Source organism: Lytechinus pictus, chromosome 15 (genome assembly GCF_037042905.1).
Source record: "Lytechinus pictus isolate F3 Inbred chromosome 15, Lp3.0, whole genome shotgun sequence".
In the NCBI taxonomy this organism is placed as follows: domain Eukaryota; kingdom Metazoa; phylum Echinodermata; class Echinoidea; order Temnopleuroida; family Toxopneustidae; genus Lytechinus; species Lytechinus pictus.
This window is the reverse complement of record NC_087259.1, coordinates 5,490,016-5,778,373: the sequence shown is the minus strand read 5'-3', so window position 1 is coordinate 5,778,373 and position 288,358 is coordinate 5,490,016. Positions and strand designations below refer to the sequence as shown.

At 36.8% G+C, this 288,358-nt stretch overlaps 9 protein-coding genes and 3 non-coding genes across 26 annotated transcripts; 5 read left to right on the top strand and 7 right to left on the bottom strand.

Annotated features, from left to right (window-relative positions):
• The first annotated feature begins 13,550 nt into the window (after nucleotides 1-13,550).
• LOC129277684 (NXPE family member 3-like) lies at nucleotides 13,551-36,361 on the top strand. The gene is made up of 6 exons (XM_054913836.2): nucleotides 13,551-13,777; nucleotides 16,865-16,986; nucleotides 25,535-26,113; nucleotides 27,372-27,541; nucleotides 31,446-31,501; nucleotides 32,703-36,361. The coding sequence occupies exons 2-6, from the start codon at nucleotides 16,870-16,872 to the stop codon at nucleotides 33,518-33,520; spliced, it is 1,740 nt and encodes a 579-aa protein (XP_054769811.2). The 5' UTR covers nucleotides 13,551-13,777; nucleotides 16,865-16,869; the 3' UTR covers nucleotides 33,521-36,361.
• Nucleotides 34,647-40,765, bottom strand: LOC129278275 (monocarboxylate transporter 12-B-like). Its single transcript, XM_054914476.2, has 3 exons — nucleotides 40,626-40,765; nucleotides 38,940-39,902; nucleotides 34,647-37,471 (listed from the first exon to the last, which is right to left on the bottom strand). The coding sequence occupies exons 1-3, from the start codon at nucleotides 40,669-40,671 to the stop codon at nucleotides 37,350-37,352; spliced, it is 1,131 nt and encodes a 376-aa protein (XP_054770451.2). The 5' UTR covers nucleotides 40,672-40,765; the 3' UTR covers nucleotides 34,647-37,349.
• Nucleotides 40,766-57,132: 16,367 nt separating this feature from the next.
• On the top strand, nucleotides 57,133-63,165 carry LOC135156872 (BTB/POZ domain-containing protein KCTD6-like). Its single transcript, XM_064110640.1, has 2 exons — nucleotides 57,133-57,698; nucleotides 63,132-63,165. Exons 1-2 carry the CDS (start codon nucleotides 57,133-57,135, stop codon nucleotides 63,163-63,165), a joined length of 600 nt encoding a protein of 199 aa, XP_063966710.1.
• A 45,128-nt stretch (nucleotides 63,166-108,293) lies between these two features.
• On the bottom strand, nucleotides 108,294-109,627 carry LOC129278213 (uncharacterized). Its single transcript, XM_054914422.2, has 2 exons — nucleotides 108,890-109,627; nucleotides 108,294-108,857 (listed from the first exon to the last, which is right to left on the bottom strand). Exons 1-2 carry the CDS (start codon nucleotides 109,625-109,627, stop codon nucleotides 108,294-108,296), a joined length of 1,302 nt encoding a protein of 433 aa, XP_054770397.2.
• Nucleotides 109,628-123,012: 13,385 nt separating this feature from the next.
• Nucleotides 123,013-126,440, top strand: LOC129278212 (uncharacterized). The gene is made up of 4 exons (XM_064110639.1): nucleotides 123,013-123,022; nucleotides 123,718-123,861; nucleotides 124,789-125,880; nucleotides 126,316-126,440. The coding sequence occupies exons 1-4, from the start codon at nucleotides 123,013-123,015 to the stop codon at nucleotides 126,438-126,440; spliced, it is 1,371 nt and encodes a 456-aa protein (XP_063966709.1).
• Nucleotides 126,441-129,096: 2,656 nt separating this feature from the next.
• Nucleotides 129,097-144,854, bottom strand: LOC129278268 (serine/threonine-protein phosphatase 6 regulatory ankyrin repeat subunit B-like). The gene is made up of 9 exons (XM_064110396.1): nucleotides 141,250-144,854; nucleotides 140,298-140,455; nucleotides 139,559-139,590; nucleotides 138,441-138,893; nucleotides 137,100-137,341; nucleotides 135,439-135,549; nucleotides 134,727-134,877; nucleotides 133,916-134,039; nucleotides 129,097-133,028 (listed from the first exon to the last, which is right to left on the bottom strand). The coding sequence occupies exons 1-9, from the start codon at nucleotides 144,328-144,330 to the stop codon at nucleotides 132,728-132,730; spliced, it is 4,653 nt and encodes a 1,550-aa protein (XP_063966466.1). The 5' UTR covers nucleotides 144,331-144,854; the 3' UTR covers nucleotides 129,097-132,727.
• Nucleotides 144,855-156,610: 11,756 nt separating this feature from the next.
• Nucleotides 156,611-167,890, bottom strand: LOC129277682 (large ribosomal subunit protein eL8-like). The gene is made up of 6 exons (XM_054913835.2): nucleotides 167,700-167,890; nucleotides 162,557-162,677; nucleotides 160,906-161,055; nucleotides 159,976-160,196; nucleotides 159,070-159,270; nucleotides 156,611-157,012 (listed from the first exon to the last, which is right to left on the bottom strand). The coding sequence occupies exons 1-6, from the start codon at nucleotides 167,880-167,882 to the stop codon at nucleotides 156,911-156,913; spliced, it is 978 nt and encodes a 325-aa protein (XP_054769810.2). The 5' UTR covers nucleotides 167,883-167,890; the 3' UTR covers nucleotides 156,611-156,910.
• LOC129278445 (small nucleolar RNA SNORD36) lies at nucleotides 157,975-158,051 on the bottom strand. Its single transcript, XR_008586276.2, has one exon. It is a non-coding gene; the product is annotated as a small nucleolar RNA SNORD36 (small nucleolar RNA).
• On the bottom strand, nucleotides 159,601-159,677 carry LOC129278438 (small nucleolar RNA SNORD36). Its single transcript, XR_008586270.2, has one exon. It is a non-coding gene; the product is annotated as a small nucleolar RNA SNORD36 (small nucleolar RNA).
• LOC129278429 (small nucleolar RNA SNORD36) lies at nucleotides 161,784-161,863 on the bottom strand. Its single transcript, XR_008586261.2, has one exon. It is a non-coding gene; the product is annotated as a small nucleolar RNA SNORD36 (small nucleolar RNA).
• A 10,919-nt stretch (nucleotides 167,891-178,809) lies between the features above and the next one.
• Nucleotides 178,810-226,355, top strand: LOC129277681 (V-type proton ATPase 116 kDa subunit a 1-like). Of its 12 annotated transcripts, none has more exons than XM_064110471.1 (21): nucleotides 178,810-179,169; nucleotides 185,767-185,935; nucleotides 186,753-186,831; nucleotides 188,374-188,471; nucleotides 188,974-189,102; nucleotides 196,142-196,245; nucleotides 196,686-196,812; nucleotides 197,458-197,540; nucleotides 198,756-198,849; nucleotides 200,455-200,667; nucleotides 205,090-205,240; nucleotides 206,417-206,556; nucleotides 208,200-208,345; nucleotides 211,249-211,339; nucleotides 212,196-212,314; nucleotides 213,992-214,199; nucleotides 217,997-218,104; nucleotides 219,130-219,252; nucleotides 221,075-221,192; nucleotides 222,958-223,129; nucleotides 223,606-226,355. In XM_064110471.1, the coding sequence occupies exons 2-21, from the start codon at nucleotides 185,819-185,821 to the stop codon at nucleotides 223,694-223,696; spliced, it is 2,511 nt and encodes an 836-aa protein (XP_063966541.1). In that variant the 5' UTR covers nucleotides 178,810-179,169; nucleotides 185,767-185,818; the 3' UTR covers nucleotides 223,697-226,355. The 12 variants fall into 12 exon arrangements, with proteins under 12 accessions (XP_063966541.1, XP_063966547.1, XP_063966546.1 ...); XM_064110477.1 differs by having other exon boundaries at nucleotides 179,078-179,169; nucleotides 196,163-196,245; XM_064110476.1 differs by having other exon boundaries at nucleotides 179,091-179,169; nucleotides 196,160-196,245.
• A 2,114-nt stretch (nucleotides 226,356-228,469) lies between these two features.
• Nucleotides 228,470-268,953, top strand: LOC129278201 (trichohyalin-like). 4 transcript variants are annotated; one of them, XM_064110589.1, is made up of 10 exons: nucleotides 228,470-228,888; nucleotides 236,628-237,039; nucleotides 237,798-237,853; nucleotides 247,151-248,623; nucleotides 249,349-249,435; nucleotides 251,291-251,781; nucleotides 257,178-257,281; nucleotides 259,662-259,783; nucleotides 261,216-261,276; nucleotides 264,580-268,953. In XM_064110589.1, the coding sequence occupies exons 1-10, from the start codon at nucleotides 228,706-228,708 to the stop codon at nucleotides 267,036-267,038; spliced, it is 5,448 nt and encodes a 1,815-aa protein (XP_063966659.1). In that variant the 5' UTR covers nucleotides 228,470-228,705; the 3' UTR covers nucleotides 267,039-268,953. The 4 variants fall into 4 exon arrangements, with proteins under 4 accessions (XP_063966659.1, XP_063966657.1, XP_063966660.1 ...); XM_064110587.1 differs by having other exon boundaries at nucleotides 249,346-249,435; XM_064110590.1 differs by having other exon boundaries at nucleotides 228,475-228,888; nucleotides 247,154-248,623.
• The last annotated feature ends 19,405 nt before the right edge of the window (nucleotides 268,954-288,358 follow it).

Sequence of the window (288,358 nt, the reverse complement as noted above, 5' to 3'; positions counted from 1 at the left end):
TTATACAGACCCCCTAATAACAACATCGGCAATTTTATCGATAATTTTGATAAAGAACTTGAAAAGATATCACGTGAAAATAAACAAATCTATATAATGGGTGACTTCAATATTGATTTATCAGATATTTTATATAACAAACTATCTTATAATAACTCTAATAAAGTAAGGAATCATAATATCAATAATAATGCAAACATATTTCTCAATATACTTTCCTCATATGCTTTTCATCCTTGCATCAACATACCTACTAGAATAACGTCCACGTCAGCAACATTGATCGATAATATATTTACAAATTCTTTTAGCAAAGATAACAATAGTGGAGTTTTTACTTATGATATTACGGATCATTTGCCAATATTTTTTAATTTCTTCAGAATGTGAAGTTAGTGTAAATACAGTCAAGATTAGGAAAACATACAGGAAAGAAAATATAAATACTATTTCAGCTTTGATTGAAGATTTAACCAATGGGAATTGGGATGACGTTTTGGAAGAAAATTATGCAAAATGTTGCTTATAAATTGTTTATTGATAAATTCACTCATTACTATGATAAGAATATACCACTTGTTCAAAGCAAGAAGCGTAAAAATGAAATCAGAAATCCATGGATTACTCGAGGAATTTTACAGTCTATCAAAAAACGTAATAAACTTTATAAATCATTCATTTCTAATAGATCTGAACATAAATTTATCAAGTATAAAAAGTATCGCAATACACTCACCGGCGTAATTCGATCTTCGAAAAAAAAAAATTATTCAAAAGAAATAAAAAACGCAGAAGGAAATTTGAATGCAACTTGGAATGTCATAAAAAAATTAATAAACAAAAGTAAACCCCATGATAAAATTGAAAAACTTGAAGTTAAAATGAATTATTTACTGAACCTTTTGAAATTGCTCGAGCGTTTAATCTTCTTTTCACGGGCATTGGTCCTGACCTGGCTTCAAAAATACAAAGTGATGGTAAGAATTTTACTGAGTATCTCTCCGAGCCCAACCCAAATACAATGTGTTTTATTCCAACAGATCAACATGAAATACTTATGATAGTTGAAACCTTAGCATCTAAAAAATCTAAAGGATATGACGGAATCAGCACAAAAATTTGAAAGGATGTAATATATAGTATTGTCTTTCCACTAGAACATATCTTTAATCTATCTCTCTCTACTGGCTGTTGTCCCAATCTATTAAAAATAGCAAAAGTAGTACCGGTTTACAAAAAAGATGACCCGACTAAAGTTACAAATTATCGTCCTATATCACTTTTACCATGTTTGTCAAAAATATTGGAAAAAAATTTGTACAAACGATTGGATTCTTTTTTGTCATTAAATAAAATTCTTACTCCCGCCCAATTCGGCTTTATAAAAAATTTCTCAACCGATTTTGCAATAACTAAATTACTTGATAATGTTGTTAACTCTCTTTCAAAAAGAAGTCATATAATTGCTTTATTTACCTAAGTAAAGCCTTCGACACCATTGACCATCAAATTTTATTACATAAATTATATAATTACGGAATACGTGGAGTTGCCTGGTCATGGATTAAAAGTTATCTTTCAATTCGACAACAATTCGTCTCTATTAATAATATTAGATCTCCATTGTCCTTTTTTAATTATGGAGTGCCACAAGGTTCGATTTTGGGACCATTTCTGTTTTTAATATATATTAATGATATAGTAAATTCTTCCCAAATTCTTTCGTTTATTTTATATGCTGACGACAACAACATCTTATAATGAATTTGGAATTAAAAGATGTTTCTTCCTGGTTTAAATTTAACAAGTTATCGTTAAACATAAGTAAAACTCAATGGCCCGTATTCTGATAGCAGGTTTAATTTAACCCTAGTCTAAAGTTAAGCCTGGTTTAACTAAACCTCCTCTAAACCTCACCTCTGGTCTAAGTGTAGTTTAATTATTTTGGTATTCTGATAGCCGGGTTTAACTAAACCTGGGTTAAACCCGGGTTTAAAATTATTTTTGGAAATAATAACCCTCTTTTAACCAAGACTAGCACCTTTTTGGTAAATTACTGCTGCAGGGATGATTGCAACAAAGTTGAAAAAATGTTACTAAAGTTGTTTTTTCTTAAAAATTTTGATTTTATGGAAACTAATTACAACTATTGTAGTGAAAGAAAATCATTCATCACCCATATATGGTAAGAAATTTTCATTAAGTTTTTCTTTATTTTTGTTAATTACTAAAACATTTCAACTCCAAACCGAGTGACTTGCACAGTTTTTTGTGTATCAGTCCCATTCATTGCTTTTCATGTTTGTCAAAATCTAAATTGAATAGATTCCCCTCAACCATACTCTAGACTACTGACTAGAGTCTAGACTCTAGTCCTAGATCTAAAACAATAAGTTAAGAGGTCGACGTCTTTATTCTAACTTTAAGTAAGGGAATTGTTTTAACTTTTGAGAGTAGTCTTGGGTATAACATTAGGCCTATAGTTAGATCTAGCCTAGGCCCAATTGTTTGGAGGAGAATTGAACATTGTCATTGTTTTGACTGTTTTACTTTTACTTTCCTGAAGCAAAACGTGTATACGATACGTAGTCTAGTGAGTTAGTGGAGCAACCGAGACTGAAGATACATATAGGTCTAGGACTAGAACAACATTCAGGACTTAGGCTGGCTTAGCTTAGGGACAGGGATAGATATAGATTATTATTCTAACCTTAGATCTATCAAAGTTAGTGGAATACGAATAGATTTGATTTGTCTTAGACAAAAAGCTTTGAACAGTCTCTGGGACCGGGTCTGGGACAGGGATCATACTAGATAGGCCTATATAGATTATTCTAACCTTAGATCTAGGCCTAGTGGATAGATCTGATACTCTTACTTCGACAAAAAGCTTTGAACAGTCTCTGTATTGGTTGCTCGCTGAACTATGACAGTCTATGTTGGCCTCTCTCACCAAGGCAATGTGACACGACAGTAAAATGTCAGAATTTTTAAAATAAATCCCCAGAAACAACGGTTATTCCTGTCTACATTACACTTACAGAGTTAGATCCAACTATCGCTGCATTGCTTGCCAAGTAACTAGTAAAACTTGGCCTGGCTAAATTTAGAATTAGTCCTAGACATCTCTCTACTCCGGTTTTAGGTCCATATCTGTTTCTTTGAAATTGAAGAGTTTTTTATTTAATTTTAAACATTTTTTGGGACTCGTTTAGGTTTCCAGATCCAGGACTAGAAAACAGGCCTAAACCTAGACCAACAGCTCATTCTTGACTAGACTAGGCCTGGCCTAGATTTATGTAAGAATTTAGATCTTGGCCTAACGTTTGTCTGTGCTATCTATTCTTTCTAGATTCTATTTCTAGCCTAGCCGGTAGCCCTAACATTAGGACTGGCTGATCTAGTCTAACAGTTACTGTATGATCTAGAATGTTTAACGCTGGCCTAGATCTAGTAGACTAAATAACTTAGACTAAAAGTTAGACCCTATCTAGACCTAGAACTAGATCTATATCAATCTAGGTCTACATGTAATAGGTCTAGATCTAGAGGTTTGTAGACTCTCAACATGCTCAATGTAGATTCTTAAAAAAAAGTAAATGTAGGCTAGTCTACAGTAGATCTACTCATCTAACTTTAGGCCTTTAAAGGAAGTAGGCTATAGATCTGTTGGATTATTTCTATTACTAGTATCTAAAGGATCTAGATCTAGGCCTAGATCTAAAGCTATGGACTGTAGTTCGAGATCTAGAGGTCTAGCACCCCCTTAAAACTAGTACTAAGCCTACAGCTTCATGTACTATGTAGTTCTCTTTGTAGCCAAACAACAGTTAGCATTGTCTTAATCTTATTTTGGTGTGTGTAGTTACCATACAAACACATATTTTGATGAATGAGAAAATGTGCCTTGCAGATTATTTTACCTCAAGTCAAAACCTAGTGTTCTAAATTTCATGAGCATAGGCCTATGTCATAAAATGAAGAAGTAGTTCAATCCATTAGATGTGCTTACACATTTATTGATTTAATATGCTGTCACCATGGCAACACAGTTTCCAACACATGTATACAAATATATGTCTTGCAGAACTATACCTCAAAACCAATGTGTGAGACAACTTTTATAAGAACTGGTTGAAAACTAAGGAAGGAGTTCAGATTTTCACCTAATTCATTATGTAATATGTTGTTACCATGGCAACACGATTTCTGATACATACAAAAATATGTCTTGCACATCTTCAATTCAAGACTAATTAGTGTGCCAAATTTTATGAGCATTGGTTAAAAAAAGATGAAGGAGTTCGAACTACCAAATTTTCACCTTATTTTTGTTATTTAATATGTTGTTACCATGGCAACACGATTTCTGATACTGACAAAAATATATCTTAGACATCTTCACCTCAACATAAATGTATGTGCCAACTTTTTTTTATAGAATTGACCACTTGGAAACTGATAAAATAGGTCAAATCACTAAATTTTCATCTAACTTTGATATTTGATTTGTTACCATGGCAACATGATTTTTTTATAAAGTCATACTATATTTTGCACATCTTCACATCAAGACTAATGTTTGTGCCACATTTCATGAGAATTGGTTAAAACTGGGGAAGTAGTTGGAATTGCAAGATTTTTACATAAGTTTTGCCATAATATACCGTTACCATGGCAACACAATTTCTGACATATGCAAATGTGTCTTGCAAATTTTCACCTAAAGACTAAAGTCTGTGCCAAATATCATGAGAAATGGTTTAAAAATTCTAAAGTAATAAAAACCACAAGTTTTTCACCTAATTTTCGATATTTAATATGTTGTTACCATGGCAACGCAATTATATACTTTAGGCATAGAATACGTTTTGCACATCTTCACAATAAGACTAATGTATGTGCCAAATTTCATGAAAATTGGTTAAAAACTGAGGAAGTAGTTGGAACAGCAAGATTTATACATAGCTTTTGCCATAATATACCGTTACCATGGCAACACAATTTCCGACACATTAAAAAATGTGTCTTGCACATCTTTACCTCAAAATCAATGTGTGAGCCAACTTTCTTGAGAATTGGTAGAAAACTGATGAAAGTATTTTAAACGGCAAAATTTTGGCCATAATATACTGTTACCATGGCAACACAATCTCCAAAAAAGGGGAAAAAACTTCTTACACCTCCTTACCTTGAGAACAATGTGTGTTCCAAATTTCATGAAAATCGGTTAAAAACTGAGAAAGTAGCTTGTAATGCAATATAGGCATAAATTCTAAAAAATTGTTGGCCATGATTTTTTGGATTTAAACCAGGCTTAAACTACCCCCTGCGCGAGTTTAACTTTTTGAAGATTTATTACCACACTTAGACCAGGGTTAACTTAAACCTTGCTATCGGAATACGAAACTTAAACCTAGGTTTAAATATGGCAGTTTATTACCACACTTAGACCAGGGTTAAGTTAAACCACGCTATCAGAATACGGGCCAATTTGTTCATTTTCAAACTACTCATAAGAATGACGATTTCCCCCAAGACATTATAATTGATAATGAGCCCATAGATAAAAAGAAAAAATATATCTTAAATTTCTTGGTATTACAATAGACAAACATTTATCATGGAACCAACACGTTATTATTATTATTATTATTTGTTTGGCGTCACCTGTGCCTAAGCAATATAAGCAATATATCCTCATCAATAGCTAAAGGAACTGGAATATTATACAAATTAAAGTATTTTTTGCCAGAGCATTCCCTTTTAATGATATACAATGCATTGGTACTACCATATATTAATTATTGTAACATTATTTGGGGAAACTGTAGTAAAACTAACCTTGAACATTTACTTTTATTACAAAAGAAAAGTGTTAGGATCTGTACAAAATCAACATATCTTTCACATACTGATCCACTTTTTTATCGTCTAAAAACGTATAAGATATATGATATCTTATGAGCGCCCAGCTGAGGCGGATACCGGCGCTATACAAGAACCCATCATCATCATCATCATCATATAAATGCTATACAAATAGCTATTTTTATGTATAAATATCATTACAAACTGCTTCCTCCTGTGTTTACCGATTTCTTTTCATATAATAGCAACTTACATTCATACCCAACACGGACATGTCAGAATATTGACTTAGACAATCCTAGAACACTATTAGCACATAAAACACTTAGACATCATGGGCCTGACATATGGAATACATTGCCAGATTCACTCAAACAGTTAAGATTCATTTTTCCCTTTAAAAAAGGTATTAAAACGTTATTATTGAATAAATATTCACAGAGTTAATTTTGAAATTGCTCTTTCTCTTTATCTAATGAAACACATAATTTCCAAAACAAGAAAAAAAAAACAACCAAGAATCAATATAAAAAATACATTGTGAAGACCAAGCGCCCCCCGTCATTTCGCACCTGCACCCTTACGTTAAGATATGTTGGATGAATAATAATTATTGTTTTCTAGGGTTGCCACGCAGTCAAGCTTAACTTATAGTGACAACCCCTGCAACCTTCTAACAATCGATATATATTAATAGAAAATGCAATTATGTTCAATGTTTTGCTTGTCAGTTATACGTATATTATCATTGTATTTTCTTTGTTCATGTGTTTATGAAAAAGTGTTGCAGAAACCAATAAATGAAATGAAATGAAATGAATAGATAGAGGAAGAAGTAAAATTGATAGGCGAGAAATTGGAAGATTGAGAGTAGGTCCTAGAGTAATATTTCTTTAAAATGTGTGTAGTTCTGAAAATGACTGTAAAACAGAAAAGGTTAAAGAGTTAAAGTGGCTTGAGTAGTTCTTTGGATAAATGAGACGATGCTAGCTTGAGTCGGCGAATGGAGTGCAGAGCAGGAGTACTCATCTATCAACTACTCAAGCCTCTTCAACTCTTCAACCTTTTCTGGTTTACTGTCTTTTTCAGGACTACGCTCACTTTTTTGAAAACTCCACATGGTGTACCGTCAACCACATCCGTTATTGGAATGTAATTGTTTTCTTCTAAATAATGTTACATAATGTACATTATGAACTGCGGTAGTTTGTTAATCAGTTCATGATTATTTACAAATGAATATTTCCTAGAATTTGATATTCACCATTTCCTAGTTATGGTCACATTTTTACCAGAAAATATGTAAAGAAAAAAGAACATTTTGAAGGAGTCATCCAAAAGTGCTTCCCAGCCATACAAAACATGCAAACGGAAACACATAAATCGAGTAATGTTTTAAACTTTAATGATTTTCAGAAAAGTTTTAAATTGTTAGACAATTAAGCTTATCATATTTCTTTTTCCTCCAGTTACAAAATATGAAACGTATTGCCCATGCATGGATAATCAGAGACTATCTCCAATGCTGATGTCAGAAATGATTTGCATAGAATGGGGATTTAAGTGCTTATCGACGTCTGTCACGTCAGAACAGTATGACATTTTGAATTTCAAAAGACATTCATTAGAATTTATTTTGTTTCTGTTTCTACGCTTCTTCTGCTTAATAAACTCCTTGTTCTGACAGGAATTACTTGAAATCTTATGATGATTGTGCTCTCTCGCGTCGTCCGTGTATGTAAATGTACATAAATAAATGTTTCTGAAAGGATATTGCATGAAAAATGTAATTTCTGGTATTTTGAGTCAATATAAGCGTAATACGTAATTTAATTGATCAGACATGAAAAGCACATTCCGAAGCGATTGTTTTGCGCGTAGATTTCATAGGTTCTCATAAATTTTGAGTATAGTCTTTCGTAGTGAATTCTATGTTTAATTCTCAAGAAATTTGTTTTTGAATGCTCTTAGAAACGCAACTTTTATACTCCATTTTTACACAAAGTCCTTACCATGGGGGTCCCACACCCTCTCCCGCTCGATCGCTTCGATATCTCACGCTGTCAAAAATATTGTGTCCCCTTCGGGATTTTGCCCCCCCCCCCCCTAAAACTAGAAGTGTTCCGGTGCGCCTGCGCTCCAGTCACTTTTGGAAGTAGGATTTCGGCTAAGGAAGGTCCTTGTGACGTCGAACCATTAGGCAACGATAAGATAAATTCATTGGTTTTAAAAAGTAACCCATATATAGCAAGCCTTATGCCAAATAATTCAGATAAACTCAGTTTTCATAGCCAATAAACAATTTTTTTCGCCGATAAACTTTATAGGGTTTTCGATAAGTGAAAACAAAGTTTTGATTGAGGAAAACTCTGCATATCACTGATAAACTTCGTTTGTCGCGATGAACTAATTTTTTTCACTCGAAAACTTAGTTTTTTTTATCCGAGAACAGAGTTTTTATCGATATGTAAAGTCCCTTCCGAAGAACTTGGAGGTTTCTTTGGTGATAAACTAAATTTATCGGGGAAAAAAAATCTGCTTTTCAGCGATAAACTAAGTTTTTCAATCGATGAGCTGAGTTTTGGAAAACTAAGTTTATCACTCTAAAATCAAGATGATAAACGGGGGTTTTTCCGAAAAACTATGTTTATCAAACGATAAACATAGTTTTCTCGATAAAAAGAGTTTCCACTCTAAAAAATAAGGTTACATGGCGATAAACATATTTTTTTTAAATCGAAAAAGTAGGTTTATTTAGCAATAAACAAAGTTTTTTAGGTGCATAACTAAGTTAAAAAACTAAGTTATAAAAAAAACAATTTTAAACAAGGTTTTTGTCGATAAACATTTTTTTTCGGTGATGGAAAATGGAAAAAAAAAGTTTTTTAATTGATAAGCACAGTTTCTTAAAACTCCGTTTATCAATTTGACAAATTTCGCTAGGGGATGCAGCGTGTATTATTCACCATAGGTAACACCCCTGAAAAATTGTTGGGTCTGTTAAACAGCAAATATTAAACAACAAGTGGAATGCCTCTGGCGGTCTCACCTGCATCACGCGATTCAATATAGCAGCAGTGCTGAATTTGAAAACTACTATAACTCGCACAAGATGTTCAGTGATACTTGGTTACTCTTATGTCCACGTTTTATGAACTAGACCAATACACTTACAGAGATATAATGGTAATTCAACAAATACCCCCAAGGTGACCAAAGTTCATTGACCTTACATGACCTTTTACCTTGATCATGTGACCTGAAACTCGCACAGGATGTTCAGTGATACTTGATTACTCGTATGTCCAAGTTTCACGAGTCTGATCCATAAACTTTCAAAGTAATGATGGTAATTCAACATATACCCCCATTATGGCCAAAGTTCATTGACCTTTGACCTTGGTCATGTGACCTAAAATGCGCACAGGATGTTCAGTGATACTTGATTACTATTATGTCCAAGTTTCATGAATCAGATCCATAAACTTTCAAAGTTATGATGGTAATTCAACAGATACCCCCAATTCGGCCAAAGTTCATTGACCCTAAATGACCTTTGACCTTGGTCATGTGATGTGAAACTCATGCAGGATGTTCAGTGATACTTGATTAACCTTATGTCCAAGTTTCATGAACTAGGTCCATATATTTTCTAAGTTATGATGACATTTCAAAAACTTAACCTTAGGTTAAGATTTTGATGTTGATTCCCCCAACATGGTCTAAGTTCATTGACCCTAAATGACCTTTGACCTTGGTCATGTGACATGAAACTCAGGCAGGATGTTCAGTAATACTTGATTAACCTTATGGCCAAGTTTCATGAACTAGGTCCATATACTTTCTAAGTTATGCTGTCATTTCAAAAACTTAACCTTCGGTTAAGATTTGGTGTTGACGCCGCCGTCGCCGCCGCCGTCGCCGCCGCCGCCGCCGTCGGAAAAGCGGCGCCTATAGTCTCACTCTGCTATGCAGGTGAGACAAAAATACCTTAATTTTGTAGCGAAATCATATTTTGTACTTTTTTGTATTTTTTAAAAATGTTGATTGCTTGTCATATGTCCCTTTACCCAGAATGAACTTCATTTTCTAGTAAAAAAACACTTTTCCTTTGCTTGTAAAATTTAAACCAGCAGCCACTGCTCCCATATCGTCCCCAGGGCCCTGTGTTTAGTGGTGGAGAAGGTCTTGGAGAATTACAGAAAATTGTGGCAATGTTTTTCAATACGAAACCAGAATAACTTTTTTTGAATGAAATGAAGATTTTCATGTAGAGTTTTATGTTTTTTTTCCGAAATCCAATCGATTGTCAGATAAAAGTGTTTCTAAACGCTGTGAGGAGAGAAATTGTTCTTTATTTACGACCATCAAGTGGATCTCATTTCTTGATGTTAGGTAACACGTTCGATACCTTCAATTTTTCTGCTACAATACCATTTAAAATCGATATGCTGAATGTATGATTTAAAGGTAAAATGACTTCATCGATGATGGTTTCAAGCAGATCATTCGTAACAAGATACGAGTCACTTTTCTTGGTCTCCAAATTATCAAAGGTCAGGTCCACCCCAGAAAAAAAATTGATTTGAATTAAAGGGGAATCCAACCCAAATGAAAACTTGTTTTTATAAGAAAAAGAAAAATCAGACAAGTTGATAGGTGAAAGTTTGAACAATATTGGACAAACAACAAGAAAGTTTTGAATTTTTAAAAGTTATAAATATTGGTAATCACTATACCCATGGAGACTTCAAATTGGCCGCATATGGGATGTCATAGTGATGTAAGGCAAGGACTACTCTTCCATGTACTCCAATACATATTATGGCTAAAATGTCATTTTTCCCCAAAGTTTTATTTCAAATTATATTTTTCTTTCATGAGGACATGAAACAATATATTACCTGGATTATATTTAGATTACTGCCCCAGGGGAATGGGTTCTTAGGAGAAAACCACAAATCCCTGATAATAAAGTACATGGCCTATGGGAAAGTAACTTGCCCCTAGTCATGATTTACTTACCCAGTTGCCAATTTGAAATCTACACACTATAGTGATCTCAATTTTAAATCAGCTATAACTTTCTTATTGCTTGTCCGATTTCTTTCAAACTTTCGCCATTTTGTTTAATTTATTTTTCTCCTTCCCAACACAACATTTTATGGCCAAGGCTGGATTCCCCTTTAAGAGAGAAAAATCATGCAGCATAACGCTGAAAATTTCATCAAAATCGGATGTAAAATAAGAAAGTTATGACATCTTGAAGTTTCGCTTATTTTTCACATAACTGTTACAAGCACAAATCAGTGACATACAAATGAGTGAGTCGATGATGTTCCTCACTATTTCTTTTGTTTTTTACTGTTTGAATTATTCAATTTTTTATATTTTTGTAGATTTGACAATAAGGACCAACTGGACTGAACCATAAAATATTACAACAATGGCAATTCCACATGTTCAGGGAGGAAAATCTTAGTTTCACATGACAATAAGGAGAAAATTTGAATATTTCCTATTTTATATATTAAAATACAAATAATAGTGAGTGAGTGGTGTGATCAGTTCCCTCATTCGCATACGACCAGGATATGCATATAACTGTTTTGTGAAATTAAGCGAAACTTTAAAATATCATAACTTTCATATTTTACATCCGATTTTGATGAAATTTTCAGTGTTAGATTTTTCTCTTTTTATTCAAATCAACTTGTGTTGGGGCGGACTTGTCCTTTTTAACAATATCAGTATTTTTTTTTCGTTGGAAGGGAACTTAAACATTGTGAATGGATTTTGTCATATAAACACACAATGAATGATAGGCAGTAGCAGCATGCATGATATGCTAGATTACCAACAGAGAAGAATTCGTTAAAAGCAATACATTATCATGATTATAATTATATGATATTTCCACAATGCATGGTTTCTTTCTTACATTCCAAGAGTTCGAGGAGCAAGGATGAGTACATTTTGCACATCTTTCCATGTTCTTTGTATATTACAATGACAGTTAATATTGAGCACAATAATCATGATAATACTCTCCTTCTACATGATGTCTTGACGAAACAGACTAGGAAGCATAATATATACTCCGATTATATTATACGATTTTTGTGTTTGATCAGACTTGTATTTCTAAAATGACTCCAGGTGGCCGTTCCATAAAGCTGTTCCTAAGTAAAGAGCGACCAGTGAACCTTTCTTACACGCTAAATATGTATTCCCTTGTATTGATTTGTATGGTTATTACTTCATATTTGTGTAATTATGTTGAGTCGAAATGAAATAAAGGAAACTTGAAACTAAATACAAAAGGCGAAACTAGGGGTATAACATTGAAAGTGTCAATGTAACGTGCTTTGTTTAAAGGGGGAGTGAACTATGTGTTGTCTCTCATTGACTGTGTGTTATAAATACATAGTCTTAAAATATACGATATCTACTCATACTACAGAGAATAAATTTACCTATAATTGTATTTGTATAGAGAAACTAAAATGTTTTGAGAGGAAAAGTAATTGTTTTGCTACTTGGTAACATAATTATTGCGGTATAAATGTATTGAGTAGCTAATAAGCATGTTATCATTCAAGTGGGTTTATATTACTAGACTATACTAGCATTATTGATCAGGAAACTGGCCAGGTATGAGTAGTTGAGGACTCGAGATGGCGCTATTGGTTCGTATCTGCTTTAAATTGCTCCAAACAAAACTATTTTTTCTTGGGGCTTTGCAACCGCGGATAAACAAATTCTTATATCGATTTGTATTCGCTGTAAACGATAAAATCATAATTACAATAAACTCTCATCATAACTGTATGCATTATCCAATGTTGGATCTGATGCACGCTCGATAAAATACGACTTCGGTCGTGAAGTTCGCGGTTTTCGTTACAAACTTCACAGTTGTAGTCGCGACTTTCGTCACAAATTTGTCCGATATTTATATCCACTTACATGCATGAAAGGTGGAAATTATAGATTTCATCGAATTAAATGTATGTCATCATATTTTGCAGCATTGAGCAAAATCACCATAACCTCGATCAGGCGCGGATCCGGAGTCGGACTTTAAGAAAATAAAAAAAAGTCATCACTCAAAAATGGTGGACATTTCGTCCTATAAAAATTTGGCAGGATAAGGCGTAATCAACAAAAGAAAATGGTGAACATAATTATCGTCCTTCAAAACTTGACAAGCAAGCAAGCAAACAAAATGGGTTATCGTTTCAACTCTTACGGGATGCGCAATAAATGCTTGACCATGCTGCACCATTTACACTTTTAAATGTTACAATTGCGAACTTACATGACTGAAGTCATGAGTTATCAGCCGTACTTCAGAGCCACCATAATAATTCACTAGTGGTACAAAGAAAAGGAAGGTTGATATATAAAGTAAACAAAAAAACAATATGTCTCTTCAGAAACAACGAATGATTTAAAATTACTTCGTTTATAAAGACAGGAAACAATTTATGAGGTACCTCTCCTTGACTACGTTTACGAAGTAGCCAACAATCAATGCATTTGCACTCATGACCAATCAAAATTTCCGTTGCACGTGTATATAGTTCTCCTCACCGACAATCAACCAATCAGCGTCATTGTCTGAAACTTGCCATGGATAAAGGAAGTAGCAAATGCGTGAAGTTGATTTGACATCCGGGGGAAATATGAACTCTCAGAGAGGTTATCACTACAGTTTGGCTTAGTGCAGGCAAGAGCGAGTATTCTGCACAATTAACGACGATTTTACGATAATACTTTATAAAAAGAAGTCTTATTTTATATATGGAATAGAACCACATAATCAAGAGACATCGATGCGATCTCTAAAAGCAGAGGGGAGGAAATACCTAGGATCTCTTTTTCGCCGTTGCTCCGGTACATGGTAAGATATGAGTATATCACATTTATAAATGGTTACATTCTTATAATGAGACTCAACATGCGGGACTAAGCACTTGATTGGGGTTTTCTTTAACCGGAGGGGGACATTTTCTAGTTTTTTTAGTCTTATGTGAAGTGCATTATTGAACGGAAATACGTCATACACTGTACGTGGTACAATGAATTCCTCTGCATCCGTTCAAAATGTTATATTTTTATTTTCTGAAATTGAAAGGACACGTTACCCATGGGAAACAATCTATTTGGAAATTTTAATAGAAAACGATGAAAATTATAATTCAATCTTCTTTCGGGGCTGTTCTTAAAATTGTCGTAGCTTTTCCCAGAACATTGTTGATTGCACATTGATAATTTATAGGCAGTATATAGTTATAGGCAAATGACGGGGCTGATGATGTCACAAAGATACGGTCGTTTGTATTTATTATTCCAACAATATATACTTTGTTTGATTCCTTATTGGAAATGATCAGTCAACATGTATAATATTTCATTGTGATCCAGTAAAAAGTACCATCATTTCTATGAAAACTTGACCATTCGATATAACGCATACGGGCAATAGTCATTTGCATTCCGCCCAAATTGTGCACATACATTTTGTCTAAACATAAGCGAAACTTAGTTTAATATGCCGAATTGGATGAAATTTCAGTGCTATATTTATTTGAATTCTCTCAATTTTTATGAACTTGTCGTTGAGATAAACTTGGATGTTAAGACTAGTTCTAAGATACTGGGTCTAAGAGCACCTAAATTAGAAATGAAATTCTACGCTCTAAAATTGATTTAATATAGGGAGAAAATAACGCCTAATGTTTGAACTATACATGTATAACATGGAAATAATACATAATTTGGGAGTAAAAAACGGCATTATTTCCGAGCAATTAAGTAGTTATTATTCCTGCATTCATACAATAAATCATGTATAATCATAAGCAATAATATTCCTAGCGATATAATATTAATCAAACTCATTACTGTATAATTCAATTCAATTCAAGATGGTTTATTGAGAAAAAACTTCAATCGCAGCATAAGCCGAATTACAAAAACTTTTAATGATATAAAAGATTGACATCATAAGGAAATAACATTGTGTACAATATATAACACAACATGATACAACAAAGCAACAAATAGTACATTACATAAGATAAACAAAAAATATCACAAGACAATATATGTTATAATCAGGGGTGTGAGAGTTCAGATTTTTATCTGATTTCAGATTTTTTTTCGTTTTGATTTTCAGCTTAATTTCAGCTTATTTTTGGCTTTCCTCTGTACAAAAAGTATGGGAGCTCTTTCTATTTCAGAATTTTTCTACAAGTTTCAGTTTTTTTCAGATCTTTTTATTTGTGACCACTCACACCCCTGGTTATAATGGTTATAGCTCTAGTAGATTAGCAATAGCGATACAATACCAGCATAATTGTTCACGAAAATAATAAAACTTAATTGCTCTTAACAACGTTCTAGGGGAGCTTCTCCTTTAACAAGACGTTGTTGGAGATAACTGCCACCTGAAAAGCGAAGTCTTTTGCGTAAATCGGTTTAGACATGTTAGAGACTGATGTCTTTTCTTCACTATCATATTACAATGTTGACGTATGGAATGTCTTATGATTTTTGAATAGTTATTTGAGTTCTTTCCTGAAGATAAATAATGGCTCTAGTAGATCATCAAAAAGTGACAAAAATACCAGCACAAATCGCAAAACCGTAAAACATTGTTTGAGTGACTGATTGATTGATTGATTGATTGATCACCTTACGAGTTGCATATGTCCCTTCCATTGACCTACATAATTGTGATATGCAGTGGCGTATCGTGGGTCACGGCATGGGGGGCACCAGCAGAACTTTTGGGTCACTTAGTGGGCACGCGAAGCGCGCTCAATAGCCAGGTATAGGCCTACTGACCAAATACCGAATACATTTTTAAGGACTGTGCCATTAAACTGATAAGTATCTCACTGATCAAATAGCGCGAGCGCGAAGCGCGAGCTGAAACATTTTAATATTCAGACCTGAAAAAAATACATAATCATGAAACGTACCTAATTCACTAAACAAACAATGCAAGCGCAAAGCACGAGCTGAAATTTTTTCAGACCTATGACCCCAAACAGGGACATTTCAATGACTTTTTTCAGGAATTCATGAAGAGCATACATATCTCATTATAGTCATCTTATGCGACCGCCATGCACTTGCAGATTTTTTTTGGTAGAATTACACCGTAATGCACGTTTAAGCACATTTTGTAGTCATTGTATAGTACTGACACGTATCTCAATAATCAAATATTGCGAGCGCCAAGCGGGAGCTGATTTTTTTTGGAAATTCAGACCTGAAGAGGAGCATTCTAAGGCTTGTTTGTAAAAATTCATTAAGACCATCCGTATTTCACTATTAACCAAATGATGCGAGCGTGAAGCGCGAGCTGAAATTTTTTGATATTCAGACCAGAAAAAGGCATATGTCAAGGACTGTTTTTAGGAATTTATGAAGAGCTGACATATTTCACCAATCCACTAATGCGAACATAAGCACGGAATGGAAGTGATTTATATTCAGAACTTAAAATGGGGGCAATCTCATCAATTAGTCATGAAAAAGAAGCATATGTCACTACATAAAATAATATATTTGGTGTAGGCTTAGATTGACTTGAAAACGGGATGTTTTAGTACCATTTAATGAACAGGAACACGGGTGGGCACGCCCCCCCCCCCCCCACCGTAGATACGTCACTGGATATATGGCCCATGGAAGGATCACTTTTACGATTTACACAGCATTCCCACTGCGATTGTCGTGCAATTCCACCTACGACGAGTCTGCGGGCTTTCGTTTCTTGAAGATCTGACACTTAAAGGTTAAGTCCAGCCCAGAAAAAAAATGTTGATTTGAATAGATAGAGAAAAATCAAACTAGCATAACGCTAAACATTTAATCAAAATCAGATGTAAAATAAGAAATTTGTGAAATTTTTAAGTTTCGCTTATTTTTCACCAAATTATTATCAACTCTTAATAAATCTTGTTATTCTCCATAGGTGTGATGTCTGCCTGTCATAGGACCTTCATACTGCTAGTATTTGTCGTTGGTTTAGTTACGTTCTCTTTGTGGATGGTCTGCGGACTTGGATATTGCAATTCAATTCACGGTATCAAGAAGGCAAGTATATACTCATACAGTCGCAATCCAAACGCAGACAAACGCATTCGCACGCAACAGAACGTACGAGCCAACTATATAACATGTACAAAGTAGGCAAAGTATTGTCACGAGTTTGTATTTGTAGTATACTATTAACATTCTCAGTGTTCAATGAGAGCAAAGCCTTCTCGAGCTTGTAAATCGCATAGTCCTTGGCATAGTTTGCGGGATGTTTTCATCTCGTTCTGCCCATGGACCCTACTACGAAGTAGGGTCCATTTAAAGGTATTGTTTAACTTTGTGAGCAGCCGATTTAAAAAATTCTCAAACCAAGATGAAACATGTGCACAAGTGCATGTATTATAACTAATAAACCCTGAAAACAACCATTATTGAGAATGAAAAGCTAAAACTACAAGTAGTAGAGCGGATTAGCTCCAAAAATCACAACAATTGTGCAAATTTTGACTAAAGCATGAAACTTTCACAAGTATTAGTATATGCCGTAAGATTTATTTTAAAGATGGGAGGTAAATTTTTTAATGCCATTTTCGGCCGTTGCCATGGCAACGGATTAATTTCTCCAAAACAACATACATTCCCATGTAAATGGTAAATAAACATGATATAGATGACCAAAATGATAATTTTCAGGCTCCCGATTGAATACATATGAAATTTAGAAATATTCAAGATCATCAATATAGTTCCAATTGGTCCGTTGCCATGGCAACGGCTTGTTTTTCCCCAGAAAAATAAAAATATTTGTTTGAAAAACCTTGTAGAATATGATTTATCTTTAATTTCCCCTAATTTTACAGTGCTTAACAAAGATATTTTGGTTGCTAAATGTGTAAATTACATCTCAAGCCATTTCCATGGCAACCAAATAACATCTAGTTTACAAAAATAACATGGTTGACAAGACAATGGACAGGTGGAAAATACAATTGGAATTGACTTTAATCTGTATGCTTAAGTTTTGACCCCCTCATTTGAACAAAATATACAAAAAGTGTTCTGCAGGAGTTCTTTATAACAGATAAAAAATTATGTTCCCTTGGTTATGCTTGAATTAAATTTAAAAATGAACAATTTTACAAAGGGCCTGTTGCCATGGCAACAGCTTATTTCTCTCTAGAAAGGTAAAAATATTGATAAAAATGTAGAATACATGTACGGTATGATCATCATTCCATTTTCCCAAATTTAAAGGTACTAATCGAGATATGTTTGTGACTAAATTTATAGATATAACATCTTAAGCCATTGACATGGCAACCAAATAACATCTAATTTTTTTTTTAAAGTGGATGATGAGGTTAACAACAGGTGAAAAATACAATGAATATTAACTTAATGTACATGCGTAAGGTTTGACCTACTCGACTAATTTAGGGGAAAATAATACAGTCAGTGTTCTGCATGAACTAATTAAAATGATAAACATTGATGTTGCCTTGGTAATACTTGAATTCAACGATAAATATCAATGTTCCAAATGGCCTGTTGCCATTTGATCGAAAAACAGTTTAGAATCTGCATTTTGTCATAAATTTCCCCTAATTATAGGGTGCAAAGCATAGATATGTTTGCTGTTGATGTACAAATAACTTAGGCCATTGCCATCAATGCCATGACAAACAAATAACATCTAATTTAGTGGCTTAATTTGGTTTCTATTCAATGGTTTTCAGGGTGAAGTAGTACATTGGGATTAGTTACAAGGACAGCCAGTGGTCTGACGTGTCCAAAACCCTAAGACGACTTCCAAAAATGGAGTTTTAAATGGCTGTTGATATATAAATGGACATAGCTCATTTCATATCCGTCTGAGATATATGATTTTGGTGTCTAGACCATGGTTTCAATGGTCAAATAATACACTATGACAAGTTGAACGGACAGTCAGTTGTCCAGTATATAAAAAATCCAAGATGACTTCCTAGAATGGATTTTGTAAATGGGCGTCGCCTAAATAGTACACATAAGTGTATGGGATGAAATTAAGATGTTGTTTTCGGTCACTTTATATTTCAATTTTTGAAGCACTAAATAATTATTTTCGAACGCAATTTTTTCTGGGCTTCATTTTAGTAACATATCACAGACACAGGTGACAAGTGTGACCTTCTAGCTCAGATTCTTTAAAAGTCAAACCAATGTTAACCAATCACTTTAAGCTTCGCTTACGTAATGACAAGGCAGCCTCCCTCTCAGTCGCGTGCGGCCTCGCCCAGCGATGACAGATCTCAGTCGCGTGCGACCTCGCCTGACCTCAGGCCGAGGACAGATCTGTTTTGCATAGGTCCCGCTTGTAAACCATGGGCTTAGTCTGCCATTGTATTATGCAACATCAAGGACCGACTGGCAGTCGCGTGCAGCCCATCTATGCCGAGGACAAATGTTGTTCTTGGGAAAAGGATAGTAACTAGCTCAAGGATACTTTGCTCGATCTAGCTCTCTATAAAAAGGGTGGAAATTCGCATTTGAGAAGAGTCTCTTGGGCAGTGGCGTAACTACGGGGGGGCATGGGGGGGGCACGTGCCCCCCCCCCCCCCCCCCCCATCGGCTGGCAAAAAAAAAAAAAAAAAAACCGGGGAAAAGGAGAAGAGGAGAGAGAAAGGGAGAGAAACGAAGAAGGAAAGAAAAAAATTAGTGTTCATTATAATGTTATATAATAATTATGTTATGTTATATTACATTTCAAAAATTTCATAACTTTATGAAACACAATTTGCTCAGGGCTTATGTCTTCATTGTTCCTGGTGCTCGCATTGTCTGTTTAAGGAGATATATAATCCTATTGTACTAAAACCTCCCGTTTTCAAGTCAATACACACCAAATAGATTTCCTCGCACTTAGAATTATTGTTTTATGTAGTGACATAATATGTCATATGGCATATTATGCTTCTTTTTCATGACTACTTTAGTGATTGCCCCATATTGTGGTCTTAATATAAAACATTTCCTGCCCGTGCTTATGTTCGCATTAGTGGATTGGTGAGATATGTGTGCTCTTCATGAATTCCTAAAATCAGTCCTTAAAATGTCCCCTTTTCTGATCTGAATATAAAAAATTTTCAGCTTGCGCTTCGCACTTGCATCATTTGGTTAGTGAAATACGCATGGTCTTCATTAATTCCTACAAACAAGCCTTAAAATGTCCTCTTCAGGTCTGAATTTCCTATATTTTTCAGCTCGCGCTTCGCGCTCGCATTAATTGATTAGTAAAATGCGTATGATAATTATGATTACAATGACTGCAAAAAGTGCTTCATGTGCCATTTAGATGTAATTCTAAAAAAATCAGTATGCGCTTGGCACTCGCATTAGATGACTATGGTGAGATTTGTGTACTCTTAATGGATTCCTTTAAAAAGAGTCCTTAAAATATTCCTGTTTGTGGTCAATATATACAAGAATTTCAGCTCGCGCTTAGCGCTCGCACCATTTGGTTAAAAAAATACGCATGGTCTTTGTGAATTCCTACAAACAAGCCTTAAAATGTCCACTTCAGATCTGAATTTCCTATATTTTATTAGTGTGATGCGTGTGATAATCATGATTACAATGACTAAAAGTGTTTCATCTGTTTAGATGTATATAATTGTAACAAAATCAGCAAGCGCTTGGCACTCGCATTAGATGACTATGGTGAGATATATGCTCTTAATGGATTCCTGAAATGTAGTCCTCAAAATGTCCCTGTTTGGGGTCAATGTATACAAAAATTTCAGCTCGCGCTTCGCGCTCGCATTGTTTGTTTAGTGAGATAGATATGTATTATGATTACAAAAATTTGCTTATAATGTCCCTTTTTAGGTCTGAATATAAAAACAAATTCAGCTCGCGCTCGCATTATGCGGTCAGTGAAATACATATCCGTTTAATGGCACTGTCCTTAAAATGTCTATATTAGGTCAGTTTATCTGGCAACTGAGCGCGCTTCGCGCGCTCACTAAGTGACTAAAAAAAATTCTGGTGCCCCCCCCAATGCCGTGACCCACGGTACGCCACTGCTCTTGGGGCATGTCTTGGAGTTCATTTCAATCGAGTGGGAATGTGTCTCTTCTTCGAATGTCTATTCTTATTAATAAACGGACAAGTTTAACCATAAAATCAGCTCTGCTTATTTTAATTATGTTCCCCACCTGTGAGAGAATATAGACGCATGTACAGATAATTGATTCACATTCAAGTGAGAACTTTTATACAGAGTCAATGAAAGGAGAAAAACGAACAGTTGGTGAAATCAGTGAGATCTGTGCGAGTTTACATGGTAGCAGTTTAGTTGTTTCCAACCCCCTTATAAATTTCGTAACAGTATATTAGGCAACTACAGACATTAACCCTTCGAGGGAAGACGTAAGTTAAACGCGTCTATATTTTTCATGTGTATACCTTTCCATAAGGTGAAACGAAAAACAACAAACATCTAACATGTATGAGAAAAATGAGAGGTTGATAGAGGAACATGCAAGCCCTTTAATTCACAAAGCAAAGCCACGATGGGCTAATAATAGACATTACGATGAGATACTTCAATATAGAGAGCTTGGGGAAGCAATTACAAGAATTAAAAAAAAGAATGAGAAACATCCGATATATATAGTACGGTGCCTGGATTGGTATCAATAAGTCGAATCGGTAAATTTTGTCGAATTTATAAATTAGTTAAATTGATTGTCAATCGTCCATGATCAACTCAAGACATTTAAAACCCATTTTAAAAAATACTTGAGGATGAGTTAAACAACAATCGTTCATATGACTAATAAAAATATCATACCAAATGTCTCCGAGGTTCCATGTCATTTGCTCCGGAGATAATTGCTCCAATCGAATATCTGCACGCTAAGGAAAACATATAAATCTAACCTTGAAAACTAAATAAACCCACAATCCTTATCTGTACATCATTTTGAACCAAAAACTCTGTTACAATCCATGGCCCTGGACTGTAAAAAATGAAGTGCTAATTTAGCACTTAGAGTGCTTGTATAGTGACTGCACTTCGAGTGCTGATTTTCTAGTTTAAATTTGAACTAGAAAATCAGCACTCATAGTGAAGTCACTATACAAGCACTGAAAGTGCTAAATTAGCACTTTATTTTGTACAGTGTGGGAAGCGGGGTGCTGGGGGTGATCCCCGGCAATCCTGCGTGTATTGTTCTCCATAGACAGCACCTCCAGGAGTTCCGGTAGGTGTGGCAAATCAGGGGGAAAATAGAGGGAGAATTACACACAATTTGTAGTGAAAACTTTTTTTTTTTGCTTGTCAAATTTCTTGGCACCAAATCGGCCTTACATAAGTATAGTGAAGCCTTTTGCTTATCAAATTTCAGCACCCCAGCAAAAAAAAATCGTTCCCAGGGCCGTGTTACAATCCTCCTAATTCTAACCCTATGCCCTCTAAAATATCAAGGCCAGGGGTCCGTTGCAGAAAGAGTTGCGTTTAAACGCAAGTCAAAAAATCAATCGCAAGTCCCAAATGCGCGTTGTTGATTGGTTGAAAATCAAGTTGCGCATGATTTTTATAGAGTTGCGATTGATTGCAACTCTTTCTGCAACGGGCCCCAGATCAAATGTCGCAGGAGCATATGTCGTGTCACCAAGACGCCGTCTTGGAGCCTATATGCATTAGTCCAGGGCCCCGTCTTACAAAGAGTTACGATTGATCCCATCAGTTGTAACTCTATGGAAATCCATCAGTGACATAATTTTTTCTACAGGAAATTGCACAATGTCCTTCGTAAACAAATAAAAGCACAGTGAATTTTCAAGGAAACAATGAATGCATGAATATACATCATAGTTAGAAAATATTTTGAACAAACATTCAAAATAGATGTTGAAATTGCTGGCCGTCCATAGTTGTGATTAATCGGATCAATCGCAATTTTTTGTAAGACGGAGCCCAGAAGCGTTGCATTCAACACTGAAAGTTTACACACAAAAATTATGCACATATACAACCCCCATTCACTCTTGAACCACCAGATCAAAATAATATTTTGTAACTATTTTCCTTTACATTCAATTGAAATTGTAAAAATGAGGTGGTTTAATTTCTGAATTGAAATATTTTTTTTTTTATTAAAGGTACTTTTGCTAAGAAGGATTCAGACTAATGATACAGATTTATTAACAAAGATTAAAGTAGTAATTATATTTGTTTTTCCTTGGTTAAATTATAACGAAATCAATACTCGAGCTTTTGCGCTCACGAAAATTAGCAGTGCCTTTAACTGCATTAGCTATGGAAGAATTTTTGTAGCCATATTCAGACACTGCTGGTTTCGGAACACGTCATGTCAGTAATTAAACCTTTTTATAAAGTGGACATAGCTTGATATTGAAAAGCATAGTGATGCAGTTTGATATTTTCACTATGCATTACTTAGATCGCATGGGCGTACGACCTCTTTTTAATGAGAGGTTTTTTTGTTCCGATGTTGATGTATTGTTCAGTATAGTTGTTTCCTGGTTGCCATAGTAGAAGGAAATTTGGAAGAGCAGGTTCATACAATTTCGGATCGGGCGGAAGACCCGAAATAATACATTTTTAATACAATAATAGTAATTAATGTATAAATGTGTCGTCAGTAAGAATTTTATTTAATAAAAAAAAACCCTTATTAATGACGATATTTGGATGTTGGTTTTTTTTCGTGAATCTTTCACATGAAATGAAAAGGAAATCCATACTTTATTGTTCAAAATATAAATCAGATGAAGAAATACTCCGAAAATTACCCAACTGACCATGTTGACCATATAGGCCCTAGCAGCCACTGTGCAGCGTCAGATCGTGGAATAATTAAGCTACAAATCGGGGTGTTGACTAGTCCATTCATGAAAGAAATAAAACGATATGCAAAGCGATAACACTTAACAGAAGAGTGAGCGCCTCCTAGTCAAAAGGTGAAGGTGAGGAAAATAAATTTTAAAAAAGAGAGAAAAAAATGGAAGGAGAAAAGGGAAGAGAGAAGAAAGGTATATTTCGAGTAACTATGTCGTACCCCCTGAAATCTAATTAAGAAAAAATAAGTCGTCTTGCCCTCATGATACTACCTTAGTAGCCGACCCAAGGTTGACTTAGTTGTGGTCTCTTCTGTACCTATTTTCTAATGATATAACACTGAACCTACAGTATTTTCTAATAATATAAAACTGAAGGACTTTCGAACAAACATGAGAAGACAGTAAATAAAGTTCACAGGCTACATCATTATTTGCTATTCTAGGCTTCTGTGGGGCTCTCTTGTAAGTTGTACACCATTAAATTATATTCTGTCTCTCCCGCTCTGACAAGGCACTTTTTCAACACTGCTATGTGCGTGTAATAAGCCACACACACACATTTGAGGACGGAACATGGCGGCCGGGATGCAGCGACCTTCATCACATGCTCAGTCGCGATTAATCCGTTCCATGTTTGAAGTTCAGTGGTTTATACTTGACTGCACTAAGAGTTCTCATTGCACTTCTTTTCTTGTTTTGCTTGATGTTTTATGACATTACATTTTGCATAATTAATGTGATAATTCTTGGAGCGCGTTATACGTATCAACCACTCTTAACAAAATTGTGATAACATTAAATCATACAATATTGTGTAAGGAATTGTATTCATTCAAATATTTAATACTGGAACCCCGTGGGAGTATATACCGGAAAAACTGTTTAGTGTAGCTAGTCCATAATTATTAATGGCCTTTCCTTGTTACAACTAATTACTTCGAGTGCTAAATTTAGGGTCATCGATACTAATAAAAATTATATCAATATCAATACAAAGGATGCATTAAAATCCATTTCAAAACACTTTTTCAGTAATTTACATTTTATTGTTTAATACACACTTTTTAGAATCGATTCTCAAGTTAATTTTATTTGCCCGTCTTCTGGAGTCGGGTTTAATTTAAACTCTGTTTTAGTTTTAAAGTTGTGGTTTAACTATGGATAGCCAATAGTGGCAAAAATCTCTAACCGCTAAATTTCAATGTATCCGCTATTTTTTTTCTTTCTCCCGAGTGATAAATACGATAGCTTTCTCACCATTCACGAGTTAAGGAACATACAATGTAAAGACAACTTTGACATTTTTGGCTTTCCATAATTGTAGCATAGAGTAAGACTATGGTCTAAGTTGAATCTGACTTCTGAATACGGGCCAATTGAAAATACATGTGCAAATAATGTTTACTAATTCATGTAGGATTATTACATCATTGAGAGCCATACTATAATGATTATGTGTTCATGACATTTTTTTTTTTTTAATTGGGGATGTGTGAGGTGTAATTTTTTTACTCACACGGTTTATATATATATATATATATATATATATATATATATATATATATATACATATATTTAATACTTCAATGCTTTTTGAGCTTCTTCGCCGATATATTACTCACTGAAGCACCCACGCAATGTTTAGGTCCTTGCTCATCACAATTATATATACATATATATATATGTTTTTTTTTTCTTTCTCATAAAATAGGCCAGTTTTGGTTTAAAAAGATATATATATTGATTTTTTTTTCAGGTTATTGGATTCACTCACGATGTCTCCGAACCAACTATAAAACCAATGCTCAATGAAACAGGATTTGTTTGCTTACCACGACCACGCCCGGTATTCAATGGAACAGACGCCACTAAACCGGGTCTATTTCCCAGCTTAAAATGGGAAAATGTGAAGGACTTAACAAGTGCCATATACAGCGACTATAAAATCATTAACGAAAAAGAAGTATATTATCTATGTGACCGGCTTGAGTTGATTATCCAAGCCCGCGATGGTTATGGGCGACCGAAACAATACGGCGGGGATTATTACCGTGCTAAGATAATTACCCAGAATACAACATTTTCTGCAAGTTCAGCAACCGACGGGGAGGTGATCGATCTAGGTAATGGAACTTACATGGCCTTATTCACACTGAAGTGGACTGGGAAGATTGAAGCTCGTGTGACGTTAGTTCATCCCAGTGAAGCGGTATACGTGATTCGACGTTTCCGCGACGCAGCTCCAGCGCGGTACATTTACCGCGGTAAATTTGTGTCCGCAGACGGTACGCAGACGGAAGAGACTTTCTGCAACCTGGCACTGCATGGGAATCCGGTAACAGTAAAATTAATTAAGAATGCATGTCGAAAAATTTAAATGCTTATACATTTCGAGATGGCATCCTTTTGGAAAAAGATCAATTAGGTATTCCTTGCTATCTCAGAATGATCATTAGCGCGAATATATACATAACAATGAATGATGATCGATGAAAGTATAAGATAATACAGTGAAGTAATTATGATATTATTGATGGTGATGATAAAAATGATATTAATAATGAGTGATTTTTAATGTAAAGTCCTGAAGGCGTAATGAAAGCAAAAAAAGAGAAAAATATTTATATGCAGTAAGAACAAAGAAAAGGCTCGAGGACAATGGTCACATAATGGGTTTCCCATTGTTTCAGGGCTCTGTGGAAACCAGGTTTTTACTGAACAGAACTAATATTACGACGATGATAATGACAAAAGTATATGTTGAAATGATAATGATGAAACCCGACTAAGCACCTAGACTGAAATTCTTTTTTTAAGAAAAAAAAATTATAAAAAAAATACGTAAACAGCATAGCGAGCGACTGCTTTAGAATACCCTTATTTTCTGTCTCCCTAACATGGCGAATATGGAAGATTTAGGATTGGAAACTAAAGGAATTGCAATAAAAAAAATCGTAAATCGTATTTGCCTCATTAGATGATTAAAGGGGAGTTCCAGGCTGAACATTGTGATTTGAACAGATAATAAAAAATTTTATCAAAATCTCACAAGGAATAACGGAGCTATGATGTCATTTTAAAATTTGCATTATTCCGTTGAAATAGTTTAAGGCATGTCTTCATGAATACTCAATGCGCAAGCCGATGATGTCCTATCTGCACTTGTTCTTTTGTATTTTATTATATGAAATTAGGTTTATTCAAACTTTGTCCTCCAAAAACTAAAATAAAATGGATTAACAACTGATTTAGTTCATTAGATATTAACTTATTTCATTATAAGGTAGACATAACATTCACTGATGTATGAATAATTAAACAATTATGATTTCATGTAATAACATAAGAAAAATGAAAGTGGGGATTTGACATCGTCAACCCACCTTTGAATATTCATGACGATGTGCATACAACTGTTTTCACAAAATATTGCTAAAGTTTAAAATTCGATTACTTTGTAATTTGTTATCAGACTTTTATGAAATTTTCAGCATTTTGTTTTGTAAATCTTACTCTATTCATTAAGATATTAATATTTTCAACCCGGAGTACACCTTAAAACAAATTAAGTGCCTTATTTCTTTTTTTTGTAGACTGACCTCTGCGACTTCACCGATAAGATGACGGGGTCTCCTTGGTTTTGTTATAAACCAAAGTCAGCAAACCTAAACTGCAGTGATTGGCGGGAACATCGGTGTGACACCGGCGCTGCATACCGTTTGGATGCGTCGTCGTTGTCATCCAAAGACACGCTAACCTTGATGTAAGTTAAGTTAAAAAGTGACATTTCGTTCATTTATTCCATTAATAATTCTCATCTGCAGGTATTTAGATATCAGGGGCCGCGGAACGGTTTTCAAAGTGGGGGGCTAACCTAGCAAAAAATGACAATCATATGGTCATTTTTACGTTTTTGTACACGGTTTTGGAAAAATGTGGGGGCCTGTAGACCCCTCAGCCCCCCCCCCCCCCCCGCTTCCGCGGCCCCTGGAAATGATTTTATTTATTCATTCATTTGTTTATCTACTTCAAGTTTTTATTTATGAATACATTCATTATACTTTTATTTCACACAAAGGATAGAACGTTCGGGTAACTGCTCTATAGACATGATAAATAGAGACTATACATCCCGTGATGAACCTTTAATTATATAATTACCTTTCTAAATTGTGCAACGAAAATCTAAAATATAGCAGGTGTCCGTCGGCAGTAGTCATGTAGAGAAAAATGCTGGTCGTTGTGTATTGTATGGCATCGAAATCATTCGTAATTTTCATATCCCTTGTATGTAATCAGTTATTATTTTCTTTACACTTCTTCTTTTCGTATTATTATTATTTTACTTCTGCTCCTCCCCCTTCTACTTCTTCTTCTTTTTCCCTTCTTCTTCTTTGCATTGACGCCCACTGGCGACAATGCATTGTTCTTGTTCCGTATTCCTATTCCGTCGTCTTCTTCTTCTTCTTCTTCTTCTTCTTCTTCTTCTTCTTCTTCCACAAAATCCCATTTGTTTAACACATGGTGTTTGTTAGCTCTGCCCTGGCTCCGTCCCTCATCCAAATTCATCCAAACTTGGTAGACATGTTGTCCAGCATCCCTAGTTGTGCCCCTCGTCTTCATTTTTTCAAAATCACTCATGCATGACCATCTAGGCGCCATTTTGTAAATTTCAAGTCCATTTGCATACCATTACTAATCTCGTCCTAACTCCCGCATCCTGCCTTCTACAGACTTCTAACAAATTGCTATAGATAGTCAAAGAGTTGCCCCATCAATTGCGACGTATAACCTGACCTTCAAAATGCCATCTTCATGCCCTAAATTCAAATCCGAAATAGCCTTCCTTCAAAAACGTCATATTTATTGAAATGTAAAGTCAAAAAATCGTAAAATGGCCATAAGTTTCTTGTTTTTATTCGTTTTGAGCTCATATTTTCAGGAATTGATACTGGTACAATATCATACATAGGAATTAGTTTTCACGCATCACTGAATTTCCGTTACTGAAATAGCGCCCTCTAAAGTTTCAAAAACGCTTATCTTTGAATGCTCCTCATTGCGTCATGCATGGCCAAACCCGTACCCTTTTTTAGATTTAGGGTGTTTAAGATATGCCCTTTCATGCCATTTAGAAAAAAATATACCTTACCACTGACGAAATATCTGAAAAATGCTCCCGAAAATCAGCAAAATACGCAAAAATGCACTATAATGCCAGCACAACTTCAACTTGCTCTTATTTCCTTATTATTGAAGCTTATCCTTTCTAACTTGGCAGATATGAGTATTGATATATACTCTAACCGTTCGTCAACCTTTTGTAACAGAAACTGACAAAAATCTGACGTCAGCTTAAAATTATTGTGCAAAACCTTCATTTTTAATGTCTTTCTTTATATGGCATTTACTTCCGGTCTATTGCTTGAGCACAAATAAAAGTGGTATTAATGTCACCGCATTGGAATGCTCTTTCCAGTGATACCAAATATGACATAGGTTACAACAGAAAATTTCAAGATAAGCCAATCTGAACAAATGGTATACTACTCAGAATGCACACATTATCAATAACATAATTGTATACAATGTCTATGGCATAACGTATTATGCATGCACATCGTTCTGATACGTATACTTTACACTGAGTTACGTTAATGAACTGTCAGGGAAATTTGTAGCTTATTCATATCACTCTCTCTGTGTCTTTCTATCCCTTCTCTCTCTTTGTTGAGCGGCCATTTGGTCTAAAAATTGACGAAATCTGTTTGACTCGAGAATGTAACTTCCTATGGAGGGCACAATGTACCAAAATCCACTTTGATTAACATGTAATTTTTGTTAGTCCTCCCCTGCCTCCGCTCCTCATCCAAATTCATTCCGATTTGGTAGACATGTTGTCCATGATGCATTATTGTGTACCTCTTATTTCATTTTCTAAAATCTTTCATGCATGACAGTGCATGCGCCATTTTGAGTGAGTGGCATCATCATCTCTCTCATTTGGATGTAACTGGCTCGTTCATATAACTATTTTGTTAAAAATAAGCGAAACTATGAAATGTCATAACTTTCTTATTTTACATCCGATTTTGATGAAATTTTCAGCATTGTGCTTGTCTGATTTTTCCCTATTGATTCCAATCAAGATTTTTCTGAGGTGGACTTGACCTTTCAATCAGACGCGTCAATGCATGCACATCGTTCGGAAACGATTGCAGTTCTAGTCTTTTTCTTGTTCTTCTTCCCTTCTTCTCCTCCTCCTTCTTCTCCTCCTCTGTATTTTCTTCCTTTTCTTCTACTTCTTCTTCTTCCCTTCTTCCTTTTCTTCTTTTTCTTCTTCTTCTCCTTCTCCTTTCCCCTCCTTTTCTTTCGCCTTTTTTCTTATTTTTTGTGGGGGTGTATATATGGCCGCAAGCATCATTATGGCAGTCATTAAAAAACCGATTAGTTAAACAAATCCCAGCTTTATTTCCACCTGACCGAACGGTTTGCAATTATGATTACAGCATTAGATGCAAGGGATATTTTTTTTTATTCTGAATGAAGTTACATATTCCCCTTTAGCCCCGAAGGGGAGGGGTGTGGGATCAAGGGAAGACAACCTAGATTTGAAGTTTATGTTTTCTATCACTTGAATAACAAGAATTCAGTGGCGTACAGAAGGCGTATTGGAGGCGTTGGGCGCTCGCGCCCTCCCCCCCCCCAAAAAAAAAAGACTTAAAAAAAGAGAAAAGGAAAAAGAGAAGGGAGATAATTTATTTGGTGATTATGTCAAAATCTATCACAGAGTTGGATTTTTGTAAAACAAATTTCGAAATTAATGCTCGCTTGCTCGTAACTTTTAAGTTTTGCCTGATACACAATATCTGGTCCGCTCAAAATTTTTGACTCATACTTATATTTATCATTTATTCGACCTTATGGTTGTAAAACAAGAGATTTATGGAAATTTAAATAGTCTTGAAACACTTTTTCTTCGGTATACTTAAAGTGGCAAACGTGCTCTAAATTGGCAGGATTGTATGCAAGATTTTTCAATTTTCCACAAATCTCTTGTTTTACAACTAATTTTGATAAAACTTTGAAGTTTAGAACTACATGTATTCCTCATAGTTACTTCATTAGGTCTATATACATTGGAACAAACAAAACAGATTAAAAAACATGCAAATAAAGTCTTAATAAAACAATAAAATAACTGAAAGGTAACAAAAAGTACTGAGCACAAGGGTAACAAAAAAGTAACAAAATTGGTGAACAATTGGAAACGAATTGGTAACTTGAAAAGTAGAAAAGTGAAGAAAGAAAGAGGGAGACAATGTATTAACCGGCAAGGAGATTATCTGGGGTTCAGGACATCGGGGTGAGTGCGTAGTCGTTGTGGTATGCACTGTAATTGAAATAAAATATTATACATATTCTAAAGCTACATTTAGCATCCATGTCTCCAATTCTTCAATTGAACATGATGCGCTGCACCACACGTTTTCTGAAGGGCCCACTTCCTATATATATATATATATATATATATATATATATATATATATATATATATATTTGGTCGTTGGCATTATTGCTTCCTAGTAATGAACCATGATTATTAATGATTCATGCTTATTTTATATCACACGTTTGTATACGACCGAATCTTTTTTTATCGACAGTCCAAAAAGAGATATCCCTACAAAACTGCAAGTCGAAGTCGGAAACACGATAACAAGTAAGTATGAATCAGATTTAAAATTCCGAAGAATATATTTAACACTTTGATCAAACACCCAAATCATTCAAAAACTTGCCCAAGTTTGTAAAATGAAGTTTTGCGAAAAAGGCCTTTTTCGCAAAACATGATTTTACAAACTTGGGCAAGTTTTTGAATGATTTGGGTGTTTGATCAAACTCCCATTCATTTAACCTACCAACAGTAAAATTTGGGGGTTGTTTTTAAAGAGCAAAGTTTATTGTTTGTCAAACTTTGAATAGCGTTTTTTTTTACCCGTTTAAATAATAAAAAAAACATAGTACAATTCTTGATATCTCATTGTCACCAGTCATGCAATGTCACACGTGGAGTTTCATCATTTGCGGCGACCTATTCGGGGGCCAAGGAAGTCGTTCACTTGTTTTTTTTTTAATAAGAGTTCATCATTACAAACAACCCCACATCCACCATCTACCTCCATTTATGATTTCCAACCAGAATAAACTTCCATTTCTGTAGTAAATTTTTATTCTTCTTTTTTTTAGAATAATAGCCAATTTTTATAAAGCGCTTTTCCCAGAATGGCTCAAAGCGCGTTACAGCATATTATTACCCCGGTCATTGGATTCATTTCATTCCCGCACGAAAAGTGCACAATTTCCACTCCCTGGGGAGCATTCCTTGCATTCATCGCAGCCTCATTATGGCGCTGGCAAAATCAAAGTGATTTGAACAGTGATTCAAATTTACATTTACAAGTCTACAAATTTAAGGTTTGGTGAATTCCAATTTTAAAAAAGGCTTTGGTGGTATTTGGGTTGTAGTTTCGGTTTGCTCTGCTTTGATTCCCATGCATAGAATATTTGGTAAAAACAGTGTGAAGAAAATGGTAATCGAGCTAAGCGCTAAATGAATATGTAATATTTCATCTCATAATTTTAGATAAAAAATATAATTGCAACATTGTTTTATCGATATGAAATTAGGGAATGCATGTGGGCCCACTTTAAATTTATATGCATGCACCATCACTGCTTAATTGATGATTTGCCTTTTGGATGGAAATGTTTGGCAATTTGGTATACTGTTGTATTTTTCATCCTCAAAATCTTAAGTATCCGTTTCAATTCTGCCGTAATATTGATCAGGATCTGGCCGGCCTCAGATTGAAACAAAATCCCATTAAGTGCCATTCATGTTCTTTTAAAATTATTTCCAGATTCATCCGAAATATCAGCATTAGAAAACACGACGAGGAAATTACGAGATCTCCCAGTCTGTACAATTACAAACCACAGGCTCCATACTAACGACCTTGTCTCTGGATACTATTCTAAAAACATTTGGTACAATCCATCATGCAGATTCCATACTTACGCTCTCGAGGAAATGAGATCGTGCGTTTCAAGGAAGAAGCTTTATTTCTTAGGAGATTCAACTATCCGTCAACTTTTCGAGTTTTATTTGAATCGACTTGGACCAGGACTACAGAAGACGCCACCTGGTCCAGAACCACGATGGCATGTAGGTCCAACAAGGGCGTTAGACCAAATCTTCAATATCAGCATGATGTTTCGGTTCCACGCGTTCCCTATAGGAAGGAACGCCTGGGCAACGGTAGGGGACATCCATTACATAGCGAACGAGCTTGACAGCATTGTTGCCGATGAAAATACGGTGGTTGTTATCTCGTTGTGGGCACACTTTACGCAACAACCAGAGTGGTTTTTCGTGCAACGAATGCGAACAATCATGGCGGCAGTTGCGCGTCTTCAACAGCGCAGTACGTCCACGCTCGTTGTCTTCAAGGGAGCCAACACGCGCGAACATACGCACGTAAACCATCGTCTGTATCACTCTGATTGGCTGGCGAGGCGTATGGAATACATCATACGAAGCGAAATTAGTGGAAATGTAGCTTTCATGGACTCTTGGAGTATGTCATATTCGCAATTAATTGCTGACAATGTGCATCCTGGTGGTTCTCATGTTGAAAACCTCAGTAATCAGTTATTAACCTTCATGTGCGGAGCGTGATCACTTCATCGGGACCTACAGTTTATGTCCAGTATAAGAGCCAGTAATAGATCTCTTGTATATGACGTCACTATATCATAGCGCCCTCCCTCAGAGGATATAGGAATACGTTTAACGGTGTTGTCACAGATACGCCAGCTGCAGATCATCAAAGGATGCGAGGGAATAAGATTGTGGCGTGATTACGTTAGTGCATATAAAGGTAAAAAAAAAGACAAAAGAAACACGACGGCGTGAAAGGTCAGCAATATTATTATTATTAACAATTATCATTATGATTTGTATGCTTAAATGCACATAATGATAAATTGTTATTCAGCGTATAAAGTTCAGCAGCCCGACGATCAACCGTTAAGATTTGTGTTACGGGAACCAGGGCCCCGTAGCATAAACTTTTGCGATTGATCGTGGGGCTGATTTTTACGACTAATCATAACCAATAATCAATGCAATCAATCATAGGAATCAGCCCATGATCAATCACTAAGCTTTATGTTACAGGTCCCTGATGTAAGTTTCTCCATTAAGACAAGGTCATGTATCTTCAACCCTGGACCCCGTAACATAAAGCTTAGTGATTGATCATAAGGCTGATATCTAAGATTTGATCATACACAATAATCAATGCAATCAATCATAGGAATTAGCTCCATGATCAATCGCTAAGCTTTATGTTAGAGGCCCCTGATGTATTAGTCTCTCCATTAAGACAGGGTCATATATCTTCAACCCTGGTGGGTGTTTCATAAAGCTGTTCGTAAGTTAAGAACGACTGGTGATCCCTTCTTGCGGTAAGTGGTATATTGAATCGGCGATGGTTTAGCGCGTAAGAAATGATCACCATTCGTTCTTAAAGTCGCTCTTAACTTACGAACATCTTTATGAAACGGCCCCCTGGACCCCGTAACATAAAGCTTTGTTACTGATCATAAGGCTGATATCTATGATTTGATCATACACAATAATCAATGCAATCAATCATAGAAATCAGCCCATGATCAATCGCTAAGCTTTATGTTACGGTGCCCTGATGTAAGTTTCTCCATTAAGACAGGGTCATGAATCTTCAACCCTGGACCCCGTAACATAAAGCTTTGTTACTGATCATAAGGCTGATATATATGATTTGATCATACACAATAATCAATGCAATCAATCATAGGAATCAGCCCATGATCAATCGCTAAGCTTTATGTTACGGTGCCCTGATGTAAGTTTCTCCATTAAGACAGGGTCATGAATCTTCAACCCTGGACCCCGTAACATAAAGCATTGTAATTGATCATAAGGCCGATATCTATGACTGATCATACACAATAATAAATGCAATCAATCATAGAAATCAGCGCCAGATCAATCTCTAAGCTTTATGTTACATGCCCCTGATGTAAGTTTCTCCATTAAGACAGGGTCGTGTATCTTCAACCCTGGACCCCGTAACATAAAGCTTTGTTACTGATCATAAGGCTGATATCTATGATTTGATCATACACAATAATCAATGTAACCAATCCTAGAAATCAGGCCCCATGATCAATCGCTAAGCTTAATGTTACGGTGCCCTGATGTAAGTTCCTCCATTAAGACAGGGTCATGAATCTTCAACCCTGGACCCCGTAACATGAAGCTTTGCAATTGATCATATGGCTGATATCTATGATTGGTCATACGCAATAAATGCAATCAATCGTAGTGATCAAATTGAAATCAATTGTTAAGTTCTGTGTTACGAGCCTCAGGTTTTTTTTCAAAGATGCAAGTCTTAAGAAATGAGAAATGACGTGAAACTGAAATTGAGAATATATGACGATAATAAACATGTTTCAAAATCTGGGAACCGAAGTGCCACTCATCTAAACTGAATATATCCTGCATTTATGACTTGACAAGTGCAGTACATGATGAGAATCACTTTTTACCTTGATGCAATAAATGAATTCGTTATTGCAATAGCTCAGGTATGGTCACCTCTTGCCAAATATTTTGTGACAATATCTAAAAGAAAATGTACCAATATTTCAAAATTTCGAGGGCAATCTTTGGTGCAATATTCCTATTTGGTATTCCTGATATCTGAAACTTATGATAGACCTACCTCGTTATTTTTGTTGAGTAGTGTGGTGGTTTGGTGATAGTGTTTGTCATTAATCTCATCAGGAGCAAATCATTTTACGTTATGTTTGATCACACTATTCTTTTTCTATTGTAGGCATATTCATTTATATGAAGATTTATTATTTGTCATTATGTGTGTGGAAATCGTGGTGTGAAATTCATATTATGAACATGGTAATTACATCAAAATCTTTATTATAAGATGTATAGTTTTTACCCAAGCTTATTCGAAGTGCCTGGTTTGCATAATGCTGTATTTACTCAGCCTGAGGAAACCTTAGGGTCTGCCTCACTGAGCATGCATACTCAAATATTTGCCTGACATAGCAACACTGTATGCAGTTGCCAGAGGATCTTCTATTGGTGCTTGGTACCTGCGTACACTACAAAAACTCTGGTGTTGATTTAACACCAGCTCGGAATCTATGTATGTCCACATCAGATAAGTGTCAAACAGCACCAGTTCCGTTTTGGTCTAACACCAGAAAGGTGTTTATACAACACCAATTAGTATTAAAACAGCATCTGTTTGATTCCAAACTGGTGTCGTTTCAATACTTCTCTGGTGCGGACATGTAGGCTATAGATTCCGGGCTGGTGTTAAATCAACACCAGAGTTTTTGCAGTGTAGAATACACAATTGCCCGTATTGCTGAAGACCAGTTTAACTTCGACCATGGTCTCACTCTCTGCTAAAATTATGCTAATAAAGCTGAAATTGCTATTAAAAAAATAATAAATTGTATGTATATTGTATTTTTTTAATGTTTTCTATACTGTTTCCTCATGCTTTAATGATGATGAAAACTATATTATTCTCTGATAGTTGCAATATATATATTTTTTTGTTGTTGAAATTAACTACCTGAGAACATTCGAAAGATTGAAGGAGTGACAACCTTTTCCAAAAGTTATATTATGTGGAAGCTTGCATAAAGCTATATCAAACATTTTAAGTGTAGTGTGTCGAACCATTAAAAGTGGTAAATGCAACAGTTAGAAAAGTTTGAACTCCTCCAACCTTTCAAATGTTGATTTAACATTTAATTTCTTTTTAGATTGTATATATGATTTTATTTTAATGTCAAATATCTGTGTCACATCTGACTATACATAGTTAAAAAACCGCAACATTAGACAAGAGTTGAAATTAATCCCGAGTTCAGAATACGGGGCGATCCTCTTAGATAGGAATAGGTGTATTGATATCTTTAAATTGTAATGTCTACATAAGCCTATATGAATTATTTTGAGTAAGAAAGTACGCCTGCATCAAATCTTAAATTTGAAACGAAAAGGGTGGTTTTTAAGGACAACTTATCTGATATGAAGAACAGGCACCTATGAGAAAGCAAAGGGACACTCGTTAACACATTACACGGGTCCTTCTCAGGTGAAAGGGGCACAGAACGCGTTCGTGAGGGGCACCCCTCTTGGGTAAAAAGGGGCACTGGTTCGAAAAAAGGCACTAACAAGAAGGCAAGGGGCACTCGTTAACACATAAAACGGGTCCTCCCCAGGTGACAGAGGCACAATACACGTTTATGAGGGGGCGTTTTTCTTGCGTATAAAAGGGCACTTTTCAGTATTTCAAAAAGTGGGGGGTAATGTGCCCCCCCAGGATCGCTGCCCCTGAATGACTGATAAAACTGCTGAAGAGGAAACGTCCATAATTGAACGTCATCACGTTTTTTATTACCAATGTTGACGAGAATCAAACTCGTTCTGGTTTTTTAATCAGGATGACCGGGAACATCAACAAAAAGACCAATGTATTCACACAACCCAGAAGCTTGAATGTGGCATCATAGGAGGAATATAAGCCACCGATCATACCTGAAAAATCAAAGGAAAAACAAAAATAAAGGAAATTGGGAATTACAATAAGTTCCAGAAGTTCCAACGGGATTCAATGAAAAATGACATTATTCAAATAATAACAACAACTAGTATAACATTTTGAAGCGTCATTCACATAGAATTTAAATATGAAATAAATATTAACAATACATAACACTTTCCTACATGAATTATAAAATATTTTTAAATTAATGATAGATTAACCCTAATTCTCCCGGGGGGGCCATTATGGCCCCCCCCCCCTCGACAATTTTCGCGATATATCTGCTGCGCAAATTTTGACTCTCGCCGCTCACTGACTTTTTACTTTCATGTCTCGCGCAAATTTTGAGACCAAATTTGTGACGCCCGGGTACGCGGTTACGACATTACGCAACATTATGTAAGTGCATGTCAGACCCAAAATTGCTCATAAACGTGATTTCATGTACAAATCCAATGCAAATTGTGTATTTGGCCAAAATTCATAAATGTATCATTATTTCTACTTTTAATGATTAAACTTAATTAATATTGCCTTGTTTATGATCAGAATTAAGTCTGGAACGATTTCCATCGAAAAAACAATAAAAAACAAAAAGTAAAAAACAAGGAAATACATAAGAAATTAAAAAAACAATAAAATACATAAGAAATTGGTCTTGGTACCAGAATTTTTTTCATTCACAATTGTTAGGAATGCTATAAAGAATATTTTCACCAAAAAATAGCATTCTAGGAGCTTTATTTAGTGAATCAGAGCAAAAAGTATGATTTCATGAATAAATTAGCATAATTAATTCATATAAAATAAAAATATATGAATTCAGTTAAATTTACTAATGCAACTGCGTAGATTGTGTCATTCTCTACCATCCTGCAAATTTTCGTTGTGATCGCGCAATCCACGGCTGAGATCTTAAGGGGGGGCCATAATGCCCCCCCCCCCCGGGAATGACAAGAATCAAAATACCCCGGGAGATTGAGGGTTAAATGACTACAGAAATTATCTCCTTATCGTTGCTGAAGTTCCAAAGGGCGAGCAATGGGTCTTTCCTTCATAAGATTTGAGTTCTGCGGAGGATGGGTGTGTTAGGGTTTGTGTGCCGTGGCCGAGTGGTCTAAGGCGCCTGACTATACATGGAAAGTCCGGGGTTCGATCCCCGGCCGCGGCACCTACATGCACGTGAGCAAGGCATTTTATCGACAATGCTCTTTTATCCTGCATTCAAATAAAATGGAAATGGTCTACGCATTGGTAACTAGGTGTGCACTTGTTTAAAAAGAAAAAAGTGTATAAAGGGATTATGTTCCAGTGAATAGGTGCATAAACTGAAAACGGTTGCCTTAACACGAACTTTCCAGATTTTAGGAGACTCAAGCTTCTTTTCCCCCTTATTTTTTCACATGGCATGTGGAAAATATGGGGGGCCTGAGCATTTCAAACTTAAGAAGATGATCTTACCTGACAAGTAGCCCCCAATGAAGGTCCCAAAGCCAAAGGTCTGTTCATTTATTGCATATGCAACGTCGAAGGTTTCAGGAGACGCTCTCTTCCTTAATGCCAGAGGCCCCAGAACAGACATAGAGGCAATGCTTATAGCAGATAGACACGCTGTTATAAACATTACATAGAAATTGTGAAGGATTGCATCGCACAGAATTGAAACAGAGTTCAGCAAGGTTACAATTAGGTACAGGATGACGGGTTTCGCCAGGCGATCGGAGAGGGCGCCTGCCAAGAGTCTTCCAAGAAAGTTGCCTGCAGAGGCAAAGAATGTCATCAAGATGGTAGCATTGATAGAATAGCCTCTCTGAATGGCGTGGGGAACCAGAAATCCATGCCAACCACAGTACATGACACCAAAAATCATACTTGCACAACACATCAAATTGATTACTGGGTCCCTATAAAAATCGGACCGGCGGACACTCTCGCTTAATTTGTCAAGGAATGGCCTGGAACATCTGTTCTGTTCAAGAGGTTCCTCTCGATTCTTTTCGACTGCTTTAGACTTTGCTAATCGATGGTCACCAACTCGTTGTTTATTTCGATCGGGGTTTGTACCAGCAGTGTTTTCAGGGCATAACGGTGTGGCTTCATCGTCGGTTGAACTGTCTCTTATTCCTTCAGATTCACATTCATTCAAGTTATCAATGACATCCGATGTTTGTTCATTGCGTATTGATGGTTCTACTTGTATTGCCATTGCACAAGGAATGAGGTTGGCCATTAGGCCGCCAAGGATAAGTAGTCCTCCTCTCCAACCATACACTTGACCAATGACATCTGCTAAGAATGGCAGCAGGACCATTCCTAAGCCAAATCCGCTCATACCCAAACCATACAATACATTGAAGTTTTTCTTGCTTGCAAGTTGATCCAAGGCGACTGTTGTAGATACTGCTATCATGCAGTGTCCAATGCCTGTTGAAGAGAAAATATCCATTATTTGATCGATCAACAAAATTACTGTTCTTCAAAGCATTTTACGGAATTTACTTTTCTGCCAACGTATTCTTAAAGATAAATAATCATTTGACTGATAGAAGCGTACAATGGCATAATCTATACATCGGATTTTGATGACTGTCAAAAAAGATTAGCTTATATTTTCTGTATCTATTCATATCATTACGTCAACATGAAATTATCCTTGTAAACATTGCTTTATAGATTAAAAAAAAAATCATTGATAATTCTATGCAGATCACCGAAATCTTCATGTTCATTTTACGACATTTCGGCCTTTTTATCATTCCGTACCACAGATAACAGATAAGCCAATTTTAGTTTTTAAATGCGGCTATACGACTTTGACTTGTATTTTGTTCGAAATCTCGCCTCAATTTTTATCAAACGGATATTTTTTTTTCATAATAACTCTTTGCCTAAATCGGGGTTTGAACCCGCAACCCTACCATTGTAAGTTCAAGGATTATCCCATTGCACCACGGTTACGAGTTGCTCGAGTTGTTGTCAATTACTGTCTTAATAGCTTTATGAATCGTGTTTATAAACACATGTATGTCGTAGGAAAAAGAATTTGCCGGCCCGGTTGGGGTGCATGGATGAATGTCAAATTTCGTTAAGCAAGTTGTTGGTCTCTTGGAATCCCAATATTTGAAAAAATAAATAAATAATACTTACCACTTATTGCTAGATATACAGCGATAAGAATGTTGTTGGTTGCCATGGCTGTAAGGATGACACCCAGAGATATAAAACATGATCCCAAGATAAGAATACCACGACGAATCGATCTCAGACGATAGAGGGCAACAATCAGAGGAGCTATTCACAAAACAGTATTGAAAATAGTTTAGTCGGAGAGATAAAGAGGATACCTGTTATTCGTTTAGGCGCTTTTATAATCAGATACCATTGGCCTATACAATGCGTCCAAAACACAAAATGAATACCAAAATTATCCATAAGATGAATTGACACAATACGAAATGACACATCATTTTAAATCTTAGATCCTATTTTAACGTTTAATTGGTGCTAATCATATGCCTACAGTGGCGTACAGTGGGTCACGGCACGGGTGGGGGGCAGCGAAAAGTTTGAGTCACTTATACCGTGTTTACACTTAATCGGCTTTTGAATCGGCTCGCGGTTCTGAACCGCGAGCCGATGCAGCATCGGCTTTTTCATAGCGTGTAAACGCGAGTAACTTGCATCGGCTCGCGGTTCAGAACCGGCAATTTGCACCACCAAAGTAGTCGGTTCTGAACCGCGAGCCGATGCAGAATCGGATTTTTTACTACGTGTAAACAGAAAGCCGATTCTGCACCGGCAATTTGTGCGCATTTCATTTACTTTACAATTGTGACGTAATTGTAAAAGCACGGATCCAGCGTTGTCTTTATTATGACGTATATTGTTGGTGTGCGTATCATTTCAGGTTTTTGCATCGGCTTGCGGTTCTGAACCGCGAGCTGTAACAACGTGTAAACGCAAACCAAAAGCCGATCAAGTGTAAACACGGTATTAGTCGGCGCGCAAAGCGCGCCAGGTATAGGCCTACTCAAAGACCTTATAATATATTACTAGACCGAAAGCTGCGTGCGCGTTCAGCACAAAACAAATGAGATTAGGCTCCGCCTACCGCGATCATTTGAAGACAAAAATAAGCCCTCATTGACATTCATGAGCATGAAGATATTCATAATCCGGCCTTTTCATTGGCTAAGAGCGTCATTTTTTTTTTTTTAATCATATTTTATTTCTTCCTCATATCACATGTAAAAAATAAATATAAACATGACATCATTAACATAATTGTTTCAAGTTTACGCATGAACCTTTTAACATAGTGAGAAAAGGAATATATATGAATTTCAAATTTAAACTTATAATAACCAAAGGGATTAATACAGAACAGAATCCGGGTACAACATAGCTGAATTACGGAAATACACTTATAATCTGTATATAAAACTCAAGTTATGCAACATTCTTTTTTCTCCCTCGTTATACTCTTCAATCAAACTGATTAATGAGGAAGTTATATTTAAAAAAAAAAGAACAAACAAACAAACAAACATACACACAACTTAAAAAAAAAACCTTAGCTACGCTTAAAACCCCCCAACCCCCATAAACGACGAATAAAGAATAAGAAAAATAAAGGTACTAAAAAAAAATAAAAAATAAAAAAAACCTACTAAGTGGTTGAAGACTGTGAGGCCGATTCGTCAAAGTGCTCCCATTTTCTTAAATGAAATGCCAAAGTTCCCCTTTCGGTTGCAAGCCGTTTCTCTTCTTTTCTATTTTCAATTAATCTATCTCTAATTTCCTTTACATTTGGAGGTAACCCCTTTTCTCTACCATGGAAGATTATAATGTGGTTTAATAATTGTTCTGTTTTTACATTAGTTCCATTTATTCCAATATGAATTTGTTTCCAAGTTATTCTCTTAAGAAACGGTAAGTTTAATTTATCAGCACATTTCTCCCACAGTCTTTTAATTATATTACACTAAAAAAATACATGTTGATATGTTTCTTCTAAAATATTACAATATGAACACAACCCATTTATCCGAAGTTTGAATCTGTGTAGATGATGGTTCGTATAAACTATTCTATACAATAATTTAAACTGAAACTCTCTCAATTTGCTAACTAATGTGCACAACCTTGGCTGAACAAAAATCTTTTCCACTTCCTTAACTGTTATATTATAAACTTCCATTAAGTTATAAAAAGCAGAGCTAATTTCCACGTTATTGCTTATTTGACTTCTATACACCATTTTTGCATTTATTTCTTCAAATTTATAAACTTTCTTTGTAAATACTATTTCTAGGCTGAGGCCACAGTGGATAGACTTCCTTTCCGGCTGAACGTTTCTTTTCCATTCATGAGGAATTATTGAATATATTTTTCCAATTTTTGTAATTTCTTCTTTACTTAAACCCTTTAAAATAAAATAAGCGTCATTTTTCAATAGCCCTTTTTCATCACAAATATGGTGTAGTCGATATATATCTTTCAAAAACAAATTTTCATCAAATAATGTTCTGCCATCGAGCTGAATATATTTATTGTTATACAAAATTTCATTTCCCTTGTAATTCTCTTCTGCTTTAACATAATTTTTCATATTCGTCCATGTTTCTATTAAACTTTGATAGAAGGTAGGTAGCTTGATATTCACAAACTTATCCCAATAGTTACAATAAAAAATTAAATTACCTCCCATTGGTCTCATCAAATATTTGAAGTATTTTTTCCAATTAATACCTTGCTTTCCTGTAACAAGCCTCTTTATCCACATTATTCTCTGTGCTTTCACAAACAGTCTGAAATTCATCATTTTGAGCCCCCCTTGCGAATAGTCTAAAGTTATTATGGTATTTTTAATTTTGTTTCTACCTTTCCACAAAAAATCAAAACTTATTTCTTCAATCTCACAATGTACCCACTCTGGAACTGGCATCAATGATGATAAATATATCAATTTGGAATAACCATATACTTTCATTAATTGAATTTTTCCCATTAATGTTAAATCACGTTGCTTCCACCAATTAAATAATTTTTTAATTTTACTTAATATTTCTTTGTAGTTCATTTTTTCCTTGATATCTTCGTGTATCGAAAAATAAATTCCTAATATCTTAACAATATCGACTTGCTTCCCAAAAGGAAAGTTATGAGTGGAAAACTGTGGGCCTAAAAGTAATATAAACGTCTTGTCATTGTTTATTTTCAATCCTGATATTCTATAAAATGCTTCAAAAATGCGTTCAGTCTCCTTAAATGAAGGTAAGTCTCTAATAAAAAGCGTTATATCATCTGCGTACAAAACCTGTTTTACTTCTGTATTTCCAAAACTGATCCCTTTTATCTGATGATTATTCCTAATCATGTGAGCTAAAATTTCGATACACAAAACAAATAGATATGGAGAAAGAGGATCTCCTTGTCTTACTCCTCTTTCAATCTTAAAGTAACCTGTCGATGCGCATCCATTTATAACACAACTTTCAGTATTAGTATAAAAAATATTTACCCATTTACGAAACCTTGGTCCAAAATTAAATGATTTTAGTACCTTGTGTAAAAATAAATGTGACACAGAGTCAAACGCTTTTTCGAAGTCAATGGCTACCAAAAAAGCCCTTTCTCTATAGAAAGAAGTATGAAAGATCATATCATCTATTATTCGGATTGCTTCTCCAATGTTTCGTTCCCCAACATAGCCCAGCTGATCAAAACCTACAATTTCCGGTAAAACTTCTTGTATTCTCTTTGAAAGTACCTTAGATAAAATTTTGTAATCTACGTTTAGTAACGAAATCGGTCTGTAGTTTTTAATAAGTTCTGGATCTTTGCCGTCTTTGTGTATCAAGGTAATAACTGCTTGTCTTTGAGAGGCTGATAATTCTCCCAATCGCAGAGCCTCATTAAAAGATGTAAGTACTAAATCTCCAATTACTGACCAAAATTTCTGATAAAATTCTACACTTAAACCATCATTTCCAGGAGATTTGTTGAGTGTCATACCTTTCAATATCTCTACACATTCTCTTTCAACGATTGTTCCTTCACATAAATTTTGTTATGTATCATTTAATTTTGGTAGGTTACTAGAAAAGAAATTTAAAGTGTCGTCTTCTATAGTATCTGTTTCCTTATATAGTTGCATGTAGAATGATTTTATTCCTTCAATAATTTCCTTTTCGTTAGTAGTGATATTTCCATCTATAATTAATTTCTGTATTACATTGTTTTTCCTATTTGATTGTATTAACTGTTTGAAAAATGCTGTATTCTTTTCTCCACATTCATACCATGAGGACCTTGACCGGACTTTCAAACCTTCATTAACATAATCGTAAAGTAAACTTAGTTGTTGTTTCTTAGTTCTTATATTTTCAAAAATATCTTTCTGATGTCCACTATCAATCGACAAAAGACTCTCTAAGTTCTTTATCTCTTCCTCCAGTTTTTCAATTTTTTCTTTTCTTTCCTTCGCCCTTTCTCTCGATATTTTAATAGTAAACTTCCTTATTTCCATTTTCATAAAATCCCACAATACTCTTTTATCTTTAATTTCAACTGACAATTTCTTCTTTAAAGTCTTTATTTTTTCTCTCATTTTCTGAACGTAATCATTATCGCTTAAAAGACTATTATTGAATTTCCAATAAGATCTTTTATTGTTATTTTTTGACTGGGATCTTTTATGGAAAACTAGATTAACTGCAGCATGGTCTGGGGCTATGGAGGGAACGATATCACAGTTGGATGTTATCTGTTCTAAGTTCTCTGATATGATCCAATAATCTAAGCGACTCTGCATAAATGGATTTAGCTGTTTATACGTATATTGTTTTTTGTCTTTATTTTTGTTTCTCCATATATCAATTAATAAAAAACTGTCCATAAACTCTTGCAATTTTTTACTGAATTTTGAATCTTTTTTTGATACATGTCCAAAATAATCTAAATTGGTGTCTCTTATAACATTAAAGTCACCGCCAAGTACAACTGAACTTCCCTCTAAATTATTCCTTAATAATAATTGACCTAAATCACTTAAAAATTGTATTTGGTCATTTTCGTTATTTCCCGTGGGAAAATAAACACTTCCAAGTAGCAACTTCTGACCTTGTATCTTACATTTAATTAAAACATATCTACCATTTTCGTCTACTACCCAGGAATTACAAATATCAATGTCTATCCTACTGTCTATTAACACAAGAACTCCTCTTCCATGGTGCGTACCATGACTAAAGATACATTTCCCACCCCACTCTGATTGCCATTTTTCCTCAATATCTGGCGAACTATATGTTTCTTGTAAGCATGCTATGTCAACAGATTTCGTCTTACACCAACTAAAGATTTTCCCTCGTTTTGTTTTATCTCGTATTCCTTTTACATTAAGTGTGAGGAAATGGCATGAAAATACATTTAATACATTATCCACCATCCTAAAATAAATCAACCTCACAGACCTTCAACCGAGGGGGGAGCAAAAAAAAAAAAACCAAAAAAATAAATAAATAAATAAAATAAATAAATAAATAAATAAATAAAAAAAAAAATAATAAATAAAAAGAAAAAAAACCGAAGAAGAAAAAAAAAGAAAAAAAAACGCGAAAACTGTCTACTGCAGAAAGTGACTTCCTGAGTGACAGCTAACTGGACCTTGCAAGATAACCAAATCCCGCCCACATTTCACCATTCTTAATAGGGTTTGAAATATATCCCGATTTCTATAATTAACAAGGTTCTATGATTACACATACACGCATATACACATAGAAAAAAAATACAGTGCTCAAGCTATATCGTTCCGCATTGTTACACATATTTGGTACAAGTAACAAAATGCAGTTCATTCAGATTGAAAAAAAAAAACAGTTGTCAAAAAGATTTTTGACTACAAATAGGAACTTGTTATACTTGAGCAAAACTCTTATACCATGGTCACATCCGCTCCACGGCGGCCAAACGGCGAGTCGAAAACAGCCGCCTTAACATTTTTGTACCAGCTAAATATAGGTGGTTTGAATAAAATGAATAAAACGGCTGCTCCCGACCCGCCGCACGGCCTTCGCAGAGCAAACGTGACTAAGGTATTAACCTTCAGAAACACACCTGGAAACACAACATTCCGTCCGTCTATAGAAAAGGAAAATAAAAATCTCCTTTCACATCTAAACTGACTTACAATTATAATGACCACTTGGCATGAGTACTAAGTAAGAAATCGCTATGCTTTAGCAAATACATTGTTTAGTTTCATAAAATTCCGGATTACAAACAAAATCGTTTGAGTTTCGATATCAATATAAAGACCCTTGCAATCAATGGATCTGTTCGTCAAACTGTTCCTTTTCTCTGCTTTGTTGACAGTACATTCTTTTAAACAATATTCCTAACAATTTAAATTTCAAGACTGATTGGTAAGTAATAATCAGGAGGCAGTTTGGGACCAAACAGAATCGTATAATTGATGTGCATTCATCAGTTATCAGCCACTCCCTTCAACCATCAGGCCAACTACCATGAAAAGAGAAAACATTCACAGAACATCTTATCTGAATTCAAAACCGGTCCATTGTTTGACAATTCTAAAATCCAAATTTTATCAAAGAACTTTCTTATGTATGTTAAAGTTTGTCAGAAAGTCAGTTGACCTTTACATTCATTACATTCATTAGAGGGCAAATTAACATTTGCGTCTAAATGAATGTCAGATACCTATTGATAAAACGAATTAAACACCATGAAAAAGCTACAGTGCATTCTTTAAACAATGTTGTTATTCCTAACAATTTGAAAATAACCTTACGATTGATCGGTCAGAAATAATCAGAAGGCAGACTTGGTCCAAACAGACTCCTATAATTGAAGTGCATTCATGCAGTTATAACCACACCCTTCAACCATCAGGTCAATTGTCCAAAAAAAAAAAAAAAAAAGAGAAAATATTCCCTGAAAATTTTTATCTGAATTCCCAGGCAGATCGATCTGTTGTTTATTTTACAATCCAAAAATTTTGAATTACATCAAAGGGACTTTTTTTAAACATGATAAACATTGTTAGAAAGTCAGTTGACTTTTCTTTTTAAAGACAATTGACCCTTGAGTCTCGAAGGACAGATACATAATGAATTAATTACTATGAGAAGACTACCAAGCTCTTTGACGACACAAGCGAAATGTAATATATTCAAAATGTTCCGTACCCTACAATAATGCTAGTGAGGATTGAAAAGTAGTTGTCAAACTTTGCATGAGTACGACATAAGAAATCTCTATGCATTAGTAATTACATTGTTTCTATCTTCATAACATTCAGGATTACACACGACAAAATCGTTTGAATTCGATATCAATATACACACCCTTGTCATCAATGAATCTGTCTTTTTTTTTCTTTTATCAGTACATTCTTTTAAACAATATGCCTAACAATTTAAATTTCAAGACTGAATGGTCAGACATGATCAGGAGGCAGTTTTGGACCAAATAGACTCGTATAATTGATGTGCATTCATCTAGTGCATTTTTTTAACAATGTTGTTATTCCCAACAATTTGAAAATAATCTTAAAACTGATTGGTCAGAAATAATCAGAAGGCAGTCTTGGTTCAAAACAGACCCATATAATTAAAGTGCATTCATCAGTTAACAACCACACCATTCAACCATCAGTCCAATTGTCATAAAAAAAGAGAAAGTATTTCCTGAAAATGTTATGACTTCCCAGGCAGACCGACCTGTTGTTTATTTTTACATTCCTAAAATTTTGAATTACATCAAAGGGACTTTTTTTTTTAAACATGATGAACTATGTAAGAAAGTCAGTTGACTGACTTTTTTTTTTTTTTTTTTAAAGGCATATGACCTTTGCGTCTCGAAGAAATTCCGGATTACCAACAAAATCGTTTGAATTCGATATCAATATAAATATCCTTGCAATCAATGGATCTGTTTGCTAAACTGTCCCTTTTCTCCGTGGTTTTTTTTTTTGTCAGTCAGTCTATTCTTTTGAACAATATTCCTAACAATTTAAATTTCAAGACTGATTGGTAAGTCAATAATCAGGAGGCAGTTTTGGACCAAATAGATTCGTATAATTGATGTTCATTCATCAGTTATCAGCCACTCCCTTCAACCATCAGGCCAACTACCATGAAAAGAGAAAACATTCACAGAACATCTTATCTGAATTAAAACCGGTCCATTGTTTGACAATTCTAAAATACAGATTACATCAGAGAACTTTTTATGTCTGTTAAAGTTTGTTAGAAAGTCAGTTGACCGTTACATTCATTACATTCATTAGAAGGCAAATTAACATTTGCGTCTTTTCAAATTAACATTTGCGCTTTTTCTTTAAACAATGTAGTTATTCCTAACAATTTGAAGACAACCTTACGACTGATCGGTCAGAAATAATCAGAAGGCAGTCTTGGTTCAAACAGACTCCTGTAATTGAAGTACATTCATCAGTTAACAACCACTCCCTTCAACCATCAGGCCAATTGTCATAGAAAGAGGAAAATTCCCTGATTTTTTTTTTCTGAATTCCCAGGCAGACCAATCTGTTGTTTATTTTACAATCTTAAAATTTTGAATTGCATCAAGGTGACTCTTTAAACATGATAACCTTTGTTAGAAAGTCAGTTGACTAGTCAGTTGACTACTAATTTGACTTTAATACGCGATTTCCCCGATTCTTTGTCATCGATACTATAGTGATATCGTGTTACAGAATTAATTATTCATTTGACCTCATTACGTCATCTAATTTATTCATTCTGAAACTTTTCTTTCCACACACAAAATGGACCTACGAACACTCCGGTGAGTACGTATTAATTGATATAACCACATGAATTCAGTGGACTATTTACACATGTCACACTGTATTTTGTGATCTTAGGTTATTTGTTTAACAAATTAGAGAGTTTGCTATTAATCTTCTGTTAAAGGAAAGCAGAATTTGGTCTTTGAAATTGAAGTCAGATTGTCATCGTCGCCCAGTACAGCCTGTATGTTGCTTGCAGTGTTGTGGTTATGCCGTTATGCCGCTGTGTTAACCACATGTATTTTGTACGGGCTCCTAGCCGGCTGGGAATCGAGAGATAATCGGGCTGGTTTGGTTCACCTCCAACAAGGACCAACCCACGATTGATTAAAACAAGAAGAATGAGGCTTCTTTTTGTACACTGTAACGTTAGATCTAGAGGGAGATCTGCATCTATCTTCAGTAGATCGAGACTCAGTCAGGAATAAACTGTGAAGCGGAGTATGGATGAAGAATACGCCTGTCATTTTGTCAATCCTCAGTCCTCACTTTGTTTCAGATATCAAATTTATTTTTCATAACTTCAGGCTTCTGCATTTAGCCCCCACCCATTTTAACTCTTATTGTTATTTATAAATATAGTTAGACTCGGTCTTAGAAATAACATGCTGCTCTGCATGTTTGTCTTATTATCAATAGATCTAGGGCCTAGATCTTCTTAATCCTAGGCCCTAGGCCTACTTACTTTATACTAAATTATACTTAGATCTAGGCTACTTTACTTTTATTTATTCATCGATGCTATCAAGACAAGAGCTAGGCCTACCTAATTCAAATCTAGTCTAACTTATACTTTCCCAACCCTCGACACTTACCCCCAGGGCTTATGATCTAGGTCTGTAATTTAGGCCTAGATCTAGGTCTGGGCCTAAACGACTCCATTTACATGTACGAGTATGACTGTCAGTGGACCAAGGACTAGATCTAGATATACTCTTGGTCAATAATGGCAATGAAGTCTTAGCCAGGAATAAAAGTCAGAGTCAGACATCAAAAATTTCTAAACCGATATAGGGTCTAGATCTCGGTTTAGAACCGAAGCTTTACTTTCTAGGTCTAGATAGATCGAGAGTCCATCGTTAGTCTAGATCTAGACCTAATTTAGATACATGAATGCTGTCGCACAGCACTGAGTCTTGTTGGACTAGATCTAGACTAAATAGATCTAGACCTATAGTGCATGAGATTATGAAATTATGTTAAAATCAAATGAAATAAGATTCGGAAATAAAAAGATCCATATTTTTTTTTTTTTTTTTTTGGGGGGGGGGCAGACATGTGAAAAAATTTAGAGAAACCTAAAATTCAGAAAGCGAGGGCCAGAAGCGACCAATATTACCTAGGGCCGTTTTGTGCATTTTCTAAAGTAAAATTGAAGGATGTCATGCAATTCTCTTTTTGATGAAGGTTTCACATTTCAGCTCTTACCCAAACCCCTCCCCCCATACGTACGGCCATGAAAAAGATCACTTCTTATTATTGATTTCTTTTCTTTCACAAACGGGTTGAGTTTGAAGAACAAGAAAAACAGTAGAGGTCTACCTATATGGTTCAAGATGATGATCATAAGTGCATGCATCATTTTGCAGATTCTCATCCAGGTATAAAACTTGAACTAACCCATACAAAATTACAGATACATTACATGCATTGAATGTTAACCATGTTTACATTAAATAACAATAATCCGAGCCACAAAGAGGTAGGATCTGTAATGAATATAGACACTTCTTAAATATACAGGGTCTCGAGTCTAAAATAGAACCAATGCCAAAAGTTATGTACCTTGGGCAAATTTATAAAATACCGGTAAGGTCATGTCCTTGATCTACTAGTAATTAAATGGCCTTTTTATTTCCTATCTGTTTTAGACAAAGCAATATCTATTTTCCATAATTTACAAAAATTCATTTTATTCATTCTTTAGTGTGATATTCATATTTCATATTTGTAGATTTACGATTTTTTTTTAAATCTTGTTATTTTACATTTTGTCCAATAGGATGATGCAGTTTTACAATTTCCATGGAGGTGATTGATGATGATAAATAATTGGTGAAGTAGGCCTAATAGAACAGCGACTAGACCACAAAGAGAAATACAAACTACATCAGTTATATGAGTGAGTTAATTAGTGAATATTGTTGATAATGGAGGTTGTTCACATTTTTTGGCAACAAATAGACCTGCCTTTGAAAAACCCATTTCAATTTTGTTTTTAGATTATAGTTTGTGTCGTTTTTAATCACAGATCAAAATATTCTGTGCAACAAAACATCAACTTTAATTCTGACTATTTATATAATTTACATATGTTGATTCATATATTCATATTTATGAGAAATCTCTGACATTTTTTCATAGAGTACATGTAGTTATAATGGAGAGTGGTATGTAAACTGTATAGAACAGGTTTAAGTGATATGCTTTATGGAAGTACAAGTTTATAATTAGTAGAAGTAAGATTTCCTATTATGTGTTGAAGAATCATATATATGTATAGTCTCACTTTTCTTAAAACATTTATGTTTTATAAATCACGACAATTTTAATTTAAATTCATTGATTTTCTTTCTCTATTTTTTCAATCTGCATGACTGGTGTAACAGATGTTTTCATTCAAGAAATCCAACAATTCAAGAGTCTGACTTAGGAACCACTTGATGAAGATGGAAAAGTTTTTTTTTTTCCAAGTCCAATTTTTCAAAAAAAAAAAAAGATTATTATCACAACCCCAAATTTATGACGTATGAAATTTCTTGTTGATTTTCATTAAAACTGGTTGCAAAAGGAGAAGCTATAAACATACAAATAGGAGCGGTGGAGTGAAGTTGAAAGTGGGGGGGGCATAGGAAAAATGTTGTATTACGTGAAATTTTTAAGAAGTTGCGAGCGAGCAAAATTTTGACATTTAAAAAAAAAATCTTTTTTTTTTTTTTGGGGGGGGGGCAAGAGTCCTTCAAGCCCCCCCTCCATCTGTACGAAACTGCTTATATACCCCCACTCATGAATTATTAAACTTAATGCACAAAGGATTTCCTTCATAAGTATATTATCGAAATGAGAATATTGTTTTCTTGTTTCAAAGGGCAATCGTCATGGTGGCCATAAAACGGGTCCTTCTCAGGTGAAAGGGGCACAAAACAAGTTCTTTAGGAGCACTTTTCTTGGGTAAAAGGGGACAGTGATTCGAGAAAGGGCACTTACAAGAAGGCGATGAGGCACTCTTTAAGACATGAAACGGGCCCTCAGATGAAAGGGCACAGAACACGTTCCAGGAGGGGGGGCGGGCATTTTGGGGTTAAAAAATTGCATACAAGGAAGAGCACTTGGTAACACCTAAAACAGGTTCTCGTCAGGTGAAAGGGACACAGTACACGTTCGTGAGGGGGCATTTTTCTTGCATAAAAAGGCACTTTTCAGTGCTTAAAGAAGTAGGGGGAACTGTGCCCCCCCCCCCTCCCCAGGATCGCTGCCCCAGCATACCAAAAAAATATTCTTTTGGTTCAAAGTATTAACATACGCTTAAGAAAAAGGTAAAGCTTAATCCTCTGATAATGTGATATTTTTTTATGGCTAATTAATAAAATTCACCACTAACCAGAGAATTCCTTTATGTCTTTCATTTGTGTTCATATATTATTTGTACAGAGCTAAAATGAAAGGGATTTGGAATTTGCAAAATTCAAAATGAGATGAAGATCGAGAGAGGGAAAGAGTGATGAGAAGTGGATTGAAAAGAGATGAGAAAGAAATGGAGGGGCACATATCAGTGGCCGCGGGGGCTGACGGGGGGGGGGCTTCAGCCCCCCCCCCCCACTTTTTTCCAAAACCGTGTACAAAAACGTAAAAATTACCATATGATTGTGATTTTTAGCATGGTCAGCCCCCCCCCCCCACTTTGAAAACCGTTCCGCGGCCCCTGCATATGAAGAGATAATTTAGAGGGGGGTGGTAAGAGAGCTAGAATGTGGAATGTGGGAAGTAGGAACAAAAGGGTGGAAGAGAAATAAGACGAGATTTATGGAAACCAGGAGACAGATAACAAGTGGGAAAAGAAGAAGGAAATATATGAAGAGTTTAGTTGCAAAAGGGGTTAGGGCCACTTTGGACCATTCCGAGAAAAAACATGTTTTTATTCTCACTTATTGCAATATTCTTATGATAAACTAAATTGTCATGATGTACTACTCTATCATGTGAACATAAAATTGGGTATAAAAGAAATCTACCCGTCTTCAATTTTTTTCTATATACTTAAAACAAAATATCATTGTGTACCTAACCCCTTTTGCAAGTAAATTGAAGTGAATCCAATCTCTTTTGATTAAAAAAGTGATTTTTTTTTGCCACTTCCATTCACGTTTTCATTTGAATTTCAAATTTTCTTTGGTATCATCAGAGTGACTGAAAATTTAGAGGTTTAGTGACAGAAAACAATAAAATATATGAAAAATGGACCTAACCCCTTTTGACAAATGAGTTCTTCAGAAGAGTTTAGTTGCAAAAGGGGTTAGGTCCACTCCAAGAAAATAATTCTTTTTTAATTCTCCCATATTGCAATATTCTTATGCGAAACTGAATTTTCATGATACCCTACCATGAGAACATGAAATTGGGTATAAAAGATATCTACTTGTCTTCATATTTTTTAAGATATTATTTTCCAAAAAAAGTATGTGTGGACCTAACCCCTTTTGCAACTAAACTGAAATGGACCTAACCCCTTTTGAAAAAAGGTGATTTTTCTTTGCCATATTAGTTCACTTTTTAATAGGAATTTCAACTTTTCTATGGTATCATCTTATATAGCTACTAAAAATCTTTACATTAAGACATAAGAATCAAGTTTGATGAAAAATGGACCTAACCCCTTTTGAAAATGAGCTCTACATATGTAGGAGAAAGGCGGCACAAAAGAATTTTGAGTGGGAAAATGATTAAATGGAAAAAAACAGAGTAAGAAATGCTGGAGAATAAAGGGGACAGGAAACGTATTAAACATGATAAATTGGGGCCCGTTTCATCATGAGTTACAAGTATGGTAATTACGATGTAGGGATGGCAAAAGCACTAGAGACCTCTTTACCTAATCACGACTCGATCTACCCTTTTCATCTTCCCTTTTGGAATTAGCAAAGGCCTATCAAAAGCAATACAAACAATGATTTGTTTATAAGTGATATCGCTTGTGATATCGATACTTTATAGAGCGCAACGTATCGTCTCAGATTTGCGCTTGCTTGATTCGCTGAATCTTTCGCGTCACGAGCGCGTAACAAAATGAATACATTAATGAATTTGCCAAGTTGACCTTTGTCATTGCGCTGATGTGCGTATTGTCTAATACACGTACAAAACCACAGTTGAAGAGGGAGCATCGTACGAAATTAATATTAATGAGGGCTTATTTTAGCTTCTAATGGATTAAACAAAATGGCGGTAGCTTCGGGGGCCTGGAAATACCAGTCGTTCGTGGACGCATTGTTGTTTTTTGTGGATGTACATGAAAAAACACAATTCAAAGAATATATTCATAATCAAGACATCAAAGTTGGTGCTTATCTCATTAGATTTTAAACCACCATGTCACTTTAGTACAAATGACCTTCCTCTGATCATGCGCAGAATCTTTTGATCATGCGCAGAAAGGAACTACGAACTGGCTTATACTGTCGTATTGCAAGAAATAAAATGGTGGCTTTCTATCCCATCTGATGCCTTTTCTACGTCAGCTAAAACTCCACCTATTAGTATTATAATTCGCACAGATGCGAGTAACAAAGGGTGGGGTGCTTTCTGTGAGAATGATAATTCTTTTGCTCAAGGTGTTTGGTCGTCAAGGTCTGCCGATTTACATATCAATGCTCTTGAGTTGCTTGCTATTCAGCACGCTTTGTTTTCTTTATGCAGTACATGCATGGATACTCATATCCACTTTAAGTCAGACAATAGTACCGCTGTCTCGTACATTAAGAAATTTGGTGGGCGTGTTCCCACGTTAGATAGAATTGCCCGAAATATCTGGTCATGGTGTTTTAAGCGTAATATTTGTTACAAATGTTACGTAATAGAATTCCTAAATTATGCAAATAACATGAAGTATAATTAGAATTCTATTAGTAATAATGTAGTACAAGTCGAAGAGGGTCCCACCCTAAGGATCTTTTTAAAGATCCCCTCCCTTCCTCTTTGGTTTTTTATCGTTCAAATCACAGAATCTGCCATGTTTGCCTTGCATGGAGTGTACTATTATCATGATTATGTGTTTTGTGAATGATTGAGTATGAGTCCATTGTGATAACTGCCTTTTGATAATTGGTATTTTATTTTATCACCTTATGTGAACCAGTTGGTGTGATATGTTTGTTTGATGTCTGGATGTGATTATCTGGATGATTTTTTTTTTCTATTTTAGGTGTCTTTTTTTTGGGCAACATTTCACCCTTTTTTGCCGCGTGTTATTTATTAGAGCCTCTTTACTTTGAAAAGATGATTACTTGCGACATCGACTCCTATTATAGGGTCCCTTACCTCATTAGAATTTTAAATTACTTTGAATTTCTTTTGTGTGGTCTCACTGCCTAGCACCTGGAAATATGCTAACCCTCTTCGACTTGTACTACATTATTACTAATAGAATTCTAATTATACTTCATGTTATTTGCATAATTTAGGAATTCTGACTGTTACCGTATATAGCTACATGTATATGCCTATATGACTGTATGTAACATTCATGTATGTAGGGCTATATGATTTTTATTTCCCTCTTATAACAAACCACATGGAAAACTATACATACCACCAGTGGCGTACCTAGTATTTTCCAGAGGGGGGGGGGCAAAACCGTCCGCCCAAAAATTTGACAAGCAAAAAAAAAGGGTCTTAAATCACAAATAAAGGAATTCGTACCAGAAAAAAATTGACAAGCAGAAAAAATAAGAAATAAAAAAATTAATTAATTAATTTAAAAAAAAGGGTCTTCAAGCTCGTCAAGGGGGCAATAAAGGTTTTCAAGCTCGTCATGGGGGGGGGCAAAAAAGGTCTTTCAAGCTTGTCAGGGGGGGGCAGGGATTCGTCCTTTGCATGGGTTGTGGCTCATCAGGGGGGGGGGGCACCCCCGTAGGTACGCTATTGGATCTAGAGTATTTAGAGGTGAACCTTACAACCCCCCCCCCCCGTCTTCCCATTAAAAAAGAAAATTAGTTAAAACAATCCATGGAATGGTTTTTTAAGTTAAAATATAGACATACTAGTAGGAAATATGAATAATAGATGCATTATTTTTTTTCAGGAACATTTCAAATGTAATTATGTAAGAAATGTGACATATGAACAATGAAGCCACTCCTTAGACAGTGCTGCTCCGCCCCTCCCCTTGGAAACAGGGATATCAGAAGGGGACATCCCATTGGGAATATCCATGGAATTTCAACAATAATTTTTTTCCATAAAAAATGTTTGCTCTTATGTTTCGGTGATTTTTTTAAATATATATATTGTGACGATTATAGTGTCGAAGGCTTCGTGCATTTGACTTCATTTGCTATGCTCGATAGTGGGGACACACATTGAGGAGCGTTCTAATCCACTCTCCGTACGAATACAAGTTTTCTCTGTAGAACCTTGAACCTTGAAGAAGTACTCTTCCATAAAGCGGACAAGCTGTCCTGGAGAGGGTTGTGCTGTGTCAGGTGCTACCAGTGTTTCACGTGATGTGTTGATCTTGTGGAAATGTCCTTGATGGACTATTATATAGGCCTACATTGTGCTACAACACAGAACGCCTAGTGTTATTCTACAAACATGGCTCAAAGACAAGATAATTATGTTGGTTTAAACGTCGGAGGAAAGATCTTCAAGACATTCCGTACCACACTGTTAGCTGATCCAGATAGCTTCTTTTATGGTTTACTGGATGGCGACATTCCTTCGGCAATAGATGACCAAGGGAATCACTTCATCGACCAAGACGGTGAGGTGTTCCGTCATGTCCTCAACTTCATGAGATATCGTGAACTAGTACTACCAGAGGGTTTTAAAGAGTATGGTGTCCTTAAACGCCAGGCAGACTTTTTCCAACTCGAGTCAATGAAATCCTCCATTGAACGACCGATGCAAGATGATAGATCGGAAGCCGTTGGATTAGTGTGTCTTGATGGGAAGGTATTCCACACGACAAGAGAAATTTTGATGAGAGAAAGGAATTCATACTTTACCAGGATGCTGAGTAAGGACAGTACCGTTGAAAGAGATTTACAGGGAAACTATTATATGCACGGCATCAGCAGTAAATTGCTTAAGCACGCCCTAAGCTATCTTACTCATGGAGGTATTCTTGACCCCATCAATGATACGAATGAATTTGGGAGGTATGGTTCGTCAGGTGTGACGAATCCCTTTCAGTTAAAAGGTTTTGACAATCATTTGTTAACTTTAAAAGTAGGGTGCTGCCGATTTATGCAGTTTCAATTTTACTATAATTTCAATACCCCATGTTTTGCCTACTTCTTCAGTGCGGGCTTCTTGGATACCCATGCTTCTAATACTTTAAGCACGTTAAGAGAAAGGCTAATTCACAAGAGGGTCAGAGTCATGAAAGATGTCGACGCAGGAGTGGTGAACATGGAATACATTAACAGCAAACAGCCTGCTAGCTTACAAGATGTGATGGCCTATTTCAAAGCGGATAAGAGAGCAAAAATTAATACTTATCAAGTTAGTCCCAATTGCATCAGATTAGTGATCAGTTATCAATAGTTGCACAACATGCATTATTAATTAGTTTAGCATTAGAATTGACTTCTTTGATACACAACTCTCTTTCTCATGTACATGTCAGGAGATGTATCAATAAGCTTTTGAATTCGAATTTGTACTATGTATAGTATTTCGCTGTAAAATGTAGAAGCTAGGAGTGTGATTTTTTTTCTTTGGCCGATTTCGGTGTTTTTTTCTTATCAATAGGTCACATTATAACCATTAAAAAAAAAATAATAACGTTTTATTTACCCAGGGTAGCCACTTCAGTTAGGAAACTGCTCTACCAGCGGGTCCTGCATAACACAATATGTTATTATTACCCTTCTCCAATCTAAATGCTGAGCGCCTAGCAAGAAGGCAGAAGGTCCCATTTTTATAAGTCTTTGGTATGTCTCGGCCGAGGATCGAACCCACGACCTCCCGTTCATGAGGCGGACGCTCTTCCACTGAGGGGGGGGGGGGGGCTGTCAGGGAGACGTTTACCTCCCCTTTCAAATAATGGAAAATTGAAGAAAATAAGAAATAAAAAGGGAAGAATGGAAATGACAACTGATATATTTTTCTTCATTTTGAAAGCAAAGGCAAACAAAGTAGTAAGAAATATATACGAAATAAACATAATTTCTTGGCTTCCCATAATTTCAGCACAGAGTTTAACTGGAGTTTAGCATACGGGCCATATGGAGCGTGTTTTTTTTAACGGGGAATCCAACTCAAATAAAAATCTTGTTTTTATAAGAAAAATAAAAATCAGACAAGTTGGACAAACAACAAGATAGTTATGAATTTTTAAAAGTTGTAAATATTAGTAATCACTATACCCATGGAGACTTCAAATTGGCCGAGTATGAGATGGCATAGTGATGTAAGGCGAGGAACTCTTCCATGTAGTCCAGTAAATGTAATATCTAAAATGTCATTATTCCCAAAAGTTTTATTTCAGATTATATTTTTCTTTCACAAGGACATAAAACAATATACTACCAGGGTTATATTTAGATTACTGCCCCATGGGGAATTGGTACTTAAGGAGAAAACCACAAATCCCTGATAATTATGTTCATGGCCTATGGGAAAGTTTTCCTTGCCCCTTGTCATAATTTACTTAGCCAGTTGCCAGTTTGAAATCTACATTGTGGTATTAGTGATCTCAATTTTAAAGCAGCTATAACTTGTCCGATTTCTTTCAAACTGTCACCATTCTGTTAACAAATTTTTCGGCATTACTCCTATTTGTTTAAGATCAGTATGCTCGATCTGTAAATGAAAATCATAAGATCAGTATGCTCGATCTGTAATGAAAATCATATGATCATAAGTCAGAAAAAATTGGAACCAGTGGGATTCGAACCTGCCATCTACTGCTTTCCGGGCAGCGACTCAACCTCCAGGCTATTCTGGTTCACGGCTAAGCCACGATGAACTGGAATTCAAATACCCTCGATCCTCTTCTTTCTGACTCATTAATATTCAAATACCGTCCGCCGTGGACAATAGATAGTAAGGTGGTTGAGTCGCTGCCCGGAAAGCAGTAGATGGCAGGTTCGAATCCCACCGGTTCCAATTCCAAGGCTGGATTCCCCTTTAACAATTCGTTTCGTTAATAGGATTTGCGCATGAGTAGATACAGGCCATTGATTTGCGCTATAAGTGTTTTTTTTTTAATCATTGAGATGTGCACGAGTATTCATTTTAATTTAAAATATGTTTGCTTTCACATTTAAAGAATAACATCAACGTGTTGAGTCATGATTAGTAATTCGCATCGCTTCAAATGAGAGCATTCATTTTAAATCGGAAAATGTAATAGAATTTACTTTTATAATTTGTAAATTGACGTAACCTACAAATCCTGCCACCAGGTCTATGCAGTTGTTGCTTTATTAGAAATGAAAATCGTAGAGTGGTATACCAGGCAAGCCTACATAACATCTCCTTTTGGAAAACAACAATTAATGGCATTGGACTTCAACAGGTCAGTTGCGAAAAAAGTTGATTTAGAGCAATTTACGAAATTTACGGTACGTTATAATCTCCTTTTCGCTCGTTCTCAGAAGATCACACCGTTTACAATCCTTTACAAAAGAAAAGGGGTTAAGCAATGATTTGTTAAGAACTAATAAGGCAGTAAAAATTTTTTTTACCAGAACACATCAGTTTACTTATAGAGTCGATATGAATACTACTAAATGTTACTTTCGACAACTGGAACGTTTTCGGAACGTTTTACATAACATTATATTCCGCATGCAACTGTTTTTTTTAAATAATGTTTATTTTTAAATGATTGAAAAATATTTATAACAATATGTCCACTCTCAATGTTTTTAACAATCACAAAATTGTCGTATTTCTCCTGTATGTGTACTATTTTCGTCCTAAGAATATTTACTAATACAAAGGACGTACCGTCTTTTGGGAATGGTCTCGAGTATACACATTCAATATTGCATTATATTGTTTTGCTATGAAAGTTTGTTTTAAAATCGCATGCTTACAGTTTGTAGGTTAGCAACATGTTTGAGTGACTATCGTTGTAACCGTAATATGTATGTTTTATGTTCATTTGATTCAGCACTCTTCATCGCGTTATTTTTTTTAATTGAGAACTTATGTTTTTTTAACGAGCTATGCCTTTTAGTAGGTTCCTCATGTTTTACTTTATTGCATTTCTTTGTTTCATAGTTAATGCGAATTTTGTTATTTTTTTTATATGTTTAAGACGAATACTACGTATATTGTATAATGTAGATTATTCAAATCAAATGCAAAATATTATTTATATATTTAATTGCTAGCTGGGATGTTATGTCTGATATAATCCTATTTGCACCGTTTTTTTTTATATACAATGCAGTTGTATAAAGCAAAACAAGTTTACTTTAAATGTATATATTTTATCACAGTTTCCCTGTAATCTAAACGGTAATTAAATTGGATATGTACACTCTAAAAAATGAAGTGCTCATTTATAGTGACTGCACATTGAGTGCTGATTTAGTCATTCAAATTCGAACTAGAAAATCAGCACTCCAAGTGCAGTCACTATACAAGCCCATTAAGTGCTAAATTAGCACTTCATTTTTAGAGTGTATTGAAATCTGTTGAATAGTTGTATATTTTCACTTGAAAGTCATGTATATAAATTTGATATGGTATGAGATAACATGGAAATAAATGTGGTAAAATTAAATCAAAATATTTGTGTACGTTATCAAATTTCTTTAAGGCTTGATTAACACAATAGCCAGTATCGAAATGCTAATGTTCTCATATTATGTACAAACCTACCCCCGCACATCAAATTATCATTTCTACCTCGTGCGTATGAATAAATGAGAAATATTGAAGAGCGTCGTTAAAGAGATATGTAGTCATGTAATTCTACATTACCTCGGCAACAAGAATTTAGGGGAAATAGTATTGCACCCCCCCCCCCATCTATCAAAACACATTTGCGCCGCTACTATGCCTTTTTATGATATACTGTATATAAATTAATGATTTGTCTCCACATTCATTTTTCAATAATTATCGATTAAAGAAAAGCTTTGATGAAGTTTTAGATAAATAATAATATATTTTCTAGTGTACCTAGGGGATCTACATCACACATGTGATACTTCCGGTTATTCTAATTTTATGCTTGCATCTTTCTGATTATTCGTAATTTTTTGTAAATATGTAAATATTAAGTATGAAGTACTGTAATGCAGAATCTGAATAAACGAAGTCAAATCATGTAAAATATAACAGAAACGAATATCCCCTTACACTTTGCCGAAAAAAAAAAATATTTGTATATTCTATGTTCTGGGTACCAATGTTTTCTGTTTCAAGCTATACAAACTGTGTGTTTTAGTAGGTTTCTCATATTTCACATTATGGCACGTCTTTGTCTTATAGTAAATGCTAATTTTGTATGGATGTTTTCATATGTTCGAGACGAATAAGGTGAACATATAAGAATATACAATAATTCAAATCAAACAGAAAATCATGATATTTCTATAATTAGGTTTAACGCTAGCTGGAATGTTGTGTTTGATAAAATCCTATTTGCATCGCTTTTAATACAATATAGCTGCATACAGCAAAACAATTAATTAATATAAACCCCTTTAAAAAATGCTTGGAAAAATGAGTTTGGCCAAGATTTTCTCCCAACTCCAAATTTTACACATTGCATTTTTGATATCATTTAAAATTTCATTTAAGTCTCATCATTTGAAATGATACCATGATTATTATGATCATGCCATCACGAAAAGAGAAGGATTCAAAAGTGTTGGATGAGGTCTGAATTGAAAAACTGCAAAACGAGCAGAAATAGTCATGAAGGGTTAATAAAGAACATGATTCTTTTGTTTGTGTCAATAAAGATCAAAATCCATTCATATCATGCACCCTGCTTCTTCATTTTTGATGTTTTGTTGTGGTTTATGCAGTGATGGTTCTGTGAGAAAACATGGTTTGAAATACCCATGCATGCTTTTTTTGTTATGTGTTTGCTTGTGCAGAGGTGTGTTTGATTCCATGTTAATGCTAATGCTAAGGTGCGTGAAAACAAAAGAAACTCACTCATCACCATGGGAAAAAAGAACAATGACTTTCAATATTGTGTAATTTGGCAACTTTTGAATTTTGACCTTGCCCCACATTTCAAGGCACTGCACCTCCATGTGAGCCATAATCATGTAGGGTATCATTTTAAGAACATTAAATGATCTATTCATTAGTATCAATCACACATTTACATTCACTAAAACCGAGGAGGAATTATCGATCAAAGTCAGATTTCCAAACTTTTTGATCAATTTATAAATAAATAAAACCGATAAATAAAATAACCCAAATTCTTGGAACAATTTTGCACATTTTGCTGTTACCCCAGCATTATTATGATAGATGTCTTTGAAAACAATAAATGATATACAAATATAGCTGTTTAGTCGTTCGTTTGTTAGTCTGCATGAAATAATATGTAAGTTATCCCTCACTTGACAAAATAATATGTCTTTGTCTTTTGTTTAATGTCACAGACGTATGCATGGAGGAGGGGGTGCTGGAGAGTAATTGATGCCCCACATATCAACGACCATGAAAACAAAAAGAAATTGAGAAAGACAGATAAAAGGTGAAAAATGACATGACAATTTTTTTTTTTATAATTGCATGTCTAAATTCGATTTTAAATCTCACTGATTATTATATACGGTATATACATCAATAAACTAAAATGAGCTTTGTATCCCAGTTCTTTCACTTTCGCTTATACTTGTCTCTATTGTCTTAGCTCGTCAGAATTCAAGTATGCCTGAATATGTCTGTTAATATCTTAGAACTACTAATATATTATCCTGCCTCAAAGGCAGGTTCACAACTTTGGACCCAGTGTCGGGACTAATTTAAGCGTCGTAAGAAATTTTCTACCCTAGATCTTTTTTTTTGTCTCCGGAGTCAGAAAGCATAATAATGCCAATTAAGCCTTTTGATACAACACAGAACGTACCCCTAGTGTAGCCACCATAGCGTAGGCATTAAAACAGAGCTAAGACACACGTACTGTTCTTCAACAAACATGGCTCAAAGACAAGTTGATTATGTTGGTTTAAACGTCGGTGGAAGGATCTTCAAGACATCCCGTACCACTCTGTTAGCTGATCCAGAAAGCTTCTTTTCTGGTTTACTGGGTGGCTCCATTCCTTCGGCCAAAGATGACCAAGGGAATTATCTCATTGACCAAGACGATAAGGTATTCCGTCATGTCCTCAACTTCATGAGATACCATGAACTAGTACTACCAGAGGGTTTCAAAGAGTACGGGGTCCTCGAACGCCAGGCAGACTTTTTCCAACTTGAGTCTCTGAAATCGTCCTTTAAACGACCAATGCAAGTTGATGGATCGGAGGCCGTGGCATTAGTAGTGTGTCGTGATGAGAAGGTATTCCGCACGACAAGAGAAATCTTGATGAGAGAAAAGGATTTATACTTTACCAAGATGCTGAGTAAGGAAAATACCGTTGAAAGAGATTTTCAGGGAATCTATTTTCTGCACGATATCACAAGCAGTGAACTGCTCCAGCACGCCCTGAGCTATCTGACTCATGGTGGTATTCTTGACCCCATCAATGATATGAAAGTTGTCCGCTGGTATGGTGACCCATTACATAGAGAAACAAAGAATCCTTTTAAGTTAAAATGTTTTAACAGTCATTTTGCTTCAATACATTTGGCCAGAAACCTTGATATAAAAGAGCTTACACGTACTCGATTGTGCTTCTACTACAATTTGAATTCCCTAGGTTTTGCCTACATCCAACGTCCTGACCTCATGGATACCACTTGTACTCCTAGCACGGTAAGAATGTTGAGGGATAGACTATTTCTGAAGAGGGTCAGAATCACTGAACATGTCGATGCAGGAGTGGTGTACATGGAATACATTACCCCCAATAGCAAGGCCTGCTAGCATACAGGATGTGATTGCCTATTTCGAAGTGGATGAGAGAGCAGAAATTAAGTCTAATAAAATTAGTTCCAATTGCATCAGCTTAGAGATCGAATGGAAGTAATTATTAATGAGTTTGGTATTAGAATTGACTTCTTATGTACAAATCGCTATCTCTTGTTACAAATCTATGTTTGGTTATAACTGAGAGTGATGATTATGATTTTCTTTGGGTGATTTGGGGCTTTTATTACTAATTGGGTCAAATTGTCTAACCATAAACATTCACCTACAAGTAATAGAAAATTGAAGGAAACAGAAGAGAAAATACGAAGTAAAAAGGAAAGAATGAAAAGCGTCGTAAAATAGATATTAGTCGTGTAATTTTACATTATAAGATAAGAAGATAAGAAAATAAGAATATGGGAAATAGCATTGCACCCTCCCCCAGAATATGTAGAAATATTGTGCATTGGGGCCGCCACTGTTCCGTTCTACAGTATAAATGATAAAATGAACAAAAATTCATATTTTTAGTAGATCAAGAGGATGTGATGTTTTCAATTACTCCAATTTGACGCCCGTATTTTGTTATCATTCTTGAATATTTGTAAATATGTATATAAACATTATTGATGTAATGCGGAATCTGAATAAACCAAGTTAAATTATGTATAATATTACATTTTGCACATGGACAGAATTTTCAAAAACATGGAGATATTGGCCCGTATTCTGAACTCGGGTTTGAATTAAACTGTGGTTTATAGTTGTGGTTTAACTATGGATGGCCAATCGTGGCACAAATCTCTACTTGTACATGTTCAATTTATTAAATCATTTTGTTGATACGATTTGCGCATGAGCAGATGGAGGTCGGTCATTGGTCGTAAGTGCTTTTTAAATCACTGAGATAAGCATGATTATAATGATTCTTTGCTCATTGAAAGAGTTAAATCAACTTGCTAAGTAATGATTAGTAATTCGCATTATTTCAAATTAGAGCATGTAGGTAGTTTAAATCGGACGATTTAATAGAATTTGCTTTTCAAATTAGTAAATTAACGAAATCTTCAACTTGTGCTACTTGGTAAATGCAGTTATGGCTTTATTAGAGTTGAATATCGAATTTACTAGAGTTGAATATCGCAAATTGGAATACCAGGCAAACTTACATAATATCTTCTTCTGAAAAATAATTAATTGAACATGTAATTGAAGAAACGAAAGGTCATTTGCAAAAAGTTGATCTAGAGCTTATTATGAAGCGACATATCTCTCTCACGCTCGTTGTTCTCATAACATCACATTTTTACACCAAAAAATTCATAAGAAAATGGATTAGTTTTTAAACTATATGCAGTGAATAACTGATAAAGGCAGTAAAGAGAATATTTTCAAAACGTTGATGTTGCTTTTCACAATAAAAGTACCAAATAGTAATGGGTACATCTAAATCTTCAGTTATCTTATTTGCTTATACATTTAGGCACATTGAACTAAGACTAGGTTATGTTGAACTTTAGACTGGGTATTCCCAATCAGGAAGTTTTCATATGTGAAGAGAATCATTTTTAATAATAGTTCCGCATTCTATAAATACTTTTAAAGGTACCTACTATTTACAACAGAAAAGTATATGAAATGCTTGGGGCATATATGAATAAATGGTATGCCTACCGTATAGAACATTTACATAACATTTATACAATATTATATTCCGCATACATTAATATTTATGATGTTAAGTCGACTATCATTGTAACCATGATATTTATATTTTATGTTCCTTTGATTCATCATTCTTTATTGCGTAAGAATTATTTTCATCAATAATTATTTTACTGGATTCTTATATTTTTGTTTCACAATCTACTTAAACTGTGTTTTTTAGTAGGTTACTCATATTTCACATTATTGCACTTTTTTGTCCTATAGAAATTGCTAATATTGTTATTTTTATATATATTCAAGACGACTTCTAAGTATATTTTAGAATGTGAGTTAAACAAATCAAATGAAAAATTATAATACTTCTATATTTTTCATTCTAGCTGGCGTGGTATGTCTAATAAAATCCTATTTAGGCCTCCATTATTACAATGCAGCGTACAACTCAACAAATTGCATTCTCCGTTCAATCATATTATCTTCGTAATCTTTACGATAATTTAATTGGATATATAAATTAACTTGTGTTAGTTATAGGGGTAGGTTTTCATTTGAAAAGACATAAATGTTTATAGTTTTTATTTGGTATGTGATACATGAAAATTTATGATAAAATGAAATGAAAATAAATTTGTGTACGTTATCATTTCTCTTTAAAGCTTGAATACACAGACAGCCAGTATTCACAGGATCATGTTCTTACAATGGCGTGGGCGCACACACACATGTATACACACACACACACACAGACCGACCTCTCAACAGCAAATTCTCAATTTACCTTGTGCGTATATGTACAAATGAGAAATATTGATACGTGGCTTGGGAAGAAAATAACGGGTTAATTGGTGTACTAGGGAAGGAGGTCTATAGAAAAATCATGTAGCGAAAGAAAGGATTTATAGGTGTTGGTGTGCGTTTTTGTTTGTGCGAGGGTAAATGTGTGGGTGTGTGAAAGGGTTTGGAGTGAGGGTGTGTCTTGAACATCCTCGAACGAGAGGGGGAAAATATGGAATCTTAAAAGGATTCTCCGGGCTTAAGATATTTTGTAGCTAAAAAAAGTAAACTTCACAAAGCAATATGCTGAAAATTTCATCAAAATCGGATAACAAATAAGGAAGTTCCTGAATTTTAAACATTTTCATTATTCCTGTGAAACAGTTCTAGGCGTGTCTTTATGAATGTGATGTCACATCCCCACTTTTTATTTTCTTATGTTGTTAAATGAAATCATTATTGCTTCATTTTCCCATTAATGTGTAAATGATGTGTCTCCATTTTGATGCAGTAAGTTGCAGCAATAAATAACTAATGCACTTCATCAGTTATCAATCGAATTGTCTTAGTTCTTGGTAGAAAAATTTGAATAAACAGAATTTAATATATAATCAAATGCAAAAGAACAGGTGGGGATGTGACATCATTAGCCCACCTAATGAATATTTACGAAGACATGCCTAGAACTGTTCCACTGGAACAATGCAAATGTTTAAAATTCAATAACTTTATTTGTTATCCGATTTTGATCAAAATTTCAGCATTTTGCTTGGTAAATTATTCTCTATTTATTGAGATATAAATATCTTCCGTCTGGAGCATCCCTCAAGGTATAGCCGGATGTGTTTGCCATGTGTGTGAAGGAGAATAACTGTTCAAAATATGGATTTTTTTTTCCTGGTATTTTAATAGTCAGCTATTTAATCTTTTTTTTTCTAAATGGATTAATGTTGCTATTTCTGACAAAAGTTTGGCAACGTTTTAGCTGTCAATTACAACCATCGTTTGCAATGTATATGCATACAATTCAAATTACTTCATTAAAGTCTACACATGATACGTTTTTTTTTTCATTAAAGACCCCGTCACATCCTGCCATCTAGCTACGTCGTCTGCTTCAGTGATGTCACACTTTGCCAATTTACGTATGCCGATTGCCGAAGAACGCATGGCTAGTCGTACTCGTTGATTGATATTAATATTTCGATCCATGATACCAATAACTGCTATTCTTTAATATATATTTCAAGGGCGTAGGCTGGTTTGAGCATGGGGAGGTGGAACTTAAGTGCTATGGGAGTGCACATCTTGGAAAATCAGCTGTTGAAAGCAGAAGAACGGGTACAAATTTCGTTTTGCGGAAGTCCTCTACCAAGTCTACCTCAGCGGGAGGGTGAACGTGCACCCAATGACCCCCCCCCCCCCAGCCTACGCCCTTGTATTTTACACAAAATAATTCATCCTTATCCAAAAGTGAATTGTGGATATCAAATAGGATGAAAACCAGACGTAAAACTAATTGCTATACTACGTAACTGTAGAACATTGTTAGAGGTATACTGTTAGGCTGGCTCAATATTGTTTGACACACCACTATCAGTCCAAGGTCACTGGGGGCCTATGATGAAACAATCTCAAACATTTTTAATGTGTGTTTTGTTTTACTTGGTCGCTACGCGCCCTCGCATAATATTAAAAACATTTTGGGAACTAAGGCGGGGGGGGGGGGCGCGAGCTGCTTTGTCAGATCGGTATAGTCTTACATACATGCCGTCCACGATAGGCCATTTTCATTGTATTAAACAAACCAACGTCGAAAATTTCTCAAGCCCTCATAAATCCTTTAACAATTTTAGTTTCGAACAGCGCCTGTATACAACAATCTAATCTAATCTTAACAATATCATCATGTGCCTAACTGGTGGATCTAGGGGTGGGAGCACGGGCCGAATTTGCCACCACCCCTAGATTCGCCTTAATCAACATTTTTAATGTAATATGCCGTTTTTACTCACGTGAGCCCCCCTTTTTTTAAGTCATAACGTAAATTGGAATATGTCGCTCTTACAAAAAAAGGTTAGTGAGGACCTTTATTTTTTCGCTTGTCAAATTTTTCTCGGTAAAATAGCCCCCCCCCCCCCCGGAAAATCCTGGATCCGCCCCTTATATTGTGCTTAATATACAGTCGGCATGGTATCGAGATATTATTCTGCTAATAGAAATGACCAAATCTATCACCGCAAGACCCTGTTATAAATTGCGTCATAATTATGTTTCGTCTGTAAATGGAGTTATGCTCGTTTATGAATTCGCTTATTTTTGTGTGCATTATAGAGAAGAGACCAAAGTTATGGCAATTTTTGATTGACAGAAGTTATGACATCCATCAGCATACCGATATGTCATACCTCTTTAAAAATAAAAAAATATCGAGAAACGACAATGTTCACAATACAGCCCCATGATTTCAGTGATATTTTAAGCGCTGATAATTATGCCATTAATGGGGTTCATTGCAAAAATAATTTCATATTTAATGAAACTCGAGAAGTCAAATGCAAGGACTAAATGCTGGTTTTTGATTGGTTGGAAATCAAGTTTCTTTTGATTATTGGAGTTATGTTTGGTTGTAATTATTTCTACAATTTTCGGTGACAGTTTTTTATCGAGCGCTCTGCAGTATTTTACACGTTTTTTATACAGTATTTTATACTATTTTCGGAGACTGTTGCAGAGAAACGCTATCAAGCGCAAATCAAGGCAGCGCTAGTCCCGACTATATACTTGCGTGTTATTTCTTGGAATCAAGCTCCGTCCGATTTTTTTTTAGGGTGGGGGGCGTTGTATCGCAACTCTGTCTGAAAAAAATATAGGATGATATTATAGCTTCGTAATGATTGTCATTACATTGTGCGGATCTTGAGTATTGAAGGAGCGAATCTTAACCCCCCCCCCCCCACCTAAAAAGGTTAGAAAAAATCAATCTATGGAATCACTTTTAGTAACAAATATAAAAATACTAGTGAGAAGTGGGAATTGATAAATGGATTTTTTTAAAGGAATACTTCAAATATAATTTATGTAAGAAATGTGACCTGCGAACAACACTCCATAGTGTTATGTGATGATAAGACATATTTCACATATCCAGTAATATATCAATACATAATCAAGACTTAATCGATACTTCTACAGGAAGTATAGAAACAGGAAATCATATGTTTACCAACTTCAACTTTCTTAAGAAAGTATTACTCATTCTTCTTCCAGCTAAACTTCTGACGCACACACATTTTATGGGTTTCTTATTCACTACTTTTCATGTTCTCCCTAACAGGTCAACTCCCCCAATTCAGAGTAAAGTTATGACGTACAGATTGATTGATTGATTTTATTCGTCAAGAATATCACAAGAGATTACAATGAAATTGAAGAATACCTAGACAGGATAGCCCATGAAAGCCGAAAGGCTTATTTCCAATGGGGTCCTATAGTTAGTATAAAACATTAACATATTGTAACAAAAAGTATATACTACAACAAGTACTGGAATATGGTAGAAAAAAAAAATACATACATACATATCCATCAATCAAATAATATGCAAACATCTGAAGCAAACAACAATCCTCCTAATATATGAAACGAGATTATATTTTAACATACCCTAATGTATACATTATCCACAATACTAGAAACCAACTGTACAAAATGTTTGATTTTAATGTTAATATTGCTCTCGAGTAGCTTCCAGTTTTAGGTGCTTCTTTAACGCACTCTTAAATTGAGAAAATATCTTAACTGCTTTTACTTTATTAGGAAGAGCATTCCAAGATTGGATGCCATTGAAATAAAAAGTGTTCCCTATATGTCCTTCACGTTTTGGTAACACAAAATTAAAATTACTATTTCGAGTACCGTATCTATGGATATTTGATACACGGGTGAAATTATTTGCTATATAATGATCTAATGTATCCGAATAGAATATTTTATGCACGTGGTGTAGTACTAATTGTTGTGATCTGTGATCTACATGAAGTAATCCTGCCTTTTCAAGTTCATTACATCCAACATGTGCTCTTGGTCCTAAAACATTTATGTATCTCACAATTTTATTTTGAATTATTTTTAGCTTTTTCTTATCCGTAACACCCAGACTCCCGTACCAAGCCGCATTAGCATAGTCGAATAGACATTGTATTAAAGCAAAGCATAAAATACGTCTAGACTTCATATTCAAACAGGTTTGATATCTATACAAAAATTTCAAGCGCGAATTTGCCTTTTTGACGATTGAGTCTACCAAACCCGTCCATGATAGGTTACTTGTCAAATTAATTCCTAAATATTTCACTGAATCTTTCTGTCAATTACCTGATTATTATATGAAACCTTGAAATCGTGTGTACATCTTAACTTTCGTTTCGAACAAAATAAAATGCTTTCTGTTTTCCCAACGTGTAAACTAAGCTTGTTGTCAGACATCCATTCAATGCAATTTGCCAAATCTGCACTAAGTTTTTTATCAATTATCTTGGGATTTGTATCCGAATATAGCAAGACACTATCATCAGCATATAAAAGTAATTTAGATTCGTTAATACAAGTACACATATCATTGATGTATGACATAAAAAGAATGGGGCCTAAAATGCTTCCTTGAGGGACTCCGCATTTAATAGGCAGTGAATCAGAAATAACCGTCTGCATGGTAACTACCTGATGACGGTTAGATAAATATGACCTAAACCATGTCACACTTGCAGAGTCTAAACCCATCACTTCTAATTACTTCAAAAGTATGTTATGATTTACAGTATCAAAGGCTTCTTGTAAGTCTAGGAGAACCATTCCAACCATGCGCCCATGTGAAATTTCGTTCCTGATAAAATCTGTTAAATGTATTAAACAAGTTTCAGTGGAATATCCGTTACGAAAGCCGGACTGAAATTTATATATTAGCTTGGTTTCTTGAAAGTATTTCTCCACTTGAGCATGAACAGATTTTTCCAAGATTTTCGACACTACGCTTAATACACTTATAGGCCTATAATTACTAACGTCAGTTTTATCTTTCTTTTTATGTAGCGGGGTAACTTTTGCAAATTTCATATCATCAGGAAAGGTAGAAGACATAAGAGATAAATTAATAACATAATTCAAAGGTTTGTACAAATTTCTTGCCCCATCTTTTAGAAATCTTGCAGGTATCATATCTAGACCAGTACTTTTTGATATTTTCAACCTATTTAGTTCATCTAAAACAAATTTTTCTGTAACAGGGGAAAAATGAAAACTACTTTTTGAAATACCCTTTTCTTCATAAAACTTTTTAAATTGGTCACTTTCTGCATGAAATTTGTTTGTATTTACTGGAAATTTACAAACTAGCTTGTCGGCCACAGTCGTAAAGTAACGATTAAACTCATTTGCAATTTTAGCCTTATTATGACTGAATTCACCTTGCACGTTAATAACCGTTTTTTGATCAGATTTCCTTTTACTTTTTAGACCTAAACCTTTCAAATTCTTCCACAATTTTCTAGAGTCATGTTTGTTTTCTTCGATTTGTTCTTGGCACTTCTTACCTTTCTTTGAACTAAATTCCTTAAAACTTTATATTTTCTTTCAAGGTCTAAATTGCCAAGATTCCTTTTCATACTTTTATAAGCTACATTTCTCTCTTTAATTAAAACAATAATTTCATGGTTCATCCATTTTTCAGTTGATTGCTTAATTCTTACCTCTTTCAGAGGTGCGCTCATATCTATAATTGATAAGAACATAGATTTAAAATTTGCCCAAGCCATATTTACATCGTTACATTCAGTTACCTTGGACCAGTCTGATCGGAATAAATTTAAGTTGAAATCATCTACATTATAACCTTTTAATCTCCTGATGGATACAGTTCTGTGGTGCCCAAATACGGGCCTAACAATCTTTCTTGAACAATAAATTAATAAATGATCACTTATACCTAGGTCAATAACACCACTTTGACCAATATGCTCTACTTTACTACATAATATGTGATCTATCAGGGAGGAAGATGTCAAAGTTGTACGTGTGGGCAGCTTTACAAGTTGGCTTAAACCACTTAGATTAAGTATATTCTCATATTTCTGGGATAAAGGAGACTTCTTCGAAAGGCAAATATTCATGTCCCCTAAGACTATAATCTCCTCATCTTTTTTAAATTTTTCTATAGTGTCAGAGAGTGATGCAATGAAATTATTATCTTTAGGGGGTCTGTAAAGAGCACCAAGTGTAATGGGCTTTGTCCGAGGCAATAGAATATTGATCCACAATGATTCAATATTTCTTGAATTCAAGTCATCTCTTGTATTAAAGTGATTGGTTAACATTGGTTTGACTTTAAAAAAACTGAGCTAGAAGGTCACACTTGTCACCTGTGTCTGTGATATGTTACTAAAATGAAGCCCAGAAAAAATTGCGTTCGAAAATAATTATTTAGTGCTTCAAAAAAGTGATGGCAATAATAGCTATTTTACGTTTAGAAAAAAGAAGCCGAAATTCGGATATTTTGTTCAATATTGATCTCACGTTTAAATGAATGAAATGCAACCCTTTTGTTTCAAACTTTTCTTCAAAGGACTCATACACTGTTGTTTTATCAGAAGATGGGGTAGGCCTATTATTTACATGTTCAGTGGGAGGCAAAAACGGTTCGGTATGACCAACAATTGTTTGAATGGGGTGCAAGAATAAGGAATCACAAAAAGGCGGTAAAGAGCATGTTAAGCAAGTCCAACATTCATTAGGGCTGTAATATAATCTTGTGTACTCCTGGTAACTTATGCCTTCACATTTGGAATGGTGCCACTTATTACAAGTAGAACACAGGAGGCCAGTTTGGTTTTTCTTCACAGGCTTTTGACATTTTCTACATAGAAATTTATAATTTGGACCAGGATTTGTTTCCACATCCCCAGATAATAACAAAAGATAACGAAAATGGTTACTAGGTTGACATAATTCGGCTTGAAAGGTTGCTACAGAGTTATGATAGTACAAAATAGGCGAACGGAAATATTTCAAATGCTTTATCGCTGGAAGACTAACATACTGAGAAATTGTGTTGACATTATGAGAACATATTATAGAAATTAAAAAATAAAGTACCAATACATTCATCTCAGTGTAGTCCCACACCAACAAACAGTGTTTAACAAAAGAAACAAAATACAAAGACAATTAAACGTGGATAAAAAGAAACTCGATTAAAAACGTAAACTTAACTACGATGCTACAAACTACAATACTGCATAAAAGTATATTCTTCAGTCATGGAGTCCCTCAGTACTAGTGTCGTTTTCTTCAGCCTCGGTCTCTAGTAGGTCCATGGGCACCCCTGGCAGCCAGACCTCCCCCCTCCAGCTTTCATCTATCCTGTCTGCCCTGCTCCTCCTAGATTCTCCTCCTCCACGAGACTGGAAACGGATCAGCTCCATGATGATGATAAGACTGCAGCATATACAGAAAATTCCAATATTTAAAATGTCATGGAGGGACAATACAAAGACTGTTCTGAAGTGAGACCAGTAGTGATTGATGGACAGAGTCCTGGCTGGTTGACAGATTGTTGACAGGTGGCAGCAATAAAAGAGAGTTTGAGAAGGTAGCGCTCGAAAGAAATACAGAAGAGGAAAGTGACCTGGATGTGAAAGTGAATCACATTATACTCCTAAAAAGTACTATGGGTGGGACAACAGCAAGCACAGTGCTAGATGAATCACACAAAATGCCTCCAGACAAAATCAGGAAAATAATCAAAGTCCATTCATGATCATGTTACAAAAGATCTCCAAAAGTCTCCATGAGACCTATATTAAAAATATGTAGCACAATTACATGATGACCGAAGTATCAAACAGGTCCAAGGGAGAAAACTAGAAGAGCACACAGAGAGCACACATTGCGAGGAGACGTCGCGTCCAAGGTTGACCAACACCTGTTCAAGAGTCTTGACCAGACCGATATAAAAGAGGTTCTCATCTGAACCCAAATCAGATTGCAGAATAGAGAATAGATATAAATATTATTATAAATCTTCAGACTATAGTCACCAACAGACTAACTCATATTTTTGTCATCATCAACTTATTAAAAATCATCTTCAATAAATGTATGAATTGTACATCCTGCATTTATTGATCTTCAATTAATACCGGTTGAAAGTGAAAGTGCAATATCGATCCAGCGATATTGCGACATAAAACTAGACATTATTGACTTACTCCTCCCACCCCCCCCCCCCCCTTGGAAACAGGGCCCATAGAAGGGGAATACCCATGGAATTTCAACAGTACCCTGTACTGAAACAAAAATATGTTTGCTTTTACGCTTCAATTATGAGTTCCTTTTTTCAAGATGTAGTGAGTGTAACGATTATAGTTTCGAAAGCTCTGTGCGTTTGACCTCCGCATCGTGTGCTGCTATGCCCAGCAGGCTGGACTTTCGTGGAGGTACGTTGAAATCCGCTGTACGTACAAAATACAAGTTTTTTGTTATACCGATGTTGTTTTACCTGACTGCTAAAAAAGCACGAATGCCTGTGAACAAGCAACCGGGGGACCAACGGCTTAAGGTCCTCTCCGAGGGACCTGGTAATGAGGATAAATGCCTTACCAAAGGGCACTAGCGCACCACTTGGGAATCGAACCCGGGTCACCGGAATCCAAAACCCCCGCTCTACCGACTGAGCTATCGCGCCGCTGTAGAACGTTCTGTAATAGCTCTTTGGTTGAACCAGGGACTTTCCTGATTGAACCTTGAAGAAGTAGGCCAACTCCCCCCCCCCCCCCAAAAAAAAAAAAGCGTATGCGCTGGATGCGCGTTTCCGTTTTACACCATGGCGAAGGCAATCTTCGCAAAAATAGCTACAAAGCGACTAGTGAAGAGTCTATACACATCACCACCGCATGCAACACAGCCACTGAACTCCAGCACAAAGTTCAGCGGCTACACGGCCACAGCTCTTCATGTACAGAAAGCAGTGTCATGAATTAAATCCGAATCGTGCTTTTGCAGTGGCGTTTTTACAAGGAGGTGAAAAACCTATAATTCGGGCAATAAAAATAATTTAGTAAGCAGTAATGATAATAAGACAAGAATAATAACAATAATACAAAATGAAGGAGAATCTACAGCATCAGACTGAGTCCAGTTGTTTCCACTTATAAATGTTTCATAATGATTCTAAACGATGAATACTAGTTCTACTACTACATGCTGTACATTCTAGGAGATTCTCCTTCGTTAACGGTTATTATCATTATCATTATATTATAAGACAAGCAGTAATAATAATGATAAGACAAGAATAATAACACTAAACTAATTTTGGCTATTGCCCGAATTATAGGTTTTCACCTCCTTGTGTATGTACCCCCCAAAAAAATCGGATTTAATTCATTAGAGTGTCGTGCCAGTCGTGGCCATGTAAGCCACAGATTTGTGGTGTTGGGCGACCAGTGACGTGTGTAGACTCTTCACTAGTCGCTTTGTAGCTATTTTGCGGAGATTGCCTTCGCCAGGGTGTAAAACGGAAACGTGCATCCATCTTAGATAGGGCTGTGATGTGTCAGGTGCTACCAGTGCTTCATGTGATCCGGCATGTGATGTGGTGATCTTGTGGAGATATCCTTGATTGACTATTATATACGCCTACATTGTGCTACAACACAGAACGCCTAGTGTAACCGCCATAGAATAGGCGTTAAACTAGTGTTAAGACGAACGTTGTTACTGCAAACATGGCTCAAAGACAAGATAATTATGTTGGTTTAAACGTCGGTGGAAAGATTTTCAAGACATCCCATACCACTCTGTTAGCTTATCCAGAAAGTTTCTTTTCTGGTTTACTGGATGGCGCCATTCCTTCGGCCAAAGATGACCAAGGGAATTACCTCATTGACCAAGACGGTAAGGTATTTCGTCATGTCCTCAACTTCATGAGATACAATGAACTAGTACTACCAGAGGGTTTCAAAGAGTATGGTGTCCTCGAACGCCAGGCAGACTTTTTCCAACATTTTGGGGACTGTATCATTAATACCGTGTTTACACTTAATCGGCAATTGGTTCTGAACCAAATGCCGATGCAGAATCGGCATTTGGATTGCGTTGACACGTTGTTACAGCTCGCGGTTCAGAACCGCGAGCCGATGCAAAAACCTGAAATGATACGCATTCCTACAATATACGTCATAATAAAGACAACGCTGGATCTGTGCGCTTACAATTACGTCACAATGGTAAAGTAATTGAATGCGCACAAATTGCCGGTGCAGAATCGGTTTTCTGTTTACACGTAGTAAAAAAGCCGATTCTGCATCGGCTCGCGGTTCAGAACCTACTACTTTGGTGGTGCAAATTGCCGGTTCTGAACCGCGAGCCGATTCAAGTTGCTCGCGTTTACACGCTATGAAAAAGCCGATGCTGAATCGGCTCGCGGTTCAGAACAGCGAGCCGATTCAAATGCCGATTAAGTGTAAACACGGTATCTAGGATACGTATCTCACTGATCAAATAACGCGAGCGCAAAGCACGGGCTGAAAATTCTTAATATTCAGGCCCTCGAAAAAGGGGACATTATAAGCAAACTTGTCATCATGATACGTACCTGTCTCACTAAGAAATGCGAGCGCGAAGCGCGAGCTGAAATTTTATATATATTTACCCCAAACAGGGACTTTTTAAAGACATTTTTTAAGGAATTCATGAAGAGCATACATATCTCACCAAAAGCATCTAATTTAATAAGAGCGCCAAGCTCGTGCTATTTTTTTAATCATATCTAAACACATGAATCACTTTTTGCAGTCATTTTGATCATGAACACAATACGTATCTCATTAATCCTATAAAAATCAAATATTACGAGCGCGAAGCGCAAGCTGAATATTGTTGATATTCAGACCTGAAGAGGGGCATTCTGATACTTGTTTGTAGGGATTTGGGCACCAGGACTGATGAACACAAGGCCCTAAGCAAATTATGCCTCATAAAGTTATGACAAATATTTTTTATGTAATATAATATATGTATAGAATAAATAACATGAATTAACATGACATAATATAACATAACATAATATAATATGATATACAACAATGTCTTCCTCCAACTACGTTTCTCTTTGTTTTTCCCTCGTTTCTCCTACACCCCCCCCCCCCCCCCCCTTGGTCAGCCGATGGGGGCGGGTACGTGCCACCGTTGTTGCGCCACTGTAGGCCTACTTCACGCATGAGTTTGTAAAAACCAAAAAAGGGAAATCTACAAAAATGATCACTCGGTGATCTGATTTTAAAAAAAACAAATCATATCTAACGTGACAAAACTTGATTATATTAGATAACTTGTAAAAAAAAACTTCAAAATTGGTCGCTCGGTGGATGGTATCTAAATTTCAATATAACAATCATCTCAAACGTGACAAAATGCGATTAAAACTTGAGAAGAGTGAAGCCGTGAGTGACCCCACGGCATCTATGACGGTCAGCGTGCCGAATCGCAATGCGCCGGCAACGCAGGACCCCGAAACACCTTTCCATATGCACGACTTGCTACGACTATTTCTCTCAAGTCGACTTATAAAAAATTATATGTCAACTTGGCGAGATATTTGGACTCTTGCCGGGCCTTGGACACTTCATATATTGCCCCGTCGACATATAATATTTTATAAGTCAACTTGGCAAGATACCGTATTTCGCCATGTCGACATATAACGTTTTATAAGTCAACTTGGCAAGATACCGTATCTCGCCATGTCGACATATAACTTTTTTATAAGTCAAATTGGCAAGATAAAATATCTCGCTATGTTGACATATAACGTTTTATAAGTCAACTTGGCAAGATACCGTATCTCGCCATGTCGACATATAACTTTTTATAAGTCGAATTGGCGAGATAACGTATCTCGCCATGTCGACATATAACTTTTTATGAGTCGAATTGGCGAGATAACGTATCTCACCATGTCGACAACTTTTTATGAGTCGACTTGGCGAGATAATGTATCTCGCCATGTCGACATAATAAGGTTATATATCACTATTTATTCCCTAGAGGATATTGTTTTTTCATCAAGTTCTTTTGCAAATTTCAAATTAGTAATGGACCACAAAAAGGAAGCCCTTGTGATATTTTCCAATATGATGTAAAATGATGACCTTCACCTTATCCAACTGAATGTTTTACAAAACAATAGTTTTCTGTTAAATTGAAATTAAGTAAAAAAAAAAATCCCAGTGTGTTTGTATATATATATACGTAGACCCATGCATATATTATTTTGTATGGTTCGATTCTCCCATAAAGAGATGCATAAGAAAAACAAATTTGAGGCTTTTTTTTATCACCCTTTGACTTTGTATTCATGAACATCCATATGAGTTTCAACTGTTTAATAGAGAATTTTGATCCAGATTTGACATAAAGCCAATACAATTTTTTGGAAAATATCCGCTTTTTCTTGGAATTGCCCATGTATATATATATATATTGTAAAGAAATGGATGAAGAGAACAATGGTAGGCGTAGCTTAAATCAAGGTTCCCGGCAGAGACATTTTTTCGGCATCACCAATTTTTCCAAAGGGTAGATAGCTCTGGGGAACCTTGATTTTTAAGCTACGCCTACCATTGTTCTCTTCATCTATTTCTTTACAATATTTAAATAAAAAAAATTGCCAATGCTGTTGTACATGTATAACTTTACACACATATATATATTTATATTTACAAACACACTCACAACTTTTTGTATATATTTCATCTGGGCGAGAAAATGTGCAAGTTCTGTGTGCTTACATGAATTACTTTTAAATTTGAATGAAAGAAAGGAAAGTTCATTTGAGCAAACTTGCCCATGAGGTAACTCCGAATTCTTTTATTTTCAAATTTAATATTGAATGAATGCGTACCTGGAAAGTAACCGAATGCGTTGAAAAGTCCGAGGGCAACTCCAATATCTGTTGAGGTTGTTCCTAGACTCCATGAGATATCTTCGAGGTAGATCCCGATAGATTTAATGGTACCAACCTGAGAACATGCCATCAGAAACATCAACAGAACTACGGGAAAACTCCGTGGAAGGGCCAAACTGCAATCCGTTATCCCCATAATGTAGTTCACGTTGGAACTTCATGTGATAATCAACTCTTTAGGGAGAATTTGTATTGAGATTGTACCCTGACATTGTCACTGTACCTTTTAGGAATATGAATTAGCGAGGCTAAATGTGAAGGCTGCTACCACATGCATGATGTTACCACAAAGCCTCAACTATGACTTTTGCGTGCATTATAATCTTCAATCCCTATTGTGAATGTGCAGAGTGCATACAATAACAATAGTTAACGGAATAGACCAGTTCGTGGTTACTTCATGGGCAATTTTGGTCAAATTACCTTTCATTTCTTTCATTATGATAGGCAGATTTCAAAGCAAGATATTACGTAAGAATGCCTTACATAGCAGGATGAAGAAATTGAATAGACCTGGGGCCCCGTAAAGGGGGTTTCACAATTGCTCGAGCGATCGTTTGCGATCATTTGGTCATAATAATATGTTGCACAGAATCCCCGGGGGGGGCACTTACATTGACGAGTGGATACCATGCGCGACCAAAAAAACGCGTCAAGGATGTCTTTTTCAAGATAGGGCACGTTACGTACGTAACGTGATAAGGGTGTCAAAAACACAAAACTAATGAAAAAAGGGTATCTATTTCGCTTTGAAAGCTACGTGTTTAGGGTCATATTTGCGGGGATGATGAAACAAAATTAAAATGTTTTATAAAGGATGTCCTTTTTGCCCCGACACTACGTGTTTAGAGTCCGATTTGCGCGAGCTGTGGAAGGTGGGGCCGTGCTAAACCAAATGATGTGTAAAGGTAACACCGACGACCGACGGACCCGTGACAAAACAATAAAATATCGCTGTTCTTGTTTAGGGGTTCATTTCAGGGAATACTTGCCAAGGGTATCGTTTTGTTTCCAATACTTGTTAAGGGTAGGGTTTCACACGCCAATACTTGTTAAGGGGTGCATTTTTAGAATATGGAATATATAAATATATACGTGTTTAGGGTGCTTTTCGAGACCCCATGGTCGCACATGGTATCCACTCGTCAATGGAAGTGCCCCCCTCCCCGGGACAGAATCGCAATGGTTGTAAGCAGTCGTACCACCAATTGTGAAAGGGGATTAACACAAAACTTAGCAATGATTGTAGAACACTTTTCTACGATTGATTCCATTGACTACTATGTACAATCAATCGTGAAAATCAAGTGTACGATCAATCGCTAACCCCCGGGGGGGGGGCACTCAGTGTATAATGCATAGTGGGTATGTGCCGCGGAGGGGACCCCCATTTTTACACTCAAATTTCCGTTCCAAGGCATAGCATTTTTGTCTTATTGAGAAAAAGAACAAAGAAAGCCGCTCCAAAGCATAGCATTTTCTTCTTATCGAGAAAAAATAAGAAAGAAATCCGCTCCAAAGCTTCGCATATTTTTCGTCACGCCGTTCCGGTCGCATTGATCTGCTACAAGTACAAGGAGCTGCAATTTTGGTGAAAAGCGGCCGCAAAGCGCTGTCCGACCATTGCCTCTGCGCGAGCGCACCCGGCGGAGGCTGCGCTATAGCTGCATCATGCACGCATGCCCGTTCCATAGGGAGGCATACGCACTCATCACACGCTGGCGATCCGTTCCAAGGACCCCCGTTTTCACAAACATTTGTAGTTCCGAAGCCCGTTCCGAGGACCCTCCTTTTTACAATTAGCCCGCTCCAAGGCCCCCGTTTTTTGTCTCGCCCGCGGCACACCCCTACCACTTTTTTGGTCGAGTGCCCCCCCCCCCCCCGGGCGCTAACCTTTGTGTTACGAAACTCAGGTGACTAGAATAACACACCAATGAACACTTTATGAAGGTATTTGTTGCATTTCTACTTTGAATGCATAGCATTGCATGTAGTACAATGTATGTAATTGGCAAACTGTAAAATGCCAGTCGTTCGTGGACGCATTTTTGTTTTTTGTGGATGTAAATGAAAATCACAATTCAAAGGAATATATGAATAATCAAGACATCAAAGTTGGTGGTTATCTCATTAAATTTTAAACCACTATGCTACTTCAGTACCAGTGACCTTCCTCTAATCATGCGTAGACAGTGGCGTACCGTGGGTCACGGCATGGGGGGGGGGCACCAGCAAAAATTTTGAGTCACCTAGTGAGCGCGCAAAGCGCGCTCTGTTGCTAGGTATGCTGACCTAATAAAGACATTTAAGGACAGTGTCATTAAACCGATATGTATGTCACTGATCACATAATGCGAGCGCGAAGCGCGAGCTGAAAATTTTTGATAGTCAGACCTAAAAAGAGACATTATAAGCAAATTGTTGTAATCATGATATGTACCTGTCTCGCTAAACAAACAATGCGAGCGCGAAGCGCGAGTTTAAATTTTTGTATATATTGACCCCAAACAGACATTTTAAGGATTATATTTTAGGAATCTATTAAGAATATACATATCTCACCATAGTAATCTAATGCGAGTACCAAGCGCTTGCTAATTTTGTTAGAATTATATGCATCCAAACACATAAAGCACTTGTAGTCATTGTAATCATGATTAACATGCACATCTCACTAATCAAATATTGCGAGCGCGAAGCGCAAGCTGAAAATTTAGGAAATTCAGACCTGAAGAGGGACATTTTAAGAAATGCACGTAGACCATGCGTATTTCACTAACCAAATGATGCGAGCGGAAGCTGAAATTTTTGATTTTCAGATCAGAAAAAGGGACATTTTAAGGACCGATTTTAGGAATTCATGAAGACTAGACATATCTCACTAATCCACTAATGCGAACGTAAGCACGGACGGGAAATTATTATTATTATTATTATTATTTTATTCGGCACTTCATCAAAAACAAGACAGCATGTACAATGCATGATTGAGAAATAGTACAAAAATACAAATAGTTTTTAGACCCTTTCTCACCTAACCAGGTAGCCTGGGTAGGGAATAGGTCAACTTAATGGCCATGGCCCACAGGCCTTCCCTCCCACACCCGATTGGGTGAACAAAGATCATTACATAATAGAGTTACAAAATGGAATAACATGATAGTATAAGACAGGTAAATGATTTATATAAGCCATTCTCAATTACTTTTTTTGAAGCTCCACATTTCTTGTTGAGAATCTGTAATGCGCCACTATCTATTACGCAAACCAACAAAGTATTACGGAGGGGGTCAAGAGGCCCCTGATGGGGGTCGAGGGGGGCAGAGCCCCCAGAAGTTTTGGAATATGAGGCCTTTTAAATTGCCCAGAGGGGATCTAATTAATATCAATAGAAGAAATACAAATGCCAACAAACTACACAATATTTATTGAAATTAAAATGATTAGTGACTTTTTCACAACATACCAATGATACCACTAGTTCAGACTGTTTTGCACCAGATCTATTGCCGGAAGCAAGTGGCGTGATGAGTAAAAAAAAAATGGAGGGGGCTAGATATGGCAGCTGAAGCAAAAATTTTGAAATTTTCAATAAAAAACCTATATTTTGACATAGTATTAAGAAAATAATACATTATTCCACTCTTTCCTTTGCCTTTTCTTTCCTTTTTCTTCTTTTTTTCTTCTTGGCCGTGAAACACTTGGGGTCCCCAATCCCCACCCCCAGTGGCGGACCGTGACCCGGAGGAGACAAAGCATTGGAGGGGCATAGCATTGTTCACAAACAATACAGTGCCCCTCCAATGCTTTGTCTCCTCCGGGTCACGGTCCGCCACTGCCCACCCCCATCTGTACGCCTGTGGCTGAAGTTACATTCCCCGATTTTGCAAGGACTGAAAATCAGGCGTTGAACTGCACTTACGCCCAAACTGCCCCTCTCTCTCTCTACAACTCACGTAAGGTATCATTCATTCAGTTCGTGTAAAGCAAGAGTGCATGCAGGCAATCACGGCAGACAATACATCTGAGCATATTTCACTTTTACAACTTCGGATTTTAATCGGCTTCGGAAACAAAGTTTCTGCTTGTTATGTCCCAAATTCATAATCTTTTATGATCAGGATGTTCTTTGGTTTGATGTTAACTCTTAACCGAAACGTATACTCTGGAAATGCAAAATTACTCGCCGTAGAAATCGAAATCCTACAAACAAGGCTTTCAAATCACTTGTGTGGCACATAAACTTTGTACAGCAATAACAGCATAGAATAGAGAACACTATCGATCCTCCATAATAGGGGTTATCGAGTGCTAAGTTGGAAAAACTTTGAAGTAAATCAATTAGCAATAAAGTGTCAAGTAAAGAGTTTTTTGTTTTCTCTTTGTATCAAAATGATCACCTAATCCTTATTTCCAGCCCAGGTAACTGGTAGATACATTTTTTCTTCCCAATTTTTCCCTTTTTTTTACTTTTTTATACCGGCTCCCAAGCGCCACTCCGCAAGGCTTGGTGCGCCACAAGTGGCGCGCGCGCCATCGTGCTTTGTATGTTGTAAGTTCCCTTTCTGTTCGTTTTTGCTTCAGTACCTCTTGTCATTCATGCACGTGACTGATGTTTATCTGTTCCTGACCGGGACTTGTATTTCAGATTTCACTGTTCCTGTTATAAACATTTTAATGTCATCTAAAAAAAAAAAAAAAAAAAAAAAAAAAAAAATGCGTTTTCTGATTTTTCTTTAATATGGCAAATTCGGTAGATACACCATTCAATTCAAATAACGATGATGACTTTCTTGACCTGTTTAGACCACCATTAGTAGAAAGTGAATCAAACATAAATCCCTATGTTACTTCCTTTGAAAATCATGTTACAGTCAAATTTAACTCATCGTCACAAGAGTTGAATTATGATGTTGACACTGATAACCAATTTCAAAGTCCTTGTTCTGAATACGTCACCCATAACCAGTTTAATAATGTTGTTAAGGAATTTGATAACTCCTCTTTTTCTCTTATACACCTTAATATTAGGAGCATTAACAAACACTTTGATGAATTACGGTTACTTTTAAATAATCCCACCATGCAAACATTTTCAGTAGTAGGTTTAACCGAAACATGGCTTTCTCATGATTCAAGCCTTCCATTCGTTCTCGATGGATATGATCTTTTAGTTAACAACAGACAAAATAGGGTGGGTGGGGGCGTTGCCTTATATGTTTCACAATCTTATGATTATGTAGTTCGAGACGAGCTTAACAGCATGACTGATACAATTGAATCTCTTTTTATTGAAATTACTATCCCTAACAGCAAAAACATTATCATAGGTGTTATATACAGGCCTCCGAGTTCGAATATAAAATCATTTCTAGATCATCTCTCAGACTTGGTTAAAAATCAATTTTTTGATAGTAAAAATTGCTTTATAATGGGCGATTTTAATATTGATTTATTAAAACAAAATAATGTCACACAAGATTTTTTGGAAATATTTTTATCCGGTTCTTACTTACCTTTAATATCTAAACCCACACGCATAGTCAATGAATCCGCTTCTCATTGATAATATTTTCTGTAACGTTCTTCCCCCACCCGATTCCTTCATATTACTCTCTGATATCACTGATCACTTCCCTGTCTCGACTAATTTCTCTTTAAAAGACAGATTCAATAACATATATAGCCGTCCATTAAAACGAAGAATAACACACGAAAATATAGCTCGTCTGGATGCTAGTTTAGACGATGTTGATTGGTCTTGTGTCTTTGATAATAATGACGTTAACTTGTCCTTTGAAAATTTTATGAACATTTTTAATTTACACTTTGACACTCATATTCCAAAACTTAGAGATAAGACATCTAACTACAAAAAATCACCGAAGCTCCCATGGATTTCTAAATCGCTCTTGCGTTCGATAAATAGGAAGAATAATTTATATTATAAATACAAAATGAAACGCTCTGAGCAATCCAAACTTAAATATACTTGTTACAAAAATACATTGACAAAAATTATACGTTTAGAAAAGAAAAGATATTTGACTAATCAATTACAACTTTACAAGCGTGATATGCAAAATACATGGAAAGTTTTAAAACAAGCAATGAATATATCAAATAACAAATCTAATATTACAAAAATTAGATCTGGCGATGTTATTTTTGAAGATTCTCACCAGATTTGTAGTACCCTGAATGATCACTTTTCTTCGATTGGGGAAAATCTTGTAAGTAATATTCCTCCCGCAACAAAACACTTTTCTGAATTTTTAGGCCCACCAAATTCTAGTTCAATGTTTCTCGCTCCAACTTTTTATCAGGAGATAATTAATATTGTTTCTGATTTTAGTTCTAAAAAAAGTACAGGACATGATGACATCAATAATTTTCTTCTTAAGGGGGTAATATCGTCAATTGCGGATCCCCTAACTCATATATTCAATCTGTCACTTCTTAACGGCATTGTCCCCGAGAGCATGAAAATTGCAAAAGTCATTCCCTTGTTTAAAAAGGGTGATAAATTAGATGTTAATAATTACCGCCCAATTTCTTTGTTATCTACATTGTCGAAAATACTTGAAAAGATTATTTATAAAAGAACTGTAATTTTTTTCAAATCAAATAATATTCTTTCAAATTCCCAATTTGGATTTAGGGAAAAGCATAGCACCACACATGCTTTATTGAGTTTCATTGAAAAAGCGGCACATTCAATCGATAAATCTTCTCATTTAATTGGTTTGTTCCTGGAATTCTCCAAGGCCTTCGACACCATTAATCATGATATTTTACTCAACAAATTACATCATTATGGAGTGCGTGGGAAGACCTTGGAGTGGTTCAGGAGCTACCTCTTGAATAGGAAGCAATATGTCTTTTTAAACGGTTGCAATTCTCAAATGAAAAAAAATTAATTGTGGAGTTCCCCAGGGTAGTATTTTAGGCCCGATTTTGTTAATAGTTTATATTAATGATTTTTGTAGATCATCAGATGTTCTTTCTTTCATTCTCTTTGCGGACGACTCTAACTTATTTTTTCACATAAAAATCCTCTTCACCTTGCTAATATAATCAACTCTGAACTAGAAAATGTCACCGAATGGATAAGAGCAAATAAATTGTCACTAAATCTTCAAAAAAACAAAATATATGTTGTTTAGCAACTCTATAAATACACTTCCTGTTTATATTATTTTAGATGGAACTCCCTTGGAAAATGTATCCCATATTAAGTTTCTTGGAATAACAGTCGATAATAAGCTCTCATGGAAATTTCACATATAACATATGTAAAACTATTTCACGCAACATTGGTATAATTAACAAGCTTAAATTTTGTTTACCATTATCGTCCCTGCTTACATTATATTCATCCCTTATATTGCCTTATTAAAATTATGGAATTTTAGCGTGAGGTAATACACAACAAACACTCTTAGACAAATTACTCCTATTACAAAAGAAGTCTCTACGTATTATATGTCACACGGCATATTTGTCTCATACTGACCCATTATTTTTTTAACATAAAATATTGAAAATTAAAGACTTATATTTGTTTAATCTCGGTCAGTTTATGTATAACTATAACAACAACAACCTCCCAAATGTATTTAATTCAATGTTTCCAAAAAATCAATCCATTCACAACTATCCAACAAGGCGATTGGGTGAATTTCATTTACCACTTTTAAGAACTTTGCGGGCTCAGAACACATTTATATATGATGGACCGAAGTTATGGAACTCACTTCATAATGATATAACAAATGCAAAATCTTAGAACTCTTTTAAGACTAAATTCAAATTATCTCTATTAAAACCTTATGATATACTCCCAAACTAAGTTTAATTCATCATCTCTGTCAAGTCATCATTATTACTTTAAAGACTACAATTAAAACATAAAATAATTATCCTTTTTTATTAAAAAAAAAATCTGACACAAGTCCTTCTCAGATGTGCTCATTATTAATCCTCATACATGCAGGATTCTTGTCATAGTCCCCCCCCCCCCCCCCCCCGTAGTTACGCCACTGTGCGTAGAATCTTCTGATCATGCCCAGATTTGAACTACGAACTGTATCATTGAGACGGCTGATATTTTGATATACAACTCGACCCCAAGAATATTCTGTAATCTAATTGGTCTAAATCGGATCACATGATATTCAGCGAATTGCACTATTGCATCCAAAATGCACTATCCTGCACTCTGACGTCATACCAAATGCACTTTCCTGCACTCTGACGTCAGAGTGCAGGATAGTGCGAGTTCTGGGATTATCTATATAATCTAGAATTTAGATCAAACATAATTCCTAAATTATGCAAATAACATGAAGTATAATTAAAACACAAAAACACAAAAGAATTTCAAAGTAATTTAAAATTCAAATGAGGTAAGGGACCCTATAAATAGGAGTCGATGTCGTATGTCATCATCTTTTCAAAGTAAAGAGAGGCTCTAATAGAAAACACGCGACAAAAAGAGTGAAATGTTGCCAAAAAAAGGACACCTAAAAGAAATTCATCCAGATAATCACATCCAGACATCAAACAAACATATCACACTAACTGGTTCACAGAAGGTGATAAAAAAAAAACCAAGCATCAAATGGTTGTTATCACAATGGACTCATACTCAATCATTCACAAAACACATAATCATGATAATAGTACACTCCATGCAAGGCAAACATGACAGAGTCTGTGATTTGAACGATAAAAAACCAAAGAGGAAGGGAGGGGATCTTTAAAAGGATCTTTAGGGTGGGACCCTTTTTGACTTGTACTACATTATTACTAATAGAATTCTAATTATGCTTCATGTTATTTGCATGATTTAGGAATTATATTACGTAACATTTGTACAAGTCTTCAGAGGGTTAGTATGTTCAAAGCTAAAATCATAGAAACTGATTTGAAACGGATATAGGATAAGGCATTCATAAATGAAAAACACAATACTGTAATCTGAGTTTATAATCACGTTCACTCATGTCAAGAACCTTGGTAACAAACCTAACAAGTTCTTATTTTTTTATTATACTAATTCCTTTCGTATCATCCTGAATGTGTAACATTCTTTATTTCATTCTTCCTCCTCTTCTTTTTCTTTTTTATTCTTTTTCTTCTTTAATTTCTGATCCTTCATCTTCTTTATTTTGGTAGGATATTCATTTTCTCTACAATGAAAAAAATGTAATGTATTCAAACGCTAAGAGGAAAAAACACTCGGAGGAAGTTAACACCTTCTTACAAAAACAACATTTCACACCCATGTAGAATTTTCATGAGTGATCGGATAACGCACAGACTAAATGACTTCATCCTTCTTAAACTAACAAAATCTATTCAATTACAGCTTGAACTCTACGTCATAGTGATATGTCATGGGATAAAACCATTTATTTATGAAGTTTGTCCCAAAACAGAAGATGCAAAAGAATCTGTAGCGACCATGGGTTTGTGGTAAAATTGTTTGAAAGTTTGGGCATTTGACCAGGCAGCTTTCTTCATTATTTCTTTCAATGTGACACCATGTGTGAATGCAGAAGAAATAGCTGCACTTCTAAAACACTGAAAACACTGAGGTATCAATGCCCGAAAACACAAAGTGGTTTTCAGCAATCTTGACAAAGTAGTGGAACATACAGATTTGTGAGGGATTTTTAGAAATAAAGAGCTTTGATTCACCATGACATTCACGAAGCGGTTTAGTACGATGTAGATATTCTTTGAGGGTTGATAAAACACACAATTTCTTATTCAAAGGAAAGGAAGGAAGTTCAACTAGTTGATTTGCAATACTCCGTTTTGGAGGTGTGGTTTTCAAGATTTCCATAACTTGAAAAACTGCACGATCATCAGAAATGTGCAAGAAAGAAATATCCAGATGGTTGAGTGTCTGTATACGTTGCGCTGTTACAAGCGCCACTAACGACACAAGTTTTTGACTTAATTGAAATAAAGAAAGTTGGCTATTCTCTGCCAATGAACATAAATAATCCAACACTCGGGACACTTCCCAGGTATTTTGATACCTTGGTTTAGGAGGATTAGCATTGAATATCCCCTTTAAAGGACAAGTCCACCCCAACAAAAACTTGTTTTTAATAAAAGGAGAAAAATTCAACAAGCATAACACTGAAAATTTCATCAAAATCGGATGTAAAATAAGAAAGTTATGGCATTTTAAAGTTTCGCTTCATTTCACATAACAGTTGCACATCTCGGTCAGTATGCAAATAAGGAACTGATGACATCACTCACTCACTATTTCTTTTGTATTTTATTATATGAAATATGAAATATTTTTATTTTCTCGTCGTTGTCATGTGAAATGAAGTTTCATTCCTCCCTGAACACGTGGAATTCCATTATTTTAACATTTTGTGCTTCAGGCAGGCAAGGAGGTCCTTATCGTCAAATTCGTAAAAATTGAAATATTGTATAATTCAAACAATTAAAAAACAAAAGAAATAGTGAGTGAGTGACATCATCGACTCTCTCATTTGGATGTAACTGGCTCGTTCACATAACTATTTTGTTAAAAATAAGCGAAACTTTGAAATGTCATAACTTTCTTATTTTACATCCGATTTTGATGAAATTTTCAGCATTGTGAATGTCTGATTTTCTCTATTGATTCAAATCAACATTTTTCTGAGGTGGACTTGACCTTTAATAACTTAACTACCATGGGATGTTTGCCAGTAGCATAACCTTCAATTGGAGGAAGAACAGAAGAGAGCGCTGAGCGATATGAGTTAATAGTGGAATACGATTTTCCCTGACTTTGTTCAGAACTAAGAAAGTTGGTTTAAAGGGATCAATCGATTGTTCACCACACCAGCGAAACCACTGCTTCCATGCCGACTCGTAATGTTGGTTGGTTCGATCTCGCCAAGAGAGGGCGATGAGACTTGAAGCGTGTTCAGAAATTCCCGCTGAGCGCCAACATTCGTTGAGATGATCCAAGCGGTGAGCTGGAGGCTTTGAAATGGATTCGGATGCTCCACAAGAGGATTGGTTGGTAGAAGAAGGGGTATGTCGATTAGAAACTGAAGGATCATGGGAAACCATGGTTGGGCCCTCCAAAGAGGGGCGATTAACAACGCCTTGTCCACCTTGTCTTCTCGAAACTTTCTGTAAGACCCTAGTAAGGAGACAAAATGGCGGAAATAAATATAAGATGAGCGAATGCCAAGAGATGGAAAAAGCATCCACCGCAAATGCCCTTGGGTCACTCTTCCATGAGACATAACATGGCAATTGATTGTTGAAGCGAGAAGAAAATAAATCAATAACAGGGCAAACGTTGAAATGATGACAAATACAAAAGAATAAAATAGGACAAAGGTGAAGTTCTTTGTTAAGATCTCTACGAGAGAGTGTGTCTGCTTCAACATTTGCAATTCCAGCCAAGTGTGACGCAGAAAGCCAAGTATTACGCTTAAAACACCATGACCAGATATTTCGGGCAATTCTATCTAACGTGGGAACACGCCCACCAAATTTCTTAATGTATGAGACAGCGGTACTATTGTCTGACTTAAAGTGGATATGAGTATCCATGCATGTACTGCATAAAAAAAAACATAGCGTGCTGAATTGCAAGCAACTCAAGAGCATTGATATGTAAATCGGCAGACCTTGACGACCAAACACCTTGAGAAAAAGAATTACCATAGCACCCCACCCTTTGTTACTCGCATCTGTGAGAATTATAGTACTAATAGGTGGAGTTTTAGCTGCCGTGGAAAAGGCATCAGATGAGATAGAAAGCCATCATTTTATTTCTTGCAATACGACATTATTAACAGGCACCAAGGTGCTATAATTTCCACCTGAGGATTCAAGGTATTCGCATTTGATAGATTCCAAATTACGATAACGAATTCTTCTTCTTCCCTTTGGAAAGGCTTCAAAAGATGAGACAATTAGACCGATGAACTTTGCAAGGTCACGTATAATAACTCTTTGTGAAGATACGATAGATTTTCCTCCCGTTCTAAATTTTTCTACTTTCTCACGAGGTAAACTTATCGACATTTCATTCGAATTACACTCACAATTCACACAAGCACAAGAAACTAAGGTGTGCCATTGGTTGTGGTTTTAATCTCAACCATAATTATAATACATAACAAGTATAATCACCAACATAATTCCCATAACAGTATGGGAATAGGCTTAATAATCTTGGCGGTTACAACATGAATAAGTTGGTTGTTGTAAGACTATATTTGGAATACATATTAGTACGATTCTTAAATCTGAAAATCACCATCCTAAGTTCAATGTTATAACTTTATATAATGGGTATACCACTTAATTAGAGTGGAGGGCTTCAGCATAACTACTTGGAAGGACCCGGGTATATTTTATCCGAAAATTCAATCACAATTTACTAAAGCGTCTGCACCCAAGCGTCCGCACATACTACCCGGGGTGCATAATGACGCAAACAATAGTATTCCTCTCTGCATAGGGTGCCCACCTCTCCAGACGAGGAAACATTCAAAGGGCACAACATTAATAACACTGCCCAAACAAAATTCCTCTCCACATGATAGGGTGTCAACCTATATGGACGAGGAAACGATCAAGGGCACAACATGAAATAAATTGTGCATAATTAAGACGCAATGGCCAATACATCCGATCTCAAATAATTGAAAACAATACACCTTCCTGCTGAGGTATGATGAAGCCGGCCAAAGTTACGTAAGATAGGTACAAGTTACCTAACAAAAGATGTACAATGTATGTATAGGATAGAACAGATATACCAACGTCCTAACTCTTTTACCAACTCCTGAAATCATTCTAACAAAAGATATATATAACTAGGCCTATATATCGCGGGGATAATCCCCTTAAACACGTACCATAAGAGGCAAATCCATTCAGGGTAATGCCATCTAAGGCAAGACGTTTGATGCGGTCGATGTTTATCTGACGTTTTTCAGAATCTGCTTTTTGAAGTTCTGATAATATTCCAGCATATGGAAGTAGTCCTTTAACGATATTGGACTGAAGTTTCTGCACACGACCATCTGCCGCACGAACCCTCGGCGGAATAGAGCCCCAAAGCTCTTGGGGTATATTCTTGGTGTGCAAACTGAAGGAGCATTTTCAGGAGTGAGATATTGCTTTATCAATGGTTTCCTTTTTTGGTGGTAGCGTTACTGCTTTTGTCATTCGACTTGCTAATGTATCTGAGAGCGGTGAACCGAATTCCCTTGTGCCTTTGTATATAGGTCACAATCGGCCGGAGAGAAGACAGCGTCTTCATTGGGCCTATCCACGGTGCTTAAATCAATGTCTGGGTCGTAACTTTCAGCCCTGCTGGGCGATGTACAGATTGATGCGATGTTGTCAGCAAAGATACTCAAAATATCTTCCTCATCACCAGTATTACATACTGGGAGGTTATCCCCGTGCTTCGCACGTGGGATTGTCGCAATATTAATATTAATGTTCATGGAGACAACGTCCATGAACAGAGACATTTGGGATGATAATTTTTTAAGATCTGCCGACTGTGCGGCCAGCTTATTCTCCAGAGCTTCCCCTCTGTCCGCACTCGTCATCTCGATGATATCCCTGGATCCGGACTCTTCCGCCTGCATGACGATAGAAAATAACGTGTCTTCACTGCCACTGCACAAAGGAAAAGATGATTACATGCGACATCGACTCCTATTTATAGGGTCCCTTTCCTCATTTGAATTTTAAATTACTTTGAATTTATTTTGTGTGGTCTTACTGCCTAGTACCTGCAAATTATGCTAACCGGAATAGAATTATGTGAGGGGTGGGGGCTGTATAAAACAAACAATACACGCATTCTTGTGCATCGAGGACCTAAATAATGAACTCTGTGCTCGACTCGCTCGCCAAACGGATATACCGCACTCGGTCCTGCGGACCTCGGTGCCAGGGGCGTCGATCCATTTTTCAGATGGGGGGGGGGGGCAAAATCAACGTTCCAAAGACGCTCGATCACACAAAACAACAAACTCACCCATACCCACATACACACAGACAGACCTATATTATATATATATATAGAGAGAGGGGGAGATTTTATTTTCACACAGTAAAAAACCCAAACAGATACAGAGTCTGATTTGCATTGGGGCCATGCCATGAATAAAATGTACAAAGTAAAAGGCACCCAATCTTAGTATACATGAATAATACATAAAACATAATAATCGTAATTATAACCAGGTGATAATACAAAAAAAGTAAGTTTATACAAATAATTACGAATTATAATCATATGATAAGTTGGAAATATACAGAATATCTTTAATATGAATGCATAATACAAAAAATATAACATTATAGGGTGAATCATTACTCAGATACATAATTATAAATGGATTAATTTGAATTATTGAGAAAAAAACTCTGTCTAACAACACTGCACACTCACCCTTATATACAATCAGATACACACCATTCACCCTTCCAAACACCCGTATATATATATATATATATATATATATATATATCAGAGTCATGAGAAAGAGACACATATCTCACCAACAAATTAATGCGAGCGCAAAAAAACAGGAAAGGTGCCTGTTTCTGAACGGTTTGTAGTAACCCATGAGGAGGATACATATCTCACTACACAGATAATGTGAGTGCCGAGGGCGAGCTGAATTTTTTTTATATTCTGACCTGAAAGCTTGATATTCTAAGCATGTTTGGTACCAATGGTTAAGATGGGTATCTAAAAGAACAATAGATGCGAGTGCGAAGCGCGAGCTGAAAATTTTGATATTTCGATCTGAAAAAATTTAGTTTAATGGACGTTTTTGATAAAGAACAAGATATATATCCAACAAACCATTATTGCAAATCGTTAGCGGGAGTTTGGAACTGAAAACGGGACATTCTATTCACCTATATTTAATTAAGAAAAGTATGGGTTTTTGCTACAGAAATGATGCGAGCGCGAAGCGCGAGCTGAAAATTTTTATATTCCAATCTGAAAAGCGGATATTTTTAGCACGATTTTAAATAAAGAACGAGTTGTGTATCCTAACCTCGCTTGCTGATTTCTGTGTAACATTACAATCTCATTTTATTTTTGCACATGCGGAATTATTGGGGGGGGGGGGCAAAACGATATGTTTGCCCTCCTCCCATATTTTCATTGGTGGGACGATCGCCCCCCCCCCCTCCCCTCAGGATGGTATATATCCATTCGGCCCTGCATGCACGCGCCTACGTGCATTATTTGTATATTATTGAATAAAAACGAGACACCGTTCAGATCACAATCCAAAAACTAGTTTAGTTCAGGAAACCAGTTTAGAAGATCGCTTTGCTAGCGTTGCCATTTGATCACCCAAAAGTGGCTTTCAAAACCCACTTCACGATAAGCACGGTCTTGTTGCTAAGGCAAAGCTAGTGGAGTGACCATCGGGTGCACTCACACTAGTAGGAGGTCAGTATCCATCGGGTGATACGTTCAATTTCAGTTTCAGTGTATATAAGTTTTCTCATTTCCAACAAAAAATACAATTCATACATATATATCAATGAATTTAACAATTAAAAGTAAAACAATGCATGCAATATAAATTATACTTATATTTACACGTTGACATATTTCGCGAAATATTTGAAACCGCAACGTTAATATTTTGCACACCTTTGCTGTACACTACAGTGTGTGCGCATACGAGCGCGCTCAAATTAATGTGCAAGATCGTTTCCTGAAGAATCTTGACGATCTTGACAACGACATCGTTCATGGCTGTACACAACGGGGGGGGGGCAGGGGCAGTTGCCTTCCCAGAAATTTGGAAGATTTTTTTCACTGAAAATGTTCACAAAATTTACCAAAAGTATGCACGAAATCCTTCAAGTTCACTTTACAAATTGCAAAAGCGCGCCAACGACAAGCTCGATCGCTTCGTTCCCTTCTTTAAAATTTTTTTTCGAAAGAGTCAGAGCGGCCTGCCCTCCCCCAGCAAAAAAAAATACGCGTACGGCCATGACATCGCTAGGTGGTTTTTTTCCCCGAATCGGTTTGGAAGATCGCTTCCAAAACCGCTTCGAGTATTCTCATTAGGCCTACACGTCGAACTAGTTTCCAGTAAACCAGTGTTAGGACGATAATGAGTTCGGGTTTTAAGTAAATCATCAGTTTTTCGTTAAGATGATCGCTAAGATGTTATTGGTTAGAATGTTCATATCAAATGTCATTACTATTTCTTTAAAATTCGGATCGTACTTGAACCACATAGTGTGCAAAGGGCTTAATACTTGAACGCGTGCATGCAGTGGCGTAGCTATTTTTTCATGGGGGCATGGGGTCCTTGCATTTTAATGGGGTGGGCATTTTTTTCTGTGTGTATATGTGTCACATGGGGCGGGGATGGGGCCCGAAATTATTTTAACCCATATATTTTCCCCGATCGGCTGCTCAAATTTGATTTTTTTGTTTGTTTAAAGGAATAGTCACTTCTTAGCGTTATTCTTGTAAAACAACATACATTTTAAGTAATCCCTATATAAAAAGTGCGAGCTAATTATTATTTTGAACTTTCATGTGTTTTTATGTATTTTTTATGTATTATTCCTAAATTTAACATTCTGGGCAATGTTTGTGATCCTGAACAAGATATAATTAATGCGAACGCCAAGCGCGAGCAGAATTTTTTAATAAAACGATCGAAAAGGGACTTGTTAAGGACTGTTTGCAATTACCCATGAAGACGATACATATTTCAACAATTTGATCATGCGAACTCGAAGCGCGAGCTGAAAATTTTTCAAATTCTGACAAAAAAAAATGGTTACTGGTACTCTAAGCACTTTTTATAATCATGAAATGGATAGGTATATATAACTTAACCAATTGATGTGAGCGCGAAGCGCGAGCAGAAGAAAGTTTAGATTTTCGACCTAAAAACGGGACATTCTATTCATGATTTGTAAATCATGCACAGGATGGGTAATTGACTATCTTCCTACATTAATAATGCGAGCATGAAGCGCGAGTAGAAAATATTGATAGTCTGATCTGAAAATAAGCTGCCTATCTCAATAAACATGAGTGCGCGTGTTTTAAATTTACACCTAGAATCTGGGCAATCTGAATGAATTTTTAAGATTAATAATGCGAGCTAGAAGCGCAAGCTGAAAACATTTGATATCCCCATCTTAAAAAAAGGGTCAATTTACGCACTATATTTTAAGCATTGTGTAGGAGAATTTTGAAGTGGATGTGGATCACACTTAATAAATGATGCAGGCGCGAAGCGCGAGCTGATATATTTGTTTTTATTGTGTGTTGACCTATATAGGACCATGACATTCTAAGGACATTTTGTCGTCATATGAAAATGATGACAATCTTCCTTTTATTCCTAAGCGCAAGATGAAACTCTTGTCGATATTCCATTCTGAAAAAAGGCCAATTTAGTTATTAGGAATTCATGAAAACGTTATTTTCTTATTAATGTAATATGCTTAACGAGAGCGTGGAATATGTAGGTATTAGGGCTTAAAAACTGGACATTTTAAGCATTTTGTAATTATGGATAGTACGCATGGGCTAATATATTTTAACAATTAACGCGAGCGCAAATCGCGAGCCTTTTTTTTTTTACAAACTGTAATGAAAAGGGGATTATACATAACTCACCAATCAAAATACCAGCGCTCAGCGCTAACTGATAGGCCTTTTTTGGCAATCACATTTGATAGGGGATATTATTAGAATTTGATGGAATAAACGTAGACTATAGGAACTTGCCCTTCTTTTTTTATTTTTTCTTTCTTTCTCCCTTTTTTTTCTCCGCCATTTTTTATCAGGGGGACCGTCACAAAATTTTAGGGGGAAGGGCAAGCCCCCCCCCCCCTCCGTAGCTACGCCCCTGCGTTTATGCTTAAGATATTTTAGTATAGAATTAACCCTTTTTGAAGAGCTAGGTCGTGTTCAACACAAACCTGAATAACTAGAGCATGTTTGTCACAAAAGAACAAAAAGGCTGTTCCTTTTTGGCACAATGCCTATCCCTATACAAGGTCGCGGTCAAAGAGTGTCAATCGAATGAATGTATTCGTAAATACACTTTACATTAAGCTAACGAATAACCTAAAGGTGTACTCCGAGCTGAAAAATATTTATATCTAAAAATAAATAAAGTATAATACACCGATCAGAACGCTGAAAATTTCTTCAAAATCTGATAACAAATGACGAAGTTCGTTTCATCATGTTAATCATGTTAATTGTAAAATTAAGCTATATTTTGTGAAAACAGATATAAATATTCACGAGGTGGGCTAATGATGTCATGTGCTAACTTTCCTTTTTTTACACAAAATCATTTTCATATACGTGTGTATGATATGTATCCCCTGTTAACAAAATAAGATGCAGCTATGATTATCTAACATACAAATCAGCTGTCAGTACAATAGTTTTCATTCTTGAACGTCCTTCTTGGATCAAATTGCATATTCATGAAGACATGGATTGTGTTTCAGCGAAGTAATGTTAAAATTTCAAATGTCATAACTTCAATTCAATTCAAATCAATTATTTTCATTATCCACTTTCAATTTTCATATTTACAATTATTATGCAGTTGACATAGAATCACATTTGAAATATAAATAAAGATTAACTAAATATTACAATCTTATCCGATTTTGAGCACATTTTCAATGTCTTATTTGTCAGATTATACTCTGTTCATATCCTATTATTTTTTACCCTTCAATGATGTACACGGAGAATCATCTTTTTCGTATTCTCTATTAAACAATCATGTGCATGTACCGCTCTCATATTAATCGAGGTTGCTTGAATAGATAAATATATGTAATACTACGGTCACAAACACCTTTACGATCGCCGTACGACCGATTTTTTTTTATAAATAGCAATAAATGGTATGAAATAGTTCGTATATACGTCGTTCGTAAAGCCTTGTATTTGTGACCGTAGCATAAGGTAGATGAGAGGAGACCAAATAAAAAGAAATAAAACCGGTTATAGCCCGTATAGTGTTTGATGTCACGTGTATAGTAATCCTGTATTACTTCTGTACATCCAACTATATTGCACAAGGGGCACCTGAAAAGTTTTGCGCAAAACATAGAATAGATAAAGATTATGACGACCAAATCTGGGTCATAATTATAATCTTTCACGTTTCTGAATTCTACCCATCAAATTTCTTGGTCATAGCAACATCTAGTCTTAGTTTACAGGTTCTTAAATTTATGTATCAGGTGTTTCATGAAAAGTGGACAAACCTAGGCATGAGCTGTCATCAAGTTTCTGCAGCTGGGCATGGCCCCAGCTGAAATCTATCGCTCTTTGAGGGCAACCCCTTCAATTTCGAAACGGAATCAATAAGCGATGCAAGATCATTAAGTATTTTAAGGGGACCTTTCACATCTTTTTCATGTTTATTATATGCATCAATATTGATCAAAGCCGACATTTCGGCTTAAAGATATATGTGTCATTTCGAGTGTAAAAATTCACAAATGATAAAAAGGCATTCATAGCTGTAAAGGAGCTGAGCAAACAAATTTGTATGAAATACGGGGACCGTCAAAAGAAAAAAAATATGAGGGAATAAGCTATAGATCTAAGCGTCTTTGAACTAAATACTACTTGGCATAAAGGGGATTTCAATACAATAGACAATGACAAGGAAATTTTACACAGACACTGATAAACAAAAAATTGAGTTATTTGGCTTCCACATTCATTTACATCCCCGCCCGTACCCCCCCCCCCCGCCCCCTCCAACAAAAATGGATATAGATCTACGCCCATTTTGATAACCGAAACTGTCGAGGCCATTGTGACAGTTGAACCAATACAAATTTTCTGACATATATTTGTCCTGTTCTGCCTCAATAAGTGATTTTTCTGTCACGTGGATCTGCGAATTACAACCGTGTCGGGATAGATACCAATCCACCTCTCCCTTACTTAGCCCTTGTTCGCTTTAGATTTGTGCTACTTTGTCTTCACATCAGCTTTACGACTTACGCCGACTTCGTTCTTTCGTGCCATCGTGAGCAGAGGTAAGCGGTTCTTCGGACTACTGATGGGTGACACCGACGCTTGGTCGTCATTTACCTTGCTGGGGTTCGGTTACTTTAGTACTTTTTAACCCTGCTTTGGGGGTCAGAGAACGGGACAGGTGATAAAAAGATGACTTCTTCGGGTGTTGCCAAAGGGCGATACTTTGCGGTGATCTTGGTGATTTTTCTGGTGACGACCTTTTCTCAAGGTATCATTCGATCTCTCGGAATCTTTCAGGGACAGCTCCAAGCTGACATAGGACTGACGACATCCGAGTCAGGGCTTGCGGCGGGGTTTGCGATTGGATTCGTATTTTTCTTCGGTAAGTAGTGGTATAAAGTGTAAATAAGAACGAATCATTAGCCTATCCGACCATTTAAGAGAAGATATCCCATCTCTGAACTATTTCAAAAGAGATTTAATTAACTACTTACTTGGAATGGATTAGTCAGAATAACCAACGAGTAGACGAATGTAAATGTTCCACCTACAGAAATGGTCAAAATCAACCAAATTTGGGATTATATAATATTATCTGTACATGAGAATGAATCATCATTTTCTTTCGATTGTTTACTAATTTTTTATTTATTGTAACATATTTATTCAGGATAAAGATAAAATATGATCAGCCGAGGCTGTTTTACATCATGGTCCTGACACACACAAAAAATATATACAATGCACAAAATCATTAAGAAGAGGTAACGACTATAATGGCTCACGATATTATAGCTCATAAGTGGTCTGACCAAGAAGGAAAAACAAGTGAAAAGAAAGAAGAAAAAGACAAGAGAGTGAGAGAGAGAGAGGGAGGAAGAAAGGAGAGGGAGAGAGTTGAGGAGTGAAGAAATAATATGTAATGTCTGACTAATCAACCGTAATCTATTCTTATATAATAACAAAGGAGACAGACTAAATTGAAGAGGTAATTATGCATTCACAATAAACAAAAAGCATGGGCTGTAAGTATGGAAAGCGATGTCATTATATCCCTGATTGCATTTAGATTATTCAAGTAGTAATTTAAAGGATGCTGTTCGATTTTGTAGTCGCGTATCATCGGGTAGATTCCCCACTTTTCGCTGTGAAACGCGGACGGACTTTACGACGGAATATTGATTTTGTAAGAGACTTTTGGGCCCGTCGCAAAACACTGTCCTGCAATGCAAATTGTGTGACATGATAATTTTTTACGTTTCGCATTCTCAACGGAAACATTCAATCTGCGTTTCGTGTGCAAAATTCTGGTTGCTAACAGCGATATATCCGATGTAGGACGAGCTTCCAGAGCCACATTTGGTTCCTCCCAGAGATCGAGGGGCCGTCCGGGGGTCGAAATTATTGTTCCTTCCGCAGTTGTCGAGGCAGATATGAATAAACATAACTTGCGTCTTCGGAATAAGAGTACGCATGCGCATGGACTTAATCTTTAAAAAATTGTGGTCGTTCGCGTTGCCATGATAAATCAGCACCTTCAAATTGCCGGTACCATTGTAGGCCTTAGGCTTAGATTTATATCTAGATCCAATTCTTAAACACTGCCATTAATGACAGGAAAAATGCTAGGCTATGCCTAGGCTAGCGCATTAACTTTATCTCGAATCTGGACCTATCTATAGGGCCTATATATGCCTGCGGCTGACTATGCCATGGTTAACTTAAAATTGATTATTTCGATCCGAACTTTACGTTTACATACGTAAGACCAATGAGCTTGGTCGCCTTGATTTAATAGATCTAGTCCGTATATAGAACTAGATTTAGTAACACAATTGCGAATTTAGAGCACGGGAAATTAAAAACTTGATAATTGGTAAAGAAAATGCAGATCGATCTATTATATTTTTGTTGATCAAGATCGAGAGTTTACTGCGATTGCCGCGCCGCGCGATAAACATATATGTTCTGCTCACTGTGCCTGACGTTAGAATACGTTCCATGTTGATACAGGGTAGATCAGAATCTATAAAGGTCTAGAGACTAGACTAGATCTAAGATAAATTTATTTAGATCTAGGACTAGTTCTGCAGTACGGACCAGACCTATTAAAGGCTACTAAGCTAATTGGTCCAACCTAATTAAACGTAAAGTTCAGAATTGACCAGTTCGAAGTTAGCCATGGCAATAGGCATTAGAAAGGTCCAGATTTGAGATAAAGTTAATGCGCTAGCCTAGGCTAGCCAGAGCTAGCTCTAGCCTAGCATTTTGTCTTGTCATTGATGGCAGATTGATAAGTGTTTAAGAATTCGATCTAGATATAGATCTAATTAAGGCCTATGTAACTAATGTAAGGGTACCGGTAATTTGAGAGTGCTGAATCATTCGTGGCAATGAACGCTAACGACGACGTCGACCTCTGACAATTAATTTTTTAGTCCACGCGCATGCGTACTCTTATTTCGAAGACGCAAGTCATGAATATTCATATTGGCTTCCAGAACTGCGGTGGGAAAAATAATTTCGCGCCGGGGGGGGGGGGCACTTTCATTGACGAGTGAATACCAGGCGCGACCACGTGTAAAAAGGGATTTCCTTTTCAAGAGTGGGCACGTTATGTATATGTAACGTTATAAGGGGGTCAAAAACGATATTTAGAATACTAAAAAAATATATATTTCGTTAGGATAGCTACGTATTATTGGTCAAATTGCCAATACTTGGAATGCATTTTCATAATCTGGAAAAGATTTGCTTCCCTTGTTTAGGGTACTTTTCGAAAACCCATGGTTGCGCCTGGTATCCACTCGTCAATGGAAGTGGTCCCCGGGAATTTGATTCTAATCCCCCATTTCGGGGGAAAGAAAAATAATGCCCATCACATTGTGTGCTAAATTGCTTATCGTTTGTGTAGGAGAGAGCAAAAGAAAAAAACCCGCAAATTCGGATGGTTTTCAGACGGATAGGCCTATTGCCTATGCTGTGCACATATCAACGCATGCGAAATGGTTTCGGCTGGAGAGGTGATCTAACCCATGGAATCAATTGCCAGTGATCCACCAATAATTCACATAAGATGCAAAATAGATTCGATGGACTGTAATGATATATCTAAGCCTTAATTCAGTACGTTTTTCCTCACTCAATATGTACTCGATTTGTTTGAAAACCACTTTCTTATCCTTGTCATAATCTATCATGTAGAACTAGCGTTTCGCTTATCTCCAGCCAGCTACCAGAGTAGAGGCCCGCCGCAGGCTCAGGCGGGCATACGCTGATGACCAGTCGTACATGCATGAAAGCGGGATTTAATCTCAAATCTTGGAAAGGCATGCATGGTGTCGCATGAAAGAATTTTGCACACGAAAAGCAGATCTATAGGGACTGTAACACAAAGCTTAACAATGATTGTAGAACAATTTTCAACGTTTGATTCTATTGAATATAATCAATCAATCATAAAAATCGAGTGTATGATTAATCGTTAACTTTTGTGTTACCGGACCCTAATGACGCGTCTCCGAGGTTCGCGAAAACTCGCTATTGCTCCACTTTGTGGCACCAGAATATAGGAAAGAGTTTTGGTAGAAAGAAGTGGAATATGTCCGGAGTTTTAAAATCATTTTATTGGACCGTCTGGAATTTCTCGTCATTAATGTGTCTAGAAGTACAACTATGCATGAGAGTATATAGTTGGGGCAATTTATGAATAATTTTAAACATTGTGCAACGGCAATTTTCCCCAAAAAATTGTCCAATGTTTGCCAAGATAATTTCGTCGGCGGTCATCCGAACCGTCGTACGGCTAGGGAACTAAGTGTGAAAATTATAGTAAACTTTGAAGCCGATTTTCTCTGAAACGGGTTTGCACCGTACTATAATAATGATTATGACGCATATTGTTGGTGCGCGGATCATTTCAGGTATTTGCCACGCGAGCCGATTCTGCACCGCGAGCTGTGACAGCGTGTAAACGCAGTGCAAGATAAACAAGAAGCCGATTCTGCATCGGCTTTTGGTTCTGAACCAAAAGCCGATGCACGTGTATACACGGTATTAGAGTAAAAAGCGCGACGTGTTATACAGTGCGTAATAAGGGCCGCGATACAGCGCGTGATATGGCGCCTGATACAGCGCGTGATGCGGCGTGTTAATCTTCGCGTTAAAAAAATAAATAAAATAAACAAAATAAATTATTAACCGTATCAGACATCTGAGCAGGGCAAATTTATTACATTACTGCCTGCTTAAGACTGGGATCAAGTTGTCGGTCAATAAATTTCCATTTGTTTAACCACGGACAAATTATTGCCCGCTCAGGAAAGTCAATGAAAAAATGCGTGGAAATGTAGCGGGCAATAAGGCAGAGCTAACATCCGGTTATTCTACGCGCTTTTGTACGCGGCCTTGGACCGCGCAGTGCTATACGTCACAATGCTAATCAAGTTGAGACAGCGCTGGATCCTGCGTCCCTAGGCCAGGGATGCGTCATGTCAATTACGTCACAATGGTAAAGTTCAGAGGCCCAGTCTGCTCAAATGGATTCCCATTCTTAAACTCTAAAATATCAAATTTTTTAAAGGATTTTTGCTCTAGATGTCTGATTTGGTTAATAATAGCAATATCGACTGGCCTGGGGGCGAAAGGACATATATCGCCCTCACTAAATTGATATCAATTGATATAAATCTAGTTTGGGCGATATATGTCGTATCACCCCGAGGCCAGTCAATATTGCTTAATTATTAACCGTATCAGACATCTGAGCAGGGCAACTTTGAAACATTGTTGCCTGCTTAAGACTGGGATCAAATGGCCGGTCAATAAAATTCCAATTGTTTATCCACGGGCCCAATTTATTGCCCGCTCAGGAAAGTCGATGAGAAAATGCGTGGAAATGTAGCGGGCAATAAAAGGCAGCGCTAATATCCGGGTATTGCACGCGTTTTTGCACGCGTCCTTGAACCGCGCAGTGCTATACGTCATAATGCTAATCAAGTTAAGACAACGCTGGATACTGCGTCCTTAGGCAAGGGACGCGTCATTTCAATTACGTCACAATGGTTAAGTTCAGAGGCCCAGTCTGCTCAACATGATAAACTAGATTCTCATTCTAAAAATTAAAAATATCTAAATTTTAACGATTTTTGCTCTAGATGTCTGATTTGGTTAATAATAGCAATATTGACTGGCCTGGGGGCGAAAGGACATATATCGCCCTCACTAAATTGATATCATCCTCGTCTACGACTCGGGCGATATAAATCTAGTTTGGGCGATATATGTCGTATCGCCCCGAGGCCAGTCAATATTGCTTTATTATTAACCGTATCAGACATCTGAGCAGGGCATTTTTAATACATCATTGCTTGCTTATGACTGTGATCAAATGGTCGGTCAATAAGTTTCCAATTGTTTATCCACAGACCCAATTTATTGCCCGCTCAGGAAAGTCAATGAGAAAATGCGTGGAAATCTAGCGGGCAATAAGGCAGCGCTAACATCTTGGTATTCTACGCGCTTTTGTACGTGTCCTTGAACCGCGCAGTGCTATACGTCACAATGTTATTCAAGTTGAGACAACGCTGGATACTGCATCCCCAGGCAAGTGATGCATCATTTCAATTACGTCACAATGGTAAATTTCAGAGGCCCAGACTGCTCAACATGACAAAATAGATTCCCATTCTTAAACTCTAAAATATCTAAATTTTAACGATTTTTGCTCTAGATGTCTGATTTGGTTAATAATAGCAATATTGACTGGCCTGAGGGCGAAAGGACATATGTCGCTCTCACTAAATTGATATCATTCTCGTCTACTACTCGGGTGATATAAATCTAGTTTGGGCGATATATGTCGTATCGCCCCGAGGCCAGTCAATATTGCTTTATTATCACCCTTATCAGACATCTGAGCTGGTCATTTACAAAACCGTATTTCCCTGTATTTTATTATTATCAGGAAGGGATAGGTATATTGTTTGTATTTTCCTCGGTCTCAATGCGCGTATTGACTTTGCATGCAGAGACGACGCAAAATATACTTTTGTATTTTCCCTGGTCTCACATCCGGGCCTTTGAGGATGCGAATGAAGTGATACGCTTCATAATGTTCCGCGCATCAACGATCTACGTCATAATAAAGTCAACGCTGGATCTGGGCGCTTGCAAGTACGTCATAATGGTAAAGTGCAGAGCCTAGACACTGATATTATCATGACACAACATAACTCTATTCTTAAACGATATCACTGTTATCATGATTTTTGCTCTAGATATCTGATTTGGATGATAATAAAAATATTGACTGCCCTTTTTTCGGGGAACATCAAATATATTGCCCTTAAAAGACCCATATTGCCCTCGTCTAAAGACTCGGGCCAATATGATTCTTTTGCTGGCAATATATTTGATGTTCCCCTCAAGACCAGTCAATATTATATAATTATTACCTATAAAAGGCAATTTATATACAAGACCAACGATTTAAACATTTTCCATGTTGCCCTCCCCGAGCTTTGTCAATAGGAATCCTATACAAAACAGAGGGCAATATTGGCCATATTTCTGCTAGTGCGCTTGCGCAGTAGGAGTCGATTTTGATCGCTAATATCAGTATTTCAGAAATCTGGCTGGAACCCGTTTATGAACCGACGCATTGTAGACAATGCACGGAGCGGCCAGTGCAGATTCTGTTGCGGGCGACATATTTGATGTTCCCCTAAAGGCCAGTCAATATTATGTCATTATTACCTATACAAGGCATTTTAGCAGAGAGATAAAAGTCATATTTCGCTCGCTCCTTCGCGCAGGCACTAATCCGCGTTCCGTTGAGCGCGGTGGCCTGGGGAAAAGTAGGTACTTCAACGCAAGTAACCGGCCTCTGCAGGCACAGCGCATAGATTTTGGTTCTACATAATTAAATGATTAGAAGTAGGATATAAAACAAATATATTAGGCGTTTCCTTCGAAAACATAGTGGGAATTATTAATCCTCTGGAAAAATATTAATTGCCAGACCAACCTCAGATAAAAAAATCAATTATACTTCCTCAAAGCCTGATATATATTAACCCGCTGATTAACGTACAATATCATGCGCTGCATCACGCAACGATTAACGCGCCTTATCACGCGCCGATTAATGCGCCATATAAGGCACTGTATCACGCGCCGGATACTAGTAACGCGCCGCGCTTTTTACACTAAGCCAATTAAAACGCATGAAGAATTTTGTGTAGGGTATGAATGACGCATTTGACGTATGTTTTCTACAAGCAAGTTTTTGTTATCACAAAGTGATGCTATTGTACAATTTTTATTTTATTGACCTATACTTCATCTTAAATTGTATTTGATTTTTTTTTTTATTTGATCTACATTTGTGATGGAAATGAAAACAAAAATTCTTGAACTTTGAATATTTGAATCTTCCAGAATTTTTGTTGACATTGGTTTGTTTTATAGGTTGGAGACAATCATAATTCACCAACAGATTGGTATAACCATTTCTTTTTAAGACTGCAGTTAGGATTTCCGTGTGTGTGTGTTAGTGTGAGTGCGTGTGTAATTGTGCTTATCTGTTATGTATGTATTCGTGAAATTTTGTTTTATTTCTATTTTTATTACGATATTAAACATGTAGGTTTAAATCAGCGCGTGTTAACTTTTAAGTACAAGTTATTGTTTGTAAGGGGATAATCGAGATAAGTAATCTTACTTTTATACCGCACTCTAAATATTCCTGTATTATGTCAATATTTTCCAAGTTTCTTTCATTTATTTTAGTGGAAATCAATCATTAAAACATAATCAATAACACTATTTGAATTACAAGTATGAACGAGGTTATTGAAGTGTACACTGAAAAATAAAGTGCTAATTTAGCACTTAAAGAGCTTGTTAAATGGGTTCTTGTACCGTTTGTCTTTATCCAGTAGATGCTGAATCAGCAATGTTCACAGCTGTGGAAAGAGCAGAACAGTAGAAGTAGGTTTTAGAATCCTCTATCTCCCCCCAAGCCTTTGGCACGACGAGAAGTGATGAAAAACGAGTCAGTGGCAAATATTAAATTCCTGTCCTAAAAGCAATGCCTATTTTGAAAGGCTCCTCCAAACAGTAAACTCTAAAAAGTAGAAGAAAAGCAAAATGTAACGTCCAAATAACTGCAAACACGAACACCAGCAGGAACAAAAACGCGTAAAACAGAAACTCCAAGAACACAAAAATGATGTCATAGCACGCTAGCGAGACATCTCGTAATTCGAGTGCCATGCAGGACTACCGGCCCGATGGAGAGATCGCCTGGGCGAAGGAGCTGGGGTGGCAGCAGGAGCGATGCCGTCATCCTCAGGTGATGAAGTAGGAGGAGGCGGTCGAGCAGCCACCGAAGGGGAAGCTTCACGAGGAACTGCAGCTGGGGCAGCACGGCCAGCCGGGGATGACAAGACATCAACAGGGTCTGGTTGGCGGGAGTCATCAGGTTGATCCGTCACCGGTGATGGACAGGCGTCGGTGATGGGCCCAGGTCGCTGTCGAGGAGACGGAGTGGGCGCAACCGGACACGGGGATGGTGATGGTAGTCCGCCAGACACATCAGTAGGTGTCAAGATCGACGGGGCAGATGGGGTGTTCGGGTAACTTCGGGCACGAAGGTCATCGTCCACCGTCCTCGGCGGCAAGGGCCGATGGACCGGAGTGTAATGCCTCAGAAACTTGCGATTCCTTAGTGTGATCCGGCCGGATCCATCAACATGGACTAGGTATTGGTCATGCTGCCGTACTTCAATCACCACGCCGGTCTTGTCCTATTTCAGAGGATGCGGCCGTGGTTGCCAACAACAAGTGGAAGAAGCCGTTTGGTGTGTTCCTTCCAGCGTTCTGCTCCCTTCAGGTGACGGTTGCGAAGGGTCTCCTCCCTTGCCTGTAAGGTCTCGCACCAGGTGTTGTGTGGCTTGTATTTGCCAGGGGCAATAGGAATAAAGTCCTGGATCGGGTGGCCAAAGACACACATGGCTGGGGAGAGCTTCGTGTCCCTGTCTGGGGTGTTGCGATACTGAAGTATCGCCCGTTGAAAGTGATCCGTATCAAGGGAACCAGTAGTACCCGTGTTGCTCATGATAAGGCGCTTGATGCTCTTCACAGCAACCTCAGCTCGACAGTTGCTGTGGGGAAATGCAACAGAGGCAAGATGATGGATGCCCCAATCCGAAAGGAAACGACGTGAAGTTACCACTGTGAACTCAGGGCCACCATCAGAAGCCAGCTCGTCGGGAATGCCTAAGGTGGAGAAGACACGACGGAGACATGTGATGAGTCCATTCGCCCCCTGTACAGACCGTTCGACGACTGGCCAGTTCGAGTACCTGTCCACTATGACCAAATAGTTGCATCCTTTGTAATGAAAATAGTCTGCACAGATACACTGAAAGGGGAAGGCCGGCGAGATCAGGGGAGCCGGCGGTGCACTGGGATTGGATGGGGCTATCCGGTTACACTGAGTGCATCCTGCACGTAGGGCTCTGACTGCGGGGGTGATGCCAGGCCAGAAGACAGAAGCATCAGCACGAGCAGTCATCGAGGTAACTCCTTGGTGAGCAGCATGCAGGTGGGTCAATATTTTATCCCGGAGGGAAGGAGGAATGAGTACACGATCATTGAAGAGGATAACCCCATCAACCAAAGAAAGTCCATCGCACAACTGGAAGTATTCACGCAGTGGGTGGGGAAATGCATGACGATGCGCAGGCAAGCCAGACTCGATGAGTTCAAGGAGGGTCTGCATGTGTCATCACTCGCTGTCGCAGAACGTACTCTATCCGATTTAACCGATTTGAGGTGAATAGAGTCCAAGGCACACATGGCAGAGGATAGTGTGCAGACTTCAACAGAATCAGTGTAAGGGTCCGAGGTCCGAAGGCCCCCCATTAGCGTCGGTGGGTGCAGAAATGATAGGGGCATGAAACCAACCATGGCTACGTCATTTGGGAGGTGCAATTTCTCTGCCTTGCCTGTAGGGTGGCGAGAGAGGCAATCTGTAGCTCGGTGACGGACGCCAGGGACATGGAACATTCTGAACTTGTACCACAGTGTCTTCTCCTTTAGATTCCTCAAGCGGGGATTAGGGATCCCCTCCAAGGCCCTATCGCCGAAAATCTTGAGTTGTGGCTTGTGGTCCACGGCAATGATGAGATCCTCGCATCCCAAGACGAAGTATCGTACCTTGTCAATGGCGGCCGCTACTGCTAGTGCCTCGCCTGCCACTGGGGCGTAGCGGGATTCAGCAGCATGAGTATAACCGACTCCCTACAAGTGTTACCTTCCAACCTGTGACACAGCAGAAGTATATAGTGCCATCGCAGGTGCAGTGTTTCTGCAGAAGCCAAAAGCCAATGCCATCCTTAGACCAGTCCGTTGCCAGGCAGGTCGGCCTTGCTGGGGTCAAATATCCTCACGCCATCTTCGATCTCGCCGGCAATAACAGCCTTGGAGTCTTCAAAGGCACGCTGGAGGGCAGTAGTCCACACGAATGGCGTACTGGGCTTCAGCTGACGAAATGGTAACATCTTCTCTGTCATGCTGAAGGCATACGATACTTGGTTGACAAGCCCAAACCATGACCGCACATCAGTGATATTAGACGGTGCTGGGAAATCAAGGATCGCCTGCAGGTATTTATGGCATGGCCGGACACTGTCAGGTAGTGATCTCGAATCCTGCGAATTCGACAACATCTGCGCCAAGTGTAAATTTGGTAGGGTTGAGGATGATCCCTTTCCTACCACAGATGTCTAGCCACTCGACTGCTTGGAAGAAGCTGTCAGCTAATGTGTCCGCCCAGAGTAAGATGGCATCAACACACTTTGTCTTGCATGGGATGGCTGATACAATCTCGTCGTATCGCCTGGTGTAGCCGTCACGTGAAGCGATGTATCCCTGAGGCGCGGTTTTGTAGCGGTATCTACCCAGGGTGTGATGAATGTTGTGAGATGGCGATCTTCCTGGCAGATGGGTACACTGTGGTAGCCATTCCAAGCATCACAGACAGTCTTCTTCTTGCCGTGTGGAACTGACCTCGGTTGGAGAAAAGGGGATTGAGTGTGATGTGTCTCGCAGGTTGCATGAGTATTGAGGGCCTGGAAGTCGACAGTCCTTCTCGGTTTGCCATTCTTCTTGGCACACACAACCATCCTATGGCACCAAGTGACAGGCTCACTAACAGGTACAGGTTCAAGCACACCCAGCTGAACATCGTGATCTAACCCAGCCTTGACTGCATCCCGCCAGTGGAGTGGTACAGGCACGGGGGTGTGATGTGCGATAGGCTCTGCATCGGGGTCCACCATCAGTTTAAGAGGAGGGCCATCCATCAAGGGTAGTGGTTGATGTTCGCAAGTGTTGAACGTACTACTCTTGTAATAATCAAGGAGGTATTGCTGGAGCTTGGCATGGTTGTCCTCAGTTGCCGGGAAAGGTAGTGAGGTGGGAGGCGGTAGGGGCAATCTACGTTGAGGGCAGTGGCAGGCACGTCTTGTATGAGGCCCCTCAAGGGTTGCAGCCGTGTCCGGCAGGGGTGGGTCTCGTGTCGCACCCAGTTGTGGGAAACTATCTGAGATGATTCCAAGGCCAACACAGGCTTCCCGGCTGAGGTAGAGCTGATCAGAACTGTCTGTGACGTAGGTAAGCTGTCTCGTCCGGCCTCGGGCACCCGTGCCAGATAGACACAATGGAATGGCCCCAAGAATCCTGACGTCCCCTTTAGTGGCAGTCCGCATCTTCATACTGACAGGGATGAGGTCCCGTTGACGTAATCCAAGGCGGCGAACTATCTTCATGCCTGGAATTGGGCAGGATACGGTAGGCATGGTGGTAACTAGGCAGGTTTGAACACAAAAGCTGTGAACATAAATGGGTTCTTGTACCGTTTGTCTTTATCCAGTAGATGCTGAATCAGCAATGTTCACAGCTGTGGAAAGAGCAGAACAGTAGAAGTAGGTTGTAGAATCCTCTACTTGTGCTAATTTTCTAGTTCAAAATTGAATTACTCAATCAGCACTATGAAGTGCAGTCACTATACAAGCTCCTTAAGTGATAAATTAGCACTTTATTTTTTAGAGTGTAGGCTGAATCACAATGTAGGCCTGCATGAAAAAACAAACTGAAAAATAAAGGTTCGTGTTTGTGCCTTCAAATGGGACACTTAAACCACCGCTGTGTGTAATCTTGCCCACGAAGTAAAAAGGGGGCAAAATGTACTTGTTATCGCTTCCTTTCAGAAGTGCTAGTCTGCGCCATATTCAGAAAGGTGCCACTTTTTCACCTTCCAAGTTACTAGCGTGATATTTTAAATTAAGAAGGCTTTATCTCTATATCCTTTGGGTGCATACTCTAGCTAGCTACAACACTATTTAAAGGTTCATAAATGTACATTAGTACCTACTTGGGGTGCTGCAATTGTACCAACATTGAAAGTTTCAATTTAAATCGCTGTATTCTGGGTTGCGGAACGATCATGCAAGAAGAATTTATGATTTTCCTAAAAGCGGTGGTGCCTGGGGCCGGGGTATTGTTGTTCAGAAAAATCTGATAATAAAAAACAATATGAAAAGAAAAAAGTTTTCACTCCAGGATTAAGGTGATTTATGTCACGAAAATTCATAGGGTTTACTTGCATGCGTATGTCCGACATTTACTACCACTACAAATAATTTTATGGCTTTCAAAGTGGGGTGGTTGCACGGGCCGGATGTGCCCCCTGGATCCGCCGCCATTATCACGCTTTGAATATTCGATTCAATTTGTGATTTAGCCAACCATAAAGAGTAGGCCTACCGAGAAAACAAAAAATAAACACGAAAGATACGCGTGAACAAAATTGTGGTGATGGTTCGCTCGGAGAGCCTATAAAACAGAACTTCTCAAAAATGGGGTCACTATTATAAATGTAAACATAGAGGGAGGACTACACAAAGAACATATTGTTACAATTGGTTGGCGTTCTCGCAAAGGAAACAGACATGACCTCAAACCAGGGGCGGATCCAGGATTTTCCAAAAAAAGTGGGGGCATTTTTTTTTTTACACAAAAAATATTTGATAAGCAAAAAAAAAACAATCATTACAAAATGGAGGGGCCTTTCTGTTCCACGAAAAAGATTGACATGAAAAAAAATTCCTCTCACTTGCGTATGCATGATATATTCCCATAAATAAAACTCATTTGGTGCCTCTCGAAGGGGGGGGGGGCACGGTCCGGATGTTCCCCGACCTGGATCCACCATTGTATCAAACCTAGGGGCCGTTTCATAAAGCTGTTCGTAAGTTAAGGGCGACATTAAGAACGACTGGTGATCCTTTCTTACGCGCTAAACCATCGCCAGTGAATAGTTTGGTATATACCATTTTACCACGAGAGTTGATCACCAGTCGTTCTTAAAGTTGCTCTTAACTTATGAACAGCTCTATGAAACGGCCCCCAGGTTTTTCTTGTGTCGGATCCAGGTCGGGAAACATCCGGCTCGTGCCCCCCCCCCCCCCTTTGAGAGGCACCAAATTAGTTTTTTTTATGGGAAGAGATGATCACCAGTCGTTCTTAAAGTTGCTCTTAACTCACGAAAAGCTTTATGAAACACCCACCAGGAATGATACTTACACTGCATGGAATTAATGCCAATATGCGTTGAGGCATCATTGATAATGATCATAACAGTATTAATATTAGGCCTATAGACACATTCGCTGGCTTGAGTTATTACTTTGCAGAGATTACGATCGTAGCGCATGGCCCTGGGATGCGGGGGGTGTTGGGGGGGGGCTTCAGCATCCCCAAAAAAATTTAACCCGGGTGAGGTGAATGGGTACCCGTAGGAAAAAAAATCCGTGAATGCTTCAGCTCCTATATGGCAGCAATGCAGCTAAAGCCGGGGTAATAATAGCAGCATTTTGTATCCACAGGCAAAGAGCGCTTGATAAATCCAGCTATTATTATTATCATTTTCTTTAATTCAGTTCAGCTCATATATAGGTGACCATAAGAGACAAAATATCGTGTCCACAATTCCGAAAATACTTTAAATCTTTCTGTAAACAAACACCTAAATCGGGATAAATTGCCAAGGAATGGCAAACTTTTGCTTCTTTGAAATATTTGTATTCTCTTGAGCCCTTTTCAATAAACAACGTAAAATCTAAATACAATGCTGCCTGACGTATTATTAAAAATGTTAATACACAAATTTGTTTTGTCATCTCTGGATGCTACGGCGGGATTCGATGCAGACGGGAATACTGTTTCTGTTTTTTCCAGACGATTTATTTTTAAACAATCAAGATTCAAGAAATGACTTGTATCTCTTTTCCATCACAAATGTACATCAAATAAAAATTAAGTACAGATCAATTATTAATCATTGTACAACAGTATAAATCATAATAACAAAAACTTTTAAAAATAATGTCAAACATGTATGGATTTTTTTTTTATCTGATGCTTGTGTATGAACTAGGTAAGTGTTTGGGGTTCAACGTATCACCAGAGCATGGGTCTAAGTCAAAGTAGTAGGTCCATGATCAGAGCAACTAGTCGGGTAGATATGATCAAAATTATTGCATGACCGTCAAGTTGGGTATGACTGCGATTTTTTTGCTGGAAAATGTTGTATGGGGTGTCTACTTCAAGAATCCGACGGGTGCCACCTGGGCACCCTTGGGCATTGTTTTTATTGACGTCATAATCCCCGCCCACTTTTTCACATACCTCTTAAATATGAATTTCATATTTTAAGGGGTAAACATGTCATGTTTGGTATCAAATTAAATTTATGGATCACTGGACATTTAAATCACACATAAGTCAGTAAAGGTCATTTAAGGTCATAAAATTGCCTTACAAATGTAATACATATCAAATGTGGAACATAATTATCATGTTTTAAATACAAACAAGTTGGATATTATGTGAATTTATTGGCAAAGGTTAAGCTGAGGGTGTGCGTACTAAGAATCCGACCGGTGCTACTTTGGCATCTTGAGGAATTTTATTTTTGTGACGTCATAAACCACACTAGTTTTTTTTAATAAACATATCATGTTTGATATCGAAATAAATCAAATTCAAAATAAAATATACAATATATGAATCACTAGAAATTTAAAACTTTTCCAGGGCAAGTAAAGGTCATTTAAAGGTTATAAAAGGTCAAACTGGGCCTCAAATGTAATTACTGCAACATATAACGTGGAATATATCATGTTTGGTTGAGGGCGTGTATATTAAAGAACAAGTCCACCCCAACAAATAATTGATTTGAATAAAAAGAGAAAAATCCAACAAGCACAGCACTGAAAATTTCATCAAAATCGGATGTAAAATAAGAAAGTTATGACATTTTAAAGTTTCGCTTAATTTCACAAAACAGTTATATGCACATCCTGGTTGGTATGCAAATGAGGAGAGTGATGACGTCATCCAATCACTATTTCTTTTGTATTTTATTAAACGAAATATGAAATATTCTAATTATCTCCTCATTGTCAAGTGAAACAGTGATTAATTCCTCCCTGAACATGTGGAATTAGCATTGTTTAATACTGATTCAGTAAAGTCGGTCCCCATGGTTAAATCTGTAAAAAAATGGAATATTGTATAATTTAAACAATAAATCAAAAGAAATAGTGAGTGATGGACATCATCGGCTGACTCATTTGCATGTCACCGACTTGTGCATATCACTGTTTTGTGAAAAATAAGCAAAACTTTAAAATGTCATAACTTTCTTATTTTACACCCGAATTTGATGAAATTTTCAGCATTTGCTAGTTTGATTTTTCTCTATTTATTCAAATCAATATTTTGCTGGGGTGTACTTGACCTTTAAGGATGTGACGGGTTCTACCTCCTCACTCTTTGGCAATATCTATTTTCTGATGTCACGAACCACGCCCACTTTTCACATAGGCCTATAAGTAATTATGACAGAATGTGACACTTTATAGAATAAACCTATCGTGTTTGGTAACTGATTTAAGCTTGTGGCAATTAAAATGCAAATCTAAAAGTTACAAGAGATTAAATACATGACAAGATCACCTAAAATACAGTTATGTTTATAATGGTAAATCAAATGATGTCAGGCAATGTAACAAGACTTTAATCAAAACATGTAACATAAGCTTGGTATCGTATCACCCGTTTTCCTACATGAAATAAAATTGCTGTGGTTTTGGGGGGGTTTATAGTTTTTTGGGGGCATTTTTTTAGTTTTCTGTAAAAACATATTAACTATAATCAAGGACAGAGTCATACACGGTAAGTAATGTATTACACACAATTTCCAGTTTAAGATCAATCATGTTGGAGCCACCAAAGAAATTACTTCTACAACACAAATTCACATTTTTAGACAAGTATCCAATTAGACAAATTTGACATTTTACATCATCCTAACTCCACTGCATTTTGTTCTCTCATTCATCTTCCAGACTGATTTCCCCCTCTTTAGTCTCAACTGCATGTTCAGTTTTCCTCGTATTTAGAATGACACAAATTTAATTACATAACATGGTGGCCCCGATTTAAATCCACATGGAACAAGTTCTGATAATTCCTTGGAAGTAACTTATGTGCTATGAACAGGTACAGGAGTGCCCTCCTAACTTATACTTCCCATCCATACATGGGAGGCAAGTTGCAGGGGAGTCATTCTGATCAGTTGCTCTCCAGATAAAGCTCCTGATGAATTGCACCTCTTTTGCTGACTTGTCAGTGGGGGTAGGCTCATGATCTTTGAAGCATCTGACTTATTGCTGAATAATGTGAAGTAGTGCTAATTAATTTTAGAGAGACCATTACATTTGTTGTATAAGTTTAGAAAGGTGAAAAGTATAAATATTACACCTTTAATTGATCCAGTCCACTTCTTCTGCATCGGGCTCTATTATATTAAGATCTTATTCGATCAGCAAATTTAGAGTGGAAAACTTTCCCTTGCCGAATTGACACAACATGATATCACAACCTGATAGGGAATTATCTGTGCAAAGCTAGCATTTTTCTCCAAACTTCAATGCCATACCTTTAATGTCAATTACTTTTCCATCAGTATGCAAAAGACTTGTATATCCAAAATGAGAACACTGTTAGAACAGAAATGTCAGTGTCGTTAGAGAAAAATTATATATGCTTCTACTGCCATTACATCTTCAGAAGATAGCTGATAGTACATGGAACAGGACATTGGGTTTACCCGTACTTGTTCATGAACAGTGGCTGTTCCCGAGGAACTTTCTTCTCGATACAAGTCAGCGTCACCCTGTTCTATAACTTTTAAGGATTACAGCAGTTGCTGGTCGGCCGTCGAATCATATATTTTATAGTTCATACTGCAAGTGTGAATGGAAATAAGACAGCTCTGGCAGAGGCATGTAGTTGAGGTTGTTGGTGAGGGGGAATCCTATGAGCATCTGGTAGAAGAGGTATGGTACAGAGTGTAGTTGTGAAAGGAATATAACATGACATGGTGTAAAATGTTAAATTGATGTATGTTATTTGGAATCACATGAAATGATTTGATACAAAATTATACTTTCTATTAAACTCGCGCGATCATCAAACTTTCACGCATGTAAATGACCTAAAGGTCACCTTTGAATGTGCTTCATTTTCTTTCTAACCTTTAAATGTACAATCCATTTTCCATAAGCTTTAATCTGATACCAAACATGATATGTTTATTTTGTACACTAATTAAGAGGTTGACCTACGTGAAAAGGATGGTGTGGTTTATAACGTCAGAAAATTACGTTGCCCAAGATTGCCAAAGTAGCCTTCGTCAGATTCTTAATCTGCACATCCTCAACAGAACTGTCAGCCAAAAATAGACCTACATAGATAATGCCCAATTTGCTTGTATTCCAAACATGATATATTCCAAATTATATGTTGCATTACTTACATTTGTGACCCAATGTGACCTTTTATGACCTTAAATTACCTTTAATAGTCCTGGACACGTTTTAAATGCGTAGCGATTTGTATTATGACGTCAAAAAAATCCTAAAGATGCGAAGGTAGCATCCATGGTATTCTTAATATGCACACTCTCAAACTTAACCTTTTCAAAGAATGCATATTCATGTTGATGCCATCACCATCACCATCATAGCCATCATCATCACCATCATCGCCATCGCCATCATTAGCATCACCATCATCACCATCACCTTCATCACCATGTCTGTGATGCGTTAGGCAGGGACAGGTCCGAGTTTGCTTCCGAAATATTGGGGTGGTGATAACAGATTATCTTCCCGTGATCACTTAACTAGTTTTCAATTCAATTCAATTCAATCATTTTATTTTCCACTTTCAATTTCATATTTACAATTTTTGATACAATTGACATAGTAACATATAATCACATTTGAAGTACATACAAAAAAATTGATAACATTATAAAATTACAATAGACAATTATCAAATCGAAATATAAATAATTGAAAGGGAGGGAGGGCCAACTGATAAGCAGAGCTTGTATAATGTAGGCCCCCCTAATGTTGTAATTACGTGTTTATAGCAACTGAATTGCTCTTTTGTAAAAACAAACAAACAAACAAATAACAATATTTACATTATGTAATATATACATTATTATACAAATCATATGCATCATATTAAAAAATATTTAAAAATATATGAATCACTCATAGTGTATACAAATTATTAAAGGTTTCCTTCTTAGCACTGAAGGCTTAATTTGTAATTGATGAATTAAATATTTAGTAATAATTCAGGAGAAATGATTTAAGTCGTTTTTTGAACATTTGTATAGAATTGCTTTGTTTTATATCAATTGTAAAAGAATTCCATAGCTTAGGACCCATAAAAATAAACGTTTTTTGAGCAAATGATGTTCTGTTCAGTGGTAAATGAAAAGAGTTTGCTTGGCGTGTGAAGTGACTATGAATCGAACTATTTTTAAAAAACATATCAATTAGAGGCATAGGTAGTTGTTTAGTATTAAGCTTGAACATAAACTGTCCAAGTTGAAAAGTGTACAGTTCTTTAATTTTCAGAATTTTATTTTTCAAGAATAGATTATTTGTATGTGCCCGGAAATCTGCATTATTTATTACACGAATAGCTCTTTTTTGCAATATAAATAGTCTATCGATCAGCCAAATTGTTGCATTACCCCAAGCAATAAGTCCATAATTTAAGTAAGGGAGGATTAATGTAGAATACAAGGATAACATAATAGTGTGCGGTAAGAATTGTTTTAATTTACCAAGGATCCCAGTATTTCGAGCAATGATTTTGCAGACATTGTCCACGTGCGGTTTCCAGGAAAGCTTGTCATCTATGATTAGCCCAAGGAATCGAGTTGAATCGAGTTGAATCGAACTGAACTTACAATATTTTATTATCATATTTCAGTAGCTAAGTAATTTCACTTTTTTTAATGTCTTAACATAATTATTTACAGTATTTTTATCATCATATTTTAGTAGCTAAGTTTAAATATTTATATGTATTTTGCATCATGATATTATTGTAACTTTATATGTTTTTTAACCTTGTTAAATCAGGACATTGATGTAAAACAGCAATTCAGGTGATCTTTTTATCCTGTATAGTTATTTTCTAATAAATAAATAAATAAAAATAAATATAATACCTAACTTGTTTGTATTTAAAGCATGGCATGTTTCGCATTATATGTCTTACTAACATTTGTAAGGCATTTTGACCTTTTATGACCTAAAATGACTTTTTACTGACCTAGGCGTGATTTAAATCCCAAGTAATCCATATATTTGCATTTGATTTTTCATTAGCTTTAATTTGATACCAAACATTACATGTTAATTCCGTAAAATATGAAAATCACATTCAAGAGGTATATGAAAAAGTGGGCGTGGCCTATGACGTCAATGCCCTAGGGTGCCCAGGTGGCACCCGTCGGATTATTGGAATAGACACCCTATACTACAACTTCCAGCAAAAAAATTGCAGTCATACCCACCTTGACGGTTATGTTAGGTTTCTACTTGACTAAACTGTTGTTGGGAGATTGAAGCCTTTACCAGTGAGAAAAATAGCCCAAATCGGTAACCCCCCCCCCCCCTTTCAGACGTTATTGCCGATCGTGATAGATAATTGCACGGCGCTCCCACTGACACTTCTCCAGAACCATCAAGATGTGGAACACTCTCCCAGTAATTGTTGTGACAGCACCATCAACCGAAGCCTTTCGTCTACAACAGACGAAAGGCAACAACAGCTAGATCCATACCTGTTTTTACTTGCACCATGTATATATTTGGCACATGCACTTTACCCTTGTGACACACACTTCACCACGTTCTGCCAGAATATTCAGGATTGAAAGAAGCAGACTACACAGAAGAAGAAGAAAAAAAAATTAGAACCAGCGGTACACAGTCAACAGTCTCAGGGATCGTATATATCGCGATTGATCGCCACTCGTGTCTTCATTAGTGCTATGAATGAGAATTCGTGCGAGCATCTCATTCTGTACAGTTACACCAACGAAATCAACTCCAAACAGACCAAATTGGCAGAAATGTAAACGCATAGGTAGGTCTGGGCCTCGTAAAAAAATTGCGATTGGTCTAATCAACCACAACTATGGAAAGCCAGCAACGCTGTAATTCATGTTTGTTCGAATATTTTTTAGATATGATGTATACTCATACATCGTTGTCTTGACAACTCAGCATGCTGTCCCTTTGACTACAAAGGGACATTGTACAAATTTCCTGGAGGAAAAATTATGAAAATGATGGATCAATCATGACTGGGTCGATCACAACTCTTTGTAAAACTGGGACCTGGCAGCGGCGTTACAGGGGTCGGTGGCAAGGGGGGGGGCAAGAGCCGAAAATTTCCCGGTCATATCATGGTATGGACAGGCGTAATGGTGTAATGAGCCGACTGTTTTGAGAAGGCCAGATATCGTGTATCGGGCAGAATTTATCTTTTAAAAAAGTTGCGAGCGAGCAAAAAATGTTGACCTTTTTGATACAAAAATCCAATTTTGTGATAGATTTTGACATGATATCCAGAGAATAATATATTTCACACTTCTCTCTTTAGATTCATTTTTTTGTGGTCTGTACACCACTGCGAACATGATTCTTTGCGGCAGTAGCGCGAATAGTAAAAAAAAACGAGGGGGCGCAGTATAGCACATGTGCTAAAAATCTGATTTATATAAGTCTGGAGCGAGCGAAGCGAGCGAGAAAAAATCATCCTTTTCATGAGAATCTATAACTTTGAGCTATTTTTTGACATTATATATTCAGTAAATAAAATCATATCCTACACTTTTCCTTTGCCTTTCTTTCCTCCTTTTTTGTTCTTGTTTGTATAACTTTTTGCGGCCATGGCCCAACCCTTCCATACGCAGTGCTGTGCGGTTGGGGGTCCGGGGCGGAGCCCCCGGAACTTCTTGATATCAAAGCCATTAGGCCTCGCAGATTGCCGCCATTTTAATCAAATCACGGGCATATACAGAATACCCAGTTGCCTAATGAACCAAATATTTTGAGGGAGCAAAACATACCAATGTGGGAAAAATTTGTAATAAGTCGCCGGCGTGCAAAACGAGCTGGAAACAAAATTGCCTATTGAAATTAAATTCTAATTACGTGATAGATTTGTCCATTATTTGTCTGTGGCAAAGCCCCGGTAGCTTATTTGCATAAAATTTAGCAAGCTTATAGCACAATGTTTTATGCAGTTCATCTTTCTTCCTGCTCTTTAATTTCAATCATTGGCAGCCCGGTCGTGTTATTGTTTTTTTTTCAATTTAGCTTTTGACTAATTACATTCTACCTTCGTTTCCCGCTATTGTTTGCCATTTTGTCATCTTTTAATTTATTTCCCACGTAGGCCTATTTCGGAATGATTTGTTCTTTCTCAAATGTTCTTCTTTCGTACATTATCCCGCTTTCCATCCTTTTCCATTTAAAAAAATTCTTCGTTTTATTTTCCCTTTCTTTTCCTCCTTTCCTTTCCCCCTTTCATTCCCCTTTCCCTTTCTTTCTCCCTCCTTTTCTTCTATTTCCCGTTTTTCTTTTATTTTCCCGGTGAAATCCGCCAGGGCCGGGGGGCAGCTTGCCCCCCCCCCCCTGCCCCCTGCCTGCTACGCCACTGGGACCTGGAGTTGGTTACACTGGTAGATTGCGCGTAATGGCATTATGGACAATGAGGCATTTTCGCAATCACTACGCACTCGCTTTCTATCACGCAGAGAATCTATTGTCAAACGCCCTTCAATCAAAACAGCAGTGTAGTCCTGTACTGACCACACAGAAACGTTGTTAGCTCTAACAAATGCGCTAACAGAGGCCCTGTTACAACCGTTAATGTGGCAGCGATGCCTTTCAATGTATAACAATGCGTTATGATTACTTACACATTGAAATAAATGTTTTGACTTCAAAATCCGAAAGATGTGACTGGGCTTACTGTTAGCGCTCACTTAGGCTAACAACAACTCTGGACTAACGATAAATTTGCAGTTTTTCGTCTTGTCCCCGTTAATCTTCGGACGAGCTGCTGTCCCGGTCCACCAACTTTCGACAAAACCCTCTCGGCTGTTCATTGTCATTTGACAGGCGTTTACTGTGTTCTTGAATCCAAACGCGCAACGAAAAACCCATATTGGTCACCACAGGTGATAGGTAGTGTTATACAACCCCATAGAATGTTCTGTAATCTGATTGGTCCAAATCGGATCACATGATATTCAGCAAATTGCACTATGGCATCCAAAATGCACTATCCTGCACTCTGACGTGATAATGTACTATCCTGCACTCTGACGTCATAACAAATGCACTATCCTGCACTCTGACATCAGAGTGCAAGATAGTGCGGGGTCTGCACTGTGATCTAGAAATTAGATTAAAAAAATAGCATTCGGGGCAACTCAGTAACATGGAGGAGGGTGGGGGTTGTATAAAACACACAATGCACACATTCTTGTGCATAGAGGACCTAAATAATGAACTCTTTGCTCGACTCGCCAAATGGATATACCGCACTCGGTCCTGCGGACCTCGGTGCGGTATATATATTTATACAACTCCCAAGAATGTTCTGTAATCTGATTGGTCCAAATCGGATCACATGATATTCAGCGAATTGCACTATTGCATCCAAAATGCACTATCCTGTACTCTGACGTCATACCAAAAGTACTATCCTGCACTCTGACGTCAGAGTGCGGGATAGTACGAGGTCTGGAGTGATCTAGAATTATCTAGAATTTAGATCAAATAATAGCATTCGGGGCAACTCAGTAACATGGGAGAGGAAGGGGTTGTATAAAACAAACAATGCACGCATTCTTGTGCATATAGGACCTAAATAATGAACTCTGTGCTCGACCCGCCAAATGGATATACCGCACTCGGTCCTGCGGACCTCGGTGCGGTATATCCATTGGCCCTTCTCGCACATCGTTCATTATTTGGCCCTGCATGCACGCGCTTACGTGCATTATTTGTATACTATCCGTCTTACGTGGTGACGTAATGTCTGAAACCATTCAATGAAATCATGGAATTTCATCCATGATGGAATTATGGAGACATTTTTCCATAATTATATTTCATTTCTATTTTATCATTTGCCCTAAAGCTCCGCTTGTGTCATTGGTTTATCGGATGCTGAGAAACCCAAGACCGGTTACCCTTGTTGGAGCTTTTTGCACGGCATGTGGAGCAATTTTCTCTTCTCTTTCTCAAACCCCGGTGATATTCTGTCTGTGCTTCGCTTTATTCGGTAAGATATTACATGTATACAAAATTGATATATCAGGCTTTGAGAAAGTATAGTGGGAATTATTCATTAGAGGTTGGTCTGGCAATTACTCATTTTCCCCAATTGGAGAATCCTCGAGAGAATGTTAATATTATATTGACAGTCCTGATTTATTTGTTTCATATCCCTTCTTTAAGTTAATCTACATGTAATGTTGTGATTATAGGGAGGGTGGTTAGTCCGCATCAGAGGCCCATGATGATGAATATAATGTAAGGGCTTTATACACTGTAAAAACTGTGGTGTTAAAACTGACACCAATTGGTGTTAATAGAGGACCACACCCTGAGGTGTTAAAATAACACCCTAGAGATTTAACATAACACCAAAGAGTGTAAATGAAACAACCATAGGTGTTGTAATAACACCTATAGGTGTAAAACTAACACCAACAATTTAACACCGGTGTAAAATAACTGGTGTGGTCCTCTATGTACACTGGTTAACACCACAGTTTTTGCTGTATACAAACGGAATATCATCATCATTATTATCACCACTATCATAAAAAACATTATCATTTTTAATAATAATAACAGTTAATATGATTATTATTATAATTACTATCAGTAGTAGTAGTAGGCCTATCAAAATTATTATCATTATCATAATCATTGTTTATATAGCACATGGCGTATAATGTTACTATATTTCTGTGGGCTTCAGAAAACAAAGAGAAGAAATTGTTGTTACTGGGTCATTTTTCGAAGTGAGGTTCATTTTGAATAATGTAAATAAAGTTTTAAGAGCTTTTTGTTATGGTTTATTATTGATATTTGCTCAAAACTCGTCCTCTAGAATCGGCATTACATTTACAAAAGAAAGTATCCGGTAACAAATATTATTACTGTTTAGTAAATATTTTTATTTCTGAAATTCCTGTTTTAGGATTAGGCAGCTCAGTGGTCTTTGTATCATCCATTTTGACCCTCAAAGGGGTTGCAAATGATCGATTCAACGTGATGTATGGGATAGCTACATCCGGATACGCATTTGGTTCTTTGTTTGTTCCAATTGCAGCTGAATATTTCCAGAGTATCTACGGCTGGAGGGGGGCTATGTTGATACTTGGGGCACTATCCGGGAACATGATTCCGTTCGCAATCGCGCTAGGGCCCTCCTCTTTCCCGGGTGAACAGGAGAGTCAAGATGGTCTCTTAACCGAAGAAAGTGGAACGGAAACTGGGGTATACAGCTTTAGTAGCAAATTTTATTCGGATTCATCATCTGATTCAACAGACGATGACATGTCATCAACTGAAAATCTTGATTCAAAACAGCTTGGAACAAGAGAAAGGTCGCAGCTAAGTTTTGAAGATGAGATTGACGTTGACAGTGATCAGAGTTCGACTGGCACTTATAGCCTTAAATGGACAGATCGAATGAAAAAGATTCGAATGGGAGAGCATACCACAAGATTCTACTCTTCGGGAAAAGAAGCAATCTATAAGAATAACAGTAAACATCAAAGAATGGAAAGACGTGGGTTCTGCAACAAATTTCATGAAACCCTGAGCACCTGTGGAAGTCTTTGGGAGCCCTGCCTGGTGACCTTAACATTTTCATACTTTGTGATGGGTATAGAAGTTGCAGGTTGGCGCTTCTTATTCGTTCCCCGAGCCATTGACGGAGGTCAGTCACTAACCAATGTCCACATCCTAGACCTGACGGTTGCCTCTGCCACGTTTATCAGCCGTCTCACACTCGGCTTCGTACTCCGGAAATCTGGGAATACGACGACAGTTCTGTTGTGCTTGGTGATCACAGAAGAATTCTCCAAGTTCCTCGACGTCTTTGTTCCCCAGTTTCCAGTGATGCTTCTCTGCTCCTTTCTATCCGGGATTGCTCTGGAAGCGATGGCGTTCTTACCGGTCATTCTTGGTGCAGAACTCTTGCTGGTACCCGAAAACTTCGATGTTCTCTTCGGAATCCTCGAGATGTTGCAGGGAGCGGGAATTTTAGCTGGAGGGGGCATTTCAGGTAGTATAACCCTCCTCTCAATAAAGATATGAGTCTCTATGAAGGGGGGCCTCATGGGGAAAAAACCCTCGGCCAGTCATTTTTCAGATTGCGTGAAGTGCTTTGAATTCAATACTTTCCCACCATTTTCATTCGGATTGTCAAGTAATATCTAGCCATGTTTAGCAGGTGTAAGGTTTGTGGTCATTGCAGGTCTTCTTTTATTAGAATCGCGCGGATACTCGTTTGCACAGACAAGGGCACTGCGCAGACTTGGGTAACCTTACTGTCCCTTTACCAGCAACCCGCAATGATAAACATTCCATTAATTTGTATCAGGAAGGCGTTCCAGAGATCTGAATTTACCTTCAGCTAATATAATCGTCAGTCATTCTTACACTAAATTTCATAATAAGCGATCGAATGAGACGTATTTCTGTTGCATTTCATTGTTAGGTCTCATTGCTGGTGAACTTGGATACAACCCAGCCTATCTCGCTCTGGCAACCACCAATGGGGTGACTTTTCTATTGGTCATAATCCTCAAGCTTTGTGAAAGGAGAAGGACAGGAACGTCGTGAGACCAGACGGGATCACCCTCCAAGGGCTCGTTGTATAAAGGAGTTGCGATCAAATGCAACTCATATACCACCCTTTCCAGTGAAACACAAGGCTAATAACGAATTTTTAGCACGTGTGAAACCAAACTAAAATCACGAACGCTAATCACGAAGGACCTTTTCACACGTGAATCTTGAATCATCATTGCAATGAATCTTGAATCATCATTGCAATGATTACCGTGTTTACATGTGATCGGCTTTTGGTTCAGAATAAAAAGCCGATGCAGAATCGTCTTTTAGTTTATCTTGCACCGCGTTTACACCACGCTGTTAAAGCTCGCGGTGCAGAATCGGCTCGCGTGGCAAAAACTTGAAATGATACACGCACCAACAATATACGTCATAATAAAGACAACGCTGGATCCGTGCGCTTTGAAGTACGTCATATACCATGTTTACACTTAATCGGCATTTGAATCGGCTCGCGGTTCTGAACCGCGAGCCGATTCAGCATCGGCTTTTTCATAGCGTGTAAACGCGAGCAACTTGAATCGGCTCGCGGTTCAGAACCGGCAATTTGCACCACCAAAGTAGTAGGTTCTGAACCGCGAGCTGATGCAGAATCGGCTTTTTTACTACGTGTAAACAGAAAGCCGATTCTGCACCGGCAATTTGTGCGCATTTCAATTACTTTACCATTGTGACGTAATTGTAAGCGCACTGATCCAGCGTTGTCTTTATTATGACGTATATTGTAGGTATGCGTATCATTTCAGGTTTTTGCATCGGCTCGCGGTTCTGAACCGCGAGCTGTAACAACGTGTAAACGCAAACCAAATGCCGATTCTGCATCGGCATTTGGTTCAGAACCAATTGCCGATTAAGTGTAAACACGGTAATAATGGTAAAGTAAATGAAATGCGCGCCAATTACCGATGCAGAATCGGCTTTCTGTTTACACGTAGTAAAAAAGCCGATTCTGCATCGGCTCGCGGTTCTGAACCTACTACTTTGGTGGTGCAAAATTGCCGATTCTGAATCGAGAGCCGATGCAAGTTAATCGCGTTTACACGCAACAAAAAAACCGATTTTAATGTAATAAAGTGCCACATTTCCCACCCATTGAATGTAAATAAAATGATAATCATCTGATAGAAGTAGTTGTTAACGTTCATTTCAGGGGGACGGAAACTCTATCTGATTCAATATTTGTCCTTGATACACATTATTTTGTGAAAAGGGGGTATGATACAAAGAAATTCTGCGTGTTATGAGGGTGCGCGCGTGCAGCGAGGACCTTCTGTCCGCTAGTTTTCTATATTTGTTAAAAGCCATTGGCACAATCATGATTTCTAGAAGTGGACTAACTTCTTATATATTTTCCATCAAGATGATATCGACATCATTACGCTGATCTTTATATATTACTTCCAATTGCATAGAGATTGTTCTTCATCTTGATCTTTGGGTCTTTTCATCTTTAAAATTTTTGGATAAACTTAAGGTATTATTTTTTTTCGGTCGTTATCAACAGAAGGGCCTTTTCACACAATCGTACATGTTTAAAGAACAAGTCCACCCCAACAAAAAGTTGATTTGAATTAAAAAAAGAAAAATCCAACAAGCATAACACTGAAAATATCATCAAAATCGGATGTAAAATCAAGTTATGACATTTTAAAGTTTCGCTTAATTTCACAAAACAGGTATATGCACATCCTGGTCGGTATGCAAATGAGGAGACTGATGACGTCATCCGCTCACTATTTCTTTTGTAGTTTATTATATGAAATATTCTCAGTTTCCCTTATTGTCAAGTGAAACAACTATTAATTCCTCCCTGAACATGAGGAATTAGCATTGCTTAATACCATATGGTTTAGTCAAACTGGTCCTTATTTTCAAATCTGTAAAAAAATTGAAATATTGTATAATTCAAACAATAAAAAACCAAAGAAAAAGTGAGTGAGGGACATCATGTCTCCTTTGCATGTAACTGAGTTGTGCATATCACTGTTTTGTGAAAAATAAGCGAAACTTTGAAATGTCATAACTTTCCTATTTTACATCCGATTTTGATGAAATTTTCAGCGTTTTGCAAGTTTGATTTTTCTCTAATTTATTCGAATCAAAAGATTTCTGGGGTGGACTTGACCTTTAAGTGTTGCGATGTCCTCAGTGGTTGAAACAAAATGCCCTTCCGTGTATTCCAGTACATGTTGAATTTAGACACTATGTTAAGATGAGACCAGAGTGAATTCTTGACTTTCATGTTTGGAAATTTAAATAATTACCTTAATAGCCCACAATTCTCTGAGATTATATTCCCATGGTTTTATGAAAGCTTATTTTTCTGGTGGTAATTATTGGGATTTATGAAATAAACGAATATGAATCAAATTAGACCAAAGTGATATGATGTGGCTAGTAAAATGATTCCTAAGCAACTTCTAAAGAGTTTTCAAGTGAAATATTTACCCTCAAAGTCATGTTGAATTTATTATACTATCCTGGAGTTTTATTTCCCTTTACAAAGACAAACAGGACTGTTGATATATTTCATGAACATGATGATGATTAAGTACTACTGATTTGTTGGTGGTCATCATGCTGGAAATTAAAATAGAGCATTCGAATCTCAATAATCACACAGGGAGACATCTTTTTATTGTTTAGTAACGTCTATGGTTTAATAAAAAAAGTACAGTTCAAGGCATGATTATACTTTAGAGAAATGTGTAAATTTAGAATTTATTACGAAGAACTGAAGATACGTGTATAATTTCTGATTAAATTTGTTCTCTTAATACAGATTGATTTATTTACAACTAGAGTGAATATATCTTGGACTGTGTCGTTCGACGTAGAACTGCTAACATCAGCGGGTCCGACGGGCCTGTCCCGTTTAGTGCATAAAAGTAACTTTGCAATCCAATGGTAACTACCATGGTAACGATGCGTAGGAAGGAAGCTAAAATTGGATGGCAGAGTTACCATAAAAATAAGTTTTATGCAACGGGGCCCTGGGCCAGGCCCGTCGTACCCACAACGGATTGTACGGTATGAAGTGTGATTAGTGTGTCATTATGCATATTGAAAGTTGCCAATTGCCGTGTTTGGTCGCTACATTGCATATACGTGTGAGGGCCAAGCTCTATGGGCCAAGGCACACATTTCAGCTCCCACTTGCATTCTCAGGCCTATATTCTGAAGTCGGGGTTAACTTAGACCATGGTCTAACCCTGTGCTAAAATTATGGGAAGCCAAAAGTGTCAACTTTTTTATTAAGTTGTATGTTTCTTATGTTTACTGTGCTCTTTCCTGATTCATCGATGGTGAAGACAATCATCTATTTATGCTTCCTAGACAATTATGAAAGATTTGAGAGCCAAATGAGCTGAAATAAGATATCTCTATACCGTTAGTGATTTATGTAACAATTGGCTATCCATACTTTAACCACAACTTTAAACATGGGTTTAAGTTAAACCCGACTTCAGAATACGGGCCTCAGCATTTTGTTTAATGGGATATGTCCGGGAGATAAAATTCATGTTCACGTTTAAGAAATGTGTTTTATAAGTCTCGTTTTCAGGTCAGCATGTCCAAAAACGTTCAGTTCGCACTCACATCATCTTTTTAGTGAGATACGTATGATAATCATAAATTTCTACAAATAGTCCATAAAAAATGTTTTGTATTTAGTTCAATATATTCACAAAATATCAGCTCGCGATTCTCACTCTTATCCTTAATTTTGTGAGACTTCATGCAAATAATCCTTAAAAATTGATTTTTTAGGTCAATAACATCAATATCTGTCAGCTCGCGCTTCGCGTTCACATTATTTGTTTATGCGAGATATGTCCCTGAGTAATGTGCCATGATTATAAAATATGCTTAAGAATATAGATGCTTGTCCTCATGGAGAGAAGATACAATGGCAAACTACCATATCATCTTTTGATTGAAAAATGTTTAGACATGGTTAGACCTTAAAAAAGAAAAAAAAAATCACTGTCGGTACAGAAACTTAATATTTTCACAATATATATATATATATAGAACAAACTCAGATACCGCATATGTAATTGAGCAAGCTGTGCCTTTCAACAAACATTATGCGAGCGCGAAGCGCGGGCTGAAATTACTGACCCGAAAGGAACTGAACAACATACGCCAATCAAGAAAAGTAATTTAACACCTATGTCAGCTGCGTCGGACGTACCCTGCACATTAATGGCAGGTAAAAGTGAAAATACAAACGTCCTTCAGCGAACGATCTGGCATCCCGAGCTTATTCTCGCTTCTTGGTCAAATGCGACTCAAGTGGTCGGGGCATGTTCGCCGCATGAAACCTTGGCGAAAATGGAAGACCTAGCACTACACCATCGTCTTTCGAGACGAACGAATGCAGACACATCATTGGACTCTTTGATTTAGGAAAAATATGGAGAAAAAACTTTGTTATTCAAAATACTTTGAAGCCTCTTCAGTACGAAAGTATGGATGGGCATAAGAAAAAAAACATTGATAAGAACACGCGAAATGCATCATAGCCCAAAACCTTATTATGATTCATTCTAAGATAAGCGGTTAATGACGAGGTCTAGCAATCTCTGGACCATCTCAGATTTGACTTCACCTCGACCTAAAAAAAATGATAAATTGTAAAAGAATTCTTAGTATTCTTACTGAAATCCCCTTACATCACCTCCTACACATAAGGCAAGGAATTAATTTTTTTTTCATTTTGCGTTTAGCGGCCATCTTTGCATCTGAAGATGATCCTATATTACAAAATTTACAAAACAGGAATGGAATCAACGTACCAAATAACTCACGAAAAGAGGTATTCTTCATGATTCTTGGGCAAAGGGTTCAAAACTAGATATTTCAAGATGGCGTCATCTGGCGGTCATCTTGGATTTGACCTGATAATGACGTTATTTTGCAAAAAAAAAAGAGCAGAGATGGGTTCTACACACCCCAAACCCCCTAAACAGATGTTTTACTTATCATACTGGGGCAAGTGGTTCAAATTTAATTTTTCAAGATGGCATCTGGCGGCCATTTTGGATTTATGCAAATTAGCGAAATTGCCCGAAGTTGCCGTTTGGGAAACCAAGCTGAATGTGTTCTAGGACCCCATAGGAACATGAATCAAGAAAAAAGCTTCATCGGAAAAAACATTTCGAGGTTCGGAAATTGTCAAATCGACTATTCGACATAACCCTGTCTTCATTCCCTCATCCAAACAGTCACTCTCAATGCACTATGCACTCGGTAAACTCCGTGTCTTTTCTACCATCTCTAAATCACCATACAATCTTCAAGGATCATCTGGCAGTGGCAGATCTAAGGGGGTTGGGGATTAAACCCCCCCCCCCTTGGGCTGACAATTAAAATAGGGAAAGAAAGACGAAAGAAGAAGGGAAAGAAGATGAAAAGAGAAAAAAGAGGAGGAAAACGAGTTAATAAAAAAGGTTGAGGAAAAGACTTTGAAGATAAAAAGACTTTCATGTCACTATTCAAAATTTTCACTCGCGCTTTGCGCTCACATTGCCTTTCCGATGAGATACAGGTCTTGCTCAGTAGGCTGAAATGGAGCTTATAACATCCGGTTTGGAAGTCAATATACATATTTCAGCTCGGATGTCGAGCTGTCATTCTTTTATTCAATTTCCAATTGATTTAAGATAAAAAGTAATCTGAAAAAATGTCTCGTTTTGTGATCTGAATATCTAATGTTTTAAGCTCGCGCTGCATGATCGCATTTTTTGATTTGTGAAGTACCTATTCACTTCGTGTATTCCATAGAGTATTTAAAATATCCCTTTTCAGGTGTGATTGTCAAAACTTATCTAAGAAGTAAATAAGACTACCTCTTTAAAGAAACCAGCAACCCACAGCTCTGAGATGCCTACCACGGAAAATGTGGGAAACAAATATTTTCGCCCCCCCCCCCCTATTTGCGAAAGCTGGATCCGCCCTCTGGCCTGAAAATAGCAGGAAAAAAAAATCAGCTCGCCGCTTTTCGGTTCGCGGGTGATTTTCTTTCTGGTCAAATCCCCCTCTTGGTAAAAGGCTAGATCCACTGCTGTCTGGTACCCGGTCTATAGACCGTGAAGGAATCCAGTAAAATTCCACGCTGAATCTAGAATTCAAATGGTTGTGGAAATGACTCATAATATTTGCAAGGCGTACTATTTCATGATAGTTTTAATGAATCGATACACTTAAGCGGAAGAATTCCATTTCAGCTTTCTCTTTATATTTAGTCTTTTTTTACTATCATTTTAGGATCATTTAAGCTTGGCATCACCCATGTATTTGTCTGCCAAATGCTTATGCTTGATACCTATAAGGGCCTTCCTCAATTGTTCACGTTCCTTTGATTCAGTCGTTCCTCTCCTCCATGTTCGGAGCATATTCAGCGTGCCCATGTAGTCTGCATCCGTGTTAGCTTGTATGTAGCGTCGTATATCTTCTGGTTCTAGGCCAAGTTTACCGCCTAGATTATCAATATCACTGCTTTTGACGATCTTCCTTGCAATTGCCCTCAGAATGTCATCGAAATCGCTCTCACATTTTCTCCCTGGCTCTCTACAGAAAATATATGAAATAAACTTCGAAAATTATGAAGATGTTGGGCGAGGATGGTGAACATGTTCAACAATGATGACCACGAGGATTGTTATCATAATTGCAAACACCGTTTTATGTACATACTGTTTTGATAACCTACATGGATTCAGATCGTCTGCCAAGGTCCAACAATTTCATAAAGATTATAATAAATCTTAAGAAAATTGTAACGTCGTTTGACCAAAAAAAAATTTGAAAGACCGGCTAAAGCTGATAAAGGACAAATAATGGTAATTGTCCGGCATTCTTACAAAGAGGTTGCTTTTTTCGACTACCGATTTAAACGAATTCAAATATTTAAATGTTAGATTGTAAGGCCCTCTATCGGAAGCTTTATTATTTTCCTCCGAGAAGCGTTCTTTGAGCAATCATCTTTATAATATCTGTATATAGACAAAGATTATAATGTGAAATTTTCTGCCCGTTTCAAAAAGTTTTGTTAGGAAAACAACAAAATTTATCCTGCAAAGGACATTTTCATTTCATATTTTCCACATCATCACTGTTATAGGGCATACCCATTCATATTAGCTAGTAATAAAATTGAGTGAAGGTATATTTGCTATTTGTGGAGTAAGCTATTTGTATATTACCTTTCCTTATTCGATATTGGGTTTGTTTATTTTATATTAAGTTAAGTTCTTGTAAATAATGGATATTGGGTTAAAGTTGAAAATGGATTTGGTATGCAACATATGCCCATTTCAACGCACTTTAATTTTATCAATCCCCGCAGTATGCCAATGCCCTTCTGTCAAATGTTTAAAAGAAATCAAATTATTGAATTACTCCATTTGGTAAAAATTTTGCTTATTTATCAATACGATATACTGTCAGATTTTCACCTTGTTTCAGAAGTAAAACCAGAACCTATAGTTTCTGCAGGATGATTGCCAGCCGATGGGAATGATGATGTCGCTATCGTTGATGGTGAACGTGCTCCTCCCTCTGATATCTCCGTAGCTGTTTCTAATTAAGAGACGAATTACATAATATAGACATATAACAAAATTTGAATTTGTTCTAATTAAAAGAATGGGTCATTATAAAAATAATTGATATAACCATTTTTTTTATTCGCAAGGTGGTATTCATGTTTTGGGTTGAATACTGATCTTGCATTCATGGTTCATTGAAGCATTTTCTACATCGCAAGTTAACCTCATTTACTGATAGACGCTATTTAGTCTGTAATTCATCGATGACCAAACTATTCAAATGACAAGCCTCATCGGTCTTCATCTATCATAACATGCTGGCATTTCAGTAATATAGAAAAAAAATTGAAGGTATGATTTTCTATTCCTTTGTTAAAACTACAAAGAATACATCAAAGAACCCACGAGAATATTCATAAAGAAATGAATATTTGTTGATCAGAATTTGAAACCTTCAACTGATTTCATTTTATAATTCTAGAGCTGAATTAAAAAAATGAATCTATCAGCGAAAACTCTTAGCTATTGGGTAATTTGATTGCACATGGTCACTCTTATCAAGGAATTTGGATGTATTATTAATATTTTCATAAAATATTCCTATACGAGATTTCGCATTTGGTGAAAGAGAGAGACAACCAGCTACGCCTCGTTGAATGGAGCATCTTTCTTTCACCTGGATTATGCGAAATCTTGTACCAACACAACTATCTTATACCATTTAATGACATTGGAACTATGAGCCTCTTCGTTGTACTCTGTCTTAGGGTGATGTGTAGGTTGACTTCATTCTCAGTAATGTTTGGTGTATCCACTTCGAACATTACTTTGTGCTCAGTGAGGTGACGAAATTCCCTTTCCTGGACAATCTACAACAAAATTATACACAGTTTGAAGGAAAACTCGTATTGCAATTTCTATCAATAAGCTATTTTGAAATTAGCTCTAGAAAGCACTTTCTGCGAGTGATTTTTTTTCAATTTGATAGATACTCAATTATTTTAGGGGGATATTGGAAGAAAACGCTATGTGACCTTGCCTGGTATACAAATATACGATTAGGTGAAAAGACTTATAAGTAACGTAACTTTACATTTTGGATAACTTCTGCAAGGACCTGGGAACGATTTTTTTTATTAGGGGTGCTGATGTAAATTTGAAAAGCAAAACAAAACAAACAAAAAATTTCACTACAAAATGGAGGTAAAATTGGACCCGATAAATTTGGAAAGCAATAAAAGGGGGGGTTCATAACAAAATTGAGGTCATTTTGGTTAGATTTTTACATATCTTCCAGAATATATGGGGGGTGCTGCCTATGCAAAATGATACACGCAGCACCCCAGATAAAATTTTGCAGCATCCCGCTTCCCAGGGCCATGTACTTTTGTTTTAAAAAGTAAAAAAAAAAAACACTAAAATGATATTACCTGAGGCTTGTCTTTCAAGGTACTTTCTTTACAAGAAATTTGTAATCCCCCTGACTTCCATCTGATTAAGAATTGCTCTCCTGGAATCGGGACCTCATATCCTTTTGGAACCTTTAAAAATAACGATTAAAATGCAAAGACAGAAAAGAGGTATCAATACTTATATTTCGAGAGAAAGTGGCGAACACAGTAACACCGGTTTATAAAGAAGAAAACACTAAACAAGTAGAACAATTTCTATAGTTTTGAAATGTATGTCTCGTGAATTATAGTCGATACCCTTGTTTTAATAAACCGTATTAGAATAAATAATGTGGTATAGTTAGAACCTGTTGGTTATCCTTTTGAATTATATTTTCTATTTCTACTATATTCGATCATTCATGAATCAGGACATATCCTAGGAACAAACTAAAATAACATTTTCTGTTATCTACAATTCTTAGTTAAGGTCAAGTCCACCCCAGGAAAATGTTGATTTGAATAAATAGAGAAAAATCAAACAAGCATTATGCTGTAAATTTCATCAAAATCGGAGGTAAAATAAGAAAGTTACGACATTTAAAAGTTTCTCTTATTTTTCACAAAACAGTGATATGCACAACTCAGTGACGTACGAATGAGACAGTCGATGATGTCCCTCACTCACTATTTCTTTTGTTTTTTATTGTTTGAATTATACAATATTTCATTTTTTTAAAGATTTGACAATAAGGACCAACTTGATTGAACCATATAGTATTAAACAATGCTAATTGCACATGTTCAGGGAGGAATTAATCGTTGTTTCACACGACAACGGGGAGAAAATTAGAATATTTCATATTTCACATAGTAAAATACAAAAGAAATAGTGAGTGATTGATGTCATCAGTCTCCTCATTTGCATACCGACAAGGATGTGAATATAACTGTTTTGTGAAAAACTGAAATTAAGTGAAACTTTAAAATGTCATAACTTTCTTATTTTACATCCGATTTTGATGAAATTGTCAGTGTTATGCTTGTTGGATTTTTCTCTTTTTATTTGAATCAACTTTTTGTTGGGGTGGACTTGTCCTTTAAGAAATATAAATGCCAGTTGTGGTAACGTTCTCGAAAATGAGGTTGAACCGAATCCAATTAAATGACCGCCAAAGTGTTCGTGTGCATAATATGAAACATGCGTGAAATTATTCCGGTATTTAAAAAATGGGTAATTGGAAAGAAAGAAGCCAAACTTGACATTCCAGCCACGTAACGAGTTCTCTTCCATGCATACACTTCCCTACATTATACTTATCTTTGTCGGCGATGTTCAATGTTTCTTCACCTTGTATTTCAGGATTTCATAGATTTAGTTCCTGTAAATTTACAAGATCTGGATCTACATTGATTTTGTGAAAACTAATCCTATTTCTAAAGACTTTCTCACAAAAAAAATGTGTGCTGCCATTACGAGTTAAGTTGTGGGGCCACAATTCTTTTTAGAATTTTCTAATCTGTGTTTAATGTGTAAACATAAAGGAAAATCATAGTGAACACCTTCACAAAGAAAACCATGGTAAATATAAGGTGGTACAGGTTGGTCTTAAATGAATTGTAGAGTAGGCCTAATCCTCTTATTTCAGAAAGTAGTTTTGAATAAAGTAAGATATATTTAACAAAAAGATAAGACTAACCTGTCCTTCTGCAATGTTTTGGTCCCTTACATTGACCCACAAAACGGGCAGGCGATTTCGAGGTGCTGACACAGGAATGATTGGTGTACAGATAACACGTTTGCCAATAAATATCCGTCTTATTTTAGCAACAATCCAATATTCTGAGAAGTGGTTGACGTAAATATCCAGATCGCGATCTCTCACAACACATCTCAGGCTACTCGTGCTGCCACAAAGAATTGCAGTAAACTTTGCAGAATCTGTATTATTTTTGTAAGTGTGTCAACCACGGAGCAAAAAGATAGCAAAAGATAATGTGCTGTTAAAAAGAATCCAAACGTCCTAAATATATTTCAATGGCCTTCTTCCAAAACCTTATCGAAAGCGGGAAAGAAGAGTTACAGATGAAATAAAAGTGGAAAGTTATTCATTAATCTACGGAATACAAAGATTAAAGTTGAATTCTTTTATGAATTATTTCTACGTTTTTATACGGAATGTGGAATACTCGAATTCGCGAGCCTTTATTTGATTTTTGCTCTTACCGCCAGGATTCTATGACGTCATCTTACGTGGAAGAAGTTGTGATTACATGCGTTTGATGTGACATGTCTTAAAAACGATGTTAAAAACGTTGTTTACATCAATTTTCCAGGTAAAATATTTAATTGAAGATAACATGATTTGTATAGTATTTTTGTTAATTCCTAGTGGTTATTTTGACGGAAACCTGCAGCTCTATGCCATATTTGAGTTTTTCCCTCTCTTTCGGTCATAGTTTCTACGTCAGCCAAAGATCTTACAATCTAAATGTAGATACACGGGTAGAGTATTCGACGATTAACCAACAAGTTAGCTGACCACAAAATGTTCGGCAGATTTGCTTTTGATGTATGTTTTATCTGTTCAAATTCTCTTATCTGTTTAAATTTTTCAATTCCTAGTCAAAAAGACCAAAAAATGATATGTTCTATGCTATAAACAAACAAATGCAATCAGCATTCAACCCACATAAGATGTCGTCACAGGCAGGCCAGTGGAAAGCACAATAAAGCCTACTATCGAGGCTTGCAATATATTTTGGTGATCAAGGTAAACAGCGAAAATGAATAATGATCCTCTCTTTCTTTAGTTTGATTTTGAGTTTCATTCCGCTCACCCTACTCTGCTACATGTCGTATTCTACTCCTTCAAATCTTTCAAACGATATCTAGCTGTTTTTGGTCATCAATATGAACTAGAATTTTACAATAAAAATAATACATATTTTCTAAAATAGTATTACTCCATTCTTCAGAAATGTGATCGGGGAAAACTGGGTGGAAGGGAAACGACAAAATAGAAATTGGAAAAGAGTACCGTTGTTGCGATAATGGATGTAGACTTCTGCATCCTTTGGTTTTGTGAATGCACCGCAATGGGGCATCGTTACTCTCACAGGACTGTCAAAGATTGCATCAGAAGGCGACATCTTCAATCCAGCCGCAATGATGGCTTCTGTCTCCTTCAGCTCCAGCTCAGGTGGGACGTCTTCAATCACTTCCACTGTGATGTCCTTTGCGCTGTAAAGTTCATATTTCGAAATCCTGACCGTAATGCCATGCTTTTCCAGTTGGATCAGGTCATCTTGTTCATCATCAGTATGATCCTGCTCTCTTTCTGTCGTTTGATTTTGAGTTTTATTCCTCTCGCTCTGCTCCTTCTTATCTTCAGAGTTTGGATCATCCTGGGGTGTCGTGAAATCCTCTGAAATCGCTTCAGTAGACATTCTTGATTCCAGTGGGCTTTCTGCATCCGTGCTTTCTGTGGATGCTATATGTGTCGAGAAGAGTGAATAAAAACGACCATGCATAATGAGCCTTCAGAGAATGACACGACAATGACCTTTAACGAACACGTGCTCAAAACTTTATGGTTGCAGATAAACATTGGATGCCCATCACCCCGCACACACACCCCGACCCACCTACACACGCACACAGACAATTCATTTCGTCTGGCTTATAAAGTTCATGAATATGGATACATAACAATAATAATAAGAGTATAAGAACTCTGGTGTTGATTTAACACCAGCCCAGAATCTATATATGTCCACACCAGAGAAGTGTTAAACAACACCAGTTTCGTTTTGGTCTAACACCAGATAGGTGTTTATACAGCACCAATTAGTATTAAAACAGCATCGGTTTGATTCCAAACTGGTGTTGTTTCAATACTTCTCTGGTGTGGACATGGTGTTAAATCAACACCGGAGTTTTTGCAATGTAATAATAATAATAAACAAATAAATAAATGAATGGATAAATAAATAAAATTAAATTAATTGTGATGATAATAACAATAATTATAATAAAAAATAGCAGCAAAATTAAAGGGTATAACCGCTTTTAATTAACTCTCGTTAACTCACTGCGGGACCATTGAGTCATCATTTCCGTAAGTGATCTTTTCCGTGCATTTTAGAATGTTCTTACCTTGATTATGAGCCTTTTCAGGAAAATTCATTCTGAAAATAAATGAAGCGTGAATATGATAAAAAAAAAATTTACAAAGTATCAAGACATAACACTGGCACAAACTGATTCATTGATTTTACTCTGTTCAGTGGCGTACCTAGGATTTTCCACAGGGGGGGCAAAACCGTCCGCCAAAAAAAAAAAAAAAGGTCTTCGATCACAAATAAAGGATTTCGTTCCAGAAAAAAATTGACAAGCAAAAAAAAAAAAAAAAAAAAAAAAAAAAGGTCTTCCATCATAAATAAAGGATTTCGTTCCAGAAAAAAATTGACAAGCAAAAAAAAAAAAAAAAAAAAAAAAAAAAAGGTCTTCCATCATAAATAAAGGATTTCGTTCCAGAAAAAAATTGACAAGCAAAAAAAAAAAAAAAAAAAAAAAAAAAAAAAAAAAAAAAAAAAGGTCTTCAAGCTCGTCAGGGGGGGCATTAAAGGTCTTAAAGCTCGTCAGGGGGGCAAAAAAGGTTTTTCAGTCAATATAAGAGCTATGATTTTTTTTTCTTATTGTTTAATCAGTACTCTGAACTTTTGAACTGTCAAGATAAAACTAGGGATTCGAATGTTATTATACATTTAATGTTTAACATATTTTTTCCATTCATTGAAATAATTCTCCAAAAATTATTAGAGAATCGGTTAATTAGAAAAAGTGTGCATATTAAGACAACAGGCGCTTAAAGGTTTACTGATGAAGAAAATACCTCGATAAGATCATCTGTTTCACCGCTTCATCCTTGGCATAGTGGATTGGTAGTTTGCTTGAGTTATCTTCCGTATCTGTCTCTGCTCCACTGTCAAGAGGATAGAACACCGGAGCCTTCTCCGGTGATAGGTTTCTATTGTATAACTCGTCTGAAATCTGAATCAAACAAAACTAGTAAACCAATGCCTGTTATTTCAATCGATCTTCCTGCCGTGGATGGGGTGTTGGTCGACCCCCCCCCCCCCCCTCCTAGTCGTTAATAAAAAAGAAAAAAGAAATAGACAGAAATCAAACCCATAAAAGTAAATAAAATTAATTTAAAAGATTATCTTGGTATCATGTATTGGTCAGGAACGATGACAATTGCTTTGCAATGACGAGCACAAAAACATCGTATAATATCTCGTGCCATAATATGTTATACACCATACAGAAAACCCTGGAAATCAGTTTGGAATGCTAAAATACAGATATTTGATCTAAATCTCCTTCATATTAGAGCAGTCACTCCTCTTAATTATTGCTTGTAAAATATATCCTGACCGAAATCCGATTCATTTCGGCATGAAAACCTTTCTTTGCTTGTTAACAAATTAACCACCACTCTTTAAAAATTGTCCCTGGGCCCTTGTTAATTATCCTCATACTTGCATAAGAAAATGAAAAATCTAATTATTTTACTGACTCAGCACATATCAATAATAACGCTATCTTAAAAAAATCAATTGTTTGGGATTGCTCGGATCGTAATTCTGCATCGTGTCGAATTCTGATTTGTTTTGCGCAAGCAAGACAGTTTCAGGGGCGGATCCAAGAGTGGGGGGTGGGGTCCCTGAGATTTAAACCGTCAGTATTGCTATTGCCCCACCCGCCTGTGCCCCCCTTAAATTTCTGCCCTTTTCAGGTGAGAATTACACCACATTAAATTCTATAAGCCAAAAATAAATTACCTCGGTATTCGAAGTGGCGTTGAGAGGTTTTGGAGTGTCGATCAAGGGAAGTACCACGTATAAGACTCTCTGCTCATTAAGTATATGGACAATTGCACCTTCAGCCTTAAGAACTTGAACGACATCAATATGATTTTTGGAAATAGCAAAGTCTAAAGAAGTCCAACCGTTTTTATTCTTCGAGTTCACTTCGGCTCCTTGACTGATTAGATATTTGGTGACCTCAAGATGACCATTCTGAGCAGCAAAGTGTAATGCAGTCCAACCATTGCTATCTCCTTTATTCACATCAGCCCCTTGACTGATCAGATATTTGGTAATGTCAAGATGGCCATTCTGAGCAGCAATGTGTAATGCAGTCGCACCAATGTTGTTTTCCTTTATCACCTCAGCCCCTTGCCCAATCAAATATTTGCTGACATCAAGATTACCATTGTAAGCAGCACTGTGTAATGCATTCGAACCATCGTTATCTCCTTTATTCACCTCAGCCCCTTGACTGATCAGATATTTGGTGACGTCAAGATGACCATTCTCAGCAGCAACATGTATTGGAGTCACATCGTTGTCATTTCCTTTATTCACCTCAGCCCCTCGACTGATAAGACATTTGATGACCTCAAGATGACCATTCTTAACAGCAATGTGTAATGCAGTCAAACCATCGTTGTCTCTTTTATTCACCCCAGCCCCTTGACGGAAAAGATGTTTGATGACATCAAGATGGCCATTCTGAGCAGCAATGTGTAATGCAGTCGCACCAACGTTGTTTTCCTTTTTCACCTCAGCCCCTTGAATAATCAGGTATTTAATGACATCAAGATGACCATTGTGAGCAGCCAAGTGTAATGCAGTCCAACCATTTCTATCTCCTTTATTCACTTCAATCCCTTGACTGATCAGATACTCGACAATATCAAGATGACCATTCTTAGCAGCCCTGTGTAACGCAGTCCAACAATTGTTATCTCCTTTATTCACTTCAGCCCCTTGTCTGATCAGATATTTGGTTACAGTAAGATGACCGAAGTAAGCAGTAATGTGTAATGGAGTCAAACCATTGTCATCTCCTTGTTTTACCTCAGCCCCTTGACTGATCAAATATTTCATGACATCAAGACGACCAAAGAAAGCAGTAGTGTGTAATGCAGTCGCGCCATTGTTATCTCTTTTATTCACCCTAGCCCCTTGACTGATCAGATATTCGACAACATCAAGATGACCATTCTTAGCAGCCCTGTGTAATGCACTCACACCATTTCTATCTCCTTTATTCACCCTAGCCCCTTGACTGACCAGATATTTGATGACATCAAGATGACCATTCTCAGCAGCAGTGTGCAATGCAGTCACACCATTGTTATTTTCTCTTTTTACCTCAGCCCCTTGACTGATCAGATATTTGGTGATGTCAAGATGACCATTCTCAGCAGCAATGTATAATGCAGTCACATCGTTGTCATTTCCTTTATTCACCTCAGCCCCTTGACTAATCAGATATTTGACGACATCAAGATGACCACTGTAAGCAGCACTGTGTAATATATTCGAACCATAGTTAACTCCTTTATTCACCTCAGCCCCTTGACTGATCAGATATTTGATGACGTCAAGATGACCATTCTGAGCAGCAATGTGTAATGCCGTCGCACCAATGTTGTTTTCCCTTTTCACCTCAGCCCTTTGACTGATCAGATATTTGATGACATCAAGATGATCATTCTGAGCAGCAATGTGTAATGCAGTCCAACAATTGTTATCTCCTTTATTCACTTTAGCCCCTTGACTGATCAGATATTTGATGACATCCAAATGACCAAAGAAAGCAGTAATGTGTAATGCATTCACACCATCATTATCTTCTTTATTCACTTCAGCCCCTTGACTGATCAGATATTTCACGACATCAAGATGACCATTCATAACGGCAAAGTGTAATACAGTCATACCATCGTTATATCCTTTATTCACTTCAGCCCCTTTACTGATCAGATATTTGGTGATCTCAAGATTACCATTCTTAGCAACAATTCGTAATGTAGTCACGTCTTTGTCATTTCCTTTATTCACGTCAGCTCCTTGACTGATAAGATATTTGATGACATCAAGTTGACTATTCTGGGCAGCAATTTGAATTGCAGTCCAATCATTTTTATCTCCTTTCTTCACATCTGCTCCTTGACTGATAAGATATTTGATGATATCAAGATGACCATTCTCAGCAGCAACGTGCAACGCAGTCCACCAATTGTTATCTCCTTTATTCACTTCAGCCCCTTGACTGATCAGGTATTTGGTGACATCAATATGGCCATTACTTGCAGCAAAGTGTAATGCAGTCACACCATTGTTATTTCCTTTATTCACCTTGGCCCCCTGGTGGATTAAATATCTGGTGACATCAAGATGACCATTCATCGCAGCAACGTGTAATGCAGTCAAACCATTGTCATTTCCTTTATTCACGTCAGCCCCTTGACCGATCAGATATTTGGTGACATCAAGATGACCATTATGAGCAGCAGTGTGTAATGCAGTCACACCAATGTTGTCTCCTTTGTTCACCTTCGCTCCATGATGGATAAGATATCTGATGACATCAAGATGACCATATATAACAGCCGTATTTATTGCAGTGGCGCCAGTATCACCTTCCCCGTTCACGTCGGCCCCTTGACTAATCAGATATTTGATAGCATCAAGATGACCAAAGAAAGCGGCAAAGTGTAAAGCGGTCAGTCCTTTAACAGACTTTCTAATCTCAGCCCCATGATCGATGAGAAATTTCAACAGCTCCACTCTGCCGGTCTTTGCTGCGATCACTAACGGCGTCCAGCTAGCTTCAGCATCATCCCGGGCATCACCCTGATTCACGTTCGCCCCATGACTGACTAGGTTTCGTACTTCATCAAGGTGACCATTCCTTAAAGCCGTTAGTAATGGAGAACAGTTCTCTGTATCTTCTTCAACCATACTTGCTCTAATATTATCGAGATATTTGGCCGCCTTAGACATTCCTTGTGGAACACCTAGATAATGTGGTTTGACCACAAAGACTTCCCTTTTCCACATTAGAACCATGGTGTCGAACTTTCTTATATTTTTGAAATATGTGCATTTGGTTAAAGTAAACACCCTCTGAAGGCTATATTTCACTCGTTTTACATAACTTCTTGATATTCATCCTGGTTAATGTCTTCTATTCCATGATCAATTACCCTAATACCCTTTGTAATTTCCATGTAAACATGTAAATGTAGTAATTCACGGATTGTTGAAATTTGTTTGATATACTTCCCTGGCTCACGGTACAGCAGCGTATGAACCAGTGTCGTTTCCAGGGCCTGTGTTGTAACGCTTTTCCCAAATAACTCCCGTCTTCCGATGAAAACCGCGTTCATACCATTATGGACCTACATAATACTCATACACCTTGACTTGGTTGTAGACGAAGGGGTTCTGTATCCACTCCTTCTCCCGAAAGATCATTCCTAAACTGCATGTTGAAGGTGCAGTTAGAACGGCAGCGACGTTCCGTCTATGTACAATACATAGATCAGCAACGAAGTACGTTGTTTATGAATAACACTAGCTAACGCAACAATGAGGGAACAACCCATAATCATATACCGCAATATATCGTGATCGGGATCGTGATATGAGTCACTGATGGGGACGTATACAAAAAATCCCCACCGAAATTCTCGAGACAATAAATAGGTGATGCGGTTGACTGATTTCTTTGTATTCGAGTGCGAAGCTTCCAATATCAAAGGAGTCTCGATCTCTCGGACATAGTTTCGACGTAGGACAATTAATGCTCTGACAGCATAATTATGTCCGCCCCTTTTTTGTGAAAGAGAATGTCGATCGTTCCTTTCATGCTTTCTTTATAATTTGACCAAATACGATAAGATTACTTTCCTTAGGCCTATATGTGTACATATACATACCTAGGCTTATATATATATATATATATATATATATATATATATATATATATATATATATATATATATATATATTATATTTTAAGGAAATAAATAATGGTATTTTCATTTCCTTTTTTCACCAGATGCTATCATACAATTTTTCAAGTATATATATATCACGTAAAATGATATATGATCCAAAGTGTACTTCAGATACATAATGAAATTTGAACTTATTCGATACATAATATACTAACTGCTCACAATTTTCTTTTTATAATTTTTCTTTTCTTTTATTTTCAATCAATTTTATTCATATAATAAATCATAATTTGCTCTTTTTTTGCTGCACTTTTCAATCCCTTTCACTATGGCCCCACATCTAGTTCATTTTTGTTTTCTCTGCTGTAGCATAATGTAACAGGGGAAAGGTACTGAAAGAGGATAAAGAATAAGACAAAATATAGAAACAAGAAAAGAAAATAAAGAACAGAAAAGAATAAGAAAATAAAATAAGATAAAGAAAAAAAAAAGGAAAGGGAAAAAAGAAAAAAGGAAAGAAATCAAAACAAAAGTAACCAGAAAAGAGGGGGGAAAGGGAAAGGAAAAGGTGAAAATGAAAAAAATGAAATAAAATAGACAGAACAAAAATGAAGGAGACAATTGAGAAGTTATTCATCCTTTAAAAGAAAAAAGAAGCTCTAAACAGCAGTGGCAAAAATAATAATTTCTTGACTGGTTGCCAGCCAAACCAAACAAGAAAAAGAGAAAGTTGGTGATAGAGCGACTTTAGCGGCTTTCCCTAGTGCTATGAATATTGTATTGTGAATTTTCAGGGTACGTATTAATATAGTTTTGTGTAAAGTTTTCAATATTGTTATGATATGTTGTACTTTTGATCAATGTGTATACTTATTGTTAAAGTCATGATCGGAAAACAAATTTCTTTGTATGCGTACATTGACCAATAAAAGAATCTTGAATCTTGTTCATGCGCATGTGTGCCGATGCGCTAATCCTCACTTTCGTCCGTTACCTGATGACGTTATTAGACCTGTGCGTTCGCTTCGATTGCACTATTATAGTGTATGTTTTATACAACTGACTTAAATTTTAGCGATAATTGTCCATCGAACATAAAGATATGACATAGGCGGATCCAGGGGGGGCGAGGGGCCCGGCCCCCCCCCCCCCCTATTGGCGGAGCAAAATAAAGAAAAAAAAGGAAAAGAGGAGGGAAAAGAGAGGGGGAAAAAAAGAGGAGGACGAGTGAATAAAATAAGTTGAGGGGAAGACTTGGAAAATAATAATAATCTTTCATGTCACTGCATAAAATTTTCGCTTGCGCTTCGCGCTCGCATTGCCTGTTAGGTGATTTTCATATCTTGTTGAATATGGAGTTTAAATATCAAGTTTGGAAGTCAATATACAAAACATATTTCACCTCGGAAATCGAACCTTCATTATTTTGTGTGATTTACAAATTGATTTTTAAAAGTGCTCTGTAAAAATGTCAGTTTTATGGTCTGAATATTAACATGTTCTGCTCGTGCTGCGCGCTCACAAATTTTGATCTATCAGGTACCTATTGTTTTCGTGTATTCCATAAAGTTCCAAAATATCCCTTTTCAGGTCTGATTGTCAAAACGTATCAGCTAGCGCTGCACGCTCGCATTTTGATTGGCGAGTTATGTATGTCTCAATATTGATTATACAGTGCGTCCCAGAAAAAACGAAACCGAGTTTAAGCGATGATTTATCATAACTTAATCACAAATACAATAGACAAATGACTTACCAATGTAAAGCTTAGAATCTCCTCTTTCATCTGAAATTACCTAGATTATTCCCCATTCACGCATGAGTGAGCAAAAACAATTTGAAGAAAGGATACCAAAAACTCATTTGGCGGGGGTATCTGAATTTCAAAAAGAAAATCACATGCCTAAAAATTTTAATATCTGCTCTTTTATTTGATACCTTAATCACAAAAAATGGTCAAGAACTAAAAAAGTTATGTTCCCTCGAAACAATGCTTGTATTTCTATAATTTCATTAAATAAACGTGTTTTCACCGGTTACCCACAGAAGCTATCTCATGGTTAACAAAAGACTTAATGCATGGCTGATCGTCAACAAAACGGAGTGTCAAGTGAGTTTGAACGCTAGCCTGTAGAACCTCTTCATTTTATGAAATTATTGAAATTCAAGCCTTATTTCAAATAACCAGAACTTTGTTATTTCTTGACCATTTTCTGTAATTGAGGTATCAAATCAAAGAGCAGATATTGAACTTTTTAAAAATTTGATTTTATTTTTGAAACCCAGATACAGCCCGCCAAATGACTTTTTGGTATCCCCTCTTCAAATTGTTTTTGCTCACTCATGCGTGAATAAGAAATAATCTAAGTAATTTCAGATGAAAGAGGATATTCTCAGCTTTATTTGTGATTAAGTTATGATAAATCATCAATAAATCTCGGTTTCGTTTTTTGTAGGACGCACTGTACAACAAACTACTTAAAATCCCCTTTTCATGACAGTTTATCAAAAACATTTCCTCGCGATCTGCGCTCGCATTAATGGTTAAAATATGTTAACTTGATGCATCCTATTTATAATTATAAAAGTGCTTGAAATGTCCAGTTTTCAGGCCATAATATCATCAGATTTCGCTCCCTTATTAGGCATTAATGAATAAGATATTAATTTAATAATTAAACTGTCCCTAATTTTGTTTCATCTCGCACTTAAGCCCCAGTCACATATAGACACGGATCATCCCGGATCAACACGGCAATGCCGGCATGATCCGGGGAGGTCCGGGATAGCTTTGCCCCGGATGACTGTAAACACGGCATCAACACGGCAGCTTCACACGGATCTACACGGACCATGCCGGCAGAGCACGTCGTCAACACGGACCGACACGTCAGCAACACGGACCTACACGTCAGCTACACGCCCGGGGGGGGGCACTCGACCAAAAAAGTGGTATGGGTGTGCCGCGGGCGAGGCAAAAAACGGGGGCCTTGGAGCGGGCTTATTGTAAAAAGGAGGGTCCTCGGAACGGGCTTCGGAACTACAAATGTTTGTGAAAAGGGGGGTCCTCGGAACGGATCTCCGTTTCTCTGTGAGTGCGTATGCATCCCTATGGAACGGGGCAATCGTGCATGACGCAGCTAGCGCGGCCTCCGCCGGGTGCGCTCTCGCTTAGGCGATGGTCGAAAAGCGCTCTACGGCCGCTTTTCACCAAATTGCAGCTCCTTGTAGCAAATCAATGCGACCGGAACGGCGTAACGAAAAATATGCGAAGCTTTGGAACGGATTTCTTTCTTCTTTTTTCTCGATAGGAAGGAAATGCTATGCCTAATTGGAGCGGCTTTCTTTGTTCTTTTTCTCAAAAAGACAAAAATGCTATGCCTTGGAACGGAAATTTGAGTGTAAAAATGGGGGTCCCCTCCGCGGCACATACCCACTATGCATTATATACTGAGTGCCCCCCCCGGGGCTACACGGACCAACACGTCAGCAACACGGACCAACACGTCAGCAACACGGACCATCACGTCAGCTACACGGACCAACACGTCAGCAGCACGGACCAACACGTCAGCTACAAGGACCAACACGGACCAACGCGTCAGCAACACGGACCATCACGTCAGCTACACGGACCAACACGTCAGCTACACGGACCAACACGTCAGCTCAAGGACCAACACGGCAGCTATATTGACCAGCACGGCAAATGAAAATCTGTTCATAATAATGAGCTGATATTTATTAAATTTTTTATTTATTTATTTATCTATTTATTTATTTTTTTCTCATCCTTGTCGCAACATTATATTATGTTGTTTTTAAAAAATATATCAAAACTCAAAACTTCCTTAACCAGTAAAAACGCTGCTTTTTTATACAACACAGTTTACTGTTTTAAAAGTAGTTGTTAAGTACTTTAAATCTTGAACGACAAATTTAATTTCGATTTGATTTGATATCACTTTATTGAAATCACAATAAAGGAAAGAAATTTACAAAGTCAATAGAAAACATAATAAAAATTAAGATAGGCCCAGGTCATGACGCATAACTGTCGATGCAGGGCAGTAGTATGAAACTTAATGTACAATTTCGATGTAACAGGTACATTACATAAATTATATACATATAACATATTTTTAAAAAATAAAATGTGAAATAATAATAACAGACAAAGTTGGGGTAAATATTAGAAAAAAAAGAGAGAAAAAAAATATTCATACATGCACTAAGTTTACAAATATTAGGTTGGGGCCAATATCCAAAGCGTAAGAAAATATCCTGAATCATTCAATCATCCATTTAATCATAAATAAATTGAGCATGTTTGTGTCAACTGTTTAACAACTACTGAAAAGTTCATAAAGTAAATAGCGTTGTAAAGATTTGATGGGAAAAAAGAACACGGACTGCCAAGGATACTCCAGGCAGCCACACGGACTTACACGGCAGCTACACGGACCTACACGGCAGCCACCACTCCACCATCACATCCAAGAAACAACGACATTCACAAGTTCAGTCACTGGGCAAAAATTCAACATACGCGATTACATAAACTGCAAATCCTCATGGGTCATCTACCTCCTAACATGCACTAAATGCAACATGCAATACGTCGGAAAGACTGAAACAACACTATACACACGACTAAACAACACTAGATCAGAAGTAACCAATTACAATAAAAATAAACCTAACAGCAAAACCCTCCCATACACCATACATTTCAACATTCCCGGGCATACAGTACAGAACATTAACATCACTGCCATCGAAATAGTAAAAAACAAGAAACACGACACCATCATGAAAAGGGAATCTCATTGGATACATAAACTCAAAACATTAAGACCACGTGGTATAAACGCCGACCAATAAACGACCCCCGTCACCCTCTAATGACCTCACCCCTACACACATGACCTCACTTCACACTTAACTTTACTCTCAACAACACACTACACTTACGGACCCTACGGTAACTATATATTCTCTACTTCGTACATATTGACTTACCATTACCTTGCATGTATAATTGATTATTATTTTTGGACTATAATTATATATTGTATTGCATTGTATTTACCATTGTTATTAGTAGGCCTATATTTTGTATTTTATATATTGGTTTAGATCCTGATGAAGGGCATGTGCCCGAAAGCTTGAAGAAGACGGGTATTGACCTTGCTACGGCCCTCTCCATACAATTGATCTCAAATATATATATATATATATATATATATATATATATATATATATATATATATATTAAGCTACGCCTACCATTGTTCTCTTCATCCATTTCTGTACAATATAAATAAAAAAAGAGTTGCCAAAGCTGTTGTACATGTATAACTTTACATATATATATATATATATATATATATATATATATATATATATATATATATATATGTATATATATATATAAATATATATATGTATATAAAAATATATATATATATATATTACTAGTATCACATTACGCTAATTATGTTAATAGTGATGATAGAATTTGTCAAAAAGGAAGACGAGTGCCGTATGCGAAATTCTCGCCATATATAAATATATAGCGTTAGAATATTGTATCCTCATCTTATCCTTTTCCCTAAGAGATGTAGACATGACGAGATGATTATGAACTTCTGGGTGGCACTTTTATACTTTCATATTAATTAGCTAATAATGCTGATTATGCTTATTCATTAAAGTTTCCTAAGTGAATGATTGCATTTTATAGAAAATCGTAGAAGAGCTGTATCATTCTTGTTTTCAAGCTTTTTAGACAATACAGTGGCAAAGAAATCTATATATGGATTGCACGTAGGCCTTTTATGTTAATTAGCTCATTATGTTATGCTAATTGCAACAAATTAATTCGTTAGAGAGGAAAACTAGTTATCATAAATGAAATCCTTGTCATAGAAAACCTTACAAGAGCTGTATTATTCATATTTTCGGGTGTTCTATGTAATACAGTGACAAAGAATTATGTATACATTGCATAATTATGCTAATTATAATGAATAAATTCGTTAAATATGACAAGTAGTGTCATGAATGTATTCCTCGTCAAGAAACTGTTAAAATACGTAATGGGTGTCTGTTATGGACTCTTTGCAGTTAGCCATATAAAGACAATACATATTTCAACAATTTAATAATGCGAGCGCAAGGTGCGAACTGATATTTTTCTACATTCCGACCTAAAAAATTACATTCTAAGCACTTTTTGTAATTTTGAACTGGATAAGTATATAACTAAACAATTAATGCGAGCGCGAAGCGCGACCGGAAAGAAATTGAGATTCAGACCTAAACACGGGACACTCTATTCATGTTTTGTAAATCATGAAATTGATGGGTGATTGGTCTTCCTACTTTAATAATGCGAGCGCGAAGCGCGAGCAAAACAAATTTGATATCTCAAACTAGAAAGCTTAAGCACGTTTTAAATAATAATGAACCAGCTGTGTATCTCAATAAATATGCGTGTGTGTGTTTTAGATTTAGGCCAGAGTCTGTACATTTTGATTTTTTTTTTATCATCAAAATCAATAATGTGAGTATAAAGCGCAAGGTGAAAATATTTGATATTCTGATCTCAATAGGGATCACATTAAGCACTATTGCAAGCACTATGTAGGACAATTTTGAAGTGGATGAGGATCGCACTTAAGAAATGATGCAAGCGCGAAGCGCAAGCTGATATTATTTTTTTTTATTTAGGACTGGGACATGTTTCTGAATGGATCAAAGCCAATAAACTATCACTGAATCTCCAAAAAACAAATTATATGCTCTTTAGTGATATCGAGATAAACTTCCAGGTAATATCATTTTCGAAAATACTAATTTACAAAGAATTGGCAGTTCTAAATTTCTTGGGGTATTGTAAATAATCTTTCCTGGAAAGAACACGTAGATCACATTTGTAAAATCATTTCGAGAAATATTGGTATCATAAACAAAGTTAATTTTTTCTTCCCAACTCATATATTATTTAATTTGTAATCAACTTTGATCCTGCCTCATTTAAACTACGATCTAATAGCATGGGGGAATTGTGCTGACTTGCCTCCTGAACAGAATTTTACTTTTACAGAAAAAGGCTATTCGCATTATTTGTCATGCAGATTTTCGTTCACATACTGACGAACTTTTCTATAAATATAATATCTTGAAGATTGGTGACTCAAACTCATGTATGGTTTAGATAACAATGAATTCCAAATATTTTTTATTCCATGCTTACTAAAAATGTCGATATTCATCATTATCCTACTAGGTCCGCCGGGCTTTTTCATCCACCAAGAGCTAGAACCATCCTTCTGAATAAAAAAAAATTATTTTACAGGTATCAAACTTTGGGACTCCCTTGTATAATCATTACGTAACAAACCAACACATTTAAGTTTCAGTAGAGGGTTTAAGTCTTATCCTTGGAAACCCCAGAACTCCAACGTTTCTAAGCAGCTACCACCTCTTTGTACTTCTACCATTCTTACTTTCTTCCTTCTTCTCTTTCCCCTCTCCTCTCCTCTCACATTTCATTTTTTTTTCTCTTCCTATCACCTAAATGTCTAGTTCTATTGCTTTTCTGATCTTTGTCTGTAGTGTGTTTTGTTTCTTTTTGGGGGGAGGCTTCTTGTCCTGTTCTGTTTTGTTTTGTGTGTCTTATTTTTCTTTTTCTTTTTAAGTCTTCGTCCTGTCTTGTCCGAGTGATTGTCTGTTCACACACTCCTAAACTCAGGTTCGTTTTATCATGGACCTACACCAGGGATATGATATAATATATTTTGTTGTTAATTGTCACATAGTGAGTAGACATAAAAAGCTTGAAGTGAGTAGGCATAAAAAGCTTGACCCAATTCGTATTCTTTTTTCATTGTACAAACCTTTCTAATTTACGATTCGTATTTCATTGATGAAAGATATACCTTAATTAACTATTTATTGCAGGGGACCCATACTAACAAGCTTTGCTTGCCAGTGGGTTCCTTTTTTTCATTTCTGTATGTTATATTTTTTGTGTTTTGCCTTACATTGTCACTTTTGTTGAAGTTTGGAATGAAAAAGAATAAATGCAATTAAACAGTCAATCATAAGCGCGAGATATTCCATTCCGAAAAGTAGGCCTATCAGGCGCGGATCCAGGAGGGGGCCGAGCCGGCCCCGGCCCCCCCCCCCCCCTATTTTTTGACAACCTGCAGAAAAAGTGTACTCTTTAACTAGATACAAACTACGAAAAACAGAAATAAAAGTAAGAAAGAGGTATTATACCCATGATGTTTAATTTACAGCCTCGTAACGGACTGCCCGACCCCGAAAGGAAACAAGAAAAAGGTGCGGGGAAGAATTGGAAAATAGACTTTATATAAAAATTTTCGCTCGCGCTTCACGCTCGCATTGCCTGTGTAATGAATCCCATTCAAGAGGATTAAATGACACTTAATATATCCAGTTCTGAAATCAATTTGCAAACAATATTTTAGCTCGCACATCAAGCTTTCATTATTTTGTTTGATTTACACAAATTGTTATATCAAAATTTTCAGCTCGCGCTCGCATTGTTTGATTTGTGAGATACTTAACCTCTTTGGAAATTCTTTCAAAAATTTGTCAAAATGCTTCTTTATCATGTCAGTGCGCTCGCATTCAATTGTTTGAGACACACAGCTTGTGCTTTATTTAAATAAAAATGCGCTTCGACTGTCCAGTTTTCAGGTCGGAATATAAACAATTTTGAGCTCGCGCTTTGCACTCTAATTATTTAATTGGTGTTACTTGTATTCTCTTCATTAATCACTAAAAAACAGTGCTAATTGTGTCCCTTTTCACGTTACTATAATAATATTTCGGCTCGCGCTTCGCGCTCGCATTGTTTAGTTGGATACTTATCTTTGTTCATGATTATAAAAACTGCTCAGTATCTTCAATTCTATAAGGACATAAAATATCAAAGAATTTTAGCTCGCGCTTCGCGCTCGCATTATATATTAAGACCACATGAGACACCTTATCTTGTTTATAATAAAAACTTACATATACTTAAAGCTTCAGTTACGACTACCCCCTGAAAAACCAACAAGAAATCAGATTATAGCAGCCAATCGAGAAAAATGTCGGTGAAAATATTTTTCGGCCCCCCTCCTATTGGCGAAAGCTGGATCTGCCCCTGCCTATGGTGGTCGGGCCGGCCTGAACGAGGCCGTAAATAAAACATGGGTATAATACCACCTTCTGACTTCTCTTTTTTTGTGCATTTCTCTCAACTTAAAAAGGACACCTTTTTTTGGTAGCCAAATAATAGGGGGGCCGGCTCGCCTCCCCCCCCCCCCCCCCCTTTGGATCCGCGCCTGAGCCGTACCACGGTCCATGGCTGTACAAACGGTTTATTAAGAACTAAATAGTACTTCTCTCTTCACTCACCCTACCTATTGCCTATCAAAATGTTGAAATGGTTTAGTTTTTCTTTATTACAAGCTGAATTTATGCCTAATATATCAATAAATTTAATTGAAGCTAGCCCCAGTAGCAATTAATGCCCTTAGGTCCACGAGGTCATTCATTTTTGCATCTTGTTGACTTTCTAAACTTTATCCCTATCACCAGAAAGCAAGGTGCCCTAGGCCTACAAAGCAGCAGCATTTCTCCTTCCCTCTCTCATCAAAACTTTCACTTGTTCTCTCTCTATTACTTTGATCATCATCACCACCATTTTCATAAACATGATCATCATTTTAATTATCACCATGATAATATTTAAACCATTATTGTCATAATCAACCAATCATTATAATAATCAATCATCATCATAATCAATCCGATTTCCTTCGGTGTTTTTCAAGTTAGTCCCATAACAGTTGCCATACACTGGTATTAACAATGAATGCCCCAAGAGGTTCCCAGACAGTTGCTCCGATGAAAATTGCTCTGCTCTAAATTCCACCCACTAATCGAATGACCAACTTCTACCCTGGGTTTCATGCAATACCCAACACTAAACCTAACATAAAACCCCATTGCATCCTTTACCCTAACCCTCCATCTTAGACGAAATTAAGCCCAATTTCCTCTCAAATCAATGCAAGGGGTCGAGACCTCGGGCACTGACTCAACTAGCTTGCTGTACAAATGACCACATTCGGAAGGTTTATTTTCAATTGGTCTAATGCCGACTCGTCCTATCTACTTGGTCTAATTGCCATTTCGTCCACTCACCATTTCATCTAATAACCAGTTGTTCCCATAGTCATTTAGACCCTATACCATTTGGTATACATGGACTCGAATGTTAAATGGGTCAAATGAATGAAAATAAAATGGATATTAGACTAACAGGTTATGAGACTAGATGGTCATACACAAATTGGTGATTAGAAAGTGATAATTGGACCAAATGTTGATGTATGGTATGGCATTAGACTAAATGAAGGTAAACCATGAGGTGAGTGGATGAGATGGCAGTAGACAAATTGGCAATTGACCCATTCAGAATCCCCTCTCAAACAGACTTCTTTCCCATTGGTTACAGTTTTGTCCTACTTACAGTATAAAAATTTTCTTTAAAGGAAAATTCAACCTTTGGAACAAGATAGCTTTTGTGAAAACAGATAAATCAAGAAACAGATCAACGAAAGTTTGAGAAAAATTGAATGAATGATATAAGTTATGAGCATTTAAAGTTTAGATCATTATTGTAATGTAGATCCTCCCACTGGCAATGCAACAAAGATGTGTGATATCACATGTGAACAACTTTCCTATTGCTTTTGTATATATTTCACTTAAAATGCCTCTTTTATCACATCTATCAGTAGATCATTAATCATTTCTATACGAGGGCTTGAAATACAAATTTTCAAAGAATATATTATGGATAAAGAGTTTGTATCACCATAAGAAAGAACAAAAAGAGACATTTTGGGAGCATTTTACAGTACATCAAAGGGAAAGTTGTTTACATGTGACATCACACATATCTGTCACATTGCCAATAGGAGGATCTCCATAACATTAGTGATCGCAATATTCAATTGCTCATAACTTTCTCATTATTTGTCCGATTTTTCTCAAACTTTCCTTGATCTTATTCTTCGATATTTCTCTTTCCACAAAAGTCCACTTCTTCCAAGGGTTTCATTCCCCTTTAAAGAATTTTATACCCGAAACAGAAGACATGTTGCACAAAGACATGCAAAAGGTAATATATAAACTTTTCTGTCATGCCTGTATACAGCTGCTACAGCAATATATGGAAGCATCCCAGTTGGTCCAGGCATATTTTCACAATCACCACTCAACAACATACACATACACACACACACACAGTGGATAACATATTCTGACAAAACAAAAATTCCAAACTCTATTCTGACTTGTGTATGCTATGGTCATTTATTCCATGCTTATTACATAGCAGAGATGTACTGTATCATGCTTCCAGTCAAGAAAATGGAGAAGATATTTCGAAGGTGCCCTTCACTCAATGAGTCCATCGAAGAAAATTGCCTGTAAACTGATCTGATTATGTTCATCAAAAGGAAGTTGATATAGCCTGAATGTATTGCTTGCCTTCCAAAAACAATAGGGATGTGTGTGTTTTTTACTGAGTTTTCCCTATGGTAAGGGGTGAACCACATTTTGTCAGTCTGTAAGTTATGCTCTAGGAATGGTTCTTATGCTCTAGCCTCCAGTTCCTTAGACTTGGCCTTCTCTAGCTTGTCGATGCGGGCCTGGCTCTTGCTGCCGACCTGTCCACCGCCCCAGTGACGACGGATCTACAATGGGAAGTAAGGAAAATAAATAGAAGGAAATTGGAACACATTGCAATAAAAATGAATTCACAACCCACATGGTCTGAAAATCAAATGATATTCATCTTAATACCAAAAAAAAACTCATAAAGTTTAAGCACTGACAAGTCGTCATTTTCCCACAAATGCCTTAATAACACTCAGACCCCTTTGCTTTAATTTGCAGCAAATCAAAACCAAGGGTGGTTTGGAAGCTCTGACAATATACCAGACAACAGGGGACCGTTTCATAAAGTTGTAAGCACTGACAAGTTGACTTTCTCTGACAGTTACCATAGTAAAAGTCAGATGCCAGTGTCTCTCAGCCAATCAAAACCTAGGATTTCACTCAAATTGTTTAGTGAGTGATGACAACTTTCATGAAACACCGTTTCATAAAGTTGCAAGCACTGACAAGTGACTTTCTCTGAGAGTAACCCTAGTAATAGTCAGATGCCAGTGCCTCTCAGCCAACCAACACCAAGGATTTCACTGAAATTGCCAGAGCTAGCAATTTAGTCAGTGCTTACACCTTTCATGAAATGCCCCCCAGAGGAATCAGCACACCTTGGCCCATGTTCTGAAGTCGGGCTTAACTTAGACCATGGTCTAACTCTGTGCTAAAATTATGGGAAGCCAAAGGTTTCAAAATTTTGTTTACTGCAAATGCTTCTCATTAATACTGTGCTCTTTACTAATTCTTTAATGGTGAAGACAACTGTCATACTTATCCTTTCCGGAAAGTTCATGTTTTGGAAGTCAAATAAGCTGATATATTGAACCTGTACTGTTAGAGATTTTATGTAACTGGCTTTCCATAGTTAAACCAGAACTTAAAACCAGAGTGTAAATTAAACCCGACTTCAGAATACGGGCCCTTGGGTTTGTTTTTGTCAATACAATTTCCAAACAATGCTCTCCCTTATTCCATCATGAATGACTTCCTCTCTGCTCAGTTTTAAAAAGCTCGATTGTGTATCTTCAGCTTCTGATATCAGGTGAAGAAATTCTTACATCACTGCAGAGGGTACACCAATAAGATTCAAAATACCATTGCAACCTTGATTACAAAGGCCATTCGTCTGGCTCCACAAATTAACTACACGTCAATTGAGAAGGGGGGATTGAATAGAAACATATTAATCCTTGCAAACTGAAATTGTCTTTTTTTAAATTCTATTTTAACCTTAAATCTTTTCATTCCAGCTACTCAAAGTCAAAGTTGATGGATAGGAAAACCTCAAGATTGCCATTTTAACATGATATTGTTATGTGTATGATAAAACTAGGTATTTCCTACCATTATAAAAATTTGTAGCAAATGCTGATGAAAAAGTCTCTCCATTCAAGGAACTTTTATTCCAATTCTTTATAACGCACTCACACGACCAAATTTGTTATAAAACTAATAACTTTTTAAAGTAAACCAATACCAAGGTTGGATCTCTATAACTGATGGTCTATCATTATCATAAATTGCTTTTGCAGAGGACTTTGTTTCACAAGTGCAAGTAGCAAAATTAAAAGCCACTGACTTCTGTCTTCATGACTTAACTACAAGTCAGAAAATGGCCCAGGTCTAGCACTTTTTCAGACTAGATATACATGTACAATGCACGTTTCATTCATTTTTACGTCAAATTTTACCTAACTCGCAGAGATTTCAGGCATCCCAAGAGATACAACAAAAGAAGACTCAATTGTATATGAGACATCTTTAAAAAAGGATGTACAAGAACTCTGTGAATACAGTGATACCATAGCTTGCTAGTGGGAGAGCTAGTCTTTACAGATCTACCAAGCACTTTCGAATCTTCCTTTCACATAAATACTGCCATACGGATGCTGAAAATTGTCATAATCAACATGTTGTACATGTACACTAAAATATCAAACACTTATCAACTAAGGCTAGAACATCACTTGAAAGTCTGCAAGCCAACATGTCATGAAGTTGATAGCTCAAGTTTAACTTGCGGCTTAGGACTTACTAGTGAAGGCGTTTTCATTACACACCTACACATGGGTGACATTAAACTCACCTCATCGTGCCTGTCGTTGTAGTTGGTCTTGACTGTGTCTACCAGCTTGGAGAGGGCGCTCTTGTCCTCTGGGTTGACCTGGGTGAACGCAAGGCAAGCAGCATTACGGCGATGGACCACCTGACCGAGGCGAGACTTTCCCTTCACGATGCAATAGGGAACGCCCATCTTGCGGCAGAGGGCAGGAAGGAACATCACGATCTGGGATGCAGGGAAACATGGCAATGTTACAGTTAAAAATGATAATTGCTGATACATGTTATTTTTCTTGACAGGTGATCCCGTCGTTGATGGTTATCATACCTTCCCCATCAATGCCAGGTGGAAACTATTTTGACAAAGTTTTTCCCTCTAGAGTGTCAAATATCTTGTCAAACAGCAATGCCTCGAGGCTCATGTCCCAGATTGTCCATGCACACATACACCTGGCTTCACACATTCAAGTAATGCATGAGGATATTTCATTGCGGAAACAAAAAGCAAAAGACATTACATTTTCTAGAATTAAGAAGTGGTTTCTCTTTTTCTCCTTCTGCTCAGTTTTAAAAAGCTCGATTGTGTTATCTTCATGAATAATATCAGGTGAAGAAATTCTCACATCATTGCAGAAAGAGTATTGTGAATTTGCAAAATCTCAAAAAAAGGTCATGAACTAACTTAAAAGTAACATGTTTTATATATCTTACTCTTCATGTAGCTTACAACATCCACGTATATTGTGGAGCTACAAAACACTTCCATTGCACTATGCATGCTGTAGACATGGAAAATGGAAGAATTTTTTTGAAGCAAGTGCCCAGTGAAATCAAGAATTTCCATTACTTTTTTACCAAACCGCCATTTAAAATGCACCAAGCTATTGCATTAAGAGGGAGCAAGAAAAGTGTCGAAAATGTGTCGGGTTACCTCAATAGGTTCAACGTCATGAGCAATGGCAACAAGCTGAGCCTTCTTGGACTCGATGAGACGGGTGACGGTGTTGACGCCGGACATGATGCGGGCTTCACGCTTTGTGGGAACCTCTTCACGTCCCTTGACGCGATCCTCGGCGCGGGCCCGAAGCCTGGCCTTCTTCTCCTGCTTGGTCTCAGGGCGGTACTTGTGCATCAGACGGAACAGCTGGGTGGCTAGAATGCATTGGTCAAGACAGAGCAACAAAAACTTGTTTAAATCATCAAAGCAGGCTTTATTATCCCCTTATATAAGAATCCCAAAAATACCTAGGACATGTACACAAACAAGAAGATTTTCATTCATGAGTCGAGTTTTGATCATGAAATCAATACAACACTCAAATTTAAAAAGAAAAAATAATGTTTAGTCAAGTCTCAGAGGGTGTTAAAAGTATAATCACTTTCTCATATAGCAAATACTCAAGTAAAAGCATCATTGACTTGATCAAACTTACTAAAAATAAAAGAATACTGCGTTATTACCAAGTTTTACTCGGTTAAGTTGAACAAAAAAGCTATGGAGGGTTGTCTCAATCTACTATGAACATATGTATATTCTTTTATTCCATGGTTATCTTGCTCAATTTATAGCAATTAATTTTGCATTCTAGTTATGAACTCTACCGAGTCAGAAAGAATGTTGTCATCAACAAGCAGAGATTGAAGACTGAAAAGGATATTACACCCAGACCCCGAATTTCAGTAGTTATAGCACAACGCCATGTTCACATACGGCACATACAGCAAAATGGGGGGGGGGGGGGGTTAAAAAGGGCACCAAAATTTTTCAAGGTCAGAGAGAAGGGTGCCGAGGCCAGTCAACAAGGCATCCGCACCATAGACTTGGTGGCCTTGGATTAATCAAATCAAAGCCCAGTATTACCTGTCTGCCTATCCAGAGCCTGGGTGAACTGGTTGATGGAAGGAGGAACCTTCAGGCGCTGGTAAAGGACAGCCTTCTGTCGCTGGAGACGAACATACTTGGGCCAGAGCACAAAGCGAGATAGGTCCCTCTTAGGCTGGATCTCATTACCTGGGAGATGAAATAGAAGGGAGGAGTGTACAGGTAATAAGAGATATGGCTGTGTTGAATCAGCAAGTTCTACTCAACAAACAATGAATAGCGGCTATCACCAATAATGGATTATAAATATAAAGATATTTATATACAAATTGTATAGGATTAGCATTTTTCAAACTGATTAGCAAAAACTGAAATATACCTGGCAAATTTTAACTACATCCATCAACATTGTACACATTTTTTTTGTGCCAGTGGGTGACTAAAGGGGCTTTCACAATTGCTCATGCGACCGTTTGCAATCACTTGGTCACAATATATATTACACACAATGGCAACAGTTGTAAGCAGTCGCACCACCAATTGTGAAAGGGGCTTTAAGGTTAATCCCTTTTTCCTCCTTTTTTTTCTTCCAAATAAATGGAGTGCTTCTTTGTCATATATGCAGACAAGACAAGATGAAACTGGACTATAGCTTGAACATCTAATCTTCAAAACACACAAACCAATCAACATTTCAACTACCTCAGGCTCATGCTAAGTAGTGAACAAGATCTTGTCAAAATTTTTCACGATAATACATTATTTTCATGGAATGGAGTGCAGCTGCACGAAGCAGAGCCACTGCGTCAATGTCACAATACCCTTAATAACATAAGGTTTCACCCGCCCTTCATCAACTTGACTCCAGTAATCAATACCCTATGACTATCAAATGATGGAAATAATGTTTCTAATGCTCTACTCAGTTTTAAAAAGCTCTGTTCAACTCTTCATAAATATGATCAGGTGAAGAAATTCTAATGGTACATCACAGTAGAGCAATAAGAGCAATCATCCTCCAGGAAGCAATTAAATAATCACTCTTAAAAGGGAGATCGTGACCTGCCACCCCAAAACCAACAATAAGTTGACCAAAATGAATATCGAGGTTTTTATTGAGCTTGAAAATTTATTTCCTTAGCTTCAAAATGATATATATATATGTTAAAATTGACCAATAACCATTACAAGTACTTGACTGAATGCAGAGGAAATTCAGCAAGAGCTTAAAAAATAAGAAAACAAGGTCTGAAGTTTGGGATTCACTTAAGCATGAGATGTGCATACTGTGTAATCTCAGTGAAACTTCTAAGCAGTCTGAAAAAATAGTGTCCAAGAAACTCTTGTATCTATTTTTTTCTTCAACTTCACAACTTCAAATTTTCACAGTTATGAAGAAGAAGAATTGCTCTTTCAGATAAGCTTTTTTTTTCAATTTTTGGATTTTGGAGACTAAATTACTATTTTGGCTATTGACAGAGCCACCTGGTGACTTATTGGTGGTTTTGGGGGTGGTAGGTCACCATTACCAATGTTTGAAGTTGCAACACTTGTAACTTTACTGGGAATAAGATACGACAACAAACCACAGCATTTTCTAAAAATGTGATCAATGCTTTCTTCATTTGCAATGAAATGGTTATTAATATCAGGTGATTATTCCAAGTCTGATTCTTTCTAAAATTCTTACCGATTCCAAAGTTCCTTGTTCTCTTCTCAAAAAGAGGGTTGACCACCTTCTTTGGGACTGCCTTCTTGGCAGCATAGGGGGTGGGTGCCACCTTCTTCCCCTTGACTTTCTTTGCTTTCGGCTGTAAAACAGAACAAAAAACAAAATAAAATGCAAAATGAGCCAAGAGATATCAGTGTGAGAAGGAATTTTTATTTGCTTAACATAAAAAACTTGTCATTTACACCTATAAGTACTTTTGCAGGAGAATGTTTTTGTAATCTTTCATCAAATCATCTATCCAGATAAAAATTTTAAATTTCTGATACAACTTTCAAACCAACAGCCAAAGTGGAGTTACTCCAAATTCCAGGAGTTATTCTACTTTGGGGGGCAATATGAAAATTCTAGGATTATTTTTATCCGGATTCAAAGCGGAGTACTCAACCCACCTTTCGAAGTGGGTTACAAACGGAGTTAGTCCGCCACCGGAAGTGCGGTATCGCCTATCTCACGCGTAACTTCACTCATTTCCGCATGGGGGAGATTCCGCGCACCACACACATGGCGCAAACTCGCTTGGAAACCACGGAAACGACTGCAGATACACCGCTGCGGAGATTGCCAGTTTGAAAGGGGGTGAAATATCGGTCCGCAGTACAAGCGTATCCACTCAATCCAGACTTTAACACTCCAGAAAAACTCCACTTTGCCTTCAGAATCCCAACGGCATAAAATGATTTTTGAAAATTAACACTAGTTGAAGAGGGTCATAGGTTCTATTCGCCAGTACTTCAGCCATTCATTTCCTTCAGCAAGACTTCCATCCATATTGTGAATGCAGTGCAACACTCAACCCAGGAGAGAATGGGAAAATTTATTCCTTAATGAAGCACAGAACACGCAACAGCTCCACTGAAAAAGCCCAGAAATTATAGCTCATTAAAGAAGGCTTATTTCTATTTAAAAAAGAAACAGTCAACACTATTGATCATCATTGCTCATCAGAGACAAAAGAATGATTAACAGAATCAAGATTTAATCTTAGTTAAGTTTACAAATTTCAAACATCCTCTTAAAATTGTAGTTCCTGAAAAAATGAATGTAGAATCTAGTGATCTTATATCAGCAGTGCTTTTTGACCCTATAAAGTTGAACATGCACACTTACACAAACTCAATTATTCTTTATTTAATTTCAACAAGTTATTTTTCTTGACGACGACTCAACTACAGCAGTCAGTAGGCATGTCCCAAAAAAGTGGCTTCTTTCATCCAAGTGATATTCATGACTAGAAAGGTTTTGCATATTTACTGAGCTTTAACGCAGACCAAAACACCTCTTTTAATTTGGTCATAAATTTCATGATTTTGGTATTGTAAAAAAAAAAAATAATTCTTTCAGGTAATGTGTTTAACTTATTATTTCAAGATTTTGTAATGTAGGTGAAACTTTTGATCTAAAAATTGCGGGGACCATTGCAGATTTTTTTGCGATAGATCGAACATGTACGATCTCGGTGGCGATATTTCTGGTGGAAATCACTTCCCTCTTGCAAGATTTTTTTTTTGGTCATTGATCTTTTGGACAATTGGAGTCCATAATTAGCGAGGGTCATACAAATTTTTGGAAGTCAAAATCATGGATTTTACCCCTGGATTTAACCCCTGGAATATTTTTTTTTAGCAGCAACCTGAAGCTGTGTGTGCCGTTCAATAGCAGATCTTCATGCAACACATGCATGCAAGTCGTTGTGGGGAGTTAAATTCATTTTAGTCAGATATTTGGAACCATCCAATATTTGGGGACTTACTCTACGGGGATAGAGAGTGCTAAAAATAGATTCAGTGACCTCAATCCCCCCTTCACTGTCTATTTTTCACAACTTGCCGTCTTCCATTAATCTTGTTATGAAAACTAATGTTTACATCGAGTCATGACTAGCGCACTTGATTGGTACATGTACTTGAGTCAGCACTTGACAAGAGAATGAACTTTCTGACCTAACTTGCTACTAATAAATGTTAGATTTCTTGTGTAGAGAAATCTTTGAAAATTGAGACAGTCCCTGTAAACCGAGACGATACCAATTTTCTGACCAGGCACCAGCGCCTCTATTTTAGTGACTCGACACGTCATAGGGACGATAAAAATGTCAAAATCAGAGCCGAAATACAGCCGTTCCCTTCTTCTTCTTTGGGTATACTGCCCAACACCCTACAGTGGGAGCCAACCAGGCAGGAAGTGCGCAGATGTGTGTCTGGACGATCAATGGGAATTTAACGTTAGAAAGTCATTAGAAAAAAATTTACGAGCGAAATTTCATCAATTTTTAGTACAAAATTATAGGAAATATTATATAGAGAACAAAATAGATGATTAAAACTATTGAATTCATATTTTTGGTGTAGACTCTAATCTAAAGACAAAAAAGAAGGCTTCAAAAAATAAAGTGTCCGGGCACCCTAACTTTAGGCCTAACGTACCTCGGGCAAAGTTCGTGCAGGCTCCACTCCACTTCACTACCAGTAGAGGCGCACGGCCAATATGGGAGACTTTCTCCAATAGGGGAGACAATCTCCCACATTGGAGACTTGCTTTGCAAAAGGACAAAAGAAACACCAACAAAAGCATGATTTTTTCCACCCAAAATTTTGTCTCACTGAGGTCAGAAGCCCATTTGTTTTGTGTGTGATTGACAACAAAAATCCTTATCAAAACAAAAGTAGACGGTGAATTTTTTAAGTAGGCCTAGACGGTGAATTTTTAAAGTAGACGGTGAAAAGGGGTAATTTTTCATGAGGAATCTCCTTATCACATTTTTATTTGCCGCCAAGGTAATCCTAGCCAGGCGGCTTCTAGAGAGTAAAAATCATTTACCAACGCGAGCGTCGCGTAACGTTGGGGAAGTACAATAATAAGAAACAAGATGGAGGCGTAAACATCGGGCAAGTCTCTTCCGTCTTTTCACAATATTTTTTCATTTTTTTGATGAATTCTTGTTTTAAAAATAACAACGAGAGCGTAGAAATGTCGGAAATGAAGTTTTATCCCATGTACATGATTTAGAGCTAGATCTTTTAGAAGGAAAGTAGAAATCTCGGGGGTGAAAGCTTCAGGTTTTGGCTTCCATTGTCACTTTTTTTTGTGTGGGTCTATGGGGATAGAGAAGGCCTGGCTCCATGAGAGTAGGGTGTCTGGAGAAAAAAATTATTTTTCTTATTTCAAATTCAAGAAAATATCACATCTTCTTTGTGAATTTGAAGAGAAATTACCTTCAGACTGACAGAAATGTAACATTTTTGAAAAAAGTCCAATTATTGGCTGCAAAAAAGAAGAATGAAATTAGGTCAATTTTCAGCATTTCTCTGCCATAGTCATAGACTGTGTAGTTAAGAAATGGACATACACAAATCCAAATTTTTAGCTTCCGAGAGCTGTTATAAATTTATTATTAATGCCAAAAACTTGTCCATAAATAGTCCAATAGAATTTTTTATGCTCTATCTGATGGTATGATTTTTATAAAGTTTTGGAAACCAGATCACAATGAAAAATTGCGACAAAGTGAAAAAAATTGTGCAAAACAAAAATTTCATTTTCCCATAGAAAACGCATGGAGAAATGGCAATCTCAACACACACAAAAATAAGGGTTTGCAATTAATCTCTAAATCCTTATTTAAAATGATCATATATACTTGTCCTTATTGTCAAAAGAAGCCCCTGAATTTTCTCTTTCCATACATGCCAAACACAAGTTAATAATCAATTCAGATCACATTTTTCTAGTAGCCTGAACTTCCCCCCAAAAATGTGCCACATTTTCCCCTAAATCAGCCTGTTTCATGCTGACACTTTTCAGTGTGGCTTCAGACACCCTAATGAGAGTGACCTTACGTTAAATGATTTTTACCCTCTAGAAGCCGCCTGGCTAGGTAATCCTTTTGCAGCAAATGTAAACATAGGAAATTTGTCTACCCAAGACCTACCCAAATATTACATTCTGTAACTAGGTTCTTAGGCATATGACATTCGAAATCGCATGGATTTCCTTAGACAGGAATAACCGTCGTTTCTGGGGATTTATTCAACAATTTCTGACATTTTACTGTAATCCCCATTTACCGACGGTAGGGTGTACGTGTGGGCTCGCATGTGTTCTCATTCCCTCCCTTTTGTCAATTCACAGTCCAAAGTTTGATGTAATTTTACACATCGAATTTACAATCTAAGGATGTATAAACAACAAACTTTTAAAACTTGATGTTTTAACATTTAAATACTTTAAACGATATAGATGAAAAAGGCATGAAAAATATACTTTACCGATGTTTAATTGGGTTGAACACGATAAAAATGGTCAAAATGGCAGCCAAACTCTAAAATATTTACAAACGAACGTCAACAATCACGAATGTGATATCGATATTGCTTTCGATATTATACGATCTGCTCCATATGCGAACGAAACCGAAGATAAACGATACTAGTTATACTAGTACTAGTACTAGTTATAATCGCGATATATCGATTCGAGACATTAAGTTAATACGATAATGACGTCATTCAAGATGGCAACTTGCAAGAAAAACCGTCAGGTCAGGTGAAAATGTCTTAGATGACAGATTTCTCAATCATCCAGAGGATTTTTTTCAATAACTCCGGCCCAAGGTATGCAATTACTTAAGTTATTTATATTTCCCTGATAATGGAAACCATGAGGCATGAAACTTTGTTTGCTTAAAAAACAGTTTTAAATCGCGATCTATAAAACGCTAGTTCACTATACGTTGGCTGTAGGTACGAGGCCCCATCCCCTTCAGTCTATGTATGGTGAGTGGAGCCAACGTAGTTCAGCGGAACAACCAAAATACAGAGACTGAAGCTTTTGGTCTAGGATTTCCTTCAACTTACAGCGTAGGCATGATAGGCCCACACAGTTTCTAACGAGTGGGCCAATACAAATATATCGAACATCCATCCCTCGTACCCTCATAGAAATGTACGATTTTCGACTTTCATGAGGGATATAAGTGTAAGTAAAGTTAGGAAAACAAACTTTAGATATAAATAAATCATGTTTCTTAATAAAAATGTTATTGACACATAGATGTTATTGATTGAACAGGATTTATATCTAAGTTTTGCTCGAATTTCCGTACCATGATTTTTGCCAGGTGTAAAAGACTGATCTTGGAAAATCTCGTATTTGGCGAGATTTCATTCGTAAAAACTGTAGTCGTGGATGAATTACACTTCAGACCGCTTTCATACCTTGAACTTTTTTCTGTATCCAATCTATTTAGGGAATTTTCAACCTCGATCCTTTGTCTACCGAAGAGCATTGGCGACAAAAGGGACAGCTGGAGAAAGAAAAAGAAAGAAGAAAAAACAAAAACAAAAACAAAAAAAGAGAAAAGAAGAAGAAAGATGGGAGAAGGATATTGGAAATAATAATTTTTAAAGAAAATTGCAGTCAACTGTTATATTGGCATTTTACATGGGGGGGTTGAGGCTCAACCCCCCTCAAAAAATTGATAAAACTGATTTAAAAATCGACCAACATAAAAACTTATATTTAGTAATGTACAGCTAATATCCCATCCCGTCGACAAGGGCGTCAGGGGTCGGTGCTCGGTGGACAGGGGGGCAAGAGCAAAAAATTTCCCGGTCAATATTATGGCATGCACAGGATTTTTTTTATGATTGTGCCCTGAGCATGGAACGAAGCTCAATGCGTGATATAAGTACAAAAAGAGGCGGCACAGAATGGCGCGCGCAGCAAAAAGTTCCTTGATATAAATCCCGAGTGAGCGAAGAGAACGAGAAAAAAATTATTTGGACATGGTATTCAGAAAGTTACATATCTAACATTTTCCTTTCCTTTTATTTTATATTTTCTTTTTTGTTCTCGGTTATTGAAATATTGGGGGCCAGTGCTATGCAGATCGGGTCTGGGCAATGGCGGCACATCGCTTTTTAAACTAGGGGGAGGCAAAAAAGGGGGGTAACACACAAATATTTTGCCTATTTCTCAAAATCGAGCGAGAAGCGCGAGCTAATTTTTTAGCTACTGACTTGAAAAGGGATAGTGTACATTAATTGGGCCATGAAGATGATATCTCACCAAATAAATATAGCGCTAAGCGCGAGTTGAAAATTGTTGATATCCTGAGATGATAACTGGACGTTCTAAGCACTTTTTGTAATCATGAACTGGATGGCTATCTAATTAAACAAGACTAGTGATGCGAGCGCGTAGTGCGAGTTCAAATTTTTATGAAAATTATTAATACGCAGGATGTGATTCTCGCTAAAACGAAAAATGAAAACTTTAATTTCGAGAAGCATCATTGACTTAAACACTGGATTTTTAAGCCCCATGTGAACGGATAATTTACTTATCTCAGCCAACAGCTGCGAGCGTGTAGCGCGAGCGACATTATAATGTCAATGACATGCACAGATTAAATCATTAAAGGTTAGTGACAAAAATTATTGTTGGGAGCTACCAGTTGAATGGGTGAGAAAATTTAAAGAACGAAAAAGCTGTTTTGGAGCACTTTGCAGCTTTAGTAGGATGCTTATGACAACATTTATCATACATTTTTTTTCAAAATTTCGGGGAGCCAACTCACTGGTGCAAATGCCTTGGTGCCGCCACTGGTCTGGGGCGGAGCCTCCGGAACCTCGTGATATTGCAGGTGGCCACTTTTTTTTTATCAAATCGCGGATACATCATTAACATCAACATTGTTGCAGATAATAAATGAAATATTTTGACGCAGCACAACATAGCAAATATGAAAAAAATTTGCCTGAAAAAGCTAATCGCCAGCGAGCGAAGCGAGCCCGAAAAATTTGGCCTTCTAAAATGATTTTGAAATTAAATTCTAATTATGTGATAGTATAGCTTCGGAAATTTAGCCTAAGTAAACATTAAGAGGCTTTTTACCATGTTTACTGTAAATCTAGCCAGCGACATAGGATTTTTTTGTCGTCCTAATTGCGATCATTATTGCATAAAATTTAGCGGGCTTATTAAATCCACCATGGGCGGAAATCCCAGGGGGGACAGGGGAGACGTACACGTCCCCCCTACTCAAATAGTAGGGGGACACAATATCAAATGTCCTCCCTACTATTTTTGGTCTTTTATGGTGGTAAGAAATACATCATACAAATTCGAACTAAAACATGTATTTTAGGACGAGATGACCTTACTTTTGCGATGATAACCTTTTTTTAAATTTTTTTCTATTGCTTGTCAAATTTATTTTTGTCGAAATGACCTTAAATTTGGGGGGATAACCTTTTTTTTTGGGGGGGGTGGGCTTGTCAAATTTTCCAGCCTCTTGTCCCCCCTACCTTTTGGGAGAGATTTCCGCCCCTGAAATCCACCTTTCTTCCCGTTCTTTATATTTTCAATCCTCGGCAGCCCAGTCGTGTTATATAAGTTCTTCTTTTTTTTCTTGTCCCTTTTCTATATTCCGATTTTCCAATCTAGCTTATGGCTCTATATACCTTCATTTCATTTACTGTTTGCCTCTTTCTCCCATTTTCCCGCCATTTTCCCATGCATCTTGCCCGTGCCATTGAATCATATATATCTTTAAAAGACTTTTGATTTTATATCCAGTCTCCTTCTATAATGTTAGTAGGATATTTTGTACTTCTTTCTTTCCATTTTCCCTATTTAGTTCTTTGGATCTTTCTTTCCCTTTTTTTTCACTTTTCCCTTTCCCTTTCCTCTTTTTATTTCTTTCTTTCCCTTTCCCTTTCTCTCTCTCTCCCTTTTCTCTTTTTCCGGTTTTTTTTTATTTTCCCGACGAAATTCGCCATGCAGGGGGCCCCGCCTGTTACGCCACTGCCCGTCGACGGTACTCTTAACCGAAAACGTATCTCTATGATTGATACTAGTAGTTCAAAGATATACAAGCCCTCTTGGCAGTCTAGGCAAAATCATTATTATTTGAAATTTACTTGCTTTATTTGTGCTTCTTTCCCTTTCCCCGGGGAATTGGTCATTATTATGTGCATTGGCTTAATTTTGCTATTGCAATCTTATTGCATGGGAGTGTAAGACTTGTAATTTTACTGGCGTTTTTCCTACTATGCCATTTTATTGCCTCTGCCATTTTTACCTAGCACCGAAATAATAATTTTGTTGTCTAATTTTGATCAAGTTTTCGATGTTTTGTTTGACTGATTTTTCTTTGATGGTTAATTGGTTGCAGTTGGTTGGTTGGTGGCAGGCGCGTAGCCAGGGGGGCGGTGGGGGCGGTCGCCCCCCCCCCCCCAAAAAAAAAAAAAAAAACGTCCCCAAAAAGAAAAAAAAGAAGGGGAAAAAGAGAGGAGAAAAGGAAAAGCGAAGAGAGGAAAGGGAAGAAAGGTAGCTTTGTGGGTTTTTCTTTTTATTCTTTATTTTTTTTCTAAAAAAAGAAACTCCGTGACTCTTGCTCTAAATTTTATATATAAGAATTTTGCTTCCTTTCTGCGCGCGGTTAAATGACAATATTGCAGTTCTCCTTTGTTTTCCTCACCCTTTCTCTAACCCTGTTTTTCCACCTCAGCTATATGTGTTTCTTTCCCGTTAAAATTCAATAGGTCAATGATTAGAGTAAGGTTAGGCCGAAGTATATGAATTTTACCTTTTTTTTTAACTTCTGGTCGGGTCGGCTCCGGGCGGGTAAAATCTTTATCTCAATTTCTGCCGTTACCTCCATATAGGCAACTTATCCCGCTTTTCAGCTCATTACTAAACAACCATAATTTTGGGGCAAACAGGTTCCTAATTAAAATAAGGGAAGGTATAAAATTCGTGTCGTATTAAATAAAAAAAAGTGCAATATTTTTTTATCAAATTCTATTCAACTTCATGTCATTTCCCTGCACATTCATCTCCTGTCCTGTTTTGCGCCCTCAGTTTGAAATTTTGAATGACACTTAAATTTCTTTATCATTCAAAGTGAAGCGCATCCGGATAAGTGAAATAAATTATACATCATCGTGTTTTATATAATTTCAATAATCACAGAAGTTTCAACTTTTTGCGCACTATTTTCCTTGTAATGAAGTTCAATAATCTTAGAAAATTAACTGAATTAGAGATATCTGCATTTGATGAAACGTCCGCCCGTTTGAAATTTCAGAGTTTCATCGCTCGGCATATATCCTTCTTCTCCTCTGTTTTGCGAGTTAAGATATGCACTGTCGCTAAATTGTTTGTAATCAAATCTGATCTTTCCAAGGGAAGTATTCAATATAACTTAGAAAATAACCTTTTCTCGGGACCATTTTCTTTTCAAAAAAATTGAAAAAAAAATGCTTTAGCTTCCGCGCTTCGCGCGGGGTAAATATTATTTTAATTTCCTCTATTTTATCCCTTTTTTGTTCGTTTTACAATCACTTTTGAAAACAAGGTTCAAAATCACAATATAGTCAAATGAATTGGAGCTGATGTAGGTACTAGAGACAAGGGAGGCGGTTCTTTTTTATTTCAATTTATGAAACACCGAAAGCTTCACGCTTCGCGCGAGAGGGGGAAACTCCCGCTCCCTGCACCCACCCCCTAGGGAGCGCGCTTCGCGCGCTCTGTAAGTGTTGGCACGCTTCGCGTGCATTTACCGCCCCCTCCAAAATGAAATCCTGGCTACGCGGTTGGTTGGTGTGTGGGTGGGTTGGTTAATTGGTTGGTGGGTGGGTTGGTTGGTGGGTGGGTTGGTTGGTTGGTGGGTTGTTAGGCGGGTTGGTGGGCCAGTGGTGTACCTAGGATTTTCCACAGGGGGGGGCAAATTCGTCCGCCAAAAAATTTGACAAGCAAAAAAAAATAGGGATATGTCCATTGCATGGTTTGTGACTCGTCAGGGGGGGAGTTTGCCCCCTCTGCCCCCCCCCCCCCCCGTAGGTACACTAGTGGTTGGTGCATGGTTGGTGGGTTGGTTGGTTGGTTGGTGATCGATTAAATTGTATGGATGGTTGGTTGATCTTAAGTTGATGGGAGGCCTGAGATTTGGTCATGGTGGTTGTTGTTTAATTCAAATTGATTGAGTAAATGCTCAGATTTTGGTTTATCAGATTGATTGATTGATTAACATTGATTGATTGGGATTTATTTGATTTTGAAGTATTTCTCGAAAAAAAAAAAACACGCCGTAAATAAATTATACATGTCCCGGGGGGAGGGTGGGGTAAAAATTATCACTTTATCTTCCCTGGCTGAGCCCCCCCCCCCCTTCAAAACTGTTCTGCAGCCCCTGCATTTATAGTCATAAAACCCTAGCTCCCCCGGCCTTAGCTAGTTCTTGGTTTCACTATCAAATTTCTATCGAGTTTCATTACGGACCTCCAAAAATAGATCGCACAAGTCTGAAACAAAAGACTATCTGTATCAGACGCGTCAACGTAATCACATGATTACGTCATCAAACTAGGAGGCAAGAACCCAAGATCCGAGAACTTCCAATCTGGCCGCTGAACCTCTTGAATAAATTAATATTTTTCATGTAAGTTACTAAATTATTTAAAATCCACAGTCATGTTGTCATTTGTGTGTAATATAACTGTACTAGAATTAAATAGAGAGTTGCTGTCAATGAATGTGGTCTGTGACTGAGTAAGAGTGTTAGTGTTACGTTGTCTCTCCAGCCTATGCAAGTTTTTATACACACAAGTGAATGAGGTTTGTCACAATTTCGTGTTGGATGTATTCAAATAGCATATGAGTGAAATAACCAGTAGTTACAGTGTGTAGGGAGTCATAGGTCTGCTGTCTGTCTACTTACTTACTTGGATTTACTTGGATGTAGAGACATAAAGCTATAAAGCTTATTTGTCCCTCGTCACGAGCTATGCACCTTAAAAAAACATTTTCTTTCCATAATTTCCCACACTTCACTGTTCACAATACACAGAAAAACAAAGTCAAAGTGTTGAGACTTGATGCCAATTAAAACTTTTAATAAAACTGGGGCCAGGCCAGGGCTATACCAAAAGCTTCGATCTCAGTTATGTTGGTTGTTCCGCTGAACTACGTTGGCTCCACTCACCAAATACATAGACCGAAGTTAAACCGCTCTCTGTACAGGGGCTCAATGACAATGGCCACTGCTAATTTCTTGTTTTTCTCCTCGATACCTAACTCCCTGGGCAGTAGAGGCGCACGGCCAATATGGGAGACTCTCTCCAATAGGGGAGACAATCTCCCACATTGGAGACTTGCTTTGCAAAAGGACAAAAGAAACAACACCAACAAAAGCATGATTTTTTCCACCCAAAATTTTGTCTCACTGAGGTCAGAAGCCCATTTGTTTTGTGTGTGATTGACAACAAAAATCCTTATCAAAACAAAAGTAGACGGTGAATTTTTAAAGTAGACGGTGAAAAGGGGTAATTTTTCATGAGGAATCTCCTTATCACATTTTTATTTGCCGCCAAGGTAATCCTTTTGCAGCAAATGTAAACAAAGGAAATTGGTCTCCAAAACTGGAGACTGTCTCTGAAATTGGATACCCAAATTCTTTACAAAAGTCTCTGATATTGGAGATAATCTCCCACATTGGAGACAGTCTCCAATATTGGCCGTGCGCCTCTACTGCTGGGTTACTCGATACCGTGATATTTTCCACCAAAAGTTCATACATATGCACCTATAGCTTAAAATGTATAAGTAACAACATTTTCTTACCCTAAATTCCTGCTTTAAAACTGGCAATCAGGGGTTTAACTCTGAAAGTTGACACTTGCGACTCGGACTAGTGGGCAGCCATCTTGGTAATGAATAATTCATGAAAAAGTGGCCGACGAAAGTCAGACTCCGCCCCATGACCTTTACGTCACACATTACAGAAGGGGAAAAGAAAGGAGCAGTTAAAGAAACAAAAGAAAAAAGGGGAAATAAAAAATAAAAAGAAAAGTAAAACAAAAAAGAGAGAAAACGAAAGAGATAAAGGAAAAGGGAAAAAAACCGTCTAGAATTTTAGTATTCATAAACCCGACGTAAAAGAGATGATCTGATTGGCCAATGGTTTTGATACGCAGTTGACCCGGAAGTTCTTCCAACGGCATATGTTTGTGTGTTATATCGACTTCGGATGAACGAGTGAACTAGGAGCTACACGACAGTCGAGGTAAGTCGCTGTTTTTTTTTCCTTTTAACTTTATTTTTTCCCTCGTTTTTGGCAATTAATGCCAAGAGGGAATATTAATTCGCATATTTGTCCATTTATTTTCATATATATTTATGAAATAAAGACAAAAATCGATAGCCCCATCGGGGGGAATTTGCATTGTACCTCCCCTAATGGTGGCGACACGCTAGCGAGCCATCTGTGTACGAGGAGAAATTAAAAAAATAAAAAATGTTGAAAAACTCCTCGAAACAGACGGCTGCCAGCTGTCTAGGCCAGGGCTAGCCTAGAGAGGACTCCGTTTCTTATGACCCATGAATATTTTTTAATAATTTTGATATTGTACTAGTATGTGCCAATGCCGCTGCATCGCGAGCGTTGGTTTTGCTGCAAGTGGCATCGCCTCTGTCTGGCCGGCTCAAAAATCTAAAGTAAATTAAAAAGTTTTTTTTTGTAATTGAAAATAGAGATTGAAAAATGAATTTTTTTTTTTGGACATTTTACTATCCACCAATAGAGGGCGTACACAAAAATATGCCAGAAGTTCAAGTTTTTGAGCGCTTTGGTGAATACAAAAATTATTTCCAAGTTACTAATGAAAAATAAATTGCAACTGTATGGAAATTAGTATTTTTGGTCACAAAATTGATATTTTAAGGATTTTTCAAAGTGTGTGCTGTGTACTGCATTGGCATACCATAGTCTTACCTGTAGATTCTCCACAGGCAGGATGGTTACAGTGAGCAAGTGATTGGACTGTGCCTAGCGAAGTTAATACACAAGAAGGGAATTCCCTTCATATCTAACGAAATAATTGTAGATAATTATTATTACATAATAATTATTCACAATCAAAATTTAAATTTTTGGCAGTTATGCACATCCTGGTCGGTATGCAAATGAGGAGACTGATGACGTCATCCACCCAATATGTCTTTTGTATTTCATGATATGAAAGATTAAATATTCTAATTTTCTCATTGTCATGTGAAACAAAATTTTGTTCCTCCCTGAAAATAAGGAGTTACCATTTTTAACAGTAAACGGTTTAAGTCAAGTTGGTCCTTATTGTCAAATCTGTAAAAATTGTATAATTCAAGCAATAAAAAACAAAAATACATGTGAGGGACATCATTGACTCTCTCATTTGCATATCACTGAGTTATGCATATTTGTTATTTGATAAAGCGAAACTTAAAAATGTCATAACTTTCTTTATATTTTACATCCAATTTTGATGAAATTTTCAGCGTTATGCTTGTTTGATTTTTCTCTATCGATTCAATTCAACAATTATCTGGGGTGGACGCAACCTTTAATATAGAGGTCCAGAAACATTTCATGGTCATATGATTTCAGTAATTATATTGCAAGGAATGCCAGTTCTTGTTGAATATTATACAGTGCGTCCCACAGAAAAGGAAACCCGTTTTCAGAGAAAGATTTCATGATTATTAAATATGTTTTTACTATAAAATTTGATACTCATGGCAAGAGTGGAATCTTATATCTCATTTGAAACCAAAAGCTTAGCAACTCGTTCAAGAATGGCAGATTACAAACAATAAACATTGAGGCATATCAGAAACAATTTGCGCAGAAACTTACGTGTTAATCTGAATCCACTCTCATTTCAGGGATTGGTGAGAGAAGCTTAACAAAGAATGCAAAAAAATGCTAATGAGCCATTCGTCGAATACATGTATGCACGGTTGTTGTATCACAAACCAATCTTGTCCAATTTTCTGCGCAAACTGGTTTTGACTTTTGACAAGTGTTTGTCTCATTATTATTAGGTATCAAAATAAAGAAGAATAATTGAATATATGATTATGTAAATGAAAATATCATAATTCATTATTTCATTTGCCTTTGAACTAAAAAGACATGGGAATCCTGGTTTTCTTTTTGTGGGACACACTGTATAAAACATAACTACACATGACTGATATCAGAATATTAATCAGCAGGAAGTTCATTGTAAATTCAGTAGCTACAGTACATGTAACAAGCTCTCAAGATGTGTTCATGTACAATGACCCTTCACTTACAATGTAATATGGTTATGGGACAGTCACATCAAAATCTATGCCAGCCCGAACAAAGCTGTAATATTATGTTCAATGACATGCATGTACTCATGTAGGGGAGATCGGGGTTAGTTGGAACATTTTTGACAAAAATGGCTGTAAAATCCAAATAGATTTTATTCGAGAAACAATCAATATATCAGCTTGAAGCATATATCTACATATACATGTAAGGGCTTTAAATTTACCCCATAAAATGTTTAACTCTCTTATGGTTACTGAAAAAAATCCACCTTGAACAAGACCATCGCAAACGTTCCAACTTACCCCAATACGGGGTAAGTTGGAACTTGGTATGGGGTAAGTTTAGTTGGAACACTGCATGGTCAATTAAGAATTATACTAAAACTACTTAAAACTGTAATATTACATGGTTTTAGCCTATTTGCTTTATTTTTTTTAAGTTCAAAATATTTAAAGTGTGGATTTGTTGAACTTTATGTTTTCTATTATACAGCCACCCATGCAAGCAGACTGTGTAGTAGAATTCTGCATATTTGGGTGCGTTTAATTTTACATGCAATTAACATACTATCAGCAATTTCATGTACTTCTGCATCAAATTAACAAGACAAAAATTAATTGTTTATATTTTTTTTCATTAATTAATTATGCAAATACATGTTACAAGCATATGAAATTTGCCCTAAATTTTTTTTGGGGGGTATATTTTTGCCTTTAACTCTATTTACTGTATTAAGCTAGTAGAATGCTAATTTTTGGTGAGAGTATCAATTTTCACATTTATAACAAATATCCAACAAAAATTGCAAAAAAATATAATTTCTTATGTATTTTTTGTTTTTTTATTTGTATTTCTTTGTTTTTTCGAACCTTAGTTTTTTCCGATGAACTTTGTCAGGACTCTTTTGCGATCATAAATAGCATAAAATAAATCTATTTGAACCAACAAAAGTAAAATATAATCATACATTTATGACTTTTGGTTGAAAAACACAATTTGCATTGACCTTGTACATGGAATCACGGTTTTGAGCGATTTTGGGTCCGACATGCAATTACAAAATGTTGCGGAATTTCGAAATCGAGCACACAGGCATCGCAAATTTGGTCTCAAATGATGTGCAAGACTTGAAAGTAAAAAGTCAGCAAGCAGTATAGTCAAAAAAATTCGTGCGATGGTGTAGTGACGAAATTTTTCGAGAGGGGGGGGGGGCTCAAATTGACCCCCCCCCCCAAGTTTGATAAGGGTTAATATTGCATTAGGGGCCTACAATAGGCCTCAAATGCACACTCAGACCTAACTGATAAACAAAACAAGCATGGTATACAATACATGTTCAGAAGAGTGTGAAATACTTTATATATTTTTTTTCTCATATCCAATGTTTTTATTCATAATTATGTGTGGGGTAGGTTGGAACATGTTCCAACTAGCCCCTTCAATTTGTTCCAACTAACCCCAGAGGCCCATTTGACGTTTATAAGCTTACAGCACAAAAAAAGGTACTTCACCATGTCATATTAATAACCTCAATTTGTACCTTGGTACAAGTGTCTATTATACCCCCAAACTGGCCAACTTGATCTAGAAACTTCTCTGAGATAATAAAACATTTCTGAAAGAGAAAAGAATTACTCAGAAGGTCAAAAAACAAAAATTCCTTTCTAACTTCACCAGGCTTGTTGCACATGTGTTGTCTGTAATATGGTGGATGGCTGTTGATAATGACAATAAATTGAGGGCAGTATTGCAGAAATTTATTCATTGACGTTAAAGAAAATTACAATGTTTCAACTTACCCCGCATTCCAACTAACCCCGGTCTCCCCTACCATTGGTCAGTTTAGAGTCTGTGTCGGATAAAAAAAAGTACATGGGGGCTTGGGGCAATTTCACTACAAAATGCTCAAGAGCCCTGGATCCGAAACAAAAAAAAAGACAAAAAAGGGAGCACTGGAAATCCTCATTTATTGCACGGTGAGGCAGTAAGGTGTGATCATTTAAAAAAATATATAGGCCTACTGAAATAACTGAACATATAATTTTTTTTTGCTTGGCCTGTCTCTTTGGTGTGGCTTTACCATTCGTGTAATATTGAAAGTACAGATATGAGTGATATCCTGCTGCCGTCTTTGCTGTTGGCCAATACCTGTCTTGCTTTCATTTCCTGTTGATATGATACGTATCACAACTGGGGCCTTTAACACAAAGCTTGGCTATCAATCGTAGTTCAATTTGTATGCTTGATTGCACGTAATGTTCAATGTAGTCATACATGAAAGTCAGCCCTATGATCAAATGCTATGCTTTGTGTAATCGGGCCCTGGTATGGCTAAACTCCTTTGAAAAGTAATCAGCACAATTCAGGAGTACATTGGCAAAGAGAGCTTTGATGCATTTATGTACATTATTGTTAGTTGGACACTTACATGTACTTGTATAGCATTCAGGTAAGCATTGTTTTTGTATCGAGTTGTTGATGGTAAGCACCTTTGTTCTCGCCTACATGTACCATCTTTTCTTTTGAACTTGTTCATTAAGTTTTAATGAATTATTTGCTTTCATCTGGTTACTACATGTATTATAATGATTGTTTACATTTGGTCGTTCAAGTCATATTTAAAGTGTGTTCTTTAACCAATTGAATAAAATATTTCTAGTAGAAATTCATTAATTTTCTATGAGTTGGTTGTTTCCTCTTTTTCTTGACTGTTTGAATTGTAAATTCCTCACACTGCAAGAAAAAAAATTACTCTGGTAAACTAAACTATTAAAGATTACTGAAGGGATTTTGAATTTCAGCATATTGGATACCGTGTCTCGGCAGTTCATAATCATAGCATCCACAGCCAAATTTGGTGGAAATCGGTTCATCGGTCGAAGTCTCTATCAGTGGAAAGCAGGCTTTATAAAACAGGCAAATTTACACTGATATCAGTGTGGCCCGTGGGCATTCATGTACAGTCACTTGGGCCACCATAACCAAGTCACGTCAGATCTGGGTCCCAGCTTACAAAGAGTTACGATTGATCTGATCAACCTCACCTGTATGGAAGTCCATCAATGTCATATAATTTTTTGACAGGAAATTTGCACAGTGTTTATTATAGAATGGATGAGAAAATCCCTGCAATCTGATTGGTTGAGAGCTATGCAAGAATTTTTACTGGGCTGCATGAACGATATCCCGATAATCAAAACGATATTCACTGTAAACAAGCTATCGCCCGAAAAGGTAATTGTGATGTCATCGCGCATGTACTGTTACGCTTGTTTACGTCAAAATTTTGAATTTTCGATCAAGGTAGAATGAATCAAATAAAGGATACAAAATGATCTGTAAGTACAAATACGGTACCGTAATTGTCATAGGATTAAAACTTTCTGTATACTCATTAGTTGAGAAGTCCAGACATACGATCTAAGTACGTTAGATCTACTGGCCGCTAGTACTGCTCTGGACTGGCTGTGCACAGCCATATCTCCACTGCAGGCCCAGGCAGCCGTAGGCGCTGGCCCCCGGCGCGGCCCGGGCATACACACACAGCTATTGGAGGTCTGATGCTGCCTCATATCTAGTCAATGCAAAGCTGTATCTGGCATTTTGGGTATAATAATGCCTTTGTGCCAACATATTATCAAGTTAGGCATACATATTTATGTTGTCCAGGGTTATCAAAGGGTCTGCATTACATTTTGGAATTTTCATGCATCCGGTAAATAAATCATGCGTCCGGTAAAAAAAATCATGCGTCCAGTAAATTTTTTCATGTGTCCGGTAAATTGAATTTACTGGACGCATGAAATTATCATGCATCCGGTAAATCATTAATTTTTGTGGTTTATTCAATAAATTTTTTCCATTCTATAAAACAGATGATGCATGGGTTTCTTTCGTGGGTCAGTGGAACTGTGTGCACGCGGTAACTTTGGCATTATGGTCTAAACCCACTCGGCTGCGCCTCGTGGGTTAAACCATGCCAAAGTTACCTTGTGCATACAGTTCCTACTGACCCACTCTAACCCATGCATCATTTGTATACTAATGAACAGAAACAAACATGCATCATAGATGTTGACGTTGCTGGCTTTCCATAGTTGTGGTTGATCGGATCAATCAAAACTCTCTCTGTATTATTAAAGACGGTGGCCTGTTGTGTGGCGGTTTATTATCATGCCCTGCATGACATACCTACGGTGAAAATGTTGCCCTTTAAACATGAAGGGAAAATAAAAATTGAATACAATACCACAATAATATGATTCACAATTATCATTCATCAACAACACCCTTCAAGAAATGAGTATGTTAATATTGTTAAAAAGTACAGACAGATTCATGTTCTCACTAAGTTTTGATGCTAAGAAACAATGTCTTGCTCCTGATTTTCTACTCCATAAAGTGGTGCTGAAAAGTTAGTGAACCTCACCAGAAAATGCACTCCTTCATGCTGAGTGTTGAAATGAGATAACAATAACCAACTTTATCGAATGTAATATTACATCGCCCGACTTCACAATGAAATATCTAACACTTGGGAAAGACTTGAACCCTTGAAATTTGTTCATTTTCTGGTGGGGTTCACTAACTTTTTACCAAAATTGTATATTGTAAATGTATCTAACAATAACTTTAGAAAGTCAATAAGGGGCCTAAGCTTTCGATCCTAGCAGAATCTTCGTCGGAGGCAAAATGACAAACATATAAAGTGGAGCAACCATAATATAGACCACAAACAAGCGACAGCAACACTAGAAACAAGGAGACAAAAGGGGCATTAGTGAGTAGAGAAGACCAATCAGGTTAGTGAAGGGGATGAAAGAAAAGGAGTAGGCAGACACAAAGGGAAGTTAGTGTAAGTAAGGCCAAGAGGGATTAAGATAATGAGGCAGGCAACATCAAACAGGATCTAGAACAAAACAGTGATAGAGGGATGAATAACTAGAGAATTAGTGAGAGGTGGGTCAAACAGGTTACAAAGAAAGGCATAATAAACTGGCGCATAAGAGTGGGGGAAAAAAAAGGAAAAGAATGGGGAACAACTGATAACTTTAGAGCATCAAGGGATGGGTTCATCATTACTCTAGTCAAGAATCCATGTATACCCCACTTTGAGACACCTGCAAATAATAGTTCAATTACATCTTGGTAGAATGCACTTGTACCAGCAAATCTATCTACATGTAAAAGGATTTCAGGATAAGTTTTGATCAAGAGTGTGAGGGGTTAAGGTTTGTTCACTGAAATACACCTGACAGTAACAGACCTTCATAGATCATAGAGGTGGGTCAAACAGGTTACAAAGAAAGGCATAATAAACTGGCGCATAAGAGTGGGGGAAAAAAAAGGAAAAGAATGGGGAACAACTGATAACTTTAGAGCATCAAGGGATGGGTTCATCATTACTCTAGTCAAGAATCCATGTATACCCCACTTTGAGACACCTGCAAATAATAGTTCAATTACATCTTGGTAGAATGCACTTGTACCAGCAAATCTATCTACATGTAAAAGGATTTCAGGATAAGTTTTGATCAAGAGTGTGAGGGGTTAAGGTTTGTTCACTGAAATACACCTGACAGTAACAGACCTTCATAGATCTCATACAATGGGTGATTTCAAGTCTGGTGTTGGCCTTCGTGTTAGTGTTGGTGTTGAAATTTGGATTGCTTCCCCTAGCTCCAAAACTTATTCATAGTTTGTAAAACTGATCCAGATCACATTATCGACATCTCAACAATTAGTGAGTGACTTTTCGGAACCATCTTTATTCTATGTTTGGTGTTATAATCGTGTAAAAATTGACCTAACACCAACACCAAAAGGTCAACACTGTACTTGAAATCACCCAATATGGTCTTCATAAAATAATGTACACTGTACAGGGTGTATGTCCAAAGTTTTCAGTTTTTGTAAAAAGCACATTTTGTGTGTGTATTTTGAATTAGCAATTTTCTACAGCGGCATGTAGAAAACCCTGTTACAAAGCAATTTAATACTGAATTCTGGAAGACATGGCATTCACTGAATTTCATTGAAAACACAAATAATAGATTATCAAATCTAAAATGAATTCGAAAAATTTTGTTTCAAATTGAACTTCAATGGTACATGGTACAGGCAGGGAATTGTTAGTCTGGTAAAGGATTTACGTGAATTTTCCATTTTCGCACTTTACCTTTTTTTTTACAAAATTTTAAAATGCAAAATAAGTGTTTGGGACACCATCACTTTGGTACTCTACAGTGTGTATGGAAAAAGTTTACACTTTGAAAGAGTCCTGGGAATTGAAAAATATGCAACATGGTGATCATTTTTTTTTTGCATGTATTCTTGGGTTTGGGTCTCATCTATGAAATGAAAGTAAAACTTTTGAAAGAATATTACACTTGAGTGAGCACTTATCCTTATTATTGTCACAGAAAACTGGGGACTCACCACTCTACATGTACATACAGGCTACATGTACATACATTTACATAAACCTACATCGCTGAATGTCTGCAGGTGCAGTATAAAAGATGATTTGCAAAGTCATTGTTTGTTTTGCCTTTCGTCACGTACATGTACATTACACATGTGCTGGTAGCGGGAAATGAATCTAGAGTTTTATTATTAGCCTTTGGATTGTATCACTATTCTATTGTAGAAACTATCATGTACATTGGAGTGTTATTTTTACATTTAGCAATAGCTTTACAAAGGTCAGTCTTTCTATTCAATTGCTTTTATTTTTATTGTGACTATGAGCCTAGTTTCGATCTATTCTGTAATCTGTATCACATGTAAGTATTTCGATTGATATTTTTGTAATAACGCAATGAAACACTACTAAATGTACAATTTAAAGTGTACAGTTTATGTTTATATTGAACCAATTATTCAAGTTTATCTGATTTATGATATCGATCTTAAATAACAACTCTGTTCAAGATATTATCCTTGAAGTGGATGTTTGCATCCAAAGGTCGAGTGGATATTTGCTTTCTGCAGTCCCAATGTGATTAAAGCTGTGTTCATACTTAATGAATATTTTAGAGCAGAATTAGTGTTTAAAATGCATGCAGGATTTTTTTTCCCACCTAAATGTAATAAGAGATCAGAGAGAAAAAGAAATAACATTTCTGCCAGTTAAGATAAAAACTTAAAGTGGCTTGAAACTGACAATTGACAGGGGAATCAAGCCTTTTTTTAACAGAGAGCACTCACTCATCTCAGGTTCAATAGGTCTAATTATTAGGATAATATAGATGCTAACCCTGTTTTTAAAGGTCAAGTCCACCCCAGAAAAATATTGATATGAATAAATAGAAAAAAATCAAACAAGCATAACGCTGAAAATTTCATCAAAATCGGATGTACATGTAACATAAGAAAGTTATGACATTTAAAGTTTCACTTATTTTTCACAAAATAGTGATATGCACAACTCAGTGACATGCAAATGAGACGGTCAATGATGTCCGTCAGTCACTATTTCTTTTGTTTTTTATTGCTTGAATCATACAATATTTCATTTTTTACAGATTTGACAACAGTGACCAACTTGACTGAATCATATATAGTTTTAAGCAGTGCTAGTTCCACATGTTCATGGAGGAATCAAGCATTGTTTCACTTGACAATGAGGAGAAAATTCGAATATTTCATGTCATATGAGTGGATGACATCATCAGTCTCGTCATTTGCATACCGACCAGGATGTGCGTATAACTGTTTTGTGAAATAAAGCAAAACTTTAAAATGTCATAACTTTCTTATTTTACATCCGATTTTGATGAAGTTTTCAGTGTTTGGCTTTTTGGCTTTTTCTCTTTTTATTCAAATCAACTTTTTGTTGGGGTGGACTTGTCCTTTAAATTTGAAACACCTTTCCAGCCTTGAATTTGTGCAAACACATCCAATGTCAATTTTTTCTGTGCCCTAATCACTTGGGCAAACTTTGAGACCTGTACATGTACATTGTAATGTATATATATGAATGAAAACGGGTATACATGTAGATCGTTCCTTTGATGTAATCTTGGTTTTAAGTTGTATATCCTCTCTCTACTGATAATGATATGTACATGTAAGGTACAGTAAAGTTTTCTTTACCTTTCATTTCATTCTGATGTGGCTGTCCATGTATAACATGTGTAGAACATACATGTAGGTTTAATGTTCATTGTTGCTGTTTTTGTGTAATATTGTTTATAAGCACAGGCTAAAGTATTTATTTGCCTACAGGTACTCACATGTACTCGACTTGTAAGTATTTTATAGTTTTAATCCCTGAAGGCTTTGCCTATGTTTTTACTTTCTGTTTTGTGAATGTACACCTTTTTCCCCTCCATTATTAATAACCTGAACTCTATCATTCCCACAGTTCATACAGAGACTATCCGTTTCCATTCCTGGGACCATGCCAGTAGTGTTTTTCAAAAAAGGGCACAGATTGTCCCTCTGACCGCTGGTACATGGGCATGATGTCCAAGTAGCTTTGGAATATTTCCATCTGGTCCCAAAAGTCAAATTACGGCAATTAGGTTGACCAAAACTTGATACGATATGCACATATTTAAATTCTAATGGGGTGTCGTAGTCTAATGATTTAAATTCTAATGGGGTATCGTGGTCTAGTGGTTATGAGGCTTGTCTTTCAATCTGAGGGTTGTGGGTTCGATCCCAGTCATTGCGTGTTTTCCTTCAGCAAGAAATTTAGCCACATTGTCTGGCTCTCAACCCAGGTGAGGTGAATGGTTTGTCTGGTAGGAAGAAATTCCTCAAGTGCTTGAGGGCCTATAAGGGTAGCACAGCTAAAGCCGGAGTAACTCAGCGCTTTGTATCCTTAGGCAAAAGGCACTTTATGAATCCAGCTTTTATTATTATTTAAAAGATGCATTTATGTTCGATGATACTGGAGTGTAGTTCACATGATCCTTTTTTAAACAAAGGTTTGGACAGGCTTTAACACTGCCATGCCTCATTATTGCTCTAATTTTCAAAGTGTTAACTTCTCCTTCAAGGAGAATAACATTCATATCTTTTCTCTTTTTCATCACAGGAATTTGATCTGAGACAATTATCAAGAAAGAAGGTGTAAACCCTCGGCCAAGATGGGTTCCCTGTACCGCAGCGAGCAGATGTGCTTAGCCCAGCTGTTCTTGCAGTCTGAGGCGGCTTATGCTTGTGTAGCAGAGCTTGGGGAGTTAGGCCTGGTCCAATTTAGAGATGTAAGTTCTCAAATTTGAAGTTTATGTGTAGGTAAAGAGATGAATGTTGTAGGCTATTGCTCCAATCTAGAATTCGTGATCTGAAGTTGCTCAACATTATTAAGGCAAATAATGATCTCATTTGTTAAGGTTGTGGAATGTCATTTTAACAGACTGCAATAAAAAGAGAAAGCAAAACAAAAATAGCTATAAGCAACCGCAGGACTGATGGTTTCGATGGCTCTCCAACAGATCTAGTAAGGATTCTCAAGGCTTTATCAAGCATCTTGGTTTTGAACTGTTCAATCATGTATAGAATAAATCCATAGAAAGCTATTATTAAAGAAAAGTGAAATCGATTGGAAATAAACCTATCTCTTTTAAATTATGATACAGTGGCTGTGAAGTACTAACTCGTTATCTTTAATTGAAGTTCCTCTTTCTGTATAAAATCAATATGAAATTAAGTTTTATTTTAAATGCATTTAAATTTAATCACATTCATAAGTCATAACTTCATCTTTCATCTAGAGTACTTTTTTGTTTTCTAAAAATACTTTCTAAGTGGTTTTTATATCATTAGCGATCAATTTGCTATTAATTGTACATGTATTTGATAAATATGGGCACAGAGAGTTTAGCAGTACCTTTGAAGTTTTTGACAAGCAATAAAAATAGGACTAGTTTTAAAAGGATGTCATTTGTCTCATGTCATTCACCCCCCCCCCCTCCCCCACTGCTGCCCCCTCCCAATCATATTGTGTGCTTTATTATGTAGATTTCAGAAGTTTATTATTTATATTTTTTGTCTTTGTTTTAACTTTCATACTTGATGTAGTTGAATCCAGATGTGAATGCTTTCCAGCGAAAATTTGTCAACGAAGTAAGGCGATGTGATGAGATGGAAAGAAAGCTACGTGAGTACAGAACTTTATACTCTTCTTTTTCCCAATCAAAATACCAGTAGTGTCTAAATATATTTATGATTTGAAGAAAATCTAGAACAGAAAAAAAAATGATGGAAATTCTTTTGGGTAGTCTTTTTCAAGTAACATAAAATTCCTTTATCTGTCTTCAAACCTACATATTCAAGGACTGTCATGGACGGCTATGGTGATTCCGGTACTATAGGTTTTCGTTGATTTGATATTATGATTATTATAATGGTAGAACAAAAATCTTATAAAAGTTTGAAAATCGAAGTTCATCCTACTACAAATCTTTTTGTGATTAATGTACATTTTTTACTAGGGTAATGATAAATGGTAGTGATTTTTTTTTACCTGATTGCTAAGAAAGCATCAGTGTTTGTAAGCAAGCAACCAGAGGGAGGACTGATGGCTTAAAGAGAAATTCCAGTAGTTGCAGTAAACACTGATTTCATGAGAAAGTCTGTAAAACCAGGCTTAATTGTCAGTATATCATCGAGGATCTAGATCTGGTACAGTTACATAAACTGAACTTTGTGAAATCTTGAAATCTACGCTGAATAATGTTCAGACTGAACTTCCCCAACACAGATAAGCGCACGTGGGACAGTGTATAATTATTGCTTTGAGCGTCGGTCCCGACACTCTACCCGAATCCTGTGCTTATTTGCTGATTTCTCAGCAATTACACAATTTCTTCCAGAATCCTTTGGCACATGCGTTTTATTTATACAAACAGACACTTTGGTGTTCATTTCATTGGATTCTGTACGAACTCATTTTGATATCGTTACCAAAACTAGCATTTACCTTTAAGGTCTTCTCCGAGGGACCTGGTAATGAGGATTCAAATTCCTTTCCAAAGGGCACTAGCGCACCGAATGGGAATCAAACCTGGGTCACAGGAATATAAAACCCCCGCTCTACCGACTGAGCTATCGTGCCTCTAATGATAACTTATTTCCCAACATTCTTTTATTATCAAATTGTAGAGTATATATGTGCCTATTGGAGGCCTCCAAAAAACAAATGTTGTTTTTTGAAAAAAAGTTGAAGAAAATGTAGATACTTTGGGGAAGGTCAAACTGAATGCTCGGTTTCCCCACAGAAACTGTGGGGAAACACATGGAAACGCGTTGGGGGCGTCATGGTCTAGGGGTTAAGACTCTCGTCTTTCAATCTGAAGGACGTGGGTTCGATTCCAAGCCGTGAAGTTTTTTCCTTCAGCAAGAAATTTATCCACATTGTACTGCACTCAACCCAGGTGAGGCAAATGGGTACCAGCAGGAATAAATTCCTCAAAAAGCTGTGCGCATCAGAATCTGTATACTACATGTAGCTTAGCCAGGGTAATATAGGAGCGCCTTGAGCACCTAGCAAGGTGGATACATGTGCTATCCTATATTATTATTATTATTATTATTATGGAAAAACACAGTATCTTGCATTCTTTTGTAAATAGTTCTTTGTAAATAGTTCTTTTGTAAATAGTCTTTATCCTTTTCCTTACGTGATTCTGTTTGATTGTAGGTTATCTTGAGAAGGAGATCCTGAGAGCTGATATCCCTGTCCTGGACACCGGAGAGAACCCTGATGCTCCTGCTCCAAGGGAGATGATTGATCTAGAGGTATGAAAGAGGTCGGACCCAGACGTACTAGGCATAATACCCTTTTAGGGGCCAATTTACAGTCATTGCACAATAGATGGTCTCTCAAAGCTATTGTCTATATGGCTGAATTGGTGACTGGAATGAATAGGGCTTTTTCTATTGGGGAAATGGGTATGCAAATATTACACATCATTTATAAAACAAATGATGCACATGTTGTTATTAATCTCGGTTGTTCGCAATAACATGCAAAAGCCTATTGCAAATAAGGTTTGAGTGTGCTGCATCGCCCGCAATCATAAATGTGCGTCATTGCTTTATAGCAAGTGTGCGCTTAACAGGCTGCTAAAAAGCTATTAATCCAGTGACCGGGTAATAATATAATTATGAAGCGCTTTGAGCATTCATAGATTGATATAGCGCTATATGAAAGCTAATTATTATTATTATTATCATAAACCATTGTTTTGTTTGTCTTTTTTCCCTACCTCCTTTCCTCCTCTCCTTACTTGTGATGCAGGCATGCTTTGAAAAGCTGGAGAATGAACTGAAGGAAGTGAACACCAACCAGGAAGCCCTCAAGAGAAACTTCCTAGAACTGACCGAACTCAAGCACATCCTGAGGAAGACTCAGCATTTCTTTGATGAGGTATGCCTTTTCTTTTCAGCTGAAATTATCATATTTATTCATACGCAAACGGGCTAAGTGGAAATGTCGTGGTGTAACAGTTCGGAATCTCATCTTGTAATCAGAGGGCTGTGTGTTCAAATCCCACCACAGCCTAGCGCCCTTTGGCAAGGCATTATTCCACACCTTGCCACTTTCCACCCAGGTGTTAATTAGGTACCCGGTAGGATGCAAAAGCCTTTCTCGTAGTATGCCTAGTAATAGAGTCTTGAAACTTGTTGAAACATTCCCCAGTCAGTGGAAAAAGTGCGTAAATTGTGTGCGGGTATGCTAGGATCCGATATTTGCAATGATAGTGATTAGAAAATCAAAGTATTAAGTGCTATTTACAGAGCTGCCAAATAGTACGATTTTGTCGTATTCCGTACGATTTTTCACTTGAAATACGACACTAGGATTTTTATAGATAAAATACGATTTTTTGAAAATATAGCTATGGCAAGGCTCGACATTACAGAAATACACCTCGGGCAATCATTAATGAAAAATGTTAAGTTTTGGTGGCCCGAATCGGGCAACCAATAATTTTCAAAGTAGCGCAATTTTTCCTCCGATTTTTCACGCATTTATCAACTTTATACAGTTCAAATTGCAACCAATTCATCATGCGCCCTTTTTGTTGATCTACACACAAATACACACACACATGACAGTACATAGCCTTACCGCTATAGCATACAGTAGCTATTATCCTGCCGGCCGGCTGGCGTGAGCTTTGCATGAAACCACAGCAGCTACATGTAGCTATCTGTGCGCTAGCAGCTTATTCAGATTCGGGGAGCTACGATACGAAATGTTGCTGCTAAGAAATCTTCCACAGAACTTTGAAAATCTATGTCAAAGTCACATTTTACACCAATGAAATGCCCTTCTACAGTCCAGATTACTCAAATCTGGTGTAAACTGATTATCTGCAAGCATTAAAAACAGGAATTATGACCTCTCTTTTGACTCAAAAAGACCGATTTCCAAATGTGTTAATACACATAAAAACACAGGTGAGTACATCACAGTCCCACATGTGCATTTGTATGTATGTTGATACTTGGTTTCTTTCGAAGCTGCGTCTTTTCTAGCAAAAAATAAGCAGACAGTTTCTTTCTTTTTTGTTTATAAATGACTTCTTAAATCACTCTTCATAAAGAAAATACTTTGGGAAGGCATTTCATTGATATGAAATGTGAATTTTTCAAACATTTTGGCAAACAAAGTAAAGGACTTTTCTCACACCTTTTTTCCAGATATAACTTTTACAGTTTTTTTTTTTTTTTTTTTTTTTTTGACAGTGGTTAAACCATATACCCCTTCCCATTGAATATGCCTGATTAAAGAATATGTTTCTACTAAAAAAATAATAATACAAACGAAATAAAGGTTATAAAAATAGAAATGTGTCATCCCCAAAAGGTGAGTGAAAATTATTTGCTCAATTGGCTTAAACTGTTGCTACATACAGCTGTTAAAAAATATTTGTAATGGCTTCTCATTTTTTCCCCCTTCACCATTTTTATTAATTTGTTTTATTAATTTTTTTTTAATTTTCTTTTGTTTCTTTTTTTTCTTTAATTTTTCTTTTTTACTTTTTTACTTTTTTTCCTGTTCTGTTTTGGTGGGGCCACCAAACTTTAATATTGGGCCACCAACAAAAATAATTTGAAGGTTTTGGTGGCCCGAACGGGCCACCACCAAAAAAGTTAATGTGGAACCTTGCCTGTCGGATGTAAAAATTACAGTGAGCACAACAAAATAATGAGATGTATAGTAGGAAAGTACACGACGGGTATGAATAGGATTTTTTGCCTAAAAATAGGATTTTTGGGGTGAAATAATAGGATTTTTGGTCAAGTGTGGTTGGCAGCTCTGTATTTAAGGACGTTCCACAGTTAAAGTGAAATCCATGTCATTTTCACCAAACTTTGCACATAGATACTTTAAAACCTTAATATTCGAAATATGCAAAAATTAACATAGGTGCATGTGCTTGATTTTTTGCTATAGAGCTTCAGAGTTCACCCAAATTGATGTTCTTAAGAATTGCGCATTCAAAAGAATTTGGCATTTTTAGACCGCCCAAGATTACTACACTGAGTTTAAACCGCCATTACTCATTCAAAATACATGAAAAAGTCATCAAATTTCGCAAGAGAGTTAATAATTGTATCATTAAAATGGAGAATCTATTAATAGTGCTATTTGTTTGCAATTTTAAGTTTAACAGCACTGTCAGTTCTTAAAAATGGCGTAAAAGATAACAAAATCCCAATCTAAAAAATGTAAAATTTCAGTAACAAACTACAAACGTACAATAAATGCTGCACTTTATTCAAAATCCATGTCATTTTCACCAAAATTTGCAGAGTTGTAGAGGAAGGTATACCTAAGAGGTACAAACATTAAAAAATAGGGGTTCATGTGCTTGTTTCTAAACTACAGTATCAGCATTTTTATTAGAGCAAATGTGCTTTTTAAAACACCAAAAATGGGCCGAATGCTTAGTATCTATGTGAAGAAAAAATCAAAACCACCCTACCATTTATTCAAACTCGGGCTAATATTCGTGATTCTTGGCAGCACTGCAGAGTAAAGTATTTTGAAATTGTAGAGAATATTTTTTTGAATGGTCCATGGAATAATTCAATTTTTTTGCTTCATGAAATAACGCATCGGATCTGCAGTTAAAGTGCAGAAGATGAGAAAAATCAGCTCATACCCGCAGCTAATTAATCACCTGTTCATCCATTGTGACGTCAGCGCGCAGAGTGTAAACTATGCGCAGATCATAATGCGCACAAATATAACTGTGGAACGTCCTTAAATGTAACTATTTTTATTATTAATTTAATCCATGACCTTGGGTGGCCTATTGATAGGCCTCAGTGCCTCTTTCATTGCTCTTGGTTTATTTTTCTCAATATGACAGTTACATGTATATTAATTTCTTAGAAAGATATTGAAATAGACAAACAGTCTACAGGTATGCGTATGACAGGTTGAATTTTGAAATGACAATAATCATAAAAAAGGATGAATTTAAAAATTTAGTCTTAAGGTTTGAAATTTGAGTATAAAACCAGCTAAATTATTTATTTTCAGGGTACATATTGTCTTTTTGGAAGGATGTATGTTTGGGGTAGTGTGATGAAAATCAATTTGCATCTGCTGTTTAAAACAGCACTAGTTTTTATTTCCCATTTTTTTTTTTAGTAATGAGTTCTTTATAGGCACTTTCCAATGATTTATTGAAATATTCTATTTCTTCTTTGGCATTCTTACAGCAATTGCTGAGCTTGTCAACGGTAATGAATTATCAAAAATCTCTGAGCATGTTTGTCTGAGTATATACCATGTGATAGTATGACTTTGATAAAGTGATATATGTTTCTGTAGGAAAGAAAAATTTCGAGATGGCACCACTTTCAATTTTCACTATCATTTTTCAGATTTCATGAAGATCTCAATTGATTAAAAGTATCACATTATTTCTTCTAATAAAAACGATCATTAGCGAACATGTTCAGAGAGTCGATCCGTTTACAAATTAGTTTCTGTTATTTATTCATTTTCATTGATTAAACAGAGACAAAATTTGAGTTCAGTTGCAATACTTTGATTTGGTACAGTTTCAAGGCTTTACTTACATTACTTCTTTCCCTTTTAGCTCCCCTTGCGAGAAATTCAATATTATTTTCTTTTTGGTTGGTTGTTCGTTGTAGCTGTTGTTGATCTTGTCATTGGCAAGGGGTATCCTTAAGGTTGCCTTGCATGATCTTTTGTTTTCAGTGATGATTGTTGTCAATGTTATTGAAGCCATTTATTGTTACATGTGTAGAAGAATATGATAGTTTGTGCATCATCAGCAATGTGTGGATTCTAGAAATATTTTGGTGGACTTGAAATAAGCAACATTCACTGTGCCCTTGTAATACTGCGTCTGGTCCATTTTCTCTTTGATAGATTACAATATTTCTGAAGGGAATAATTTTGCTTACCAAATTTGAAGTATTGTTGGTAGAAAGATGAAAGATCTTGACGAACATATTTCTGTTCTGCCCTATGTAAAAAAAAAAAAAATCTGCTACTCAAAAGACTTTTTTTGTGTAGCAGTCTTTATGAATGTGGTGCAAATTGCACTGTCATACTATGAAAAATCCCTAACATTAAATTAATTTTGTTATTCATGTGACTTTGTGTTCAAGAGGACTTACACATATAAATCTTTCTTTAAAAGGAATAGTAAATTCTATATTATTTGTCATACTAAATGCATGATTGCATGGTGCTCTCATAATTCATTTATACTTTTGCAGATATAGTTGTTTGATATAAATAAAGTCAACTCTTTTCTTTAAGATAGTCCTTTATTATTGATAAGAGACACTTAATTGATCATCACATTATTATTTTGATGAACCCAATATGTTTTTTGATGAAAGTGGGATATATCATCATTAGACAATGTAGATCTTATGAATTTTAGAGGGAAAATGATATTGAATCTGTTTGGAAAGTAATACATAAACATCAGACATTTTGACTACGTGTTTTAAACTCTATTTCTTTATTAGTTCTTACATTCTATTAAATTCGTTATAAATACAACTGATGCTATTGTCACATTAGGAATTTCATAACATATACATGTATAAGTAAATGTACATGTATTTCTGTGAATTGTAAATTGACATTTATCTAGTACATGTAGATTATTTGTTTTTAATAATATAAATAGATACAGAGTATAGTTTACTAGTTATGACATCATACTATTTAAGTTGAAAATAAAAGATTAGCCTAATTTTTTTTTGTGTCCATACTTTCAGCAATTTTATTTTGACCAACAGCTTAATACAGTATTTAGAAACATATTCCTCGTACCCAACATATACATGTATATACTACACACTGTATGTTTTATCATTTGTTAATGTTCTACAGTCCCCACCAACTCACTTGTACATTCAGGTACATGAACCTGTCACTCATAATTAGGAAATTTGGATACCAAAAAATAGGCCTTAAAAGGGGATATCCAAGTAAATTGAATATTTCAAACATTCATGCTTTATTAGCCAATAGATTGATATTTCAATTTAAAGTTCTGTGGCTGACAAAAGAATTGTTTTGGCAATAACAATAGTTCTGTATACTTGTCAATAGAGCCTTGTATTGTAAGGCAAATGTGTGGCACTTTTTATCTGATGTATGTTTCTGTGCTTTCGCCGTTAGAAGTTTGAAGACGATTAGATCTCACTGTGATATCATGGGACAAAATTGGTTTTATAAACTGAAACTGAATCAAAACTCCTCAGGAAAATTATTTTTTATACAAGCAGATTAACTAAGATTGACGTCCATACCAGTACTTTTTTTAAATGTAATTTAGGGTGACGCGACAATTGCTCTGGGCTTTATTTTGTCTAAGATATAGTATTAGGGTTAGGGCTGCAGTCAGATTTTATTTTAGGGTTAGGTTTAGGATAGAGTATAATGTTAAATCCAGGGTTGAAGTCGTCGATTCCATTAGTATGTGGAATTCACAGCAGAGCAATTGTCGCCGGAGCAAATGTCATGGAACCATAATTTAGATCTTCCATTCATTGCACTTCAACTGACATGATTTATTTCCCATTTTCTTTGTATCCCACCCACTTCACTTTTCTTCCTTCTCCACTTGTGTCGTATACCTATTTTTCATTCTAATACTTTCATAATGCCTTTAACGATTCTCACTCACTCACCACCCCCCCCCCCCTCCACCCCTAAATGTTGCATCATCACTGCTTGCATTCATTTGAATGACAATCACTAATTCATTTTATTCTTCGTTGATTGCATTTTTATTTAACATGCATCACATGTTTCATTGACTGCACTAAACCATTTTTGTTTCCATTTTCATTAAAATGTTTGTGTAATATTCCTTGCTTCATGTTTATTCTGATGAAACCAAATTGACAAATCTTTCGTTTGGTCCTTTTTATGTTGTTTATGTTGGATAAAACTATTTTCCACCTGCTTATTTCATATTTCTTCTTTTTCAATGTTGCTTGTGTTATCTTTGAATCAATCTCTTATGAAACATTTTATTTTTTCTTTCATGATGAATATTCAAAATGTTTGAAATATATATTTGCATATCTGGTGAATTTCATCAATCTTCCTTTTGTCATTGAATGTTTCAATCGTCATTTCAATATCTCCTCTTTCCCTCGTTAAAATGGTTTACTTGTTCTGAAATTCTGAACTGAATACTTTATACTGAATAAATACCTTCAATGCCATTCATCTATAATTGCTCGGCCTTCTAAAACCTGCATTGTTTGAATTAAATTACCTTTCCTGGTACACTGCTTTAAGTTATGAATATTCATGGTATTGTGGTTACATGTTAATCTCGATTCTTCTTTATGCATCGTGGTACAAAAAATTCCCTGCACCTTGCTCTCTGTGGTGTCTTGTAATTTTTTTTCAAATCGTAATTTGTATTTGGTGTTGCTCTATTCTCTCCTCGACACACTCTTGATATATATCTGTCTTTGCACTGTGATATGATGCATATTGCTTTTGCATCTTTCTTGTAAAAAAAAAAATGCATCCACCTGGTACTTCCTCGTACTTCCTTGACGTCTCCCCTTTCCCTCTTCAATACATTTGTTTGTGGTCTTTCTTCATGATGTACAATGTGTTGCCTTTTCATCTTATCTGTACATAAAAACACCCAAATGCATCCAATCTGCACTTCCCAAAATACCGCTTTTATGCTGACAACTTCCCCCCCCCCTTGCGTCTATCTCTCCATGGAAATGATGCACACCTCTGCACCTCCCCAAACACCACCTTTCCCTGTCCACCCCCACCCCACCCCCTCCTGTACATCCATTGGGATGGGGCTACCTATTACTTCCTGTGTTTGCTGCTGGTTCTTGCTTGTTGTCTGTGTGTCGGGTTGTGTGTGTGTGTGTGTGTCTGTTTGTGTGTGTGGAACATTTCTAAACTCCAGGCTGAATTCCACCACCAGCAGATGCACGATGGAGACGGCATGGAGGAGGCCCACAAGCTTCTTGGAGACGATGGACCGAGGATGGGACAGCCGATGAGACTCGGGTATGTAACCAAATGATTGATACATATCAACCTGTTGACTACTGTATTTTACTAATTCCCTTAGAATTTGTACGCTACACTGTACAAGGACCAACTGGCCCTAGCAGGCAACGGATTGATGCTGATATGCCACTTTGCTCTAATTCTACTGTTTCCTCTTAATTTCTTATGTCTGTATCTCCTCACCCCAACATGAGCCTATCTTATGGAATTCCATTTTAAAACAAATGCTGTTGATGAAAAGTCTAGGAAGCAAAAAGGTAAAAGATTGAACAAAATCAGTCAAAAAATAAGAAAGCTATGCAGATTTAAAAAAGGATGGACCCATAGGTACATAAACATGTCTAAATTGTTAGCTCACTGATAGTGGTCTAAACATTTGATGTTGAACTTATAAGTTATTATTATGTGTTGATATCTAATTGTTATTCTGAATTCAGATTTGTTGCTGGGGTGATCCAGCGAGAACGCATCCCTGCCTTTGAGCAGATGCTCTGGCGTGTCTGCCGTGGTAACGTGTTCCTCCGTCAAGCTGAGATAGAGGCCGCCTTGGAAGACCCAAGCACCGTAAGTTGACAATCATTTTCATGTTTAGAAGGACTGACAATATAATGATTGCTCTTTAATCAAATGCTCCTCTCTCGATTACTCCAAAAATATATGAGGTTAAATTGTGGTTCTTCAAAGATGTTCGAATTCATGACATTAATTTTGGTTTGAAAGTGCTATTGTTAATTCAGGATCAAATAACTGTTTTGATTGTCTATAGGCGCAATGTGGTGGTTTTTTTTCTGTAAAGTACTTTATAGAATGATTTGAAGTAAAATGTATTAATTATTGCAATTTTAGGGCTGTTTCATAGCCGCTACATGATTTTATTTTGGCATGTCTAAAACCTGACCCTCAAAAGAGATTGAGAGTTAATGTCCACTTTAATTGAAAAAAGCTAAAGCAGGTCCAATGAATTCCTGTTAAAGCTAACTTTAATGAATACATACATGTATATATGAATTATGTTAATCAAAGTATGTTTGAATGCAAGGGAGCATTGGATAAATTTCTTTATCGATGATTTTCACTGACTTCTGTAGCTGCTGAAATCATTGTATCTAATTGGATGAGAGCAAGTTACCATTAAAAAATCAGTGAGAAGATGCTTTATGAAAGACTCTCCCTTGAGTAAAAATCCTTTTTAACATGATCTGTTTGCAGGGTGACCAAGTCCAGAAGTCTGTCTTCATCATCTTCTTCCAGGGAGACCAACTCAAGAGCAGAGTCAAGAAGATATGTGAAGGGTAAGATTAATTTTGGTGAAGGTGTAACTGTGCAATCTTTACCTCTTACACTGAAGTTTGGGAATTTGGTTTCATGACGTTTGCTCCGGCGACAATTGCTCGGCTGTAAATTCCACACACTAACGGAACAACCAACTTTAACCCTGACTGTAACACTATACCTTTTGCTAAAGCCAATATAAAACCCTAACCCTATTTCTCTGACGAAATAAAGCCCGGAGCGATTGTCGCCGGAGCGAATGTTGTGTCACCTGGGAATTCAAATCCCACCAGGGCTTATATTCTTTGGCAAGTCATTAATCCATATATATCACTCTCCACACTTTGCCCTTGTCGCACGAAAGAAACTCTTCTGGAAAGACTCCCTATGGCTTGCTATCCAATAGTAATTTTGTGGAATCCTTGATTTCGACTGGCATTTGAGCATTGATAGTTTGGTACATGTAGTTACCATGGATGATACGTAATACTAACTTTCATGCAATGAAGCCCTGGGGGTGTTTCACAAAGATTAAGTATGACTTAGAGTCGCACTTGAATGCCGACGCGTACATGGTTTGCAACGCATAATGTTATTGATCAATGCGCAGTAGTGCACATCTTCTTGGAATGATTTGAATAATGCAGTCATGCCTTTTATTCTGGTACGCAACCAGGCATTTAAGTGCGACTTTAAGTCCTATTTAAATCTTTATGAAACGGGCCCCAGGTGTTAAATTGGTAGGCAGTAGGATATGAACATCAGTTTGACTAGAAATGGCATGATTGTGGCACTTGTAAAATTGTGGCAACAACTACATTTGATGTAAGTAGTTCTATTAAAAACACAATAATAAAATAGTCTGCAGGCACAGACCCTGATTGAAATTATGATAAACAAGTGGGTATTCTATTCATACAAGACTAGCACAAATAATTGAAAGGTCATTCTGAAAACAAACCGTTGGCAGGGACTGTAGGCTTCATATTCAGACATCTTTCCTCAAGTGACGGGTTTGCCCAGTAAACTACTACTAAAAGTCCTTTTTCAACCTGTTTCAAAACCGCCCCTTGGTCCAGACTCAGCCTGTTTTTTTACGAAAAGAGAATTACAGAGCTGCCAATTAGTACTGATGGTTCTACTAGCAAAATACTGATTTCCAAAGTGTATGTGTGGTCCTATGGTATTTAACAATACTGATTTCCTCATCAAAATGCTGTGTGATTTGTTGGTAGGTTCCGTGCTACCTTGTACCCTTGCCACGAGACCCAGGCAGAGCGAAGGGAGACGGCCATTGGAGTCATGACAAGGATAGAGGATCTACAAGTGGTGAGTGCTGAATGATCTTAACTCCACTTAATCATCATCATCACCAATCTATTTCATCATGATTATTTATTATCTTTTTTTTTGCGTTAACATTAATTGTCATGATTACTACATCACTTTTAGGTTGAATCACATCCATTGTCATTACCACCATATCATTTTGTCTCACCTGCATAGCAGAGTGAGACTATAGGCGCCGCTTTTCCGACGGCGGCGGAGGTTAAGTTTTTGAAATGACAGCATAACTTAAAAAGTATATGGACCTAGTTCATGAAACTTTGCCATAAGGTTAATCAAGTATTACTGAACATCCTGCCTGAGTTTCAGGTCACATGATCAAGGTCAAAGGTCATGTAAGGTCAATGAACTTTGGCTAAGTTGGGGGTATATGCTGAATTACCATCATAACTTTGTAAGTTTATTGTTCTAGTTCATAAAACTTGGACATAAGAGTAATCAAGTATCACTGAACATCCTGTGCAAATTTCAGGTCACATGACCTACGTCAAAGGTCAATGAACTTTGGCCATAATGGGGGTATCTGTTGAATTACCATCATAACTTCGAAAGTTTATGGATCTGATTCATGAAACTTGGACATAAGAGTAATCACGTATCTTTGAACATCCCGTCCGAGTTTCAGGTCACATGACCGAGGTCAATGGTCATTTAAGGTCAATGAACTTTGGCCATGTTGGGGGTATTTGTTGAATTACCATCATATCCCTGTAAGTTTATTGGTCTAGTTCATAAAACGTGGACATAAGAGTAACCAAGTATCACTGAACATCTTGTACGAGTTTTAGGTCACATGACCAAGATCAAAGGTCAATGGACTTTGGCCATGTTGGGGGTATTTGTTGAATTAACATCATAACTATCAAAGTTTATAGATATAGTGTATAAAATGTGGATATAGGGGTAATCAAGTATCACTGACAAGTTTTAGGTCACATGATCAAGGTCAAATATCAATGAAGGTAGTATTGTATCATATGAATGGTGTTTTTTTGTGAATGATTATTTTATAGTAGTTTTCAAAGTCAGCATTGCTGCTATATTGAATCGCGTGATGCAGGTGAGACCGCCAGAGGCATTCCACTTGTTATTATTTTTTATGCATGTAACATTTATATCGTCATCATTTACCACCATCACTTATACGTCAATTCAGCGTATGCAATTATCATTGTCCTCTTTGTAAAAATCAACATTCTCATGCATTACATTATGTGATTACCATTAACATCATCATCATCATTAATCATCATCATCATTATTATCATCATTATCATAATTATCATCATTATTATCATCATTCTCATCATCATCGTCATCATCATAGTCATCATTATCATCATTATCATTCTCATCATCGTCGTCATCATCATTATCATCATCATCATTATCATCATCATCATTATCATCATCATTATCATCATCATCATCATTATCATCATTATCATCATCATCATCATCATTATCATCATCATCATCACATACCTGTCAAGTATTCCTGTGAAGTAGGAATATTCCTTTTTTTCTTATCTGAGATGAAAAACAATAAACTCCTTGTATTTTGTTTATGCTGCCATCATTCCACAGGTTCTTAGCCAGACCGAGGAGCATCGTCAGCGCGTCTTGGTCTCAGCCGCCAAGAACGTCCGGGTGTGGTTCATCAAGGTCCGCAAGCTCAAAGCCATCTACCACACCCTGAACCTCTTCAATCTGGACGTCACCCAGAAATGCCTTATCGCAGAGTGCTGGTGTCCTGTGTCTGATCTGGACAAGATCCAAATGGCCCTCAGACGAGGCACTGTAAGTATCACTCAGGCTATAGCATGTTAGATCAGTCCGTATAGTGTCAGCCTGTCGAATCAAAGGTCACGGGTACAAGTCCACTTCGGGCGTATGACTTAAACCTGCGTTGTGTGTAAATGTACCCCACTACTGTTCCAAAGATGCAGAGTATATTATTGGAAAACACTCTGTCCCTCTGATAAGACATTAAACAGAGGCACCGTGTAGAGGAGAGGAACCACCTTTGCACATCAAGAACCAACTGCACCATTCGTATAAGAGTAGTGGGAAACCCTGGTGTAGTGGTCCACCTGCACTCCCCCAATCAGATATATCAGGAGGAGAGACCTGCGGGTCATAGTGATTCAGTTCACTTGCTGCCTCCCAGGCACAAGTGACATCAAACATATAATTATAATTCATCAAAACGCCAAAAAAAATTTAAGAATGTATTATCCTAGGGATGAAGCTGCTAGATGAAAGCATTGTTTGATTTTCCTACCTATATTTCAAATGCTTAAACACCAGAATTGCTGGATGGCCAGCCAATGACATATTTATAAAGAGGTTTCAAGCTTCATACAACACCTCATGGAATTAACCTATTTTAATGAAGCAAATCTTGATTGTTAGTCCCAATTTCTTTGCTTTTGGGTTTGTCAAGTACGTCTTAAATCAGTCCAAGGCTGTGGACTTGGATGCCCTATCTACAAGCCTCGATGCTCCTCTCATTGTCTTGAGATATATTTGGTGCCCTTCTTATATGTGACTCGTCATACCGAAATGAGAGACAACTCGGAATTTTTCAAATCCAAGTTTTGTAGTGATTACTGTTCTCCGTTTCTTTACCTTTAATTTGATATATCACTCGACCCTTAAGAGTAAATAATAGTGGAGATATTAGCCTTAGAATGCAAGAAGAATTGGGCTTTTGAAAATAAAAATCAAGAGAAAAACGCCTTCGAAGTTTGACTTCCGTTTTGAATCCGCTCCATGAAAAAAATCTATTTTGCCACCGCCGAGCTAACAGAAATGTCCTAGCAACCGCTTGCCAAAGAAGGCGAAACGATTGACCAATGAGGAGGCTGCATTTGGAACAATAGTGAACTTGCAGGTCACGCGCGACTGCAAGACGAAACAAAGTTAATGTTCTGGTTCGATATGTCAATCCACTGATCTTCTATACAGATCAGTGTAATAGCTCCATAGTTATACTGGGGTTTTATAATTATATTCGTGAAAGAAATAATTGTCATGATCTCCCTTTTTAATGAAATAAAAGGCAGGGAGAAAAGGTATGACCTAAAAACAGTGAGGAGGGAGTATACCAATGATTTTCATTGTATCATCGTCTTGTTTATTAAATAATAATAACAATTTCATATACCGCAAATTGCCTCTATGCGGTTGTTTGAATGTCGATCGCGTTTACTCTCACATGTTATATATCAAGCGAGTCATTATGACCTAAACTTTAACCGCATGTTCTAATAAAAAGAACTATCCGTTGTAAAATGGTAAGATAAGCCTTCAAAATATTTCAATTTGAACCTTATCTTTATACGAAAGGCTTGTGTGATCATGTTTTATGAATGCTTATGTTAGATTGAGGCAGTGAGAACAAAAAACGTGTATAATTTGCTCAATATCGTCTATTATCGATCTTTTTTTTGGGGGGGGGGTATAATTATTTACAGCATTGGAATGATTCAAAATTAGTATGAAAAAAAAACCCAAGATATATTAATGAAAAAAAGTTATAGTGATTCTAAAACTGATTCCGGAAAAAAAAAACCTGGCATAAACGTCTTAACTCTACAACAAAAAGAGCAAGGAGGTACCCTGAGTAAAATCCCGCCACAATTATTTCCAACAAAGGATAGATTAGGGGAGTTAAGATTTTTTGTAAACTAACAAGTGCACACCTAGTTACCAATAATGCATACAACATTCCACTTATTTGAATGCAGGATAAACCCCGGGCTTCCTATGTATAGTCAGGCACCTTGGACCACTCGGCCACGACACCTCCACGAATGCTGATTTTCGGATCGATATCAAGCACAAACAATATTTTGGTTGTGCCGTGGCCGAGTGGTCTAAGGCGCCTGGCTATACATAAAAAGTCCGGGGTTCGATCCCCGGCCGCGGCACCTATGCCTGTGAGCAAGGCATTTAATGTACAATGCTATTTTATCCTGCTTTCAAATAAATGGAAATTCTATAGGCATTATTGGTAGCTTGGTGTGCACTTGTTTAAAAAAAATATATATATTCTAACGCAGTAATACAGATAAAGAATCAGAAGATTGTTGCAAATGCCTTGTGCAACAATGATGTCTTTGTAAGATTGAATGATTAAAGAAAGAACAATAAAAGCTGTTCGATATTTTTTCGCATGTGTTCACTCTCAAACATATAAAGAGGATTTTTAAAAATAAGACGAAGAATGGAGGAAAAATACGGTGCATGGGCGTGGGCAGGAAAGAGGAAGAAGAAAGAGCGGCTGTGAAAAAAAAATAGATCGAATGGGGAGAAGAACGAATAATACAGAACAACAAAAGAAATAAGAGGAAAAAGGATGAGGAATAAGACGGTGGGGTGAGCAAGAGAGAGGAATAAGAAGGAAAAAAGGGGGAAGAAATGAGGTTAAAAAATATTGAGAGCAGATCGACGGGGGAGAAGAAAAAGAAATGGAGGGGGGAGAGGAATAAGATGGTGGGAATGGGCAGGGGAGAGGAAGAAGGAAAACATAATTATATAAAGAGGAACGAAAGAAAAAAAGAGGAATAAGGCGGTGGGTGAGGGAGGGAGAAAACAAAGAAGGAAAAAAGAAAGAAAACCGGCAAAAAGAGAGAAGATCGAAGGGTGAGAAGAACGAAAAACAGAATTATGTAAATAGAAACGAAAACAAGAAGAAAAGGGGAAAAATTGAAAAAAAAAGTGGAGGGTGAAAAAAAGGCAAGAGAGAAGAAGGAAAGGAGGGGGAAAAATCGGCAGAGAAAAAAAAAGATCGAAAGGGAAGAAAGAAAAACAGATTAAGAGGGACGAAAGAATTAAAGAAGAGAAAGGGGATGAGATAGAATAGGGGAGGGGGTTAGAGAGATGAGACCGAATGACGTGAATAAGAAGAGCGAACGAAAAGGGGGAGAGAGGAAGAAAGGATGAAATAAAACACAAGAAAGACGAAAGAAGTAGGTAAGAGAATAAGAGAGAGGGAAAGAGAGAATAGATCTGGACACAGTCGAATGGAACAACATGACAATGACTTTTATGAAATGTTTATTTCAATATGTGTATTTTAAATGACTGATATTTTCAATCAATGTCTTTATCCAAAAAAATGCATGGTCGTTTCGGCCATTTTTCATTGGTCGACGTTAGCTGTCTCAGACTTTCTGTTTGTACAGTTATTTCTTTCGCTTTCTCTATCGTTCATTCAAACATGATAAAAAATTGAGGGCAACAATGTCTTGATTATAAATAATTGGAAATAATGAAGCCCACCAAGCTTTCTACATGAATTTTGTTTCTTTTGTTAAAGATACTGCAGATCAATTAACTCACATTCACGAACAAACAATACTTTTAAGGATTGTAAACCCTTTCTTTTGAAAATTTTCTCTCTTGAAAACATCCCGATCACTTGCAAATGATGGAGAGAATCTTCAACATGTCCATGCTATGTTTAATGAAATTAATCCTCGCAAACAAACCGTGTTCTGAATACTTTGCGTCTCTGCATGACTTTTATTTCGCGATTATAGCCAGGCTAATACTCTAAATCCGGTATCAATCCGGTATCAATCTACTGCCTGGTACTTTTATCACCAAAAAATAACCCTTTAGAAGTTGTATCCCGTTTGTTAACTATTGTCAAGAAGCCTCCCTTTTGAATATCAGAATACGTATTGAAATCGATGCTTTTGATCTTTCTTTTGAAGCTGAATCATTGAACCGATCGAGCGAGCGGCCGCCGCCAGCTGTACACGAGTTTAAATGAATAGCCAATCAACAATGGCATACGTTTCTAGGGGCGGAGCTTAGTATGAAGCGAAATTCGATCAAGTCGAACGTGCCAAGTATCAGAAATTTTCGAATTGACCGAAAAAAACACTCGCAGAAAAACTGCTTTTTTATCATATTCCCGTCATCAATTTCACTCATCTTTTTCACAGAGTAATTATGAAACATGGAAGAATCAGAAAATGAAAAAAAAAAAATCTTCACAATTTTGACTTTTTTATTTGTGTGTCGAATTTCAAGGAATTTTGATTTGCGACTTGTCTCTCATTTCGGTATGATCGATCACATATTTGCCATTTGTAATACAGAAATGTTCTGTATAAATCAATGGCTTTGCCTGAAAATATCAATATATAATGCCCGATACACATTTCCAATTTAAAGCCATTTTGACGGTTTGTTTTGAAAATGTAGGAGAGAAGTGGCTCGACAGTTCCGTCCATCTTGAATCGCATGGAGACCAGTGAAGACCCACCAACGTACAACAAGGTCAACAAGTTTACCACTTGCTACCAGAGTCTGGTTGATGCGTACGGCGTCTGCACCTACGGAGAGGTCAATCCAGGTCAGAGAAATGTTAACCCTCGATTTAGTTTGAAATCCGAAGAAATAAAAAATTGAAAGCACTACATCCTGTTGGAAATTTCTGTCCCCTCTGTGACTCTGTAGCTGAAGGAAAAGGAAACCTTTGGAACAAGATAGCGTGTGTTAAAACAGAAAAATCAAAGAAACAGATCAACAAAAGTTTGAGAAAAATTGAATAAATAATAAGAAAGTTATGAGCATTTGAAGTTTAGATCATCACACATCTTTGTCGCATTGCCAATGGGAAGATCTCCATAGCATTAGTGATCGCAATATTCAAATGTTCATAACTTTCTCACTATTTGTCCGATTTTTCTCAATCTTTGATCTTATTCTTTGATTTTTCTCTTTCTACACAAGCCCACTTGTTCCAAACGTTTCATTCCCCTTTAAACTTACAATATGTAGCCTGCCTTCCCAGCCTAGGGTCTTTAAACAAATAAGAAAACATAATATTCTTTTAAAATGCCAAGAGTAAACTTATTTTCTGAGAAAGCATTACATAGTGAACTGGAAAGCCTCAACTGACATATGTTTGGTTACCACTTGTAAATTCACTAGGTTTGTATATTTTTCAGGCCTGTACTTGGAAATGAAAGGAGTAGCTGTGTGGACTTTTTATTTGTTATGAAATGCATGCTCACCATGGTTCATGCAATAATATAAAGTTTCTTTTTAGATATATCCCAAGAAAAAAAAAACCCTGAACATTCGTTGTAAATATATATTCTCAAATTGATAAACTGTAAAGCTCAACATATTGGCATACGTGTAGATATATTTTCATGATTTTTTTTTCCAGCAAAGTGAAAAGATATGATGTTAATGACTTGTACCTGTTTTAAATGCACCAGTGGTCATAAAAAGAAATGGAATTTTCTTTGATATTTAAGAATGATACCATCACTGGAGACCTTCAAATCTAAACTGAAGCCTTATCTTTTCTAACAGTATTAGTTATTGGCACTTTGACACTCATCCAAACTTTATTTTCTTGTGCGCCTCGGAATAGAATATTTCTAGATAGATGGCGCTATAGAGATGCCTATTATTATTATTATTATTATTGATATGGGCAAAATAAACAGACACAAAACCACTGTGTGAATATCCATGTATGCAATAATGCAGTTTCTTTTGTTTTGTCTCTTTACAGCTCCTTTCACCATCATCACCTATCCATTCCTCTTCTCTATCATGTTTGGTGATCTTGGTCATGGCTTCATCATGTTTCTCTTTGGTCTCTGGCTGGTGGTGAGAGAGAAGCAGCTTCACGCCTCCCTGGCCAACCATGAGGTAAGTGTGGCCTTTGGGACTTTGTCAAGTCCTTTGTCTTATTTATCATGTTTCTCTTTGGTCTCTGGCTGGTTATGAGAGAGAAGCAGCTTCACGCCTCCCTGGCCAACCATGAGGTAAGTGTGGCCTTTGGGACGTTGGCAAGTCCTTTGTCTTATCATGTTTCTCTTTGGTCTCTGGCTGGTTGTGAGAGAGAAGCAGCTTCACGCCTCCCTGGCCAACCATGAGGTAAGTGTGGCCTTTAGGACGTTGTCAGGTCTTTTGTCTTATTAATCATGTTTCTCTTTGGTCTCTGGCTGGTTATGAGAGAGAAGCAGCTTCACGCCTCCCTGGCCAACCATGAGGTAAGTGTGGCCTTTGGGACGTTGTCAGGTCCTTTGTCTTGTTTATCATGTTTCTCTTTGGTCTCTGGCTGGTTATGAGAGAGAAGCAGCTTCACGCCTCCCTGGCCAACCATGAGATAAGTGTGGCCTTTAGGATGTTGTCAGGTCCTTTGTCTTGTTTATCATGTTTCCCTTTGGTCTCTGGCTGGTGGTGAGAGAGAAGCAGCTTCACGCCTCCCTGGCCAACCATGAGATAAGTGTGGCCTTTAGGACGTTGTCAGGTCTTTTGTCTTATTTATCATGTTTCCCTTTGGACTCTGGTTGGTAAACAGCTGTATGGCCCCTGGCCCATCATGAAGTAAGTATAGCCTTTGGATGATGTCTCCAAGTCCTTTGTCCCATTTATCATCTTTCTCTTGGACTCTGGCTGGTGATGAGAGAGAAACAGCTGTATGCCTCCCTGGCCAACCATGAGGTAAGTGTGACCTTTGAGTGATATCTTCAAGTCTTAGTCTCATTCATCATGTTTTTCTTTGGATTCTGGTTGGTAATGAGAGAGAAACAGCTTTACAACTCATCAGCCATCATGAGGTAAGTATGGCCTTTTATAGCATAATTGAGTCATGATTCGTGTATGTTGTGTTTGATAATAATCATTACTCTTGGAGTATTTTATTTTCTATACAATGTACTGTACATTTAAATTTCTTAAAGTTGATATAGTTTTACCCAGGGGGTATTAATAATCAGAGGGACAAATTACTATTAATTGACTGAATAAATGAATGAGAGTTGAAACTTAATATATTCAGTAAAACTGGTGAAGAAAAAAGTATGTTAAGAAATAAGAAGGCTGATAATGACAGAAAGTCTCTGGCCCGTATTCTTAAGTCAGGTTTAACTTAGACCACAGTCTAACTCTGTGCTAAAATTATTGGGAGCCAAAATTTCAAAAATTCTGTTTATATAGTATATTTCTTATGTTTAGTATTTTGTTTCCTTTTGCTTTCATAATGAAGAAAAATACTACAGTTATCATTCCCAGACAGTTATGAACAATTTGGGTGCCATATGAGTTAATGATTTGAATGTTTACTGTTAAGGGTTTGTGCTCCACTTGTCTCTCCATAGTTAAACCACAACTTTAAACCAGGGTTTAATTTAAACCTGAGTTCAGAATACAGGCCTCTGGGTGTATTTGATTCAAGACAAAGGGTCAGGGCCATTGTTAGTTTGATGCATAATCTGTTCGCTGGATTCATAAAAACCTATTTTATTTTTAGAGATCAGTGAGATGATGATTTTTATTTCTCTCCCTAGATGTTTGGCACTGTGTATGGCGGAAGGTACATACTGATGTTGATGGGCATGTTCTCAATCTATACTGGCTTCATTTACAATGACTGCTTTTCCAAATCATTCAACATTTTTGGATCATCTTGGAATGTTACCGCTGCGGGATACTCGTGAGTATTAACATGTACCGTTAACAGGAATGGTTAAGAGGCCTTAAGGCCACATTTTGCCAGTTTTGGCTGCAGGCCGAGGTACGCACACAAAGTCTACAGGAGAGGGTATTTTTTCTAGTGGCCTTGTGAATCAGAACTGCCAGACTCGACTCCATCCCTTGACTTAAAGAGAGATTTCTCTGGCCTATTATTAGTTCCATCTGAAACACAAACAGGAACGGTTCAAGGCCGGCATTGGATTCGGTCTGAGTCATGTATACAAAGTCTATCAGAGAACAACCTTTTTTTCCAGCCTCCTTTTGACTCGAAACTGCTAGATCCGACTCCATCCCTGGACATAAATAGTTTTCTATCCAGAGCCTAATGTTTGTTTTATGTTTAATAACAGAAAGAGAGGAGAAATAGTAGTACTAAAATGAAGTGAAGTTAAGTAGTTTAATCCTGGATGCATGCCTTTGTTTATTTTTTCTTTTTCTTTTTTGCTTAATAATTGAGTGCGCTTTAGTATGGGCAAGATAATATACAGTGCAACAAACCTTAATCTAAGATAGTACACAGTGCAACAAACTTTAATCTAAGATAGTGCAAAGTGCAACAAACTTATCTAAGATAGTACAAAGTGCAAAAAAAATTATCTAAGATAGCACAGAGTGTATCAAACATTAATCTAAGGTACAGTAGTACACAGTGCAACAAATTTTAATCTAAGATACACGTATTACACAGTGCAACAAACCTAATCTAAGATAGTACACAGTGCAACAAACCTAATCTAAGATAGTACACAGTGCAACAAACTTTAATCTAAGATAGCACAGAGTGTATCAAATATTGATCTAAGGTAGTACACAGTGCAACAAACTTTGATCTAAGGTAGTACACAGTGTAACAAACTTATATAGTGCAAAGTGCAACAAACTTATCTAAGATAGCACAGAGTGTATCAAACATTGATCTAAGGTAGTACACAGTGCAACAAACTTTGATCTAAGGTAGTACACAGTGCAACAAACTTATCTAAGATAGTGCAAAGTGCAACAAACTTATCTAAGATAGCACAGATTGTATCAAACATTAATCTAAGGTACAGTAGTACACAGTGCAACAAATTTTAATCTAAGATACACGTAGTACAAAGTGCAACAAACCTAATCTAAGATAGTACACAGTGCAACAAACTTTAATCTAAGATAGAACAAAGAGCAACAAACTTATCTAAGATAGCACAGAGTGTATCAAACATTGATCTAAGGTAGTACACAGTGCAACAAACTTTGATCTAAGGTAGTACACAGTGTAACAAACTTATATAGTGCAAAGTGCAACAAACTTATCTAAGATAGCACAGAGTGTATCAAACATTGATCTAAGGTAGTACACAGTGCAACAAACTTTGATCTAAGGTAGTACACAGTGCAACAAACTTATCTAAGTTAGTGCAAAGTGCAACAAACTTATCTAAGATAGCACAGATTGTATCAAACATTGATCTAAGGTACAGTAGTACACAGTGCAACAAATTTTAATCTAAGATACATGTAGTACACAGTGCAACAAACCTTAATCTTAAGATTGTACACAGTACAACAAAATTTAATCTAAGATAGTACACAGTGCAACAAACCTTAATCTAAGATAGTACACAGTGCAACAAACTTTAATCTAAGATAGCACAGAGTGTATCAAACATTGATCTAAGGTAGTACACAGTGCAACAAACTTTGATCTAAGGTAGTACACAGTGTTACAAACTTATATAGTGCAAAGTGCAACAAACTTATCTAAGATAGCACAGAGTGTATCAAACATTGATCTAAGGTAGTATACAGTGCAACAAACTTTGATCTAAGGTAGTACACAGTGCAACAAACTTATCTAAGTTAGTGCAAAGTGCAACAAACTTATCTAAGATAGCACAGATTGTATCAAACATTGATCTAAGGTACAGAAGTACACAGTGCAACAAATTTTAATCTAAGATACATGTAGTACACAGTGCAACAAACCTTAATCTTAAGATTGTACACAGTACAACAAAATTTAATGTAAGATAGTACACAGTGCAACAAACCTTAAGCTAAGATAGTACACAGTGCAACAAACTTTAATAGCAGGGCCCGCTGGGAGAACAGTTTTCGGAACTGAAGTGGCTACCCTGGGTAAATATGCCGCTATTATTATTATTATTATTATTATAATCTAAGATAGTGCAAAGTGCAACAAACTCATCTAAGATAGTACAAAGTGCAAAAAAAACTTATCTAAAATAGCACAGAGTGTATCAAACATTAATCTAAGGTACAGTAGTACACAGTGCAACAAATTTTAATCTAAGATACACGTAGTACAAAGTGCAACAAACCTAATCTAAGATAGTACACAGTGCAACAAACTTTAATCTAAGATAGCACAAAGAGCAACAAACTTATCTAAGATAGCACAGAGTGTATCAAACATTGATCTAAGGTAGTACACAGTGCAACAAACTTTAATCTAAGATACATGCAGTACACAGTGCAACAACCATCTTAAGATTGTACACCGTGCAACAAAATTTAATCTAAGATAGTACAAAGTGCAACAAACTTTAATATCTAACATAGTACACAGTGCAACAAAATTTGATCTACGATAGTACACAGTGCAACAAACTTTAATCTAAGATAGTACAAAGTGCAACAAACTTATCTAAGATAGCACAGAGTGTATCAAACATTGATCTAAGGTAGTACACAGTGCCTCAAACCTTAATCTAAGATGGTAAAGTGCAAAATACTTAAATCTAAGATGATGCACAGTGCAACAAACTTTAATCTAAAAAAGTTAGTACAAAGGGCAATGAACATTTGAACAAACATTTGACCATGTTCTGCTATTTTTGTTGTTGTTTTTATATTTAGTGATCACCTTCTAGAACAGGACATTTCCCTTATCTTGGATCCCAAGACCACTTTTGTAGATGCAGATCCTTATCCGTTTGGAGTAGATCCAGTGAGTACTCTTGATTTGTCAGCTCATGAAGACATGGGCCTGTATTCTGAAGTCAGTTTAACTTAGACCACGGTCTAACTGTTCTAAAATTATGGGAAGCCAAGAATGTTAATTTATTGATTAATTAATTAATTTATTTATTTATTTGATTTATATATTTATTTAAAAAACATTTCAATAGTGTGCCCTTTCAGCAAAAGTTGGTAATAAAAGAGGCCCTAGAAGCATAAAAACACTTTGTTTACATTGTATTTTTCATTGTATATAAATTGTATTTTTGTTACGTTTTACCATGCTCTTTCCCAGTTCTGCAATAGTGAAGACAACTATATCATTTATTCTTCCCAGACAAGAATGGTTTGAGTGTGATATGAGCTGATACAGTGTACCTCTATACTGTTAGAGATTTATGTCACAATTGGCTATCCATAGTTAAGCCACAACTTTACACTAGAATTTAAATTATCTTAAACCCAATAGAATACGGACCATTGAGTAGACAGGGATGTAGTTGAGGCCGCATCTTGCTGGTCTTGGTCATGACCTCGGCTGTGTTCCTGATTGTAAATATTCATATATCTACTCAATAGAAGACTTTCATATATCTACTTCGTGTATAATCAAAACCTTATGGCCCATAGTCACGTAGGTGGTTTCAATTGCACCATGGTACAAAACCATGGACTACATGTACGCACATTTTTGGGGTACATAATGATGCTTGTTTCATCATGTGCACTAAGAAAAGTATGACAATGAGGGTATGCTTTTGTTAAGGGGTGCTTATTTCATTCTTGAATGAAGGGCGATAATATGAAAAATGTCTTATAATAATATGAAAAATGTCTTATTTCAGATTTGGCAGCTGGCATCCAATAAGATCAATTTCCTGAACTCTTTCAAGATGAAGATGTCCGTCATTTTAGGAATTGGTCAGATGTTGTTTGGAGTTTGCCTCAGTCTCCTCAATCACATGTAAGCAATAGATATATAGGCCCAAATTTACAAAGGTGGTTTTGAAAACCCACGGTTGAATCCATGGTTTATGTAGATTCCCTGTATAAATTACGCTTAATTTAGCGCGTATCGGGCGCATGTATTAATAATGTCCAATTCTGATTCGCGCTTTTGTCACAGTGCGCCAAATTGACGCCTGTTACCATGGTTAGATACACTATTTTATTCATGAGTCCACTGTTTGAAGAGTGGACTCATGAATAAAAACAGTGGACTCATGAATAAACTAGCGTGGATAACCACGGCAATAGGCGTCAATTTCGCGCACTGTGACAAAAGCGCGCATCAGCATTGGACATTCTTTAATATACGTGGTAAAATAAGCGTAATTTATACAGGAAATCTACATAAACCATGGACTCAACCGTGGGTTTTCAAAACCACCTTTGTGAATTCGGGCCATAATGTTCAGAACCAAAGAGCACTTGACCTTGTATACGTATCTCTCTTTGCGACTAGTCCGCGCCAGGGAATTCCTCGTACCAAGTAGGAAGGGATCAGCAAATAAGGCAAATATGTCTAAGCAAATAAGATTTTGCTCATCGTAGCCTTACTTTATATTCTTCACCTTGTCTGAAATCAGTTCATGTCCATGATCAAATTCTCACTCAAGATAAGGATGAATGGAGGCATAACAATGGAGCTGTAAAACTAAGAAGCTGTGGGCGTCAAAATATGAGGAATAGTTTAAAATTGGCTCAAAAAAACATATTTCTAGGGAGAATTAAATTATGAAACTTTGAGGCATGATACATGATGATGAACTACCCAAACATACACATGAGAATGGATTTTTTTTTACATGTATGCCACTGTATCATTTGATTTTGCTTTGTATGCAATGTACATGTTGTCTGCTAATTTGCGTTGATTCCATTGTAAATCGCTTTCAAACCCTTGTTAAAAGTGCCATGATATAAATACAATGTATTATTATTATGATTATTTATTGTTATTATTAATGATTATGATATTATAATTATTATTATTGTTATTATTATTATTATTATTATTAATATTATTATTATTATTGTTATTATTATTATTCTTATCATTATAATTAATATCATTTTGTTACTAAAATTATCATCAGCAGCTTGCATAGGCAATACCCATTTGGATCCGGTAAGAAAAAACCGAGAAGCTGATTGTGCAAGTTATTGGTTGTACATAATGAGTGCGAAGTATCGGCGCTACAATCAATTCCTCAACTTTGTGTGACAGGGACCTTGTTTGAGTGCAGGATACAGAATGCTTCTAGGAATGGCAAATCGTGATTATAATTGATAATTATGTGTGGAGTGTTGTGGCCCAGTGGATTAGTCTCTGAACTTTGAAACAGAGGGTCGTGGGTTCGAATCCCAGTCATGGCGTAATTTCCTTCAGCAAGAAATTTATCCACATTGTGCTGCACTCGACCCAGGTGAGGTGAATGGGTACCCGGTAGGATTTATTCCTTGAACGCTTTAGTGCCTATTAATACGGCGGCTCAGCTACAGCCAGGGTGATAATATGATACCAAGTATCAAACGCGCAGTTGAGTATATGCACATAGTAACTGCGATATATATAAATGGACATATTATTGTTATTATTATTGATAATGAGCTGTTGTAAATACCTGTTACCTTTCAGCCACTTCAAGAAAACCATCAACATCTGGTGCGAGTTTGCACCCCAATTAATCTTCATGGTGTCCATCTTTGGGTACCTGGTGTTTCTCATCTTCTACAAGTGGCTCTTCTTCAACGTACATAACATGCACGGCGCCCCCAGTCTCATCCTCACCCTCATCAACATGGGCCTCATGGCCCCGCCCGACCCGGAGATGTTCACAGGACAGGTAAGCGAGCATCGACCACCAAAAACTTTTTCTAAAGTCTGCGTCTTTGTTACTTACTATCTGACCTGCCCCCCCCAAAAAAAAAAAAAAATCAACAATAAGTTGCCCAGAATGAAATCTGAGATTTCAATTGAGCTGGAAAAGGCACATCCTGAGCTTCTATATGATATATTACTTGTCAAAATTTATTAGAAATAAACCACACAAGTTCTTGATCGAATGTAGAGGAAATGCAAGAGCCTCAAAGAATGAAGAAAAAAACAGGGACTGAATTTCAGGGTTCATTCATGAATGAGATGTGCTCTGTGTGCAATCTCAACAAAACTTTGAAGAAGACCAGAAAAAAGTGGTGTCATCGCAAAATTTGTATCTCTTCTTTTATTTCACTTCACATCTTCGAATTTCGACAGTATGAAGTATTCTTTCATATAAACTAAATTTTTGTAATTGCTTTTTGAAGTCCAAATTACAGTATTATTTACAGAGTACCTTCTCTGCCCCGACCTATTGTTGGTTTTGGGTTGGCAGGTCATATAATTGTAGAAGGTATGTTTGGTGAATCCAGTCTCATCCTAACCTTGATCAAGAATAGACTCATGACACCGATTTAAATTCCTGATTGCAGGGGTGTGAGAGTTCAGATTTTTTTGTTTTGAGTTTCAGCTTAAATTCAGCTTAGTTTTGGCTTTCCTCTGTACAAAAATTATGGGAGCTCTTTCTATTTCAGACTTTTTCAACACTCTTCAGCTTTTTTCAGATCTTTTTATTTGTGACCACTCACACCCCTGTGATTGGTCGACACCTGCTTCAACTGCTTTCCATTTCGTTTCACCCTCATGGTCTAATTCTAGTTTGTCTACCTACCATTTGGTATAAGTACCATTTGGTCTAATTACCATGTGGTCTAATTACCATTTGGTCTAATTACCATTTGGTCAAGTTACCATTTAGTCTAAATGCCATTTAGCCCTTTCATCATTAAAGGAGAATGAAACCTTTGGAACAAGATAGCTTGTGTGAAAACAGAAAAATCACAGAAACAGATCAACGAAAGTTTGAAAAAAATCGGACAAATAATGAGAAAGTTATGAGCATTTGAATATAGCGATCACTAATGATATGGAGATCCTCACATTGGCAATGCGACAAAGATGTGTGATGTCACTTGTGAACAACTCTCCCCATTACTTTAGTACATATAACTTAAACTGCCTCTTTTATCACATCTATCAGTAGATCATGTGTTCTTTCTATAGGAGGGCATGTAATACAGATTTTCAAAGAATACATCATGAATAAAGAGTTTGTATCACCATAACAAAAAGCAAAAAGAGACATTTTGGGGGTATTTTATAGTCCATCAAAGGGAAAGTTGTTCACATGTGACATTACACATCCTTGTCGCATTGCCAATAGGAGGATCTCCATAACATTAGTGATCTCAACATTCAAATCCTCATAACTCTTCTATTGCTAGCCCTATTTTACTCAAACTTTTGTTGATCTTATTCTTTGATTTTTCTGCTTTCACAAAAGCTAACTTGCTCCAAGAGTTTCATTCTCCTTTAAGAGTAATATTTAGATATGCTTTACCCATTTTGTCTATTATTCAGATCCAACACCACTTGTTTATATGGTTTGATGAACTGTTTATGAACCAATTTTAGATTTTAGAAAGTACACGCATAATAAGATGTAAATTATTCTTATTGTCTTATACCACTCATTATACCGGTATAGGGTTTGATAAACAATGGTCCAAATTTTTATTTGGCAAGGTAATACAAATTTTTAAGAAGTACAAAAGTGATAAAGTTTAAATTAATCACATGGTCTAATACCACTTAGTATTCCAGTTTATGGATTGATAAACTATGAACAAATTTTTGATTTGGTAAGGTAATGGTTCAAAAATAATAGAGTGTAAGTTTTTCACATTGTCTAATACCACTTAGTATATATGATTTGATGACCTGTTAATGAACAAAGTTTTGATTTGACAAACTGAAACATTCTTAAAAGTAACAAAGTTGAAATCAGACTAAATGAGAATCACTGTAAACGCTGTTATTTTTGCGGGATTAATTTTTCGCGCTTGGCGTCTTCAAAACATATTCGCGGGTTCTTGAATTCGCGCTGCACACTCAATAATCACAAAGTCACTTCCTTCTTCCCCATCTGAGAATGGTTTTATTTAATATTTCAGCGACGAGATTGTGTTTTCTGAACATAATTCTAGCTCTAAAGCGGCGTAATTCAGCGTTGTTTTGATCCAATCATGAGCTTTTGTGACATTTAGCGCAACTTTTCTTTTGCGGGGCGGACATTGGGGAAGGCAAAATGGAGGCGCTGCTGGCCTGGTATGGATGGCCGTGCACCACCGGGTAACGACCGGGGGGATTACGGCTATTCAAAGTGCATGGGATCAATCAAACCTGGGCGATCGACCCAACATCTTCTTAAAAACTAAACAGATATAAACACTCACCAATCAAAGTCAAACAGCAAAAACAATTTATATTTCAACCAAAATCATAATTTAAATACCGATCTGCAACTATTAAAAAATGATCGCATTGCTTTGGAACAAATTCTCGGGATGCATGTGATTTTGGAGCTCAAGCTTGCTTGCTTAAATGTCGCCCTCTACAGGTCAAATTATGCAGTCTCTTTGCCAAAACTATACACGCAATTGAACCGCGGTTCCAAACTTGCATTAAATAGATGCTCATAAATTCGCGCTCGTCGATCTTGCCGCAAAATCCGCGAAAATTTCCATTTTAACAGTATGCTAAATGGGTGTTAGACCAGAGCAACTGAGCTAGACTCTGTTAGACTATCAGACTGTTAGACTAGTAACAAAGTTGAAATCAGACTAAATGAGAATTAGGCTAAATGGGTGTTAGACCAAACTGATAGTAGAGCAACTGTGCTAGACTCTGTTAGACTATCAGACTGTTAGACTAGTAACAAAGTTGAAATCAGACTAAATGAGAATTAGGCTAAATGGGTGTTAGACCAAACTGATAGTAGATCAACTGGGCTAGACTCTGTTAGGCTATTAGACTGTTAGACTAGTAACAAAGTTGAAATCAGACTAAATGAGAATTAGGCTAAATGGGTGTTAGACCAAACTGATAGTAGATCAACTGGGCTAGACTCTGTTAGACTATTAGACTAGTAACAAAGTTGAAATCAGACTAAATGAGAATTAGGCTAAATGGGTGTTAGACCAAACTGATAGTACATGTAGATCAACTGGGCTAGACTCTGTTAGACTATCTGAGATGTAGACCGACAACTTGTAGACCAAGTGTAATATAAAGCATGACCTCGTCTAATCCAGTCATGACCAGGGAACAGTTTCAGCAAGCATAGACCGCCAAGACATTTCTGTAGTCTATGTTTTATTACTTAATTCATAGCATTGACATAGTCTTGTTACCAAAACATCTAGTCTTTTGGGGGGGGTAGTTTAGGTTATTAAAATTTCAACAAAACAACAGATTGGTATATGTATCAAAGTACAATGGAAAATAACAATACATTGATAAAATATGCAACATGAACAGTTTGCACAATGTATGTAGATGCAGTAAACAGGAGGGGTCGTAGAGAAGCAAGCTTGTGTAATGACCCTTGAAGACAAGCTTGACAAGTATATATAAGAACTTAGCAACAACAATATAACACGCACACAACAGCATGCACAGTATGGGAAGGCATGTTTGAAATGCAGTGGGAATGTAAATTATCAAGGTTGGATTGTAGGTTCATTTTTTGTTGCATATTTTCAGGCGGCACTACAGAAGGTTTTGATCCTCGTAGGCTTTTCATGCATCCCGTGGATGTTGCTGCCTAAACCTTTGATTATGAGGGCACAGCACAACAGGAAAATCAACAAGGTCAGTTACTTCACATTTATTGTGGTCGGTGATGATTATGATAATTTATGATGGTGGTGGTGGTGGTGGTGGTGGCGGGGATGGACAGGTGATGACAACGAGTATGATGATGTTGGTGATGATGATGACGATGATGGTGATGGAGATGTTGATAATAACGATGATAATTATGATGGTAATAGTGAAGATGATGATGATGACGACTTTGATGATGATCGGTGATCGGTGATGATTATGATGATAATGACGATGGTAGTACGATGACAACAGTGGTGGTGTTGGTGATGATGACTATGATGATGATGGTGATGATGATGATGATGGTGATGATGATGATGATGATGAGTATGATGATGATGATGATCGGTGATGATTATGATGATGATGATGATGATGGTAGTACGATGACAACAGTGGTGGTGTTGGTGATGATGACTATGATGATGATGGTGATGATGTTGATGATGATGACGATGATGGTGATGGAGATGTTGATAATAACGATGATAATTATGATAATAATAGTGAAGATGATCGGTGAAGATTATGATGATAATGATGATGGTAGTACGATGAAAACAGTGGTGGTGTTGGTGATGATGACTATGATGATGATGGTGATGATGTTGATGATGATGATGATGATGATGATGATGATGATGGTAATGATAAATGATGATGATGATATGATGATGATGATGATGATAAATGATTATGAAGATGTTCATGATAAATGATGAGGATGACAATGATATATATCAGAGCTTCCAAGTAATCCCAAATTTCAGTGATTAATATTGAAAATAAGAATACTTCTGATGGTTTCATGTGAAACACTGATTTCTAAAGTTTCAGTGTTGTGTTCTGTGGTATTTCTTTTAAAATACTGATTTCCTCACCAAAATATTGATTTTCAACTGAAAAAAAACTGAAATGTTCTTGTTGAGGATGGCAGTGATGGTATATACAGAGTTTCTTGTGATGATATCCAAACAAATCTGTCCTATATCCATTTGTATGTCCAGGCTGTGATGTATCGTGATGTACGTATGCTGTCTGGGAAGAGTGAGGAGACGGCTGAGGTTTTACATCATGATGAACTTGAAGCAGAAACAAGTGGTGCTGTGCAAACCTCTCCAAAGGATGAAGTGAGTAATGGCAAGCATGACCCTAATAAGACTGGGGGGTCCGGTTCAGCCCCCACCCCCTCGACATTTTTCGCGATAAAATCTGCCGTGCAAAATTTTTGACCACGTCGCTCGCTGACTTTTTACTTTCAAGTTTCTTGCAACTTTTGAGACCAAAATTGCGACCCCTGGGCTCGCAGTTCTGAAATTATGCAACATTTCTTAAGTACATGCAGACCCAAAATTGCTCAAAAACGTGAATTTGTGTACAATACCAATGCAAATAGTGTTTTTAGCCAAAATTCACTAATGTATCATTATTTTTCCTTTTACTGATTAAATTCAATTAATTTTATCCTATTAATGGTCCAAATAAATTCCCAGACAATTTCCTTTGAAAAAAAAAGTATAAAAAAATGAAATACATAAGAAATTTAGAAAACAATAAAGTACATAAGAAAATAAATGTCATATTGAATTTTTTTTAAGTACATTTGATCAGATTTCAGATAAAGTGTCTGTGAACCAAAAATTAGCATTTTAGGGGCATTATTTAGTTAATTAGAGCAAAATTTTGATTTTACGCATAAATTAGCATAATTGATTACCAATGAGATTTTTCGCAGAATTTGACCTTATAGTTTTGTAGATTATGCCATGGGAAAGCGTGTGCCCATTTTCGTTGCGATAGATGCCAAGATCTATTGGGGGGTCTGAATCAGCCCCCCCTGTCTTCTTAGGGGTCGAAATAGCTCAATCTATTTAGAAATGTATAATAAAAGACAAATTCAAAGTTACGATTGATGCCAATCGAAATGAATAGAAGCGAAAACAAGCGGTACTGCATACAGTGAGTTATCAAGACTAGGGAGTGTAGGTGGGGGATAATTAATCAATTTCCAACGACATCAGATTCACCTGCTATCAATTATAAATATGTAACAAATAATGTACTGGATAGTTACAGTCGATTGTACATTGTTAACACATAGATCATCATTTTCCAATTTCCATAATCGAGTTTATACATATTCTGAAATCCTATCTTCAACTCAATTGACTTACCAAATTTCAGATTAAGTTCTAAATAAAGAGAAGATTGACATTTAGTTTGAAGTGTCATACCGCCTCTGATTTTACGAAGCATAATAAACCATTTTTTCTACGCTATCGCAGTCTCCTGAATGGTGTGCAGGGGCTCTAAACCTAAACTTCATGTAGATATTGCGTGTATGTATTGACTGATTTTACAAACTGTCATAAACCATAAACTAAGGTTTATGGTGCTTAAAATGGACAAAAACAGTGTGCACGATATATGTGGTTTTACAAAGTGACCTAAGCCCATTGTTTTCATAATTATACACAGTTTCTCATATGTCTACCTACATTTTATTTCAAATATCGAATTGATACATTCAAATTATGATCAAAATTTTGCATATTATAAAATGGTAGAATTCATGCATTAAATGTGTATGAATAATTGATCCAGTTTCCTTAAAAGCGCAGTCATGAATGTGGAAACATGTCCAAACTTTGAATACGATTGTCTCAAAATCATGTTTGTAGACCAGCTGAAGTTTAGGATGGTCTGGAAAATCATGGATGAGATGTTCACATTGATTTCAGTGGAATGTTCGTATTTAACTAGTTTACCACAAATTCCCACAGAAGGATCACTCAGAATAAAATAGAAATGAAATAAATTCAAAGGAGAAATAATCTGCTTGGACAAAGTAAAGATGGTGTACTGTGGAACTCCAAACTCTGAGTTCCAATATGAGGGATAATAAAATGGTCAGTAATTTGTATTATCATGGTTTTTTTTTCTTCCATCCAGTTTGACTTTGGAGAAACTTTCGTCTACCAAGCTATTCACACCATCGAGTATTGCCTGGGATGTATTTCTCATACAGCCTCTTATCTTCGACTCTGGGCTCTCAGCTTGGCCCATGCTGGTAAGGCCAGAACTGATTGTTGTGGTGGTGACCTTTGTGGCAATGATGGGTGGTATGAGGATTGTAGCGATGATAATGATGTTGCTGATGATAATATTGCCGGCGGTTTGGTTATAGTGGTAATGTTGATGTAAGAAGTGGCAGTGGTGGTTATGTTGCTTATGCTTGTTTGGATGGTGGTTGCCGTTATAGCAGGGTTCCCAGTCCATCAGGGAGAATTAATCTACCTTTTTCCAGTCAGGGAAAAATCAGGGAACTTGATTTTTTTTTAAGGGGAATCCAGCCTTGGTCATAAAATGTTGTGTTGGAAAAAAGAAAAATGAATAAAAAAGAATGGTGAAAGCTTGAAAGAAATCGGATAAGCAATAAGAAAGTTATGGCTGTTTTAAAATCGAGATCCTTAATACTATGTAGATTTCAAATTGGCAACTGAGTAAGAAAATTATGACAAGGGGCAAGGACAACTTTCTCATAGGCCATGTACTTAATTATCAGGGATTTGTGGTTTTCTCCTAAGTACCCATTCCCCTGGGGCAGTAATCTAAATATGACACAGGTAGCATATTGTTTTATGTCCTCATGAGAGAAAATTGCAGTTTGAAATAAAACTTTTGAAAATAATGACATTTTAGCCATTTTATGTAATGAAGTACATGGAAAGAGTAGTCCTTGCCTTACATCACTATGCCATCATACATGCGGCCAATTTGAATTTTCCATGGGTATAGTGATTACCAATATTTACAACTTTTCAAAAATCATAACTTTCTTATTGTTTGTTCGATATTGTTCAAACCTTTACCTATCAGCTTGTCTCATTTTTCTTTTTCCTCCAAAAACAAGTTTTTATTTGGGTTGGATTCCCCTTTAAATACCTCAAATCAGGGGAAAATGCCTCAGATGAGGGAAAAATCTTGATCGGCCCAAAAGCAGAAAGCACGGTAGTCAGTCAGACTGTTATATTTTTTTGCATATCAAAACAACATCCATTGAATGACTGGTTATGGTGGTACAAATTAGTTTTACATTATTGTATTTATACTGAAAATACATGTAATTCACTGCAGCAACTTAGAAAACGTGCGAAACTGGGAATGGGTTTAAATAATCATCAGGGAATTTTTAAACTTCATCAGGGAAAAATCAGGGAATTTGGTTTTCTTGAAAAGCTGGGAACCCTGTAAAATGGTGATGTTGGTAGTAGTGATGACAGTAATGGTAGTGGTGGTAATGATGCCATTGATGGTGGAGATGAGTGTTTGGTAGTTGGCATATGTTGGTGATGGTAGACGTAGTGATATTAATGGGGGCGACAGTGGCAGAGATGGTAGTGTCGACGATGGTGATGGTGGTAGTGATGACAGTGTTGGTTACGCTGGTGGTAGTGGTTATGCTCGTGATGGTTGTGGTCGTTGTGATGATCTCTAAGGTTGTTGTGGTGTTAATCATCTTAAAAATATTTCTTTTGGCATTGGCTGCAATATGTCTTACATAACATACCAAGATTTAGATGATCATTGAATGTTTCCATGGTCGAGATATATTAGGCAAGTTTGCAGACAACACCATGTAATACTAGTAGTCCTGAAAAGGACTGTTGGTAATCTTTCTTGATTGATTGTTCACCCTAGAAAGAAATATTGATCAACATTTCAACCAGTACACTTTGGTCGTCATCAGGATTTGAAAAATTGCAGACATTTCAAAGAATCTGTTTCAGGGCTATCATGTTACCTCAACTTTTGTTAACCTCTATTTCTTTTAGAGCTGTCTGAAGTGCTATGGAACATGATGTTGGCTATAGGTCTGAGAATGAATGGTTATGTAGGAGCGTTTGCCATCTGGGCCATCTTCGCTGTATGGGGTGTCCTGACCATCAGTATCCTCCTGTTTATGGAGGGTCTCTCTGCCTTCCTTCATACTCTACGACTTCACTGGTAAGACTCATCGCACCCACCCTCTCCCCCCCCCCCCATATTCATTCTTCCTTTCTGAGCCATCTTTGCTACAGACCTTATGCACTGTCAAGTTTCATCTTAAACTTTCATTATTCATGTTGGAAAATGAATTGGAAACGATCAGTTTGATAATGATAACAATAATAGTATTCATTTAGTTTTTACAGAGCGCATTTCAGACCTGCAAGGACATTCAATGCGACATAGAGAAATAAAATTATACAATATAAATTTGAACAATGAAGATTACTTTCCAGTCACTTTAGGCTTGAATTTTAATTATGGACTCCATGAATTTGAAAATAACACTTGGAAATATAAATTATGGAAAATAGCATTGAACACAGACAGACTGAAGCTTTTCGACATGCACTCATCAGAGTAGACTTGAAGGAATAAACAGAATACTGGAATTTACAATAAATTTGTATTTATTGCATTTTATCTCTTTCCAGGGTGGAATTCCAGAGCAAGTTCTTCAAAGGAGAAGGATATGCCTTCATCCCGTTCTCCTTTGATATCATTCTCCAGACCAACGAAGAGTGATTCCTCATCAGCATACATCTCAATTCATTTTATCCTGATACAGTCAAATCAGGGCCTCATGACATTTGGCTTATACCACATGTTTCAAATTTGTGTAGGGCTACTTATCATTCAATTGTAGATATTTAGCACGTGGTTTGCCTTATGTTTACAATAGATCAACCATAAGTTTGGTTCTGTCTTCATGTTACCTATCGCAATTATCAATTTTAAGACCTTGACATTATGTTTTAAAGTGAACTACGAATTTGTGATGAGTGCCGAGGATAAAGGAGCTACAAAAGATCTGTTTTGAAAATTTATCACTCAAGGTTGTCATCTATTGCATAAATTGATTCACTAAGAAGTCATATAAACGATGAGGCAAATGTCTGATGATGTCACATATATATCTCAAATTGATATTGGACAAAATTATACCATATTATACCATGTTTTATTATTTTTAAGGTTTCATTTGATTACTATCAGACAACGTTGATTGTTTTTATTATGTTATATCCATGCTGGTAATATTCAGTATAAAATGAATTGAGATAAAATCAACCACTGTCACTGATATCATCTTGTTGACAACCATTTGATCAATCTATGAAAATATAGATATATATTTTGATTACACATTAGATATATTAGATACATGAGATTATACTATATTTAAAGAAAATATGAGAAGTGTGTTATCAGTTTGAAGCTTTTGAAGCCAGTTTTTGACGTAATATATGTCTGGAAAAATAGGGTATTATAAACCTTGTTTCTTTTTCTTAACATTAAGTCTCTGTTGATTATCTTTGGGTAAAATGCACACATTCACTGTTTGGGAGTAGGACCTAGTCTGTATCACATTACTTGTTATGCTTTTGATTATAAAGAGCACTTTAAACATCCATATTTGAACTCTGCTTTAAAAAGGAAAAAAAAATACATTTGTGTCTTAGATTAGTTAGTAAGAAAAAAAAGACATTGCTTCTAATACTTGTCTGTCTTGATATTAAAATTCATGAATTTATGTATGTATTTTGGAAATACTGTACCAGTATATGTTTTGGGCCGATATATTTACATATATGTCCTACACTGCCATGCGATATATTGTATAAAATGTTGGCAATATATTTGGTGTCTTATAAGATGACCAAGGTACAAAAAAGTCATGGAATTACCCAACGTAGAATATCGATGATGTGCCTGTTTGAATTGGGACAAAATTCAGGGAATTTTTTTTTCAATAAACATGACAGATGTTTGATTTGTGAATGCTGCAAATGAGATGTTGCAATATCGTTAATTTCACTTTGTAATGCTTCATTTTTGTTCCTGAAAAAATAGTAATGTTGTGCGACTTGTGCCTTTTTGACAGTTACAAAGTTATTCCTTAAAGGTAAAAACAAATATCATTTCCCCCCTACATGTAGGTTATGCCTACAAGGCCCTTGTTAAACTATGAAAAATAAGTATTTCCATAAATAACTGAGGTATGTTGATAATGATTTATGATTGCAGATTTTTTTTAAGTTTTGAGAACATACTAGTATCATAAATTTGGATTATTAAGTATGTATCATTGTTAGCTTATTTCACTGTAGTGGACATAATTCATACATGTATGTCACTTTTTTTCGGCACAAATTCTACATAAGGCTTCATCGTTTTCCCGGAATGAATTTTCACCACTGTTTGTAAAGTCATTAGTGATTGAATTGTCATTTCTCAGTTACCACCAATTCTTAATCAATTTGTATATTTCATGATTTACTTTGAAAACTTTTCTTTGACATCACATCAAAATTATAAACTACTGTAGCATAGGGCGTCAATTTACCCAAGTGTCACCCCAACAAAATATGTGGGATCACTTGATTTATTCTTCTTTTCTGAGAAGATTCTACAAATTATACCAAGGCTATCTTTAATTAATTTTTCCGTCACCTATGAATGGATTGATTAGCTTAGCTCATTGAACACTGGCCAAGTCATACCAAAGATTTCAACAAATGGACATTCCATCTTTCTAGTTAGAAGCATGGTTTTTTAATGGAGAAGTATCTGAATGACATACATATAATACTGTATGTTTAGTAGGGCCACTAGTAGCCCATGGGGTGTTTCACAAAGATTTAAGTACAACTTAAGAGTCATTTAAATGCCTAGTTGCTAGCAGTATTAAAGGCATAACCACATTGGTCAAATCATGCCAATAGGACGCGCACGACTGCGTATCGATCAATAAGATTGCATGTTCCATATCATATATGCATCAGAATTTAAGTGGCACTCTAAGTGAATCGTAAATCTGTATGAGACACCCCCCCCCCCAGCTAATAAAAGTTGAAGTGTCTACCCCAATATAATGAGAGTTTATTAATATGTTATTCCCCGTTCTTTTTAATGTACTTTTATTCAAGGGATAAGGTGATACTGACGGGAAGATTTGATAAGCCTGAATAAGGCGTTGGGTTCGTGTAAACAAGTACTTCATGCACACAATGATTCAGATTTACTCGTTCTGCTTGAGAACTCTGCAGAGTGAAAAAATGTGCTTAAAGAATTGCATTATAATTATTATTATCATTGTTATTATGATCACATGATAAAGATGGTGTGAGGATGTCTGAAAGTACTGATTAATAAAGAGATAACTTGTGAAAGTTAGAAAATCTGTTGGTTGCATTATTTTGTCATCGTTATTTGTCATTATTACCCAGCAGGATCAATTCCTTGAATGCACGAGCGCTGAAAGGCAGCTCAAGCTAAAACCTAGGAATGATAATAACAACGCGCCTCAGAATAAATTGTTTCTCGATAGATGGCGCTATACAATGGCCTATTATCATCTTATGAAGTGTTCTATGTAGCCGAGATACTGCTATTGGGATGTAATGGGGAATATGTTAATAGAAGAATAGGGGATTATACATACATCGAGTCATGAGCGTGACCCGATGGCCATCTGGGGGTACGGTACCTCTTAAAATTCTTTTTTATTTGGTGAGTTTTATGATTGTATCGATTAATATCATTTCATTTAGCTCTTTCATTTTCTGGTGAATTTGACGTATTACATGGGATTACATGCCACAGAGTTACATACAAGTACTTCATTATAAACATTGTTTTTAGGGCCCTCTTGCTTTGGTCTCACATTTTTCATAAATGGTGTGTCGCATTTAATTTTGGTTCATGCCACTGGAGTGCAGAAAAAAGGAGAAAGCATAAGGGACAAGGGAGACAAAATGAGGAAAAAAGAAACAGGTGGAGGTGAAGGGATGGAGGTACATGTAGAGTGAAAGCTAAATTAAGGAATATAAAATATTCCACCGCCCCTGCCTCGTCTTATCATTTCAAGCAGGATGGGGCAAAATTTTCTGGAAAACTAAAATAATCAGTGGTCAATTGTCACTATTTTCAAAACCAAACGTCAAAATATTTTTGATGAGAGAAAAAAAATCCATAGGGTTAGGGTTAGATTGCCGCTGCCATTGCAATGGTAGAACTTAACCTTATGTTCTTAGTCATTTTTTTTCTGACTTGTGTTTATCACAAATTTGAACTAGGGGTGGTGTATGTGCAATGGAGATTACAAGCACAATCCACCCCCCCCCCACACACACACACACACTTCATGTATTTTATTGAATGGATGATGACCAGTAACATATCTGGAAAAAAATATATATTGCCAGGATGCGAAATTTTTCTGAAAATTAAAATAATTAGTGGTCAGCAATTGTCACAATTTTCAAAACCAAACATCCAAATATTTTTGATGAGCCGAAAAGGGCATTGAAATTCTGTTAGAGTGAACCCCCCCCCCTCCCTCAGGTATGCTTTAACTTTATAAGTGATGATGACTGGAAAATAATTGGGTAGAAGTGGGACAAAGTGCACCAAGCCTTAGCCCAGATAGTCCAAGCAAAATATATTTGTGTTTTCCCCGTATAATCTAAGGGCTATAGGCCTATTTTAGGATTCCAACAAATGTATTAAACGTTTCTTATTCAAGTTAGAGCAAGGAGACTGCTTTTAAACTGCTATCCCTCACTGGTTTGAATAGACATCCTGGGGTGGTATTCTGAGATCCATTTTATCTCGGATAAAATAAAATATTTTATCTCCGTTAAAATCAGTGAGATAAAATACCCTTAAAATCTCTCCGAATTGGTATTCTGAGAACAATTTTATCTTCATTTTATCTCTGTAAGACACACCTATTTTTTAATCAATATCCAATTAGAAACGCGCTTTTATAGCTCTCTCATATCACTCAACCAATGGAAATCCATTCCGCTAGGAGGTGTGGCGAAGGATCTGAGATTGCATCAATTTATTGACTTCAATACGCTTGCACTATACGCTTGTGCGTCTTTACAGAGATTTCTTTTTAGCAAAAATGGCAATACTCTCATCTTTTTTTCGAAGTCTATATCACATCTTTTCAAGCATCATTTCAAAGATAATATTAGTCAAGAAAAGTCTTATGAAATGCTTCCTGATTGCACAGGAATAACTTTAAGGTGTTGTTCTCAACGAATATATCATTTTTCTTAATTTTCATGCCAACATTTGGAGTTAATTCACCTAGAAATATTGACGAAATGAACGTCGCGGAGATAAAATAGCCCCTAGAGATAAAATAAAATATTTTAAAGATAAAATGACCTCAGAATAACGCCCCTGGGCGGCCTCCAGGGGCGGCCTTCCCATACCAAATCCCGGTATCAACTTTCTTTTTCCATGTACATGTACATGTACCTTATGTGGGAAGTCAAAGATACCGTACAATAAAATTGCAAATGGCGACCGTGACGGACCGACAATGTGTAAAACGTGAAACATTTGGCGTGTAAACTGTCTGTGATGAATCTGGTTGACTCCTATGTTTATGATTCTACATTAAATGTTTTATCGATCGTCAGTTTTTGCATCTTTTCCGCCTAGTATTCGCAGTATTAACCATTTGACCAATGAGGATCGACATATAGATCAAGTAAAGCTCAACTAGTGATTGTATGCCTAATAAAAAGCCAGCGATACTGATACGGCCTCGGCTGCAGGCGAAGTCGAAGACCAAGCCCAAGAAGAAGGAGAAGCGCCTCGGGGGACCAGCCCGTGGGAACGACATGGATATGCCAGGGCCGCGTGGTCCAGGGCCAGGCATGCCTGGGCCATTTCATCCTTCAGAAATGCAGCCGGTATGTATGATGGGGTGACCATAATTTGCCCACATTTTAAAAATTATCATGAAGTTGATTTTCAATCCAAAATTTCTCACAGCTCACACAAAATTAATCAAAATAATAAATACCAGACGGAAGGCAAGATCCCAAAGTCAAATTCGTCTGACGAAATTATAAAGTAGTAGGATGGGGGATCGGGTGTCCAGACACTTTATATTTTTGAAGCCTTCTTTTTTGTCTTAAGATTACACTAAAAATATGAATTCAATAGTTGTAATCATCTTCTAAAGTTCTATTTTGTTCTCTATAATCATGATAATATTTTCTAAAATTTTGTACTAAAATTTGATGAAACTTCGATTGTAATTTTTTCCAAATGACTTTCTAAAATTGATCGTCCGGACACACAACAACTGGGTATAGGTCAAGGGTTTCGCTGGTATCGCGATCTCAAAATTCCATGGCGATCGACTAGTGCGTGCTCGGCTGAATAAGTGTCATAAAAAAGAGTGACCTTAATTTGCGCACGATCGTTTTGCAAGGCTTTGCCTTTACTTTAGAAAAGAAATCAAGCAGAAAAGTACTAGGATGGGGGGTCGGGTGTCCGGACACTTTATATTTTTGAAGCCGCTTCTTTTTTGTCTTTGGATTACACTATATGAATTCAATACTTGTAATCATCTTCTATTTTGTTCTTTAAAATATTTCCTAACATTTTGTACTAAAAATTTATGAAACTTCGCTTTCAAATTTTTCCAAATGACTTTTTAAAATTGATCGTCCGGACACACAACCTGTCCGGACACACAACAACTGGGTATACTAACTAAGTAAGATAATCAGATGGAGGGTAAAATGCCCTAAATTCGGTTGGTATCACATTTTACTTACTTATTTAGAGACCTCTGCTTGCAGACTGGCGATTTCTTGATGCTTGTCGAGAAGATCAGATTTTCTCGGAGCGGACGCAAAAGTTACCAAAATTTGCCGATGTTTTGCCAATATTTTCATAAATAGAGACCTTTCCTTCAAGAAAATTACCATACTGAGTAATTTTAAGTTGCTCTTTCTGTTGGTGACATCAGTTTTTTAAGTTATTGATTAGATATTGAGATATTCGACCGTGCGCAAAATTAGGTAATGCGCGAATTTAAGGTCACACTACCATAACCTTTTTTAGCTTCTCAGCGAAACAAGCCATGATAGCTGGCAGCTGTCTGTTTCGAGGAGTTTTTTAAACATTTTTTTATTTCTCCTCGGCCTTGTACGCGTACGTCATAGATGGCTTGCAATCGTGCAGAAACCATTACTTATAATAATATGGTTTCTGCACGATCGCAAGCCGTCTGTAACGTATACCCCTTTCATAAACCCAATTATGCGGATAATATCCGCATAATTTGGTGGTAAAATCGGAGCGGGACCAGAGTTATCCGCATTATTTCGATGCTGCAATTATCCGCATAATAGCGGCATCGGGACCAGATTTGGACTTTATGAACGCATTTCCAAAGTAATGCGGATAATTGCCATGGTGCGGTCACAAGGTCACCCTTTTCCAACACAACCCCATCGGAGGGGGTGTGTGCAGTTGCCATGACAATTATCCGCCTTTTTCAGGTCGGGCGCTCGTAAAAAATAGTGTGGATTATTTTCGGAGTTTGTGAATGCAATTTTTATTGAATTATCCACATTACTGGTTCGCTACAATATACTGATAGAAAAAATCCTAATGAAAGAAAATGTACACTTTGAGAAAAATCAGCCTCGTGGACCATCGGCCTCATGAACCCTCAGCCTCGTGGGCTCGCCCCATAGATTTGTCAGTTGTCATTATTTGTCACTTCTCTAACGTTAGATCTAGACCTATTTGTCACTTCTCTTCTTGTGTGCACGCACTCTGTGACTCAATTCTGCTGATGTCAATGATCGCTTGACAAATCAAATAGTTTGCTTAATTTAAAGGGAAGTTCAGCCTGACAAAAAGTTTCTTGTAAAAATAGCAGAAAAAATAATTTAAAAATATTATACTGGATCTGGATGTAATACACTGCAGGACCGTTTGGTATAATGCATACAAAAATTCTTGTAATTTGATCGGCTGAAAGCCATTCAATATTTGATCCATTTTGTGCTGCATGCAAATTGTATTTTCCATTGCATGGCGACCGTGCATTTTTTTTTTCCATTGCACGGTTGAGCTCTCTCCTTCAGTGTGTACCACTAAGAAAATGAATTGTTGGACAAAGGCAAAATATGTCTTAATTCCATCTGCTTTTGTTATTTTTTTCTTCTCTATTGTCAAATAACAAAATTTAGAAAATTTGTTGTGTAAACCAAATGATGCATGTCTTCATTCGTCCATTATGCGACCTATCCACTCTCGTGACGTTGAGGCTCTGTTCACCCCATTGGATTGAACAGAGCCTCAACTCGCAAAGATAGATCGGCAAGTCCAAGAAAAGGTCACCCTAGAAGAAAAAAATTTCATCTTTTAAGAAGTTATCTTTGGTGGGGTAAAAAAGGCCAAATGTTGAATTTTTAAATTTCATTAAGAATATTTGATAATAATATGCAAATTTATGCTAATTTGGGGTACCTAATTTGCATAATTGGTAAAATGGTATTGGTATGGGACAATTGTAAAATTCATAGAAAATCAAAACAAAGCTTGTGAGATTTAGTCATAGGTGGGACATGGACCCCCTATTACTTTTGGGAGAAAAAAGTGGTGTCATCTAATTAAATATGCAAATGAGGTCTTGTCCAAGGATGGAATGTCCCAGGCGTAGCATTTTGAGGATGTTTTTGTCTCACCTGCACAGCAGAGTGAGACTAGATAGGCACCGCTTTTCCAACGGTGGCGGGGTCAACACCAAATTCTAACTGAAGGTTAAGTTTTTGAATGACAGCTGTATTGTTACATCTCTGGGAAGTTCTAAGTTATTGCTGTTAATAGCTCTATGGTTATTGAGTATGAAAATATTATACCACAAAAAGTTTCAAAATATAGTTTACTTTTAATTAAAAGTTAATTGACGAATTGTTATGAAAGGGACAACATGTTACGTATGGGATATTTATTTACACACAATGTCAGTGGGGAGACTTGTGTACAAAGTGAATGGAGAAATTAAACAAATTTCTTATAAGTGATTTATTTACTTTTCCTTTAGTTTCTAAAAACTGATTTGTTATTATATATACTGATTAATGAAGACAACTGAAGCAAAAAAAATGGTGAAAATGGAATAAAAGGAAAAAATTAAAAACAGTAGAAATACATGTATAAGAAATTCATGAAACCATGAAAAACAAGAAAAAAAAATTTGAAATGGCTAATTTCCTTTTCAGTCATATCAAATATGTCTCAATAGAACATTTTAAAAAGAAAAAAAAATGTTATAAATTTCCATTATGAACAATTTGGGTGTCATATGAGTTAATAAATTGAATGTGTACTGTTAGGGAATTGTGCTTCAATTGGCTTTCCATAGTTAAACCACAACTTTAAACCAGGGTCTAATTTAAATCCGAGTTCAGAATACGGGCCTAAGAGACAAGTTGTCAAATGAAATACTTTCAGAGAATTCTCAACTTGAAAGAATTTTTTTTAATTGTCTTTTTTCTGCGTCCCATTTTTTCTCTCTAAAAGGTCAAGTTCATATGTCACCATGTTTGCATGATAACGTATAGTCTGTATTAAACTTAAGTTTATACTCTACAGTATACCAAGTAGAATTGTTTGTACATTGTACACATGTATGCTTGGTTAGTAGAAATTTGAAAATTGTTTTTGATTTATATCTGATTATCGTTATTGTCGACATAAACTGGCAGAAACAGGAAAAATCATATTTTTGTCACTTATTACATTTTTTGTAAATATTTACAACGAATAGGCCTAGAATAACCTCACAAAGTTTTTTGTTATGTTTCATTGTGTTGCGATGGTTATTCATAGAAATGGAATTTTCTGAAATTTGTTTCACTTTCACGAATACCTTTGCCACCCCTTTGGGCTCTGCTCTGCTGGCATCGAACCCACCTACATACATGTACAATATACATGTACTTGTAGGTCACCATACCATATGTTTACAATCCATGCTTAGTTAACATGTCACTTCTAAAAACCCCAAAAAAGCATACATACATTGAATTTGAGCTCTATGTATGTAAAGCAATGACAAGCATGATGCTTGTTCATTACATTCCATACATGTATGCTGTACACAGATGTGGAAGCGAACGTGGCATTGTATTTTTTTGTGTGTGAAAGAAATTCTACTGTGTAACTTTGGAATGTGTTTTTACAAACTGACAACTATAAAAATTTAACCTAAATTTTACCAAAATTTCAAGAAAATAGGATTCATTAGAAGAATTTAGATACCTGTAGATGTCAGAAAATCCAAAATTCTGATCTTTCAAATGATGGAAAAAATAAAATTACACAGAAAAATCATTACATACGTGTACTGTAGGCCTATTATGTGAAAGTATTTTGAAGCGCTTATCTCAGAATCACCTTTTTGTAGCATTATTGCTTCATGGTGACAGCAACAATATGTATTATTTTACTTGTCCGAGTTTCTTCCTTTTTTTTCTTTCAAGTTTTGGCAGATAAGGCTGAGATTAAACTTCTCGACATCTTAGTGATTTATTTGTCATATTCTACAGTAATATATCGCTTTTGTAGATTACATAACTTTGAAAAGTATTTCTTGCCCTTTTCTGACCGAATATGGGCATGATGGGTTTTTTTTTCCAGATTAATTTGTACAGCAACTTCAGCTACATGTGATGTCAGTTGATACCAAGATTTATAGGAGATGCTTTTTGTCTCGCCTGCATAGCAGAGCGAGACTATAGGCGCCGCTTTTCCGGCGGCGGCGTCAACATCAAATCTTAACCTAAGGTTAAGTTTTTGAAATGACATCATAACTTAGAAAGTATATGGACCTAGTTCATGAAACTTGGGCATAAGTTCAATCAAGTATTAGTGAACATCCTGCTCGAGTTTCAGGTCACGTGACCAAGGTCAAAGGTCATTTAGGGTCAATGAACTTTGGTCAAGTTGGGGGTATTTGTTGAATTACTATCATAACTTTGAAAATTTATGGATCTAGTCCATGAAACTTGGACATAAGGTTAATCAAGTATTAGTGAACATCCTGCCTGAGTTTCAGGTCACATGACCAAGGTCAAAGGTCATTTAGGGTCAATGAACTTTGGCCAAGTTGGGGATATTTGTTGAATTACCATCATAACTTTGAAAATGTATGGATCTAGTTCATGAAACTTGGACATTAGGTTAATCAAGTACCACTGAATATCCTGTGCGAGTTTCAGGTCACATGACCATGGTCAATGGTCATTAAAGGTCAATGAACTTTGGCCGTGTTGGGGGTATTTGTTGAATTACCATCCTAACTCTGAAAGTTTATGGATCTAGTTCATAAAACTTGGGATATAAGAGTAATCAAGCAACACTGATCATCCCCTGTGAGTTTCAGGTCACAAAACCAAGTCAAAGGTCAGTTAAGGTCAATAAACTTACATGTAGGCCATGTTGGGGTAATTGTTGAAGTGCCATCATAACTTTGAAAGTTTATGGATAGAGTGAATGAAATGTGGACATGGGTGTAGTTGACAGTCTTAAGTCTCCGTTCAAATGTCATTTATGGTCAATGAACGTGGTATTATGTCATTATATGAATGATGTTTTTGTAAATGATTATTTTATAGTAGTTTTCAAAGTTAGCACTGCTGCTATATTAAATTGCGTAATGCAGGCGAGACTGCCAGAGGCGTTCCACTTGTTTATATTCTGGTTTGGAATAAATTATCAATAATACTCCAACATTAGCTCTCTGAATTTTGATTACCGGTAACTTTAAAGGACAAGTCCACTCCAACAAAAAGTTGATTTGAATTAAAAAGAGAAAAATCCAACAAGCATTTCATCAAAATCGAATGTAAAATAAGAAAGTTATGACATTTTAAAGTTTCGCTTGATTTCACAAAACAGTTATATGCACATCCTGGCTGGTATGCAAATGAGGAGACTATGACGTCATCCACTCACTATTTCTTTTGTGTTTTATTATATGAAATATGAAATATTCTAATTTTCTCCTCATTGTCAAGTGATACAACAATTAATTCCTCCCTGAACATGTGGAATTAGCTATATACTATATGGTTCAGTCAAGGTGGTCCTAAATGTCAAATCTATAAAAAATGAAATATTGTATAATTCAAACAATAAAAAACAAAAGAAATAGTGAGTGATGGACATCATCGACTGACTCACCTAGTTGTGCATATCACTCTTTTGTGAAAAATAAGCGAAACTTTAAAATGTCATAACTTTCTTATTTTACATCCGATTTTGATGAAATTTTCAGCACTATGCTAGTTTGATTTTTCTCTATTTATTCAAGTCAGCATTTTCCTGGGGTGGACTTGACCTTTAATGCACTTTATAGGAATGCCAATCAGAACATTGCATGACAGTGTAGGATGCATTATAAACTTGACATTCCATGTAGAGAGGATTTTTCCTTTGAAACTTCTGTGGGAAGTTCAGTTTGGTCACGTCTGAGTTAACCCTGTATATGTTTTTATATCTCCCACTCTCCGCCACATCTCACCATTCAGACTCTTTGACCACAAGCACTGCACCCTTGGCATTAGACCCTATTGTGTTTTTTTAGAGTGAGAACGATGCCAATGAATGACACTGTAGAAGAATTCATTATTGTTTGTTTTTATTGAATAACCCATTTTTTGTTAGTTGTCAACTTTCAACAATCTTATGAAATCTGATAAAGACTTGTGAAGAGGGGAGAACAAGTCAGTCTTACAAAGCAATTTGAAGATGCACTGCTCTGTAGCCAAGTTTTATTTTTGGCTTTGAAAAATTGAAAGCATACATTTTTTCATAAGTGGAATATCCAGTGCTGAGTATCAGTATTGAATTGAAATACCGGTACTTGTTTAGTTGTATCACACAAAGTCAAAGTTTATTGTCTGGGAGAACTACTGTCATTGGCTATCTAGAGCAAGTATGAACAAGTGGCAATTATTGCTTGATGGGAGAGTATTCCATGCCATATGTATTGTGGTCCATGGAAAAGAAAGACTTCTTGGATGTTTGCTATCAGCAGTACCTTTCCTATAGACCAATTCCCTTGGATGCTGTTTTTCGCTGTGGTCTTCAAGTCCAACAGGAGAACCTTGATCTCAATGCCCTGTGACTCGCTACATTACCCATTGACTCATCTATTCTACTTTCTTGAATGCTTCTGGTCGTGGAAGACTTGGACAACAGTGTTCTGAAACCAAAGTCTTCTGTAGAACCTGCAATGACTTCTGCAGAACCTGCAACATCTTCTGCAGTAACTGCAATGTCTCCTGCAGGAACTTTAACATATCCTATAGGAACTGCAACATCGGCTCCAAGTGTACTTTACTATTGGGCACTCACGAAGGTTACTACAGAACTTTCATTCCTATGTAGGGTCTTCACTCTTTACAGCTGGATTTAAAAGCGCTAAAAATATAAGATGTCGCATGTTCTGTTCATATGAGGAGGGACTCTTTCGTTGAATTACATTGTACTGTGTGCTTCTTTGGTCATACAATTTTAAATGTATTGATGTCCCACCATCTTTCCTGAAAGTGAAACAAATGAATTCTAGAATATATAAACTGGTCATTGACAGACAATTTTTTTTTCTTTTTAGGGCATGATGCACCGTGATGGTCCTAGGTTTCCCATGCATGATATGGGCGGTCCCGGTCCTGGTCCCGGTCCAAGAATGCAAGGCCCAGGCATGCCCATGGGTAATAACATGATGGGCAACCAACCCCCCTGGGCGCGACCTAACCACGGTCCTATGAATCAACCAATGCCTAACCAGCCTATGGGCATGCAGCAACAGCAGCAGCAGCGTCGGGAGTATGATGCACCTCCTATGCAGTACGGCCAGGCACACCAGCAACAGAGAATGCCACATCCGCAGCAGATGCCATTTCAACAGCAGAACCAGGGAGTTCGTCCGCCATTTCAGCAACAGGGTCCAATGCCTTTCCCAGGTCCTCAACAGCAGGGACCAATGCCACAGCAGCAGTTCCCTCCAAGCTCTTCACAAAGTGGTAAGTTTATCTGATTAACATTATTATTAAAAGGTCCTTTGGCTAACTTTTGGGATCATGTTAACTTTATAATTGAATACATAACACTGGTCTTTACTAGATACTAGCACTTGCGTCTTTGAGAGACACTTTCAGCACATAATAATAATATGCAACATTTAGCGCTTAATACAAATGTTTCTAAGCGCTGCATACTAATACCCCGACTTAAGCATGGCTACCATGATCGGGCGCTCAAGCATTCAAGGAATTCCTTCCTACCGGGTACCCATTTACTACACCTGGGTGAAGAGTGGCAAATGTAGATAAACGCCTTGCCAAAGGACGCAAGTGCTGCGGTGGGATTGGAACCTCAGACCTTGTGGCGCAAAGTTGGAGACTTATCCACTGAGCCACAACACCTCTACATGTACATGTCCCCTTGATAACTGCTTTTAGCTGGAAACCCCTGATATTCTTATTTACTGTACCTATACTTTACCTGGGTAGAGTGTGGCAAATACAGTCCAATTCTTGCCAAAATACATTATGATTTGAACCCTGCACCTAATCATGCATTGACAGGGTATCCACCAGACCATGACATCTTTTTATGAAATGATAAACAAATCTCAGAAAATTTTGTAGAGCTCTCCCAGAAAGTTTTTAAAAGTCAAGGATCATTGAAAGTTTATGAGAACCCAAGGTCGAGATAATGCACAATTCCATGGACTGACGCGTGAATAATCGCTACTTATCATTGTCCGTTTCTCTTGCAGTCAACTTGACGCCGGGCTGGAAAGTAGGACTCTATGCCAGTGAAAAGAACCAGATGGTAAGAAAGGATCTCCATTCCCTTAAATCCTATAAACATTTTGACATTCATTCGTTTGCATGGTATTAGGCTACCCAGATTTTTGGTTATGGATTTCATGTCTCGCCTCAAAGTAATATATGTACATACCAGTGTGTTCGCTCAGTTGGTACAGCATCCGGCTCACAACCGGGAGGTCGGGAGTTAAAACCCCGGCTGCGTCAGACTACAAGGCATAAAAAGATGGGAGTTGCTGCTACCCTTTTTAGCGTTCAATGATTCAAGGGATAGAGCTTTGTCGATCTGGCGCTGCACAGTGGCTGCCGGGCCCACGATGAATTGGGCAAAAAGAATTTTTGAAGTATTTCAATCGCAGGTTTCATTACGAACAATAAAATATGGATTTCATTTTTTTCGTGTACTCTGATTGATATTTGTAATCTTTGCCTTGCTCACTGTGCGGAGTTGATACTACTGTACATGTTGAGGGCCCTGTGTAGCAAATTATAAAACATTTTATCTGCATGCAGACTAGTATCGTATAATGAGTCAACTGACATTTACATGTACATGTGGATGTCAATTACATTCATGTTCTTTGTAATTTATTGGAACATTATTAAAGTAAGTAAGTGCTTCTGTTTGTTGCTCGCAACTTCTACCACCAGCTCATTGTGATATCTTTTTTACTGTAAGTATGACAGAGATCTACAGGGGGGGGGGATATTTCACGAAAGAGCAACAGTATCTTTAAAGTATTGAAACAGGAAAATTGTGTATATATTTTCTACTTCTTTGACAGTGTGAATGAAAATTATTAAAATGGGTTAGTTATTGTTTCCTCCATGTTCACATGTCACCTGTGCTATTTGGGGCCTGATTTATGATTTATTATGATAGTCACTCGCTTGACCTTCCAGGTGAATAGACCAAGGTGGCACTTGACGCCCATCTCGACCTTGCAACCGTTATGCTCTCTGTTTACCCAGCCAATTCTGTCATTTGTATTTGACTCGAATTAGCTTTGTTTCTTTTATCCATGTAGCAATTTTTGAATTTGATATTGCTGTCAATTTGTTTGTACGGTCTCTTGTGTTCAAAGGTCTTTAGTTTGTTGTCAAGAAAGACTTTGTCTTTACTTTACATTACAGATACATTTTTTGTATTTTTCCAGGGATAAGGTTGTACTTGTAAATGTAGGATGATGACGATTTTGGATGATGATTTTGGATGATGATGATGATGATGATGATGATATGATGATGATGATGATGATGATGATGATGATGATGATGATGATGATGATGATGATGATGATGATGATGATGATGATGGTGGTGGTGGTGGTGGTGGTGGTGGTGGTGGTGGTGGTGGTGGTGGTGGCGGTTATGATGATGAAAGTAATAATGATGGTGGTGATGATGACGATCGTGATCGTGAAGGTCCTGATCTGTGATTTTCACCAACAAATTAACTCTCAGCCCATCAGATCCAAGGACTTCAGGAGCTTACAATAGTAAATGCCCTCTCAGAATTGTATTCTCAGTAATATTTATCCTCAAGATAATCATAATTGTGTATTATTATCTGGACACATTCACTATTTACTGAAGTGTCTGCTTTGAACTGGACCGACTTCCCAGTGGTACCAAACAAGAAATTAAATGGAATGCATGGATGGTGATGTCCTGCAGAGATGGCATCGTAAGCATTCTTTCTAGCTGTATCATCTAACAGGGAAACTATGGTCAGAGAATGATGATTGCTCGAGGGGCATCCTGCATGGAATTCCTAAGTTTCGTTTTTTTTCTTCAGTTTTTGACCTGTTAACAAGAAAAGGCATATATGTTAGTTTAAGAAAATATGGCCTACATGTTTTTGTATGTTTACCCCTAGTATTTGTTGTCATTTGATGGTATGATCTATGACCCCCCAAAAAAAAAAAAAAAAAAAATATATACAAATAAATAAATAAATAGAGAAACAAAATAAAAGGAATAATGATGATGAAAATAGTAATGATAAATAAATAAATATAAAATTAATTAATAAATAAAAAATAAATAAATGAGTAAATAAATAAATGATGAATGAATAAAGCAATAGATTAATTAATAAATGAATTAATTGATCAATTAATTAATTTTTTATTTACATTTACGTATAATAGATCCTGGTTTAATCAATCTGTGTTTCATTCACAAACGACTTCATGAATGGCTTGTGACCCTTTACTAGGAACTATCAACACCAATTTAATGTGTATCATGCTCCATGAGAATGGATCACCAATCATTCATAAAGTTGCTTGTAACTCAAGAACAGCTTTATGAAACAGCCACTAGGACTGTGTGTTGGATACTGCAAGCATGCTGAGCTGCCTGCAGTGTTTATAGGTCATTAGTGATAGACGTCATCACAAAAATTTATTTTGTCAAGATCTCTGAACGTCATTAGGAGGATTAAACAGATTGACCCATATCAGTTTCTTATTTGACCCACAGCATTCTCTGTATACCCATGGCGTCCATACACAATGTGTTTGAAGCCTCACTCTAAATGTCACCATTTTGATACCTCATTGTATACATGTATATACATTTCTTAAATTTAGAGCTTTATGTACAATACTTGTAGCATGAATAAAATATGGAAATTATCTTGTTGTTTTCCTCAATGTATACAGTAATGCTTGAACCTTTGTATCTTTAGAGAAGTGAAAAACACTCATTCACAATTTGGATCTTTCCACATTTCTCCCTTTATAAACAATCTTTTTCCAATTTTGAAACATTACACAATGTAATGTATCTCCTTTAACCTCATTTACCTATAAATCCTAAACTTATCATGATCTTAAAAAGTGCTTTGTGTCTGCTAGAAATTATGCTACATAAACCAAATATTATTTGCATGTAATACCGACCAATAATTGAAAAAAAATTACTTTTGGATGACCTGTAGTGTTAAATGAAATCTTGTACCTTATCAAAATTCATTAAGAAGGAATCCTTTCTTTTGTATGTGCGACACAACACGCTAATTCTCTCAAATGCATAATAACAAAAGCAGAATATCATTATCTGCATTTCACATTGCCAATATACTTTACAAGATCTGACATATCACACACAGGCACCCACACAATATTAGTCTACTCCCGCAGACTCTTGAAATGATATGTCCATGTTCGTATTATGTGTATTATCTTTGTTGAAACAAGAACATTTCTGCAGCTGAACATGTATACTACAAAGATAATGATAGTCGTAGCAGATGTTGCAAGAAAACATGCGATCAATCACAAATTTCTAATACAAATTTACGATTGATATATCGATAGTAACTATTAGATTTTTGCTTCTTGTTGCATGAAAATTTCAATAGACTTCCTGACATGATGATTATGATTGATTTTTTTTTCACCCAAAATTGACTTGCGATTGATTTCAAGTTTCTTTCAACACCGTGTTAGACTAAAAATAAGACCCTTGTTCGGGTATTGCACTCAGCAAAAGGGTCTGTAGTGGGAGACTACACTTTCCCTCAAAGCACAGCATCTTTGTGTGGTAGATAAGATGGGTGAAAGGATGATGACTGGGACAGATGCGACAGATGCGATCCCAGAGAGTCCAGAGACATGAGGAGAGACATCTCCAGAAAAACTACAAGGGGGGGAATCGTAACTCAATTTGGATATAATCTTTTTGTTTTGGGTAAGCCTAGATTTTTCATATTGTATTATTTCATGCATACACAGTTGTGGCATAATGGTTTAATGAAAAAAAGTTACAGCTGATCAACCTGTAGAATTGAATCCTCAAAATTGAATTGCTTCCATTTGTAAATATAGTATCATCTTTTGTATCAGTAATACCAGTTATAGTTGTTTTTTGTCATGTATAAATTTAGTTGTAATATAGTGTCAGTACATGTAGTTGCGGAGAAGTAGTGGAAGTAGGGGCTCATTTGATTTTCTTGTTATTCTTTGGTAGAAGTAGTAGTATTTAAATGAATGTATGAGATTAAAAGTATAAATCATCATCAATATCCATGTATACTTGTAGACCTGTATGTTACGACATGTATGTCAGGAACGTTCATTTTGCTTTGAAAACCTCCCACATAAATGGACTTATTCCATGGTAAAATTTCTTTAAAAAATACCACCGAATAGAAAGGGATCTCCTAAAACATTGTTAGATAACAACTTGAGCAGCATTATGTCTATATGCTCTTGCAGCATTCTTCCACTTCTTCTTTGGAAAGGTCCAAGGGCGCACTTTAAGTGATTTTCAACAGTTATCAAAAATTCAAACACAAAAACTTACAGGAAGTTACCACATGTAATTATACATGTACATGTAGCATTCAAGTGTATTCTACCCGCGATCATCCATCCACGGTCCACCATCCATCATAATCTGCACAATCTGACCCAATAAAATAGTTCAAGTTGGAATGTACTGAAAACTGGCTGGCTTGATTGAATCGTGGATGAGAAAGATTGCATTCAAGCGATTTCAATGGATGTGCAGAGTTCTTAAATTAAGCGTCCTTTTTAGCATGTTTTGAAGTACAATTAATTTCACAGCCAACAAAGAAACTGCTTGAACGTGATTGCAGTGTGAACGTCAAATCTTTGAAGATAAGAAAAATAAATGTTCCTTTGGTGATATTGATAGCCAGGGATCTGCACTTGTTCACATTCACAGACAGTAGTTCTGAGTCCCTGTAGTCATTCATTTTGCCATCAAATGGTATCTACGGGGGGGGGGGGGGGCACTCAAATTATATTTTGATGGGGGTGTGCCTCACAAAAGCCTGAAATGGGGGTCTTAGGAACTGACTTCAAGGGTAAAATACAGGGTCTTGGGATATATAAATATATATCAGGCATGAAAATTCTCCGCGTTTCCGCGGATTTCCGCGTTTTTTGTTTGCTGAATTCCCCCCCCCCCCCAAAAAAAAAAAAAAAAAAAAAAAAAAAAATCAATTTTTTTTAAACCAGGTAAGTGCTATTGCTATTTTTTTTGTATTTTTTAGTTTTTTTTAATTGAATTTTGGACAAAAAATCCATATAAATACTTCATTACAATCATTCAACTCAAACAGGTTTTTGGAGTTGTAAAATTGATAAAACCCAGGAGCTTAAGGGGGCGTTGCCCCCTGGACCCCACCCGTTAGCAGCGAGCGGCAAACCGCTCGCCCGGTGGGCTTCGCCCACCGTCTTGTCAACGACATTTCCAAAACCCTTTCAGCTTTTTTTTTCATACCCAATTTTCATGCCTGATATATACTGGGCTGTGTGAAAAACAAGGTCTACGGAAGGGGATCGCGGTACAGTAGCTAGCGCTGTGCATATATATATGGGCGCTAGCGGAGGGAGTTGTGAAGTCGTGCGTGCAGCTCTCGCATGCGATGCTCGCGCTGGATAATTTTTGCAGGGCAAGGGAACTTAGATGTTTTGTAGCGGATCTGAAAAAGGTATTTTCGGTCTGAAAAAGGGGTCATCAAAGCGGCACGTCCCTGGATTACCACCATTATATGTGAGTGCCCACTCCCCCCCTGTTGGTAACAGTCAAAATCAAGGGTTTCATTTAATTTAGCATTGAAACAGGCAAAGTTACCGTGAAAGTAACTTTTATGCAACAGACTCCTTGGGGCCGTTTCATAAAGCTGTTCGTAAGTTACATGTACATGTAAGAGTGACTTAAAGAACAACTGGTGATCTTTTCTAAAGCACTAAAGCATTGCCAATGAAAATACCATTCACCACAAGAAAGGATCACCAGTCGTTCTTAAAGTCGCTCTTAACTTACGTACAGCTTTATGAAACACCCACCCGATCTCTTGAGAAAACAATCCTTTTTCATGTTTTCTTGTGTCATCACACTAATCAGATGAACCTTTTCAGTTAATTCTGATGTCTGTCTGTTACAAACACATACATGTACATCTACATATATACGTACATGTTTGCATTTGGCTATAAACACAGTCTTTGGTGCATCTGACCTGATACTGGCTTGCAAAGGACGCCAAAGGTTCAATGTAATCATACACTGCTAATGATCACTCTGTCAAGTAATTATGCAGAGCTCTGATACTGCAAGTGATAATTGATAGACCTGTAACGATTCTTCTCATGCCTGGAAATTCATTTTCATCGCAGACTGAGATTGTCTATAAATATCTTTCACACTTACAGCGTACATGTATGTGTATTTGGTACTCCTGTTGTGAATGTGAACAGGGTTTTGAATTTAAACTGAAGATGATGCTCTTTCTCCAATGAATGGGAATGTCCCTATTGTATCTGTATTCAACACCCTTCCTTTACTGAATGGGAAGGAAGATCATATCTGGATTCAATACCCTTTATTCATTGAATGGGAAAAGTGACTATTGTATCTGTGGATTAGTCTTCTGACTTTGAAACAGAGGGTTGTGGGTTCAAATCCCAGCCATGACGTAATTTCCTTCAGCAAGAAATTTATCCACACTGTGCTGCACTCAACCCAGGTGAGGTGAGTGGGTACCCGGTAGGAAGAAATTCCTTGAATGCTTTGAGCGTCTAGGCAGCCCAGCTAAAGCCGGGGTAATAATAATAGCAGGGCCCACTGAGAGAACAGTTTTCAGAACTGTGGCTTCCCTGGGTAAATATACCTATATTAATATTATATTATTATTATTCAATACCCTCTCTTTCGTGAATGGAAAAGGGAGTATTATATGTATACTGGATTCAAATCCCTTTCTTTCGTGAATGGAAAAGGGACTTGGGACTTGATAAGAGTTACTCTATCAAGTTTTTTCGTGGTGAAAAGGAGACTTGGGCTTTAATTTGGATTAGCCACCCTTTTTTCAGTGAAAGGGACTGTCTCTCAGAATTTAATCTGGATTTTAAATCGTTTTTTTTTCAGGGAGTGTGAAAGGGCCCTCAGCCATGCTTATTATACATCAATCCAAGTCCATCGAAGGCCATATTCATGGATGCTCTGTTGACTGGCCTTGGAGACCATCTTATTGGTCTTTGGTATTTGTTATGCCCCTTTTTGTTGTTTTCCCATTTGTGCTGTAAATATAGGTTCAATTACCACTTGGTGCACTAGTGCCCCCTTTACTACCTGAGCCCTCGGTCCTCTTGTTGCTTGCTTACAAGTATTATTGAATATCTTTTAGCAGTCAGGTGAAAAAAAATCACCAACACAACGTGCCCTGGTGTAGCCTATAATCTAGGCAGAGGCTGCAGTTATTGTCTTTGCTGTTATGCTGAACGCAAACGATACGTCTGATCTGGCAAAGATTACGCACTGTGGCTGCGTTAGCAGCCACCGCCTATTCACTCCCGTCTGCCCAATCAATATTCATGTATTCATCTCGTCGTTTGACATGTTGTGGTACCGGTACCTGTATTGCTGTCGTGTGCCAACGACATGAGATCATAAAAGCGAAGATATTATCATTACACAGAGGGATTGCGTGGTAGATTTCACTTTTTCTACATCCCTCCCGTCGTCAATAATGCTACGAATGGCAGATTCTAAAAGGTCTTAGAATTTTCCACTAGAAATGCCGAGTTTATCGGCAGCTTAATCCAAACTCTCGCAGAAGTTTCTTGTGTGTACTCGTACTCGCCATTTTGGATGAAGAAAATTACATGTCACATGATTTAGATCTTCTTTCCAACGTGTTTCTGATTGGTCCGATTTATTTTTCTTCATACATATGGATGAGAATTTTTCGTACGAAAAACTGGCGTCATTTCATAGTCGATAATAAAAAAAAAACATCCAAAGCAAGACGGTAGTGTATAGGCGGTGATGCGTAGTCTTCACCAGATCAGACGTATCGCTTACATTCAGCATAACATCAAAGACAAAAACTGCAGCCTCTGCCTAGATTGGTGCTGTGTCTGAAATACTTCCACTGAGCATTGAACTCTGATGGCATTTTATCCAGGCTGTCATATCAATTTGACTTTGTGGCATTGATATAGGACAAGACAGTGGATTAGTGTGAGCTGTATTTTTTTCAATCTGTTATCAAGTTCATGGGCACATGTGTCATGTAAGCGATGCAATACATATTTTTATACTGTACTTTAAAGTCGAAAACATTTTCTCAGAACATGTACACTGTATGTACTGTGTACAGGGGTGTACATGTACCTGGTTTTCATGTATGTGTAGTATAAATTTCATGGGCATTTGTCGGGGGGGGGGGAGTCTGCACAGGGATTATTCTGCTTCTGCCCATTCCCAAGTAAAAACCCATTACATACAAGAACTGGATGTTCCTTGTGCAAAACTATGGGAATTACAGAAATCAGTACCAAGTCGACAGGTTAACTAATGTGTAGAATCAAACATTTTCATTGACTGTTGCGCAACTTAGAATAGTAGAGCTGCACATTTGGTCATTTTCAGGGCTTTATCCCTCTCACCTTCTCCAGTTGAGTGAAAATCCTAATTGTAGTCTTTAACTTTTCATAGATCTGTATATAATGTACATTGCCAAACAGGTTTAATACATGATCTTTGAATGAGCTGACAGCTTTACCCATGTACATTGTGTGATGTGTGTGTTGGTGAGAGTTTGTTTTATATCGATTCACCAGATCAGTTCCTTTACTTTTAATAGATAACAGGGTTTTGAGCCTTTATACAACAATCTAACCAGGTGACTTAACTATAAAATTACATACATGTATTAAACTAGTCATCTGCTTATTCTTTCATTTGATTGTTGTGTGAGGAAAAGATGTAGCAAATGTCTTTCAAAATATTCTTTGTATTCAATTTTTTTCTCTCTCTCTCTTCTTTGTATTCAATTAACAGAAGAAGCCATACTTCCGGCCAGGATTCCAATGATAATCACTGTACAATGTTCAGATTGCTGCTATGGCAGTGCAATTATTAGGATATTTTGTCAATTATTTTTGGCTATTTCATCAATTTTTCAAATACATGTTTCAATTATGTATGAATACACTTATTCTTCGCATTTCAGTTCTGTTTGTACTATTTTCTTCTCATTTCCAACAACAGTACAAATACCCTGTATTTCATTGTGTTAATGTTATGAATTTTAAAACTAACAATTCTTTTCCACCAGGTTATGTCTATGGGGATACCTTCTCTGTAGGTGCCTATGGCATACATATTGTCATATCCATAACTGTAATATGCATGCACATGTATCATATCTGATATACATGTAGACCTCTCCTGTTATGATGCAAGTAAGGTAATGAGCATTTGTCTTAGAAAAATGTTTTAAAGTGTAATTTGAATTCTTGATGCTTACTTGCAGCAGCGTAGTCCAGATGCTCCACCCCCTGGAGATGATGATGATGATGATGGAAAGAAAAGAAAAGCAGCCAGCAAGGCCAGAAGAAGGGAGAGACGGAAACAGGAGAGAGAAAAGCGGGAGGCTGAAAATAATGCAGAATCTGCTTTATGGGATGTTGTCACGTCCATCGTTAGCTTCCCAGACGACGGTGAAGAAGAAGATCGGGAATCCCGGGGTCAGACTGCAAGGAATCAAGATCCAAGAGTGCGTGGATCCCGAGAACGAGACTTGATGGAACGGGAACTAAGAGAGCGGGAGTTACGAGATCGAGAACTCAGGGAGCGAGCCTTGAGAGAGCGCGAATTGGTGGAGCGACAAATATGGGAACGAAATGTGAGAGAGCGAGAAATGAGAGAACAAGAATTGAGGGAAAGGGATTTAAGAGAGCAGGAACAGGAATCAAGGGAGAAGAAATTGCGAGAAATCGACCAGAGAACGCAAGATCCGAGGGAACGTAATCTGAGGGAAAGAGCATCAAGAGCCTTAAGCGAAGGGCCTTCTAGACGAGAGGAACATAGACCGGGAGATGGTCGGGATGATAGGCTTAGAAGCAGTGGGAGTGATCGCAGGAGAGATGATGACGACCGGAGAAACGCTGATGATCGAAGAAGAGATGACGGACGGAGAGATGATCGTGATCGAAAGCAGGATGCTACCCGAGGAAGAGAAGAGGATCGAAGGAGGGATGAGGATCGAAGAAGAGACGAGGATCGAAAGAGGGATGAGGATCGACGGAAGAAAGAAGATCGAAGAAGAGACGAGGATCGAAGGAGGAATGAAGATCGAAAAAGAGGTGAGGATCGAAGGAAGGATGAGGATCGCAGGAGGGATGAGAATAGAAGGAGGGATGACAGCAGAAGCAGAGGACAAAAGGAGACTAGCCCAAGTTCAAGAGATCGTCAACCAGGCAGCAGAAGTCAGGACAGGCACACCGATGACCGGGACAGTCGAGACAGGTATAAAGATGGTCAGAAGAGTCGCAGTTCCAGTCGAGGAAATGTAAAAGATTCAGATACCAGTAAAAACCCTGACAGAGGATCATCCCAGCAAGGCCCATCAAAGGATCGAGATGCCTCAAAGGCCAGGAAACCTTTCATCGCCAGTCAGCAGTGGACGGGTAACCAGTTTCAAGAGACCTGGAACCAAGCAGTCATACAGTCTCAAGAAGAGTGGGCCGAGAAAGCCAAGAAGGAAGAACCGACGAGCCTAGCTCATATAGCGAAAACCCAGGAACATGTTAAGAAGGCATTTAACAAGGATGACCTGATGCAGCAACCCATGGACATAGACAGTGACGGTGACGAACCCGTCTCGCAGATGATTATGGAGGAGATGGCCAAGGAAACGGCGCATGCAGCTGTGAATAAAATCCGGGGGATCCTGAGGACAGCCGGGAAACAAAACCAGAAAGAAGGAAACCTGAAAGGAGACAAGGTGAGCCAATACTTCTCCATGTTGACCAAAGCTGTCTGTATTCAATTTAAATCATTTTATTTTACTTTAATGATGATATTAAGCTGAAGCCCAAAGACTTACAGAACACTATTGTTATATAGGGTTAACCCTGCCGAATGATGTGCAATTAATGCGTCACATCAAAGAAGTGCTACAGAAAGTCTGCACAGCTCAGATTTTGGGCAAATACAGTATTTAGAGTGCATAATGCCATCATTCTCTAAAACATAACGTCAAATTTTACTGATTTAATTGAGTTTTCATAGTTACTGTATATTTAAAAGAAATGATAATGAATAGGGCTAATATTCTAGTAGCTTAAGTTGGCACATCTTATATCCATCACTGGAAGATCTGAATGTGGCATTTTGATATATGACAAGAAGGAATGTTTTCTTTCATAAAATGGCAACTATCTTAAACTGACATTGCACCCCTAGTTCCTTATTTTGGCCTATTTACTGAAACAGTCAAGGCAACTTTTTGTTTTTGTTGATCAATGTGGACGGTCGCATTTGCCTCTATCCTGTGTGGAAGTATTACGCTATAGTACATCTTTTCAGTGAAACTACATTGACAGTCCTTTTTTAATTGATTTTTTTTATATCCACTTTCAAACGAGGAAGCGATCATAAACATTTCACCATGTAGGCCTACAGTATGATATGGGCTTACATCTTCATCCTCTTTATTCATTTCAGAAGAACCTTAACTTTCAGTGGACTGACAAGTCTAAAACAAAGGGTGACTTTAGGTGCATTATTTGCTCTCTAAACTTCACAACTCAAGCGGTAAGTTCTTTGTCTGTAAGGTTTCTTTAATAGGAAGCTGTTCTGGCTTGTAAAAGCTTCCTATCATGACCGTAGAGAGTGTATGTGGATTGGTGGCACGTCATTTGCTCCGGGGACAATTTATCTGGGCTCTATTTCGTCTAAGATATAGGGTTGGGTTAGAGATGCAATAGGGTTTATGTTAAGTTTAGGTTTAGGTTTGGGATCGGGTATAGTCACTGTGTTAAATCCAGGGTTAAAATTGGACATTCCGTTAATGTATGGAATTTGCAGCAGAGCAATTGTCGCAGGAGCAAATGTCATGGCATCAAGCTATTTGCTATTTGTTTATACAGTGCATATAAGAAATAAAGGTGATCTGAAGTAAGAAGGGTAATCTTTGAATATATTACAATTAACATTTACCAGAATGTATATAAAGGAGCAACTCCTTACCTTTTTATTAATACCTCATTTGTACCACTGACACCATACATGGCTAAATGAATTACTTTCAGATACAAGAGGCATATATTCTATTTTTCCAAGGCTTTGTTAAAATGAGTAAAGTAAATCGAGACTGAGTAGTCAGTGAGGAATAAAAATCTCTTCAGCCTTTAATACTTGCATTATACCTCAGTTGCTCTACAGCGGCCTTACGGTGAATTGAAAACGGCCATTTTATTCCTTTTTATTCAAACCACCTGCATGTAGCTATTACAAAAAATGTTAAAACGGCTGTTTTGGACTCGCCGCAAAAAGAAGATGTCCATTGACAGAGGAATCAGTTATCTGAGTTTCTGAGGCTCTTATTCAAATCTTGGAAAAAATTGAATTTGTACCTGATGTCTTCAACATCATTAAGTTGAGTCATGAGTGGTGTAAAAGATACTAGTATACAAATATTGACTGTGCATGAGGATGACAGTGGAGATCATCACTCCCTCTGTGCTTTTCTGACCAGCCCCCTTCTATCACCCCAAGGCCTCAGGGTGATAGAAGGGGGCCGGTATAAAGTCAAATCCCTGAGATGGTGATAGGCAGAATAGCACCGCGTCACATGATGCAGTTTTGACCAATCAGTGATAACAATCGTAGTATGAGGTATATAATAGGGTATCAATAGTAAGCTAAAGAGTTGCTCTTTCATATTATTTTGTTTATTTTTGGCAAGGAAAATATTCAAAATGAGATGTTGGAGCAATTTGATAGTGTGCAACGATCATTTATATGAATTTAGCTTAACTTACATGTACATGGACTAATGCTGAAGCAATAGTCAATTTTATAGTTTAGAATTATCGTTTATATGAATTTAGGTTAATAACTTATATCTGCAAATAGAAGTATATTTGACATAACTGTATTCTCTTGATGTATTGCCTTTATGTTAATTATTTAGAGTATCAAGATGTTATTGTGATAAAGGGAACACATATAAACAAATTCCTTCTGCCAAAGAAAGATTTAAATATTTTTTTAATGTACATTTTATGTTGTTTATGTGGTTTTCTGGAGATAAAATGTCAATGAAGTTCTGCTTTTTTATTTCATTGTTAAATAATAGATGTTCAAATTAGGCCTCCTTCATGTGATATCAAGATGATAATGTAGCCATACCAACTTCAGATGCATTCTTATTTTCCATAACATTCTCATTGCAGTGAAAGGAAAGAACCATTTTATTTTTGTTGTGACAACCTGGTGATGATACTTGTGCATATCCTTGTGCTCTTGAGGTTTTTTTTCCGAACTAATGTGTAGGAAACTACCATATCTGTATTATTCTCTTTCTTGGATGATTGTCAATACTTTTATGGCTTTCGGTGTTGACAGGTATGTAACTATATCTGATGTCTGCTTCACTCTTATTTAGCTTTTCATAAAACACTGCTTGACCCCTGAGCATCTCGAGAAGCTCAAGGTTCGTCGAGAGAAAGAAGAAGCTCTTTTAGAGTATTACAACCGCCCTAAGAGTGCCAGCAAGGACAAGGCCAGTGCAGACCTGAAGCAAAAGGAAGATGCTAGCATCTCCAGCTCAAGAGGAGCGAAAGGCTCAACTAACTTAGACTCTCAAGGAAAAGCCAGTACGTCCTTCAGGAAGTCGGGTACGGTAGGTGAGCTGTTGGAGCGGCAACAGAGAGGGTCCAACCGGCAACCATCCTCAAGGGAAATGGAGATTGATGACTCCGTAAAGGAGTCTTCGGGAGGCCCTGCAACCTTGTCCAATGAAGAGCTGTCGATGATTGAGGCCATGGCCAGTCAGGAGAGCGAACAGGCTGATCTAATGACTGGTCATGAATCTAGCTCCGTTCCTTGGACAGACAACATCCAATCTGCAAAGGAAGTAATAAAAGTTGATGACAGGTAAGATCCGAAGGAGAAAGCATTTTAGAAATAGCAGTAATTCATTAACATTGGTTAACTTTGCTTTCTCCTAAAGCACCGAAGCGGGAGCAAATGAAACTCGCCAAATAGATCTAGCCATTTCCAAATTAAGCATTACTCTTGAGTTCAACATTCAATAGATTGATTGTGCGTTCTAATCGTATGTTGAAAAAAAAAGCAATATAATGGAACTTGAAGTTCTGTTCTTTTTACCTTATACCTCATTGGTCTTGGAAATATTTCCCTTTTTACATGACAAAGAAGAAGAACTCAACCATGCCGATTCCTCTGTGGCTACATTACTTCATCATCATCCGTTAAAGTACAGTCCACCAGGTTGGTGTATCACCGTACTTGTATCATTGCACAAGTGATGTATGTCTTTATGGATAAAATAATGGAAGGACAAGACATTGATGGAAGGAGGATCAGCGGATTCAGATATTAGTACAGTCTTGATTGGAATTCTGATTTTACTTTTGTCGCACTTGGACATACATGTTGCCCTACAATATTTGCGTTTCCAGGGCTATTTTCTCACATTTTGAACAGCAGTGACAACACTTCCTCCCAATCTTTACAGTATGATAATCCAGTGTGACCATAGCTGTGTGAGATGGCACCACATATGACACTTGAAAGTCAGTCTGCATTCATGGGGAGCAGTGTCACTTGCTGACCCCAGGCTTTGTGGAAAGCATTGGAAGTAGCTGTAAACAGAGATACATGTATCTTTGGGGGAAGAACCAGCGACAAATTCTTTGGCAAAGCCTGCTTTGATAGCCTCTGGCAACTGTCAGGCCTGGGAAAGTGAGGTAATGACCTTATAGAAAGTGGAATTACATCACGTCTGCTGGTCATAAAATCTCATTCTCCTCTGGGTTGTTTGTACCTGAATGGTGTCAAATTCCCCATGAAAACACACACGATAATGCCAGATATATTGTTACTCTGTGGGATTTACTTAATGCTATCATGAGGGCAAGACCATGAAGCTCTGGTCCTTGAAAATATAATTCTTTCAGAGTCTTTTATGACAGACATACATGTAGAGTAGACAAAGGTACAACGTGAATAAAGAACAGCCTACAAGGTAGTGATTCATGTACTTACATTACAAATGTCTTAGTGAGTCTAATGCACCTCTATGATGTAGAATGGGTTAATGAATGGAAGTTTTCAGTTTTTTAAAAGATTGTTGTATTTGATGCAGAAGCTGTCTGGATAAATGAATATAGGTGTTTTTGGTGAATGATTTGGATTTCATCTACTGTAGATACATAAGTCCTTGATGTAGAGTATAGATTCACCCAAGCGAATGGTTGAACAGACTGAAAAAGTTAATGCAAAATTCTTTCTTTATCTAAGCATACACTTTGTCTTTGGAGATATTGAAAATAGAACTTGGTGTTCTAGAGGTGATGATCAAATTAGGTCATGGGGTGATTGACTATGCTGTTCGTGATTTAGAAACAAAAGACTCCCTTCATGATGAAGCCAAAGTCATGTGCAGCAACAAAAAGAAAGATGCTTCTGTAACCTTCTATACTTGCATCATACTTTGATAAGGCGCAATATCTGTCATCTCTTGAGCCTGGCACTAAAATATTGTCATATCCAAATTGGCCTTTGTGCTAGGGATTCTGGTTCTTTCTGACCTAGGGTCAAATTGTGTATTGTATGAGATTGGTGTCATCAACTGCGTTCTTGCAATATTTCAAAGATATCCAGCAGGGATTGACGAAAGAAGTGAGAAATCATGTTGTCCTGGTGATGTGATAGAAAGTGAAGTTGATGGCAATATTTATATTTTGAGTTACAGGGATGGACATCTTGTTTGGTCCTGATGATGGCAAAAGATCCACCTAGAGTATCATAAAGAACCATAGAAAAATGATTGAAGAGCCATCAGTCAGCCTATTGATCTCTTTGGACTCTAGATTCTGGTGATACAACCAAACCAGCGATGAATACCGCGGGAACTACTTTGAGAGTCGATCTAGACTGAGGGGACCCTACCCATCTGGATGTTGATAAAGACCGTCAGGAGAAACAACTGGTAAAGACCAGTGGAGTCATTGTACAGTGACCATTCAGAACTCTGGAGGAACAACTGCCAGTAGTTGAGCTGTTAGATTGGCCAGAGAGAGAGTCCAACCGGCAACCATTCTCAAGAAAAAAGGACATTGATGTATCTGTAAAGGGGTCGTCTGGAGGTCATGCAACCTTGTCCAATGAAAATCTTTCTATGATTGACGACTGAGGCCGTGGCCAGTAAGGAGAGCGAACAGGCTGATCTGTATTCCTGGTAATATGAAAAAATGTGAAGCCAAATTTTTATTTGTTGTAGGGAAAGCCATCTTGTATTAGCACTTGGAGATTTTGTCCTTATGATGGCAAAGGATCCATAGTGTACCAATGTACCATGATAGAAGAGTCAGCAGTCAGCCTTTTGAGGATCTGTTTGGATTGTAGATTCTGGTGATGAACTACTGTAAACCAGCGATAGATACCACAGTGAACTACTTTGAAGAGCAGTATAATCAATGAAGTCTGAAGGATTACTACTGATCTGGATGCTGACAAAGGACCAGAGGAGTTCAGAACTCTGGAGGAACAATTGTCAGTAGGTGAACCACTGGAGCAGCTGCAGAGGGAGAACGAAATTGATGTATCTGTAAAAGAGTCTTCAGGGGGTCCTGCAACCTTGTCCACTGAATAGCTGTCTATGATTGAGGCCATGGCCAGTCAGGAGAGCAAACAGTCTGATCCGTAATCCTGGTGATCTAAAAGAAAGTCAAGCTGATGGCAATAATTTTAGTTTTACTGGTAGGAACAGACGTCTTTTATTTGCACTTAGAGTTTTGGCCCTGATGATGTCAAAGGATCCATTGAATACCACAGAGTGCTATTTGATAGAAGAGCCACCAGTCAGACTTTTGAGCCCTTTGGACTCAAGATTTGGTGATACAACCAAACCAACAATAGATACCATACGGAAATGCTTAAAGGAGCAGTATAGTCGATTAAGACTGAGGGATCCCTACCCATCTGGAAGATGACATAGATTATCAGGAGAAACAACTGGCAAGGGCCAGAAATCAAGGAAAAGCCTAAAGTGAAAGTTCTGCACAATGCACTAAAAACAGAGTAAAAGCTGGTATATTCTCAACCAAAAAGGTCTGCTGTCAGTTACCATGATGTCTTCACCAACATCTTGAAGGAATTGGAAGGAAAGGACCATACTTGCTTAAGATAGTGACTAGTCCACCAGATAGATTGGGGAGGATGGAACCCCCTGTGAACAGAGACCTGGGACGATATGCTTTCCCCTCTTCAATTCCATTCTTACAGCTTGTCTTGCTGTGTCAGCAACTTTACGTTCTACAACGTAGGTTTGATGAATCTTGCAGCCAACTATGGACCCCTACGAAAAACAGCATTTGCTGATAGGGTGTTCCATCCCACGAGTGGTAATTACATAAATAAAATAGGGAGAGCTACCAAAACAATTAAAATTTCATGATTGTGAAGAAAAGAACGATTTCTCATGTCGTAGATGACCTGTCGATGGAGAGGCAACCAGTAGATCCAGCAGAAATTCTATCAATATCTGCAATGATGGCTGAAGTATGTGTCACTACTTGACACTGACCATTTTCTTTGTGCAGTTAGGGCTTTTTTTAAATGCCAGCAATAGTAATGACAGGAGCACCATAAGCTACAAGTCATGACAGGACACTCCTTCCATGCTTCTGATGGGGAAATTTATGGATATTGGGCTACGTGATCAAGAAACAGCTAGTCATAATAAGAGACATTAAAGAATCCTGGCCGTGGCATAAACTCGGTAGATGACATGAAAGCTATGTATTGCAGCACAAGCAAACAGTCATTGACTGTCCTATGGTAGATTCTACAAACTGTCTGGACTGTAACTGCAATCATTGTGAGGGTGTAAGCTCTGTAGTATCGGAATAATTCTTTGCCTCAGGGTATCTGAAAGGAGCGCAACCGATGGCATATCCACACACTCTGTGAAACTGAAGCTTCATCACCTGAGTTGCTGTATCTCCATGTGCTTGGCTTAATGATGTACAGCCATAATGGGTCTTAGGATGTATCTGAAAGGCTTTAAAGAGTGCATCTTTGTTTCTACCATTTCTTTTTGCTTCCAGCGATTTTTTTTCTTTGATAGTTCTGAGGACATCCGGATTTATATATAGTTCTTCTGATGACTATCTGGAAGGCTATATAGGATGTATCTATATCTGTACCTGTGCTTCATGCTTCCAAAGATTTTACTATGATAATTTCAAGGATGTATCTGAAACAACCAATATCCACATCACTGAGAGGACTTTAATGTAAAAGGCTTCATAGGACACATCTACATGTATACCTGGTGGTGCTATGCTTCCTGGGAGGAATCGCAAGAAATTTGGGTGTTCAGTGCTTCTGTGGTTGTATCTGGAGTGCATCTTCAAGGCATTCTGTCAATGGCTAATGCTGTAGTCGCTTCATGGGAGGTACATGTAGCACACCATTAGCGGTTATGACTGAACATCGCTCTCCTATCGTATTGGTTTACAAGAAATTGGAGTCATCCACATTAAGATTTTTCCACAATAAGATATTTTATTAAAAATTAACCAACTTTTAGAATAATACTTCAGTGCTCTTATACCGAATGGAATTATTATTTTGCTACTCCAAAACTGTTGGTTTGTTCTCTGTGATTGTAAACAGAACACCTTGAACAAACTTAATTAATTCAATCTACATTTCTATTTACTTAACTAAGTATGATTAACCTTTACTTTACAGGTAAACAGAGATTTATTCTGTTTCTTCTGTAATTTATAGATATACATATCATCATAAATCATAACTATGATTATCTTTAATCTTACTAAGGTGATAATATTGATAATTGCTTGGTTTTTGATACATTGATATATCTTTGCATGATAACATAATACTTGCTTTTAAAGAACTATATATTTGTGCACTTTTTATCTCTTGCAATCAGATTTGAAGTCAACTGTAAATCAAACTCATCTGGTATGCTTATTGTTTGTTGTGAATGCTTTTTATAAATTTTCTTTATATCATGTGGACATCTTGGGTAATTGCCATCATTATCTTTTCAATCTGAAATTATTTCAATAATTTTATTTATTATTGCAGCTTGAATCATCAGCGTACTCCCTCATAATTAGAACAAAGGACGAGAAATATACAAAATATTTTCAAGAACGTTTTTGTTCATGAGGCAACAGCTCCATACCTGTCAAATTTATTTTTATATCCCATGTATTTGTTCTCTTTCACACACCCCCTACCCCCCCCCCCCCATCTATTGCTGTCTATAGTTCTGGGTCCCTTGCCAATGAAGGAGACACCGAAAGCCTATTGAAGGAGGACATATTACGACAGCATGAGCGTATTCCAGGGGTAACAGAAAATGAGATGATCGGTAAGTACAGTACAATACAGTCATCTCCCTTGGAGCAATCACATGCAATAAGCCAGTTCGTAGTTCCATCCTGCGCATGATCAAAAGATTCTGCGCATGATCAGAAGAAGGTCATTGGTACTAAAGTGACATGGTGGTGTAATATTTCATGAGATAAGCACCAACTTTGGTGACTTGATTATTCATATATTCTTTTGAACTGTGTTTTTCATTATATCCACAAAAAACAAGAATATACGTCCACTAGTGACTGGTATTTCACATTTTTCCTTTTACTGATTAAAATCAATTAATTTTATCTTGTTTATGGTCAAAATAAAGTTTCCGACAATTGCCATTTAAAAAACAATAAAAAACAAGTAAGAAAAACAAAGAAATACATTAGAAATTTTGAAAACAATAAAATACATAAGAAAATAAATGTGATGTTGAATTTTTTTTATCAGATTCCTATAAAGAGTCTGTGAACAAAAAATAAGCATTTTAGGGGCATTATTTAGTTAATTAGAGCAAACGCATAAATTGGCATAATTAATTAGTAATGAGATTTTTCGCAGACTTTGATCTAATATAGTTTTGTAGATTATGCCATGGGTATCGCACATGCATTTTTGTCGTAATCGCACCATTGATGGCCGAGGTCATAAGGGGGATGAATCAGTCCCCCCCCCCCCCATCTTCTAAAGCGTCATAATAGTCCAGTCTGTTTTGGTTAGGTGGTCTGAATATGCAGCCTAAGGTCCCTGCCAATGACTTTTGTACAGAAAAGCCCTTTCTTTCAGGCCAGCATATGTCTGTGTGTAATTTCAGTTTTATCAGACGTGTATTAATCAGATAGGATGAGTTACACCTGGGACTGTCGTTTAATGTCACTATCCAGAAGATGTGACCTGGCTTCAAACCTCTGCAGCAATTTGTACATGTAACTTCCCCACATAGCGTAGATAACAGGCACATTTATCAATTCCCAGCATGTTCTGTTTGTGTTAGTCTTATGTGAAGACCCACTTGTTCTAATATTAATCAGAGTCTGTGCCTGCATTACAGATTAAGCATCTGAAAGGTGTAAGTTTGGTTTAGTGTTGGAACTATAAAGCTCTGAAATAGTTGACTAGTTTGAAAATGTAGAAATAGTTCTATCTTAATAGAGTACCGAAGCGACGACGTCAGTTGCCATGGTGTCATGGCGGCCTGGTTCTAAATAAATGAACCCGTGGGCCATTTCATAAAGCTGTTCGTAAGTTAGGAGCGACTTTATTCGACTGGTGATCCTTAAGCGCTAAACCATCGCTAATTATACCATTTACCACAAGAAATAATCACCAGTCGTTCTTAACTTACGAACAGCTTGTCTTGTCTTGGGTTAAGTCGGCATATGCAGACTTGCTGTACTCCGCCAACTTTATTGATGTGTGTGAAATCACCAAGTAAGCAGGTCACTTGCTAGGTTTTTGATTGAGTTTGGATTTGAAAGAGTCTAATGAGTTTATCAATGTTGTGTCCATGTTTAACTCGTTCCAATCTTTGGTAGTTCGAGGGAAGAAGCTGTATCTATGAGCATCCCTTTTGACTAGTAGACGCTGGAGCTTGATACTATTTCCTCTAGTCTGCCGGGTGTTTTGCTGGATGAAGTTTTTGGGGTTGATGGCAACAAGACCTTTATGAAACACCCTCCCGGAAGTATTGCGACTCGCTCATATGGCTCCATAGCACGTGTTTCTATAGCACATCACCATTTTTGCAAATACAGATGTGTATTGACGATCGTCCGCTGCAACTCTGTGTAGAACCAGCCTCTTCATTGTCATGACACTGACATCACACTTCGGTACTCTATTTAACTTCATTCAGGTGTAAAAGATAGAATGAAAGATTGGTTTAGTTCATTTCAAAAAATGAACTTGTGTTGAAGGGCCATCATGATTAATACACTTGTTGTGGGCTGCGAAGGAAGAGTGCTTTTGATACCGAAGACAACACTGCCCAATTTGAACGCTTTTGACGGGGCTGTTGGTCCATTGTAAATCTTGCAGATCAACCTACTACCTTAATTTTCATCCAATTCTTACAGACTTTGCATCCATATTGGTCTTGGAGTGATGATGAGGAGCATGTATTTTCAAATTTTTCACAAACCTTGTTGCCAGGGTAACAGCATATTCTTACAATGGAATAATGGATTCTTGTATTGTAGCAGCTACTGACTCTGTTTCCGCTCAATTCTCAAAAGGCTCGGCACATACATTAACTGGGGAATGAAGACGTGCAAAAAGCGTTAATTGAATGTGTCAGAAACTGCATGATGTATTACAACAATAAGGTAATTGTCACAAAGCAGATGTATTAATTGTGATATTCCTATTTATTGTGATTTTTCCAGGCCAAAACTACATCATTCCAGTGACAGGCTTTTTCTGCAAGGTGTGTTCCAAGTTCTTCAATACCAAGAAACTGGCCTTTGAGGTTCACTGTAGGAGCAACAAACATCATACCAAGACTTTGGTAAGTACTCGACTTTTAGAGTCAAGTTCACGTTTTGGTATAGAAATCTGATTTTTATAGGAAATGGTTGGATGCAATCCTTAAAGTGTTTGTCATACGCCAGGATGCTTATTTAGAACAACAAAGTTTAATTCAAATAATAAATTCTATTCATTTCATTGCCATGTGCTTTCCTTGGTGTAGCTAACACAGGAAAAAACATGTTGGACCACATTATAAATGGAAAGGTATTTTTCAGTATTTTTTATCTACATTTGCTTATTTCTCTGTAATTACACATTTTCCCTGAAAAATCATCTGGCAAATATTGTTTATTTATAGTTTTTATAATTCTGTCTATGTTTTGTTCTATTCTATGAACCTTTTTTTTCTGTTACAAGTACCAGAGTTTATGTTTAATGCGTTGTTGAATGGCTTTTCATGATTGGTTGTATTACTATATGCAGGCATTGTGAGGAAATTGTTGCGAATGTACGCACAACCAATAAGCCAGTTCACGGTTAGCTCATGATCAACTTTTCTCAAATGACCTTTGTGATTTTTCATTAGGATAAGCACTATCATTTTCAAATGTAGATGTTGCGTAAGCTTTACCGGTAGAGTATTCAAATTCTAAGAACAAAAGGCATTGTATAGACCAGGTGACTAGAATAGTACATCAGGGATAAAGTTTGGAAATCTGTTTTAATGTCTGCCTTTGGCACATTTGACTATTGTTTAGGCTACTGTCAAATACCAGTGATTATGAAGGCTCTATTTATTACTCTTCAGCTTGGATGTGATAAATATTTTGAAAGGAATACATGAATAATCATCAAATCACAAATGCCTATGTCAGTGAATTTGAAAGCCACCTTCATGGTTGTCTCCAATGACCTTTTTCTGCTCGTGCGCAGTTTACAACCGTGAACAGGCTTATTGTGAAAGCTTTTTTATTCTTACAGTGCGAACGTCTGACATACAACAGTGGATTAGATCAGTGGCGACAGATGGCTCTTTCCCCTCTTCCCCCCAAGAAAAAAAAATTCACGACCAATAAAAAAAGAAAAAGGAAGACAGAAGGCTGACATATGACATTATTTTCCGATATTTTGTCAAAATCTATCACAAAATTGGATTTTGTAATAGAAAATGTAAAAAATTTTGCTCGCTTGCTCGCTCGCAACTTTTTATAACTTTTGCCTGATACGCCATATCATGCCCCTCAAAATCTTTTTGACTCGGGAGAAATCCAACTTACAGAAGGAAAATGCCATGACACGTCTGGCGTAATCTGGTCTCTAAAATTGCTTCGACCGTTTGTTGAGGCAATTGTGCGACTTATAGAAGAGTGAATGCTGCAGAGTTCACTGAATTTGTTAGATGGAGAATGAGTGAATACCGGTACATGCACTTTTTTCATGATTTTTTTTTTTTCTTTTTGAATTGTCAGATCCGTAATCGCCATGAAAATCTCATCATGCAGCAATTGGAGGCCAAAGCCAAGAAAATTAGTAAGTTCAGTAGTATGTTCTCTGTTGATGAGTTAGGTCCTCATGCCATGTATCCCATGTAATTACAGGAAACCAAAACCCAAGAAGAGAAGCAATCTTATTGGAAAGGGTAAAACAGAATGAACAATTTAAAACAAGTTTCATCAAAATCGGTTATGAAATAGGCAAGTTATGGATGTTTAAAAAGTCTTGTGGTACTTTCTATGGGTATCCGCACATTGGCAAAAATGCTTCAAAATGGCTGATTTAGTGGACAACCCTCCATCTGTTTTGTACACAAATTTTCAGGTTTTCCCCTTTATTTCACATCATTTCCTCCTGACCTTGACATATGTGGTGTGAATTATATTTTCCCATGACATTTATTATGCTCAGAATGAGGCAATATGCAATTTGAAAGATAATGGGGAAAATCTGGAAATTTGTGTACAAAACAAATGGAGAGTTGTCCACAAAATCAGCCATTTTGAAGCATGTTTGCCAATTTGAGGATCCCCATAGAAAGTACAACAAGACCTTCTAAACGTCCATAACTTGCTTATTTCATAACCGATTTTGATGAAACTTGTTTTAAATTGTTCCTCTCATTTTACTCTTTCCAATAAGATTGCTTCTCCTCTTGGGTTTTGGTTTCCTTTAAGTTGAGACTGAATGCATCTATCTATGCATAAGCTCAGATGGATGTTTCATGAAGATGTTCATAGGTTAAAATGACTTTATACATATCTGGTGACCCTTTCTTGAGCAAAATCATACTTCTCAGTCAGGGGTGGATCCAGGATTTCCCAAGGAAAATTTGACCAGCAAAAAAAAGAGAAAAAGGCCCTCACTTGTGTATATGAACGGCGTGTTCCCATTAAAAGTTTTGGCTGTGACTCTCAAAGGGGGGGGCACACATGTGTATGAGTGGCATATTTACAGTAATAATATTGACTGTGACTCAAAAGGGGGGCATGGGCCGGAAATGCCCCCCCCCCCCCTCGATTCGCCTCTGATCTCAGTGTAGCCAACTACGCATCTAGGAGCATATTCCACTCGTGCGCGAAGTTGTGCACGACTTTACATACAGCTTTATCAAACACCCACCAGGTTGTGTGCATTTATAGTAATAATAATAATAATGATAATAATACTTTGCAACATTTATATAGTGCTTGATACAATGTTTTCTAAGCACTGTGTACTATTGCCCCATTCAAGGAAATTGTTCCCACAGGGTACCCATTTACTACCCTTGGGACCGTTTCATAAAGCTGTTTGTATTAAAGGTAAATTCCAGTTCTGGTAACGATCTCAAAATGACTTTTTACAGAATCTAATATAATGACCACCCAAGTGTCTGTTTGTATGAATAAAAAATATGTGCCAAAGGATTCTGGAAAAAATTGTGTAATTGCTGAGAAATAAGCAAAATAAGCGCGGATTCGGTCACTTCCGTCGGGTCTTTATTCCAGCAATAATAATACACTGTCCCACGTGTGCCTATCTGTGTTGGCGATCTTCAGTGTGATCGTATTTCAGCTTAGATTTTATGATTTCACAAAGTTCAGTTTATGTAACTGTACCAGATCTAGATCCACGATGATAAAGTCATACTTAACCTTGGTTTTACAGACTTTCTCACAAAATTAGTGTTTTACTGCAACTACTGTAATTTAGCTTTAAAGTAAAGAGTGACTTTAGAAACGACTGGTGATCCTTTCTTTTGGTAAATAATTGAATGTTTATTAGGGATTATTAGGCGAACAGCTTTACGAAACACCCACCTGGGTGGAGAGTGGCAAATGTAGATAAACGCCTTGCCAAAGGACTCCAGTGCTGCGGTTGGATTTGAACCCCAGTCCTTGTGGTTCGAAGTCAGTAGACTTATCCACTGAGCCACAACACCTCTACAATACTCAGACTGAAACAGACTGGTAGTTTTTGGTTATGTTCAGAATATTTAACTCTTTGAGACCCCACTGAAGGGACATTATTCCCCAGACAAAGACGTAAATATTTTCAGTTTCCCTTAAAGGGGAATCCAGCCTTGGCCATAAAATGTTGTGTTGGGAAGGAGAAAAATAAATCAAACAGAATGGTGAAAGTTTGAAAGAAATCGGACAAGCAATAAGAAAGTTATAGCTGCTTTAAAATTGAGATCACTAATAATATGTAGATTTCAATTTGGCAACTGGGTAAGTAAATTATGACAAGGGGCAAGGACAACTTTCCCATAGGCCATGTACTTTATTATCAGGGATTTGTGGTTTTCTCCTAAGTACCCATTCCCCTGGGGCAGTAATCTAAATATAACCCAGGTAGTATATTGTTTTATGTCCTCATGAAAGAAAAATATAATTTGAAATAAAACTTTTGGGAAAAATGACATTTTAGCCATAATATGTATTGGAGTACATACAAGAGTAGTCCTTGCCTTACATCACTATGACATCCCATATGCGGCCAATTTGAAGTCTCCATGGGTATAGTGATTACAAATATTTACAACTTTTAAAAATTCATAACTTTCTTGTTGTTTGTCCAATATTGTTCAAACTTTCACCTATCAACTTGTCTGATTTTTCTCTTTCTTATAAAAACAAGTTTTTATTTGGGTTGGATTCCCCTTTAAGGACAATCGCAACATGTAAAATTACCTCTAGCTAGAATGATCCCACCAAACAAATGGAAAATACCATCCATTGCTAACCAGCACAACCCACCTACCCCTTAGGGTAACCAATACAGAGGATAATCACAACCAGACACCTTAGGGCAATTTGTATTTTTATTTTTATGGTTACACTCGATAGCATTTGACAACTGCAGATACAGGGCTATAGGTCTACATACTGCTGGTTTATTTCATTTTAAAACCTGTCTTGAGAGATCACCAGAGGGAGAGAAGAAATGTGGTCTCCATGAACAGGTGGTCTTTGCAGATAGGTTCCCGTGTAATACAGGCCTCAGTAGGGTAACCTGATCATGGAAAGCTAAATTCGTGATCTTCATCTGCAAGTGGTCCTTTTAGGGGCAGTGGCTATAGCAAGTTTGACTGTATAGCTTATATTTTAAAGTCAACCATGACCAACCTAATACTTATTTGCCTTATATCTAGAGTGTTAAGTTTGAAATGTTCTGAGAATTCTGAAAATGGACGATTCAAAGGGTATCTGTAATCATTCAAGGGTGATAGGCTGCAATGCTGTAGATCACCGTCTACTAGGAATAGTTACAATTTTTATAACTACATGTATATCTGTTCTGTTCATCAAAACAAATGAGTTTTTAATTTCTCTCCCACCATTGTTTTACTTGTAGCTGACAACAAAACTCCAGAAGAGTCAAGTCCAGAAGTTTCTGGTTCTCCCCAAACTGTTACACCAAGCAGCAGCGTTCAGGTGACCGTTGGCAGAACTCAGATAGTGGTCCCCGAACGCCCAAAAGACCAGCATTTAACAGAGGTCTTGATGAAAGAAGAACTGATAAAGAAGATCACAACATTCCAGGAAGAGGCACAGAAGAATGGGATGACACCAGCACTGCAGCGAGATATTGAAAAGCTGAGGAACCAGCTTCGAAGTCACCAGGTTCGCGAAGAGAAAGACAGACAGGACAGAGAGATCAAGCTCCAACAGAGACTGCTGGAAGAGCAGCAGAAGAGCGAGGAAAAGGCGAGGGAGATGCGGATCTTGGAGATGAAAATGAGAGAGGAGCAACGGAAGATTGAGAAGCTGAAGGCTCAGGAGATGCAACTGGAGCAGCTTGCAGAGAGGGAACGTGAGAGAGAAGCACTTATGCAACAGAAGTTGCTTCAGGAGAGGCTTCTACAAGAGCAGTTACAGGTGGAGCTGCAGCATGAGCAACAGCTGAGAGCAGAACTTCTTTTGCAAGATCAGTTGAGAGCAGAAGAGATGTTGTTCAGGGAAAGGTTTGCTGCTCAGCAAAAGTTGCATGAAGAATTGATTCTTGCTGCAAAGCAACAGCAAGCGCAGAAGGTGATTGAAGTCCATGTACAGCAAGAAAGAATGCTGAGAGAGAAGATAGCTCGGGGAGCACAGCTTGGCAACATGAGAGGTCAGGGACAGATGTCACAGGGGCAGATGGTTCAGAAGCAAATAGCACAGGAGCAAATGGTCCAGTTGCAGAGAGCACAAGAGCAAATGATTCAGGAACAAAGGGTACAGGAGCAACGGGTTCAGATGCAGAGAGCACAAATTGCCCAGGAGCAAAGGATGCAAGAGCAAAGAGCTCAAGAGCAGAGGGCCCAGATGCATAGAGCACAGGAGCAGATGGCCCAGGAACAGAGGGAACAGGAACAAAGAGCTCAGATGCAGAGGGAACAGGAACAAAGAGCTCAGATGCAGAGGGAACAGGAACAGAGGGCTCAGATGCAGAAGGAACAAGAGCAAAGAGCTCAGATGCAGAGGGAACAGGAACAAAGAGCTCAGATGCAGAGGGCACAGGAGCGGATGGCCCAGGAACAGAGGGAACAGGAACAAAAAGCTCAGATGCAGAGGGAACAAGAGCAAAGAGCTCAGATGCAAAGGGAACAAGAGCAAAGAGCTCAGATGCAGAGGGAACAGGAACAAAGAGCTCAGATGCAAAGGGAACAGGAACAGAGAGCTCGGATGCAGAGGGCACAGGAGCAGATGGCCCAGGAACAGAGGGAACAGGAGCAAAGAGCTCAGATGCAGAGACAAGAGCAGCAGAGGGCCCAGGAGCATAGGGCCATTGAAGCACTACATGCCCATGAAAGGAGAGTCAAAGAAGTGGCAGAAAAGAAAGAGAAAGAAAGGAAACTTGCTCTTTTGAGGAAAATAGAAGAACAAGAAAGAATTCGAGCTGAACATGAGAGGAAAGATAAGGAGGAAAGGGAAAGGAGATTTGCCATGGAGAAGAAGAGAGAGCAAGCCGAACAAAGAGTTGTTCAAGAGCTGAGGGAAATAGAAATTAGGGAACAAAGGGACAGAGAAGCTAGGGAACAGAGAGAAAGAGAAGCGAGGGAACAGAGGGAAAGAGACACTAGAGAACAAAGGGAAAGACAAGCTCAGGAATTGAGGCAAAGACAAGCCAGGGAACGGGAACAGAGGGAACGACAAGCTCGGGAACTGAGGGAAAGAGAGGCCAGGGAAAGACAAGCTCGGGAACTGAGGGATAGAGAGGCCAGGGAAAGGCAAGCTCGGGAATTGAGAGAAAAAGAAGCCAGGGAAAGACAAGCTCGGGAATTGAGGGAAAGAGAAGCCAGGGATAGACAAGCTCGGGAATTGAGGGAAAAAGAAGCCAGGGAACAGAGGGAAAGAGAAGATAGGGAACGAAGAGAAAGGGAGAAGAAGGCTGAACAGGAAAAGAGAGACCGTGAAATGAGGGAGACAAGAAAAGCGTACAACCTACCTCAAGAGAGCCATCCATCTAGAAACACCAGGAGTTCTTCTCGCAGAGGTCAATCCCAGGATTCAGGTAGACAGTCCCAGAATAGGGAGTCAAGGAGCAAAGACCCAACTTCCAGCTCTCGGGAGCGAAGCAGGAGCAAGGAGCCAAAGGCCACTCCTGCAAAACCCTCCTCCAAACAGACCCCTGTCGCAACTCGAAGCTCCTCGAGGCTGTCATCTCAACAAAAATCCTCCAATAAATCAGAAGAACCAGGAAAGACCGACATAGGTGAGGATCTTGAAGGTGATATGGGTGATGATTTTGAAGGCGTCATGGGTGAAGAAGATTTCTTTGATCTCGGTACTCTTGGCGAGGGATTTGATGTCGTTGATGAGTATATTGGATGATCTTTATTCCATTTTTTACCTTGATTATGTTCTCGTAAGCTCTGTGATATTCACTAAAACAAAAACAGAATGCAGCTGTATACACCATCAACTTGGGAAAATTCGAGACTAAGTGCTAGTAGAATTTGATTTGCGTAATAGAAGATATTGCTTTCTTGAACCTTATTTCTAGATTTTGGAAGACCTCTTTTCTAACTGCTACAGCCTCTTGTCCTGGTCATGGCCCGCCAACACCAAAGGCAAACACAGAATAAAGTGGTCATTAGAAAACCTAATTTTAATTATCTTAAAAGATTGTCAGAAGCAGAAAAAGCTGCAGATTCTGGTGCTTTGAAAGTGTAGTGAATAAGATACTAGTATCATGTAAATAATTATGTTTTACTCTTGGTTTCTATCACACCTAAAATGAATTTAATATGAAATTTCGATTGGTATAAAAGCCATCAGTATTTTTTATTTCTGTAATCTCTCTTTGCCAGTTGTAAATATATTGTAATTGTATTGGGGAGGGAGTTATTTTGTTTTATGTATGTTTAAGTGGTTACCATTATTCAGTTGTGGTTATTGACTGCATTGTTAATGAATGAACATGAAGAGGGAGATACTGGAGACCAAGTTCAATCAAAAAAGGTATCTAGTTTCAAGAAATTAGTTTTAAATCTAATATCTGCAACTCTATTTTTTCGTGAAAAATGTTGAAGATTTTGACAATTTTATTGGGTTGATTTATCTCTGTTGATAATGTAAACATAACAAATGAATGAATATCAGCATTATTATTTAGATGAAATTACATAATTGACATTTTTACTTTTTGTTTGGGGATGGGGATTAATTTCGAATTAATCAGATATGCAAAATGCTTTAGGTTTAACAAAGTCTGTTTCAAAATGTTAAACTCTTCGTATTCGTTACCCGGAGAAAACATGCTATCATGAATTCATGAAGGTTGGTCTAGGTGTCAAATTTTGCAGTTCACCGAGGAAAAAGAAGATATTTGAAAATTGGTGAGCCGGGACTGCAGACTAGGTTCAGAGCTGACAAAAAATTGCAAATATGTCGTTTGTCCAGAGTCAAGGATGACACTGCTGCCTAGACTCACTGATTATCGATAAAGACTGCTTTGTCATGAAGGGCTTTTGACAATAGATTTTCAAGGTTCCAGAAAGTGTTTGCGTAGTTGTTGTGAAAACTCCCTAATTACACATCTGACATCACGTTCAAGTGATCCACTTTGAATAATGGGCAAAATTACCCAATTTTACAAAATGCAGATTGAGCACTGACGTGTGAATAAATATGCTAGTAAGTCAAATCTCGGGATCACAGAAATCTGTTTGACTTACACGAAATTTAACTAAATAGATTTGACTAACACATGCTCTGACTAGGGTTATTATTTTGCTTTTGGAAGATCGACTTTTGCCAAGTCTTACTGAAGGTGTTTTCCCCACCTTCGAAAATTGACATTACTCACAAACTTAATGTTTATTTATCTTCGTTTAATTTTTCAACAAAATAGGATTTCTTTACCCTGGGATTCAAACTTTTCATACAGTTATGTTTTCGATGAAAATATCGATGCCCATGACTTTTTAGACCAATACCATGCAAAATTAATGTACCTCTCTCTGCCCCTCTCACTCCTCAAGTGTGCTTGCATTTCTGATTTTGACATGTACATACATTCTCTACTGTTTGTATTATGTTTTTGTTTTCTCACTGCTGCAAGCACAATCATGATTTATGAATAGCAGACACCTTCCTTGGTAAGAAGATCGTTTCAAATTGTTGAAAACAACAAAAAAGACACTGAATGAATGTATTGATAATGTACTATGTATACAACATTCATGTTGAGCTCGGCTAACAATTTCATGAAAACTAATAAATGTTATGCGAAGTTTACAATGAACCTGACTTTTTTCTCTGTTGATTTTGTGTATGTTTGATCACACGTTTGAATATCCCCTTCCCTTCAACTCAGTGGCGTACCTGGGATTTTTCACAGGGGGGGCAAAACCGTCCGCAAAAAAATTTGACAAGCAAAAAAAAAAAAAAAAAAAAAAAAATAAGGTCTTCAATCACAAATGAAGGATTTCGTACCAGAAAAAAATTTGACAAGGAAAAAAAAAAAAAAAAAAAAAGGGTCTTCAAGCTCGTCAGGGGGGGCAGGGATACGTTCTTTGCATGGGTTGTGGCTCGTCAGGGGGGGCAGACTGCCCCCGTAGGTACGCTAGTGCCTTCACTCCTATGAAGATTTCTTTTTTAGTGAAGAAATTAGTAAAATTGGGTAACATTATAATGATGATGATGAAGTAATGATGGTGTTGGTGATGATGATAACTACATGGCTGTAAAATCCTTAGCATGGTTAAGCCACTAAGAAACATTTTACCATTTATAAAACTTATCTTTACACTATAATGTGTAGTTTCCAGTGGTCCAAAAAAATTATGGTAAACACATGATGATGATGATGATGGATGATGGTGGTGATGATGATGATGGGTAATGATGGATGATGGATGATGGTGGTGATGGTGATGATGATGATGATGGTGATGATGATGATGGATGATGGTGATGATGATGGTGATGATGATGATGATGATGATGGTGATGATGATGGTGATGATGGGTGATGATGATGATGGTGATGATGATGGTGATGATGGTGGTGATGATGATGGATGATGGTGATGATGGATGATGGTGATGATGATGGTGATGATGATGGTGATGATGATGATGGTGATGATGGGTGATGATGATGGTGATGGTGATGATGATGGTGATGATGATGGATGATGGTGATGGTGATGGTGATGATGATGGTGATGATGATGGATGATGATGATGGTGATGATGGATGATGATGATGGATGATGATGGATGGTGATGATGATGGGTGGTGATGATGGATGGTGATGATGATGGGTGATGGATGATGATGATGGATGATGATGATGATGGGTGATGGATGATGATGATGGATGATGATGGTGATGATGATGATGATGATGGATGGTGATGATGATGATGATGGATGGTGATGATGATGATGGATGATGATGATGGATGATGGTGATGATGGATGGTGATGATGGTGATGGATGATGGTGATGATGGATGGTGATGATGATGGTGATGATGATGGATGGTGATGATGATGATGATGATGGATTGTGATGATGATGGTGATGATGATGATGATGGATGATGATGATGATGATGATGATGATGGATGGTGATGATGAAAGCGGGGATAAGATAAGAGTGGTCCTGTAGATACACCCAGGAATTTGGGGGAGGGGAAAGTGGTTGGTCTAGTTGTCCTTAGAATTAGTCAAGCATAAAAAAGGTCATCGGTCCAGAATAGAGGGCGTTTTGTAATTTATAAGAGGTTATCTCCTCCCCCTGGATCCGCGCCTGGGATGGGTGGTGGTTGTGGTATGGACAAGCAGAGAAGAAAAAATTCACTAATAAATATGTGGCGATCTTTTGCTCGGACAAGCAGAGAAGAAAAAAATTCACTATAAAATGAAGGTCATTTTGTCCCTCGTAAAATTGGACAAGCAAAACAAAAGGGGGAAAAATCCTTGTGTATGAACGACATTCCCATTTAAAAAATATGCTGTAACTGTGAAAGGGGGGGCACATAAGTGGGGGGACGGACCCCCCCCCCTAAAATTTGTGTTGATAACCCTTTTTTGCTTGTCAGTTTTGTTTCCTGCATCCCCCCTAAATTCAGGTGGACCCCCCCCCCCCCCCCTAAAATTTTGGTGGTCCCCCTAAAGTTTTGGTTGATAACCTTTTTTTTTCTTTTGGCTTGTCCAATTTTTTACCTGTGTCATCCCAAAATTTCATGGGACCCCCCCCCCCCTAAATGTTTTGGCTTCCACCGCCAATGGGGGGCACACTTGTGTATGAACGATAGGCCTATATATACATTAATAATCATTGACTATGACTCTCAAAAGGGTTGGATGTGCCCCCCCCCCTCCCTTTTATCCGCCACTGGTAGTCACTGATCTCCCGGAGATCAGTCATGGTAGTCCCATTAGTCATAGCATGGACCTACTAGCTAGTAGGTCCATGGCATAGAGATATGTAATTAGTATACATCTCTATGGTCCATGGTCACGGTGATCATGATCATTCTTCATAATTTGTCAATAGATGACGCTATCGTGCATTTTACTGTTATGTGAAATTAGGCAAATTTTACGAGATTAAGAAATAATTTTTCTTATCCACTTTTGCAGAGGGTACAATTATTTCTTAAGGCACTTTTTTTTTCATTACATCACTCAATGGGGAGAATTAAAAAGGGCACCAAATGTTTCCCAGGACAATAAAAAGGGCATTGGGGCAAGGCAACAGAACCTAGCCCTTACATTGCCTTTGATTAATAGATTATAACATTTAAAAGGATATATGGAAAAGAGAATGATATGATATTTTTATCTTAAGTCAACAATCCAGCGTATATTGAAATGTGCATAATGCAGGGAGACTGTTCGGGTGCCGTTTCCCGGAGGGGGGATATAATCCCCTCCAACTGAGAAAAAATGATATAGAATAAAATCAATTAATTAAAAAGAAATAGGCCTATATCGGGCGAAGGATAGCCTGTATTTTCATCGCCAATTATTGACATATCACACCAATCAATGCGATCTTATTACTTGGTTGAAAACGGTAACTTTTATTTATAATAATGAAACTTCCCCAGCAAGACTACCATTTCATTGTCCATGGCGGACTAATATAATGTATGTCAGATTAAATCAGGGGAACTGAGGGCTTTGTTTTTAATGGACCAGTGATGGCCCGGTTATGGTACAGTCGCTGACCGCGCAATCAGTGGATGAGAGGTTCAAATCCTGCAGGTTCCAAGATTTCTTCTGACTTATCAGATAGATTAATGCTATCTTATTTACTAGGTTAAAGGCCATAAATTATATTTACTTGAATATTGTGGTAATTATTGCAAATGTTAAATTATTATTCATACATTATACGCGCTATGGTACTTTTTGATTTTAGCGCCTCAAAATATCCATTATTATTATTATTTACAATACAATAAACTGGGTTCCAAAAGAAACTGATCAAACTTTCGGGGCTTTGCACAAATTCCACTCAGTCAAACTGAACAATATTTTTACACCCCCGATAAGCAGCACCACCTGGAATTTATGGAAGTTGTGAAAAATGCAGAAACGTAACAAAAATGACCTTCATTTTGTAGTGAAACCTTTTCTTTTTTGTTTACTTTTCAAATTTTTGGAAACCAAAATGACCCTCATTTTGTAGGGGAAATCTTTTTTTTTAACATTCTAAGCACTTTTTGTAACCACGAACAAAATGAGTTTTATAATAATATTATTGATGCGAGCGGGAGGTGAAAATTTTTGATAATCCGAAAAACAGGACAGGTAAGCATTTCTTTAAAATAATCTTGAATAAAATAATATAAGAGCCAAAATGCGAGCTGAATTCCTTTTTGGCAATTTATACTTAAAACGGAACATTGTAAGCACTTCTAATAATCTTGAAATAATATTTGATATAGGCCTATTGACCTAAAGGGGGGACATGACAGTGACTATTTTGTAGAAATTCATGAAGAGGGTGGTATCTGGCTAATCGCGAAGCGCGAGCTGAAAATTTCGATAAACAGCACTTTTAAAATCATAAACAGGATGCGTAATGACTTAAACAAAAATAATGAATATGAAAACTTTCATAGCGAGCAGAATAATTTCTAAGTGTAAGTGACATTATAAATCGCATTGAATCAAATATTGCATAAATAGACAGAAGAATGCAAAATGAGATCAAATGGTAAAATCATATTCAGGAGGTCAGCAAAAATCTAATTATAGATCAAGTATTAGAAGATACTGATTAATGAGTACACAACATAAATGTGTAATAATCTCGTTAATGTTGCATTGTATCAAATAAATAAAGAGAAATTACTGGAATGATAGATTCAAAGGAAATGCATAAATGACCATTAGTTATTACAAACGTACAAATGTATTTGGGTTTCTAATAGAACAAAGGAATTGAATAAATGGAGAAAATAAAACAAGCTAAGCACTGAAAACTCATCAGTTCTTTTGATTGGTCCCTTCAATCTCTCGCGAAGGAATTATAATTTGTCTATAATTTTAGTTTTCTATCTTAAACCAAAGATAAAGATATCAATGTTATCATGATAATTCATCAACAATATAGAAATAGTAACGGCATACAAATCTATCAAAATTTTGTGTCCGTTGGATTTGACCCTTTTTGCTGACCCCGTCCCCACCCCACCCTCTGTGTAGTCTGCAGGCGCAGACCCTGATTGAAACTTTGATCAGCAAGTGTGTCTCCACGCAAATACTAGCACACACAAAACTGGGCGAGAGGGCCTTCAGTACACAAGGCATGAGTAGGCTACACATTCAGACCCTTAACTCGAGTGAAGGGTTTGCACAGCAGACAACCCTCGTGTGGTAAACACTTGACCATCTTGACATGCAAGACTAGACAAGGGGAAGTCCCCTGATTAACCATTGAAAACACCCTTTGTGTTGACCCGAGTACCGGTATATAGAGAATAGTCTAGTATTCTGACGCTTTGAAATAAATGGGATTCCTTTTTGCGTGTGTGAAGTGCCAATCATTCATACATTTTATTTAAAAAAATATTATACCTAATTTGATTATGACTACAGCACAGCGACGTATTAACAAGATATTTCTCTTGGATATGACACGCCGCTTTAGCCAATAGCATGTTCGTGTTTTAGACTACTAGTAGCACTAGTACTATACATAGTTTCGCGGGTGCGCACAATAACAAGTCAAAACTTATTATGACGTCAGCGCCTGAGCTGCAAAGGCGGAAGTTAGTCTCACAAATTCAATGCGTTGCGTGTTTTTCCGGTCCCTGATCATCTGTGCTGCAAGATAAGCTGCCAAGAAACTCGGACAAATGAGTACGCTTTCGTCACGGTGCCAGTACCCCCCTGTAAGAAGTAACAGCCGGGATTCGAACCGGAGACCTGACAATCGAAGCCGAGCAGAAAACACAGGAAGAATGCCAAGAAATCTTCGCCAACTAACCCCCGTGCAAAGAATGGGGGTGTATAAGCAGGTATATTACATCTAAATATTATTCATGCGTCGGTGACTATGAAAATTATGTACAATTTCATGCTGTGTGCGTTGTAATGTCGGCATACATTATGCTCGATCGCTGCGATCTTTGTACTGCTATTATACTAATTCATTTATATGGGTTTTGCACGTGAGAGGCTATTCTTTGTTAGTTGTCTGTGGATCGACTACAGTGATACAATAATAAACGAATCTTCACTTTTGTAATGGTATGAAGTTATCTTCGTCGTATTATAATTATAGTCCTGGCCTGGTGCACATATTAAATAACGAATAGGCCTATGTATACTGTAGTATTGGTATATACGTACACATAGACTTGTAGTAATACTCTCAGAATAAAAAAATGTAAAAATGTATTGCAGGAGCATGGTTAATGTAGTAGAATTAGTATTTCTATTAGCACGAGTATAGTAGTAGTAGTAGTAGTAGTAGTAGAAGAAGTAGTAGTAGTGGTGGCGGTGGTAGTAGTAGTAGTAGTAGTGGTGGTAGTAGTAGTAGTAGTAGTAGTAGTAGTAGTAGTAGAAGTAGTAGTGGTGGTGGTGGTGGTGGTGGTAGTAGTAGTAGTAATAGTGTAGTAGTAGTAGTAGTAGAAGTAGTAGTAGTAGTAGTAGTAGTAGTAGTAGTATAGTAGTAGAAGTAGTGGTAGTAGTAGTAGTAGTAGTATAGTAGCAGCAGCAGTAGAAGCAGTAGAGTAGTAGTAGTAGTAGTAGTAGTAGTTGTGTAGTAGTAGTAGTAGTAGTAGTAGTGGTGGTAGTAGTAGTAGTAGTAGTAGTAGTAGTAGTAGTAATAGTAGTACTAGTAGAAGTAGTAGTAGTAGTAGTAGTAGTAGTAGTAGAAGTAGTAGTGGTGGTGGTGGCGGTGGTGGTGGTGGTAGTAGTAGTAGTAGTGTAGTAGTAGTAGTAGTAGTAGTAGTAGTAGTAGTAGTAGTAGTAGTAGAAGAAGCAGTAGTAGTAGTAGTAGTAGTAGTAGTAGTAGCAGCAGCAGTAGAAGCAGTAGAGTAGTAGTAGTAGTAGTAGTAGTTGTGTAGTAGTAGTAGTAGTAGTAGTAGTAGTAGTAGTAGTAGTAGTAGAAGTAGTAGTGGTGGTGGTGGTGGTGGTGGTAGTAGTAGTGTAGTAGTAGTAGTAGTAGTAGTAGTAGTAGTAGTAGTAGTAGTAGAAGTAGTGGTAGTAGTAGTAGTAGTAGTAGTAGCAGCAGCAGTAGAAGCAGTAGAGTAGTAGTAGTAGTAGTAGTAGTAGTAGTAGTTGTGTAGTAGTAGTAGTAGTAGTAGTAGCAGTAGTGGTAGTAGTGGTGGTAGTAGTGTAGGAGTAGTAGTAGTAGTAGCAGCAGTAGTAGAAGCAGTAGAGTAGTAGTAGTAGGAGTAGTACGAGTAGTAGTAGTAGTAGTAGTAGTAGTAGTAGTAGTAATAGTATAGTACTAGTAGAAGTAGAAGTAGTAGTAGTAGTAGTAGAAGTAGTAGTGGTGGTGGTGGCGGTGGTGGTGGTGGTGGTGGTGGTAGTAGTAGTAGTAGTAGTAGTGTAGTAGTAGTAGTAGTAGTAGTAGTAGTAGTAGTAGTAGTAGTAGTAGTAGTAGTAGAAGTAGTAGTAGTAGTAGTAGTATAGTAGTAGCAGTAGTGGTAGTAGTAGTAGTAGTAGTAGTTGTTGTGTAGTAGTAGTAGTAGTAGTAGTAGTAGTAGTAGTAGTAGTAGTAGTAGTAGTAGTAGTGGTAGTAGTATAGTAGTAGAAGTAGTGGTAGTAGTGGTGGTGGTAGTAGTGTAGGAGTAGTAGTAGTAGTAGCAGCAGTAGTAGAAGCAGTAGAGTAGTAGTAGTAGGAGTAGTAGTAGTAGTAGTAGTAGTAGTAGTAGTAGTAGTAGTAGTAATAGTAGTACGAGTAGAAGTAGTAGTAGTAGTAGGAGTAGTAGTAGGAGTAGTGGTAGTAGTGGTAGTAGTGGTGGTAGTAGTGGTAGTATAGTAGTAGTAAGTAGTAGTAGTGGTTAGTAGTAGTAGTAGTATTAATACTAGTAGATTAGTAGAAGCAGTAGTTGTATAGTTGGAAGTTTTTATACTGTAAATAATTCATATTGTTGTTATGCATCATTATCATCATGGTTGTCGTTTTTCTTCTCATCTTTTTCTTTATTTTTTTAGTTTTGTAACATATTGCCTGATAATAATATTGCCTTGGTTAATGCAAAGAATGCAATTTTTGCCATGTTATATAATTCCAGAACCCATTTCTTTCTATTTATTATTATATAATGGCATGATCATATTGAAATATATAACATGATTATTAATTTTCTATCATACTGTCCATTTTGTTATTATTATTTTCAGTTGTATTATCGTCATGTGAAGAAATGTATATCCTTGTTTGTGTTTATCCATTCTTGTAATCCAGTATCTTTATCTCAATTTCTTCCTCTTTTGTGTGGATATACATGTAAAAGGCCTTCACGTATATTGTATTTTTCATTTTTTTTCCTTCTGGAATACCTTCCATACCAGAGAGGAAGTACCTTTAATTTCTAGTTTCGAATAGGAAACAAAATGATACATAATGTGCCAATAAGTTATATGTATTAATCTCATTCGTCTAATTTTTAAGAAGTAATGTGCGTGTATACCTATTAAAAACAAATACAGATGGTGCGTTGGCCCTGCAGTTTGGTTTAATGTCAAATTGGGCAAGCTAAGTCTAATCGTAATTATAGCATACTGAGTAGAATACATTCTCATAAATCAGGTATACACTGTATACTGTATAGGCCTAATAATCTGTAAATAGAAATATATCTTTTCGCTTGTTAATCTAAATCTACATGTATACACGGTGTATTTTCAATACATTGGTCACAGAAGTCAAATTTCCAATACGAAGGATTATTAACAGATACCTCATTGCTCTGTTGTTATTATTATGATTATGATGATGATGATGATGATGATTATTATTATTATTATTATGATGATGATGATTATTATTATTATTATTATTATTCGTAGTAGTAGTATTAGCAGCAGCAGTAGTAGAAGTATTGTTATTGTTGTTGTTGATGTTGTTATAATCATTATTATTATTATTGCTACCATCATCTCCATCATCAGCATCACCATCATCATCTTGTCATCATCATCGTTATTGTTATATTATTTTTATTATTACTTTTATTAGTATTATTATAATGATTGTCATCATTATCATTATTGTAATCATTATTTTTATAATCAACGTTATTAGCATTATTATAATTATCATCATTATCATAATTTTGCAGGTTCTTGAATCGAATCTCCCATTCCTGTGCTCACATCTAGACCCAAGTCGCCACTATGCGTACCTCAGAAGCCAAAGTTTCTTTGACAGAACAACAGTTGAAGTTATCGATAATAATGTGACTACAGAGGCTAAAGTAAGACGGTGAGTTATCATCTTGTTTTTATTTATTCCATTCATCTTAAAAGGCAAGTCCACCCCAACAAAAAGTTGATTTGAATAAAACGAGAAAATCCAACAAGCAATAACACTGAAAATTTCATCAAAATCGGATGTAAAATAAAGTTATGACATTTTAAAGTTTCGCTTAATTTCACAAAACAGTTATATGCACATCCTGGCTGGTATGCAAATGAGGAGACTATGACGTCATCCACTCACTATTTCTTTTGTTTTTTATTATATGAAATATTCTAATTTTCTCCTCATTGTCAAGTGATACAACGATTAATTCCTCCCTGAACATGTGGAATTAGCATTGTTTAATACTATATGGTTCAGTCATGTTGGTCCTTATTGTCAAATCTATAAGAGATGAAATATTGTATTCAAACAATAAAAAACAAAAGAAATAGTGAGTGATGGACATCATCGACTGCTTCACCTAGTTGTGCATATTTATCACTGTTTTGTGAAAAATAAGCGAAACTTTAAAAAGTCATAACTTTCTTATTGTGCATCCGATTTTGATGAAATTTTCAGCACTGTGCTAGTTTGATTTTTCTCTATTTATTCAAGTCAGCATTTTCCTGGGGTGGACTTGACCTTTAAGAATAGTAAGACTGTAAATTTTAGTTAAACGACACCTCATTTTACATTACCCGATAGATTCATACTATTATGTTTCATTCCTTCATGGCCCTCGGAAGCGGGGTGCTGGGGGTGTTATTCACCATAGGCAGCACCCCCTAGAATTGTGTAAGGTGTGCTAAAATGGAGAAATATATATACTAGTAGCTAAAATGACCTTCATTTTGTTGTGAAACCCCCTTTTTTGTCAAATTTCTCGCTACTAAAATGACCTACATTTTCATTTTGTAGTGAAACTTTTCTTTTTACTTGCCAAATTTAAGCACCCCCTGTACAAAAAAAATAGTTCCAAGGGCCCTGCACTCCTTGTTTTGTTTTTTCTTTTTTGGGGGGTCACACCTGTTTTTCATTTCGTATTAAATACTATTATACATGTATATTGTAACCATTTGTGTAATTTCATGTCTGTATGTTTACTTGCTGTATAAGGGGTCATTTTAATCAGCCACTACTTATGCTTTATTATATTTCATCGCTACTATATATATATGGGTTTTTATTGTTGTTTATTAATGGAAATTGCAAAAATAAAAAATAAAGAATTAAAGTATTAGCTCGGGCTGCACTACAAGATAGGCAATGATTGACTCTCCCCGTGATCTTTAAAAAAAGAAGGGGGAGAATAAGACAAAAAGAACATGGTAGACCATCAAAGGTTTATACATGTACGTTGTTAAACTTTTTATTGCATTTTTTATCAAATTCATTGAGAAAAATGACTCCGCTTTCAGTTCATTTTCCCGCCCTATAAAGCCATACACGGAATTAGGGCGGATCATGAACTCGTGATTGGGTGGGGCAGAGAATATGGGTTTATTTCTTCAGAAAATCCCGACAGATTTGTAACGTTTTGAGGCATGTGTATCAAATTGAGATTCTTTTATTTAAAAGCTAAGCCATATCTCACTGGCTTTGCTTATTAGACTATCATAATTATTCAAAATTCTATGAAGCTTGCCTTGAGCCAATGAGAACTCAATTTCTTTCATTTACTTCACTTCAGCAGGTGTACATGTACCTTTTTAGCAAAGGCCTAAAAAAAATTGATCCCAATATTGAATCTTTTTTGTTGTTGCCATGTTACTGACGTTGGCGTCCAATTATTCCTTTCATTGAACATGTTGAACACTTGACCTAATACAATTTACTAACTATATCATTTCTATAGACTGTTGCTAGTAGCTGCATTCCAGTAATTCATGATATCAATACCAGTCAGGCTGTCAGTTGCCTATTTGTAATTTTGAATTGATGTATTTTTAATCTAACCTTTATTCAGTTAGATCCAATAATGCACAGTATATATAAAAAAAAAGATCAGTAACAGAGAGCGTGGGCTCTGCCCTATAATTATGATACTTTTATGATACGCATGCATATTCACTATATGTCTTGTATTAATGATAATCAATGAAAGATATAACATGTACCATATAAGGTCATTGCCTATGCTCTCTTTTCTGTCTTTCAATAAGTATTTTTTTTAAACTAAGGTCTTTTTTATTGATTGATACGTCAGCTCCATCATGTCCATGGGCATTTACATTGAATAATACCTCGTATTGAGATCAATCCTTGACATGTCTTTTCTATTTCTTGATAATTACCTCTGATGTATGTTACTAAGTTTAAATACCTTTTTTTCCACTATTGTGTCCGTTTTTATGAAGGAAATGTCTATGAAATTGTGCCCAAATATTCCTTACATTAAAAAAATGACTCAATGTAAATATAATTCTTCTATAGGCCATGTAGGCTATTCACTGAAGTCAGTTCATCACTTGCCTATTAGTATAACATGTTGTTTGAATCCACCCTATTCATTTCAGTGCTGCAGATATAAATATAGATTGAAAAAATAGTAACAAAATGTCCATAAAATGTACATGTATATCACTCGCCTCTCGGATGCATCCAGACAGTAATCACACTAAAATAATACTGATTATGCTAATGAAAGTTTGTAGCCTGATTTGATTTTTTTTTTTGGCCAATTTTGAATATCAACTGGAAACTTTTGGTGGAAATCTCACATCTACTTCTAAACACGGATCCTTGGACACGTTGGAGTATCCTTTCCATTCTGGCGAGTGATGCACATTGGACTTTATTTTTTATAATGTTAGGAATGCGATTGAGGGTGTCTTGAGTCATGATGTAGGCTTTGATCCCGGATGGTGAGATATTGTATCTACAATGTGTGCCCTGTCTTCAGTTTCAGTTTTCAGTTTTATTTTTTCTCATTTCAAACAAAACAGTAGACAAAATCCATCATAAATACAATCATAACAATTGAAATGTATAAAGAAACATGTAACACAATATATTCATCTAAATTATACATTTGAAACCTCAATATGGATCATGATATATTTGTGGCTGAAAATAACATGCTGGAAATGGAGAGGTCCACTGTGAAGCTGTGCTTGTAAATCGTGGACCCCTCAAATCAAATTATTCATTAATATTAAATTACATAATTAAAATAATGATAGTGGCCAAAAGAGGGGAAGAAAATGTGAAATAAACAATAACATAATGCATGAAATGAAATGAGATGTAAAAAGTTTTGTTACACCACTTTGAATGAAAATGTTTTCATTATTATACCAAAAACCTAGTATTCCCATGTTCAAGTTTTTATTGGGCATGCGCATCCCATATCATGGTTCTTAGGTTCTCTCAATTTTTTTGGAAAATACATATCAATCCATTTTAATAATGATATTCAATCGACTGTATCATACATGTATTCCCATGTATTCTTAGATCATTGTTTTTCAGCCATATTCAGGCCTAATGAGTTTTTGAAATATCTTGTTTACAATATAATTATAAAGGCTTATGTTAACACACCCGACTAAACGGAGTTTGATGGATTTTTTTTCTCCGCTCAGATGTGCAACTTTGAGCTTTGAAACAAAACTATTGTAAGCAAAATGATATACCCTAGCGTGTAAAAAAGAAGAATAAGATAAAACATAACAAATAAAGAAATAAAATATATAAAACAAGAATCTGCTGAAGGATTATTTTACTGTTTGACGAAGTTTCTTTATCACAATTTTTCGAGAATATGAAATATTTACATGTATGTCTATATTGCAACGTTGTACTTTCAAAATTGTTGGCAATTCACTTGGTTACAGGGGAATACAGAATAAAGATGCACATATCAGTTTTGTAAAAAGATATGTAAAGATAACTGCAGGTATTTGCGTTTTATAATTGTCTCATTGTCTTTATAAAAAAAATCATCAAACTGTGGTGTATGCAGATTGTCTCGCCTTCTGATTTAATCTATTTTGATATAATAATAATAATAATATTCAGTTCTTTTATAGCGCATAACACATAGCAACGCATGTCCCTATGCACTTGGATGAAATTAAGAAAATAAATTAAAAAGTAAGTAAAGAGTGTTGGGCACTGAATTCATAACAAGTTAAACAGATACTTTTTTAGGGAAGTATTAAACATATCTAAATCATGTATATTTCTCATATAATTAGGAAGTGCATTCCATAAGACGGAAGAGGCATGTGCAAATGAGCGTTCACCATATGTTTTGGTAACAATGGGAGGAATAGCAAACATCCGCTTTGTGCTTGATCTTAGAGTACGAGGAGTCTGATAAAGTTAATAGTTCGGTTAAATATGATGGGGCAATCTCATGGAAGCATTCATATGCAAAAACTAATAATTTGAAAGAAATACGAGTATGAACAGGAAGCCAATGTAAGTTTCGTAGTATACAGGGGTGATTGATTCATATTTTCGAGTTTGAGTAACTAATCTTGCAGCAGAGTTTTGGATAGTCTGTAATTTCTTTTTTGTCGCTGTGGTAAACCGAAAATTAGGCTGTTACAGAAATCAATATGACAGAGAACAAATGCATGGATTAGTTTTTCAGTTGTAGGTTTGTCCAAATAATTTCGAATTTTTCCTATTCGATAAAGAGCGTATATGATGCAGTGCGACATTTATGTGATATAAAGTTTTCAAATGTCATCCGTGAGTCAAAGATTGCCCTAGGTTACTACATGATTTGCTACTAGGAATTAATGTTTCATCAAGATCTAAACTCTGTATTGGGGTTGTTTCTCGAAACGTGATATAATATGAAGGAATTCTGTTTTACTACTGTTCAGTTTAAGACTATTCTTTTTAGACCATTGTTTCATTGCTTGTATACAATGCAAAATTTAAGTGGTACTCGGGTCAGAATTACTCGATCTCGGGAAAGAAACATAGAGTTGCGTACCATCCGCATAAAACATCTTTTGGATATGATAGCTATCAATTATGGATTCCAATGGAGAAATGTAAAGTGTAAACAAAGTCAGTCCTAATACTGACCCTTGCGGAACGCCTTGATTGAAAGGGTGGGTGGATGATCATTCATTCCCAATAACCATACAGTGACTACGGTCAAGAAGATATGATTGGAACCACTTCAAAGCAAGCTCGGAGATTCCAAATGTGCGTTCTAAGCGATTTAAAAGAATGTCATGTCTTATGGTGTCGAAAGCAGCTGTAAAATCTAACAATATAAGGATAACTTCTTCACCTTTGTCCAAAGACACCAATATGTCATTTGTGACTCTAAGCAGAGCAGTTTCGACACCATAGAACTGACGATAACCTGATTGAAATTTTGCATACAAACTATTTTATTGAAGATACGCTTGTAACTGGGAGGCTGCAAGAGTTTCTAAGATCTTGGCAAAGAATCTCAGATTAGCGATTGGACGATAATTTTTAAGCTCTTCTGCATTGAAGCAGTTTCCTTTCAGTTTGGGCAAAATATTGGCACATTTGAATTTATCAGGGAAGCATCCAGTTACAAACGAATCATTAATAATTGTTGTCATAATTGGAACTAGTTCATCTAAGAAATTTTTCAGAAAAAGAGTTGGAATGGGTTCGAGATCGCATGTCGTTGAGGAGGATTTCAAAATGGCATTACGAACTTCCTCATCTGTAACAGTCCTGAAGTATCTGAACATTGACGGAGATGGCTTCTCAAAAAAATCAGGTTCACTTGTAGTGGTCGGCTCAGAGGATTCCAGCTCATGTGTTATGTTCTCTATTTTTTTTTCAATGAAGTACTCGGCAAAGCGTTCTGCTAATATTAATAGTTTTGATTGTCTGAAGTTTGTCTTGTCCAACTATTCTTAATTTATGACAAGACCATGGATAATGTATTTTTTTTTTTAAATTACTAAGACAAGTGCCACCCTTTTAGATAATTTTCTGACAAATCAATTTGACTTAGATACTATTGGTGGAGTGATATAATCTGACGTGTCAGATCACTTGCCAATATTTCATGTAACTTACATGAATGTTAGTAAAACTAAATCGACAAATCATAACGTACTCCGTGTAGGTCTTTTACAACACAAAATATTGCGAAATTTAAAAACGAAATCGAAAATTCAAATTGGGATGAAATTTTTAATATGCAGGATGCTAATCAATCATATGACATATTCATAAACAAATTTACTACATTGTATAATAACAATTTTCCATTAAAGAAAATACCCAGTAAGAAAATTAAACTGAAATGCTGGATGACCGATACTTTGCTTCAATCTATTCAACATAAAAACAATCTATATAAAAATATATCCATAAACCAACAGTTAGAAATGAAATTCAATACAAGGATTCTCTTAAACAAGTGAACTATTTGAAACGGCAGGCTAAAAAACATTATTATAAATCTAAATTTGAAGAATATAAAAATAATATAAACCGTACGTGGCAAATGATCAACTCAATATTAAATAAAAGACCCGTTCCAAATAGCAAATACTTGAAATAGGTCCAAAGTTAGCTAATTTCACTCCTCAAAATGATACAGATTTTAGAACTTTTCTATCTGAACCAAATTCAAGATCTTTGTTTTTAAATCCGGTATAAGCCAACGTGAAATATGTAACATTGTCATGCGTTTCGATAACAATAAAGCCCCGGGTCTTGACGAATGCTCACCCCAGATTGTTAAACTAATAAACTTGTAATCGAATTAATAAGCGAACCTTTATGTCATATATTCAATTTATCGTTAAACTCAGGGGTATTTCCTGACAAAATGAAAATTGCGCGAGTTTCTCCAATTTTTAAAACTGGTAACTAAGAGCAGATTGGTAATTGTAGGCCCATGTCAGTGCTTTCTATTTTTTCTAAAAATATTGGAAAAGATCATAAAAGGGCTTATAGTTTTCTTGAAAATAACAAGTGTCTTTTTGAATCTCAATACGGATTTCGTAGTGACCACTCAACAGAACTAGCTCTTCTCGAATTAACACATACCATAATTGACTCCTTTGAGCACGACTCATTCGCAATAGGGATATTTATTGACTTGTCAAAGGCGTTTGACACAATTAATCATAATATACTTTTATCAAAACTAAATAACTGGTATTCGTGGAACTGCCCTCGACCTTTTTTTCTAGTTACCTCTCAAATCGCAAACAATGCACTATTTATAACTCCGTTCAGTCTGAACTGAGGACAATTGAATGTGGAGAACCACAAAGGTCATTACTTGGCCCACTTTTGTTTATTTTATTTATTAATGACATTTATCGTTCGTCAAATCTCCTTTCCTTTATTATGTACGCAGACGTTACCAACATTGTTTATTCTGACAAAAATCTTTATCACTTATGTGAAACTGTAAATACTGAACTAACAAATGTTTGTAAATGGTTTTGTGCAAACAAGCTTACCATTTACTATACAAAATGCAATTACATTATATTCCGGAACTCCACAAGGCGTATCGATCTTAATCATGTAGTGGTGAAGCTTAACAACCAAATTATTCCCAGAGTTGAAAATACTAGGTTTCTTGGCTTTATCATTGATAGTAATTTAACATGGATACATCACATAAATGAAATTGAGAACAAAGTTGCAAAAAATATTGGAATAATACATCGCCTAAGTTTTTACATGCCTAAAGCTGTATTGCGTACATTGTATTGCTCTTTAATCTTGCCATATTTTTATTACTGTAATTTGGTCTGGGCTAACACATATCAAACCCATCTTAAACAATTATGTTCCCTTCAAAATAAAATTGTACGTATTATTTCTCCAGACGACAAGATACCACTAGCAAATACCACAAATTTGTTTCATTCCCTAAAATTGTTGAAATTAGAAGACATCAACAAACTTCAACAATGTCATTTTCTCTACAGGTGTTTAAATTCTCAAATTCCACAAAAATTTCGTGATTCATTTACATACGTTTCCAACATACATCATTTTGATACCCGCTCAAATAATCAAATATTCATTCCCAAACATAGAAAAATAATCTTCCAACACAACATTCATTATACTGGCCCCAAAATATGGAACGAAATTCCGGATTACATAAAAAAATCTCTATCGACAACCAGCTTTAAGTATAAAATGAAAAAAATGCTTCTGTCGTCTTATATATAAATATTTTCCATCTTACGTTTCCTTTTGAACCATGGACAATTGTTGTTGCGGCATTTATATTTTGCCCCCACTGATATTTTGTTGAGTATTATATTTTATTTAGTAATTCATGCCCGCCTCCCCGCTCACGTTTCCCCCTCTTGTTCCCTTTCCTTTTCTTCTTTTCTCTGCCCTTTCCTTTGTATTGTTTATTGTAGTGTATTTTTGTCTATAGGCGTATCCCGCCACAAGCCTCAGTATACGCCTTCTTCCTTAAACCAACATGTACATATTTATATTTTTCATAACAAGTTGATTTATGTATGAACTTATGTTTACAAGAAAAATATGTGATGAAATGGAAGAAAATAAATGTTTTATTATTTGAATTGAACAACTCTATTAATGCTATTTAAGAGTTAATCTGGTCCCTTATCACTCTCTTCTCGGAGTGAGATGAACTCACTCACTCATTTTCGAGTGAGAATTGCATCTTTCTAGAGTGGATTTTACCGCTTTTTTGGAGAGAAAGTGCCTAAAAAGATGCACAGTTCACTCCAGAAGAAGCTATAATGCAATCTTTGAGTATTAGTCCAGGATAGGCCCCATAGACTAGGGGTCGAACCTTGTTTTTTTAGATATACAATGTTTTTTTATGGTTTCTCGTCAATTCGAGGGTGCTGATTCCGAATCTGAATGATGCCACTCTTGTAACCTTGAGCATTTTCCGCAAATTGGCAAAATCCAATATGGCCGCCAAAATATGCAAATTACCCATGAAAATCATAAAATTGCCAACACATTAGCTATAAAATGCATGTAGTTGTTGTGCAGAAGTGAAATACCAATTGGAAAAGCGATATTTGACAAAATATTTATTTTATTGATATTCAAAATGGCCGCCATAACCCCTGTATACTTTATTATGTAGAATATGAATGGGGAAAATATTTTTTCAAACAAGAGCACTATTATTGCATGTGATTGTGACCTGCGAGTGGACTACTGTCTGAAAACATGACTATTAACAAAACTATGTCATTTGTATACTATCTAATGTGATAAATGCTGTATTATGATATTCAAAATGGCTGTCATAGACCCCTTATACTGTGTACAATATATAAAAGGGGACAAATAATTTTCACAACCTTTGAATTTGTTTGACTTTAAAATGCCAATAACTGCGAAATATTGGTGTAACACTGTCTGACAACAAGGATTTCTAACGAAACATATCATTTCCCTTGCAATTTCGGTAATTATGCTGCATGTTGACATTCAAAATGGCTGCCATAGGCCCTATCTGTATTGTGAACAAAGCGAATGAAGAAACTAATTTTCACAAGAGTAAAAACAATAAAATGAATGTAATTGTAATCTATATACGAGTGAAATATTGTCTAAACACATGATTTCTGGCGAAACATATCATTTCATTTTTCATGCATGAGATAAATGCTGTATTGTAAAATTCAAAATGGCCCCTATGGGCCCTTACAGTATTATCTACAATGTAAATGGGGACAAATACTTTTGAAAGAATTAGGATTTGCCTGACTATGAAATCCATATAATTCTGTTGTATAAGGAAAATATTGTTTGAAACGTGATTATTTAAATGAAATATAACATTTCCTCTCCCATAGGTGATAAATACTGTATTTTGACTTTCAAAACGGCCGCACAAGCCCCTACAAATTCTGTAACATGCGTATAGGGAAACTAATCATCACCAGAATGAGAACCAAAAACGCACGTAACTATGTGATGTATAGGTAAAATTTGGTCTTGAACATGATTTCTGACTAAATACATCACATAATGGTTGAGAAGGTAATAAAGGCCTTACTTTGAAATTCAAAATTGCTGCCATAGCCCAAAGTAATATGTACATTGTAACAGGGGACAGGTAATTTTGACAAAATTTTTACTATGAAAATGGCTTAATTTTGATGTAAGTCTTAAGTATTGTCTAAACCCAATGATTTCTAACGAAATATATCATAGTTTGTGTCATAAAGGTGATGAATGCAGCCTTTTAAAAATGAAAAATGGCCGCCATAGTCCCTTATCTTAATATGTAAAATTTGAATGGGGAAAGATAATTTCCACAAAGAAACATATTGCAGCCATTTTGAAATTTAAATATAGCATTTATCACCTAAATAACATAAGAAATGATCTATTTGGTTACAAAATCATATTTTCAAACGATATTTCACTCATACATGCAACACCATTTAGTCAAGCAAAGCCAAATTCTGTTAAATTATATGTTCCCATTCACAAAGTACATAATAGGCCTACCGTAAGGGCCTGTAGCGGCCATTTTGACTTTCAAAATACATTATTTATCACCTACCTGGCAGAATGAAATGATATATCTTGTTAGGAATTATGTTTTCAGACAATATTTTACTCTTAAATCACAATTATATGCATGTTATGGTGCTGACTCATGTGAAAATTGGTTTCCCAGATCGATTGTACATAATACAGTCAATGTCTTTTGGCGGCCATTTTGAAAGTCAAAATACAATATTTAACACAAATATGAAACCCGAATAATATATTTCGTTGCAAATTATATTTGAAGACAGTTTTCCACTAATTTACCA

Excerpts from the sequence above, each read along its gene's own strand:
- LOC129277684 (XM_054913836.2), top strand. The coding sequence starts at position 16,870 with ATGTCTGCCTGTCATAGGACCTTCATACTGCTAGTATTTGTCGTTGGT. Across the intron at positions 16,987-25,534 it reads CAATTCACGGTATCAAGAAG|GTTATTGGATTCACTCACGA; the intron begins GCAAGTATATAC and ends TTTTTTTTTCAG. Across the intron at positions 26,114-27,371 it reads TGGCACTGCATGGGAATCCG|ACTGACCTCTGCGACTTCAC; the intron begins GTAACAGTAAAA and ends TTTTTTTTGTAG.
- LOC129278275 (XM_054914476.2), bottom strand. The coding sequence starts at position 40,671 with ATGGCAACCAACAACATTCTTATCGCTGTATATCTAGCAATAAGTG. Across the intron at positions 39,903-40,625 it reads TGTATATCTAGCAATAAGTG|GCATTGGACACTGCATGATA; the intron begins GTAAGTATTATT and ends TCTCTTCAACAG. Across the intron at positions 37,472-38,939 it reads CATTGGGGGCTACTTGTCAG|GTATGATCGGTGGCTTATAT; the intron begins GTAAGATCATCT and ends TTGATTTTTCAG.
- LOC135156872 (XM_064110640.1), top strand. The coding sequence starts at position 57,133 with ATGGCTCAAAGACAAGATAATTATGTTGGTTTAAACGTCGGAGGAAAG. Across the intron at positions 57,699-63,131 it reads GATACGAATGAATTTGGGAG|ACGTATGCATGGAGGAGGGG; the intron begins GTATGGTTCGTC and ends TTAATGTCACAG.
- LOC129278213 (XM_054914422.2), bottom strand. The coding sequence starts at position 109,627 with ATGACTGCTCGTGCTGATGCTTCTGTCTTCTGGCCTGGCATCACCCCC. Across the intron at positions 108,858-108,889 it reads AACGGCTTCTTCCACTTGTT|GACAAGACCGGCGTGGTGAT; the intron begins GTTGGCAACCAC and ends CCTCTGAAATAG.
- LOC129278212 (XM_064110639.1), top strand. Across the intron at positions 123,862-124,788 it reads TCTGTGCTTCGCTTTATTCG|GATTAGGCAGCTCAGTGGTC; the intron begins GTAAGATATTAC and ends TTCCTGTTTTAG. Across the intron at positions 125,881-126,315 it reads AGCTGGAGGGGGCATTTCAG|GTCTCATTGCTGGTGAACTT; the intron begins GTAGTATAACCC and ends TTTCATTGTTAG.
- LOC129278268 (XM_064110396.1), bottom strand. The coding sequence starts at position 144,330 with ATGGTTCTAATGTGGAAAAGGGAAGTCTTTGTGGTCAAACCACATTAT. Across the intron at positions 138,894-139,558 it reads TGAAAAGGCTCATAATCAAG|CATCCACAGAAAGCACGGAT; the intron begins GTAAGAACATTC and ends CGACACATATAG. Across the intron at positions 133,029-133,915 it reads GGTTTTACTTCTGAAACAAG|AGAGCCAGGGAGAAAATGTG; the intron begins GTGAAAATCTGA and ends TATTTTCTGTAG.
- LOC129277682 (XM_054913835.2), bottom strand. The coding sequence starts at position 167,882 with ATGCTCTTCGGTAGACAAAGGATCGAGGTTGAAAATTCCCTAAATAGA. Across the intron at positions 160,197-160,905 it reads GGCTCTGGATAGGCAGACAG|CCACCCAGCTGTTCCGTCTG; the intron begins GTAATACTGGGC and ends AATGCATTCTAG. Across the intron at positions 157,013-159,069 it reads ACAACGACAGGCACGATGAG|ATCCGTCGTCACTGGGGCGG; the intron begins GTGAGTTTAATG and ends TTCCCATTGTAG.
- LOC129277681 (XM_064110471.1), top strand. The coding sequence starts at position 185,819 with ATGGGTTCCCTGTACCGCAGCGAGCAGATGTGCTTAGCCCAGCTGTTC. Across the intron at positions 186,832-188,373 it reads TGAGATGGAAAGAAAGCTAC|GTTATCTTGAGAAGGAGATC; the intron begins GTGAGTACAGAA and ends GTTTGATTGTAG. Across the intron at positions 189,103-196,141 it reads CTCAGCATTTCTTTGATGAG|GCTGAATTCCACCACCAGCA; the intron begins GTATGCCTTTTC and ends TCTAAACTCCAG.
- LOC129278201 (XM_064110587.1), top strand. The coding sequence starts at position 228,706 with ATGCCTAATAAAAAGCCAGCGATACTGATACGGCCTCGGCTGCAGGCG. Across the intron at positions 237,040-237,797 it reads TCCAAGCTCTTCACAAAGTG|TCAACTTGACGCCGGGCTGG; the intron begins GTAAGTTTATCT and ends TTTCTCTTGCAG. Across the intron at positions 259,784-261,215 it reads AACATCATACCAAGACTTTG|ATCCGTAATCGCCATGAAAA; the intron begins GTAAGTACTCGA and ends TTGAATTGTCAG.